The sequence below is a fragment of the Stegodyphus dumicola genome, chromosome 12 (genome assembly GCF_044657685.1).
Source record: "Stegodyphus dumicola isolate Sdum_Otavi_A_Nest chromosome 12, ASM4465768v1".
Taxonomy (NCBI): Eukaryota; Metazoa; Arthropoda; class Arachnida; order Araneae; family Eresidae; genus Stegodyphus; species Stegodyphus dumicola.
Window position 1 is genome coordinate 114,567,856 of NC_140779.1, and position 265,244 is coordinate 114,833,099.

The following is a 265,244-nucleotide window of genomic DNA, read 5'->3' on the forward strand; positions in this document are numbered from 1 at the left end:
TGTGTTGTACAAGGACGGAGTTTGCATCAAAATTCATGCCTTGGCATTTCTGCTCTCCCACTTATATATTGTAATTCAAAATTTCACTAACAGTTTACACCATTGATAGCATAAATTTGCAAATGAGGCTGCCTTTAAAAGAAATTGTCTACCCACGAAATTTCGATCTTTTGCATTGGTTACTGTTCACGGACTTTAATCCTTTGGGTACACATTTATTTGAAATTTTTTTTGCACTGGAGCATATTTAATTTTGTGGGCAAGTAAGAACAGTAGATTTTATGCAAGAATTAATTTATTTCATACTATTCATTATATATACTTCTACATAATACTGAAATAACTTTAGGCAGTTAATATTACAAAATACTTTTAAACAAATAAACTCTGGTTATAATAAATAGCAAATTATCAATAATTTTGAAGCGTGTGATACTTTTCAAAATAGTTTGGTAAATGCAGTGGTACTTTGCATTCTTTCCACTGCCAGGTAGTATCCTTCCTTATATAGTGTTGATGTATCAGAATGTCATATGCATCTTTGCCCAAACAAATGTACTGATACGTCAAAAGGTTAACGATGATTTACTACTTGATTCACAAAACATTGCTATTCAAATTGTTTCTTTATGACTATGAATTGGCTGTTTCAGTTTCTTAGGAACACATACTATCAAGGTTAGTGACTATGACAAAGGTATGCAATTAACTCTCGTGAAATGCTTCAAGAAAACTGAAAAATTTGTTTTCAATTTTCCTAAAGTTGAAGTTGTAGTCTATAACTGTTGATGGTTTTTCTGGGTGTGTACACAGAAAAACCATTACACTCGTCATGACTCAGTGTGCTGTGTGATTTCATAGCATGCATCATCATCAGATGATTCTTTTTTTGAACAGCTAATGGGTAATAAGTGGTTGGAAAGTGTGCTCCATTATAGGATAACATTATATGTAATTGTAATGCGAGAACAAAACTTCATACTGTAGAATGTAATGCTTATGCAGTATTGTTCTTCTTTTCACCTATGAAACCCTTTGAAGCAGTACCTCATAAAAGCATTTAATGCTGAGCAACTGATTAGTTGCTTTTGCTCTGCTTGTCTTCATCCAGACTTTATTCTTATGTGCTTTTTGGCAAGGTAGCTACTTGAAGATGTCAGTGTCAACTAGTATAGCATCATCTGTAATAAAATTAAAGCTTTAACCACCATAAAGTTACTTTTCTTAACCCATTCTCAATGTATTGATGAATGATGTGATCAGATACTTGTAAAATGCGATTACCTATGCTGGAGAACATATTAAAATTTGATTGTATGAAAAACTGAGCAACAAAACAACTGTATAGCATTTAACACGTTGATTGCGGTGCCGGTCCCCAGGGACCGGCAGTGAACTTTCTGTGTGGCCTGCGTCGGTCCCTGGGAACCGGCACTGCAATTTTCGTTTGGCTGGTGTCGGTCCACAGGACCGACAGTATTAAAGTTAAAAAATAAATATAGTCTCAATGAAATGTGATCAAATTTAGTTTTAATGAAATGTATTGAAACATTCTAAACAAAAATACGGCTTAGCTCGCTGCCGGCTGAACGGAACAGAAAGGACAGCAAATTCGGCAGCATGCTCAATGTGTTAAGGAAACTTATTTTTTTTTTTTTTTTTTTTTTTAATATCATCTGAAAGGTAGGATGAGAGTGCAGAGTTATTGAATTAGCAATTTTGAACTAAAATCTTTTTGTTGCCAAATAAAAAAATCCAAATTTATGGCATGAATTTTGGGATAAAGCACATCCTTATATTCTAAATTATTTCTTATTTTGCGAATTTTAAAAAAGTCATGCAACTTTAGATAGATAATTCAAAATTAATGTAATCTAATCCGAGATAAATGTGAATTGAAACAAATCTGGTGGTAATTATTCACTTAATATCTTCAAATACAAGGACCAACACAGAAATTCTAAAATCTATAAATTTTAATAAGTATTAGGTACATGAAGTTTGTGCACATAAAAATACTGGTAAGTATTTCTACTCACATAACAAGTATCACAACTATTCTACAATGGACTTGTTATTACATAAATAAAGCAAAAAAAAAAAAAAAATTATAAAAACAAAGTGTGGAAGACAGTATAATTATTATGTAGATACAATACAATACTGAAATATACATATGACTTCAGATATTTTGTTTTAAAATACTGGATGTTAAACGAAAGAATTATTAAAATGTAATTGCACAATAATAAATAAATAAATACGTCTACATTTGTAATGCAGAATTATCAAAATGTAAGCATTTGATGCATTTAAATTTATCATTACAAAATAGAAAATTTTATTAATTTTTATAAGAAATGCTTTTTTGCAAAAGTAACTTACAATAATAGTTTTATGGTATAATGTGAAAAACATCATCAGATGAAGATGTAGTCAATTATCAAATACAATGCAAAATGTCAAAAATACTTCTTAATACTTAGAACATTAATCCTACATTTAATAGCTAATATCACCTTCAAACATTGTGCGAATATTTTGCAGTCACAGGACGCGTGTCGATTATGGACTTAACATCTACTACAGAAAAGGATATATTTTGTTTCTAATGAATAGATGAGAAAAAAGTCTTAAGTATTTTTGTAAAATTTTTTTATTTCTGACTTTTTTTAGAAAATTTGCTAATTTTTGCAGCAGCCAGGAATAGCATAATAAACTATACATGTATATAAAAAACATATTAGACTCTGATCTATTTCAATATGCTGGAAGTTGAGTATTTTGTTAAACTCCACAAAATTATAACTATTCTTCAATGCAAAATCATATTCTAGACTAATAATCCTTTTGGGCTAATTATAAAGAAATACATAAAATAAAACTTTGGAACAGCTGGTGTGAAAAAAGTATAATTTCAATCTCCTTCCCCTCAAAATTCAAAATATGTCTTTATTGAATACTAGCAGACTTCTTTATGGTATGTACTCAATAAAAGCTGGTCTCACTGCCACATACTCTCTCTACATAACTCTGGTGATTAAAAAAAAAGCATTATCACTAAGAACTATACAGAGTTTTAGTTCTAATACTTTTTTCTAGCACCAGATATCATAATAGTCTCCAAAAATTATATGGCAACATTTAATACTTTTTTTCAAGAATTCTAAAGATATCCAATATAATATTTTAGATTTCCACCACTCACACCAGTTTGTTGCCATTTGGGAAAGCGCAATATGTTTAATATTTCTTTTACATTTAATCCACCTGTTTCTGATTAATAAATTAAAAGCATTTTAAAAGCTAGAGAGGCAGTTCTTTATCTCGCTTATTAATTACCAGCTGGACCTGTGAAATGACACTAGGTGGATTTACTAAAAAAGCATTATAAATATTTTCATTTTTATAGTAGCTATTTCAGGCAGCTGGGTGCTGAAATTTGAAAAAATTAACCAACAACTGATTCAATGTTAAAGTGAGGCTCAAGAATAACAACCTTTCGGGGCTAAAAAAAAAAGTGTATTGCAGCACTTACCACTGAAAATAAATTCTAAAGGCATGCTTTTTTTAACTTTTTTTTCCCTTTGGGTTCTGGTACTGAACTAAATGTAGTGTAATTGTGAAGAAAGTATTGTTTAATAACAGAGAAATATTTTAATTTTTGAAATACAAACTGTCTATGCTCAATAACTTAGGTGCCTAACTATTAAACAAAAATATAACATATTTATTCAAGAATATATTGTATATATGTGAATAAGTACTGTAAGTAAAACTTTTGTATTATTTAAAAAGTGCTTATTATTTCAGAAACCATGCAAATGAAAAATTCAGAGAGAGCCTCATAACACAAATCTAAAATTCAGTTTTACCTTAATATGTAATTTATTAATGTACCTCACATATGCAATGTTATTATTATTAAATGAAAATTTTCCCTTTAAAAAAAATTAAACAGGATTTATTAGTTTACATTACAAGAAAGTTATCAAACCAGAATATAAGTATGCTATAAATTAAACATTTATTCTATTAATAATTTGAGAAAGTTGGTTCTGACTTGAATAGTTTCCAAAAATTTTTGTTTGAAAATTTAAATGTACTTGAACAACAGTTTACTCCACATCTTAAACCAATTTTAAATTGCTCCGACTGCTGACTAATCAGTTCATTATAACTAGTCCTGGCAACTTGGGGATTAATAAAATAAATCCATTAGAGTATAAGAACATTCAGCATCTTTTCACTTTAAAATCTACAGTATTTACAAACACTTAGAACTGAAGGACGTATGTTCATATTTTTCATTATATTACATGACTAACATTTAATCAGTTCCACAAGATTAGAATCACAGGACTCCAAATTCATATTTTCCACATCTAACAACTTCTCATCTATTATTTGCTTTCTTCTTCCAAAAATGATACATAGGAGAAATGTAAACTTGAGATTTGAGATAAAACAACATGCTGTATTTTGATCAGGTAGTTTCATATAAAATTAACTAAAAATAAATACGTTTAAAAGAGTAAAAAGGATAATATCTATTCTATTTTATCTAAAGACTTTTGATAAAATATGATTTGTTTATCAAGAAAATGATACAGCATGTCATTTATACAGTACATATTTTATTTAGAATATTAATTTTAACCTTTTCTAAAATTATTTCACTTTTCCACAATTAAATTTATGATTATGTAACATCAAAAAGATGAAAATAGATACATTTGTAAGTAATTTGTTTTGAAAAAATGGAAATTCAAAAACACTAAACTTGGGATATATTTTAAATATATTTATGAAATAATTGCCCTTTAATTTCCCCTACTTAAGCACTAGTATAACAGAACTTTCCATACATTAAAAAAAAGTCACATACTTTTAATTTTGAAATATAAGTAATAAACTGAAATAGTAAATCAGTTAGTTACATACACTAAAAAAAAAAAAAAAAAACATGCTTAAATAATACACACTATCAAAACAAATATTAAGAAATACAAATTCGAAAAATCAGGCTTACAAAATCATTCAGCTCTGATGAAACAATTTTTTGACATAAAAAAATCAGTCTTTCATAACATTAAAAAAATGTAACATGTGTAGCTGAATTTTTTTTTACAGGAATCATTCAATAAATTAAATGTGTCTCACTCTATATATTATAAATACTGGTTATCACGGATATAAATTAATACTCATTTAAAATGTTCTGCAAACTAAAAGACATTAGTAGTATTAAAATTAGTGTCTTCATCGTTCAGAAGTTGCAGACTTTACAACAAACACTTCCTAATCTACCTTGCAATATCACGATGGCCTGAGTATGGTAGGTAGATATGTTGAGTTTCAGAGATATCACTACGACAAAGAGGACAGTTCTGGCACATTGGAGCACATGTGTTACAACAAGCTACATGCCTGCATGGAAAAAATACAGTACTTGCATCACAGTCCATGCACACTCTGCATAACATTGAGTCTTGTATAGCAGCAAGTTCTTCTTGAATTATCTGTAGAAAAGGGGGAATCAAAATATTAAAACAAAATCTCCCTGTGAATATTTTTTCATTTTCAAGCAGATAAAAATTATAATGTTCCAAATATGACTGTTTGGGAGTATTCCAAACATGAAAATCTCCCCCCTTTTTCCCCAAAAATTATTATCTACAAATATACAGCTACTGATACATGCCTTGGATTGCTGCACTGGTTGAATTAATATATATTTTATTTCACATAAAAATTATACATTTTCTTTCTTTATCAAAATATATATATATATTTTTAATTTTAAAAAATATAAGATGTCCTACAGACATAATGATTTGCATTCCATAAATATGAAATACTCTAACTATTGCTGCAAACTATTTCACAACATCTGATGCAACTAGGTAATGCAATAAGTTTCATTTTACCAGGCACTTCTTTTCTTACGAAATTACCATACAGAAAACACAGCAGTTTATAAATTCTGATAAAACTAAATAAAGTCACTGAAAAGGATGTAAACGATAATGAACTGCAAGCCTTATTTTAGGGGGGAAAAACAGTATGAAATAAAAAAGGATCAGAGGCTGAATCAAGGAAAATGATGATTCTTCCAACAATTATGGTAGTTGAATTCATTTATAGTATTTTTTTATTCACATTCATTAATGCTTGTTTTGCCTGGGATCGAATTTCTAGAATTCAGTGGTGTTGAGTTACACTACAATTTGTTCCTGCTACAATATGACTTTTAGGTGCTTCAATATCCAAATAAAAGAATTTCACAGGAGAAAAAGCATTTTCATTCTCACATGATTTCCTGGTTTGCTAACAGGCTGGAAGGGTGCAACTGCTTTTCAGAAGATACCTATGCCTTCGTCATTCTAAAAAATTATAGGAGCGGCTCAAAAAGTTTTCACATCTGATGGCTGGAGCTCATTATTTTGGCATCAGTCATAACTTTTTGTTGTAAAAATTATATTTGACATCCCATCGTCAATTTGCACATACTTTGCAATTTCTCAAAGGAGTCTCAAACTTTAATGTTGGTATAGTAATCAAGGAAGACTTGAGCCAATCAAGTCTAAAATCCAGCAAAGCCTACTACTTGCAGTTGAAGAAGAGTTGCAGACAGATCCATCCTTTATCTGTCAGTACAGAATGTCTTGACTCAAAACTTGAGAAAAAGAAAGCCAGTGCTGTGAGAGTTGCAATACCTTAGAAAGAGCGTTCACTCCTAATAAAGATTTTCTATACTCAAAATTGTTATTCTTGGCTACCAGGTTGTTTTGAAAATGGCAAAATACCTAGCTAAGTTTTTAATCTCATCCTCCTCCGAAAGTAGCAGCCAGTGCTGCAATAAAATTTGTTTGTACATTATATCTGCTCCTACAGCTTTGTTACAAAGCAGATAATAATAGTTCAAAAGGAATTATTATCACACTAGTGAATCATCATACCAGTACTAATATGAAATCTCATTACTGCATAGTTTCTCCCCACAAGAATAAACACCTATCATGACTTAGTTTCTCCATATTATGGTTTGGTTTGGTTTGATGATGGCAAAGCATGCTAGGACTATCTGCCTAAAGGAAGGGATAACTTCGTAGAGGATATTTACGGAAAAGCTGGCTTGCATTTTAAATAAAACATGGGCAAAACTATGAAAATGCCCATACAGCCAGCCTGTTTGCCTGGAACTGAGCCTAGATCAAACTACCAAAATTCAGTGATTTGAACAAGTGGAGTGCCTAGTTATCTATGAAAGAATTTTTTTTTAGTAAAAGCTCAAGCAAGCAGAATATTTCAGAAACTATGCCTAGAAAGAATTTTTTTAATTCTAATAAATATACATCTGCCAAATGAATATTAAAAGCTCAGGCAAACAGGGTATTTCAGAAACTCCCTCCTGCTCTCCACTCCCCCCCCCAAATTAAGTAAATAAGATATTTGTATCAAAGTATATATGCTTGTGATCTGCCATTGCCACCAAACTGTGATTTAGCCCCAAGAAAGGATGAGTGTAACATCACAACACAATTGTTTCAGCTGGGTTTTATGTTAACCCAATCAATTCACAATAAGTCAATTAATTTTCATAAAGTTGAATATAAATTAATTGTTATTTATCTCTTTTTTCCCATATTTTGAACAAACGAGTAAACTCTGATCTGCGTTTTATGGAAGGGCATGCAGTGGGGTATTTTTAAAGTTGCAAGATCCCCATATTAAGAAAAATATATGCCAAATGGACAACATATGGTAATTTTATTTAAAAAAGGATAAATAACGGCAAAGCAATGCAAAATATTATGGAAAACGATTTTAAGTTTTTTATATGCTGTATCCATAATTTGTATCTAATAAAAAACGATTTGTTCTTTTAAATTTCTACTGGAAAGATTGGTGACATCTCAACTATCATGATTGATAAAGATGTTTCACTTAACGCCTACAAAATATGTCGGCTTTTATGTCTGAAATGCGTCTACCCCAAAAAAGTCTTGCATAATTTTAAATGTAGGCATCTCGTACTCATGTTTATAACAAATAAGATGCTTGTTTTCATAATTTTTTATCAGAAATTGCGGTTAGAGTTGACTTAAGGGTACCTTTGTATTATCGTGAAGTTATTTCATTTATCGTTAAGTTGTTTCATTTATGGTAATCTGAGTAGTTGAATGTTATGGAAACCCTATTATGACATAATCGGTTGCATTATTCCGGTAAATTTTGAATCATGGGATGTTTTGTAAGGGCTTTTGTGGTGTGTGTTGGTTAGGAAGTACATTGATTGTTTTATTGTTTAAACCAGGGGTTATCTTCTTGCTTGTCACATTGCTTGTTCTATTGTTTAAACCAGTGCTCCGCAACCGGTGTGCCGCAATCAAATACATGTATTTGACATTTTGTAATTTTTTATCATGTATTTAATACACAATGACAATTTTTTTCCTTAATAATGTTTATTTTAAATGTTTTTATATATTTCACTGTTGTGTGGTTGTGTGTGTGATTGTAAGTGTGTCAGCATTTGAATTTTTTCGGCACTTCCTTGATAACTCAGAACTCTTTGGTGTGCCACGAAATTCCAGAAAGATTTTTTGTGCGTCACAGGTGAGAAAAGGTTGCGGAGCACTGGTTTAAACCAAGGGTTTTGTATGGGCTTTTGTGGTGTGTGTTGGTTAGAAAGTACATTGCTTATTTTATTGTTTAAACCAGGGGTTCTAACCGGTGGTACACGTACCACTGGTGGTAAGCAAAGTATTTTTAACTATTTAAATTCAAAAATTAAAACCCCAACATTCTGATTGAGTTTTTTCTCTAACACTCGTAAATTTATGCAATCTGAGCTTTGTTCAAGAGTAGTGGTGGTACTAAAGGTTTTTCAGTTTTTGTTTACATGGCACGCATTAGTCAAAAGGTTGAGAACCGCTGGTTTAGACGGTAGAATGGCTGATTGTAGTAAGATTAATTTGAAGTTTCTGTACGATTTGGAATGAAAGGGGAAAAGAACATTGACTGTGTAAACGAAGGTTTACTTAGTAGCCATTGCGGATAGTCCAAAACTACGAAGGATATTTTTGACTCTTATTTTTGAGAATTTATATGGCAACACCGATATACGGATTCGAGTTCTGATAATTTTAGGAAGTTTTTGGATGCTGTTAAGGAATTTTCTGTGCCACGAACTGAAGACGAAGAAATTTCTAAATAAGGTAAGTGGATATTTGCTTTGTGTAGTGCTTGAATGCATAAGAGGTTTTTTTTATGTTATTTTATTATTTGGTTTAAAATATAGTTCATCAAAATTATGTATTTTTGTTTGCCTCTAGAATTCTGTGTTCCTTTCACTTTTTAAGTGAAAACATATTGATGTGTACATGGACAAAGTGAAGGGAGTGCGCAATGCTTAGTTTGTACAATTCTCTGATTTTTTTTTAAGTGAATATAGGTCGACGTGTACATGTATAAAGTCAAAGGAGTGTGCAACGCAAGTTTGTGCAATTCTGAGTTTTTTTTAAAGTGAAAATAGATCGATGTGTACATGGATACCGAGTTTGTGCAATTCTTTGTCTTGTTATTTTGGCTTTGTGTAGGTTACACAAGCCAAATTAACAAGTCAAAGAATTGTATAAACTCGGTATCCATGTATTGCCAAAAATCGCCAATTTTCGCCAAGGGATACCCATAAATATACTTTTACCAAAATTGCTTCTATTCATTTGAATTTGCAATTTTTTATACATTCAACTACAGTCGAATCCGGTCAATTGGACCACCGAATAATCGGACCAGCCTCTTTTTAGGACCAAATCCTAAAGAACCGAAACAAATCCTATGTACATAAGCCTAATATTATTCGCTTATTTGGACCAAAATTTTGTTTAACCAGACCAAAACAACGTGAGAGCGAATGAGAAACAGAAACCACAAGTCGGCCGCATACAGCGGATGTCTGTGACATATGGGAGGATCTGTACTTGCAGCTCCCCAGGCAAATGCAGGTCAAAGGTCAGGAATTACTTAAAGTGCATGACAAAAGCAAAGTTCAGAGGTTAGAGGAAATGAACAATAGAGTGTCCGGCTCCACCTGAAAGGAATTCCCGCCTGTCAATCATGATTAAAGTTCACATGAGAAAGCTATCATTTCATCACCTTTTTGGGTTGATTTTAGTGCCAAAGCTCTGAATGGCGAGCATTTTATCTCCTTCTTGACCTCAACATCTTGTGCCCGAAACACCAAGGTTTCCTCAGACCACTTTAGTCAGTGAACTGCGCGTGTCTTCCCTGCCAAAATGCCACGATGGGACTTGACGTTAGGTGAAAAAAACTGGTTTCTTGAATAAGATCAAGCAACAACCACGAAACACTAGTCAGCGTCGGTTGGTGGAAATTACTGAATTGGCAAAGACTACAATTTCGCGCTTGATAAAACAAGAGAATGAGCTGCGAGAAGAATGGCACAATGTGAAGAACGAAGAGGAACTTCAAAACAACGGAAGCGTGAAGGCGAGGATCCAGACGTTGGATGAGGCCCTTAATGAATGGTTTCCCATTGTTACTGGATGGGCTGTGCGAGTAAGCAGCCCAAAGTTAAAATGCAAAGCTGAAGAACTCGCTAAAAAGCTGGGCCACGATGACTTTAAATTTCCTTAATAATGTCTTTAATAATGTTGGACGGTTGGTTGTCTCGATGCCAATCTAGACATGACATAAAATTCAATAAAGCACATGGCGTGAAAGAACGTGCTGATAGTGCAAATGCTGAAGAATGGAAATCAACAAAACTGCCGGAGCTTCTTGAAAATTTTTCAGCAGATGACATCTACAATGCTGATGAGACTAGGCTGTGTTATCGTGCTACACCAGACGGTTCGTTAAGTTACAAACATGTTGCATTCTCTGGCTCCAAAAAGGCGATGGACCGCGTAACTGTTTTGTGCTGCTCAAATATGTCAGGAACGGACAAGAGGAAGCTGTTGGTTATATGAAAAAGCACTAAGCCTCGCTGCTTTAAAGAACTTAGGATGGAGTTTACCAGTTGTGTATCGTGCGAACAGAAATGTGTGGATGACCTTTTTAAAGAATGGCTGAAGGATTGAGACAGAGAGCTACAACGCCAGTCGAGAAAAGTACTGCTTTTTCTTGACAATCGTGCAGCACATCTGCATTTAGATTGCTTGATGAATGTCCAACTGGAATTTCTACCTCCCAGGACCACAGCTTTGGTCCAACCAATGGACATGGGCATCATAAAAAATTTGAAGACACTTTACCCTGCAAGGTTGGTTAATTACATCCTTGAAGCAATTGAAGAAAGTTTGCTGACCTCATCGCCAGTGAAGTCAGTGCAAAGGTCAACATCTTACAAGCAGTTACATTTGTGGCCGACAGACAACGGAAGTGTGAAGGCCCAGACGTCGATGAGGCCCTTAATGAATGGTTTCCCATTGTTACTGGATGAGCTGTGCAAGTAAGTGGCCCAAAGTTAAAATGCAAAGCTGAAGAACTCGCTAAAAAGCTGGACCACGATGACTTTAAAGCTACGGATGGTTGGCTGTCTCGATGCCAATCTAGACATGACATAAATTTCAATAAAGCACATGGCGAGAAAGAACGTGCTGATAGTGCAAATGCTGAAGAATGCAAATCAACAAAACTTTCCTGAGCTTCTTGAAAATTTTTCAGCAGATGACATCTACGATGCTGATGAGACTAGGCTGTGTTATCGTGAAACACCGGACGGTTCGTTAAGTTACAAACATGTTGCATTCTCTGGCTCCAAAAAAGCGATGGATCGCGTAACTGTTTTGTGCTGCTCAAATATGTCAGGAACGGACAAGAGGAAGCTGTTGGTTATATGAAAAAGCACTAAGCCTCGCTGCTTTAAAGAACTTAGGATGGAGTTTACCAATTGTGTATCGTGCGAACAGAAATGCGTGGATGACCTTTTTAAAGAATGGCTGAAGGATTGAGACAGAGAGCTACAACGCCAGTTGAAAAAAGTACTGCTTTTTCTTGACAATTGTGCAGCACATCCTCATTTAGATTGCTTGATGAACGTCCAACTGGAATTTCTACCTCCCAGGACCATAGCTTTGGTCCAGCCAATGGACAAGGGCATCATAAAAAATTTGAAGACCCTTTACCCTGCAAGGTTGGTTAATTACATCCTTGAAGCAATTGAAGAAAGTTTGCTGACCTCATCACCAGCAAAGTCAGTGCAAAGGTCAACATCTTACAAGCAGTTACATTTGTGGCCGACAGACAACGGAAGCGTGAAGGCAAGGATCCAGACATCGATGAGACCCTTAATGAATGGTTTGCCATTGTTACTGGAAGAGCTGTGAGAGTAAGCAGCCCAAAGTTAAAATGCAAAGCTGAAGAACTCCCTAAAAAGCTGGGCCACGTGACTTTAAAGCTACGGGAAAATGAGCAGTGAGACAATTCAGAACTGTTTTTATCACTGTGGCTTTAAGCACTTACTTTTGGAGATGGATGTGGACATGCTCATCGAAAGTGAAAATGATGATTTACATGTGGAACTTCAACAGGAACAAAATTGTGAAGAATTTTTATCCATTGACAACGAGCTTCAATGCTATCATGAAAATGAAGATTACGACGCTGTAATCGTTGCTCGAGTTGCAGCAAAAACACGCGACAGCATCGGAAGACCAAGAAAGTGATGATGATGCCGCTAATAAGTTGGTGCAAGTGACAACACAGGATGCGAGGAAATGCATTGAAACTTTGTGTTGGTATTTCATGCAGGAAGGGAATGAAGGCAGTCCCATTGCTGCGTTAGATGTTTGTGGCGATTTCGTTCATGTGCAATCCATCAAGAGAACGCGTCAGATCACATTGGATAAGTTCTTCAAATGTTGACTGGAACTTAATAAGAAATTGTTTTTATTGTGCTTTGCATGTTGAGTATCGTGGAGATTGTTTCTTAGAATTAGTTTCTAAGTTAATTTTTTCAATCTAAAAAAGTTCTACTGTATTTCCTTTTTGTACACGTATGTTCGCCATACATGTGTACCGCACCATAAAGTTCATAATTACCTTTTAGTACATGATTTACATTTACTGTTTGCTACATATAGCATGTCCTGTCTTACAACATAAGACATGTTCATGTAATCGGACCAGCCGGTTATTAGGACTAAAACGATCGTTTCCCGATTAACCGGAATCGACTGCATTTGGAATTTTCACGCATCTGGCATTTCTTGAGCCTTTTGAATAGTTGAATCTTTACTGCATTATAAATATTACAAAAGGTATAAAATAATAAGTCTTTAAGGAAATAAAAATTACAATCAATTATGCTATCAGTTCTTTATATATAATATAATGCCACAATAACTGATGTACACAAAGGTATGCCGAAGATGAGACAAATAAATATTAGTCTTGTGGCAATAAATGAGAAAAGGAAAATTAAGGCAGATAAATTAAATGTAGAAACTACAACAACAAAAAATCTTTATAGCATGCGACATTTGAAATTTACTTAAAGCATTTAAATTTCTCAACATATCCCTGCATACGCAGGTTTGTATACCTTTCTTGAGAACTTACTTTGCATGTGGCAGAATGACATTCTTGACCAAGCACACTGAAATCCTGCATTGAAGGACTTTTTGCAGAATCAGAGTTCTTAGAATTTTGTTTAAGCATATCTTCTTCCATCTGATACAAGAGTCTTCGCGTGTGATCATACACTTCTCTGCAAGTCCTCTGAATATCAAACACATAGTTTTTACCAAGTGCAGTATTCTCATTGAAGATTGACGCAATAGTTCCTTTTAAGTCTCTAATAAACTGAGATGTAACAGCATTACGCACTGTTTCACAGCTGTAAAAAGCATGTTTTTCAGTAACAGCTCGGTACAGAGCACTCGCAGTATGGCAATTCTCTAACTTAAAACCCAATACTTCAGACTTTCCAGTATGATTGAGGAACGTTAAAATGAAACATCGACCAGCATGAGTTGTGACATGAATAGAGGCATAGGTGATACTGAAAATAAAAAAAAGAAATGCAAATTGTATTTTGGAAAAACAAACCAAATATATAACTAAGAAGAAAAAATTTATTTTTCATTATTAAGTCAGCCCCCATTATTTAAACAGCGCTAAGATTATCACCATGTTTTAATTAAAAGCTTACACAGCAAACACGTTTATTTCTCGTATAGCCCTTTGCGGCAGACTATACGTTAACGTCGGAATGTCAACAACAAAAGTTGTATGTATTTAGTCCTAAAGTAGTATACAGGTAAAATTTTGTAAAAATTGCACTTACCGTTTTAATTCTGTGGGTGTTCCATGAGGTGGAACACTGCGCCGCCAGAGCTTTTAAAAGTGCGACTAAGCGAGCATTGCAGTGAAGCACGAAAATGAGTAGAAGAGTTTGTATAAGAATGAAAAAACTCTGTATTATGGCTGTATACATGGCTTCCTGGATATACACAATATTCTTGAATATATACGGATAAGTGAGATAAATATTTATATACACAAGTCTTATATACAAAAATATTTACAAATTTTCCTATTTCTTAGCTTCTTGAAATTGTTCAAAACAAGTCACACCTTTTTGATTGAAGCACAAACCAACTACAATTAAAATAATTAATTATGATTAATATTAACAATAAAGAAAAATAAGCCTATAACATATACATACATGAAAAATATCTACACAATTATTGAAAATAAACGGGAATGAGACTAAAAAGCGACAGCAAAAAAATTCGCCCAGGTCTAAGTAAAGATGAGTCAAGCTACTAATAAAATTCCCGCCTAAAAAAAAAACTACTCCCAAAAAATTCGAGATGCCAATATTAAGGCTTTCATAACACAAAACACACCGTAACAGTATGAGATCTCTAAAGGCGCAGCCAGCAAGGCATACAGGATGATTGCGGCTTCCCCGCTCTCTCCAGATGAGTATGCGATTAGAATCGCTACTCAGACTGAATCTGCTCTCATCTGTAAAGAGAACTCGTCCCCATTCATTGTCTCTCCAATTCCGGTGTTCCCGGCACCACAGAGAACGCCTTCTCCGATGGGCAGGCGTTAGAGGTACACACAATACAGGGCGTCGTGCAAACGCAGGGCGTCGTGCATTTCTTTGCCAGAAATACTGATCTTACACCGACAACATGCTTTATACTACTCAGACACTCCCCCATTATGTCTACCTGCATATCTGCGCATGTGCTACCATACATCACCTTACTTAATCTCCTGATTGGTCTTTCTGTCCGCTCTGCCTCTTCATTCAGCTGATATAATAATTTTTCAACTTCGTCCTTAATTTTTGCACACCAGTGTATGGCTTAATAGTAGAAAATCTCGTAGTGCTTTCGTTTTCTGAGTTTGAGTAATCGCTGCCATTTCGCTTTCGCGATTTTTATCACGCATTAAGTTAATATTAGGATTGATGTTCACGGCATATTATGTGGACTAAGATAATTCAAGTGTATATTTTTTAATTGAGCTGAGAGTGACTGAAAGTGTTACAATGAATATAGTATTTTCTTATTTCCGCACTTGCATTCTTTTGGATTTTAAAGATTCAGAATACATATGATCTGATCATATCAATTGTTAACATTAAAAATGATATGTGAATAAATTGAATATACTTGTGGTGAATATGATAAATTCACTATGTTGAGTATTTCTTGTGTAGACAGTACATTTAAGAGTGAGCAGTTATTAAATGAGAAATTTAACACAATGTATACGAGTGCAAATTAGTAAAATTCACTTTGAATAAAATTTTGCATTGGTTATTATTATTATTATTATTATTATAGAACATCTTTTTCATATAGACTGCAATAAAAAGTGTTGACTTCTAGTTACATATAAAATTGGTGTAAATATTTTTCTCATACACATAGTTTTATGTATTTCTTTCTTCATCTTATTTACCACATATCAAGTAATATTTCACATCGATATTTTTTCGAAGTATCCAACATGTGTGTGTATTTATTTCAACCAGCTAGTGAAATCTTCATAATTTCCTATAATTGATTTAACTTCGCAATGAAAAGTTTCAGAAGCAATCGATGATGCTTTAATTATTTTGTACAGAAAATTGCGTGACATAACATTTTCAACCATCTTGCTTAAATCTTAAAGCACGCGAAAGGTCTTGTGACATGACACAAATATTACTGGATGCTCATTGGTCCATATTAGAAGGCACTCCCTCTGTGGCTACACTATGTGCACTTATGAAATATGCATACCGGTTCATGTTACTTCTGCAAAGTCACTTAGTCGAATGATGACTGGCTGCACACGTGACTTGAATTGAAGTGAGAATGAGTACAGTCTGTCTATACGAAAAGCTCTCGCCAGTTAGTCTGCAGCTGTCTGTTGCTATAGAAACGAGTCTTGACCCATTTTCCGTAGGGCTGTCTTGAAGACAATTGATAAATTCTTTTGCCCTTAACCAACAGTAGCCAAAAAGAACAATAAAACAACAATAAAGCAACCCTTGGTTCGCCCCTATTTGAAATATACTAGCCTAGTCCTGTTGCTATAACAACTGTCATCCACCAGACACTGTGGCGGGAACTATTCTTCTCATAGACAGACAGTATTTAGTCCTAAGACTTTTACTCAGCAATTATTTATCCTATGAAGCGTGCCTTAGTGAAGAATAAAGTCCACTTTAAAAATGGAAAGTTCTTGAGTTTTAGTTGTGTGCTGTGGCGCCATCTCCTAAACATGGCGAGAACTATTGAAGAGGATTTCTGCTCTTGAGTCGTCATCTGTTGGAAAGCTGGATAAGCATAGCTTTGTAGAAGATGAGCAATTATTAAAATATGGCATAATCTGGAAGAAAGTACAAAAATGGCTGCACACGTCAAACAGCTGTGCTTATGTATGGAAGTTGTATACACACAGCGCCCTCTACACCACCATGCGTTCGTCTGCACCCATACTTTCCTATGTGAAATCTCCTTCTTTTCCTATTTCCTACCTTCCCACCAAATATTGATGATGAATTCTGAATCACCCTGTGTAACAGCAAAAATCCTAGGAATTTCAACTATGCAATTCCTAGACTTAAAATTCACTATCCCTCTTGTTAATGGACTTACCATAATCACAACACTACTCACAGATCTTCTCCTGGCCAACCGTTTAAATAATGTGGGTTGTAATAAAAAAAGTATCAAATTGAGATTTCAGAGGAAGCGAATTATTACAGCTTTTAATTTCTTTAAAAATAATACCGGGCCATAATATTTGGTGGCAACAATTTGAAAAGTCGCTGCTTATCGATGCACAGAATCTCATTTTGAGACTAATAGGTCCTTTTGGGCTAAAAAATCGAGAAAGTCGCATAATTTATATTGTTCCAAAACAGGGCCAAGAGTTATATAACCTTTGAAAATTTCAAATCTTAATAACGGATGGATTCTCGGAGGTTGGAATTTTAAAGTTCCATAAGTGAGTATAAAATTATGAAAATAAACTTTAAACTGTAATGTTGAGAAATACAACATTTTGAAATGGAAAAAATTAAAAACGACGAGTTAGATTTCATTTCAGATAATTTCAAACGCTAATGAAAATCCTTAAACTATTTTTAGATAGTAAATGCAGAGATATTTGCATAGAAGTGATAAGAAAGATGTGATGCAATGCCAATAATAACCTTGACTAAACCATCGTACTAATGATATCATAACGGTAAAACAATGCGATAGTCAACAGAAACGATCCCCCCCTTTCTACTTGACATAGCAACATATTTTTTAAATACATACAAAAAATCTACTAACTAGTTATTTTTTAATCGTTCTTGTTTAAAATAGGGTGAAGTGTTTGCTTTATAATCTGTGAAAATTTCAAAAATTCGAAGTATTTTTAGTTGATAAAATTTTAGATGTGAAATTAGATGTGAAAAACTGGAAAAAATCCAGCGACTTTCGAATATTCGCCAAAAATTCAGAAATTAAGTTCCAGTTTTCATACAAAATTTCATTTAAAAGATTTCTTTCAGCTGTATTCGAAGGTGAAAACAGAATTCTTTATATTTTTTGTTTATCCATTAAACGGAGATATGTACGAATATTGTTTAAACATAAAACTTCACCACATTGCATTGTCATAGACAAAGAGTGTGTTCAAAATTTGAACACAATAGCTTATTAGGAACTAGGTTAAAAATTGATGACAAAATTCCGACCATAATGACCCACCAGCGGCCTGGTAAAGTCGCTGAACATTGGTAGTTCAGTGCGAGGTTCGAATCCCGCAAACAGACTGGCTGCATAGGCGTTTTCGTGGTTTTCCCCATACGTAACGTTTATACGACCCAGTTTCCCTTAGAAAGTTCTCCACGAAGACATCTCTCCCCTTAGGCTATGTTCAGACGGCGGCGTAAAGGGCATAGAGGCGTAGTCATAAGGGCATAAAATACGGCAATTCCGTTCACACTTGCGAGAACGGCGTGTAAGCCGTGGCCAAAGAGAAGCTAAATTTGCGCATGCGTGGATGTGTCTACAACTTTCCCGCGCTGTTCTGCTCGATTCATTTCCCGCGTTCGCTCTGCTTGTTTTGTGACAGCGAAATCTTCTGCAGAACGCCGCTTCGTTTTAGCTTCGCTCTGATTGGTCGACGCTTATCCCAAACTTGGCGTAAAGTTGAAATCTTTGAACCCTATGCCACGAGCCCTAAACCAGATTTTGTGACGTTGCACAGACTGGTTGCCTTGGCAATGGAGCTCGGCTTTAACCACTTATGCCCTTTACGCCCCCGTCTGAACGAAGGTTTAGGTAGATAGCCCTCAAAGCTTTGCCATAATCACATAAACCACAACCGACCATAATGAAACATTATGATTGAGCTAAATAAATTCGTAGAAATCAGGCAAAGTATGTGGCAAAACGTATCACGTAGTAGATATGAAACAGGTTACATGACATGGTTCTGACGTGAGGTCACCAATCCTGGGTACGAGTTACGTAATGAGAACGCAAGTCGAGTAAGTCTGTAAATATAGAAACTGCAGCAATGATCTTGAAATTCCGCTAAGCCTTGAAAATCAAGGAAAATTTGGAGCAGGGTTTAAAATAGTCTTTGGGTACATACACTCTTTTGCAAAGAAAAAAAGCATCACGAAGAAAGTGACTACTTTTATTGAATTTAAATATGCGTAAAGTTCATACACAGGTAATGAAACGAGAAAAGATTCAAGGCCACAGGACTCATTAATGGCTAGCAATTGCACATTGAATGTTCAAATCAATAACTGGCGAGCCCGCCTGTACACGATGCAAGCTTGTAAACGTTGAAGCAAGGAGTGATGGAAGTTTTAATCTCATCTTGCCATACATTCTGCCAAGCATTCTTCAATAGTTGCTCCAGATCTGCGACCTTTTTGAATGCCTGAATTTGACGCGTATCATATCCCATACAAGTTCGATTGATAAAGGGTCTGGTGGCCTTGCTGGCCAAGGAAGGGTACCGCGGCTCGCAGACAGTCCAGATATATGCGACGCGTATGGGGCTAGCACCAGGATGGTGCGTCATGAACGGTAACGATAACAGCCGCAGGATGTCATTCTGTTGTTGAGCTAATAAAGCTGTATACAGGATGACTAGGGTCGACCTGCAGTCGTAAAAATAGCCCCTCACATCATTATACCAGGGGTAATGGCTATGTGCCAGACTCCTTTCTGCACTCTATTGCACCAGACTCCTTTCTGGATCACACATACCTGATTCGCTACTACAGATTACATAACAACACTTATTGAAAAAACTGAATCCTTCGACTGAATTAAGCTATACTATATTCTTTTCTACAGCTTTCTTAGTCGACTGGACCGGGGGTCCATCAGCGGCCGAGCGGTAACGTCGCTGAACACTGATGTTTCGAACAAGGATCGAATTCCAGCGAACGGAATGGCTGTATGGTTGGGTTTTAGTGGTTTTCCGCGTGTGTAACGTGGATATGAGCTAGTTTACCTTAGAATGTCCTCCACGAAGGCATCCTTCACCATAGGCAGATAAATAACCCTCGAGTTGCTTTGCTTTAATCATATAACCTCGACTGGACTGGGGCTAGGCCTAAGCATGCAAGGATTCGCTTGAATCAATTAATTACTGCTTTCACAGAGAAAAATGAGATAACATTTTTAAGTTTCGAACTACGGCATGGCACGTTTTTTCATTTTGAAATTTTAATGATATTTTACGTTCCACAAATTAGATTTTGATTATCAGGGAAATTGATTTCAGTCCGCCTTTCGAATTTCCAAATTTGTACGTATTTTCATACTCTTAGTCATTTCAGGATTACCTTCACACAAATTTGAAACCACAATCTTGAAATAAGAACTGTTTGTTAGTCCAGGAGATATTACTAAAAATATGTTAAACATGGCATATTTTGAGGCACGTGACGCCAAGATATACTTAAATTAGCCCTCTAGCGTACAGAAGTTGGCCACCACTGTGTTATATCATAAAGGTATTTGGAATCATATCAATTACACATATTACTAAAAAAATTTTTTAATGAAATATAATAAAAAAATCAAATTATTTAAAACAGAGTTTGTTGTTTTTAAATAGCTTAAACTTTTGAACAATTACGAACCAATTAAATTTGAAAGATTACAAATCATAAGCTTTACCACTCTCGAAACTCTGTATTTACGAAGCCACGTGAAAGATGCATAAATCTTTCCTAAAAATTTTCCGAATATCAAAAACCCTCTAAATTAGCAATACTAGTCTGCAGCTTTCGTGCTATGGTATACATTTCCAATTTATATCCTATTAGCTTATAGAAGGGTAGACTACAATCACTACAAGATGTGTTCTTGAATGCCTATACATTTTTGCGGAGCCCCTTTCCCCCAGTATTATCGACTTAAACTGCAAAAGATTGATTGTAAGAAAACCAAAAAGACTTTAAAGTTTGATCCTGGGAGAATGAATGTCCTTAAAAAGTATCAATAAGCACAGTGGCCCCAGGTCTATGGGCAATGAGGGGTGCATTTAATTCCCTTCCAAAGGGAACTTCCTTGTCCAAAGGGAATAAAAGAAATGATGACAAATATTACCATATGCCATATAGATAAAGAATAAAATATGTTTTTTCCTATGTTTTCCTTATTATAGTATTTCCATTCAAATATTTCTCTCTTTTACCACTAAGACAGTCTCCATTAAACCTCTCACACAGTAGCGTAACTGTCGATGGAACACTACTCTGAATATCCACTGCCCAAAAAAAAATAAAATAAATAAATAAATAAAAATAGGCGTTTCTTGAAAATCTTCAAGGGTAAATGAACTCGAGAATGACAAGCCGAGTATTTTCTGTCGTCTTTTATGACATCAAGAGGCTGCATTCCTACAGCACAAATTCTACCAGCGTTTGCTGGTGCTACCAACCTCGGTCATAAATTACGTTAAGGTTAATGCAGCAGAAGCAAGGCATTTCCGAATCTTTTGACAAAGGAAGGGCGGAACTTGCAATGATTTCACACAGAAATTAAGCTTCATGACAACATTGAAATCTACGCAGATTTTTTTTTTTTTTTTTTTTTTTTTTTTTTTTTTTTTTTTTAGTGACGAACTTTTATTTTTTTATCATTACTTAAAATAACTTAAATAACACAGAGTAGAACAATTTATGTGTTTTTAAGAAGCTATCAAATAAATGTAGATGCTGAATGTGTACAACACTCATATTGGCTTAGCGTATTCGGCAAAAATGTAATCTATAAGTTCTAATGAGAAAACAATTAAGTTACGTATATAAGCTTATTCTTTGCTCACTACATGAGTCATTTGCATTAAAAATGTGTTTAGTTTTAAAGCTTATTCATATAAAAATGAATTTTGTTGCTTTATTTAATTTCAAATAAACATTGGTACTGTTTCACGCAAATAGTACTAATCTGATTGCTTAATCAAGTCGAAAAGACTCGTATTCGACTCACGGTACCTGTATTTAATGGAAATATTTTATTACACGCAGGCTTACACTAGCTTGAGAAATGTCTCTAGCAGATTCTTTCCAGATTTTGTGACTTATTTCAAAGTACTATCCTATCCTTTAACACAAACGAAACCTGGCAACCGCTACGATTGCAAAAGACATAAGATTTTAATTTATCTTTCACGTAACCAGGCAGATAGCTGGTTCCCAGTATTGCCATTCAGTCACCATAAAAAGTTTAATCTAGCTATAAAATTATACCTCTCCTTTTCAACAAATTGAACGATTTAAGCAATAAAGGCATTCCTTAATAATTAATCTATCTAAATGACGTAATTTAAAATGCATTTTAATTCATTTACAATATAACCAGTAAATAATTGATAACATATACGGCATTACCGTAGTTAACAAAATATGTTTCTAATAATCATGTACAAAATAATTTAATAATTTAATGCAGAGTAATTTATTTTTCTTTCTTAAACTCACTGTTGTTAAGTTGTAACAAAATACGAAAAAATAAAATTATTTCACATGTAGTACAGTAAATATGCATTTTTGAGTTACAGAAAAATGACAACGCAATTCTATCTTTAAATATCCGACATAGTTATTATTATTTACGTGTTCCGCCCTAAGGGAGGGGTGCCTTCGTGGAGGACTTTTTAAGGAAAATGGTTCGTATTAACACGTTACACAGAGAATGGAGAAAACCACAAAAACGCCCATGCAGGATGCCCCTTTCGCGGGATTCGAGCCTCGGACCGACCTACCAGTGTTCAGGGCCTTTAACCGCTCTACCGCTGGTGGGCCATCCGGCATAGTTTTAGGCATCCGACATCCCAGTTAGTCTGGATTCTGAGCTCTACTAAATGCAACGCAACGAAATATTCTAAATATTCTAATTTTTCACAGAACTGTTAACTGTAGAATTAATGATATCTTTTGAAGTATTCATATTCTAAATAAACACTTAATAACAAAAAATACAGCATAGTAAGAAAAATGAGCAAAGCGGAATGTCGTTTCATTCTGTACATGCAACGCAAGTAGTTTTACAGCACTCAGGTGCATATAAACGCATTAAGTAAAATACTAAAAGGGGAAAAACGGCATTACAATTTTACCTTTCCAGCAAAATAACAAAAGAGCCCAGACTGCTTGTCAGAATACATACAAATTTCGATTATTTCACTTTAAGTTTACATAAGAAACCTTCTAAAACATGTTTGAATTGTGAATCATAAAGATGGAATAACAAAAGGATGAAATGAAATTCAGAGATGATAAACATCGGCATTTCAACCAAAATTTCAACCACAGCAGTTGATACTTATAAAACTTTTCTTATTCTACAGCAGACAATTGTTTATTTTATTCTATAACAGATAACTAACTGCCCGCTAAAAACAAATAAAAATTTCAAACACAAAAAAGAATGATGGGAAACGCTTTAAGACATTTTTCTTTAGAAAGAGTCCAAATTGCCATTCTAGGTAGCGGTAAGAAGGTGAAACAATGCGAAATATATTATTATGTTTGTGGTTTTCGCGAAGGTTAAACTGGCTACCTTGGATGCAGATGAAATCACGTAGCCAGTGGAAATGTGGGAATTAAAATATACCCGTAAGCATCCTTCTACCATCTGAGAACAGCTAGAACAAGTCAACAGTCAAGGACGTGCTTGATGCAAAGAACATTTTATGTATGAATTACACCTTTATGTCAACTCGAAATCTAGTACGTTTCACGATATTTACAAAACAAGATTCAGTTTTCCTACATAAAGATAATATGACAGAGTTACATGATATATCAGATATTTACTTAAGCAGAGTATTTTTAAAATCCCTTTTTTACTTCCTTGTACGAAGTAAAAGAAGTATTGTAATCACGAGAAATTTCGGGTATCATATTTCAACGGAAGTATGCATTTTGACCGTTTTCGAAACCACGATTTTATTTTGATTATTTTTTGCGTGATGTCTGTCTGTTACATATATATGTAACGAGAGACTAACCCCAATTACCTGGTCCTTATTTTCATTATCGTTATGTAGTCATATATATGCGTTTTAAATGACGAAATACGTTTTAAATGACGAAATTAATAATAATAATTTTGAACAAAGAAGGAAATCTAGCTTTTTAAATTCGGTCTTCCTGTTCCTACACTTAATTTGGGAAAATTTTACACTCCTTACGAAAACAAAATTATAAGAAGTTTGACGCCCCTACGACGCCCTATTATAAATTACAAAACTCACATTTTAACAACAACAAAATTTAGGCAAACTAATTTATGAAAAACAAAACTGAATAATGTAAGGCGCCCTTGAATCAATAAATATATGCCACATGATTAAAACACGTTGGCAATAATTTCTCAATTTTACTTCTTGTCTTCGCAATGGAAAAAACTGTCGTGAAGATTTTAAGCTAAGATAGCGAGATAAAAATATATGTTTGTATGTATATCGTTTATTTACCATTTATTAGGTTGCTATTTCTTGATTTCAGCACTAAAAAAAAAAAAAAAAAAAAAAAAAAAAATGATAATGATTGAAGAAAAATTTATTAGGTTAGGTTAGGTTATTTAATTATGGTAAAGCCTCGAGGGCTATCTGCCTAAGGGGAGGGATGCCTTCGTGGAGGAATTTCTAAGGGTAACTGGCTCGTATACACGTTACACATGGGAAAAACCACGAAAACGCCCATGCAGCCAGCCCGTTCGCGGGATTCGAAACTCAGACCGAACTACCAGTGTTAAAAAAAAAAAAAAAAAAAAAAATAGAGGACTGTATTCTGAAGAAATTCTCCTTCCAGACAGATAATGATTTAACATCAAACAGTCCACTTTATAACTGCCAAAATATTTATCAAGAATGAAGCATAAATTCAACAACAAAATCTAGTTAAACATAAGAGAATATTAGAAGTTCCATCTATTTAAAAGTGCATAATTCTTTTCGTATTGAAGAATTAAAATGCATTTTAACAATATTTAGTGACCTTCTATGTTCCACCTGCAGATGATACAGTTTTCTAACAGGTGAAAGGAATGGATATGGATATTGTCCTTTTTGCAACGCACGGCCGGAAACGCATGAAAAATAGGTCAGGGAAACAGGATTCCAACAGCATGCAGAAGGCAAAAAACTTGACGCAAAGACTAACTGATAAAAATCACAGTAATTGTGTTATAGACAGTTAAGTTTTAAACAGAAATACAAAACCATCATGACATCAATTATTCCAAAGTCAGATTATAAACAATCACTTTCATTTTTCCCAAAAAGGAAAACCGTACGCTTTCGTAAAAATAATACTTTCAAATACGCAAACGGAAAAATAAATATTGCAGTCTGAAGTCTGAACTTCAAATTACAGTTAAACATTTCAATGAGCTGGACACTAAAATTTCAAAAAGTAAGAAAAATATCTTTAAAAAATTTTTTATATAAAAGTTGCGAACTGCAATCTGATACTAGAATGCAGATTTCAATTTAACTCCTTAAATAACTTTTAATTAAAAGCTACTAGGCCTACTATCAGTTTTAGATAATAGTTAATCTTTCAAAAATAAAAGAATATAGAGTGCCTCACAAAAGTGTTCGTACACTTAACGTGAAATACTGCTTTATTCATTAATAAAAATTAACATTTGAGAATGAGAATATTTTAATAAAATCTACAAATTTCTCTTAGCAAAAAAACATTAGTAATTTTATGAACATAGTAAAACTTTTTTTCTTTTTTTGGAAAAATCAATAATCAAAAATTAGCAGAAAAGTTACTCCGCAAAAGTCTTCCTACATTTTAAAGAAATCTGCACACATTAGTAAAATTGTAGTATTTCTGTTATTATATTGTAGGATATCTTGCAGCATTTATGACAGCTTTCAAGCGTTTGAGCATATAGAGTTTGAGCGCAATCATTTTTTTGGGGGGAGGGTAATATTTGCATCAATGTTCCCAGATTCTTGCATCATTCCTATTTATAGTTCAGTTTACATTTTTATATTGTGTCTTCGTACTACCTGTAATTCTCTCCAAATGCGTTCTATCGGGTTTTAATCTAGTGATTGAGGTGGTGCTTTTAGAACTTGTGGAATAGTTACACACACACTAAAGGCGAACGTTGAGGACCATGTGCTTATGACGTTATTCTGATTTTTTTTTTTTTAAGTTGCTTCCGATACTCTATCTTTTAAAATACTTAAATAAACAGCATGTTTCATTATGCCATCAATAAACACTAAATTACCTAATCCTGATATGCTGACATGCACCCCTACACAAGAGCACCTTCACTGCCATGCTTTACTGTAATAACCAAGGTCTTGGGATTAAGTTCCTCATTTTTCCTTCCCCATAAAATTATATCGAACCCATCGAAACCAAAAATGTTAAATTTGCTTTCATCTGAAAATAAGACATTGTTCCAATATGCTTCGGGCTTATTAACTATTGATTTTGCGAAGGAAAGAACAAGCTTTTTATTTTGTGCACTTACAAAAAATTTTCTTTCAGCAGAGTGCCTATGTAATCCAGCTGATCGATACTCGTCGAACAGTTTGAGGTGAAATTTTTCAGTAAATTCTGTAGAAATCTTTACAGCACTCAAACGTGGATTTTTCACAAATTTTCTAACTATAAATATCTGATTACGTTGAACCGACTGTGCCGGACTTATTTCATTTCCAGTCAGATTTTCTTCTTTAAAGCGTTTTATCACATACTACACCACTGAATGGGCCAAATTTATTAATTTAGCGATATTCCGGATATATTATCCACTCTTCTGGTGAAAAATGGTCAATTTTCGAATGATATTTGTTGTTTACTTACGATTAAGTCAAATTTTTAAATATTAATTAAATTATAACGAAGTAAGCACGCAAAGCATAAAGCCAACCGAATTTTTAAACGTCATCAAAATACTAAAAAAAAAGTGTCAGACTGTATAATTTTATTTATTAAATTTTATGAAAATGTTTCGGTGTGCGATCACTTTTGTGTCGTGTTTTATCTATGAGTCCTTATATTTTCAGTTTTAGAAAAAAAGAAAATAGGTCAGTATTAAAAAACGAAAAGTTTGGTTTTATCCAAAATCGCATGGAGACGATATGAAAAAATATTGGGCTTTATATTCGAATTCGTTTCTAGGCTACAACACATTTTCTACAAATTCTTAAAGTGTCTGAACACTTTTGGGAGCCACTGCAGAATATCATATTTTATATTTAAAAAGAACTGCTCAAAATGGCAAAGCCAAATGGTAGGGAAAGGGAATTGCTACGACATGATTTCATCGTAAATTAATGTGAAACCTGTTCACGTTTTTAACAGGGAGCAGCTATCATTCTAATTGGAAATGTAAAATAATATAAAATTAGGTGAAAAGGTTCCTTCTCAAGTTCCCCCCTAACTTTATAAGCCCTTGTTATTCAAGATAAAGCTGTGCATTTATTTATTTCACTGGGTTGCTTGTATATGAAGCTTGAAACAAATATTTTCTTCAAATGGCAATTTTCTGAACACCTTCGAGGTTTATAGGCATATAAGATCCTAATTACACAAAAAAGGCAATTTCACATATAAGATCCAATCTACCTTTTGTAAGCCTTTATGTATAAGAATAATGTGTATTATATATATACACTCTTTTGAAAAAAAAAAAAAAATCGAAGCACCAAGGACTTTTGCGATCGTGACGAAATTTGTTATGCAAAAACATCTTGATCGAACATGCAAATGATCAAAGTTTCAAGCCAAATGAACAGGAATTGCGATCATAGCGCGCATTTCTAGTGCGCAATTCGCAAAGTATAAAACCAGTTACAAAGGCGAATTTTTTTTTTTTTTTTTTTTTTTTTTTTTTTTTTTTTTTTCCTGCGATTGTAATTCCGTAAAGAAGCAACCAAAGATGCCATTACGACGATATCGAAGACCTTGCAGACAACTAAACGACTTCGAACGTGGTCGCATTGTAGGGTTGCGTTAAGCTTGGATGGTCATACCGAGCAGTAGGCCGCTACCTGCAGTACACGCTGCTGTGCAAGGATGCTGGCAGCAATAGTTGCTACAAGGAAATTGCCAACGAAATTAAGGCTCTGGAAGGTCAAGGCGCACAAATGCGAAGCAGGATAGGATGATTGTTCGCCAGGCCCGAACCGCTCCAACTGTATCATTGTCAACTATTCAACGCACTACAGCCACGTCAATACCTCCCGTGGTACGGTCCACCATATCATAACACTTGTTTGAGGCAGGGTTACGCTCATAGAGGCCTTTAAAACGTTTGCTTTTGACCCCATAACATCGGCGGAGTCGTCTGGAGTGGTGTCGCAGCTGATCATTATGGCTGCCGCTGACATCAGACTGGCATCGTATAGTGTTCAGCAATGAATCCCGTTTCACTCTAGAAACAGATGACCACCATGTTCGTGTCTGGAGAGGACGGGGTCAGCGGTCCCAATCAACCTTTGTTTTACAAAGGCATACAGCCATAATCTCTGGTGTGATAGTGTGGGGCACTATTTCTTATGACAGCAGGTCATCTTTAGTCATCCTCCGTACATCTTTAACAGCTCAACGATATGTTGAGACCATCCTACGGCCGGTTGCATTACCCTTCAAGGCACGTTATCCTGGGGCCATTTACCAACAAGATAATGCCAGGCCACATAGCGCTCGCATATCTCTGGGCTGTCTCCGTGCGGTTGATACTCTTCCTTGGCCAGCAAGGTTGCCAGACCTTTCACCAATCGAGCATCTCTGGGGCATGGTAGACCGCCAGATTCGGGCACCACAAAATATCGCAGATCTGGAGCGACAACTGATGAATGCCTGGCAGAATATGTGGCAGGATGACATTAAGAACCTCTACCACTCCTTGCTTCGACGAATTCAAGCAATCAATGGGTCATTGCGAGCCGTGAACAGGTACTATGACCTTGATTTTTTAATTATTTTATTATCTGTGTATGAGGTATACACATACTGAATTTCATCAAAAACAATCACTTCCTTCATGATGTTTTTTTTTTTTTTTTTTCTTTTTTTTTTTTTTTTTTTTTTTTCTTCAAAAGAGTGTATATCAATCAAAAAAAAAAATTAGACAAAGACCCAAAAGAAATAAAATTCAATATCAATAAATTCAAAATAACCTATAAATATGAAAAATAAGGGTCTTTGTTAACACCGGCTCTAAATTTCTTATCTTTTTGTCCATACTGATAAATTTTCAGCAGCATATTGCGATGAAATATTTGTAATACTTACGTTTTTAAATTAAAAAAAAAAAATTTGTCACAAAATTTAGGCTTAGTTAGAAACATTAAATTGGGAAAAATGAACTTTTTTAAGCTATCACAACATTCTTGGTCAAATATGATTAAAAACATATTTGTGGGACGCCCACAAAAAAGTGGGTTGGGACAATGAAAAAACTTTTAAGAAACAACAAAAATAATACCATACAAATGACACGCATGCATACTTAAGAAAGATTACATTCAATTAAATTTCTGTTTGAAATTTTTTATTTAAATCCATGATCGTTAGCAGTTTCAAGATTTTTGTTTTTAATTGCAAATGACAAGAATGCTGCAGTAAATAATTACTTTTTAACACGCATTATTTTTTTAAAAAATACATATGGTTTATTTTAGTCCAAACAAGGCGGATAAGAAGGAAAAAAATCACTACCACTGAATTCAAGTACGGTAAAGCCACCTTTCTTCCGCACTATCCGATTATGTAAAATTACATCCAACTATGTTTGTGTACGCTTGAGTGCATTTCCTTTATCGCAAATGCTATTATATCGCTTTTTCTTATAGAACATAGAATGCAACATATTTAGACATGTTATTATAGAATGGACATGACATTTAAACAGTTATTTAGAACATTCGATTGCAGTTTTATAGAATTTTCTTGACATTTCACTATCAGAAGGCAAGCAGACACCTTCGTTTTTCATTTAACTATTAGAAATGGAATTTCACTTTCATTGTAGATGATAAATGGAAATTCACTTTCACATTCTTTGTTGAAAAATCTCATTAATAAAGGCAATTTTTGATTTCCTGGACCGATTTAACTATTAGATGTCATAATACCATTAAAAATACACAAACCCTTTCGGCATTTACTATTTGCATAAGCTTAATGCAGATTTGTCCATTAGTGGTTAAATACCAAACGTCTACGAAAACTGGTTGATCGATTTCTAATGACGTAATTGCACGAAACACCGCTCTATCTATTGACAACAAATTGCTCTAATCCATACTGCGTTCTATGTTATGTTACGCCTACCCAGTCTGGGCATTTACAAGTAGAACCAACAAGAGAAAGATTGCAAACTGCCCCAAACAATGTTTTGCTGCTAATTTTTCGAGTCCCATGGTACATTCGCAATTATTGGGTTGAAACATAAGTAATGGCCGTTAATGTTGTTTAAAATGTATTGGCATAATGTTTTGTGTTATTCGAAAGAGAATCTTTTCCTCTAAAAGATGGCATATTTGATTTTTTTGTGAGCTAATTTTTGTTATTTTTCAGATCATTAAAATGGAGCGCTAAATCGACAAAAATAAGCATTTTCGACACCCACCTTCATTTTGCGTTTAATCGAGGCGCCAATGCTGCAGAAGCTGCCCGAGAGATTTGTGAAGTGTATGGAGAAGGTGCAATGCCTGAATGAACTGCAAGAAATTGATTTGCCTAATTCAAAAATGGAAATTTCGACCTCGAAGACACTGGCTTCCGGATGACCAAATGGGTTTGAATTAACTTCTGCACGAAGACGCGCGTGAAACCACTCGAAAATTAGGCAAACGAATGGGTTGTAGCCAAATGACTATAGTTCGACATCTTGGATCAATGGGGAAAGTCAAAAACTCGGATATTATTAGATAATTTATTGTTTTGTTAAAATAAAAGTTGTTAAATTAAAAAAGGCCATTACTTATGTTTCAACCCAATATAAAATTTATGAAGAACTTAAAATTGGCTTATTAAGAACGCACTATTATCAAGTAGCTCGTAATTTTCATGAAACACAGCATAAATTAATAACCCTGAAATTAAAACTTGTAATTACGATTTTACCCATGATACTAATAAAGAAAGACAACTTTCAAAGATCCATTGTCTGTATTTTATTTTGTTATGCATTTCTGCTCTTGTATATATATCTACTACCGGCACCAGTATTTCGGACTTGTTTTTTTATTCAGCCTAGCTCAACAGCTTTTCGCTCCTTTTTTAATAAATTTATTTTAACAAAAAAAAAAAAAAAAAAAAAAAAAAAAACCTTCGCGAGTTTTGTGAGGGTGTTCCATTTATATTCATATTCTTATTCGAGTTTACTTATTTTTCATAAAGTATTCAAAAACCCTATAAGTTATGTTTCGGCAATCACTTCGAAATTTTTTGTAGATGGAGGTAGGGCATTATACCCAAGCACTGCGGTGTCAAACACCGTTTCATCATGGAATTTCTAATGATGGAAAGGGATGCCTATAGGGTGCTTTCGAAAGTCCTCCTCCTTGCGCGTAATTAAATGCAAGCCTGTTTATCCCTGAAAGTCCTCCATTACGATTTTCTTTCCATTGGCATAGATACTATCTAACATGCTTTATTATATAAAGCAATCATAGAGAGGCGAATGCAGTCGATCGATTAAGTACACTGCATGCCTGAAAGGATTGTGATCGATGAAATACCAACGTCAAAAATATGTGAGAGTTTTCTTTAAGACATTAATTTTTTTAAGCATTCACACTTTTGCACTAAATTTCGCTAAAAAATATCACCGCACTATTAAAATCACCTTTAAATATTAGAACAGATAGCTGCAGAATTTGAAAAGCAACCACCGAAGTCATCTTGAAAAATGTCAAGTGACTGGGCAAGGGCTTGTGCAAGATATTATTCAATAAAGAGCAGAATAACGGGGCGGGGGAATTCATAAAAACGTTTATAAACTAAAAAAGAAAAAAAGGTCTCATTTAGCTAATTAATTAAATGTTCAGTTTACTCTAATAACACCGAAATTCATGGAGTACCGCAAGGGTCCATTATCGGCTCGATCATATTGGTATCTTTTATATTATGGACTGTCACATGTTAGAAGATGATGTAAACTGGCTCACTCCTTGTTACGCGGATGATACAGCCATTCTCTCAAAAGAGCTGGAGCCCATCCATGTTACCGCTAGGTTCCGGAACAGAATACGGGAGACATAATATTGGTGCTTAAACTAGAGGACCAACATCAATGCGTGGAAATCAAAAACATTACTTATCTGCAAACATAAAACGCAGTAACAAAGCTTTCGCTCTCTTTAAGGAAAAAAGTCCTCGAATGACCCTAACAAACTATCTATAGCCTGCTTCAGCGGCACTCTTACTCGAAGTGCTCACATCATCAACTCAATCGGTAAAGCCACTGAGATGGCTTCCAAGATTAAGCGTCTCCTTGATATAGTTCCTCAGTTCTAGAATTCGCAGGCTAAAAAGCGTATTTACAGTCAATCACCTATCCAATTTTCATCTATGCTTCAGCCTCCCTGAAGTGCCACCACAAACACACACTTCTTAAGTTTCAGACTTTTCAAAACATATATCTCAGAAAAGTCACCGGAGCCCCTTGGTTCGTTTAGAACGAAATTATTCATACAGACCTAAAAATTGATTCCATAACTGACCACATGACTGAATAAAAATTTCTCCAACAAATTCCTAGATAACGATAGCGTACATTACGCTGACAATTTCAAACGCGAACTTCAAAACTATATTTTTTTTATAAACTACAATCTAAGGTTTTTACTACCCACCTCCTCAGACATGTCTCTCCCCCTTAGTAAACATTTCTCACTAAGACTTGACTGTAAAACTCATAAAAAGTTCTACTTTATTTAAATTAATTTAATCTAGTTTCACGATTTTCGCCGATGGAACGAATTTCTTCAATTCTCTCTTGATTTTACAGTCAAGAGTCATCACCTCACAACCGCTGTTTGGTTCTCCGACTAATCGGACTCCTGACTGATCGGAGAACTTTCTCATCTATCTCACAGGTCCGAAATATGATGTACATGTTACCAGCAAAACATGAAACGTCGGAATTCATAGAATACCTATGCATTTTACAGAATGAATGCCTCGTGTTTTTAGGCAAAGTATGAAATATGAGAATTATTATACACTTTACATAGACATTGTGTATAATACCTAGGCATTCCATTAGAATGATACATGCTCTTTAGGCGAAGCATAAAAAAAAAAAAATCATGATAACGCTATTTATTTAGAAGACGTTCGTTCATACCGCAAAAATACAAATGTTACTTTGAAAAAATAATGAAAAACTGCCAATCAAAATTTTTTATTCAAAAATACATAAAGAAAAAAATAAAATTGTACGAAACAAAATTTATGACTTTCTTTTAGAAAACAAAATTTTCATACAAAAAAAAAAAAAAAAAATTAGAAATTAAAACTAACGTATTTGTTGCAACATGGTTGGCTTGAATAATCGCATTCTTGATTCACTTCATTATTTTTTAACACAAAGACGTTTTATATTTCGGCACTTTGTTTTACAAATATACTTGACGAATCCTTGGACACTTCCACTGGACTGAGTAAATTGATTAACTGCAACCGACCAGAGAGCAATTTTGTGGTAAGGAATATCTTCAATTCTAAGCAAATTCTTAGAACATAAAATGAACTGTGATCTCGTATATATTTATTTTAAAATTTTTTCAGAGGTTCCAGTAGAAGCTATCCTCAATTACACTCTTTACAATTGTTAATTTATCGCACGAAATATTACATACTTTCCCTAGGCAATGTATATAATATGGAAACATATTTCATACTTCGCCGGATAATCAATCAGTTGGCATTCTGTAGAATGCCTAGGCAATGTGTGCAATGTTTAATCGTTTTATACATTGGGAGGGCGACCAGTTTTCATCATTCTTTAAAATGCCTAAATTTTCTACAGAATGTTGGGCTTTATACTTCGCCGGTAACATATAAACACTTCTTCGCCGCTTTCAATCCTAGTTGTTTCAGTTCTCGGAGGAAAAATTCTGCTACTCGTTGACAAGACTCCATTTTATTCCAACTGGCTCATTATATTTATTTTTTTCCTTGCATTTCTCCAACTTTGAATCTTCGTTTAAGATTTCGTATGCATGGTGTCCCTGCTGGGATTTTGTTAAGATGCTAGTAATACAGCATACAATTTGCGCTGACATTATCATAACAACAAAATATCAAAGTACCAATATTCCGCAGGCTGACCATTAAACCGAAAAATGCCCGCTTTATAGAAAAGCATGCGACAGCTCAAAGTTAAAAAAAAAAAAAAAAAAAAAAAAAAAAAAAAAATTATAGCAGAACACTTGTTACTATGTAACCTGTTTACCATCACCTCCAAAATATTTCAAAGTTTCTGGATTTCTATTCTAACCGTACAGAATCGTATTTATAATTATCAATAAATTTTTCCATTCAAGTGGATCAGATGTTCAAGAGTTTTGCGAACTTCAAGTTCTTTTTCAATAGGGCATTAGAAGTGACAGTTATATGTTTTGTCTGATTTTTGACTAACTAATTTACAATTTCCATGATCCAAAATCGAAATGCAACGAAGAATGACTGTGTCTTATATTGTAATCACAGCTTCATTTTCCACACTTTTTTGTCTTGCGTGTTATACAATAAACTACTAAACGAAATAATATACGGCAAACAACAAGTATAAAATGTTTACAACTAAATTCAATTAGACGGTAGCACTACAAAAACGAACTTTCGAAACTAACAAATGCTTATCAGTCGCCATCAAGGTATAAAATATTAGAACTATCTCGCATATGAGTTATACGGCATAAAAAAAATTAATAAATCACTTAATTAGAGAGTTCATTTTGAAATGCATCAAATATAAAAGAAAAAATTTTTTTTTAATTATTATTTTTTCCGTAAGCAATTAATCAACAAAATGAATAACAAGTACTGGTTTACAATAACAATTTTGGACGAAACCCTCTACGTTGATCTCGATTATAAAAATTCCGCAATTTGCAATTCTCGGTATTCGCGCTTCAATGCTTTTGAAAAGGTCGAATAAATAAAAAGTGCTGGTGCATTTTTCCTAACAAATGGTGCGCGCTACATACATATCCAAGAAGACCTTCAAAACGGATCGCTCAAGTACAGTTAAGTTTTCAATTTAAGTTTACGAAAAGAATTTTCTCCGCAAAGTGCAGCTGCAAAGCAGTTACAACGCATCTGCTCCAGGTGCTTTCGTTAGGGGTGGATGACCCGCATTGCCAAATTTTCGTAAATCTTTCGATGAATGCATGAGGTTGAAGTTATTAAAATACTTAACATATAAAGCCAAGCAGACTTCTTGATATAGCAAGCCTTTAGCGAGAAACCGCTTAGCTTGCTTTAGTTGCCGGCATAAATACTATTAGAAACAGATTTTAAATTATCTAATTCATGCAAGAACACACACCTTGTTAAGCATAAAAAAACATTTATTACGCAAAGAAATAAGCATTATAGCTATCCATGATAAGAAGAGAAAGAAAAAATATAGACTGCCAATCAAATCTATAAGTATTCTTTACAAATACAGTTATCCGAACTCCGACTATCCGAATCGCTTTCAGAATTTAAGAAACAAAATTAAGACAGAAATGTAGTGTTGTATAATCAACGAATTCAGACATCTACACTTTTAAACTTCATGTCACTGCTTGAAAACAAAGATAGAAATTCTTCCTCCTCCCCCCCCCAAGAAAAAGAGGCTTTCTAGTTTCCCCCACCCCAGCAACCCAATTTCGGGTCCGATTCTTTATGAAAAAGCTAAGATCCTAGCTTAGAAGCTTGGTTGTTCATCATTTACAGCAAGTAACGGCTGGCTAAGAAATGTTAAGTGCAGGCACGATGTTCGTCAGACAGCTTACTTTGACCGAGGTGTTCAGCAAGCAATGACTTTCAGCACTTGCAAGTATTGCACAGTACGCAATATAACGTTAATATATATAAAGTGTTGCTTTCTTATTTTAATTAATTAAAAAACCTCTTTTTCTTTAATTTTTTTTCTTCCATTTTCAACATACTGTACATATAGTAATTAATTAATTAAAGTGTACGTAAACCCTTCCTTCGGAAGAAAATCCAATTACCGAATTTTTTATTATCCGAATGGGGTTCAGTCCCAATTGATTCGGATACTTGGAGTTCTACTGTAGCTTAATGCAGTGGTTTCCAATCTTTTTAACCTTCCCACCCACATGCACATATTTAAAATTTATCGCGATTCGCGTACACATAATTGTTTTGAAAACAAGAGAAGAAAAATATTGTGTGGACACCGCATGACTTGTATGGCTTATTAAATTATACACATTCTTTGCTGCACTTCATTTACACTTATTTCCTCGAATTATTCTAACTTCATTAACCGATTTCTCATGGCAAGTTGAAAATGACATCAAAAATTGCAAATTTTGATATTAAATATTCCAGTAAATTTTTGTACGTGAGTCGAACTTCTTATAATTTTATTTTTTCAGCTGAACACTGGTAATTCGTTCCAAATTTCGAATCCCGTCGAATGGGCTGGCTGCGAGCGTGTTTTCGGGATTTTTCGCATGTGTATTAAGCGGGCGCAGCCCGCTCAGCTGGCGGGTTAGCCCGCTAGCAATCAAGTGAGCTAGCGAATATCTTGTGGATGCATACGTGAATCGAGTGACCTAGCAATATCTTGTGAATGCATATGTGAATAAAGCGGACGCTCCACGAAGGCATCCCTCTCCCCTTTAGGTAGAGGGCTTCAGCCAGCTTAAATGGCGGGATTGCCCGCTAGTATAATTTTACTTTTTTCAAAACGAGTTATAAAACTTGGGCAAATTTAAATCAGCCGGAAGACGGCACTAAAAGTTAGATTTCGTTATTTGGTCAACTTTTTTTTTTTTTTTTTGAATCGTCATGTCTAACAAAAATGTCTCAGATGTTTGTCGGCAGAATAAGCTTTGTAAATTGTTTTAGATTAAGTATACGTACTCTTTAGAAGAATGCATCATTGATTTCTTAACGGATTAATGCACAGGCTGATCAGAATTCCAACACACGGAAAGAAAAAGTAGAATTAATCGAAGTACAAGACATTAAAACATTAAATGAAACTCTCTATTTAATACACCCACTGAAAACAAGTCCTCACAGAAATTCTATACTTTTTTTAAAATGATAAAGAGCATTCATGTTTATTTTTCAGACGAAATTCACTTTAAGCAAGAAATTTTGATTTCTCAGTATCCATAAATAACGAAATCTCTCTGATTGAAGAAAAAGAAAAATGGGTTCTACGCTACTGACAAAAAAGCACCAAACTTGACGAGTTTTAGGCACTCAGTATCTTTTTAAAGATCATCGCTAAATGCGTACTTCTATTAGCTCACTGTGTGAACAGGAATTTGATATTTTTCATCTGAGACTACAGAATGACGATAAATATTTTTAATAAATTTAATAACCATACATGCATGCATGCGTATACTAAAGCAAACAAACGAATAAAAAAATACTGCTGCAAGAACACGCAAGTGTTTCAAACAGGTGTTTTCCTTTTTTTTTTTTTTTTTTTTTTTTGTCAATCTTGTTGGATTTGTTTTCAGATTATGACTTACCAATATTTAAGTACATTTTACAGAACTTTAAACGAGACGAAAATAAACTTGGTATCTATATATATATTTTACAATGCGTGGCTGAAGGGAAAGGTAAATTCTTATTTAAAAACAGGACATATGACTCGCCTAATAAGTTAGCAAGTTAAATTTCCATGCCAAATAAATAAATAAAATTCTTTACATTAAACAAATCATTTACAGTCCTTAACATTAAAATGACTGAAAATAGCGCTGCATCGCAGTTCATAAATGAATTCTTAAAACTTCTTAATTTATGAGACTCTTAACTGAATTAAGAATACGTTCTATAAAGGTATAAATGGGATTATAAAAAGAATAAACTTTATATAACTAAGAATAATACCCACATTTTGATAGTCATAAGTATAAACATACGTTTCGAATTATTTCCAATCAACGATGAAAGATAAAAAGTAAGAAATATTAACAGTAAACTGAACGAACTCACTTTATTTAACTCATACAAGAAAGAGGTACGCCCAGAAAATTAATTCCTGAAGTGTTTCAATTTCGTTAATTTTGATATAACGTATATTCTGGCGTATAATGCGCACTTTTAATACAGAAATTAAGATCGAAACTTACGGCTGCGCGTTATAAAAAATGATAGATTAAAAAATAAGAAAAAAATAAGCATGCAAAAATCAGATCTCTACGTGTACCTAAATGCTCTTCTGGCGATTTAACAGGACCCAGTTCGCAACACATTTTTCTAGGATAGGCCATTTCGTTACGCCGCCTCGCAAAGCACGTTCATCCTTTGGCATATTAATTATCATGATTTCATTTTTCTTCCACTCACGTATAGAGCTTCCACCAGCAACAAACATCCTTGCTGCAGCACGATTTTCACATTTTTTTCGCAACGTGAATGAATTTTTATTATGTTTGTTTCGTTTGGCAGAAGCAATATTTACTACTAAAAGGAACACTAAATCAATTGTATTTTTAACTAAAGCAAATGCGATTTACTACAGACTTCGATGTTCACTTCAAAATCACGGCCTCAAATGACTACAGAAAGAGAAAACATCCTAATTCCACGAATTCATTCGGCTCGGAAGTACATTCGTATCCCATATTATGTACCCCTTTTCTCGAAACCCTAGAATAACATTCTTGTATACACTTGCACTGAATACAACCCACTCTCCTAGCACAATTATTTTCTCAAGCATTTAACCCCCACACATATTGTTCCCCTTATCATTTCAGTATACCGTTATTCGAAAGCCTGGTAGATCTTCGAATGAATGACTTTAAAATGTAAGAACATTGCACATGTTATCTTTGGGGTTTTTTCATAAAGAAAAGGGTGCGCGTTATATGGCGAATATACCAAAAATTTTAAAAATGTAGTTTGAAATTATAGGTGCGGACTGGAATACATAGGTCAAATTCGAATGAGCTGTTCGAAGATTAATGTATCATATCACCATTATTTGAGCTCAACAACAGCCTTGTGATCTCTGCCTCTCATTTCAAACAGCAGAAACAGACAGCTCAGACCTGAAGGTAAATTTAATGTTGCCCAATACTTTCTAGAACTTCTAGAACACAAGCAGTAATCAGATGTTTGTTTCTAAATCGGTTCAGATATGATAATACCTTGCACAATAGCAGATGATATGCGTGATAAGGTAATATTGCAAAACGCTTAAAAGTACGGCTGATGTTAATATATTTTATTTAATCCCACTAAAAATTGAAACAGAAGGTAATACGAACAAACGACCAAATAAAATGTATAAAAAGTTAGTTTTTCGCTAGTATTATCCAAGATTCAAAATCTTTCGAGAAGTATGTTAAGAAGATGTGTGGTAAGACCCGCCTAACGTTAGAGGGCGCTGAGAGCGACACTGAGTGTTCAGAGACTCGATGGATGATGTGCGATTTCTGAGATTGAGATATTATTATATTTAATTAAATCAATTTATATTTTATTGATTGGTGATTATTGATTTTGATTTATTGATAGGAGATGTGATATTATGTTTTGCTGAACCACCACACTTTCAACAAACTTGGATTACCACTGAATCTCAAAACCACCGATGCGCAATGTGTTTTAGTCATTAAAAACAAAGCAGTCACAACTTTATATAATTGTGTATCTTCAAACGCATCTCTTCGAGAGCTTCGCGTACTTAATCATCAAACATATACAAATTTTATTAATTACAATATAATCACTATATATTAAGGGAGAAGATATATATAGTTACTTAGTATTAATAAATTTATTCAAAACTGCATAACGAAGTTGATATTTCAACTGTGGAAAAGTATTAGAATATCTTACAAAAACATTCCTACGAATTTTACACACTTGTAAATAATTTCAGTGAAATTATATGTAAATTGTAGTATCTCTTGACATGAAAGTCCTCAAGAATGCGAGGCTTCCCCGGAAAAATAAGGCTACGAGGCTAAATCGATTTAACATTGAGGTAAACGGCTACGACAAGCTGGCGATGGTTTTGGAAAATAATTTTTGTCGCCTAGAACTTTTGGTTTGGTTTTATGAGATTACGACAAAGCCTCGAGTCTATCTGCCTAAGGCAAAGGATGCCTTCATGGAGGACTTTCTAAGGAAACTGGCTCGTATACACGTTATACACGGGGAAAACCACGAAAGCGCCTATGCAGCCAGGCTCTTCACAGGATTCGAACCTCGAACCGAACTACCAGTGTTTAGCGAGTTTTACCGCTCGGCCGTTGCTGGGCCGACGACATTTTGGTCCGATCCCTATGCAACTGCGAATACCTTCCAGTAATTTCGAGATATCGAAGGTACTGGAAATTTCTCGGCGGACGTGGAAAACTATATAAGACAGGAGAGCTCATCATTTTTAGAGTTTAATTAGAGTGTAGTTCAACGTTTAGCTCAGGAATATTCACAGATCATTGAGCGAACTTTATAAACAAAAGTTCCCCGCCACCGCAAATTTCGTCTGCGAAAACAGTTCGCGTTGGAGTGTTTAATCATGTTTTGTCAAGCGAATTTTGGCATTTGAAAGAAAGAGACTCGCTTTAGAACAATGTGTTCTGAAATTTGTAAAAAAAAAAAAAAAAAAAAAAAGAAAAAGAAAAAAATAAAAAGAAAGAAAAAGGGGGGGAAAGAAAAAAAAAAGAAAAAGAAACCATTAAATACAAGGCGTTTGAAATTGAACTATCAATACTAAAAAATTAGAAACATTTACTTCCAGTTCTGTTGCAAAAAGTCAGCTACAGAATGTCACCAAATCATGTGTATAGCATTAGGTACTAATGTTGTATCATATGATACTGTGAAGGTTTACCGAAAGTTCAAAAACAAGGACTATAATATTCAAGAAGCAGAGTTCTCTGGCCGGTTTAGTGATGCTGATAAGGCCCACTGTGAGAAATTGTAGAAGGTCAGTATGCAGTCACTCGAGAGCTTGCTAAGGAGTTAGACGTGAGTGCCATGTACAATAGTCGGGCTATGCATCTCATAAACTTGAGGTACAAGTTCAATCGCTGGGTGCAACATGAGCTGACTCAAGCAGATGAGGACAGACGTGTTGGGGCCTGCACTAATCTGCTGGAATATCAACGCAAGGACAAAATTCTGGAACGAATCGTCAATTGTGATGAAAAATGGATTTACTTCAACAACACAGGCCGCAAAGGGGGTTGGTCTGCGCCTGGTATACCGTCGGTAGCGTGGCAAAGCGCAATTTGACTAACAAAAAATGCTTTGCATCTGATGGGATTGCCGTGATAAGCCAAATAAACTAAACTCAGTAACACAACAGCTCTAGTGGGCCACGGCCTGCAGTGACCTTTTTTCCTGCTTTCTTGACGTTTGGGCCCCGAAGTGCATCAGTATATGACCTGGAGAGTGGTCAGCTTGTCGCAAGATCCCCCCCCCCGGTGTTTAGTCCCTAAGCGAACTTGGCACTCATTTTGTAGACCCACTTAAGAGATGAAAGGCTGAGTCCCCTTGCCCAGCCCAAGGATCGAACCCGGACCTGAGGTGCAGCTGCGCGACGTGCTAGCCACTTTAAAAGAAGCCAAATAAAATACTTCTCCATTATTGCCGACTCCATCCCAAATATAAGACATCAAGACCAGCTCACGTTTATTCTTAGGTATGTGAATGGTAATACAGTAATTGAGAAACTCTTGGGATTTATTCACTCGGAGAGGCACACTGCGGAATATTTAACAGAAATAGTGATAAAGAAATTGAATTAGTTATGATTAGATATTGAAAATTGCCGAGGATAAACGTATGATAATGCCACAAATATGTCGGGGTGTTACACAGGAATACAGGCAAGAATACAAGAATTGTTACCTAACGCTATTTATGTACCATGTTCAAATCATTCATTAAATCTTGTAGTTAACTTTGCATGCGAGTCCAGCTTCGAAGTAACTGACTATTTTACAACTGTTCAAAGTATTTCCATGTTCTTTTCGCCTTTCCCTTAAAGCTGGAACTTACTGCAAAGCTGTAAATATTCTGTAAAACGATTGGTTGAAACTAGATGATTTGATCGATTTGAAGCAGTAAATGCTTTGCATAAAAATTAAAAGGCCAAGAAAAAAATTTTTCCCCCAATTAAGCAATAATACAGAAGAGAAACTTGCAGTTAACGAAGCGAAGACTGATTGATGCATTGGCACTTATATATAGAACATAATGCACTGGAGAACTTAATAGGGATACTATCATACGTCAGTTTGCGAATATTAAGTCAATGTACAATAAAATGGACACCTTCGAAACAGCTCTATTAACAAAGATTTGGACAAGGATTTTGGAACGAGTGAATGCAAGCAGCAAAATTTACAAACCGTCGACCTTGAACGTATTATTTGAAGTAGAGCTGATGACGTCTCTATTGACCTTTGTTGCAGAAATAAGAGAACACTTAAAGGCAATCGAGTTAGAAACAAAAGGAGTTTTTTTGGAGGCGACGATACCACGAACATACACTATAAAAGATGAACTTAAAAAGAGCAAAGAGGAGAAAAGTACTTTTGATGAAACAACTGAAAACGAAATCACTTTAGAAGCGAAAGAAAGATTTAGAATTGGAGTATTTAATGTAATATGCGACAATATTACTCAAGACCTTAAAAAAATAAGTAAATGTTACGAAGAAGTAACATCAGCGTTTAAATGTTTTTTTACCCTAAACAAGGAGGAAATCAAGATTGAGATTTTGTGTGAGAAATATAGGAACGATACTGACAAACCAATGAATATTTACAAAAAGAAATTATTCATTTTCAAGAATTGTGCAAAAGTTTAAACAAAAACACGATTTATGAAAAAAAAAATTGATGCTGTTCAGACGGCGAAAGTAACTTTCCCGAATATTCTAACTCTACTGCAAATTTATTTAACGATGCCCATTTCTAACGCGTCAGGTGAACGATCCTTTTCGGCCCTAAAAAGAATAAAAATATACTTAAGGTCTAATTTGAGTCAAGAAAAACCTTGACGCATTGTCACTATTATATATAGAACGTAATGCACTGGAGAACTTAATAGTGATACTATCATACGTCAGTTTGCCAATATTAAGTCACGAAAAAGAATGTTATATTTTAGAATGCTGTTTTTATTTTAAATATTTTTATAATAATACCGTTTTGTTTTTTATTTTTATACGAGGGCTATCCAGAAAGTAGATTACGTTTTGGAATAAAAAAATAAACAAAGTATAGGAAACAAATTTTATTATATACAGATGAAAGCCACACTCAAGTACTACTTTTCTACATGTTCACCATACAAATTAAGGCATTTATCGTAGCGATGTACGAGCTTGGAAATTCCTTCGTCGAAAAATTCCGCCGCCTGCGCCTTCAACCACTTCGTTACCTCTTCTTGCCTTCCATCTTGCACAAAACTTGTGGTAACCAAGCTTTTCGCTGATGATTTCGTGCAACAAACTTCGCGAAATTTGTGGAAAACTCAAAGAAAGTTCCGTTATTGTGAAATTTCGATTTTCACGGACTTTAGCATCGACTTTTTCGAGAAGTTCGGCGGTCACTATGCTGGGTCTCCCACTTCGATCTTCGTCGTGAACATTGGTTCGGCCATTTTGAAATCTTATGACCCACTGACGCACTCCACCTTCAGTGATAATGTTGTCCCCATACACTTCACGAAGCTGCCGATAGATTTCTATCGGTTTACAGTTTTTTGCAGTCAGAAACCTTATTACTGAGCGCACCTCGCAGCTCGCGGGATTTTCAATTAACGCAGACATTTCAAACCGTCACAGTATCTGAACGGAGCACAGCACGAACCTCTCACTAGCACGGCTAGATGCAGACTGAGCTGCGCAACGCTCTGACCCCAAGATGGCCGCGCTAGCCCCGCCCCTAGCGGACACAGACGGAAACGTAATCTACTTCCTGGATGGCCCTCGTATATATATTTACAATAAAATTTTAAAATTAAAATTTTGTTTCATTTGTTAAAGGACCCAAGAGCACCTCCTTGGATCCGCCAGTGCCAAGAGGGCCGTAGGTCTTCTGCGCCCAGGGCCCGAAATTAGCTTATACCGCGGCATTGATAATTAGGTTTCGCATGAACACCCCTCCAAGCTGCATTTCATTATATCCATAAAATTTGCATACAGGAGCCTCTTTTCTTTTTTTAGAACAGTAGCTTTTCGAAATGTTTATACTACCTCTTAAAATTCCACCATTTTCCTTCATTCTTATCATCCTAAGATTCTGGACACTTGACAGATAGTATACGTTTCGCAAGAGGTCACTGACTGGAAACAAAAGCCAAGAAGGAGATTAGCACTGTCTAAAATACCACCCGCATTTAGCACTGGTTAGGAATCCCACAGAAGAAAACATTGTGGAAAAACGAGGAAACGCCTAAGTTGTGAAAAAGAAATACTTTACAGAAGACTCATGTTTTTATCAGGAATAAAAGCAATATTTCACCATAAATAATGGTAAAAACTAGTCACTAAAAGCTACCTTTCTAATATCGAGTTTCAGTAGCGAAGTATATTAAATGCAAATGCTTATTATTATGGCATTAAATGACAACTACGAAAATCAAATCAAACTTTTTCTACGGAAATAAAACAGAAATTGCGCATAAATGCTTACAGAAACATTACTTTTTCACAAGTTGAATGATGCTAAAATATCGCTTCTAGAGACCTACTATGCAAAAAATTAAAAAAAAAAAAAAAAAAATCGAAAGTTCGAAAACAAGTTATTCTGCGCAATACCTGCACATATATATTTTTCATAACTTGCTTGCGTTCACTTTATTTGGATATTCCGCTGCAACTATTTCCACAGCAGCAGGTTCAACATATACTTACCATAAATAATTATACTCAAGCAATTTTAGTCAAACCTCGCTTAACGAGCATTTCATATATCGAGTAATTCGCGTAACGAGCAAAAGAAAATATTTGTCACATGCAGGATCCTGCCTGCATCTCGGCTATCAGTCTGTGTTTAACGCTCGTCCAATTAACATCTTGATCGCTTTTAAAGCCATATTTAGACACATTATTGTGTATTTTTTAAGTGTCCCCATAGAAAATGCCGAAGACAGGAGTAAGAGAAGAAAGAATCGTAAAAGTCAGACGCTATATCATTCAGAAGCGAGAATGAGGTGTGGGAGTGACAGACTTAGCAGGCACACATAATCGGTCTACATCAACAATTGGCATTAAAATAAAAATTTAAAAAAAATTTTTAATGGATAGGATTAAAGAGATTTATATTCCAAAGGATGCCACAAGAAGCAAATGCAAGGCGACACTATTGTTTCTGTTGTAGGGTTTTATTGTTTCTATTAATAATTATTTTGTTAGTCTTTCTGTTTTTTTTTTTTTTTTTTTTTTTTTTTCCTTTACTCTCCTTGCGTTTCCTCGCCAGCGTATATAAATCAGTTACGGTGAACGAAAGACTATTTAAACTGAAGTACTGAAAAGTTCAGTTAGATCTCGTTCATGTGATTTTGGTTACCCCCCTTCCTCACCTACAAGCTGTCCTTCTGGACTTAACGCTCAATCTACATCAAGCGCTCATCGAAGCACAATACATTAAGACAGCCGGAAAACAGCTTGCATGATGCAAGCTCATCGCGGCATATAGCGATAGTTGCAGTTGGAGTTTAATTAGAGTGGAATTTCGCTATTGTGAGAGCACGCTGTTAACTTTGAATCACGGCTTCGCATACTTGTCGCTGAAATTATTATCCTAACGGTGTAGATTTTCTGAGTCAATCTGTTAGGTTAATCGATTTGTCTTGCACTATTAATTACCTTTGAATTTAATTGTTACATTACCTGTCCAGTTCCTCACCGCAAGTGGTGGGTGACTGTGTAAGCACGTAAGTCTGTGCCGTTTGTAAATTAGTGTGTTCAATAAAAGGGTCTTTTACACCCTTCTTCTGTAGTATTCATCTTCGAGTCTTTGCGAGAAGTCGCAACTTATATTTTTTAAGTAGACCTAGTTACACTATATATTAGCTAACAATCCTACATTGTGAGAAACGGAAACTTCCGATCTCATTAAAAAGACACCAAAATTATCAAGCAGCGAAGAAGAAGCATTCAAGGCAAGCCATGGGTGGTTGGTTCGAAAAATTTAAGAGAAGAACTAGTATTTTACTGCGTTGTGAGGTAAGGAGAAGTAGCAATGTTAGACAAAGGCAGCCGAGAGCTTCAGCGGCGTATTGAAGAAAGTTGTGTACTCTGGAAATTATACAGCAGCAGATTTTTAATTCTCATGAGACGGGTCTCTTCTGCAAAAAGATGCTGAAGCGAACTAATATTACAGCAGAAGAGAAAGCACTGCCGGGCCACAAGCCGGTGAGAGAGCGTCTCGTTTTGCGCAAATGCAAAGTGACGATTTGAAAGTTAAAATCGTTGCTCATTTACAATTCGAACAATCCGCGAACCTTAAGAAGTCCAGAAGAGCAGGCTAAATGTCACGTGGAGATTCAACAACGTCTGGGTGATTCAATGCCTATTTACAGTTATGATCAATACTAGAAAGCCCGGCGGTCATACGAAATGACCGCTGTTCTAGATATTATAAATTGTAATTAAAATGATTTGTGCAAAGGTGCCTGTTAATTCAAACTCAATTACCCAGGGCAGGCGGCGAGGGCCCTCCTTTGCTTACTGCCCCACGGGGTTTCCCTCTTCTACTTGCTTAATTGCTTAAAGTAGAGTGCAATAAAGGAAACCACTGGCGGTACGTTTCTTAAAAGCTACCGCTAGCTCACCCTTCTTCTGGTGATTTAAATAATAAAATGTTAATTCACATGTCAAAGATCTCTTTGTACACAACATTTCTTGTGTAGACCTTTCCATTATTTTGAATTTTACGTTCGTTCTTTCAAGAACTCTTGAACAAGCAACATAAAGTTGACCGTGTCCAAATGCAGGCTCTGGTAAAAAAAAAAAAAAAAAAAAAAATGCCAACACGCTTAAGCGTTTGGCCCTGATACTTATTGATGATCATTGCAAAGACAAGTTTCACAGGAAATTGTCTACGTCTCAATTAAAACGACAACCCTGTGAGGTGGCAACTTCACCCCATTGGGTAGTACAGTTACGCAAGCAACCCATAAACTATCGTCGACACACAGACACTTAAGCCGCATATAATAAAAATATTTATTTATTTCATTTTATTTGTTTTTTCATCGTTGCCGGTTTTTGACGATTGCATACTTCTGAATTCTATTATATATAGATGTTAAAATTATTTATTAAATGTTAAATGCACGTGCTCTAGTATTTTTAATTTTTCCGGCTTAGCTTTCTCATAATATTCGTCACGCGCTGCACTGCACGGAGAATAAAACAATTTACAGTTACGCAAGCAACCAATAAACTATCGGCGACAAACACTTACGCCGCATATATATATATATAAGATAAAGTGTACAGTCCGTCTGTAAAAGGAAATATCTGTTTGAGATGAATTTGCCCTTCGAGCCTTGCTTGTTATTGACAGCGTTCCCGCACATCCTCTAGGCCTACAAGATGACATCCTTGAAGAATTTCAATCAAGATCGAGTTCCTGCCTACCAGCACTCCTTTACTGCAAAGCACAGACAAGATAGTCATTTCAAATTTTAAAAAGCTCTACACTAAAGCGCTCTTCGAGCACCATTTTGAGGTAACTTAGGAAACAATAATAATAAATCTAAAGAAAAAAAGCTAAAGATAAAGAAAAAAAGTAATAATAAATAAGTTAATAATAAAGCTAAAGAAAAAAAGAGGTTAATAAGGAGCGAGTGTAACAGTAGAATGCGAGCTCGGCTAGAGGAAAAACCTTAACAAACTCTTTTGGCAATCATTAAAAATCTAAAACTGTTTTCTTCTTTTGTAAAACAGATTAAACAGATTTAGATTAAAATTTTTTTATGATTAACGCTCATCCTCTCTGTTAATATTTTTTTAAAGCTGAAAACTCCTGATTACAGAGTAAAATTCGTAGATGCATTTTACAGTAGTTAATTTTTAATTATTTCAGAGATGCGCTTTAAGACTTACAAATACATTGTTTTTAAAGAACAAGATGAAATCGATTAGTTCAGAATCAGGCACTGATCTAATAAGATTAAAGTCTTAAGCACGATCTATGCATTTTTCGAATTCATAATGCTATTACGCAAGATGAATGAAAATTTGATTTTTACGTCGCTGGACCAAGTAACGGAAGCACTGCAAACACGAAAAATTTCGAGTATCATATTTCAACGGATATATCCATTTTGACAGTTCTCGAAACCCTCTGGACACTTTTTGTGCGTGATATCTGCATGCACGGACAGAATAAAGGACTCGTTTTTACAAAACGGCTTTTAAAATGGATACAAAACAAAAGGAATTTTTTTTAGTGACCTCTGTATGTACGTATATATCTATGAAGGGTTGATCCTAGCGGGGGGAAGTGGAGTACAGCACGGTGGCGGCCAAATTCGAGGACGGCGAAATGATTACCAAACATATTATATTTCTGTAAAAAAGAACGGACAATTTGCAGTTTTGCACATGGGCGGCCGACGGTCATGGATCGGCACTGTATGTAAGTATGTATACATCTCGAATAACTCAAATGATTAGCCGTAGAACATTTAAATTTTGTATATGGAACTGCTATTACATCTAGTTGTGCACCTCTCTTTTTTATTGCAATCGATATTACCAAAAGTATATATACTAAGTACGTAAGTATTTTAAATGACGGAAATATCCATCTATTGGCAACGTCAAATTTAAAAAGACAAATTTATTTCCGGCAAATAATTATTTAATTATACTATACAATTTCTAACTTTTAATGCCATCTCCCGATTCCTAGATTTATATTTGGAAGAGTTTTATATTCTTTATGAAAATATATAAGATGTTTAACTCCCATACGACACAACTGATCGAAAGATTTAATTTCGAAATTTGAAATTTTGGAATTCATTTTCAACTTGCCTCACGAGATTGGTTAAGTTAGAATAATTCGAGGAAATACGTTTAAATAAAGTGCGTAAAAATGTGCATAATTCAATAAACCGTACAAGGAAGTCATGTGGTGCCAACATCAGATTTTTTAAAAAAAAAGTATACTGGATATAAATTTATTACTATTTATTTTACCATGAAAAGTAATCAAGAATTAGAAAAAGAAAGAATACTTCTCCCCCCCCTCCAGAAAAAAAAATTACGACTTTGAAATTAGTAAACAAATTAACAAAACCCGTTAAATAATTATACTAATTTAATAGTAGCTTTAACAAAAATGTATCTGTAAATGTGAAACAGTTTAAAGATTTGAGTTGTAAGCAACTGATAAAGATATAAAGATATGAGTTGTAAGCAACAGAATACGGTGTACACTACACCTTCGATTACTCGGACTCCGATAGTTAAAAATTTTCGATAAGTCAAAATAGCAAACAAATATTAATATTAATTTTCTAAATTAGTGGATTTCCTTTACATCGAAACATTCAATAAATTAAGCCTGACGGATGGCGCTGAAAATCATATTTTTTACATATCCTTCTAAATAAGACGAAGCCAGATCTCTGGTAATGCCACAAAATTCCACTGCAGAAGACTTAAATGAGAAGTAATTTATATTCCCGGGATCATTTAAAGAATTTTTATGATTTTTTTCTTATGAATTTTTTTAAATATACTTTCACCCTTGCTCTACAGAAGAAAGCTATACCTAAAGTTACTATAATCTAAAGAAATAATAATTCAGAAAGTTTATATCTAGAAACTATAACTTATTTTAAGAATGCAATGTATGTGTTTATTTACGGTAAATCAATATTGAGCTTTTTAACATTTTATATTTGCAGTCTACGATTTCCAGTTTCGATATTTGCTGTTTTGATTGTATTTGGAAAGAAATAAAGTTTTGCATCAAGGAAAACAGCAGAAGAACCTGTATATTATGGTAAATTTAAATTTTACAAAAGGCAGAATGAAAACGCAAGCTAATCCACACGTGATGTTGAAACACCATTCGCGATGAACATCAATGAAGGAAACGAGATATACTAATAATTAGTTTTATTCTATTTAGTCTGACAGCAGTAAAGCTTAATGCAAACATAATTTCCACGTAATATTTCCTCGATCTACATAAGGAAATTCAGTTAACAATCACAAAATAGTTCGAATGACAAATTTAGAAGGAAATAGTTTTTAAGCTACTGCCAATACGAGTCGATTACTTTTAATAACCGGTCGTTGAAAGAACGCACAAATCGTGTTCAAAAAGCCATTATCCTTATCGTATATCAATCACCTCTATCCTCACAATTTATCAAAATGACAATATAATTTTAATCCATTCATTTGATTTTATTAATTTCCACAAATAATAAAATAATTAGTTTCCTTTTAATGAAAAAAAAAAAAAAAAAAAAAGCATTCTAACAAATAAATAATGAATAAAACTGTATTCTCTCTACAAATATTCTCTTCTACAAAATATAATATACTCTATTTATATACTTACTTCCTAAGTAGTAAAGTAATGTGATTCTAACAAACCTACAGAATTTTAAAAAAAGAAAATTAAACTGAGAAACATCAGAACTCGAATTTATTTTTATTTCAATCACATACAAAAAACAAAAAAAAAAAGAAAAAAAAAAAAAAATTAAACTTCCGTTTAGATCGATTCAGAATTATGCCCTAATTTTTTAAGTACAAAATAAAGGGAAAAAAATATTTAAATCTAGAAAACTTAAAAATAATTTTCCTCAGTCATCCCAGATGACAGTTATTACTACTTAATCATAAAAATATAATTAATAATGACAAAAATGAATTTTTAAAAAATTTCGTAAATATAGGTATAGGAAGCGGGAGATTGTATTAAACGTCAGATGCCATCATTTGTTTAAAATTAAATTTTTTTTTAAACTTTCATTGCCAAAAACACGAATATTTTCGTCATTTAAAATACTTCTGTAAGTGGAAGTATATGACTAACGATTACGATAATAAAGGCTGGGTAACGACTTTAAGCATGGTAAAGGGAGTGGGTATGCATATATATATATATGATAATTTAGAGAAGCATAGAAGAGAAATCAGCTTGCAGTTGTCGTGGCGGAGAGAGAAGGCTTACAGATGAAGACAACATAATATGAACTTGATGAAGTTCTAGTCTTTATTTCCACACATATAAAATCATCTCCATAGATGTTTATCCAATCATAATAAAATCCAAGACATTTCTATGATTCAATGATAACGAAAATACAATAAATTTCTGTGTACATTGATTCTTAAAATTAAAACGCAGGCAGTTTAGAAGGGGAAACAAAGCGAGGAGATGTTAGCAAAGTGGAAGCTAGGAAAAGAGTGACGCAGTTTATTTCCGAGCGTATTTATACAAACTACATGCAGAAAGTACTCTAAGGTATGATTGGTTAATTTGAGATTGTTATATAACCATCGAAGATTCTCAAATTTGGGAGAACAGATGAATTTAGGGAGGAGAACACCAAAATTTCGAATGTTAATTTCGAGGTCGCCAATTGTTTTTTTAAAGCAGTTCGCTGGTCTTGCTTCCTATTGCGAAAATACCAAAAATGTTAATTTTCTTGAATAGGCACGATTCAGAGTGCCAAATGAACTGTGGCCACAAAACGTGAATTTAAATAAATGTGGAATTTGATTCGGCTCGACTGTTTCTTCAATGGATGGACGCTCTAAGCTTCAAGTATCTACGGCATTAGTTCTCCTACGCAACTACATCTCAACGTTCTTACATTCAGTGCTTCCAAAATTAATCTTAGGAGATAATATAATCAGTATTTTAGTATATATATATTTTTAGTACTATCGATTTCAATAATAAAGGAGATACAAAACTAGATGCTATTACAGATCTCGTATACAAAATTGATCGTTCTACGGCTAATAGTTCCCTTGCAGACGCTTTAAGATTACCTTCTGGATTCGTTTGTTGCTCTTGTTTGTTCCTTGTTTGTTTGTTACTGTTGTCTATGAATTGATTCACTTTTTTAAGTGCGGTTTCAAGTTCTTAATTTAGGCCCACCAGCGACCGAACAGTTTGCCGAACACTCGGAGTTCGGTCCGAGAACGGTCGAAGCCCAGCGAATAGGCTGGCTGCATCGTTATTTTCGCCCCTTGCCCTCCCGAGTGTAATGCAGATACGAGCAAATTTCCCTCATAAAGTCCTCCACAGGGCATTCTTTCCTTGGGCAGATAATATTGCGTGCGACGCTATAATTCAAGTTTTAGAAAAAGTTCTTGATATGACACTTTGGGGGTATTCAGATATTGGGCGATCTCCATTTGTGTTTGTTTGCCTCTAGTCTATCAATTAACCGCCACCTCTGCGCTTTACTTAAAGGATGCCTTTGAGTCTAATGATTGAGCCTTTGCTTAATGAATACAAATCACTTTCAAAAATCAGATTAAACATCGTTTACTTCGGATTCCATCATGCGTGCATTACGCAACACGTTTGTCAGTCGCCTAATTTGTATACTTCATGCGCAATTCTATGCACAGAAATTCAGCTTTTGCGTTCAGTGGCAGATAGTTAACATATATAATTGCACAACTGAGCATAGACTGAAACTAATCAATGAGGATTTATTTTCTATTTTTGTGGATTATCCTTTCATTTCGATGAGGAATGTAGTTATGGAAAACTTTCTGAGTATAGAATATTAACATGGTTTAATGAAATTAAAAGAATAGAACTTTAGACGTATGGAATGCAGCTTTCCCCTTCACATTACATAATGGATTCGTTTTACACCAGTTTGATTTACGATGCCATTGTAGGAATGCAACGATGGCATAAAAAAGAAGTTCAGTCCTGTTTTTACAATGATGACTGAAGTATCTACACATAGAGGTACACGACATATAGCACGGGTCTTTCAATTAAATGGATACATATTTTGAAAGCAATAAACACATTTTAAAATAAAAATTTGGATTCTTTCAAATTAATGCAACGTTATAAAATTTTAATTTTTTTCTTACCTCAAAAAAGTTTTTTAATGGGAGAAAAATGCTTTACAGAAATTTAAATCTGGAATTAGGTTTAAAAAATCATTTAAACATGCGTTACAAATTTTCTACCAGTTGCAAATAATTTTAGTGAAACTATATGTGAAATTGCAGGTTTTTTTTTTTTTTAATTGTTGTAGTGAAAAATGTAACATAAAAATCTAGAGAAGCGAAGATAGCCGGAACAGTAAGAATACAGAAGCAAGTCTATTTAATATGAGTAAATTGGCGAGATATCGCCAAGGTGGCGATGGTTTTCGCAACTAATTCTTGTCGCAAATTTAGCAAGAAATCGCCAAAAGTTGACAAACTTTGCAACCATTCGGCGACATTTTGGTCGGGTTCCAGTATAACTGTAATGGGTATTGCAACTGCATAACTGGAATTGATTCCATATGTAGCTGTAACCGTAACTGGCTTTCATATACCTTCCAGTAATTGCGAAAAGTACGATAGATTGCTCGGCGACCTGGAGAAACTGTATAAGACTGGTGCGAGTATAATTTTCTGAGTAATAGTAGTTTAATTCCGAGCGATTTTAGGGTCATCTGTAAGCGCTTCGCCCTTTCACTCTGCACCGCGTTGTGTTTAACGTTCTTAATACTTTGAAGCGTAATTACTGATAGTATTCTGTGATCCTGTGAAGAGCAGCATGAATATTTTTGTGGAAAGTTCCAGAACTGTTTCTTTTAGTAAAATTAATTTTATCAAGCTATCATCGGCTCTACGTGCATTCAATCTATTACGAACCCGTACGCATGCAGCACATGTAACGTTGATCAATGGGATGATTCAAATACTATTAAAATAAACAGTACTTTTTCGGTTGCCATTCATTATTACGCGCCAAAGTGACAAATGTGGCACCATAATTACAGCACACACTACTTGAGGTGATCAGTTTCAATCTGAATCACAATATCTGAACATATCAGTAAGTATGAATCACAATATCTGAATATATCAGTAGTAATAGTCAGATATTGTTTTCGATTTGTTAAAGTCTCGCCTATTTGTACACGAAAATATGGAAAATACGTCGCTTAACGTAATCAGCAATTCGGTAAAAGTACTTAACGTATTATCGCAACCACCTTAGTAGAAGTTTTCAAATTAACAGAAAGCGCCAAATTCTGACAACCCTATAAACATTCTTCAGGTAAACATACTCACAGCAACGTTTCATTGAACAATGGCTTCATTTCTGAACGCTTTTTTTTTTTTTTTTTTTTTTTTTTTGGTGTGTGTGTGTTATATTCCATGTTCTCATACACAAATAGTGATATTTCTTGCCTTAAATTCAATTTTGAAATATTTGCTTGTGGAATCTGCCTGCAGTGGAAGACGTAGATAAAATTTCTGCAGGAATTTTGCAGCCAAACTGCTAAGGAGATGCATTTGATAGGTAGCCTATTAGCAATGCCGAAGTTCCGCGCGATGCAAAATTTGTACAATTTTATTCAGTGAAACAGACCGCTGTGCTTAGGAGAACACAGGTTTAAAAAATAATAATAATAATTAAAAACTGAAACCTTTCAGATTTTAAATTACATCCAAAGGGGCGTTTTTTAACGTCTGGTGTGTTACCTTTATTTATTAAATATCATGTTCTTTGCGCTTAAACCGTAAAATTCACTTCAATAGCAATGTCGCAAAATAATTTTAAAATGAGAATATCTTTAGAATTTCCGATACACAATTCCGCGCGTTGGAGATAAAAAGGTCGCTCCCCGTAGAGTATTGCCATTACTCGCTTTTAAATCGTCGAGTTTGTTAAAAAAAAATTCGTTAAAGTTTTACAAAATACACTTATCATAAATTAAGGAAAAATCACAAAAATAGCGATAACTCCCTCAAAAATAAGCCAAACCGTGTAAAATTTGAATATGTTGCCAAGTAAGAGTAGCTGAGTAAAACTGCGATATGCAAATTAGTGGCGCTGCTTTCGGAATGCGTCATCTGCGAGGAGCATAAAAGTCCATGTTTGAGAGCAAGCCCAGATATTTCACTGTGACAGTGACATCAGAAATCTGAGATAGCCAGTTCGTAACAATGACCTCCAGGCATCATTTGACTGCAGAACTGCGATGGAGAGTCATTGGGAGACTAGAGGCAGGACAAAGTCAAACAGAAGTAGACAGATGGCTAAATGTGAGTCCGTCTGTGGTTCACACACTTTGGAGGCAATTTCAAGCCACAGATTCGGCATCTAGGAGGTTCAGCCAAGGACGGCCAACTGCTACGACGAGCGCCAATGACCGTTATTTGATATTATTTGCACACAGGAATAGAATCGCTACTCCGACTCTTCTTAGATCCTCCCTTGCTGCAGCCACCGAAAGATTCGTGTCAACGTCAACTGTGCGTAGAAGGCTTCACAAAGGTGGTCTGTATGCGAGGCGGCTAGCCATTTGTGTGCCGCTCACGTCACGCCATAGGAGGGACCGTTTTCAGTGGGCACGACAACATGTCCACTGGAGCCTGATCAATGGAGGGCTGTTCTCTTTACGGATGAATCCAGGTTTAGTCTAGAAAGCGATAGTAGGCGTTATTTGATAAGTAGAGAACCTAGAACCCGTTATCATCCGTCAAACATCCGTGAAAGAGATGCATACGGAAGGGGCAGTGTCTGTGTTTGGGGTGGCATCTCTTTGGGTGGACGCACAGACCTCCATGTCTTTCCAAGGGTAACCGTGAATGCTCAGATTTATAGAGATGATATCCTTGATGTTTATGTGCGCCCATATGCCGGGGCAATAGGTGATGCTTTCCTGTAACAGGATGACAACGCAAGACCACACAGGGCTCGCATAGTAGATGATTATCTTCAATAGGAAACAATTATGCGCATGGAGTGGCCAACTCGATCCCCGGACTTGAATCCTATCGAGCACGTTTGGGATGCTTTAGGGAGACGTCTAGCTGCTCTCAATCCGCCCCCTCATACCTTTGTCGCGCTTGCAACTGCTTTGCAAGAGCAATGGCTCTCGCTTCCTATGGAACTGATAGACCGCATAATTGAAAGCATCACACATTGCTGTATGTGCTGTATTCCTTCTAGAGGCGATCATATTTCATATTGAAGGTACTTTTCCTATAGCAAACTGACACCTTCGATTTGTTCATTTTATACATGTGCTAATTTCTATACTACCATAATTGCCTGGTAATTTATTTTTATGTTATTTGATACCTTACTATGTGTTGTATATTGTGGGTAAGTTTCATTAAATTCTACATGCAACTTTTTCTGTAATCGTGATTTTTGTGATTTTTTCTTACTTTATGATAAGCAGTGTATGAAATCGATAATAAAACAAATTCCAAATTTGGACTTTCAGATGCCCATATTCGCAGCAGGTTTAAGTCATTCAAATTTTGATGGCTCTAGGTACCGTTCTTTTATCACAATGCGAGAAACATACATACATTTATGCAGATTCTTTATTATTTAATTTCTTCAAATATAATATAGGACGATAGTATCTGGTGGCAATCATCTGAAAAGTGATACGCCGTTTATAGGGTTCTGACGCAAAATCTCAAAACGAAAACAATAGTCCTTCAGGGACAAAGCCTCTTTAGACTAAAAAATTTACAGAACGATTTCGCGAAAAATAAATGTTCAATTTATTTATTTTTGTATTACATATTCCTAATATAATAATTAAAATTTGTGTGATTCCTTTTGATATGTTGATATTGTTTGTCGACTTATGATGGACAGAGATCAGGGGCGTAGCTAGAGGGGGGCAAGGGGGGCATGTGTCCCCGGGCGCCAAATCCAAGGGGCGCCAAACTGATGTTACGACATTTTAGAATTAAATGTTTTCCATCCTTGGCAAGCAGTAGGGGGCGCGAAATCTTCAGTTGTCCCTGGGCGCTGAAAACCCTTGGCTATGACAGAGATAGTTAGGACATTTTTTTAGCCGTGAAAATCAGCAACTTGTACCCGATAAGTAACTTTTATCTTTTCATCCGTAAAAATCGCCAAATTGCTTGAAGGTTTTTGTGTTTATACTAAAGTGATCACACGTCCGGATTTTGGCGGGGCAGTCCCGCTTTTTGGAGGACTGTCCCGCGTCCCACCGCTTTTTAAAAATGTCCCCCTTTTCAGAAAACCCCTGCATTTCTTATTTTAAATGTACTGTAAAAATATATTACCTATTATTTATTAATTATTATAGTAAATATAAAGAAATAAAAAATACATAACTAAAGAAACACATAAAATGCATGCAGAGTAAACTAAATCAGGCGATGTAATGAGTTAGATTTACTCGGTGATGTTCAATCATTGTCGTTACGTCTCGCCAAGGAATATGTATTGTTAACGGAGGAACAGCTAGCATTAGCTGAAGGGGTATTTGCTTTCCACACCATAAACCACAATCAAAGTTTCAGATCAATTGGATCAAAATATTGCATGACAAAAAATTTGCATTTACAAGGACAAAAACCGAAGCAATTATTTATAATGTTTTTTCACCATATTCGTTTTCACAATTGCAGAAAGAATTAGATAAATGTAGATTTATATTCATATATTATGATGATTCCAACCACAAAGATTTAAAATTATTTCCCACAATTGTTAGACTTTTTAATCCAGAAACGGAAAATAAAATTAGAATGTTAGATTTTGTTTCATTGCCTGGTGAAACTTCACAAATAATTTTTGATTCAATAAGTACTATTTTAAAAAAAGAATAATTTGAACAATAAAATTATCGCCTATCGTGAGGATAACACTAACGCAGATTTTGGTGGGAAAGCTAGAAGAAGCATCAATATCGTTTTTACGAAACTTAACGAACATTTGAATTAAAATGTTATTGGAGTAGGTTGTGCAGCGCATATTCTACACAGTACTATTCAAACAGCAACTGACTTACTTCCAGTGGATCTTGAAAATAATATTGCAAAAGAAAATTATTCGTATTCTTATATATATATATACTGTGCGTGTTGAAAGTTTGAAGGATTTTGTGAAAGCGCAGAAATCGAAGAATTATTGGGTACAACAAAACACAATGGCTAGCTCTTTTACCATCTGCAGAAAATATTTTAAAAATATGCGTACCATTAAAATCATACTTTTTATCACAAGATAAATGTCCAAGAATATTGCAGCTCTTTTTTGAAAATGACACATCACAAATTTGGCTTGCGTTCATCTACAAACAAGCTACATTATTTCACAATGCTGTGAAAATTATTGAAGGGGACAAAATTTCAATTACGGAAGTGTCAAATGAAATCAATAATTTAAAAACAAAATTTGAGAATTGATAACGATTACGTTCCTTTAGTTATTCGAAAGGACATCACTAGGTTGGAAGAACAAGGTGCCATTAAACGACCTGATTTTCTAAAAGAAGTCAGAAATTTTTATAATAACTGCTTCGAATATCTTGAAGAACTCGAGGATATTAAAAATTTTCATTGGGTGACATTAAAAAAGGAGATTTTATGGGCATATGTGGAAAAACCTTTTCAATATATTAGTAACCATTTTTCGAAAAATAATAGTTGCGAAAATGATCTTTTTAATGAGGTGTCATTGGTAAAAAGATACGATACTGAAGAAAAAATTAAATGTTGGTTGTTTGCAAATGTGGGCACAGACAAAAAATGCACGGAGTTATTCCTTCATTTTAAAAACAATAATATTCCTTATGAAAATATTTTGAAAATTGTAGAACAAGCGCTGTCCCTCCCAGGGACAAATGCAACAACAGAACGTGTTTTTTCTAGTGTCAATAAAATACAGACAATTGAAAAAACGCAGTTGAACATTAAAACTTTTAATATCTGTATTAAGCGTAAAATATAATTTGACTAATTCATGTGAGAAATTTCACGACATTTTAACAAATGATCCAAATCTATTGCAAAGTATTCACTCAGATAAAAAAATATGACCGTGAAAGAAAATCATAAAATTTTATAATTACCAATAAATAAATATATTAATAATAAATATATTTGTGCATATTTATAGACAAGCAAATGAATGTATAGAATAAAATATATTATTTTGAATTATTGGTCTGCTTTCATAACTAAATTACAATTCTCATTTCATTCCATTTGTCTTGCTTTGTCTGAATGAAAATGTGGTCATTTTAGTTTATACGTAAGTACCCCGGTAAATATTATCCAAGTATTACACAATACATTTTTAACTAAAGTCGCCAAATAAAAGATCGATTCGCCAAATAAGATCAACATAGATTACTAAAAATACCAAGTACCACAGAAATAACGCCAAGTAAGGGGTTAAGTCACCAAACAGCTTGGTTTCGGTTTCAGTCAACAATTTAATATCAAATAAAAAATCAAGCTTATTTCACGTAGATTCGGAATTACTCTATCCAGTTTGAAGCTATCAGACATAAATCTTTCTTCCTCATTAGCAAAAAAATATTCTGCAGATCCTCCCCACCCCCCAAGAAATTCCGTGAAAACATGTGCGCTAAACTAAGGAAACTTTTTTTTAAATTGTATATATTCTTTTCGAGTGAGGAATGCTTTCCGAATATTAAGATTAAGGACACAGAATATGCTAAATAATGTCCAAAAACGGTATGAATATTTCAAGGGGGGGGGGAATTTGCATTTTCCAAAAAAAAAAAAAAAAAAATTGCTGCGAAAATACCTATTTATACGTCTTATGATATTTTTATATTAAATTAGTTAAATTCCGTTGCTATTTTGTGGGATATTTTGTTCTGGTCGTTTAATGTTAAAATGGACGGGCACAAACCGGAATCACATTTAGCAATGCTTCACTTATTGTATAGCTAAGTAACGAAGTCTCATTGTCAATAAGCAGGAAAAAAGTTCGATCCAGTAATTTTCTGATATTTTGCAGTACCTCCTTTTCTCTTTTCTTTTTCTTTAAAAAGAATTATATACTATTTGGCCGTTGTCAAATGACGAATAGTCGCGATTTAATTCTTCCAAGTCAAAGGTAGCCATAAAGAAAGACTACAGAAAAGCCAAAAAATTAAGCTATATTCTACTACTACAGAAACAATGATGTAGCTTTGCAACGAATTACCTTGCTACGAGTAAAAAAGGTTTGCCAAGAGGGCGTTAATTTTAAATTATGCGCATTATTTTTTTAATAGATATTCTGTTTATTTACTCTTAGTGTCAAGAACTCATTCGGTAGATTTATATCAGCCGCAACTAGGGGGAAAAAATCATGGGAATAATTCGATTATTTAAAATAAAATAGCAAATGAATACCGAACGATCTTAAAATAAATCTTAAATCATTATTCAGTGTCTCTCATGGGATGAATTCTGACCAAAATTTACATACTGAAATAGCATTAATGATCAATAACTGTTTTAAAAAGCCGCTATTTTATAACACAATGCAAACGAATGCAATTTAATCTACCCTACCACACTAAAGTCAGAAGATACTGTCGAAGTCTGGAATGAAATTTCCCAGATTTGCTCATTTCCATATTATATGTGCCAGGATCTTATACTGCAAAATTTTAAAATGACCAACAAGGCCGGCGCCAGAATGTATGCATCTCGAGACTCTGACTGAGATAGAATCTCGACATTCTCGAGAGAATTTTTGAATAGAGAATCTCGATTGAGAAACAAATTATTAAAGATTCACAAATCTCGGGAATGCAAATAACTCGCGAAAGCGAGACACTTCAGGAGCATTCTTAAAGTGTTACTAGTTAGTTTCTAACTGCACATTAACAAACTAAAAACTTTAAAAAAAAAAAATTTTTTTTTTTAAATTGGGGGGGGGGGAAGCATGATCAACATTTTTAAAAATATCGGAATAATAATTATTATTAAGTTTTGCAGCCAAACTGCTAAGGAGATGCATTTGATAGGTAGCCTATTAGCAATGCCGAAGTAATACGTAAAACAGACTGAATACTTATATATATTATATATAAGTATTCAGTCTTATATATATTATATATATTATATATAAGTCTTATATATATTATATATATTATATATACTTATATATATTATATATAAGTATTCAATATATTATTTCTTGTCAGTTAATATTAACTGACAAGAAAAAAAAAAAAAAAGATATGGGTCTTATTGTATACATCTAATTACTGAAATATTTATTAAAAACATAACATGTTATAGCGATATTTATTTAAAAACGCACGAAATTACTGCTGCCTCGAAAAGTTCAGGAAAGGTTTAGAAAAATTTACAGATGGATTAAAAGCTGAATCTTTATTTCGTTTGGTTGAGCAAATTTAGTCTTGCACACGATCAACTAAATTATCTGTTCGGAAGGAAATAATCAGTACCGATCCTAAACGTCGGCTCCCCACGTGCAAATTAAAATTTTGCCGCCCTTTTTTACAGAAATATAATATGTTTGATAATCAATTCGTCGCCCTTAAATTTGGCTGCCCTACCACCTTGCCCGCCGCTAGGATCGGCCCTAGAAATAATTGTATGATTAAAAATCAAATTGAAAATATTCATATATGAAAGATATGATGCAAATGCACGACAGCACCCTGCTTGTCTCAACTGCATGAACAGAACACTGGAATATATCGAATGACGTGTTTCAGCTGACAAAGTCAACACTTTCAGCGCCGATAAGAAAATTCCTCCCCCTTTGTACATTTTTTTTTTTTTTTTTTTTTTTTTTTAAACAGAAAATTGGGGAATTGAGAAACCGCATAAATATGCCACCCCTATTCCCACGCACGGTGGCAACGCAAATGAATCGCTTATGTTCTGCTTCCCACAGGAACAGCACGTCGAACAGGAAGCACGGGCCCGTCTGGAAGAATCAACAAGAGGAAGTGAATTTCAAAAGGATGCTCCCTCCCTGTCACGTGAATGTTGAAATACTGTATTCAGACTCACTATTCAATATTAGTTTGAGGGATTTCAGAGCAACACAAATTGATGTCGCATGGCCGAATGCACTCAAAAAAAAAAAAAAAAAAAAAAAAAAAAAAAAGAACAAAACTATGTGGTAGAAAATACCGGGAAGTGTTTATATAAAGAGATTAAATTACATAAGTCAAAAAACATACTCCGATGAGATAGAACGAATTTAATAAATATCTGATAATGTGCCTTATTATTTCAATTTTTTTTATCAATTTCTTAAAATGTAATTTCCTTTAGTTGAATAACTACAAATTAACTGATCGATATAACCACATAGCTACCAATCTACGGAACAAAAACAAGCTTCAGAAATTTTTGTTCACTGTGCTTCAAGCCATATTTCATTTGCTTATTACTTTAATTCAAAACATGAAATCAATCTCATTGTTTTCTTAAATTTCAACATTATTTTTGCCTGGAACAATCAGTAGTTACAAATTATGAGTTGCACTTAATTAGTAAACATGGCAGGATAATAGTATTACGAATTATGGAAGTAGGGGCAGAATTAGGTAGCAAAAGGATGACCACCTGATTGTCAACTATATAACTATATTTCACACACCGAAGGTAAACAGCTCACTAATTTCAATCTACTCATCAAAACAATACATAGTGTGGATTACTTAATAATAAAATCCACCATTTTGATTTAGCCAAAAATATAGGCACACACACATACACACACACACACACACACACACAAAAAAAAAAAAAAAAAAAAAGCATTTTGAAACAGAGACCTTTAGAGTTTATGTTACATTAAATGAGAAAACATTTTAATAGCAGTTTTTAAGAAGGTAGGGGAATGCTCTTTCTTACTGCAGTAAGAACTGATGAGCCAATGAAAATTTAATTCAGGCACTGAAAATTGAAATCACCAAAATAATTTTTATATCCATTGGTTTTATCTTTTATAGGTCAGTAATAAAAATTATGGATCTTTCAATGATATGGATATAAGATAATTTTTCCCTCTTACACAGGAGCAGCACCTCAAACAGGTAAATGTAAACATATGAAATTTATATCTTCTTGAAGATGACATTTATTTGCCAAATAAGGATAATAAAATAAATATTTCATAATATTTAAATTGCTCTTTTCATGATATACAAATTAATTACAATTTTTTGAAGATATGTGAATTAACTATAAATTTTAATTCTCCTTTTGCTTCATACCAAATAAATTTGTTATTGCATATTTGATGTCAAATAAATTTCAAATTATCAGAATATTCATAGCAAATAAATTTGTTCAGGGACTTTCTGGACACCTTATAAATTTTTAAGGTCATATCAACTATTTGTGATAGCAAATATATTTCAGAGTATTTATTTCCCTACCCTTTACAAAAGCATTGATCTAGTTAATTTGGCAACAAAAATGAAGTTTTAAATCAAATAATATTAAAAGGTATTTAATAAAAAGTTCATCAAATTTTAGAACATGTTTTTATGCCTGGTTCCATTTAAAATACAAGGTCTGGCTATTAATTTCCTGGACTCAAGGAATAACTCAGAAAAAAAAAAGGGTTAAACACATACCGTATTTGACGGCATATAAGACGCACTTTTTTTCCTAAATTTGGTCTCAAAAAAGTTACCTGCGTCTTATACGTGAAGGACACAGGTTAACTTTCAATACTGAATGCTATTTTTAGCCCGGATAAAGGTCTAGGCACACATCACTTTTTCTACATCTGCCATAATTATTTTGCGCATGCGTGAAATATCTGTCACAAAAAAGCGCCAAAGCTCGAAGCTGATGTCGAAGTTCGAACAGGTTCAACGGTCACATTGCCTCTATGGAGCCTTTCCTTCTTTACATAGACTTTCTTTGACTCGGCCGACACACGTGTCGGTATCAGTGCTACTCTGTATAAACGTGTTCAGTATCGGTGCTTAAAACTATTTGTTTTAAAAAAATACCCTGGAAAATATGACTACAGGAAACAGGACATTAAGCTATACAATTCAGTATAAACTAGGAGTGTTAAACTACGCCAAAGTTAATGGAAACAGAGCAGCAGCAAAGCATTCGGTCTACCACCTACCGAAAAAATGATACGTACTTGGCGTACTTGTAAAAGGATCTTGGGAGGACATAAAGGCTGAAGTAATTGTTAAGTCCTTTAAGAAGTGCGTAATCAGTAATGCTCTTGACGGAACAGAAGACAACACATTATTCGAAGAAGAAGATACTAGCGATGACGGAAACAGTAGTGATGACGATTATGATGATAGTGAAAAGGATTTTTATGGTTTTGAAAGTGATTAAAGTCTCATTTCATGATAGGCAACGTTCTCCTTGAATCTGTGTTTTTTGTTGTTTCTGCTTTATTTTGATTGCTTGCCGTTCATTCATTTATTCATTATTGAAATTTACATATCATGTTCAAAATAGCTTGCCGTTTGTTAATTTTCCTTAATAAAAATATGTTTGGTAATTGCATTCAATGATTGTTTATTTGGCTTTTACTAAACGTGAAAACTAAAAGAAACCACATTTTAAGTTATTGTTTATTATTGTTTATTATTTTAAGTTATATTTATTTAAGTTATTAAATATTACCATGCTGTTGCGCGGACTATTCAAATTTTTTTTCCTTGTGTGTGGCCTTATAAATAAGGGGGAATCTTATATGCCGTCAAATACCATAGTCATTTAATACGATTCAAAGTAATCTCCATCAGCCATAATGCACGTCTGTGCTCGACTGTACAAATTTCGGAAAGAAGTTTTAAAGTCCTCTTTTGGAATGTTCTTTAATAGTGACGTTACAGTTTTCTTGATGGCTTCAACATCCTGAAATTTTGTTCCCTTGAGCGAATTCTTCAGCTTAGGAAACAGGAAAAAGTCTGCGGGTGGTAGGTCTAGAGAGTATGGTGGATGCTGCATTTCAACGACACCATGCTGGGCTAGGAATCACTTCACAGGCAATGCAATGTGTGGGCGGGCATTGTCATGTAGTAGCAGCCAATTTCCATTTTGTTGAAAATGAGGCTCACTCTATGAATTCATTTTCGAAGTCGGTCAAGAACTTCTGTGTAGAACTTCCATTGATAGTCATGTTAGGAGGAAGAAATTTATGATAAATGAGTCCATCACAATCGAAGAAAGCGATTAATATGACCTTGATTTTGGACTTTTTAAACCGAAATTTTTTCTGCCTTGGTGAACTTGGAGACTGCCATTTGGAGCTTTGACGCTTGGTTTCAGGGTCATATTGATAACACCAAGACTCGTCTCCCATGACTATCCTATCCAGGAACACAGGGTCAGCATCAGCCTTGTCGATAAGTTTGCCACATGCGTCAGTCTCAATTGCTTTCGTTCGGCCCTTAAATGGTGAGGAGTGAATCTGGAACAAATCTTGTGTTTGCCTAGGTCTTGCATCAAAATTCGCCGAACCGTCTCTTTGTCCATGTTGAATTCATTGGCCAGTACTTGAATAGTCAATCAACGATCACATTTCACCATATCGCGAACTTTTTCAATTGCTTCCGGCGTGCATACGAACTACGGCTGAGCTGTGTGTGGATCATTTTTGACGGTTTTGCGTCCATCCCGAAAGCGTTTAAATCGTTCAAAAGTTCTTGAGTGGGATAATGCTTCCTCGCCGTAAACTTGCTTTAGCATTTCGTAGGTTTCCGCAGCTGTCTTGCCCAATTTGAAGCAAAATTTAATATTAATTCTTTGCTCCATTTTCACTTTGAAAATAGGAATTTAAGAGCTACAATTTAATGTACCTTTCCACGAGAACCACTTACTTCAGAATGGCGCCGATTGCAATGCACATGCACAAGAAAACGCTCTTTAATATGCAATCATTAGCGCCATCTTCCCGCTTTTTGTTCTCCTAGAATTATTACATCAGTCCTGGAAATTTATACCTGGACCTTGTACATAATTATATCAATATAATAATTTTTCAGTAACATTTTAAGTTTTCACTTCAGTTAATTATAAGGAGAAACAATAAAAATGTGGTAAGGACAAACGTAATGAATGAAAATATGCTATAATTATACAAAATGTCAACATGTGAAATATTGTGAAAAAATTTTCCTAGCAATGAATATCTTAAAGTTAAAAGTTGCAAAATCATATCCATCTTCTTTAATTATTAATATCACAATAAATTAGAAAGGACAATAGACATGACTAATTTCTACAAATCTTGATTGCTTAGTCAATAACGTAAACTCTTTGTTTTATTTTTCCTTTCATCCCTTGCATTCTTTTATTTCCTTATGTTTAGAATTATTTTGCTAACATATTTTTAACTCTTAATTTGTTCTTCACGATGCTTATTCATTTAAGAAATTTATAGTATATGAATTGATCACTATTTCAATTATTACTGCAAACAGAACCCAAAGGAACCTTTCTGGTACAGTCAAAAGTTGTTAATTCGGACACCCATAATCCGGAATGATCTATAATCCGGACCTCAAAGCTAAAATCTTTCTGCGCATGCGCTGCGTTGATGCATGCGCATAGGCGTTTTATGCGTGCGCGCAGGACATTTACGACTGCGCATATGTGTCTGCGCAAGTGCAGAATACATTTTTGCGTGCGCGTTATAATGTATAACGGACGGTATAAGCTAAAATTATCTAATTATCTATTTCAGTTAATGTTGATGATTGCGCTGTTCCTTAATCTTCGAATTGGATCCGGCCTATTATTTTTTTGCAGACTGTAAGAGCAATTTTATAAAAGTAAGCTTGAACTTTCGATTATATCAAATAGAATTTCCGATGCTGGAGCTCCCAAAGGATCTAGAAAACGAAAGTATGTTTCAATGTCCATCAAACAAAAAACGAATTGCTACAAAAAATGGATATAGGCATATCCTTTGTTTATCTAACCGTTCTGAAATCTATTTATCAATTTCACGCTGCTCTGTGCGGGGGAAGGGGGGACGTCGCGGCGCGCAATGAACTGGAAGTTGATCTGTCAGTACTATCATTATCTTCAGGGCAGATGTTTTTATTTTATTCGGCTTATAATTCCTTACTAAATGTAGCATTTAATCTCGATGTACTCCGTCTTTGATATGATTTAAATCAAATTCCTCGTCATTACAAATATCACGAATACAAATCAAATAGTTTTCTGGTTGCAATTTTCTAATTTCGGCTATGCGTAAGGTATGCTTTATGCATGCGCGCGTTGAAAGAAATGTTTAATAAAGTAAACAAATAAATATTAAGCTTCTTTTTTGGTAAATTTTGATACCCTTTAGATCATAATTGCTCATTATTTTATAAATTACGGTTTCATATTTTTAATTTTATAATTTCTGCATGCCATCTTACCAGATTTAAACTGATGATCTATAATCCAGAATCGCCGAAGTCCCAACGAGTCCGGATTAAAGACTTTTGACTGTATTCTTAAAAACTTCTTGACAGTATATTATCAGCTTTAAATTCAGCAATGAATGAATATATTCTAATATTCCTTCTTAACCTTTTAACTGTCAAGTTATTTTGATGATTTGGTTGCATAAATTGTCAATTTTGTTTTATTTCAAAAATGAAATGTTTGCCTCGCAGTAAAAAAAAATTTTTTTTAATGCCGCGCTCTTTGAACTTTAACCTCTATCCTTTGAAACCTTCAGTAAAATGCTGCCATCTGTTGAACTGAAGCCGAAATAAACTTCTCACGATATATATTCGTGTATAACAATACGATGCACTAAAAAAAATTAGCCCGAGAAACACTCGGGCGTGACATTTTGGAATACCAGTGCAGTGCCCGAGATTATTTTGGGCATGACAGTTAAAAGGTTAAAAATGTGCACTAATACGAAAAGATAACAGAAAAGCTGAATCAATCTCTAAAACCACATTTTTAACTTTTCATATTTTTATGTAAAACTTATTTTTAATTGGTCAACTACTGATTATAAATTACTTTTAACTAATTTAATCTCTTTAAAGAACTATTTTTTTATCTTTCGCTACTTGAAATTATTACCATATAATTAAAAACATATCAAAATGTGTTTGATACTATTTTGCTTCTACTTTTTTCACAATGTTTGAACACTAAGATATATCACTAGCATTTTCCTCGTAAAATCTACTCTATGTCGAAGTACTCATTTTAAAAATTTCAAATACAAGCATACAAAAGAGTTATCCCTGTTAATAACTTCAAATCATTATTATATTAGCACATTCAGCACAATTTACACAGCTGTTCCAGCAACAGTAAATTTAATGCCTAGAATTACTATTACCACCACTATTACAAGTTGGCTAAAAAATACCAGTTCTGATTCTAACAGTATAACAAATGCTTTCAAATTTCATTAAATTCACAGTCCGTATTATTACTTAATATATAATGAATGCTATTATGTAAATATCCATTGCAAGGCTCGTATATATTCAGAAATCGATACAAAATGAAGCTGATGATTTTTTAAAAAAGACAAACTGTAACCTATGTTTTTTAAAAGTGCTGAAAAGAAAAAAATTCATAAATTCCTAAGATTAAATATTACCTGTGCCTTAACTGCAGATTAAGATCATGTATGAGAATGCCAGTTGGCCCCACACCGATCCTAAGTGTTTCACCATTTCGATTCTTGACGAAGTACTGCTCCATTCCAAAGTCTTCAAGCTCAGACGCTTCTTTGAGAAACTGATAAACTGCAACATTAGATTTTGTACCCTTAAGCAGCATATGTTCTTTCAAAACATTCTGACACAATTGAGCAATTGCTGTCTTGTCTGTTTCAATGCAAACCTACAAAACAAATGAAGCAATACATCAACACAAACTCAGTAACAAGTTAAAATTTTAATCAGAGGAACTTTTTTTTTTTTAATCTCATGTTAAGGATAATGCTTCATACAGTAATATACAAGAGAAATTTTCTCTTACTACTTATTTTTTATATTAAAGCATCCTTTAGTTTTATGATAAAGTTTAATTCAACAATTACTATGCATGTGTTTAACTAAATTGATGCTTCTTCATACCATTTTAAGCAAAATGTATTGTTACGTGTACAGGTTCACAATAGATTGAATGCACACATGTCCAATGATAGGTTGTATAAAATTTATTTTATCAAAAGAAACATCTCAGTGTTTTGGAAGTTTCTACAGAAATACTTATACAGATGTTCACAGTATCGCAGAGTACAATCAATAGTTACACTTTAAACTACTAAGAATGTTAAACACAACACAATGCAAAGCTAAAAAGCGAAGCTGAATCTGAGATCACACTCGGAACTAACTCTCTCTCTGTGATAACAGCTAATAACAACTGACAGCAGAATTTTTCACCCAACAGCCAAGATATTTCTAGTACTTTCCGCTTTTTGTAGTTACTGGAATGCAAATGAGGGGTCGACTTACAGTTACAGCTAATACAATGATTGATCACATTTATCCAATTACAATACCTTATGGTAATACAGGGACTAGCTCAAAATGTCATTTTGGCAACTTTCGGAAATTTCTCACCAAATTTGGTGACAAAACTAGTGTCAAATTAGTTGCCAGCTTAGCAATATCTCCCCAAATTACTACTAAGATAGCCATTTACTCATTGTATGCTTTGCCCTGTATTCTTATTCTTACTTTTCCAGCATGGCTTGTCTCTCTACATCTTTCATGTTACATTACACAGAAAAATACAACGGTTTCACAAAATTGCACTAAAATCATCTATGTACAAAATCCATAACAGTATTTATCTTCTTATTTTAATTTAATGCAGGTGAGTAGCAGTATAAGCTTTCTAATAAAACCAAAAGAGAAAAATTCTAGACAATGAACTAACCATGATACATTGATGACTCGGTCATTTTACACATAAATTATACTATCATGATACCCTGATGGCTCAGTCATTTTACATATAAATTATGTAATATATGAATACTCACATGCATATTTTTAACATCTGCATTTGTTATTATACTTGGTTGGTTTAAATTATATCACTTATACAAATTCTGAGCTGATTCAGCTGATGCATAGCATTTTTAGAATGTTTTCAAAATAATCTAAAATTTCAGGCATTTGAAATCAAACTATTAGAATAGAGTTTGAATTCAAATATTAGTTTTATCATAACAAGTTTCTTAACAAGGAATGAAAAGAACTCATTTTCCCAAAATGTAACTTATTCTGAAGATAGAGCAGGGGAAAAGGCTCTAATATAAATGATACATGCCATTAATTTTAATGCATTTGGGTACACTTAAAAATTTGAATAATATAAATAGACAATATTTTTTTAATTCCTTAAAGTGATTATATTTGCCAGCATTTATCATAGCTACTGCACAAAAGTGGACCATTTTTAATATGGCAGTTATGTAAATCCATACATTTCAGAAGCAAGAAACATGAAAACTCATCAACATCTTTGCCAGAATTTTAACCACAGCCTGTCAGCTGGATGTATAAACCATTTACATCATGAGAACATGTAATGGGAACTATGATGATTCAATACAAATTACCCTCAGTGAATCAGTTTCTCCACATTTAGAATTCTTCATTTTGAGAGATTCATAAGTTTAGTGTCACAAAAAATATAATTTATCACTACTACAAGTATCATGGTTCATTATTTGTGTTCATCTTTAATACATATTGTTTTACATATTAAATGCTTATTCAAGTATATTTTATAAATCATAAATTTGAAAAATAATGAATAAATATTACTAATGTTGTACAAAATGCTATAGAATGAATTAAATAATCAACATAAGACAAATAACATTACAGGTTTATTATCAATTAATTTTCATTTTTCAATTAATTCTTTTAATTTTCTTGAATTAGTTTTGATTTCTATCCAGATATATTTTTCTTGATTTAGTTTTGATTCTTACCCAGATACAATTAAAAGGTGTGGCTGAGTTGAGAATTCTTTCAGAAGCTTCTTGACAAAGATCAAAGAATTTTCAACTGTTCTTCATTATTTGATATTGCATGAATTTTGTTATACGGATTTACTTCAGTTTTGATTTTTAAAAATTTGACTTTGTGCTTTCCTGTTAGTAAGTTTACTAACAGGAACATTTAGTCACTATGTAAAAATATTAATTCATATTCAAACAAATATACATACTTGTTGCTGCTCTTCCTCTCTTCCATAATATACAATGTCATCAGTGCTATTGCTATTACAATCACTACTGCCACCGGATCGCCAACGTACACGTATATGTGGTCGATCAATATCATCTGAGTTACTAGACACACAGTAATTAGATGGCAGGAACTTGGGATAGTTGAGTAAAGCAGCTGCAGTTCCACCTTCTGTATTTAAATCTCCTAGTTCAATCTGAGCTACTAGAGCTGCAAGCCTGTATAACTGATGACTGCCAGTTGTGCGCAACCGATTCTCAACAAAGGCTCGTCGAACATCAAGATAAAACAAGTGGCTGAAAAAAGTTTAAGTTTTATTTATTTGAAAGATATGTAACTGCATAGTAACCAAAATTCATTCATTCAAAAACAGCAGAAAAATCACTATTTACATTTAATTGCTTTTTTTCAGTTTAAATGACTATATACGAGTCATTATAATTTTATGAACTTAAGTTATGAATCCATTTGAACAATAACCAAAGAAGCACCAAAATTTTAAATAAATCTGATCAACAGTGTAATCAATATCTGCAAGGAAAGAAATATAAAACATTGACCTAATTTTAACTTTATTGAAGCAAAAGACTATCAGAGCAGCTCTAAAATTTTAGATATCTGACAATAAGTGATCAATGAAGCAGCATCTATCAACATGAATATCATCTAGTATCCCAAACACCAATTTCACTCATTAAAGATAAATTCAGAAATTGTTGCTTACTGATCTGATCCTTAAGCTCTCTGACCAAAAATGCACAATGAACCCAGAGCAAACTAGAGATCTATTTTCTGTATTTGGCATGTTGTTACATATATCCTCTCTAAACAAACATTTAAGATCTCTAACATTTAAAAATCTTCCTCTGTGTAATTTATGTTATCTTAGGACTTTAAATAGAAGACTTTTTACTGGAATAAGCCTGAACAAATCCCAATATTCTCTAAACCAGTGTTTCCCAAACTTTTTAAAATCATGACCCCCATTTTAGGTGCTTGTGCTATACTGCAACCCCAAATCCTCAGGAATATGTATTTTATAGTACTATGTTTAGACCCCTGTTATTCAGTTTTTAAGAATCTTGCAAACAAAGAAAAAAAAATTTTTTGTGACCACCATATTGGGTCACTACACCTAGTTTGAAGAGTACTGCTCTAAACAATTATTTAAGATCTTTTCCAACACTTAAAAACCGTTTTCTGCATAATTTATGTTATCTCAAGGCTAAGTACTGGCTTGCTAGACTAAATACTAGACTTAATTTCACTGGCATAAGCCTGAATAACTTACCAAAGAGACAAAACTATGGAACTATTCTTTACTCTAAAAATGCTTTAAAAACAGAGTTTTTCTGACAGAAAAATGACATTTCAGTACACTTAAAAAAAAAATGAGGATTCCCTATTAATGAGCTATGCCAGATATTATTATCCAGTATAGTAACTACTCCATACGTAAAAATCAGATGAAGTTGTACATAATTATATAAAGAACAGAATAAATCATGCTCTACAATGTTATACAAAGTTTTACATTTTTATCAAAATAAATTACAGTTATTTTCAGAATGTCAGTCGATGATGCTGTTTTCAGAAGAGCTTCACAAGCCTTTATCTTAACACACAATCTGGTTTTAGGAAAGCATTATGCTTTTATATAGTTTGCAGCAAGAGTTCAATATTTTTCAATAGCATCAATCAAAATAGCAGCAGATGATTGAGACATTTATTGAAAATCCAGATGTCATGCGTTACAAAAACCTATAAATACAGTTTACTCTATTAACTCTGAAAGACCCATACACTCCAAAGGATTAAAATTCAAAACTCCTACAAGTTAAACCGGTCTTAGATTTAAAAATCAAGCTGATATACTCATGCACAGACTGATAATCTCTTGAATATATGCTTCTGCAATACAGCACAGTTCACAGGAGCACTGTAAAATGGATTTTTTTTTGCAAACTGCACCTGTATGAGGACATGTATTAGGGCCATCTGTATACTTTTGATGTGGATTTTGATGATTAGGAAATGAGAAATAAATGCCAAACTGATAAAACAATTTCACATATTCAACCTGAAATGTAATGGCTTCTTTGATGAACATTGCAGAGATCATAACTCTATATCTTCTTACGCTGGACTTTTGGGATGTTGAGTAATCCTTAGAAAGCGAGTCCAGACTTAAAGGACTATAAAAAGGATTCAAAATAGATCAAATCTGACCGTAACAAGCTCTTTAAGGCAGCTTAGTGTAATTTAATTTGGTTTTGAAAATCTGCCAATCATGTCCCATTCTTAAAATCTATTTGTTTTGCTTTTTTTTTCATCTTAGAATCAATGAAATAGCTTAAATTTAAACCCAAATAAAAATTACAGAAAAAGTATGACTTACCGTGTTATATCTTGCAGCACAAGATGTGGTGGAACAAAGAATTTCACTCTAAGATGCATACGATATGGTGGTGGACCAGGCAATTGCCTTCTGATTTGGTTTCGCAAATTCAACCACAGTTTCTCATTATGTGGGCCGACATATTGCAAGCCCATGTAATCTGATTCTATAATGCCCAACATCTGACATACCTAAAATAATTAACATTAACAGTCAGTAAGTAAGAAATATAAGAGATGCTCTTTAAAAATAAGTAAAATTCAATTATGGAACAGCATTAGGTTCAAATTCAAGAGACCATTTATTGAAGAAAAATCTCTGGTTCTCTCACAGTAAGTACTTGCTCATTATACAAGAATATTAGAAATATTTAATTATAAATGTAAGCAAAATATACTGAATTTTTAAAATTGAAATTATAATTAAATATAAGCTGAAATTAATTTAATATTAATGTTATTTTAAAAAAAATATTAATATCATTTAAAAGAAACATATGAATTTTAACAAATTAAGGAAAATAACAGTAAGAATTATTTAAAAGAAACAGCAGTGAGTACATTATAATAATACAATCTATACATATTATTAATACGATAATAATATGTATAAATTGTTCTAATTACCAATTACACTTACATAAATCAAGCTATTTCATAGAATGCAGATCTCAAATTTTAAATCATATTTCTCAAAATGTGAGAGAAAAAACAGATAAATAGCAGTTAACTTATATTCTCTTTTACAAGAACTAAACCAGTTTATCGAGATTACTGGGTCTGCATAAAAACATAGCAAAGACTTAATGTTCTGTGATATCTCACTTATCGATTATTAGCACTCAATTTCACAGTCTGGCAGCTGAGGAGTGTCCAGTTATAAGGAAAATTGTTTCTAATTATACAACAGATAACAATGGTGGTAAAGGGGTGGAGTGTTCAGAGTATCTTGTAAAAGAGAGCCATGTAATTGTATTTACATTTTAAATGTTATAAGTGATATTCGAAGCAGTAGTTCTATATATGCATTATAATGCATTGAATAATGCTTGAACATCTATCTCATGTTTGCAACACCTCATCCCTTCAATGGCATCATTGTTTTCTTGAACTGCAAATCTGCCATTGAGGCCATCTAAAATGGCAAGATATAATTCTCCCAAGACATCAGCACACTTTTATAATTAATTGAGAAAGAGAAGAAATCATGCACCTTTCAGTGGATCCCAGCCCATGTGAACATCAAGGGGAATGAGCAAGCTGACTCTATCGCCAAGGAAGCCAGAACAGTCAAACCTGCCATCCAATCCACCACACACTTTCTGATGCTGTCGCAAAGCGGAGGCTTTCTGCCCATCCACAGCCGAAAGTTCCAACATCTGAGTTAAACTGTACCCGACATGGCACAACCACAATCACATGACTAAGAACGGGGCACCTGAGGGGCATGAAAGATCCTGCCTGATGACACCAGGGTATACACGGAGCGTGTGCACTATCCAAACACACAGCTGGACCACAGACATCTCCTGCCCTATCCTGCAGCCCTCTTTCAAACTGACAATGACTGATCATTCTTTTCATGGGCATAATCGAGAATGTGGCCAGGAAAGTGCTTCATGCCTTTGGTCCTATTTGATTTCTTGTTCTTCCTGCGTTTTTTCCTTCCCCCCTCTCTCTTTAGCACTTATCCTGGACACAACAACAACACATTTAAAATTCTCTCATTTGCATAATTTTTCATTTAAAAAACTTTTCTAAAATATTCTGGCTACTTGAGGTTTCTGGATAGTTGAATCCCAGACTGTCAGGCTTTAATCGTATTTCTTCAACTATGTATTACTCACAGATGGCCAAGTAATAAAGCAGTCAACCCCACTACATCCAGGAACATGTATGAGAGCTCCAGAGTGCCAGAGAGTGTGTGAATGAATTCAGGATGATAAGACAATAGGAAGGAAATGAACTTTAATGAAGTGATTTTTATCTTATCTAAGTCAAAAATTTATACTAGTTAACTATCTGTTGTTCAATAAATAAAGCACTGTTAGTGGCTTCATATCAATTCTCAATCAGTATTCAGCAGTAACAAACCATAAGTAGCTGAATGAGTGATGCATTTTTAGTTGATGTCACCAGCTGAAACAAGCAACATTTGTCACTGCTGCAAAACATGTGAGGATTATAGTTTGCTAATCTAACGCTCAAGCTATCAGAACAAAAGTGCACTTTGGTGATCTGTCTTCTATTCCCATATACTACTACAAAATAAATGAATCCATTTATACAATGAAAAGAATGCTTTCTTGATAAAGCAACAACTGCATAAGCTTTTGGTATGTTTAAAATGTGTTCGTTACAGACCGAGTTATCAGGTTTATCATATCTGATGCCTAGCACAGAGATAACATTAACAAAAAGTACCAAGAAAAGGTATATCAAATATATATTCTATGGACGATCAGTCTCAAACACTAATACTAAAAATCAGCCTTCCTTAAAAAAAAAAAAAAAAAAAAAAAAAAAAAAACCTCCATAAAGATAAAAACTTCCCTTCTTGTCAATTAAATTATTAAAAATATAACCTTTTCCATGAAAACAAGAAAACTTTGAATTCTTAAACTGAACAATCAACTTCATATGATTAAATGTGAGAATTCCCTTTCCTGTGGCCAACTGAAAAACTTAGAGATTTAGGGGTAATAGGTAGGAAAATTAAAAATAGTGCTAAACATGAAATGGGATAATACTTAGCTTTAATGTTCTTTACTTAGTTTTAATGTTCTGATATTTGGCAGTTTATCTATAGTACTTCTCAAAAACTCTTTAACCAATATTATATTTTCTAAGCAAAGTAACAAACTATTCAAAATAATTTCAAAATTCTGCTACTGGAAAAAATGACTTTTCAATCAAAACATACTTAGATCTGAAATCAGCCAATTTTCATCAAATTAAACTTTATCTTGAGAAATTAAAAAAAGTATTGCTTCACTTTTTAAATATCACTTACTAATCAAAACTGCAAAGAAATTATTGCATGTGATACCTATTCAAAACATTTATTTAAGTTCTAGATTTTCACAATTTTTTCTTCTCCTGTTTCTTATATTAAATTGTATATCATGAAACTTTTAAAGCTGATAAATCAGTTAGCATTGTTAACCATACAAATAAAGTACTACCAATGAAAGAAAATAATTAGACAATAAAGGCATATGATTTTAGAAATTAAAAAAATCAGCAAAATATTTATAATTTTTTATTTTTTTAAATATTATCCGAATTTTTTTTTTTTTCTCTGCATGAAAGTTACATATTCCATTTTTCTCTCTTTCAGTTAAAATATTTTGTTTTTGTAAAATGTAATGATATTGACTTTAAAACAAAAAAAAAAAAAAAGTCACAACTAGAATTACAAAGTCAGGAAGAGGAGGGTGAAAAAAGCAAATTTTAATAAAAATTTCTTTTAAGTATTTAAAATGATTGTTAATTGTATATGAATGCACTTAATACTAAACTATTAAAACAATTTTCCTAAAAATATGTGGAAATATATAACTATCAAATTTAGAACATTGTTTTAAACTTCTCATTAATTATTCATTAAGTCATTTAAAAATCAACATTTCCAACAATACCTATTTCAAAATGTACTGCTTTTCAAATCTGGAAAACTAAAAAATTTCTGAAAATATTTATATTCTTTTATATTTTTAACATAGCAATATTTTTAGAACACATTACAGTTTAGCTGAAAATATGTTACACTTGATAAATGGTTTGCGTATAGCACAGAGAAACAATCACACATACTAATCGGAATACATGTTTATATTATTGTTATGCGCTGTTAAGCCAATTTCTTTCTTTTCAGTTTAAGTTACACCTGCTATTTATGACAACATGAAACATTAACTGTCTATGCCATAAAATATACTAAAATGGCCTATTTACCCTGACTTTTATTTTCATTACATGAAGCTGTACAATTTCTCAGTGATAACTGAAAGTTTCCACTACAGGAGGTATTACCATAGTAAACAACCTATGTTTTAATGGGAAATGACTAACAGAAGTTATTTTACATTCGCACTTAAAACAAATATACGTCATCAATGTTAAATGAAATTGATAATTTAAAAAAAAAACATTTATTCTTTATTTCGCTGTCGTGATCTCAGATCTGTTTTGTTGACAAGCTGAATAATCGTAAGTGTCGATGCTAAACGTAGAACGCCTACGAAATATTTCAATCAGTTTAATTCAGCACAAAAAGAAGATTAATAATTCGGATACCAATCCGTCAACTTCGTTTGTATAATAATAATACACTGTTGTTTTTAATAACATGATGACTAAAAAATTAACTTTTCCAAACTTCACATAATATATTTTACTTACTTTATCAAGACATAGCTTTCCTTTGGCTTTCGTATCAACTTCAACCTCTATTATCACAGAGTCAGCTTGACTTACAAGGCACAACATTCTTCATAAACAATGCAAAACATCCATAGATTGCCAGTACCTTTGTTTGTTATGCCATGAGCACCTTTCACTGCTCACCAGCTGACATCCTGTGCACTTAAAGCGCTTTAACAACAAAACGGTATGCTTCAGTCTGTAAACAAACTATTCTTTACAGAACGTGTAAGTTACTGTAGTACACGAGTTTTACTAAACGTACTATAGAGGGCGCTTCCATCTGCTCAAGTCGTAAAATAATGGGAAAAAACCAAGGAGGTTAGAATAGAAGGAAGGAAGGAAGGTTCAACTTAAACAGTGAAGCTTGGCAGCCATGTTACTGTTATCGTTGTGACTTGTGCAAGGAAGTCCGTAATTACAATATTTTTTCTTCTTTTCTTTTTGAAGCATGTCAGCTTGTGTTGTATATGAATGCACAAACAGATTTTCGAAAAAGGTTCCTGGGATTACTTTTCCCGCGTAAGTATTGATTTTCTTTTTTTTTTTTTTTTTTATGTAATTTGATAAGTTAGGTAAAAAATATCACAATGTCATGTTGTTTTCTTTCCAGATGTGAAAAAAAGGGGATAATGATAATCAAAATATGTTTTTAATGTTTCTGTTTATAGCTGGCACCTTTGTTTCTTACCATACAATGATGTATGCTAGAATTTAAACTATATAATTTGAACGTTTTAGGTAATTCGTTTGATAATTTTCATGAAAAGTAAGACACCAATTGTTAATATTTTTATGAATTGTAAAGGTTTTAAACAAAGTAATGCTTTTCTTTATGTATTAATTATTATTAATTTTTAAGTTTTGTGAACTGTTAGGAATATAATTTGTGCATTTGATCAAGATAAACTAACTTTTCTGTTGTTAATTTTTTTTTTTTTTTTTGCATAAATATACAAATTTGTGAACAGTATAGCGATAAAAGTAAGTAAAATATTTACACAACTGAACATGTGGAAAGATGTATCCAAAAATATAGGCATATTTCTGTAATTCAGCTTAATTCAAGGCAATTTCTTTGAGATTCATAAATATGAAACGCGCATAAACTGAAATCACTGAATTCACATAAATCTGTTTTATTTTATTAATATTTATTTTCTTGTTGTTATAAGGTTGTTGGTTGTGAAAAGAATCTATTTAAACTTTCATTTTAAAAAAATGCAACTTGTGACTATTTTTTTAGAAAATTATCTGCTATTAATTTTAGGTTAAAATTATTTTAAATGATTCTTTAATAAATTACAATATTGTGAATAAATCAGAAATACCACTTCTTAAAGGAAAAGTTGGAAAGTACACCCAACAGGCTGCTAATAAAACCTAAACAAATTCTTGAAATATGCAGAAACATTATTTTTAAAGGTTTTAATGTTATGGACATGCATTTAGATTTCGAACTATTTCTTAATGATGTTCTGTACGTAGTAAATTACGGATATCATCTTTATAACTTTAAAACAAAAAACTAACAATAGCGAAGCATTTCATTATAAATTTTACATATTTTTAGTGGAAAATACATGCACGGAACAGCTTAAAAACACATATGTTCACTGCCGTAATGCAATATTTTGAAGTTACAAACATGGACGCCACTTGTTCGGTGAAGTTTCATTTTCCGATAGTGGAGGAAATTGCGAACCCTCCCTCCTTCTATTCTAACCTCCTTGGAAAAAACGATAAATCCTGTTCTTTGAATTGCGGGCTTTATTTGTTTAAACAGCTGAAGTTTGTCAGTATAAACCTCTAAGAAAATGAACTACTTGTAGTTGAATTTTGTTCCTCCCCTTTAAGACAACATTTCACTGTTGTAAATAAAAGTAAAAGAATTGAAAAGGCCAGAAGGTACGTTTGTTTGTTTAGCTGACTAAAGGAAAAGGATGCAACGGCTATATGGGCAAACTTCGGAATGTTTTTGTGGAAGACTTTCTAAGGCAAAAGCGCCCATGCAGCCAGGTCATTCTTAGGGACTCGAATTACAACGTTCAATGGACTTATCGTTTCGGCCACTGAGGGAGATCAGAGCAAAACAAACGAAAAAAAATCCTGTAAACTGTTTCAGTGACGGGCTTTGAAGAAATTAGACATAAGAATTGATAGAACTTATTTATTTTTTCAAAAATATTTAGCTACACATAACATACAACTACAAGTGAGAATCATAATAGAGTTTTTAAATTTTTAGAACTGTACACCTCGAGGCAGAGGTAAAGGGCTGAATGATTTATGATTTCAGACAGACAGAATTGTATCAAACGGCTGGGTACATAGTCGTATGGAAATCATAGATATATAGTATTACTATATCTATGATCTATAGTATTACTATATCTATGATGAAGATATGTTTTGGTGATAAAAAGGTTAATGGAAAAAACTATACAATTAACGCAAATAAGTAATAAATACATTAATAGAAGAAACAAATTGAATAAAAGTATTATGCTTTAAATTTTTCCACATTTATCTTTTTTTTCCCCCGTTTTTCTGCGTTTAGAAGTTATGCACTAAAACTTTACTAAGACGGCCACTCCAAATCAGTTTAGTCTTTTACAGGAGTGTTCCCTTTAGAACACGATTGTCTTTGATGCTAAATACAGTTAATTAATTGCGTTCTCAGACACTGATCGCTTTCAGACAGAGCTGTAGCTAGGGCTTTTAGTGCCCGGGGACAGTTGAAGATCTCGCGAAACTCCTGTTTGCCAAGCGTAGGATACATTTCATTCTAAAATTCGAAGCATCAATTTGGCGCCTACTGGATGCTGCGCCCGAGGACAAATGTCCCCCTCTCTAGCTACGCCACAGCTTTCAGAAATAGTCATCTTAGAGAGATGGCCTCTGTGAAAGATTTCTAAAATGTTTTGTGTTTGACAGAGCCAAAATTCAGCTTCAAATGTTTTTGAAGTGGTGGTCTCTTCGTGTGTTTGCGCAGTGATTGTCGTGCGAGAAGGTGCTGGTTTGGGAAATTCAGGATACATATCCGCGACTTTTGAGCAATGTTTCGCTAAATCCTTCATTAGTTTTTGTCTCTTTACACGAAGTTACTGTGCACTTCTTTTGATTTATCGTTTATGCATTCTTCGTACCTAAACAGGAATATAAAAAATTCAACTGCAATGTTTTTTGTCATCAACTTACATTATTCAGTAACACAATAAAATTCGCTAGAGAGTCTCTTTTAGTTACAATTACGATGCATTATTTTCAATTTCACAATTAAATTAGAACGTGACTGGATTGCGTGACTGCACTGTATTTTCATAAATCTACTTAACGACTGTCGACTATAGGCTCTATTCTACACTACAGCCTACAGCTACCATATATCATGTGAGTTTGAGTGCGATATGCGGTTCGGGCATCCATGTCTCCCTCACGCGCTGGGCTACCTCGCCGAGTTGTCTTTGTCGATTCGATCTTTCGAGTTTCTTGACTGGCCCAAAATCGTTCCGGTCCACCGGGCATCCTATCTGCCACTGCCTGGAACATGCTGTTCTTTATACTTCAAAGTCTATGCCCTTTATTCTATACTAAAATTCAAACACTATCGAACTCTAATAATTTATTATTAGCATATAAAACATATATACACAATTAATATTTACAAGTATTACGTTTCAGATACATGAGAGGACGGTCTATCGTTTTCAGCTAATATTAAATGCGTCACTCGTTCAATTGAGCTCTTTTTCCTTCTTCCACCACAGGTCGTTCGCGGTTGCTGCGTTATTTGTAGGCAAACGTGACAGCATCTGTAGCGCATGTCTTGAATTAGTTTTACAGCGTTAAGTCATCAATGACTATTACAGACCTGCCATATAGTTTTATTTAAAAAAATGTGTACACCACATGACATGGTGGAAGCGCGTTTGGAGCGGTAGTGGGTGGCGTGTCCACCATCAAGAGGTAGTCCTTTTGCTTGACGTGCTGATACCTGCTTGATGGCATAAGGTACTCCTTGCTTTTGTATGCACTTTGTTCTGTATAACCTTTCTTTATAGATTCAACCGCCTGAAGCATACCAGAACTTCGGAGCGAAGATTGGAGCGAAGATCGACATTTTGGCTCTTTCTCCTACTGGGGTCATCTATAGCAAGTCCAAAGAAGTTTCAAGAGGATCTTCACCCACAAGAAACAAGTTCTGATACTGCCGTGTACTGGACACGCACTTTTTGTATATTTGTAATGTGTATGTCTATGTATGTCTTTTGTAATGTGGTGTCGCTTGTATCTTTGTTTTATTGTTAGGGTACGCAAACAACACCTCGGCATAATTAAAAGTATAATTAGGGTTTAATTAAGGGTATAATTAAGGTTATAATTAAAAGTATAATTAAAGGTATGATCAAAGATATAATTAAGAGTAAAATATAAGTATAATTAAGAGGTATTATTAAAATATCGCGTTTTCTCTTTCAGGTTAATTAAGAGTAATTAAGATTAGTTACGTATTCTTTGTTTGCAGGTACTCGCGTTTTTATGTGATAGGTTTTTTTCCAGGAGCCAGTCATCAGGAGTAAGTTAAGAGTTTGTATAATTGGTAAGTTTGTTAAAATATTTAAGTTAAAATACTTAAGTAAAATATCTAAGTATAGTTCCTCTGTATGACCTCTGTGAGGTTGGGGGTTAGTTTACGGTTTATTTTGTGTACAGCTCCGTGTGGAGCTTTGGTAATACGGTATTGTTAAACCTCCTCTCGGAGTAGGTAACAAGGTATTGTAATCTGGTAAAAAGGTATTGTAAATCTCCTGATTGGAGTAGGTAAAAAGGTAATGTAAACCTCCTCTGTGGAGTAGGTATTAAGGTATTGTAAAATAGATTTAAGGTTTTGTAAATCTCCTTGAGAGGAGTAGGTAAAAAAGGTATTGTAAAGTCTCTCATGTGAGAGCAGGTAATAGGTATTGTGAATCTCCATGTGGAGTTGGTACACTTTTCCCTTGTAGTTGCTTTGGTTTTGTTAATCACCTCCTTGGCAGAGGGGTGTGGTAGTCCTTTAACTTTTTTAAGAATTTTTAAGTTTGAGAGAATTCGCTTTGGAATTCTCCCTTTCTTTTTTATAATTTTTTCTAAGTTTGAGACAGTTTTCTTGAATTTTTATTATGTCTGAGGTTGATAAATGTATAGCTCCATCTCCACTTTTTGGAGTTGATGAGAGTAGTGTTAATTGTAATGCTCAGAGTTTGAACGTACAGGGTTTGAATTCTCAAAGTGTAAATCCTCAGAGTTTGGATTCAAATTTACAGAGTCTAAATACTCAGAGTTCGTATTTTCGTATTTTAAATACTCAGAGTTCAAACATTCAGAGTTCAAACACTCAGAGCTTAACTACTCAGAGTTTAAATGTTAAATTGAATGATGATCATCGGTCCATGTCAGATGATTCGCTTGGTTCGGGTTCAAATGTGTTTATGTCCAATAATGAAGTTGGTTGTTCCATTATGGCTATTATTAAAGAAACTCTTAATATCATTACAACTATGAGGAGAAAATGGTCTTAATTAATGATTTGGCAAAAAATCAGTGTTTAAAAGTTATCGAATCTGGTCATAATACTGACTTTACGGATGTTTTTCAGCGTATTGATGATCTTAAGACTGAAATGAATAACCAAATTCGACTGGTACACGATGATGTCTTGAGCATTAAAGAGCGAGTTATTTCTAACACTCAATATGTAGATCCTGCGGATCAAATTAATGATGCTGAGCGAGGTAGAAACGAAGTAATTGTTTCTCCCTTGAATCGTGATGTTGATGTCTTTGACACTCTTAATCAGAATCTTCAAGGGAAAGTTTCCGCTTTACCTCGCAAATCTATTCAGCGCCGCAATGGATCTGTCGTCTTTAAGATGCGCTCGAGCGACGATGCTCATGCTCTTGTCGATGCTGTACAACGTGATCCAGTCTTTAAAGGTGTACTTCGAGCACGTAAACAGCGATTCATTCGACCGAAGATTATCATGTTCAATATTCCAAATTCTGTTTCATCCGAACAGGTCGGTATGGCCTTGAAACGTTATTGTGATTGCTCGAAGGGCGAATGTGTTAGACCATTATTTACTATAAAAGACAAATCTAATCCAAATTTGGGACATCGGGTGTTTTCTATTTCGGCCAAGTGTCAAGCGTATATCGTCGAAGATGGTCACATCACTATTGGATGGCGGACATTTCCTTTGAAATTGTTCCTACGTCCTCTATGTTGTTTCAAGTGTCAGATGTATGGCCACTCCGTTAAAAATTGTCCTAATCGTGATTGCTGTGGACTTTGTTCTGAAGAGCATTCTACGAAGGACTGTACATCGGGATTTTTGAAATGTGCCAACTGTGTACACTATAGCAATGAATTCGGTAAACAACTAAATTGTGACCACTCAGCTGATCCGCACTCGTTTTGTTTATAGGAAACAAATTGATTTTATTAAAACACATACAGATTTTGACACCTGATGGTCATCGTTCAATACTTGAAAACTGTCCTTATTGTTTTATTTTTGAGTACACTCTTGATGTTTTTAGATTGTTTTGGGTGACTGGCTCCTTTATGATTATAAATTCTTGTCATTTGTATTTATTTATTTACTTATTCTATTTATTTTTGATTTGGTGTTTAATTCATTATTATTATTATGTTAATTTTAAATTCAAATTTAAACCATTGTATTGCCGCTTCTTGCCAGCTGTCCGCGATTGAGCAGGTTCTATCTAAAAAAATTGATATTATTACTATTCAAGAGCCATATAATGTAAGAGGATCTCCCGCTCATGTCCCTGGACATTGAGTGTTGTCCATCAAATACACGGACGCAGTGCAATTTATATACTAAATAAAAGTCTAGATTATATAACGGTTTTTTGTTTCTGATTGTATTGTGGCTATTCGGGTGTTTTGTGATGATGGACCTCTTGGATTGATATCGGTACACTTTTCTCCGTCCGAGGATTTACAGATGCATCTTTATAATTTAGAACAGGTCTTTTCTAATTTTAATAAATATCTAATTTTTGGTGATTTTAATTCTCGACACTATAATTGGGGGGCAGATTCAGTTGATGCTAGGGGATCTTGCGTAAATGATTTTATAAGTGTCAATGATCTTGCTATTTTGAATGATTCTTTTTCTACTCCTACTTTTGCTTCCCCGGTCGGGGTTGGGTGGACCGATCTCTTCATCGCGTCTTCCTCGATTGGCTGTCGTAAAGTTGAAATTGACATCTTGGATAGAGAAGAGAGTCATTCTGATCACAGATACGTATTAGTTAATTTAAGTTGTCAAATTACTGATGGAGATACTGATGTTTCTTTTACTAATAATGTTTATAGATTACAAAAATTTTGTCGACATATTAAATTGAAAATTGAACATTTTTGTTTATTGTTAATTGATGTACAGGAACGAGATGTTCTTGATGCCTTGATACAGAGTATTGAGGATTTCTTGATTTTAGAGATTAAAAATAAATTTTTATGTAAAAAGGGTTTTTCAAAAACCAGTTGGTGGAATGACTCTTTGGCCGCCTTTCGCAGGAAGGTGTGAGCCTTGAGGTCCTCATCTCAAGTATCTTTCATATCGGACGAGGTCCGTCTTGAAAGAAAAATAGCGTATAAAAAGAGCTTGGCTCAATATAGAAAATTAATTAAGAAAACTAAACGTCAATTTAAGGTAAATTTATTTTTAAATGCTAAGAATTATTATGACTTTCCATTTAAACAAGCTAAAAAACAATTTGATACTAATAATATTCAGACATATAATGGCACTGATTTATATGATTATTATTCTAAAATTAAATCCGAAAAAATATCTATTCAAAGGTCTGTCTTTAGAGGTTTTCCTCAGGGATCCAACAGTGCTCCTCTGTTCTGGAGCCTTATTATGCATGACTTGATAAATAATGAATTTGGGGAGGGGATAGACGTTGTGGCATATGCTGATGATTTACTACTCTTGATTAATGCTGATTCGTTGGAAAAACTGGAAAGAAAATTTGTTTGTTTTGTGCGGGTTTTAAATAGTTAGTGTACTAATGAAAAAATAACCATTAATATCGAGAAAACTAATTTTTTGTTCTTTCCAAGAGGTGGCCAATCCGTCCGACCTCCTAAATTGAGATTATATGACAATATTTTGAAGCCTTCAGATTCCATCAGTTACTTGGGTGTCTTGATTGACACCAAACTAAATTTCATTCATCATTTTAATAATGTTCATAAGAAATGTGATTTTATCCTTAAATTTTATCGTAACAAATTTTCCTGTGATATTTTATATTTTAGAAATGATATTTTAAGATCGCTCTATTTTAATGTTTTCATTCCCATTGTAATATATGGAATCTCTGCATGGGACTCTAGGGCCGGGGAGCTGGTTCGCCTGAGGAACAAAATTGATTCCGTTCAACGCGGATGGCTGGTGACTATTACAAAATGCTTTCGAACCGTCTCAGGGGAGGTGCTTTGCGCCTTGGCGGGGATCCCACCCCTCTATATTACAAATATTTCTTATGAGAAAACATGTTTACGATTAGGAACAAATGATATGCTTGTTTATAATGATATTCCGGTTTTTTCTACGGCTTTTTAAAAGTTTAATTATCATTTCTTACATCCCGCGGAACGCTTTGTTATTCCATATATTTATTTATTTCCAGATATTAGAGAGTGCGAAATTTATCTGATGGTTCTGGCATGGATGGAGGCGTGATTATGGAACTGAGATTCACTTTGAAAAATATGTTCTCGAGAGTTTTAACTCTGTATTCCAGGCTGAGCTCGCTGCATTATTCTATGCCTTAAAATGGATAAAAAAATGCAATCTGGATTTTTGCAATATATTTGTCTTTTCTGATTCAATGTCCTCTTTGGAGGCTTTGAAATCGTTTAACTCCACTAATGATCTGGTTTATTCTATTAAAGATTTATTTTGGTTGTTGAAATTTAAATATAATATTATTTTTGGTTGGGTTAAAGCACATGCGGGGATTTTTGGAAATGAGAGGGCTGATGTCCTTGCCAAGGAAGCTGCATCTGGGGATGGGCTGGGGAACGCCAATCTTCCTAGTTCTGTTAGAATTACTTGTAATTTAATAAAAAAGTTTTATTATAATAAATGGCATACTAAATGGTCAAACTCTGAAAAAAGAAATCATTATCTTAACAATTTGGATTTTGTGAAACATAAATCATTATTTCCAATAAATAACATAGATGCCAATCAATTTTTAACGGGACATGGTCGTTTCCCTGCCTATCTCTCATTTAAATTACAAACAAATAATATGTGTATGACATGTAACACGCTGGGCGACGCTCAGCACTTTCTCTGCGACTGTAAACTTACTCTACACATTGTTAAAAAGTATGAAATTGGCAATGATCCTTTTTCAAATTACAATAATTTTATTAATTGTTGTAAGGAGATTATGAAAATTATAAACAGTGAGCGGCGAGCGGTTGGTATAATGATTCATTGATCGTTTGAAAATATTCCTGGTGGTGTGCTCTCGTTTCTCTTGTGTATTTTATGTAATACTGTTCATTTCCTTATTTATTATTTTGTTCCTAACATGCATTTTATTTTTGTTAGTTATATTTTTGTTCTTCTCCTCTTTCCTTTTGTGCCATCGAAAGGCAGATCTAAAATATGTTGGTGTTCTTGTTCTTTGTATTTTAATGTTCATTCTGTTGTAAAGATCTGCCTGTTTCTCTTAATTTCTTTTCTTTGCTTTATTTTAACTTTTTAGTTACTCGGGGCTCTGGGCTTTGGTTTCCCGGAGCAATGGAGCGTCGTTTGGGGGCACGGGTCGCTGGATGTCCTCGTTTGTGGTTTGAATTGGACGTAGTCCTATGACCATTGAGTCAATCTTAAGATTGACAGGGGGGTCGGACTGCGTCCATATTTAATACCACATGACTTCTTGTACGGAATATTAAATTATACGCATTTTTTCTTGCATTTCATTTAAACTTATCGGATTGAATTAAATCTATTTCGTCGACAGCGCATAAACCACAATAGAGTAAATGCACTCTTTAAAATTCACTGTATTTGTTTAGCATAGCGACACTCTGGCGCTAGGTTCACTTAATATTTCGTTCATATTATAACTATGTCTTATCACTTAGAAAGAGGCAATCGACCATTAACGGCCTTTACCAATATATTATACTTGACTTTCAAATGCTTGAGGAATCGAGTAAGTTGTATCCAATAATATGGAAGTACATGTGCAAATGCTGTGCTAGAACTCGGAGATTACTAGCGACGGAGGCTCCTGTGCCGCCGTTCCTAGAATAAGTAAACTTTGAACAAATGAGGCGTCGTGTGGCGCTATCTATTAGTAGGGATGAAAAGCATTTTGTTGACTGGAACTCTGGTTGCGCCATCTCTTGCAGGATGTATTGTAAGGCATTTTTAAAATTTCATAAAAATTATTCTTCTGATAAGCAATAATTGGAAAGTGAAATGATGAAAAAAGCAATTTTCTATACATTGAAACGTTTCACAAGCGTAAGAACTATTTACATACAAACTCACAACACGATCTCCAAAAGGCGTTCAAATGCGGCCGGCGCATTGCATAACAAAAAACGGTATACACTAGAACTGCCAAATTCCTTGTCTGGTAGTAAAAGCTGTCTTTTCTCGGTCATCAGACTGTGTCTCTACTTACCTTAAATCAACCGTCGGAAACCAGAAACTTCCAGAAAGAGTATCCAGAATATCGCCAATTCCAGGGAGAGGGTAGCTGTCTTTGTTAGTAAACTCGTTCAATCAGCGATAGTCCACTCAAAATCTAGTTGAACCGCCTTTCTTTCTGACTAGGACGATGGTAGAGGCTCAAGAACTTGCTGAATGCTCCATGAAATCACTTTCTTGCATGCCCTTTAGAAGTTTTCCTACCTCTTCCTGTTTAGAAATCGGTAGACGTCTTATATGTTGCTTGTTTGGTGGATGATCCCCGGTATCGATTCTCTGCTGTGTCAAACTGGTTCCACATACGTCAGAAGACGAGCGAGGAAAAACATCTTAAAATTCTTGAATGACACTTTCGGCAGTATTTCTCTATTCCTCGCTTAGTTGTGCATTCTGCAATAACTCTGATGCTAGGCCATCTAAAGACACGGATTCGGAAGGGCTATCGTTTCGTTTAACGCAGGTCATTGGAATACATGCTGCAACTAATTTCATCTTTCACCTAATGATTTTTGTCTTATCAATTACATCGGCAAATCTCACCGCGATCACGGTTCTCAATGGGTCGACGAGTGCTGAAGCTACTAGTACTCCTTTCGGGCTGTTACATTTCTTGAGACTTCCCATAATGCCGTACCAAAAGTTTCTATTTTTAGTTATTGGTCCAGGAAGTAAAAATTATTTTCTGGCTGGTACTGTGATATAATCTTGAGCTATGGTTTGGTGAGCAGATTTAAATTCTTCATTGCTAATTTCGAATAAGTTTACGACTTATTCGCGACTGTTCCGCAGTAACGACGTGCGGAACGCAGTTCGTTATTTTTAAAGTCTAAGGAAAAATTATATTTCTTTAGAGAGTCCAATGCGAGCATACAATGATCTGTAATATCTGCCACATATGCCGTGTGATGGTGGCACTTCCAAACGTGATGATAACGTTTAATTTTTTTTTTTTATGTTTCTTTGATTTTTTGTTGATGTAGATTTTAACCCTGAAAACTATCTGATGTAGATTTTATGCCTGGAAAACTATTGAACCAGATCTTTTCAGAAGGATGGTAACATAGGCTCTGTATCGATGGTCATATTGCAAGGAACTCCTTTGTTATGCCTCATAATGAAGAGTGCATTACAGCCATTACTCACTGAAGAAATCTGAAGCGCTTTAAAATGGCGACTAATTTGTTTTTTAATTATAAAATTTAATTAATAAAATTTTGTAACTGGAGATGGCCACTAATTTGTTTCTTGCGTTCTTGCTGGGGAAAGATCTTATTTTCCGTTCCTTCATACGTGGCCTTCAGCTCTTCAGTAGCTCTGATTGGATGGCGGTCTCTACGAGTTGTTTGCTAGGCTACTTCGAATTTCATGGAGTACACTGTAGCATGCGGTAGTTCTGATTGGATGGCGGTCTCTACGAGTTGTTTGCTAGGCTACTTCGAATTTCATGGAGTACACATTTTAAATCCTATATTACTGTAGCCCATCCAACAATCTTAGGGTTTTTTGCATTTCAGGAACCCAGATGCTATCCATGAACTATTGCAAGGTCAGGGTTTCCGTTGTCTCTGCAGGGTACTCCGAAAAGGCGAGATGAGAGGGCTTTTCAATATCCATGGCAAGTTCCCGGAGTGTTTCTGTGGGCTTCTATTGACGTAAATTTAATTGACGCCTGCTATAATCTTTTAATCACTTGTCCTCAAAACGCAGCTCGAACGAGCAGGATAGAGCTTCGAAGTCTAGCCTCTGGTTTTCCGGAACAGTTTGAAAGATATCCTTTGCATCTGCTCTCAGAGAAGTGGCGAGATGGCAGGACGTAGCTTGGAAGTCCCATCCGTTCGCGTCCACCACTATAGAAGACTGTGTCTTATACGCTTAGCAGGAGGTTTTTGCCATCGTATGAGGATGGCTGTAAAGAGGGATGAGAAGGCATGGGTAAAAATTTAAAACTAACAAAATCGCTTTCTCCTGTTGTTATGCATATCTTTAAGGTGTCAACTTCTTTGGCTAAGGTAGAAACTTTCTCCGATTCGTTCTTTGACAAAAGAAACTTTCTTCGATTCGTTCTTTGACAAAAGAAACTTTTTCTTTAGTTTCTGCAACTTTATTTTTAATAGTGTCTCTTTCTCCTACGACAGACTCGAATTTCTTTTCTAGTACGCAAGTAATTTCTCTTTTCAGTTCCTCTTGACGAACTTCCATCTTTTTCTTGAATAGCTGTTAGCTCTTCTTTAACGGAATCTTGGCCAGCATTTATCTCTGATTTAATGGAGTTGACGGTCTCTTTCCTCTTTTTTTTGGAATGCAGCGAAGGCAGTCACGAGCTGCGTTAGTTTCTTCTCTATCGCTCTTGTCACTCCTGATAACAAAATTTTTGCCTGCGTATGGGTTCGTAATACTTGTAGATTGAATACACACAGGTCCGATGATAGAGGTTGATAAAATTTATTTTATGAAAAGGACACTTACAAGTTCTGGAACTTTCCAAAGAAATACTCGTACAGGTGTTCATAGTAACTCAGAGTACTAAGTTACACTTCAGACTACTAAGAATGTTAAACACAACGCAAGCAAAGCGCACCTAAATGGCGAATCTTTCAAGACTGAATTAACAACTCAGGGCTAATGCTCTCTTCGGCTTCATATAATTTTCACCCGGCCGGGGAGATATTTCTAGTACTTTCTGCTTTAATTTACTTAATATCTTGGTTTTTTTTTTGCTTTGAATTATATTTAATATTATGATTAATCCAGAATTAATTTAATGTATTCCACAATTTGTAATGTCTTTCATCATCTTTACATCTGTACCTGATTATTATAGCACATCCTTACTATAACTGTAAGCCTAACATGTACGATAATAGTGAAAGTGTTCCGTTTAGCCTCAGCAGTCCTCACCATGCACCTTCTTTCCATGTTCTGGTCCTTATTTCAATGTTCCTCGTTTCGTAGCCAATCCCTGGAGGATACAGTACTAAGCTCTTTATTTATATTCATGTATTTATTTTTAATTCCATCGATGGTGAAAAGAAAGAAAGAAAGTACTTTCTGCTTCTTGAAATAATTGAAAGGCATACGAGGGCTGAATACTAGTTACAGAAAATATCAATTACAATACCTATTACGGTGATACATGAAGCGGAATAAAATATCGTCTAGTTTGGCGACTTATCGCCAAATTTTGGGAAAAAATAAGCTGCCAAAACAGTTCCCAGCTTGACGATATCCATCTACTCAATGTTAAATAGACTTACCCCTGCAGTCTTACTTTTCTAGAAAAGTTTGTTGCTTTAGATGTGTGTGAATGATGTTACATTATACTAAAGAAATACGACAATTTCCCATATAAATTCATTAAAATTATGTATGTACAAAATTTGTAACAGTATATGTAAACACAGCATAAAATAGAATTTAAGCTGCACATTTTGTGGCAAATTTTTAAAACATAACATTAGACTGTGGTTTATATTCAGTCATTATTTTCAAATCTTACCAGAGACTACGACTAATCAATTTCATGGGGCTATTAACAAATGTGAAAGGTTAAATCGCAATGATCATCCATTGACACACACTGGTAAAAAAATTAAAAATACTCGTATATATATATATGAGGTATGAAACACACACAAGAAAAAGAGACTGGTCCAATAAATCACTGTACTTACAGAATCAGTTCTCTGTGACATTATCACCTTCAAAGTAGTCCCCTTCATCATTCACACACTTCTGCATTCGGTGCTGTCATTGCTGCAACAGTTCTGAAACAAGTTTTTGGAAAGCCCTTCAGGAGATTCTCCGTTTTTGTCTGAACGTCTTCAACTGAGATAAAGTGGCTTCTCTTTAAGCAAGATTTAACTTTAGGAAATAAAAAAAAAAGTCGCATGGAGTCAAATCAGGTGAGTAAGGAGAATATCCCATCACAGTAATGTTTTTACTGGTCAGAAATTGCTTGGCAGATAGGGCCCATGTGAGCGGATGCAATGTCCTGGTGTAACAGCCATCCATCATTCCACAACTATGGCCTTTTTTACCTACTTTTTTCACGAAGTTTTTTAGCACTTCAGTGTAGAAGATTTGATTTACAGTCTGACCACTGAGAACCCATTCAATCATTACAGTTCTATTAATGTCGGAGAAGACAACATTGCCTTGAAGTTTGATTTTGACATGCGTGCTTTTTCGCATGTCAAAATCCCTGAAAACCGCTTATGTCATTCAAACACACATCCACCAGACAAAAGTTCATCTCCATAAACCTCAGTTAACATTTGAAGATGCTTTCGTTTGCTGATTTCTTAAGTTTCACAAGAAATAACTTGATATTGATTCGCTGTTCGGTTTTTACATTAGACATTTTTTCCGGCAGACTGCAGTTGCACATGTTCACTCAATGACGCAGTACTTCCAACTGTTGTGATCGGTTAAGTCGAAATTGGTGAGATAGAGCAAAGAAAGTCTATGTAAAGAAGGAAAGGCTCCATAGACGTAATGTAAACCAGTTTGTCTTCTACGCCGCGACAAAGAAGAGGGACAATTAGCCAAGGGGTTTGGCGACGGAACCTGTTGGCGAGAATTTCCCCCTTTGTGATGTACCTGGCCGAGATTTTCAACCTCCGCCACGTGTACAGGAAACTGAGGAACACGGGTTAAGATGAATCGTTTTTTGACTTTTCGCGATAATTTAAACTCAAATTTTCGTTCTTTTTTGCTTTACTAGTTGAACTTATATTATCCATATCGCAGTTTGATGTCTGATTTTATATCTGTCAATATGTAGGAGAAAAAAAATGGAGTCACACAGCTCTATTTTTGATAAACGTGACAGTGGAACCTGCTCGAACTTTGACATCAGCTTCGAGCTTTGGCGCTTTTTGGCGACAGATATTTCACGCATGCGCAGTTGTGTCCCTTTTCGTTCGGAGGGAGCCACTCCTGCTGCCGCGAAGCTTTCCTTCTTAACAATACATATTATTTGGATAGAGGAAATGTGTGGGATGACGTCACAAAAACAGTTGTTGCCAACTCCACTCTTTTTTCAAGCTATACACTTAAGTCTCGCCTTTTTTGTGTCACACCTCGTATATCTAAATAAATTTTAAATAATAATAATAAAAGAAAAAATAAAAAACTGCAATAGTTCAGTGGGTTTTGCAGTCTTGCAAAGATATACTTGAAGAAATTATAAAAAATACTTTTTTTAATGTCACATTTTTGATGATTTCAATGGCACTGAAGGTAAATGTGTGCGGCTGTGAAGAACGGCTATTCGATCCACAGTGCAACTGGCTTCTGATCTGCAGACTTGTAATGGCGGGGGGGGGGGGGGTGGAATATTTCGCTTTAATGAATAATTGTTCTCTTTCTTTGACATACATCTACAACTTAGCATATCATAAAGAAATATATATTTTTATGTAAAAAATATTCTTTCTTTGATTCTTCATTTAATAAAAATATTTTATAAATTTTATTATTTTTGTACCTTTTAAAATTTACCTTTTTTCATAGTCTAAATGTAATGATTTTCCTTTATTAACCTAAAATCCCAACATCCTCTCTTCCCTTGTGCATTTGTATATATATATATATATAAATCCAAGTGGCAGTAGAGAATGTTATATATATAATAAAATACCACTGAGATGGCGCGATTTAAATATCTCAAAATCATACATCATACTCAAATGCTAAGTAAATAAAAATAACACTTGCTTAGCTACAGTAGTCAGTCTCGGTCAACACTTCTATAACAGTTTCTGCCAGCAAATGGACTCCTTAGAAAAACCAAACTATGATGAGGAAAAACTGCCAACACAACGTTACACCTCTTTGTTATCAGAGAATTTTTCGGTGGATATGAAGCATTCAAATTGGGAAAAAAAAAAAAAAAAAAAAAATACTTAGTGGGAATTTAATTAAGAATTTGTACATTATTTTGTTTTATATATAATACGGCTCATATGAGCCCTTTATTAAATTTGTCTTCAGTTGCAAGCCTCTCGTTCTTTTTCTTCCAAGAAAAATATTTGACTTATATATTTAAGTCATATTTTTACTTCTTTTCCTGAGAATTAGGATCTTGTCTGGTTTTATTAAAGTTTGGTCAAATGTGTTGCAGATAAACTAAAATTTAAAAAGGTGCAGGAAAACGTTCTCTGCTTTCAAGAAACTTATGGTCGAATATCCTTGTTATTTACTGTTGCATAGTGATTTCGTTAAGAAGGTTTTAACAGGAAAACTGAAATCTATCAGAAAGGAAAGCTATCAAGTTCGATGAATAATATTTCCACCACAACCAAAAGTGCAATTTAAGTGAATTTTAATTTAGTAGAAAAATTTTATTTTAATAATAAATATGCCTATTCTAATCCTGAATGCATGCCTGTCTTTCACTGCCAAACAAACATTTGATGGAGGTTGAGATTTTTAAGGAAAGAGCCCCTATCTTCATGTCAAAATTTTTATTCACCAGAAAGCATGCTTAATTTATAAAAGTCTGTCAGGAAAGATGAATAAAAATACAGAAATAAAGTAACTAATAAAATAATAAATAATTAAAATCCAAGAAAATGTAAAGAGATCAAAACAAATTTAATTTAATGATAAATAATTAAATAACAAAAAATACGGCACTTGTCTTATTTGGAACTCCAGCTGGAATTAGTTTTTCTCAAAAGCTAACTCATGTTATAGGTAAAATATTTAAAACGTCGCTAATGACAATGAAGAGAAATCTCAGAACAGTATGAGAGTATGGAATTAAATTTTAACGGAGATGTGTAGGTATGAAAAGAAAGAAGAATCTAACACTTCCTGACAAGGAGGTTAGAATAGCCTCCTTTTCTAAGCTCCTTACTTGAACACAATTTTCCTACAATACAGTTTCAGTTAAGAAGCGAAATGTGCATGAGATAAATTATTTTAACTGAAATCTGATGTTGATCTGTAACGAAGAACAAACGTAAGATTTTGTACAAGTGACAGTTTTTGTCTCCCATATTTGATTACATCATTTCAAAAGGTTTGCAGGTGCTCTTCCTTGTAGCAAGTCTAGCTTTGGACGTACACGACTAGGATGATCAATTCCAGTACTTCCGAGGACGAACAATTTAACCGCTGTCACAAATTCATTGCACTTGTTGGAGCCTTTGACATGTGGGTGGGTTTTCTCCTTTAAAAGTCTCAAGTTTCATTAAACAGCTTGTTTGCAAGGGAAAGAGAGACATGCATTCAGAAGTTAAAATCGATTTTTAAGACTTACTTATTAAAACAAAATGTTCGAGATTAAAAGAGTTTTTGCTGAAATTGTGGTTCAGTTAAATAACAGAGATGCCAGAGCCCTCTTGAGTAGGTTAGAATTAGGATTATCCCCAAAACTGAGAAGTACCGGAGTCGGGTTCGGACTCAGTTTAAGCGCTGCCGGAAGAAAATTGTTCCACTTGCACAGAACCTTACATTTATAGTCACATTGTTATTGGAGATATTTTCCCTTGTCACATCCTGCTTGGCAACTAGAATTATATCAGCAAAACATAGTGGTCAGAAAGCGCTGGACTCTTCCTTTGCTTTCAAAGCTACTCTTCTTTGTTAGAAATTTCCTTCCATACTCTATTTTTTCTAGCATTCTATCTATGTTTAGTGACATTTTACCTTTTTTCATTGGTGTGCTGGAGAAGTAATGTTTTTTGATTCTGTCATTCTTTGAAATAGTGCATTATAGGACTAATCCAGCTGGTAAAGCTATTTCTTAGCTTTGTGAAATTGTAATTCCAACCGCAGGCCCAAATAATACGAGATTCGGTATTTTACTTGATTATTTATCATTCATTTAATGATTTGTTAAATCTTTATTTATCGCTTTACATTTTACTGAGTTTTAATTTAATTATTAGTTTCCATTTACTACTTTATCCTCCTTCCTGACGGCCTTCCATATGATTTTAGAATTTAAGCCCTATTTAAATTATCATTACAAAATCATAATCCTACACGTTATGAAAAGCATTGCTGAAAAATCATGTCTCAGCTTTGGAACTTCCTAGATTACCTGATGCAAATAAAGAGCCAATAATAGGTGGCAGTTTCTAGCATTAATTGTGGTCCATACTATACTGTAACTCATAAAAATTTACTCATCATTTTTTGTTATTTGTGACTAAATTTGTATATTTTTCATTTTAAAACTTTTCTTACTTGAGCACAATTTCTTGCATTTCCTGTTTGTGGAAAAAGTAAAACACAGAATTTGGTATTTTGTTTCACAACATAAAATGCAAGAATTTTGTTAATATTTTCATAACTCAATCATGATGATATGTGATTGGGTATCGTTATACAACATAATGGATTAGCCGTCCAGACGGTATAGAGGTTAGGGAAGCTGACTGCAGTTTTGAAGAGCATAGGTTTGAATCCCGGAGAAGGAATGGATGCAAATCGTCCGTCCTCTCACAGGAGATAACAGTGGCTGCCTATTAGGAGCCTGCATAATAAAACGACCACATAATAAATAGATGTAGGTAAAACCTAACAAAAGGGCTAGTACCTGCCATTAAAAAAAATGAAATTAAGGGATTATGTCTGTTGACTATACTTCTGGATGCCTGAAGACAAACTAATGTTGCATGTCAGGCAGCTTAGCACTAAACCAACCACTATGATAGTTCTGACGGAAGAAGATGCAATGAATTATTACAATACAGCAGTAAAAGTAGTAAAATTTAATGCATAGAAATTATGTTTGGAATCACACTCTGGTAGCTGTTCAAGTCACCTATTTGTTGATTATGGAGCTATATCAATTTTTCATTTTATATTATAATCCAATGCTATATTCCATTCAATTTATTCCTCAGACAAGACTAACTGGAGAATTTCAGACAGCAAGGTTTCTTGATTAGTGTCAGCTTGTGTCGATTATATATATTGTTTTCACTATTTGGTGTGTCTATTATAGACATAGACACACCAAATAGTAGCCATTTGCTCTATAGTGAGCTTGTCTGCAGTAGCATGAATACTTTGCTGGGAAATGGCTTCAGAAATAATCTCGAGAAGTCCATATAGAATTGATACTGTCTTTGATCACAAGACTCAAATGTTGTATTTCTACTATAAAATTTGGTGTAGAATTGGCATATAGTGCACTCATTAGCTGTACTTATGCCAGATGTGAAGTTAATGTTTTATACTAAAAGTCCTCAGAATATTCCTGTTTCCAGTAATATGTAACAGTATTCCTAATTGTGTTTTCTATATGGTTCATGCTCATGTATCATCTTCAACAACGTTTCACTTACTGATGACCTTTTAATCACAGTATATCTTGAAAACCTGGAGTGATGCTTTTGTCAGAATACAAATTATTTCATTGGGCCAATGCTCCATTCTCAGAGGCTGTGTTCCCACTGTATCTACAATCAGACATGTCAACTCAATAATATGTATCTAATACAATAAAGAAATGTGTAATTAAAACAGGGATGTAACATCTTATCAGAAATTGTTAGAAATAATTAATTGCAAAGCATAATAATGTAGGTTTTGTAAGTTTTCATTCTGATTTTTTTGGCAATAACATTTTAACAATAATAAATTTCAAGACTTTTATAACTGCAATTAAAAAAAAAATTTGACTATGACAATATGAGTAATTATTGTTATAACAATATTAAATTTCCTCTTAAATTCTAATTTTGATAATTTTCTAATGAATTAAAATTTTATATATACAACTATATAATAATAACTTTCATCTCCCATGGATCTTCAGTATGAATATCAGGGAAAAATGTGAAAGGGAATGTTCGGAAATGATTATGCTATAAGATGCATTATTACTGTTCATGCTAATATATTCAGTTATTAAGGTCTTGAAGTACAAATTGATTTATACAGGATATCTTTATACAATTTTAAAGTACTAACATTTATACATTTTAACTTAAAAATACAAATTTGTTTAAAATACAAAATAACTGGTTACATAAAGTTTTCAACAAAATGTTCAATGTGGCCTCCTCTGGTTGCATCGTATACATCAAAGTCGATAGACAAACTCCTTCGATACCTTATGTAATATGCCACAGAATGCATTGCTGATGAATGCATGTATTCAGTTCATCCAAAGTATTCAATAGAAGAGACACATGCATTAAATCTTTGATGGAATTCCCACAAAAAGAAATCACATTGTGAGGTCAGGGGGAAATGATGGGTGAATGTGAAGTTATGAATCTTTAGGCCCACAATTACCACAGTGCCAAGTGCCATCATTTAGCTGGAAAATAAAACTTTCATTACCTTGCTCCAAGACTAAACCAATTCCTCAAAAATCCCCTTGCTTAACAATGAAGCAAATCAAGGCATGAATTTCCTGAGACAGTTTTCTTTGTGAAAAAAAATGGGCCATGAAATGTTACACACAAAATATACTAATTTTAGGGAAATTTCTTTCCTGAAATCCAATAATGTAAGGCTGTTGTGTTTTGAAATTTCGACATTATATATGTTGCTTATTCAGATAAATCAAACATTGCTCTGTCACTGAAAATCAGGCACAACAGGAAAATTTCAGGCTGTGGTTACATGTACGATGTTGGATAGTAAACAGTCAAATTACAGTGAAAATCTGCTTTGGATGTCTGAACTTACAATGGAGCGGACATATTATTTTAATGAAATATTGCTGTAATTGTTTGGCATATATCTAAAAATCAAATAAAGAATTATAGATTTCATGCAAAAAATCACTCGTTTTAATTTTGACTTAATTAAAAAATATTTGGTAATTCAATAATTTGAGAACAATATTTATCTTATCTATGCATTTAATAGTAACCATTAATTCTCATTATGTATTGCTAATAAAGCTTTTCATAGATTTATAATAAATGTGTTTTAGTTCTATATGCAATCAGTCAGTTACCAATCCTCACATGCAATCACCTCATCAGCGCACCACTGCCATCACCCCAATTTTGTATGTAAATGAATTTGTAGCCATGTTTTATATATAAATATTTATTTATTATATAGAATTGCAGATTTTTAAATCCTGAGTCCAAAAATGCATAAATTGTAAAATTAATTCAAGTAGAAAACAAGGTATAGGTAAATACATTAGCAGCTGCAGGACTTCCAGCTACAACAGAAAACCTATAAATTTATTTACTTTGCTAATCATGCAGTATGCAATCTAAAACTTTTAGTTAATTATTTATTTTTTAGATGATGCCACTAATATGCTATTTTTTAATTCTATCCTGCAACAACAACAAAAATTAACACAACCAATTTTTAGTGGCAACTACACTGGTTATCATAAATTAAGGAAAAATCACAAAAATAGCGATAACTCCCTCAAAAATAAGGCAAACCGTGTTAAATTTGAATATGTTGCCAAGTAAAAGTAGCTGAGTAAAACTGCAATATGCAAATTAGTGGTGCTGCACTCGGAATACGTCATCTGCGAGGAGAATAAAAGTCCATGTTTGAGAGCAAGCTCACATATTTTACTGTGATAGTGACATCAGAAATGTGAGATCATGGACCTTATAAGAGATAACTAACTCACTAACCCAGAGGGTGGGGCGCGCATCTTCCACATGTCCGCAAGAAAGAGTAGGGACAATCTGGTTTACTTTAACACTGAAACCTATGGTGTTCGAATCACATAATCATTTTTAATTATTAAATGCGATACATTGTATAAGTGATGAGATTATGAAAGTCACAGTTTTTTCAAATAAGATTTAATGTATCTCTATAACGCACTTTGTACTGCATTTTGCGCATTCTTTTTCATGTGCAATTCTTGTATAAACATCTTTATTTTGGTAAAACACTAAAAACTCTAAACACAAAATTTATGAATTTACTTTTGAGTACAAATAAAGTAAAATTAAATAAGAATGATAGCACATGAAGCTTTGAAACAAATAATGCAAAATTAAACAAGATCTGATATATATATTTTAAAATTTTATGAGCATTTTCAGGCAGTGGTTTATAAAATTATCACAACATTACAAGATGGTCATTTATTTCATCATATGATTATTAATTATTAACATCATATGATGATTGATAATATATTTTAAATTTTATGAGCATTTTCGGGCAGTAGTTTTTAAAATTAATATAACATTACAAGACGATCATTTATTTGATCATAGATCATTTGGCCATAGATCATAGATTATTAACATCATAAGATGATTATTTATTTTAATAATTAATAAAATTCGGAGCATAAGCTTTTCTCAGTGTAATGTAAATAAATAAATAAATTCTAGAAGCATTCAGATTTTCTGAATGTTTCCAGAATTTATTTCTCAAAGGGACGTTTTTTAATGCTTTGTATGTTACCTCTATTTATTGAATATCATGTTCTTTGCACGAAAACCACACAAAATTCAATTCAACAGCAGTATCACAAAATATCTGAAAACAGCAGAACCTTTAGAATTTCCGAGCTGGAGATAAAAATGTTATTTTCTGTACAGTGTTGGCATTGCTCACTTTGAACTCACTGAGTTTCTTAATCAAAAATTCGGTAAAGTTTTACAAAATGGAGTAAAACAAATTCCAAACTCGTCTGTTCAGGTGGAAGATTACGTTATTTAATGGCTCTAGATAACGTCATTATTTCACAGTGCGAGAAACATACATGTGTTCATGTAGATTATTCATTATTAAATTTCTTTACATATAATACAAGGCGATATTATTTGGTGGCAACAATTTGCAAAGTGAAACGGACGTTTATAATGAAACAGCTCAAAACGCCATTTCGAAATTAATAGCCTTTCTGGGCTAATAAATTAATTTCAGAGTAAATAAAAAATCTTATGCAGAACGAGAATTAAATTAAAAAAATAATCACTATAAAATGTTAGCACAATCAATTATTACAGTTTACAATTTTGACATTACAATAAATTATAAAAATTATTAAGGTGTTAAAAGTGTTTATCACTATGATGTATTGTGAAATATAATTGAAATAAAACTCCTTTATAAAAAATATGCTACAATATTCATTTACAATCTTAAAAAAGCAGCACAACTTAGAATTTTAAGCAAAAACTTTCAAAAATTCATTTTTAGGTATTTTAGTATTTTTTACTTATTTACACCAATAAAAAGCATAAAAATTACAAGAGAAAATTCTTTGTTTGAAACTTTCTATTAGTTCAGATTTAAAATATTGTTTTTTAAAAGAAGTAGTTACAAATTTCGTTACAGCTTATGAAAAGCTAAAAAAATAGCCAGGCCTGAAAGCATGCAACAGCTTTATAATTATTTGGAATGTTAATTATGCTTGATAAACATGCTAAATTTTTAAAAATCAATCTCAGTTTCAAAAATAAAAATATCTAAAAATTGCAATTTGTGAAATGAAGCGCTACAACCAACTTTTTCTTGACAATTATACACACTGCAATAGCCAACAATTGTAAGTTTCTGCAAGTCGTGGATGTGATCAAGGTGACAGGCGGGAATGTGTCAGAAGAGGGAGAAAAGCCATTTAGGTTGGCTTATTTCTTATAAGGTCCATGTGTGAGATAGCAAATTTGTAACAATGACCTCCAAGCATCATTTGCCTGCAGAACTATGATGGAAAGCCATTGGGAGACTAGAGGCAGGATAAAGTCAAACAGAAGTGGCCAGATGACTAAATGTGAGTCTCCTTCTGTGGTTCATAGACTTTGGAGGCGATTTCAAACCACAGATTCGGCATCCAGGAGGTTAAACCAAGGACGGCCAACTGCTACGACGAGTGCCGATGACCAATATTTGACATTATGTGCACACAGGAATAGAACCGCTACTCCAACTCTTCTTAGATCCTCCCTTGCTGCAGCCAATGGAAGGTTGGTGTCAACGTCAACTGTGCGTAGAAGGCTTCACGAAGGTGGTCTGTAAGCGAGACGACCAGCTATTTGCTTGCTGCTCACGTCACACCATAGGAGGGACCGTTTGCAGTAGGCACGATAACATGTCCACTGGACGCCTGATCAGTGGAGGGCTGTGCTCTTTACGGATGAGTCCAGGTTTAGTCTAGAAAGCGATAGTAGGCGTAATTTGATATGAAGAGAACCTAGAACCCATTATCATCTGTCAAACATTCATTAAAGAGATGCATACGGAAGAGGCACTGTCTGTGTTTGGGGTGGCATCTCTTTGGGTGAACGCACAGACCTCCATGTCTTTCAAATAGAAACCACAAATCCTCCGGTTTATAGAGATGACATCCTTGATGCTTATGTGCCAGGGCAATAGGTGATGATTTTCTGTTACAGGATGATAACGCAAGACCACACAGGGCTCGTATTCGTAGATGATTATCTTCAACAGGAAACAATTATGTGCATGGAGTGGCCAGCTCGATCCCCGGACTTGAATCCTATCAAGCACGTTTGGGATGCTTTAGAGAGACATCTAGCTGTTCTCAATCCGCCCCCCTTAGACCCTTGCAACTGCTTTGCATGAGCAATGGCTCCTATGGAACTGATAGACTGCATAATTGAAAGCATCACACATCGCTGAATGTGCTGTATTGCTTCTAGAGGCGATTTTATTCCATATTGAAGGTACTTTTACTATAGCAAACTGACACCTTCGATTTGTTCATTTTATACATGTGCTAATTTCTATACTACCATAATTGTCTGGTAATTTATTTTTATGTTATTTGATACCTTACTATATGTTGTACATTGTGGGTAAGTTTCATAAAATTCTCCATGTAACTTTTTCAGTAATTGTGATTTTTGTGATTTTTCCTTAATTTATGATAACCAGTGTAATTTAATATTATCTTCAAACTATGGAGGTCAGAGCTTAAACTTCTACTGTAGAAGCCTTAAAATATGAAATAATTTTTACTCTTGTATATTTATGGGCCATTAAGTTACCTATCAAGCAATGCTGATATAAGTATTTTGAGACGTTTATAGAAAACTGTAATTCATTTTAGAAACGCAATATATACTTTTAAGTGAAATAATAAAAATGACAGCTATTTGATGTTTTTCTTTTTTTGTCTAAGTTTTAAAAAAGTGTTATAAAATTCTTTAGGAAATTTGATAAGATAATGATTTTGAAATATTATTGCACTATAAATATAAATGTTTTTCGGACATACATTAAAATTTTCGGACATATTTTTTTTAGTACTACATAGTACTAATTTTCTACTGTATGGGAGAATATAATAGTAAAAAGTGAATTGCATTTTTAATTATCACTGAGCTATAAAATTTGTAAACATATTAAATTTTATTCACAAATGATCAACCAGTTCCCTATTTTAAATAGCATTGAGCTTTAAGTAAAGTATCACTTGATACCTTTACTTAAAGCTTGTTGTTATTTAGAACATGTTAAAGTTTATTGTTATTTAGAACATGAAATCACAGGAGTTTATGTGCCAGCCACATTCGATTTTTTTTCCTGTTGACCTTGATTTTTATAGATTGCAAAATTTCTTTAACGACAAAATAAGAAAATTGAAAGAGTCCTTGCCTTCAAACAAGGGTTGCTATTCATATTTCTGCCCTTGGCAATAGTAAGTGTTGCTAAGCGACCGCAGATGATTCCAATTGAAAGTTTGATATTTTTTTAATCATAACTTCTTCAGAACACTCTGCTATTTTAGCATGATTTGTGTTGTTTACATTAAAGTGAAAAATTCATCTCAGGCAAAAAATGGAATTGACTTGTGAACATATTCGTGCAATTATTTTTCATAACTTTCAACATGGATTATCAAGATAAGAATGCTTCGATGAATTTAATTCTTTATACAGTGATAAAGCACTGTAAAAAAAACTGGTGTAATGAAGTCAATCGTGATTGATATTTGCTTCAGGAAGAATTCTGTGAAGATTGTCCAAAATTGGTTGTTGTGCCAGAAAATGCAGATACTGTGTGTGAATTGATAACACAAGATCGTCATGTGATATACCATGATATTGAGGCATCTTTGGGCATTAGTATGACAAGCATCAATAAGATATTTCATGACTATTTAGCCATAAAAAAGATTTGTTTGCATTGGATCCTGCATAATCTGACAAACACTCAAAAGGAAGCTCATGTTGATTGGTCCAATTAAATGTTGGAAAAATATGCTCATGGTGCATCAAAGGCTATGTATAACATCTACAATCATGGATCAATCATGGATCTCTGCATATGAAACCAAAACAAAACAGCAGTCGACTGTAAGAGTCTTCCAAGATGAGCCAAATCCAACAAAAGTGCGCAGAAGAAGCACATCAAAACAAATGGTTGCCTGTTTCTTCAGGATTACCAGTCACGTGGCAACAGTGGCATTAGAGCAATACACGATGGTCACTTCTGAATGGTACATGACCATTTGTTGTCCAGATGTGATCGGAGAAATCTGAAAAAAGCAAAAGAGGCGAATCATTCGTCATCATGAAAATGTGAGCCCTCACATATCGGCTCAAACAGAGGAATTTTTGATAAGCCAAAACATCGAATTGATGGGTTATCCACCGTACAGCCCTGATTTGGAACCCAATGATTTTTTTTTTAAATTCTTGCACATGGAAAATAAACATTGTGGTCAGCGATTTGCGACACCTGAAGAAGCGGTTGATGCATTCAAAATGCACGTTTTGGAGTTACCTCAATCAGAGTAGAAAAACTGCTTTCAAAAATTGATTCAAACACATGCAAAAGTGTACTGATCTTCACGGAGAATATTTTAAAAACAATAAAACCAATTTCAATCATAAACATTTGTCATTATTAGGCCAGAAATATAAATAGCAACCCATGTACTAGGTGCATTACTCCAAAATACTTTAATCACATGTAGTTTGAGTCAGTATATTAGTTGTGGATCACTAAGGCACCACGATATTTAAAAACATGATGCACCAAGCATTATTATGAAAAAAAAAATATATTATAGAACTAAGCAAAATATTTTGCATAGGAACACAACTGTATAATCAAATCACAAAAAATATATTTTCTTCTAATGCAAGATTTAGCATTTTATGTTATGAAAAAATAATCATGATAGTTTCAGAGCAGTTACAATTAATACTGAACCTTCAACTTCATCTGGACAGTACTCATTATTTTCAGATGATGTACTTGCTAATACTTTTATATTATTGATTTTATTTCTTTTATGAATGCTTTGCTTTGAAATCATCTTCTTTTGAACCAGATCTCTATTTACAAGCGTACCTTTGGATAAACATTCACATTTCATTTCCAAATCCTTCTTGGCACATTCAACCTATAAGAATATAAAATACTTATAATCAAAATAGACTGTTTATATATCATACATATGCTAGCATGTATTCTTTTTAGAACACATGAATTCTTTTTTAGAAGGTTTTAATTAAAGAATTATATATTAGATATGCAAGTTTAATTAAACAAATAAATTTCATTTTTGCAAACTTTTATTTGTTTGATAAAAGTACAAAGAATTTCCATTTCAATTACCCGCAAAAGATGAAAGAAATACACAAGAAGCCCATTAGTACAAATTGCTTCAATATTACTGAATTTCTATTCAATAGTTTGAGATGAAAGTGATCAATGTATGCAATCCCTAAATATTACCCAACCTTCTCGAAATTTGGCATATATATATGTAAGAAAAAGAATATGTAAAAGATTAAATTAGCAGCCTAAATTAATTTCCCTTCTCTATTCTAAAAATTGTAACCCCTCTCTCTGCAATGCGTCATTTCGAGAAAAATCAATGTCGTATGACTCTTACGTAATTCTGGTGATGTAAATGAACTAAAACTCAACCAGCCAATAGTAATTTCATAGCAATATTAACTGTCCAATCAAACTGCTTTGAAAACTAAAACTAACTCAGTCTGACTTAAAATTTCATCCTGAACATTACACACTTCTGTTCTATGCTTTGGCCTAGCTACACTGCTGTCTGTTTGCTCTGCTTTCTTGCTACAAAATTATCAAAAATGTAAGCCTTTTGAAACAGGCACATTTAATGTGACGACTTGTGTGTAGCCGCAACACATTGCCGAAAATAAAACTGAAGATTTAATCTGCATTCGCCTCCAAATTTCTGGTCATTGCTTCTGAGCCTGAACATATTACAACTGAGTCATCATGGATCATCTACGCAACCAAAATTCCTGCTCCTGAATATATTACATATATATCTTTTACATTACAAAAACTCTGAGCACCTTGATTTACAAACACAATCAAGTGGAAACCATACTTCAAGTATAAAAATTGAAAGTAGAGCAGAGTAAATCTTTCTAAATAGAAATCAAAACATTTCTTGCAATGTAAATTTCAGCATATGTACAAACTGACTGAAAAAAAAAAAAAAAAAAAAAAAAAAAATTACATATATTCAGTAATATTAAAAAAAGTCACTCAAAAACTAGTAATGATAGCAAAATTTGCATATCAGAATTCAATATACGTCTTCAAGTCTAAGGATTCATTTATATACGTCTAAGAATTCAGAGGATTAAATGGGCAGGACACCTGTGCAGAATGGATGAAAATCGAGTAACTAAAAAGATCTCGGCCAGACCATTTGGCACCCGTAAAAGAGGGAGACCTAAACTTAGGTGGCTCGACTGTTTGGAAACAGACTTAAGAATTTTAAAAATAACCAAGAAAATGTCCATGGCCTCGGACAAAAGAGCTTGGAATTCGATTCGGAGGAAGGCAAGGGCCCATCCTGGGCTGTCTGGCCATTGAAGAAGAAGAATTCAATATACACAGTTATAAATAATGCAAGCTTATATTAGGATAAAATATTTGTCAACCAATGATATGAGCAGTTTAACATTTAGAAAAAATGTTAAGGTAATTTATTATTTATTATCAAATGGTTATAAAAATAGACTCAGTTAGGTTTTATTTTAGTATTAAGACTATTTAGTTACCTTTAGCAAAGTTTATTTAGGTTCTATCTTATAGGTAAGCCCATCCCTTTCTTACAAAATATTTCCTGAAATGCCAGTTTACCTCCCATTGCTTATTCCATTGAGGTCAATATGGTATTGATTTCCTTTGCATGTTTTGACTATTTGTTTGACTTATTTTAACTTACTTAATTTGCTGACAGCAGGAAAATATTACCATACCAATTCAGAATATGGATTTCAATCTAATAACTAGTCAACCAATTAGACAAATAAAATAATTCTCTGATGATTTGATCAACATATGTCATGATTGCTGTCTAGTAAAGCAGTAACCCAATGCAATTTCATATATTTTAAAACACGACTTAATTTATGCTACAGCATCTTAGATAGATCTAGATACTGTACCATAAATTAATAATAATCATTAATAGTAATCATCTTAGATAGATATTTACGTTCCTAGATCAATTTCCACAGCCATTGTAGGACTCTAGTTCTTTGACATAGCTCTCCAGCTGGCATAGGGTTTTGCTATGAAAGCCCAAATTTCCCAAAACTGCTCTGAGGAAAAGGTATTTCCTTGATTTTAAATGCCAAAATGCCCCTGGTATTTTATATCTGGATTAGTATTTTTAATATATTGACTAAATTTCTTGGGCATATATCAAGATGCATGAGCATATACTTTCTTAAGGATGCCACAAAAAATACTCAGGGCTGAATATATATGGCTTGGCAGGCGCGGAGCCAGGGAGGGTGCACTGGGCGCTCAGACACCCTCCCGCTTCCCTATTTCCTATGCTTAAAAAGTGCTAAATAGTTTCCAATAGATAAGAATTAAGTTTTTAAAATTCCTTTCCAGCTTCCCAAAATATTCAAGTAAAGTAAGATCACAAAAAGTCTTCATTCCTTAGCAAATAAGTGGCAGGAAAATACTTCAAAGGTTATGTGACACTTTCAAGTTGCAAAGCTTTTGTTCTTTTACAGCTTTGAATAGCCCTCCATATCCTGTCCCACTTTCCCTCTAGCTATCAAGCTTAATGTCACTAAAGAAGGAAAAGCCCTTTCATTCTGAACCAAACATCTAAATGCATAATGGTTAAAAGGAAATAAGTATTAAACAAGTAATATATATATATATATATAAATAAATAAATTCAATTCCTACTTAGGTCAATAAAAAAAAATTTAAAAAAAAAAAAAAAAAAAAAAAATTTTATACACTGCTCGACATTGAAAATGCAACACCAAGAAGGAGTGGTCAGAAAGTGATGAAATTTGGAAAAAAGAGACAGCAAGCAGCAATAAGTGATCTTTATTTCAAAATGATAGTCAGAATACAGAGCGAAAACGGCGTCGTCTCAATAGGATGTAGGACCACCACGGACAGCGATGCACGAAGAAACACATTTAGACATAGAGTCAATAACAGTGCGGATGGTGTCCTGAGAGATGGCTCTCCATTCCCTTTCAACCATTTGCCACAGTTCGTCTTCTGAACGAGGCAGGGGCAGAGTCTGCAAACGGCGTCCAATCACATCCCACACATGTTCGATTGGTGACAGGTCAGGAGAGTACGGTGGCCAGGGAAGCATCTGTATAGCTTGCAGAGCATGTTGGCAGATGCGAGCACTGTGTGGTTGGGTGTTATCCTGCTGAAAAATTGCATTGGGCAGTCCCTGAAGGTAGGGGATTGCCACCGGCCTCAGTACATTATCCAAGTATCGTTGGGCCGTCATAGTGCCCTGAATACGAACTAGAGGTCACCTGGAATCATAGGCAATAGCGCCCCAAACCATTATGCCACATGATCACACAGTGGGGTGTTCAACAGTTACTGCCAGATTAGATCTGTCTCTACATCAACGCCACACACGTATGCGGCAACTGTTACTGGATAAACAGAAGCGTGACTCATCTGAGACAGAGCCGTAGCTAGGGTTTTCAGGGCCCAGGGACAACTGAAAATTTTGTGCCCCCTACTGCTTGCCAAGGATGGAAAACATTTAATTCTAATATGTCGTAACATCAGTTTGGCGCCCCTTGGATTCTGTTGGCTGATGTGTTGATCCACGTGTGCTGACGTCACTCTGGCTGCACCTGCACCCCTCCTTCTTCCCACATTTCCTTGTTCCAACAATGTTCGCCATAGCCGATGCACCATGCTCGGCATTCATGTGGGTATCAGCTGCGATTTGATGTAAGGACCAACCCGACCTTCTTCAGTCCGATCACGCTACCCCTCGTAAAATCGTCTATCTGGCTGGAAGTGCCTTCATTGGCCTGGCATTCTCTCCTGTTACACGTATCCTCCGGGACAAAAACCAACTTTCTTCGATAATTCGTCTGGCAGAAATAACGACACGAATATTGCCCATTCTGCACGTTTCTTCCTTTATATCTTACTTCACGTGTGTTGGAGAGCTGCACATTTCACATCATTCGAATAACTTAGTGACATGCGTCTACTCTAAATTTGCATAAATTTCTGACCACTCCTTCTTGGTGTTGCATTTTCAATGTCGAGCAGTGTATGTGAAAAAACTGTATTAACAACAAGTGTCATCCACTACAAGTTTAAAAAACTGTATTTGAATGAGTGGAAAAATAAAAGTATTTTCTTACTAAAAACTAAACTCAGTGGCGCAAACAGCCGTAATGGGCCAAGGCCTGCAGTGCCCCGAAATCTGCTTTCTTGATCCTGGGGTGCATGAGCATATGCCCTGAAAAAGTGGTCAGCTTGTCGCAAGACCCCCAATGTTTAGTCCCCAAGCAAACTTGGTACTTATTTTATCGACCCAAGGGATTGAAATCAAGGGATGAAACCCTTGCCCAGCCCAGGGTTTGAACCCTGGACCTGTGTGCTGCTGTGCGATGCGCTAGCCACTGCACCAACGGGCCTACAAAGTATTTTATTAACGATTGAAAATTTGAGCAATATATAGGGAGAGTGTGAGATAATTTTAGGAATTTAAAAAAGAAGAAGAAAGAAAGAAAAGAGAAGAAAAAATTAATTTGGGGTATTTAGTTTTAAGATTTGCTACTTATTAACTAAATATTGCACAAAAGAGAAACACAGTAAAATAATTTTGACTAATTGTTTTTTACATTAATTTCTGACTTCAGTTAAGCCAATAAATATAGCAAAAATATTAAACTTTTTTGGAATAATATAGAGAGCATGTCAACTTCAATGTTTCAGTGCAATGAACTTTATTTTCCTAGTCATCTAGCAATTTAAATTCTTGTTATTTAAAATGATTTAATAGGGTAGTTGTTAAATACGCAGATAGTTCAGTCACTGCCAAGTATTTTATTTTACTTTAGCCCAAAGGGGAAAATTCCCCAGAAGCGGTATTTATTTCATTTTGTCATTTTGCATTGGACCGAATATTAGAGCTCAACATTATATTTAAACAAATTAAATAAAGAAGAATTTGCATGAACATATGTATGTTTCTTGAACTGTGAAAAAACAATGGTACCTAGAGACATCAAATTTTGAATAGCGTACTCCTCCACTCGAATATGGACATTTGAAACTTTAATGAATTTCTGATTAACAGACTAAACGATTTCAAAGTGAGCAATGGTAACACTGTACAGGAAAAAAATTATCTCCAGCACGAGACTGTGTACCGGAAATTATAAAGATATGCCCTTTTTAATTTATTTTGTGATATTGCTGTTGAATTGAATCTTACGTTTTAAGTGCGGATAACATGATATTTAATAAATAAAGGTAACAAACAAAACATAAAAAAAAAAAAAAAAAAAAAAAAAAAAACACTTATTTATTTTGTGTGTGTCTGTGTCTGGAATAAATAATCAGATAATTACTGATTAAAAGGAAATATAAAACAAGAGAATTTAATAGAATGAAAAAAGTACATAGCCGATTAGTGGGCAAAATATATAAGACTGATGAACAGTGCTAGTTCAACACATGTTAGAATAACAGAAAATGAACGACCTTTTATAGTTTTCCTAATGTTTAAGGATGAAGAGAAATCAGGTATTTTTGACAGAAAATACCTGAAATGAATAGTCCTATTGAAACATGATTAGGGAAGGGATGGCATCCCTTCCCTAGTTATGTTTATGGGGACAGGTAACCTTGTATGCTTTTTCGTGCTGATTTAAACAAACAGTAGCAAGCATATATGAAATACTAATTATGATAAAAATTTGATGTAATTGTAAGATCACGTACATCGTCAAAATCAAGCAGAAACCATGAATCAACAACATCCCTTTCCGAGGGAAATAATTTTATTGGCATGCACTTTATTTTGCAAAAATTGATGTTCTACACCAGCGGTGCCCAACCTTGTGCTTGCCAGCCCGATTAGGTACTATAAACAAAAAATATTTTAAAAATAACCATTCTTTTATACAGTCAAAAGTCGTTAATTCGGACAACCATAATCCGGACCTCAAAGCTAAAAATTTTCTGCGCATGCGCCGCGTTGACACATGCGCATAGGCGTTTACGCTTGCGCGTAAGACTTTTTACCACTGCGCATATGTGTTTGCGCAAGCGCAGAATACATTTTCGCATGCACGTTTTATGTATAACGGACGGTATAATCTAAAATTATCTAATTAGCTATTTCAGTTAATGTTGATGATTGCGTTGTTCCTTAATCTTCGAATTGGATCCGGTTTATTATTTTTTGCAGACTGTAAGAGCAATTTTATAAAAGTAAACTTGAACTTTCGATTATGTCAAATAGAATTTCCGTTTCTGGAGCTCCCAAAGGATCATACAAAACGAAAGTATGTTTCGATGTCCATCAAACAAAAAGTGGAATTGCTGCAAAAAATGGATAAAGACATGAAGAATGTGACAGAGAGGTTAGTGAAAATGAAAAAATTTCGATTGACAAGTTAGTCGGTATTCTCGGCACAACAATTAACAGGACTTGAACAGCGGAACTTTGAAACTGAACAAGAAATTGTGTCTGTTTATAGAATTAAAGAGAAAGTATTATCACATAAAACGAAGCAACTTAAAACAACTTACATTGAAAGAAATGTTTAATAAAGTAAACAAATAAATATTAAGCTTTTTTTGGAAAATTTTGATACCCTTTAGATTCTAATTGTTCTTTATTTCATAAATTAAGGTTTCATGTTTTTAATTTTAGAATTTCTGCATGCCATCTTGCGAGATTTAAACTGATGATCTATAATCCGGAATCGCCGAAGTTCCGACGCGTCCGGATTAACAACTTTTGACTGTATTTCTTAACTGTTAAAATATAGTAAGCATTTATAGTCATAAGATATATCTTGCAAGACGTTATAAAATAATTGATTGCTGACTGATGAACTTGATAGTGAACATGGAATCTTACTGCTTCATTCCAATGTTAGATGGCTCAGCTCAAGTACTTTGATGATTTGTAGAACTTCTTTTACCAGTAAAGCAGTTTTTGGAATCCGGAAACGAAAGCTATAAAGAATTGGACGATAATAATTGGTTATCCAATCTGTATTTTCTCATGGATATAACAGCTAAACTGAATGAAGATCTCCAAGGGAAAGAAAAAACCCTTTTTAAATTGACTGGGACTGTAACTGCTTTTCAGATAAAGTAAAATTTGTATATAAATCAGGTGAATGAAAGAAAAATTCACCCATTTTCAGAATTTATTAAGCCATATTAATAACCACAAGGCAATTGAAACAGAGAAATACTTGGAAAACCTAAATGCATTGAAAAATAATTTTGAACTCTGCTTCTCTGATTTCCATAAAGTTAAACCAATAGCATTATTCATCTCAAAACCACTTGCCAAAATTAATATTTAAGATGTATCACATAAGATTGGAAATATGTTTAACAAAAATGTTGATGTTTTGGAAATGTGCTCGTAATAGGCCAAAATGTGCTCGCGAGAGGCCAAAGGTTGGGCACCACTGTTCTACACTAAAGTTCTAATGCGTTTATCAAAAACAAATGCATTTTACTTTTTGATCATAATGCAAAACAGAAAAAAATTCAATATTAATATTAAAGGGTATCAACGTTGTCCTCGGACGGGAATGCGAAAATATTGTTCATTTTTTTCCGATTCATTTACATCATATAGAGTAGATTCATGGGCTAAAAATTAAAAATGATTCTTATTAAATTTCAAATTCTATAGTGTAGAAATCGATTTTTTTCAAAATTCTTAAAACTGCTTTTTTTTTTTGTTTTCAGTTTTAAAGCTTCTATTCCCTTTTAACTGAAAAAGTAAACATCTGAAACTAACATAAAACATAGTAGGCACATACTCTGCTCTCTTCCTCTATTTAAAAAAAAAAAAAAAAGGCGTGTCAACAAATAGAACCGAGGCCTTTTACCAAATTGCATGAATCACTATAGGAGGTTTAATTAGTCTTTATGGATAAACTATGAGGGATCCAGCCAATTTGATTATGAGAAAGTGAACAGTAACCGATAAGATCTAGCGTCTTTGAAAGGTACTACGTTTTCCTACAAATTTTGCTGTGTATTGTGTTACTAGCAATAATGCTTTAACCTTTTAACTGTCATGCCCAAGATGACTAGTGTTCGAAAATGTCACGCCCGAGTATTACTCGGGGTAATTTTTTTTTGAGTGCATCGTATTGTTATACCCGAATATATATCGGGAGACGTTTATTTCGGCTTCATCTCTTTGTCAAACCCGACTGTATCTCGGGAAAAGTTAATGTGCGCTCAGTTCAATAGATGACAGCACTTTACTGAAGATTTCAAAGGTTAGAGGTTATTTGGTTCAAGGTGCATGGGATCTTTTCGTTGTAAAATAGCATCCAGTTCTTTGAAACATTATATAGATGATTTAGATTCTTCAACCGAAGATGAAGGATGTGTGTTTGATGAGCAGTATTCATGATACGTCCATGGTCAGCCTCAAAAATAAAAAATGGAAATATACTCAATCTGAAGATTGTTTCTAATTACGGTCTAACTATGGGTGGTGTAGATCGCTGTGATCAGGAAATATCCTTTCATCCAACAATCCGAAAACGTCAGATAAAATATTATAAAAAGATATTTTTACATTTACTAGACAAGGTACTCTGGAACTCATATTTGCTCTATAAAAATGTAGTTGGGAAACGTATTACACTTTTAGAATTTCGAATCCAAGTTGTAGAAGAGCTTTTACATAAATATGATGATGCAGCTTCTGGACAAAAGAATGTTGGCAGACCACCTACAATAGATAACCCTGCCCGTCTTACTGAACGACATTTTATATCCCATTTTCCTCCTATTCCTGCGAAACGTGAGCCTACAAGACAGTGCAAAGTGTGTTGTTCGAAAAAGGATAAAAATGGGGAAAAGATAAGGAAAGAATCACGATTCTGGTGTAGTGATTGTGGAGTTGGTTTGTGCTTGGAAAAGTGTTTCCAGTTGTACCACATGAGACTGAATTACTGAACTACTAATAGGTATTCACTTATATTTATTTATGTTTTAGAAAATAGTTAATTTTTTTTATTTTTAGAAAATAATGCTTCACTAGAAGCGAACTTTGCAACTGCCATGTTGAGTGACAGCTGCCTCAAAGAAAATATGCAGTGGCTACAAAACTTTAAAAATTTTACCCATGTACGTCAAAATATCAATTTTTAACTACTTAAGTATATTTTATTTTGTACTAAACATTTGGTTTTTGCAATAAAAAAATTTGACAATTTGTGTACCCAAATCATCAAAATAACTTGACAGTTAAAGGGTTAATTGTGTTTAGTTAATATAAATTACTGAATATGGGACCCCCTGAAAAAAAGAAAACATAAATTAGAAAAAAGTGTAAAAAATGGAGATTTTTGAATTTCTTTTTTGCAAAAACTTGTACATTTTCTAATGAAGTGAACTCTACTGGAAGCATTGCTGTTGTGGAAAAAGGTAAGCAGTCTTTCCCTCTCATTTGAAAATTCTAACTATTGTATAATTATAGCTATAATAATAATAGATGCAGAGTTCCTCACTTTTGTTCTTCTAAATTAAATGTCGAGGAACCTGGTGAACTGTCAAGTGAATTATCGCTTAGTTCAAAGAACAAAAATCATAAACTCAAGAACAGTTAATTACCCTTCATTCACTCAAAATAAGATGAACAGTCGGCTCTTTTCCTTGGGCTTACAACAAAGCCTCCACTTAGGCTTAAACTCAAAAATAAGAATACACTATGGTTGACTAAGAGATTTAGCGAAAGCTAACACAAATCTAACGTAGTTGGCCCATAATCTAGACTAGTCGGCCAATTATCAAAAGGCACGTAATGTATGGTTGAGCGTAACAGCAGCTCAGAGAGACTTAGCCTAAAGGCAAACGCGCTACTCAGAATTCCTAGCTTTCTCTTGAAGTAAGTTGAGCTTTCCTTAAATACTCCTTCTAACAGATTGCATTCAATGCGATTCTAAAAACTCATTCTGGTAGGGAGCTATAAGTTGAATTGAGGCAAGACAGGAAAGGTTAACTAAATTAAAATAACTATTATAAAATTAAAATATACTTTACATAAATATAATTATAATAAATAAAATAACTTATGCCAAAATTCATGCAGTATGCACTATTGTGTGTTTAAATGTAATTTTCTGAACTGAAAATTTTGGTAAATTGTTCAATTGTTAATTACCTGCGGTTATGAATTGTACTCGAAACAGAAGTTTCATTTGCAATTATCTTAATTTTAATTTTATTTAACTATACTACTCAGAGATATTATCATACAAATAGTAAATGCTTCCAAGTTGCACAATGAGAGGAAATAATTTTCATAACAAAATTATTTATTTAATGTATGATATTAATGAGGGGACATTTATTTTAATTCTTATTTGAAGTTTTTATTCGAAGAGTAACACTAATCACCAAGGAATGACTAGATTAAAATTTGCTAATAATGTTTCAAGTTCGTCCACTTTATAGAGTGGTAAAAGGGAAATGTCTTATACTACTTATCCTTATGATGTGACGTATTCCTTGCTCCTATAGCCAAGAACTGAATTGTTTATTCTCTTATCCTCCGTTAAAAATTCTAAGAAATGTGAGAATCATTGATTTAGTGTTAGGAGAAAAGCACAAAGCTCTCTTTCTAACTTTTTTACATTGAAGAATCAACTGTAATTGAGTTAATTTGTGCTGCTTCTGTCAGTTTAAAAGATCGAGTCGATATGTAATTTGACTTAGTACTTATGAAAACGTTTAAATGTAATCGAGTGTATCTAAAGTGTTATTGAAGCTTTCATAAAATCTTAATCCGTAAACTAATAAACTCAGAATAAAAATAAAAATAAAAATAAAAAATTATACTTAAATGATAATCCCAATGACATAAAAGTAAATTAATAAAACATGAAAGAAAGCAATCCCCCCCTTTTTTTTTTTGCAAGATATCATTTCTGTTTCCAGTTATATATCCACATATTTGAATACTGTTTATCAAGGGGGAATTTTCTGTTTTAAAAACAAACTAAATACAAGGAATTCTCTTATGATGACCATCTTCCTTAGAAGACCATCTATAAAAGTGATCAGTATTTCCGAGAACAGTGACTATTTACTTAGATCAAAATTACCTGAAATAAAAGATTGTTGTTTTAAAAAAAGATTCACACTATTTAATGCATTCAAATTTCACAAGGATAAAATAGTTGAATAATACAGATAAAATAACTAAATTTTATATTCAAATAATAAATTCCAATAAATCATTTAAATAAAGATTGCTAAGAAAAAAATTGCAAACCCCTCAGGATATTGGCTAGATCATAAAAAGCGCACAATAGCATTCTTGCAGATAAAGCATTGCCTCAAATACATTTTTATTTAAATTCAAATTATTGTTATAAATTATACTGAGATAAAAATTGTGAAATGAATCTATCATACGATCAGTTTTAAACAGTGTTTTCAGTATTCTTCTTTTGCTGTTACGAATATATTTGCTCTTCTGTGTAATATTTTTAAATGGCTAAGTTTAAATATAAGTCTATTTATACCTTCTAGTGTCTGACGTTTCATGGCTTATAATTTGCATTTTTGGTTACATTAAACTCATATGATCATGACTATCCATATGATTTAGATCAACAAAAATTATATTAGACCTTTGTCGGACAAGATCGGCCATACGGCATAAAGTGTGCCATCAGTTGAATCGAGGCTTTTTTGACATAACTGAAGCCCTAAAGCACCACATTGTGTGCTGAACCAAACCAGATGCTTATGTGCATAATCAATGGAGTGCGCAGTGTAAGCGAGACGCTATAGTTCTGCCGAATTCAATAATTTCATCTGCCTTCATTGTAACATTCATAACAGCATATCATTATCTATCTCATTTAGAAGGAATCACAGTTAAACTTCAGGGATGACCTGTTGATAGTGTGGAAGCCTAAAACATGGTCCAGAAACTAATTGAGATTTATACTTCTAAGCATGAAAATGTAGAAAAGAGTTTTGAGAGTGCATTTGATCATGCTGGGCAAATGTGTAAAAAATTATATGTAAACCTTAAAATGCCACGCATTATTCAAAAGCAAGTCTATTGAAATAATGGCTCATGGTGATTCTGTGTTTAATTGTTACAAAACTACTTTAGCAATCCCTTTACCTGACCATCTCATTTTCCATTTAAAATCTCAATTTTTAAATTTAAAAAAGACTGCATCATTCCGGTTTTGCATACTACCACCAGTTTGCGCTGATCGTGTAAATGAAATTGCTGTAAATGGGTTGAAGGGGACATATAAAGATGATTTACTCTCTCTGGAACTTTTAAACGAAGAAATGAAACGTTGGCAATGGTATTTTATGTCTGTTCCCAAAGGAAAGCTCCCAGACACAACAGTTTTGGCAGTGAAAGCTCTGAATAAAATCTTTTCCCCAAATATTGATGTGCTTTTGCACATAGCAGCTGCACTGCCTATAACATCTTCGGAATGTGAATGTTACACAAGTGCTTTGAAAAGGTTAAAGAATTATAACTATTATTTAACTACTAACATTAAAGTGGTTAAGGTGAAAAACGAAAATTTTGCATTTTATTATTAATAAAAATAATAAATTTTATTATTAATAAAAATATAAAATTTAGAGTATAATTATTATTTTTATTAAAATAACTTCCATTAACATAGTATATTTGTCACGTAATAATTAGCTATATACTTGAAGATGCTGTAATGTGTAGAGCAGTATTGCCATAGGAGTCGTAACGGGCACCCTTCAGTAGTTTGAGCTAACTACGCCCATGCTTGGATGGTCTGAAGGTAAACAGCAATGTATGAGAACTTATTGAATGAGGAAATTTAACAAATGCAGAATACACTTAAGTTACCACACTTAAGTTCTTCAACAAGTATTTTTAACTCACGTAACTTTTGTAAGACACTAAAATTTATATTTGGAGAAAGGAATTTACTTAACTGAAATATGAAAAGAAGAAAGAGTAATAACTCAAACAATTTAAATCACACACTGATAATGGAAAACCTATTATTATTAACTTAAATGTGACTCACTACGCATGCTTCCATGAATTGTCACAACATGAAGGAAATAACTTCTAAAATTAAAAGTTCCGGAGTACTATAGTAGGCTGTTAAGAAGCATGAAAAATTAAAATAAATAATAGGTAATTGAGAAAAAAATCAAACAATAAAGAATGACTAATTAAATAAAATATAACACAATACATGAATGACAATAATAATAATAATTTAATTCATCATAAATAATTATACGAAATACTATGGAATAGTGAATATAATAAATTATTTAAATGGAATAATATAAGAAATGGAAGTGAATAAATTATTGATAGTGAGTTGTACATTTTCTGAACAGCATTTTTCAGTTTATTTGAAATTGCTGAGTATACTTTTTATGAAGAATATGTCTGTAAATAATAATAATAATAATAATAATAATAACAATAATAATATCCTGATGAATATTATTAGAGAAATAAAAAATCACACAAACAGTTATTAAATATATATGCATAAATATTGAATAGATGTCAAACTTCACATCAGTTATATTCTAATTGTTGAAATTTCCCTGAATTTTGTAACAACTTGAAGGTTGAAAATTATATTTCTCTCCATACTTCCAGCATTCAGTACCAGCAATACACCTATAATACATTTTCAGATCTGATTAATTAAATTTATATTCATATGCTTAATATTTATGCACAAATCCATCTCTTTGATTTCAATTAATTTTTTTTCTATTTGAAAGACACATGTAAATTCAGTAGTCAGTGTAAATAACAGTCATATTGAATCATATTGAATTAAAGTCAGACCGGTTTATCAACAATAATCTGGTAATAACAATCTAGTTCATTCAGAAATCTGGTATTAATTTCAACAATTTAAAATTTTCTGCATTACTGCAGGGCACTAGTGCAAGCTTGTGCCTACTTCTTTAAAATGTCAGGTGCACTAATTGCTTTTATTCTGTGTATATCTAATTTGAAAATTTTATTTTGATATAAACACATCATTATACATTAAGTAAGAAAATTTGTAGTACAGCATAACATTCAGTTTAGAATGAGATTCAAATTTTAAGCATTTAAGATAAGATTAATTAATAAATTTTAAGCATTTTAAGATAATAAGTAGAAAATGATTATTTTTTTAGATATGTTATAATAAATATGCACATTAAGATCACATTTTTAAAGTTTAAACTTTTTATTTTATTACATAAAAAAGAAAAATTACTTTTCAGAAAGATTAAAAAATATGGTGCAAAAATATGAGAAATTTATCAATTAAGAATATTACCTTCATTAGTTTAGAGTAAAGAATATCATTTTCTGGCTTTAACTTTTTTATTTCTCTCTGTAAATTTCTCACAACTGAGCCCTACAACACAGATTATGAGAATTATAACATTTTGTTTGCAATGTTTTACAAAATATCAGTTACAATAATATGAAGCAAAATATTTCAGTAAAGCCTACCACATGAATATTCTTGTTAATATTTTCTTCATGTTTTTGCACAGACTGTTGCATTTTACATAATTCCTCATTTAAACCTTCATTTTGAGTTTTTAAGTTTTTCACTTTTTCCTTTAAGTGGGATTCTTTTTCCAGGACCGATGTTATCTGAGCCTTAAAAGATAGAAAGTACAATTATTCCATATTAAATACATATCAGCAATTAAAAAAACAGGTGACACTGGAATATACAATATGATACAGTACTGTTATGAATTTTGTACATGGATAGATAATTTTAGTGAAATGTGAAATTGTTGTACGTTTTTGTATAATGGAATATGATTTGTATAATGGTCTAGAGAGAGGAGGCTCTGCCAGAAAAATAAGAATACAGGGGTAAGTCTATTTAACATTGAGTAAATGGCTATCTCACTAATTTGGTGAGATATCAAAGTTGGCAAAGATATTGGAGACTATTTTTTATCACCAAAAGTCACCAGTTAAGTGCAAAGAACATGATAGAAGTGAAAGATGGGAATTAATTATCATGAGGTTAAGTTTCATTCTCATTCTTAAGCTTTCTTTAATTCTTATTCTGGACATAGCTTTGAACCATTATTTGAATAAATTACGATGCAAAGATTGTTGACTTTTAATCATAAATATTCATTCAAGTTCCACATTTCTGGGGAATTTTGTTGTTAGCGATCTCACTAGTCTGATAAGGGTCAGCACAAGTTCACAACATTCATCGTGCCAAGGAGTCAATTCTGGACATAGCTTTGAACCATTATTTGAATAAATTATGATGCAAAGCTTGTTGACTTTTAATCATAAATATTCATTCAAGTTCCACATTTCTGGGAAATTTTGTTTGTTGTTGTTAGTGATCTCACTTGTCTGATAAGGGTCAGCACAAGTTCACAACATTCATCGTGCCAAGGAGTCAAGTACATCTGTTGTTGGCAAGAGCCTTGAGTGCCATACAAGTGACAGCCAACTTTAGCTCAGTTCCACTGTGAATTTTGAGAGAGAGCAACCCCCAGGGGATAGGTCTCAGGGTTTGCGATGGGCCCTTTGGTATGGTAGTCAGAGTTACTAACCACTATACCAGTTGGGTGGCAGGCTTTGCATAATCAATTTAATAGTACCATTTAATGAGAGTATTGAATTATCATTTAGAAAATATTATTTTAGGTAATGGAACTGAATTTTAAGCAATGGTGCACTATTCTGATGAACATAATTTAAAAAATCACTTTAATGATAATTTCTAATATTAAATAAGCTGATAATTTTAATTGAATTGAAAGTTTTCTAAATGTTCTTATGTTTCCATCTATGCATATGTTGAACTGATATTGCCTCTACTTTCATATAAAACAGACGAGCATTAGCATCATTACGGATTAGCACCTAAAATGAGGAAACTGGGACCAACTGCTACAGCATAAAGTCTCACAATGGTGTAATGGACTTCATTCTAATATTATACAATTATCACAGGACTGTCTTTAAAGATGTGCAGCTGCATGCAATACAGGCACTGTATGACACTGAAATTTCATCCCACACCATTATGCTGCTACCTCAGAATGCTGGTGTCCAATAATATTCTGGGTTTGATTCTGTATGCTCATTCTCTCCGAACCCTTACACGCTTATCATTCGATTCCAGGCAAATCTGGACTTCTCCATGAACAAGACACTGCACCAGTTTGAGAGAAAGCCCAGCTGAAATGCTGACAACACCACTTTAATTTTCCCCCTCTGGATTGGGCAGTCAAAGAACCACAACATTTGTTATTCTGTACAGTCCCTTCATGTAAAGACTTGGCACAATACATGTTCACAATACTGGCATACATTACCTTATCATATTATTAGACATATATCACAAGGTGATCCTGCAAGCCAAAATATATCGGCCGTGAAGATCGATTCGGCTCGACTACTACAGTAATATACCATTCTTCATAAAGGATGGTAAGCCTAGTCGAATGATCACAAGGCTCCAGATAACTGATTGATTTACTATATATTCCAGCATATAACATGCACCTGTAATTTCAAACTACATTTTTTAATTTTTAGGTATATTCACCATATAACACACACAAACTCTTTTCTTTACAAAGAAACCTGAAAAATACATGTATGATGCTCTTTTGAAGTTATTCATTCAAAGATTTTCCTCAGGCTTTCGAACAATGGTGTACTGAACTGACAAGCAATAGGGAACAATATGTGAGCTAGGAAAATGCTTGAATGAATAATATTCTGCGATGAGGACAGACTATATTCAATGCAGTCTACCCTTGTCCCAGAATATTATTCAATCTTTTACTTTGGGACATGCTCATATTTTATCTAATGGATAATATGAAGAAATTTTTGAAAGAAACTAATAGAGACATGGCAGTTATTCCAGGTGAATTGATGCCATTAATCCAGCCTTTAGATGTGTATATCAATAAAACATTCAAAGAAAATTTAAAACGACAATGGAAGAGCCATAAAATACCAGTCCAGAAATAGTGTACGAGTGAATAATAAAAGCATGGAATGAAATTAAGCCCAATATAAATCAAAAGCCATTAAAAATGTAGTATATCACACAACCACCATGGAAGGATAAATGATTATTTATTTATGGATCAGAGTAACAGTGATGGAGATGAAACATAATTTGATGATGTGACTGAAGACATAATGGAAAATGAATACGATAAACTTTTCATGTTAACCGATAATGAAAATTTTTAAGTTCAAAAGGTAAGTCATTTCCTTTAAATAAATAGCATTTATGTACATGTAGAAATCTAATTTTTGTTTGCTTACCTTTTCCTTATTTTTAAATCTATCTCTTTCATATCCAGCATATAACGTGCATCTGTTAATATTTCAATCTTATTTATATTAAAAGTGCACATTATACATCGGAATATATGATATTTGAAATTTTTTTCACATTTGAGAAATTACCAAATGATTAATGCTAAAGAAAATAGTGACATTTTTGATCAAATATTATAGCAATATACTGATCTATAGAAGAGGTAGTAACACTAGTCAAATGAGCACAAGTCTCCAGCCAACTTTATGACATGTTTGAAATTCTTTTCATGTTCGAGAAATTACCAAGTGATGAGTGCTAAAGAAAAGAGCAACATCTTTGACTGTTTCAATGTGTCCAGCAGCATGTGAGTACTAATTATCTGTCATTTGTCTTCTTTAGCCATAAAAACATGAATATCATAAAAAATTATTAACACTTTCACAGTGTTTTGGTTTGAGAAGGTCATTTAAATGTTGATAAATATCAGCATTAAAATGATTCTCAAACCCTTCAGAATACTGGCATCTTTAACAATCATCTAATTAGCATATGTTCATGATCAACTGCAACATACGATATTTGCATACTGCCATCTATATCCATAGCGATTTTTAGTCACTGAAGTTCAACTATGCTTTTGAAAACTGCTAATTTGCATTACATGCTTAATTTTTGGAACCTAGTGTACTTAAGTGGAAGATAGGAATTTTGGAAGCTAGTGTATTCAGTGACTGCATGAATGTCAGCTCTTCAGCAAACCATAAGAAAGAAACACTCTACATTTAAATGCATTTTCCTAAAATCATAACTTTCAGAATGAAATACAATATTCTCATAAGTTAAAGACAAATAAATAGCTTACTCAACAATATTATTTATTTCGATAAAATTCTAAATTTCTTTAATTTTGAAACTATATTTATACTGAATTGACATACATGTTACTGAACAGGGCATAATTTAAGACACCAAGAATGTATCATTACCTGATATGCTAATTCTTGACAAAACTTTTATTTTACTTTTCAGATAAAATAAAAAATGAAAGAATAAAAAAGAAGATCAAATTATAATAGAACATTTTGCAACAAACACATAAATTTATGTTCATCAAATATAATATTTGCAACATAACATTTGAATTATGTAGTTAATGCAGAAGGAAAGTTAAAAGTGCACATGCTTACCCAAAGTGCAAAATCAGGTTTTAAAATCCAAAATCTACAAAAACAAGAAAAAGTGCAATATAAATTAAAAAAAAACAAAAAACAAAAAAACTAGGCATTAAATGAAATTGTTTCTGATTTTTTAAAAACCAATAGGTCATAAACTTGAACTTACTTTTAAAGATTTAATTAATAAAATATCATTCTTAATAATATCATTGTAGTAATTTTTCATTTTCTCAGTCAGATTTTCATGTGCTTGAATAAGTTGCTTCATATGACAGTCCTTTTGTTTTTCAATTTCTTCTATTGCTTGTCTTCTTTGCAAGTCTAACTCAAGACCAATTTTCTTAATTTCAATCACTTTTTCATTTTTTATTAAATTAATTTCTTTCTGATAATATTGATGTAATGCCTGTTTTTCTTTTTCCTGTTCCTAAAAATATAAATGGCAGTTAATAATAAATAGATCAGCATAGCATCACACAGAATATATATATATATATAAAAACACTGCACAACTATAATATATAGTTTACGAAAAGCTCATGATTTTAGTTTAGAAAATGAAGGAAAAAATGTAGGTTTTTAAACTCTGGTAATTTTGGCATTTCAGCAAGGATATATGAAATTAAAATTTTTACATAGGTCTTCTATAAATGAAATTGAAACAGAAAGTTTTTTTAAAACACTAATAAAATTTTTTAAGGTAAAAATCAGCAAAATTATTGATTTTAGAAGTGCTATAAAATTTGAATTTTATAACAAATAGTTTGAGTTTAAAATTTCTACAAACAGGAATTTGAAACTTATGCTTCTAAATTATACTTTTCTAACACAAAATGCATATTTTAGAAATATGGCAGCTATAAAATATTAGCTGCATAATTTAAAACACAGCAACAGAGAAACTTCAGTTTTGAATAAAAGTCTAACAATTTTGAAAATTATTAAAAAAATGATTTAAATGCCTGCACAGGAAGACCATCTCACAAGATATCAAAATGAGGTTAAACTATTAGTGTTAAACAATTTTATGAAATCAGCTGTAAATAAAGCCTTCAGTCAAAGAATGAGTAAAAATAATAATAATAATAATAAAATGATGGGGGACAAAATGGATAAAAGGAAAATAACTTAAAACTGTGAATACAATGCTAACCTGTTTTTGAGGAATAGCTTCAGAAAGTGACCAGTATTTCTGAGAACATAATTACATAATGCTCTTATGTATAAGACAGTGCTTATGTGATCATATTTGTCCACAACTACACTTATGTCCATAAATTAAGGACAATTCGGAGTCACGCGGAAATCGAACTCTAAAATAAATATATCACCTGTAAAATCACTACACACATCTTCAAGAATTATATGCAAATTCCAGTAAGTAACCAGATGACACCGATGGTACGTCACAATGATGAGAGTGTAAGAGAGTGATATATAAGGAATACAGGCAAAGAAGTAAAATTGTTCCTAGGTGCTTTATAAGCATTTCAGTGCAATAACCGAATAGTTATGACACAAAGAACGCATTTGGATGATTTTTTACGTGGTAGAATTATTGGCCGTCTGGAATGTGGGTGTACCCAACTGGAAGTATCAGACGAACTTGGAATTGCCCAGAGTGTCATCTCCTGGCTTTGGCAACGATTCCAAGATGATGGTAATGTAAGTAGATGTTACAGCACAGGTCTCCCCAGAGTTACAATGTCGAATGAGGACCGCTATTTGGCAGTTACTGCCAAAAGAAACAGGCTAAGCACAGCCTCAGACCTATCTCGTCATCTCTCTTCACCCACTTGTACAACAATTTCAACGCAGACCGTGTACAGATGCTTAGGGCAAATTGGTCTATATGCTTGAAGACCTGTCAGATGCGTTCCACTTACTGCAACTCACTGTCGCCTGCGGTTAGCCTGGAGTAGAAAGCATGCATTGTGGACACTGCAACAGAGGGTTTGTGTGATGTTTTCCGATGAGTCCAGGTTTAGCTTGCAGTCTGATTCTCGCCGGACTTTCATATGTAGAGCTCCAGGTACCCGTTACCACCAAGAAAACATCATTGAACAACACTGTTACGGTGGTGCAGGAGTGCTCGTTTGGGGTGGAATTATTCCGGGTTCCAGAACTGACCTGCATGTTCAAATTGGAACCATGACAAGCCAAATCTATTGGGACGTCATTCTGGAACAACATGTACGTTTGTTTTGGGGCGCCATAGGCGCACAATTTGTGTTTATGGATGACAACGCCCGTCCCCACCGTGCAAACATCGTAAGCGAATGCCTTCAATCGGAGTATATCACCCGTATGGGCTGGCCAGCATTCTCACCGGACTTGAATCCAGTAGAGCACGTGTGGGACACGCTTGGCCTACGAGTTGCAGCCGTCAACCTCCTCCTACATGTCTACCGGAACTTCGGAGAGCATTGCTTTTTGAGTGGTGTAATATCCCCCAAGATCAGATTGATAATTTGATACTCAGCATGCTTAGGCATTGTACGAACTGTATTGCATCGTCTGGGAGACATACAATGTATTAACAATCATACCAACCATGTAATATTGGTTTTTTGTAAATAGGTTTTTTTTTTTTGTAATTTGCTCCAGGGAGAAAAAAATCGCTAATTTTTTTTTTAATAACATCAAACATATAGCATCTTTTTTTGCTCTTTACCTTTTGTTTAATAAATAAGCTTTACAAATAAGTCAAATTTGTTTTGCTTCTAACTCTTCCTTTGCCTGATTTTGCATTATCCTTAATTTATGGACATGAGTGTATTTTGATAACATTTACCAAATGGTAATATTAAACGATAAGAAAGAAATGTCTTTCATGTTATCTATGAAGTTAAACTAATTTGATATGAATGTAACTAGAAACATATAGACATTTTCATGGCATTTTAATTAGGAAGAAAATTATTAAAAATGGATTGTTTAGAGCTGTTATGCAAAAGTTCATGTTGAGTATTTGTAATAATTTTGGCAATTATTTTATTGATGCTGTACCCCTAATATTAATTAATACCACTTATCTTTTACAGCTAATTTTTCATTCTACTGCATCAATGCAGCATTAACTTCCACATCGTTTTCACAAACATTTGTAAACCAAAGCTTTAGTGCTTTCTCAAAATTGTGATCTTTTCCACTATGCATCTGTTTCATATTTACATTTTGATTTTGCTTTGATTTGCATATATCTTTACGGTTGCCTAGAATCTTGAATAAAAAGAGTTGAGAAACATTACATTTAAGAACATCATTCTCTTGATTCATTTTTGTGAACTAGTCAAAGGGGCCTAAAAAGTCGACCTGATCTCATAGATCATTACTCTTTTTACTAATCTGTATGATAAAAGGGATTAAACACATTAAAAAACTGAGAACTTGCTAGATTCACAAAAATTTAAAGCTCAAAACACAGCAAAGAAGTTTTCGGCCCAAAAAGCAAGTTCATCTAGAATTCAATTTTATTAAACTTTTTAATCCAGTTGGAAAGTAGTTTATACATAGTAGTATACACATTTTTAAGTTTATATATGGTTGACTTAAATCAAGTTATTCATTGAATTATTCCTTTACAAGGAGACATTTCTCTTTGCCATTTGGCAATTTCCATGCTGTATTTTGACTTTACTTGCTGATTTTATCTTTAATTTGTTGAATTCTACAATTTAAAAAGTTCAAACTTTCATATTTTGGTCATGTTAATTAACTTGTTGATCACAATGCACCATATATAAACAAGTTGAACTTTGGCAATTTGATAAGAATATCCGAGTGATAATATTAACCACAGTCATATTAAGTAGTGTCTCCTGCAGTCCTATTTTCTAAGGTAACTATTTTTATGATCATCTGGAACTGTAAGTGTTCATCTTTGGAAGTGAGGAACTATAAATGAGAATTGTATGTTACATAAAGCAAAGTAAATTCACAAAGAATTAAATAGTTTTTGAAATAACCGAACATTATTTTGATTACACAGAGATGCAACAGAATTTCTCCAATAGACAGTTTAAATCAAACATGAAAATAATTAAACATTTACTCTCTTACATAAAAAGCATAAAACTCATGGTATGAAATTTCAACACAAAAATCATATTAAATAAAAACTGTTTTCAATTACATTAATTAAAACTTCAAGGAAATAAATGTAGACAAATAAATAAGTAGAAATATTTAAAAAAAAAAAAAATACCAATTTTTGATTAAAGATAGCATCATTATGTTCAGTTTTGAGCTGCAAAATCTCTCCTTTTAGCCTCTTTATATCATTTTCCAAGCAATCAACTTCAGTTTTATATGCTTCTTCTAAAGCTAATTTTTCCACCATTTTTTCTGCTATTTTTTCATTCACAAGTTGCTCACACTCAAACATAATATGCTTCATTTTTTGTTTGTACAGCTAAATGATTAAAAAAAGAAAAAAAAAAAAAATCTGTTATATATTAAATTGCTTTCCAAATTTTAATTTGGACCCAAATTTAAATATAGTATATTCCAGATAATTCAACACAAATGGCAGACAATAACAGTATATCAAATAACACATTTACTGAAAATTAGTTATTTAAATAGACCACCTGAAAAATGAATAGCATTGTATTACAAACTTAGGGGGGGGAAGGCATAATTACATGTGATGTTTGACATTTTACACTTACTTATTACAGTGCAGTTCTTTCGTAAAAAAATAAAGACTGATCTATAATAAGAACTGCTACCAATGGAAGCAATATGGATAATATATTTAAAAGAGCATAGAATAAGGAAATGATAAGAAAAATAGTTTCTATTATGAATTATGTTTTGATAACCCATTGAGTAGACAAAGACAGAATATACAGAATGCGACTGTACTATAAAATTTCATTAAAATGAACAATTATATTGCTATTGCACATTAATATTTAATTACAATACTAAATATAAACTGATATTTTAGTACACTATAAAATCTAAAATGACTTTTAAAATGTCATTGACTTAAAAAAAATAGACAGGAAAAAAAGGAGGAAAAGAAAAACAGCTTGAAAATTTATGCAAATTGTTGTCTTTAATTTCTCAGAAGATAGTAACATGTGCTAATATAACTTACTCACTCATGATGTTTGAAACTTGGCGATTTTTTTTGTGTCATTCCTGTTTACGTGCAATGCCCTTGCATGTAAAATGGCCTCCAAAACATAAAAAATTATAATCTCGATAAACTGCATTTTAAACCAAAATAAAACAAGAAAACAACATAAAAAGAAAACACATGTATGTAATCTAATCTGGACAAAATATCGACTTACTTTGCTTAGAAATTTCTGTGTCTTCAGTGTATAGCACACAGAATTAATTCACAAAAATAAGAACAAAAATATCCTCCATAGTGATGAACCATCGGTGGCATTTCTTTTGAAAATCACTTTTTATTACACCCCATATACTTTCGATAGTGTTGATGGTGTAGAGCAGTGATTCCAAACCGGCGGTTTGTGAAAATAATATTGCAATGGCGGATTTTTTAAAATGCTATTAAAATCAAAAGGGAAAAAAAATTAAAGAACACACCGTAAACCGTCTGTTGTAAAACAGAATTTTCGCTGCCTGTTTGTTAAGAAATCTATAATAAATTTCAATATTTTCATTTCTTTTTTTCTTATTTGTTTCTCAAAATTACTTCATCAATATCAAATTATATCAACAATTTTATACATTATAATTTATTCCTCTTATTCAAGTAATCAAATACTATTCTCCTTTTATTACAAACATTTATTTATATTTAAAACATTTTATCAATGTGATTAGTATCATGTTCTGCTTTATATTTAAAATCATTGCAGCAGTTTTCCTTTCTATGTAAAATTTTTTTTTACAATACAATTGGAAATAAATATCAAATTAAGGCAGTTTACTACAGATTTTAGAATTACATACTTGTTCACAACCGGGAACTGGGAGAGTAGTGTTGTATTAACTGTCTATTTTGTTTGTCTGTCTGTCGACGTTCATACATAGGCTTACCACTTGTAAAGCTTGAGTGATAGTGATACTGCGACTGTCAAGTTCTCGTGTAAATGATTTAATAATTATTAATTTAATTATTATTATAGCTTATTTTTATTACGGATCGATGGTTAAAAACGGGCCGTTTAGAAACGAGACATGATAGTACTGAAAGCTGTAGTGAGGTACCGTTTCACCAGACGAAAAACAAAGGAAATGATGATAGAAAAGGGAAAAAGTGAAAATATGAAAGCGACTATCTACAATTGGGTTTTCATTTTACTGGGGATGAGTCGGAACCTAAACCGCTTTGTGTTATATGTAACAAAGTTGTTGCCAACAGCAGTTTAAAACCATAACTTCTTCGTAGATATATTGAAACAAAACATCCAACACACAAAGATAAACCTCTTGAATATTTCAGTCTTCAAGCCTACCATTACTGGTGCATTATGCCCTCTGGATAAGTGCTAAGCAATTATCCAGAGGGACTGCATTTTCTTTTAAAGTTTTAATAATTAGCTATGCTATATTAAAGTCTGTCGAATGTCCTTCTAAAGTGGGGACAGAAAGTAAACTGCACTCAATTTCTGAAGACTCTGGATTAAAAAAAGAAACAACAATTGGATATAGTTTTGAATCGATATTATTGCTTCCATCCGTAGAGAGGCAGAACGGAGCTTTTTTAACGCAATCAATAATTGAAGATTTATTTTTCAAACCCATTTTTTTAACAATTGCACCTGTTTTGGTCCTTGCACTTGAGTATTTCTCTGCAATTTCACTACCGGGAAACATTTTTCTAAATAAAGCTGCAGCGTGATCTGATGCAGTCAGTGGCAGGTTGTGCTCCAGTAAAAAGGCAGAGAACAGACATTTTACATTAATAACTTTTTGGTCCTTTGTTTCCGACGATGCAAATTTTAATTTTTTGTTTTTTTTTTTTTCAAAACAACTCATGTTGTCCTTGTGTCTTTGTGTACGCACATGCTTGAGAACATCTGCCCTTCCACCAAGTGAAATCGAAAAATCGCAAAGACAGACGGTAAACCTCGCAAATTTATTACATTTCCTTGAGGAAATATTGGAAGGAAAATCAACTGTGTACGATTTTTGACCTGTACACGAGTATTTCACCTTTCTCGCAAACATAACAAAAGATGATAATTTCTAAAACTATTTCCCGCAGGCACGTGTACTCACACAACTCAGGACAAGAAGAACGAAGTAACTAAAGAACATCCAAATAACAGCCTTGAGCTTGCTTTGTGCTCATTGGCTAATTTATACCAGATGCAGTGGAGCTCGATACCCATTGAAGAACTGGAGAACGACGTTTCTGGATACGTGTGCTCTCACTCACAAAGCAGAAATTCTCATCTGATTTGCAAGGTTTTGTTTCAAATATAATTTAGAGAAAATTCAGTTGCTTTCAGATGTCTAAAATTACTTTTTTTTTTCATATACAGTCAAAAGTCATTAACCTAGACTCGTCGGGACTTTGGCGATTCCGGATTATAGATCATCTGTTTAAATCTCATAAGATGGCATGCAGAAATTCTAAAATTAAAAATATGAAACCGTAATTTATGAAATAAAGAACAATTATGATCTAAAGGGTTATCAGGTTCAATGTTTCTTCTAACCTTCTTCGGAAACATACAATGACCTGACTAGAACAGAGAGCTTACTAAAGCTATGTTCACTAATTGTAGTAAGTAGACAGGATACAGACGAAGGGTATACAAAACCCTTTATTTTTTTTCTTTATATACAATGACTTCCGTACTTTGGAATACAATGACCCTCCACTCGGGGTCTAACTTAAAAGATATCAAAATAAAACTAAACTCTAATTTAACTTTAGAATAAGATTGGCCTTATAATAACAGGAAGCGTATGTAGCACAGAGACTGTGAACACTACAATACGTTTAATTTATCAAGAGGATTAAAACCTCTGGCCTGGAAGGCAAAGTAGCAACTGCGTAACTTCTAAGGTAAGCGGCCTGCTTCGAACTCACGGCTTCCTCTCTTCTGCTTGGCAAAAAGGCCACACTTAAATACTTGGCGTTCGCCAGACAACTTTGCATAAACTCCTTCACGCTTATAATTCTGGCCGGAAGTAGAAAATAAGAAGTGATAGTAAAGATTTAAAATAAAATAAACGTTAGTAAAACTTAAGATCCTTACATACTTCCCGCCAGAGTTAATTAGTTTGAAACTGAGGTCTAAAACGACCTTGTTGAAAACTTTTAGCTCTAGAAACTAACGCGAGGCCAACCTTTTACAATCATAACTTAGCTAGAAACTAGAAAATTTTAAAAGAAAGAAATTTGTTACAATAGCAGCTCCCGGAATATACAACAATCTTTTTTCTTTTTCATCTGTACTGCATCAAAACAGGAGCTTTATTCAATTCTGGTTCCTTCCAGAGATCTGGAAGGAAAACTAGTTTAATGAAATGTTACAGAATGACATTGCAAATAACATATAGAATATACTTTTCTTAACATTCTTATTTCATTCATGACTATTTTAATTATCTCTCCCCGTGCTCTCTGACATGTGTTGTAAAAACACCAAACACGAATGTGTTTCTGTCTATGTGTTCAACACTTCCTCCTACAATCAAAACACTAACGTGTTAAAATTCAACATACGAGACCTCTTAACACACCCTAATTTCAACTCTAGACCCTGAGGTACTATTCTGAAAGTGGCTAACTCTAAAGTGTAGCGTCAGAGAGCCTAACTACATCATTCAACCTTTAACACATATTCACCATGATTTAATCTTTACAGTCACACGAATAACAAATTTTTTAACATTACTTTCACTTTTACCATATCACAGTATTTCTAAACATTCAAAATAACAGTTCACATGTATAGAAGAACATATCAAGATGCCGTTAATTTTACACATTTGAAAACATACATTAGTAGTACATTGTTAACTTCTATTCTTTTCAAAGCAAGTGCCAATTCTTTCTACATTGAAATAATACTACATTTCAAAAAGTCTTTCAGACTAAAACTTCTTTCTTGTTAGAATGTTTTAAATAAAATTTATACAATAACTTTTTACAATATTTAAGTCTTTATACAACGCTATTATACATCAACTTTAGTTTTACGCGCGAGTAATTGAAAAACATAATAAGAAAATCGGTCACAACTCATTTCTCGCCCTTTTGGCGATAAAGGTAGAACTCGCATGAGGTAAAACTTCTTGAAATCTGCCACTTGCAGTAAGAATGAAAGATTAACTTAAGTTTGTAAAGTAACATAAAATTTTACTTATCTTTGTAATATTCAGACATCCTTTTCTGGGCCCAGTCTCTAAAGGTGCTGCAGACCGTAGCTTGGTTGATCCTCCTTCTTGTACGGGCTCGCCCTTCAGTGCTTTCCTCTGGAAGCTTCCGTTTTTCACCACTACGGCCACCCTTGAACATCTTCCTTCTGTCCTCTGCTTGTGGTCTTGGCCGTTTGAAGGCAGCTGGTCTTGGTGGAACCGGGAAACTTCTGTCGTGATCCTGCTTGGACCTCGTTGTTGGCCGTTCAAATTTTTCTTGTACTTTTTCCTCCGCCGCTGATGGCCCTTCCGCAGTTCGGCGACTTTTGCTGCGGAGAGTTCTGTCGGATGAGTCAATCTTCCGTTTCACAGCTGGGTTATAGTTGCCGTCCTTTCTCCCGGTCTTTTCCACATACGTCGTCCTTCTCCCTTCTTCATTCTGGGGGTGTTCGTGAACTCTGTTTTTTGGACGGTGGAACGGCTTCTTTTTCTTTGTACCTTCAATTTTTCCGCGGGGCAATTTTCTTTTCACTTGCTTCTGTCTCTCATTGGCTTGCCCTTGTACTTGTCGTTTTCCCACCTCTGGAACTTGTACCTGCGGTGTCTGCCGTACCGGATCCTGCAAAAGATCTGAAAAGATTTGCATTTTATTACGATCGAAGTAGGGCTTGATTTGATCCATATTTGCGGAACAGGTTTCACCATTTCTTGCCTTTAACACTACAACAGCGTGAGTTATTTTTTCTATAACATATGGTCCTTCAAAGCGTGAAAAAAATTTGGCAGTTTTATCTTCTGGTGCTGAAGAAAGTGAATGCTTAATTTTTAGTACTTCATCCCCTACTTTATAAGTTACTCCCCGTCGTTTCAAGTCATAATACAATTTTTGTTTTCTTTGTGCTACTTCCGTATTCTTTTTTGCTTCTTTTATTAGTTTTTCTATATCACCCATTTTAAATTCTGGGCTCTTTGTTGCACATAAAATAGTTTATCTAACGGTGTTATAACCTTTCTGCCTAGAAATAACTCAGCAGGAGTTTTGCCCGTTGTATCATGTTTTGCGGTCCTAAGGGCGAAAGCAAATTCATTGACATAGTTATCCCAGCTTTTATGAAAATTTTTAACATAACTACGGATAATTTTCACTATATTTCTGTTGACCCGTTCCGCTATATTTGATTGCGGCCGATACGGGACCATTTTTAAATGACGTATGCCCAGTTTTTGGCACATGTCTTCAAATATATTACTTACAAATTGAGGACCATTATCCGATATAACTTTTAGGGGCGCCCCGTATTTTAAAATATATTTATTTAAAATAGAATCGGTAACTAATTTCATGGAGGCTCGTTTTAAGGGAACAATTTCGGTCCATTTACTAAAATGATCAACTATAACAAGGAGATAGCGACTTTTGTTTAACTGACTTTTTGGGAAAGGGCCCAATAAATCGATGCCGATTATTTCATTTGGAAATTCGGATTTAATACTATTTAGAAACCCGGCCGGGCGGAAATTAATATAATTAACGGCTTGACATGTTGGGCAGGACTGGACATACGCCCTTGTTAACTTTTGCAGTTCAGGAAAGTAGACTGCCTCGCGTACGCGTTGAGTAGTTTTTCGAATACCAGCATGAGAAGCTAAAGGGCTGTCATGGAGCTCTTGCAGGATATTTAATCTAAGACTAGCTGGGATAACAGGTTGAAATTCGTTGTTGGAATTCGTAGTTTTTGTATAAAATAAAGACCATCTATTAGTTCGTAATGGGCCGCCCTATTTCTTATCGCCACAATATCTTGGTGGCTAAAATTTTCAGGATCCTTCAAATACTCATAAATACTTCCAAACTCAGGATCCTTACCCAGTTCGGTTATTACAGTTTCTCGGGAATTTATTGTACACGCTGTCAGCATTGCAACTTTTACGGTATTACCCTGTTCGTCTAATTTAATTCGTGACAGGGCATCTGCTACGATATTTTCCTTTCCGGGGGTATGCTTGATTACCAGATTATATTCTTGCAGCTTGAGTGCCCATCTTATTAACCTTGGGGATAAATTTTTCCCAGAGTACAATCTAGTTACCGCCGCATGATCAGAATATACTGTTATTGGCGCCTTTCCAAAATAGACTCGGAACTTTTGCACTGCTAACAGAACTGCAAGTGCCTCTCTCTCGGTCGCGGAATAGTTTCTTTGTGTTTGATTTAAAGTTCGGCTAAAAAATGCCACTGGCTGCTGATTTTGCGAAAGTACCGCTCCTACCGCATAATCCGAAGCATCCGCTGAAATTTCTAAATTTTCATCCTTTTCAGGAAATTTCAACAGAGGGGCTTGCGTTAATGCTTGTTTTAATTTTTCGAAAGCACTATTGGCTTCGGCCGTCCACGAGAATCTTGCCTTTTTCCTTTTTAATTTTAACAATGGCTCAGCGATAGCCGCAAAATCTTTTATAAAGGACCTATAATATGAACAAAGTCCTAGAAAAGAAGAGAGCTTCTTTGCCGTGTTTGGAGTCGGATACTTTTGTACAGCGATTATTTTTGATTCATCTGTCTCGATCCCTTTTTGCGATATTTTGTAACCTAAATATTTTAATTCAGGGGCTGCAAATTTGCATTTTTCGACATTAACTTTTAGACCGGCCTCATTTAATAAAGAAAACACCTGTCTTAAATCCTGTACATGTTGGTCTAGATTATCACTAGTAATAATGATATCGTCTAAATAGATAAATGTGGACTTTCCGAGAACAGGTCTTAACACAATGTCCATGCATCGCTGAAATGTTGCTGGGGCGCCTGAAAGGCCAAACGGCATTCGCAAAAATGCATAAGTGCCAGACTTGGTTATAAAAGCAGTCTTAGGCACGTCCTCAGGCCTGATCCCTATTTGAAAATAACCATTCGTTAAGTCTAAAGTTGTCATAAATTTGGTTGATTTTATGTTCCTTAAAATTTCTTCTATAATCGGTAACGGATATACCGGATATTTCGTTATGGAATTTAATTTACGGTAATCAATAGCGAATCTCCACCTTTTTGGATGCTCCAAAGGATAATCATTATTTTTCTTACATAAAACCACCGGACTAGCATAACTACTTGAGATAGGCGTTATGATCTTTTTACGTAGCATATCGGTAATATGCCATTCTATAATTTTTTCCTTATTCTTATCATACCGGTATGGTTTTTGACGAACCGGCAATGCATCTCCGGTGTCAATACTATGGTTAGTAACCTGGGTAAATCCTGGAATATCACTAAATAAGGAAGCAAATTCACTTACCACTTGTCGGATTCTATCTTGCTCGTCATTAGGCAGGTGGTCGAGATTTAACCTTGGCGGTTCAACCTTTTCTACACGCACTGGTTTCATCGTCAGCTTAAGAGACGCTTCATTAAAATCCAGTGTAGCTTGTGCGTCTGAAAGAAAGTCTATTCCTAGTATTAAGTGTGCTTGCAAATTCTTTACTATAAAAAACATCACCTTTACTTGTTCGTCCTTGATACGGATGTACAAAGGTACTTTACCTACGCACTTACATTGTTCTCCTTGCGCCGCTAATACTGTTGTATTATCCGCATTATATATGCGGTATTTGCGAAAATACTTTCTAAAAAAGACTTCTGCCACACAGGAACACTGCGCGCCGGTATCCAGGAGTGCGGTGGCCGGGATATTATTTACCAAGACTTCAATCTTCGGAAGAGTTAAATTTTTCACCATTACTGTATTTAACTTGTAGGAAGAGGGGTTTTCGTGGCCTTCGGATTTCCGCACCCTCTCGTCAGCAGAAATCCGTTTTAGTTTAAATTATTTTTCCTTTCGGTGCTTTCCTTCTTTCTCCACTGGCCTTGAGACTTTTTTCCTGGGTTGCTATTGAACTGTCGACCTTCGCCGGCTGTTTTTGAATGCTCGGGTTTCCTTGCCCACTGATTCGCTTTTTCTCCGTAGCCATGTGCTTGAGTTTGCTGTAGTCTTGGCGTACCAAATTGGTTTCGCTGTTGATATTGGCGTCTCCTTTCGACGTCCGCCGTTCTTCTACTTTCAAACTGGATTGCTAGCTCAAATAACTTTTCCAGTGTAGTCGGATTTCGTAATTCAATAAAGTCTTGCACTTGGGGTAGTAACCTCGGCAAAATCACTTGAATTATTTCAGGATCCGGACGGTTTCCATACAAGAGCTTGAAAACGTGAATTTTTCTTAAAATAAAACTCGAGAGGTTTTCCATTCTTTGTTGATATATACTGAAAAGTTCTGTTTCTAATTTCGCACGATCCCTTACAACAGGGAAGGCTTTTAGTAGGGCAGTCTTGAAATTTTCGTAGGTATAGGTGGGACTTCCTGCTTGACCCAAGAGACTTCTGCCGATACATTTGAACCAGTTAAGCGCTTGGCCCCTCAAAGCGCTGGTAGCTAAGGTAACTTTTTGAAACTCGTGCACGGGGTAGAGCATGAAGTGGTCATCCAATTTTTCCAAAAAACTGGTTACCTGTGAGTTTCCATTAAACGTTGCTTCTGGTTTCATCGAAGCGCGCATGGTCTGGACAATGTACCCAAATCCTTCCAGGGCGGCAGCTGGCATTTCTGGATTCTGAGCTGTTTCTGCAGGCAGCACAGGTTCTTCTTGAAACTCGGCCATGGTTATTCTTCGTCGGGCGCCACTATCAGGTTCAATGTTTCTTCTAACCTTCTTCGGAAACATACAATGACCTGACTAGAACAGAGAGCTTACTAAAGCTATGTTCACTAATTGTAGTAAGTAGACAGGATACAGACGAAGGGTATACAAAACCCTTTATTTTTTCTTTATATACAATGACTTCCGTACTTCGGAATACAATGACCCTCCACTCGGGGTCTAACTTAAAAGATATCAAAATAAAACTAAACTCTAATTTAACTTTAGAATAAGATTGGCCTTATAATAACAGGAAGCGTATGTAGTACAGAGACTGTGAACACTACAATACGTTTAATTTATCAAGAGGATTAAAACCTCTGGCCTGGAAGGCAAAGTAGCAACTGCGTAACTTCTAAGGTAAGCGGCCTGCTTCGAACTCACTGCTTCCTCTCTTCTGCTTGGCAAAAAGGCCACACTTAAATACTTGGCGTTCGCCAGACAACTTTGCATAAACTCCTTCCCGCTTATAATTCTGGCCGGAAGTAGAAAATAAGAAGTGATAGTAAAGATTTAAAATAAAATAAACATTAGTAAAACTTAAGATCCTTACAGGGTATCAAAATTTGCAAAAAGAAAAAGCTTAATATTTATTTGTTTACTTTATTAAACATTTCTTTCAATGTAAGTTGTTTAAGTTTTGCTTTGTTTCATGTGATAATACTTTCTCTTTAATTCTATTAAACAGATATAATTTCTTGTTCAGTTACAAAGTTCCGCTGTTTAAGTCCTATAATTGCTGTGTCGAGAATACTGACAAATTTGTCAATCGAAATTTTTTCGTTTTCAATAACCTCTGTCACTTTCTTTGCTCTCGGAAGCTAATTATAATGACGAGGAACTTGTTTTAAATCATATCAAAGACGGAGCACATCGAGATGAAATACTACATTTGATAAGGAATTATAAGCCAAATAAAATAAAAACATCTGCTCTGAAGATAAGGATAGTGCTGACAGATCAACTTCCAATTCATTACGCGCCCGCCGCGGCGTTCCCCCCGCCGAGCAGTGTGAAATTGATAAACAGATTTCGGATTTCAAAACATACTTTCGCTTTAGATCCTTTACATATTAACAAATATATATCGGAAATTCTATTTGATATAATCGAAAGTTTAAGCTTACTTTTATAATATTGCTCTTACAGTCTGCAAAAAATAATAAACCGAATCCAATTCGAAAATTAAGGAACAACGCAATCATCAACATTAACTGAAATAGATAATTAGATAATTTTAGCTTATACGTTTATTATACATAAAACGCGCACGCGAAAACGTATTCTGCACTTGCGCACACTCATATGCGCAGTCGTAAAAGGTCTTACGCGCACGCGTAAACGCCTGTGCACATGTGTCAATGCGGCGCATGCGCAGAAAGTTTTTAGTTTTGAGGTCCGTATTATAGATCATTCCGAATTATGGGTGTCCGAATTAACGACTTTTGACTGTAACGAAGTATTAAGCCAAGTTCCATAAAAATCGTGAGAAATTTTAAGAATAAGAAACAGTCGGGAGAAATATATTATAAATCGGGTTGGCGGGAGAGTGGTCGAAAATCGGGAGTCTCCCACCTAAATCGGGAGAGTTGGCAACTTTGGTATAAGCTAAAATTATCTAATTATCTATTTCAGTTAATGTTGCAGATTGCGTTGTTCCTTAATCTTCGAATTGGAACCAGCTGATTATTTTTTGCAGACTGTTAAAGCAATTTTATAAAAGTAAGCTTGAACTTTCGATTATGTCAAATAGAATTTCTGATGCTGGAGCTCCCAAAGGATCTATAAAGCGAAAGTACTTTTCGATGTCCATCAAACAAAAAGTTGAATTGTTGCAAAAAATGGATAAAGGCATATCCTTTGTTTCTCTAACCATTCCGAAATCTGTTTATCAATTTCACGCTGCTCACGGGGGGGGGGGGGGGGGGATGCCGCGGCGCGCGATGAATTGGAGGTTCATCTGTCAGCACTATCCTTATCTTCAGGGCAGATGTTTTTATTTTATTTGGCTTATAATTCCTTACTAAATGTAGTATTTCATCTCGATGTACCCCATCTTTGATATGATTTAAATTAAATTCCTCGTCATTATAATTCGCTTTTCGCTTCTGATAGTGAAGACAGTGACACAGCGGTTATTGAAAACGAAAAAATTTCGATTGACAAATTAGTCGGTATTCTCGACACAGCAATTATAGGACTTGAACAGCGGAACTTTGTAACTGAACAAGAAATTATGTCTGTTTATAGAATTAAAGTATTATCACATAAAACGAAGCAACTTACATTGAAAGAAATGTTTAATAAAGTAAACAAATAAATATTAAGCTTTTTTTTTGTTAATTTTGATACCCTTTAGATCATAATTGTTCTTTATTTCATAAATTATAGTTTCATATTTTTAATTTTATAATTTATGCATGCCATCTTACCAGATTTAAACTGATGATCTATAATCCGGAATCACCAAAGTCCCGACGAGTCCGGATTAATGACTTTTGACTGTATACTTATCTGAAAGATAAATATTGAAACAGGATAAATGCAGAACCTGATCTAAGACTGAAATTGTCAGATATTGAGCCTAACTTTGAATTACTTTGTTCTATCAAACAGCCACAAATATCCAATTAAGAGTTTTTCCAAATGTAAAACATAAGAACCAGTTTGTTAAATTTATCTTGTTTTCAACTTTTATAGCCATCATTTTAGTCTTATTTATGTTTTATTTAAATGTTTCATGATTAATATAATCAATTATTCTGCAATATGAAAAATATATATTATATCAAATTTTATTGCCTTTTTTTTTTACCTGTCATTAACGACTACATAGGGGGTTCATCAAATTTTTTCGGACCTTTCTTTTGGTTCGCAAGGAAAAAAAGGTTGGGAAACACTGGTGTAGAGGACAAAATAAGTAATGTACTTTCTAATCAACATCTAATGCAGAAATAAGCTTTGAGAAATATTTAACAATCAAAGTCAATGTGATCATGCATTACAACCAATCACGTGATGATAGATAGGGATTCCAAAATATGCACCGTAAAAACTCAGGTTGCCATAAATGAAACAACAACTTGGTGATTAACTGAGGGTACCCTAAAATACAGACTACCCAAATTAATTGTTACTTTTCTGCTTTTCTCTTGCATTTTAAGAGCTTCATTAAAATTTAGCACTCAAAAGACTTCGTAATTCAGCAAAATGGTATATTAAAAAAATTCTGTAAAACGGCACAACACAGATTCACATTTAAGCAAATTTATGTGGGATCGAGTTTACAATGATGATGATTATTTTGTTATTTTAAATGCCATTAAGAATTTTTGGTTGCTAGAATGAGTGATGCAAGTTTTAATGAAGTTGGTTGCTAGGTTATCTAAAGCTTGAAATCGTATTTATTTTTTGTTTCATATGCTGTATTAGTAATTTTTATCTATTTGCAGTATATCCGTCAAATTTCACGGTTGATTGAAAAATATGTATGTACTATTCATTTAAATATGAAATCACAAATCTTAATGGAATGAATGTAAGATAAATATTTAAAAAATGAAGGAAGGGTAAAAAATATTTCCATTTGAAATTGGTTTGACTAGATTTCACCTTATCATGTCAATTAATCTTAAAATTTATTGACATCTTTAAGTAAAAATCAGAAGTTTTTAGTATAGTAAAAATATTTTACTACAAATTTAACTTTTATCACATAAGATTGATCCTAGATACACAAACTGCAACATTCATTAGTTAACAAACTTTAACATACAGAATTCAATCAGAAAATAAACATTTCTTTTACTTTAATTTCAGCTAAGTGTGATAAGGCAGCTTCATCAATTTCATTATCCTTAAGATGAAGCATTGCATCTTTTTCTTCTAATTGTTGTTTCGTAATCTCCCACAATGACTGTATTCGATCTCTTTCAATTTGGAAGCAATTTCTTTCTTCCTTTTCCTTTTCAATTTCTTGTTGCAAATGATAGACATGTGCTTCAAGCTTAACAAGAAAAATTATCAATTGTAAGAAATAATTATTATCAATAAAAGCAAAATAACAAAAAATTTGGTGAAAGATCGGCAGAATTTATAATGGAATCATGAATTCTGATACAATAAAACACAATATACAAATTAGAAGTACTTTCTGATTATCTGCCCAACTGTGAAAAGAATTTACATGGCCTCTATCTTGGCCTCTATGGGAATTTATAATGGAATCATGAATTCTGATACAATAAAACACAATATACAAATTAGAAGTACTTTCTGATTATCTGCCCAACTGTGAAAAGAATTTACATGGCCTCTATGTCTCCAAGATAGTTAACCATCACAGAAGAATACAATTTAAGGTATCATGAAAGTGCAGATTTCAGCTTTTCAAATTTGATGGTAATTTTTTTGGTTAGTGATTCTTCTAATTAGTGTTTGATGAGCTTGTGAATTTTTTTCTCTCATAAGGAATCATAGTGAGACTGTAGAGTTTGCTGGCTGATGACATTCCTTCAAAAATGTGGTGTTGGGAATGTGATTAACAGCACAGGATATACAAATTCGCATCCCATTAATTTGTACTTTGTAAATAACAGAATCTATGTGACAATGCTACAATTTCTGCAATCTTTTTTTAAGTGAAAACTGACTGCTGTATACATGGAAAACCAACAGCACATGCAGGGACAAATTTGTGCAATTATCTTGATTTTTTTTAAAATGATTGCTGAGTACACTAGGAGAAGAGCTGGCGGGGAAAGAAAGGTTAAGTGTTTTGCTATGGAATTTTCTTATATTTTTAATCTTGCTAATTACTTACTATTTCATATACTTCTTAGTGTGTCATCATTCTTTAAAATGGCTGTTGTCTTTTGCGTCTTAAGCTGGTGAAAAATTAGTCACAAATGAAAAGCGAATGAGGAGAAAGTACCAAATAAACTTTTATTTATAAGACTTGTATGTATATCTAAAGAATGCAATTAATACATCATTCACAAGTTCCATCCAGTTCAAAAAATATACAAACAATAAATTACTGAATGGCAACATTTATCACTGTCAACATAGAATGACACCAGGCTTGAAAATAAATACTGTATTTGACAGCATGTAAGACGCACCCTTATTTAGAAGGCCACACACAAGGGAAAAAAGTTTCAATAGTCCGCACGACAGCGCGGTACCACAATAACTTGAAATGTGGTTTCTTTTAGTTTGCACATTTCGTAAAAGCCAAATAAACAATCGTTGAATGCAATTACAAACATATTTTTATTAAGAAAAATTAACAAACGGCAAGCTATTTTGAACATGATATGTAAATTTCAATAATGAATAAATGAATGAATGGCAAGCAATCAAACATAATACAAAATAAAGCAGAAATAACAAAAAACACAGATTCAAAGAAAACGTTGCCTATCATGAAATTAGACTTTAATCACTTTCAAAACCATAAAAATCCTTTTCACTATCATCATCGAAAATGAGAATATCGTCATCACTACTGTTTCCGTCATCGCTAGTATCACCTTCTTTGAATAATGCGTCGTCTTCTGTTCCATGAAGAGCATTACTGATTCCGTACTTCTTAAAGGACTTAACAATTACTTCAGCTTTTACGTTCTCCCAAGATCTTTTTACCCACTTGTACACTTGTGAAATAGAGGGCTGCTTCGTTCTACCTGAGGGTGTGAGGGCGTGATTTGGCTCTCCTATCCACTTGTTCCACCGTTCTTGCACTTTTTCCTCAAATGGCTCATTCACCGATACATCTAAATGCTGCAATTGGCTAGTCAGTCCACCAGGAATGACAGCTATCTGGGTTTTTAATTCTCTCGCTTTATTCTTTATGGTTGTAGTTCTATGGGCGCTAAACTGATCCAAAACTAAAAGAGATGGTTTTCTTAAGAGTCCACCAGGTCGCCTCGCCCATACGTTCTGTAACCACAGTTTCAATCCAGCCTACCGTCCATCCAGCCTACTGTTTATCAGTTTTTTTTTTCATGACTGGTGGTTTTTATGGTTATTGATTTAGACCCTTTAATACTCACAGTCTTGTTGGATGGTACATCAAATGTGAGTGGAATTTCATCCATACTTCCTGCTTGACTGAACTCAAAAGAAGTTTTCTTGCGTGCATTTATAACAAACCTATGGAATGCTAGTATTTTTTCTTCATAATCTGCTGGCATTTTCTGTGCAATAGTTGTTTTTGTGCACATTGATAAGCATTGCCTTTTCATGAACCTGTAGCACCAGCCTTCAGACCCAGAAAAGTTCTGATTCCCATGTTTTTCTGAAAATCCTTTGGCCTTATTGATTATCAGTTTGGTTGAAACACTTATCCCAGATTTCCTCTTATCTATCACCCACATTTTTACAGCATTTTCAAGTTCAGGCAAAGATGGAGCTGGGCATTGAAGGTTATGTTTTTGTTTTTAAGCAGTCTTCAGTTGATCTTCCTGCAGTTCCAAGTACATATAATTTTTTCAGTAGGTGGTGGACCGAAATGCCTTGCTGCTGCTCTGTTTCCATGCACTTTGGCGTAGTTTAACACTCCTAGTTTATACTGAATTGTATAGCTTAATCTCTTGTTTCCTGTAGTCATATTTTCCAGGGTATTTTTTTTTTAAACAAATAGTTTTAAGCACCGATACTGACACGTTTATACAGAGTAGCACTGATACCGACACGTTTGTCGGATGAGTCAAAGAAAGTCTATGTAAAGAAGGAAAGGCTCCATAGACATAATGTGATCGTTGAACCTGTTCGAACTTCGACATCAGCTTCGAGCTTTGGCGCTTTTTGGCGACAGATATTTCACACATGCGCAAAATAATTATGGCAGATGTAGAAAAAGTTATGTGTGTCTAGACCTTTATCTGGGCTAAAAATAGCATTCAGTATTGAAAGTTAACCTGTGTCCTTCACGTATAAGATGCAGGAAACTTTTTTGAGATCAAATTTAGGAAAAAAAGTGTGTCTTATATGCCGTCATGTACGGTATACAAAATTTTGAAAAATGTAAACTCTGGAAAAATTTAACAGTTTGTCAAATTAAGAAAATTCATCAATTCAAGATTTCTTAGTTAAATCTTATTGGCAAAACAGACACCAACATTATTAAGTCTAATCATTGGTGAAAATAAATTTATTATATTGGGATTTGACAGTATATATGAAAGATACTCAGCCTTCAAAGAGATTTTCTTTTTTCCCTTTGTGAGTGATACATTATTTTACATATGTAAGGAAAAAATATAAAATAATAATATAATAATATACTAGTAACAATGTTCTTAAACGTTTTGAACCACAGAACACTTTTTCTTATCATGCATGGCAATATAGTCCCTTTACAATTATTACTCGTGGTTTAACAAAAATCTATTAGAATATTATTTATTATTGGACTAAAACAAACATAAATATATGCAACAAAACAGTATAAAATGCTTGATAGGTAATATTTATAAAAGGTGAAAAAAACCCGAATGCCCTTATTAAAGGCAATAATGCATACAATTTTAACAATATTTAAAACTTGCATGCTATAAATCTGATAATTAACTTTATCAACTTTAATAACTGACTGCAGTGGCTGTTTTAACCCTCTGGCCATAGGTACAAAATTCACACACACACACACAAAAAAAAAAAAAAAAAAAAAAAAAAAAAAAAACTAGCGAAACTGATTGCAACTGAAATTGCAGTTTCTGTCAACACAATAAGAACATTAACTTCACATATATTTAGTATAAAAGGTGACTGTGAAAGTATAAAAAAATTGATTGAAATGAGCTAGTATTTTAACGGTGAAAAACTATTAATGGAACAAATAGCTTTGTTTTTATTTTCACAAGGGTCTTTAAAGTTTTATTTGATTAATCTTTGGATTATGGTAACTTGCCGATTTTTTGGCGAAAATTTGGCGAGCAACCCTGTTACAGCAACATGCTAGTTTTTTTTTGGATGCCATTTTGTTTTCACAAAGTAAAGGCATGTTTTTTTTTTTTTTTTTTTTTTTTTTTTTTTTTTTTTTTTAACTCAAAATTTTTTTCCAACAATCTGCTAGCTGAATTACACTTATGCAAGAACTTTTATGCAACAAATGTGCTTAATCGCAACGAAGATTAGGTGCGAAATTGGGAGAAAGTGCAGAATCGCCCACTGCTTGCCGCGTTTTTAAGAATTGCACATACACGCTATCCATGTACACGTCGATATATTTTCACTTAAAAAAATCATCTCAGAATTGCACAAAAATGGCATTGCGCAAACTCTTGACTTTATCCATGTACACTGCTAAAGTCCTAGCTAGTCCTTTATCACCTTACCAAAATGTCACCAAACTCCCTGTTACCATATTCCAAAGATTAGCCAAGAGTTTTACTACGTACGTGTCCAAAAATAGTGCTTTTTACGAACAAAAGATGTCTTTTATACGGTGAAAATGTGCTTCAACCCGAACCTTTGACACGATATTTTGCGCTAAGGCGTGTTTACAATTTTATATATTTAATCAAAAACTTATCATTTTTTTAGGTTCTTAATTATTTAAGATTGATCAGAGAATTTAATCAAATCATAGGTAAATTATTCCTTATATGAAATAACTGTGCATGTCATAAGATCAGGAATAAATTATATCTTTTATGTATCTTCACATAATTTTTAAAGTACAGCAAAATTGAAAATTTGAAATTGTTATGAAATTTTACTCTGATACAATTTTCCATATTTTAAGGAATTTATAGTATGGCTGAAAAGAAAGGTACAATGCTTAAGTGGTAGAAGTAAACTTGTAATGAACTTTTTTACATTTGTGAATTGATTTTCAAGAAATATTTAATGTATTTCCCATTACTCACAAAATATAACAGATATGTATTTCTTGGCTGTATTCTATCATAAAAAACAGTAATGCGTTCAAAAAACAGAGGTGATTAAAATAAAATAGGAATTTCAGAGCTTTAATTTTTATTTCTCTTTATTTTCTTATCTTTTACCTTTTTTTTTCTTTTCTGTTTTTTGAAAGGAAAAATGTTATGTGTCAGCACATCAGTTTCTATAGTAAAATAACATAATATCTATTTTTCTTTTTAAAATTTAACAGCAGTTGGCAGTTTTCTTTTTTTCTTCAAAATTTTTATAGAGAATAATAATATTTGATAAATTTAATCTTTTACTGTAGGTGATGTGGACAGAGTACTTATATTCATTACTTTTAAAGACTTCATACCTATATATTAATATATATCCACTTAATATTTTAATGAGAATATCTCAGTATTTTAATTTCTGTATTAAAATTATAAGCAAGAAAACTAACTTTGATGTAGTTGAAGTCTGTTTGCTTATTTAGATCCATCAGCCAGTAGTTTTTAAAATTTAGCAAAGTATCAAAGGTAAGAATTTAGTAAAGTATCAAAAGTGAAAATTTGATAGCCCATTAAAAATCGGTAGCAACAATTTAAAAAGTGACTTGCTGTTTATTGTGAAATGCCACAAAATGCTGTTTTGACACTAATAGTCCTTCTGGCCTACTTCCTCTTTGGGATAAAAAAATAAAAACTAAAAAAAATTATTGCTAAGATAATAATTCAGCCTTTACTTAGATTTAGGTTAATCTTTGGATTATCAGGGGTGTTTGTGGGACCCCAAAAAATCCCCTGAAACTTTTACGGACTTACTTACTGACAGTTTGGAGTTTCGAGAAGGGGGGGGGGAGAGAAATGAAAAATTACAATTATGAAGTATTGAATGACCTAATTATAAAAGTTCAACGAATTACTTTTTTTGCAAAATTAATAACCATAACATATAAACTACTACATTTTATGTAAATATTTTAAATTACCTGAATTAATTCTTTAAAAAAAATTATCTAATTTCTGCTGCTTTTTTTTTTTATTTTCTGATGTTTGTGGGCTTGTCTTTCTTTTGTGGTGAACTTCATAATTGCAGGAAGGTTGACTTATATTTTCCTCATTTACAGTTGAAGAAATTTCCTCGAAAACTGCACATGCAGAGGTAGAAGCAGTTTGCTTTTCTGCTAATGTAGAAGGTTTTTCAGAGACTTTTATAGGTGACTTATTTGAAATACATGTTTTTAAGTCCTCTTGATATGTTTTCCAACTTCTGTTCATATTCAGTAAGAGATCTTTGTGAATTGGATCAGTCATTGGATTTTTTTAGCCATATTTTTCACATGAGGTTTCTTTAGAAGCCATTAAATCATATTTAACAGTCTGCACTGCATCTAGGGAATCAATCTTAAGAGAGGTTCTATAGTCAGTGACAAGTGTATCCATTAAGTTGAATGCACTTTCCACTAATGGGCCATGGCAGCAGCTAAGGCAGGCTTTGACCAATTTAGCCAATGTAGGATACTCATAATCATTTGTGAAATCATCTTTTAAATTAAAAACTTTAGACCAATATTTATCAATTGTACACTTGACTTGATTTCCACTTTCATCAGATGTGTAGAGCATTTCTTTGGTGATATCAATATCACTCTGGTATAACCTTATTTCAGCTTCTAATTTTGACTTTTCATTATCACTAAAAATATGGGACATAAAAGATGATAATTTTTCAAAAGCTAATATTGTACTGGTTTTACCTCTTAGCTCTGGATCTAATGCTGTAAAACTAATTAGATATGAATTTTTAAGGGGTAATTTCTGTTTCATATGCTGTGATAAGCTTTCATCAGAGAAATTTGGAATTCTTTTGCTATTGGATGATTTTTTGATAATTTCTTCAGGAGAGTGGAAGCTTCTGCACCAGTAAATATTACTTTGCTAGGTAGATGGAACTCTGGATTTGTGACATCAACCTTTAATAAATCATTATAAGATGTGCACTCTATATTTTCTGGCTTCATAAAAAAAAAGAGAAAAATTTTGCCATCAATTTATCAATAGTACCGGAATGTATTAAATGAAGCATTGGTTTTTTTGTTTCAAATAATTTAATATATGTGTTGAACTCTGGTAATACTGCTGAATATAATGCCATATACAATAAAGTTTTGTTTTGCATAACAAATAACCCATTTAGTATTCTTTTTTTCCGAGCTAAAGCATCCTTTGTGAGTTGTTGGGAATGCAAGCAAGAATACACCCCTTCAACAATTTTTTTCTGAGCTGCAGAAATATTTCTTTTATTGTATACAGTTTCAACATAAGAAAAATAATCCCCTTTATCAGTTTTATCCAAGTAGTGAAAATAAAATGCAATAAGAGCATCTCACAGATCTTTGATTCTTTCTAAAACACATAAAATGTACACCCACCTATGGTCTGGTCTCTTCAAGGGCTTAAGTTTTTTAATGGCAAGGGATTCACAGATTTTGAAAAAATTTTCTCTTTTACTGCAGCTTTTCATATCAAAATAGATGTCATCAAACAAATCTTCTAAGTATCTATCAAAACATGAAGCAAATTTTTTGCACAGTTATTAGCTGTGTGACATGTGTCACCATCAATATCTAATAAGTGGGGTGCTTTGTTTGATCGTAGTCTGGTTTCAACACCCTTTTTTTTTTCCATGCATGGTGTTACACGAGTCCATTAATACACTAATTAAGTTTGCCCATGGAATATTATTATCTTCAATAGTATTAACAACTGCTTTAAAAACAGCTTCTGAATTGCAAGATTCCATCTTTAGAGATGCAAAATGATGAACTACAACTTCATTTTGATTGTTGTCATAAAACTGCACCAATATTGCCAGTATACTTTCTTGAGCATTGCTAGTACTTTCATCCAAATTTAGAGAAAATGGAGTCTCCTTTAAAGTTTTAATGATATTTTCCTTAATAGTTTTTGCGAGCCCATATTTCATCTTATAACATGCAGTAGTCCTGGACATTTCCAACGAGTTTAGTGCCATCTGATCGCGGCTCAAGTGTTTGCAGAGTTCAATTAAATTGGGAGCTACATTGAAAGAAAGAGAATTCTCGGCGATAAACGAAGTTATTAACACCTCTTGGCGTGCTTCTCTTGTCACTATATCCAATGGCCGAGCATCAGTCTCCAGTAAGTCATCAGTATTTTTTGAATTAGCATAATTACTTAAAGTCATTGAATGTATAATGCACTTTGAATGTTTTATGTGCATCACAGTTTTAGAATGATTTGTGAAAGCCTTGAATCCTTCCCCACCATACTTCAGCAGTGAGTTACAAAAAACACAATATGCTTGTCCAGCAACATTTATTTTCTTGCACCATGTGCCAATGGTATCCCCATTACCATCTCTCCGTTCAATCCAATTCCACCTAAATTCATTCCGGACACCTTCTTCTAATTGTATAATATCACTATTTATATCGAGAAATTTCATAGTGAAATTCTCTTGCGTACATAAATAAAAAAATATTTCAATAAACGAAACGAAAAATTTACACGTGCATCAATAAATGAAACGAAAATTTTACACAGCAGAGAAAAAAAGTTGAGAAGCGATTAATGACAAATAGCTAATATGGCGAAAAATCCCCCTCCTCTACTTATTGGCGCCACGCCAGGAGAGATAAGACCTTTGAACCCAGAGTCACGTGATCGCACATCTGGTCGAACAAAGTCTATCCCTTTTTTTTTCTGCCGCGCCTACTTGCCGAAAAGAATGTCCGAGAACCGGGGGAATGAGTCATAACTCGCAATAAGGAAAGAACAAAAAAGTTTTTTCCTTTTGAACGACGATCCCCAGATTTTCCAGGGATCAAAGTTCAAAAATTCCCGGAATTCCAGGGTTTCCCCGGAGCACAAACACCCCTGGATTATGGTAACTTGGTGATTTTTTGGCAAAAATTTGGCGACTAACCCTGCGACAGCAACCTGCTAGTTTTTGTTTGGACACCATTTTGTTTTCACGAAGTAAAGGCATGTTTTTTTTTTCCCCTCCAAAACTTTCATCCAAATTTAACATTTTTTCCCAACAATCTGCTAGTTGAATTATGCTTATGCTAGAACTTTTATGGAACAAAAGTGCTTAATCATGACGAAGATTAGGTGCGAAATTGGGAGAAAGTGCAGAATCGCAAACTGCTTGCCAAGTTTTTAAGAATTGCACATACACTGTATCCATGTACACGTTGACCTATTTTCACTTAAAAAAACATCCCAGAATTGCACAAAAATGGCATTGTGCACACTCTTGACTTTATCCATGTACACTGCTAGAGTCCTAGCTAGTAACCTTTATCGCCTTACCAAAATGTCGACAAACTACCTGTTACCATACTCCAAAGATTAGCCTTTTATTTTACCAAAGGAAGTTTTATTCTTCTGTCATTCCTAAGGTTATTAAATAATTTATCATCAGTTAAGGTAGCTGTAAGCACATAACTCTTGTGCATTGTTAATAAACAAATGCTAGAAATTTTTCAAATACAAAAAAATGCAATGCTAAAAATTAATCTGATAATTGATATATACAGTACAAAGTCCGTAATCCGAACGTCCATTATACGGAAAGATCTATAATCCGGACCTCAAAGCCACAAATATTTTTTTTGGTATTCTTTACGTATGCGCGTTTAATGTATAACGGATGGTATAAGCTAGGCTAAAATTATTTTTACTGATTCTAAGGCATTTCAGTTAATGTTGCAGATTGCGCTGTTCCTTAATCTAATTGGATCCGGCTTATTACTTTTTGCAGACTGTTAGAGCAATTTTATAAAAATTAAGCTTGAACTTTTGATTATGTCAAAAAGAGTTTCCAATTCTGGAGCTGCCAAAGGATCTACAAAGTGAAAGCATGTTTCGATGTCCATCAAACAAAAAGTGGAATTGCTGCAAAAAATGGATAAAGGCATATCCGTCTCAAAATTATGCGAGGAGTATGACATAAGCAAAAAGGAAAAGGAGCTTTTTGTAGATTCCGACACCCTATTTGCAATGAATAACAGAAAAAAGGTTCGTTGTGCTAAAAGTGACGATCATGACAATGTGATGATTGAATGGGTCAGACGGCATCACAGTGAGGGCGTGCCATTATGAAGAAATGAACTTGAACACTGAGTGCACATATTCGACAGGTTGGTTAACCAAAGTTAAAAATCACCATGGCATAAAAGAATTAAAAATTTCAGGTGAAAAACCTTCAGCTGATACTGAAGCTGCTGAACAATTTGCAGATGAATTTATTGAACTCATTACAAGTGAACAATTATCTCCAGAACAAATTTACAATGCTGATGAAACTGGTCTTTTCTGGCAATATGTACCGTGAAATACCTTGGCAACCTCTACAGAAAAGGCTCCAACTGGTGTCAAAGATTCCAAAGTGAGACTAACAATTTTCGTTTGTGTGAATGCTGCAGGAACACACAAGTGCAAACTTTTCGTAATTGGAAAACATGCACGACTTTGAGCATTTAAAGGAGTAACGATTTTCCCCATTATATATATCGTGCAAATAAAAGAACACGAATGACACAAGCGTTGATGAATGATTGGTTTGAAAATCATTTTATACCTGAGACTCGACGACATTTGAATTCGGTTGGTTTACCTGATGACTCAAAAATAGTCTTGATTGTTGACAACTGTTCGGCGCATACTTCACTTAAAGTTCTAGTGAAAGACAATGCATCCATATTATTCTTCTCTCCAAATTGTACGTCTGTCATTTAGCTATCGATATGGGAATAGGGCATGCACTGAAATGAAAATATAATGTAGCATTTTAAAAATCGATGCTAAATTTCTTAAGACTTTTGAATTTCTTTAGCATAAAATCTGCTGTGTGGAGCATCACAAGATTGTGGGAGGATGTGTCTCCAGATACGTTAAAAAATGCTTGGCATAATTTATGGCCAGCTACCATATTTCATGGTGAGGACAATGAAGACGATAGCCGCGAATTTGAAGTTTTCGGACATCGCAAACTAAAGGAGATATTTTCCAGTTATTGGATTTTGTAAGGAAATGTGGAGAAGCAGTAATAAATGCAGATGATATAACATAAGTTTTTCATTGTGATGACAATCCCCAATCAATTAAAGGATGGCAAAATCTGTAGTACGGTTCTAGATCCAGAAAATACTGTTTCCGATAGTGAAGAAAGTGACAGAGAGGTTACTGAAAACAAAAAAATTTTGACTGACAAGTCAGTCTGTATTCTCAACACAGCAATTACAGGACTTGAACAGTGGAACTTTGCAACTGAACAAGAAATTTTGTCTGTTTATAGAATTAAAAAGAAAGTATTAGCACAAAAAACGAAGCAACTTAAACAACTTACATTGAAAGAAATGTTTAATAAAGTAAACAAATAAATATTAAGGTTTTTTTTTTTTGAAATTTTGATACACTTTAGCCCTCTGGCTGATCATCCTGCGATTTCCAAGGACAAGTCAAATGTAGCAAAATTTACTCATCCCGTGGGTATATGTTTTTCTTCCTTTATTAAGGAGCGGATCCCGTTTTTTCCCCATTTAACCCTTGAAATAAATTATATACAGTATTAGGCATTTAGTTTACGTTTTGGTCAAAAGATATCGTTAGTTGTCCACTAAATTGCGGCATTTGAAAGCACGTGGTATTAGCGCTCAAACTTCATTTTTTGCCGCTTTTTCTTACAGAAATGGCTGCTAGAAAACGTTCAGCGATTATCTTGATTATTTAATTAAATTAATAAATTATTAACTAGATTGATTATTAATTAGATTTATTGAATCTGCAAAGATTGTGAAGTTGGACTTTGGCTTGAACCCTGTTTTAAACTCTATCATGCTAAACTGCATTTCTAAGGTATTTTCCCATCAGTGCTTTATATTTTCTTAAATTTTATACATTTTACTTTTTTATATTATGCAATAAATAGAAATTAAGTGTAATTCGACTGAAATTTATTTTAAAAAAGGTTGTTTTTTTTTGGTGATAACATCTGACATTGTTTTTTCTGGCAACTTAGTTTCTCATGATAAAAATCTATATAAAAAATTTTTTCTAGAAAGAAAAAGTGCATTTTTCAATTCTCCAATATATATAGATTCAATATATATATTAAAAAGCTAGGTAGTAATTACTATATAAAAAAGACCTATTTGGTTTAAAAATTTTTTGCGCAATATGCTGCAAAATTAAGGAAACGAGAAGAAGATAAATTGTAGTTAGCTCGCGAAAAGGTTACCAGGAGCTGTGGCTCCAATAAAAAGTTCAACACATTATTTTTAAAAAAACAATGACATTGAAGGGTGAAAAATTAGGCTACACGCGAAATAAAATGTATAATATAAAACACAGCGAAATATTCATCGATGTGATAGGTGAAAAGTTAAAACATATAAAAAACCAATCGATGGAACAAGTTAAAACTAATAAAACAAATAAAAACATATGAAAAAACATAAAAAATATAAAAATTATAAAGCGGAAGATGATAAATTAGCTCAATTTGATGTCCAACCTGGCTTTTCAAGGGAAATTTCTAGTTAAACGTCGAACCAAGCTAACTCTTACGCGTTTCGCCGAAACAGACAATTGAAATTTAATTTTTTATAATTAGATGAATTGTCCTAAAATTTTTTTTTAGTCTCAATTCTCTGTTCCAATTTCCCGACGCATCCACACAAAATGACACATTAAGGTGTAAAAAATGTAAATGCAACTCCAATGTACAGCAATAATTAAAATACAATAAAATAAAAATAAATAGCGGTCTGCTATTAGTCAAACTATACAATAACGTACGAGCTGGACTGCAAGCTTAAAGCATTAAATCTTTATAAATTTTAGAAATCTGAAATTAAATTAAAATGAAAACAAACACAGTGGGTCTAAGACCAAGAAAAAATTTTTTGTAAAAGAAACATAAAAAACAGACCTGTGGCTATGCAGTTTTGGTGGTCGTGTGCTTAATGCAGGATATAATTAAAGTAAATAAGAGTAGACAATCTCCTATAACAAAAGAATATATTAAGTACTAAATTACAATTTAAATTACATTGCAGAGATCAACGCAGAGCTCGGAACACAGTTCATGCTACCGTCGCATACAATTGTCTCACGAGAAGTCTGAGTAATGACGTCGCTTTGCTGCTCCGATTAAGAACTGGATTTTACACGTGGCGCCATCTCATGAATAGAAGTTGAAGTATCTGTCGGAACGCCACAGTACTCCCCCCCCCAAGTACCATCGGTACGTTATAAGTACTTTGGGTTAAATTTAACCTTTCTTCCAGATCTGGTAGTTTTAGGTTGCTCTTTAACGGGATGTAAGCTTTCTTCCGGGAGTGATGTTGATGAGGAAGTTCTTGGATCGTGCATTAGAAATGCTGGTTTGAGATGATCGATTCCAATCACTGATTGTTTGCCATTGCAGATGATGGTGAAATGTTTCAGTGCTCGTTTGACAACTTTGAATGGACTATCATATGAAGGTGTTAAAGTTGGCTTAATTGCATCGTTGCGCACGAATACGTGCGAAGATGTTTCAAGCACAGGATGTACAAAATAGCTTGGCTGGTTATGCGAAGATGCTGGGGTTGGCGAGATATTGCTCATGGTCTCACGTAAACGTTGAAGGAATGTTGGAGGGTCGATAACTGGAGTAGATTCTGGGTGAAAGAATTCACCTGGCAGACGGAGGGTTGCACCATATAACATTTCAGCACAAGTGCTACCAATGTCTTCTTTGAATGCTGTGCGAAGACCAAGCAAGACTAGGGGTAAGGCTTCTGTCTAGTGTGTGCTACTGTGGCACTTCAGACCTTGTTTGAGAGATCGGTGAAAGCGTTCCACCATCCCATTTCCAGATGGATGGTATGGTGTTGTGCGAATATGGCGAATGCCAAGAAGAGAGGTGAGGGATGCGAACAAGTGACATTGAAATTGTCGGCCTTGGTCAGTAGTGATGGTGGTGATGGCATGCCAAATCTTGAAAGCCACTGGGAGATGAATGCTCGAGCTACAGTTTCAGCGGATATATTTTCAATAGGAATGGCTTCAGGCCATCTTGTGTACCGATCAATACAAGTGAAGAGGTAAGTGTCAATGGGCCAACCAAATCTAAGTGCACATGATCAAAGCGTCTTGCTGGAAGGTTAAATTGTTGAATGGGGCTGTGAGTGTGACGGGATACTTTACACCGTTGACATCTAATACATGAACGAGTCCATTCTGTGATGTCTTGATTCATTGCTGGCCAGACAAATCTGTCTGCGATCAGCTTTTTGGTGGCACGGATTCCAGGATGTGCCAAATTGTGCAAGGCATTGAACACTTCACGTCTAAAATTGACAGGAATATAGGGACGTATTCTATTGTTCTCTATGTCACAGTAAATTTTAAGCGTTGGATCAATGTGCAGCGGTTGTAACTGAAGGGAGGTTTGTGGATTTGAGATTAGGTTCTTGAGTTCCTCATCATGCAATCGAGCTTTTGCAATTTCAGAGAAATCTGAGGTAGTGAGGTTGATATTGTTTACCCGAAACAAGGCATCAGCGACACAATTATCAGTACCAGAGACATATCTGATATCTGTACTAAACTGGGTGATGAAATCCAGATGTCGAAGCTGACGAGGAGAACATGAGTCAGAGTTTTTTCTAAAAGCGAAGGTTAATGGTCGATGATCAGTGAAAATGATGAAATCGTGTCCTTCCAAGTTGTGCCAGAAGTATTTAGCAGCACAGTACACAGCAAGTAGCTCCCTGTCATATGTGCTGTATTTCCTTTCTGCAGTAGTAAGTTTTCTGGAGAAGAATGCCATTGGGGAAAGTCCTTTAGTGGTATGGGCTTGAAGCACTGCTCCTATGGCCGTGTCAGATGCATCTACCATTATAGAGAGCTGATCACTAGGTGAGTGATAAGAAAGTGTGGCTGCATTTGCCAGATCGTGTTTGCATTGCACGAATGCTTCAGATGCAGATTCAGTCCAAGGGACAGCTCGTTGATCGTTTTTTTTGCTATTCTTCAGAAACTCATGTAGGCAGGCTTGTGTTTTTGCGGCATTTGGCAGAAAGCATTGGTAGAAATTTAACATTGCTAGAAAACGCTTCAGTTCAGAGATGGTTTTGGGCTGAGGTAGGTCGTTAATTGCTTTGACTCTTTCCGGTAAAGGTTTGACTCCATTCTGGGGGATAAGACATCCAAGAAAGGAAACTGAGGGTTGACCAAGTACACATTTGGATGGATTTAGTTTTAATCCATGATCTTTAAGGCAAGTGAAAATCTGACGCAGATGTTGAAAATGTTCTTCCGCATCTGTAGATGCAACCAGGATATCATCAAAATATGGGATGCAGAAATCGAGGCCAGACAGTACTTGGTGTATGAAATGCTGAAATGTTTGGCCAGCATTGCGAAGGCCAAACGGCATATATAAATACTCAAAGAGACCAAATGGTGTAGTCACTGCGGTCTTGGGCACATCTTCAGCATGCACTGGGATCTGATGATATGCTCTGGCAAGATCGAGGGTAGAAAATATGTTTGTTCCATGAAAAAGATGGGTACAGTCTTGGATATGTGGGACTGGATATCTGTCAGGGACTGTGACGGCATTAAGTCAACGATAATCTCCACAAGGCCGCCAGTCACCATTAGACTTTTTAACCATGTGAAGTGGACTGGCCCATGGACTTTTAGATGGGCGAATGGTTCCCTGTGCTAGCATGAATTTAAATTCTTTGCGAGCAGCTTTTAGCATCTCTGGAGAAAGACGACGAGGCTTGGAAAATACAGGTGGGCCATGTGTTTCAATGTGATGATACACTTCTGGCTGATGAGTATGCTGCCCTGATTTGGATGGATTTAAAATGTCAGGGAATTCTGCTAATAATCGATGAAACCGTGTGCTGCCCGATACAACACTTATGTTGGTAGGTACGTTTGATATGTGAGAAGCTTGGCCCTGTGATGTCAGCTGAGTGGTAGCATCAATTAAGCAATTATTCTTGACATCCACTAGAAGGTGGAAATGTGTCAAGAAGTTGACACCAATAATTGCTTGAGTTACATCCGCAATAATAAAAAGCCAGTTGAAAGTCCGGCGCAAGTTTAAATCAAGTGTCAATAGTTTGGTGCCGTAGGTTGCAATTTGGGTACCATTGGCTGCATACAGTACAAGTTTATTAAGTTGGTGAGCATTTGTTTTAGTTCTCGGGAGCACTGATATGTCAGCTCCAGTATCTACTAGAAAACATAACTGAGTTGAACGATCAGCCAGTACTATTCTGTCGATGTGGCAGACATTCTGTTGGCCAGCAGAAGACCGCCCATTTAGTTTCCCGCTTGTTCAAAAGTGCATGGAGGGGCACACTTGCGAGCTTGAGCGCCAAAATTCATATGATAAAAACATATGCCACTTGTGGGTTCTTTGTACTGTGTTCGAGTATTGTGACGAGATCGACTCCTGCTTCGCTCACGAAATTTATTATGTGGGCCCTGATTTGATCGATTGTATCTCCTTGAAGCATGAAGACTTGTAGAGAGTTCAGATACTTTTTTGGTCAATTCAGCCACTTGTTGTTCGAGGGATGAACTGGAAGGTGCAGCATTAGCAGCACTGACATAAGCTGGAGTAACAAGTTCATTAATTTTGTCAGCCATTGCTGCTAAACGGGTTAGATCTTCATTGGAAGCAGCAAGAATTATTTGTATGTTATTAGGGAGATGCGAAAGCCATAGTGACTTCAACAAGTTGTCACTAAAATAGCTTCCTGCCAGATCACACATTCGTGACAGCAAGTATGAAGGTCGCTGATCTCCAAGTTCAAGTCCTTGTAGTAAAGTACGTATTTTTGAAGATTCACTTTCTGAATAGATTTCAATGAGCCGCTGTTCCAGTTTGGAGTATTTATGACAATCAGGTGGTTTGAGAATTAAGTCATGCACTGAATTCAGAATATCAGACTCAATTGCTGCAACTACATGGTTGAATTTTGTAGAATCCTCACTAATGCGAGCGATAGAAAATTGTGCTTCGATCTGAGCGAACCACAATGAAGGATTATTTTTCCAGAAAGGCGGTGGCTTCACCGCAACGCGTGTGATTTGTGGCTCTGGTGGAATATCATCAGGCATACTGATAGATAATTTTCACTTTAATTAATAAACACTTAACAGCACAAATATCGTAGCATGAGGATACGCTATTGATATTTTACCATGATAACAATAAATATTTTAACCATGCAGAAAAAATTTATGTAACGATACACACACAAATAAGACAGGGTCAGCAATTACACACACAAATAATATTTTACCGAAATGCATTTGAAAAGAAACCCCTATTTGAGAAAAAATGATGTGTTCATTTTGTATTGCACACACACAAAATCGCCACTTCCCACTGCTAAGGCACTTTCGAAGGAAAAAGGAAATCACTCCCGTAGCACATGGGAAAAAAATTCACTACTTTCGAACACTGAGGGAAGAATTTTGCCGTAGCACGTTGCAGAAAAATTACTGATGTAGCACATTTAGCGAAAATCACTATTGTATCACATTTGTCACAAAAGTTGAATAATCGGAGAATTATTGCACGACTGGCGAAGTCAGCGGAACGGAACAGATCACATTGATGATTTGCTGAAGCTCCTTGCGATGATATGCACGACTTTAGCATTTTAGCATTTAGAAAAAAACACAAGCAATATATATCAATACTTCTAGAAATAATTGAAGGTGTACGTTGTAGCATACGTTTAATGTCCATATTCGTTGTTATTTTTAGTCAGTTCTTCAGAATGCCTCGGATGCAGGTGGCTTAGGGTTGTTGAAAATCCATTGTCAGTAGCGTGCTCAGTCAAAAGGTCACCACTTTTGGTGGTCGTGCGCTTAATGCATGATATAAAAAAAGTAAATAAGAGTAGACTATCTCCTATAACAAAAGAATATATTAAGTACTAAATTACAATTTAAATTACATTGCAGAGACCAACGCAGAGCTCGGAACACAGTTCATGCTACCGTCCTGTACAGTTGTCTCACGAGAAGTCTGAGTGAGTAATGACGTCGCTTTGCTGCTCCGATTAAGAACTGGATTTTACACGTGGCGCCATCTCATGAATAGAAGTTGAAGTATCTGTCGGAACGCCACACAGTTCTCTTATCGTGAAGCAAAGCTGAAAAGGGGTTGTAATTCCCCTCTAAACAATGTCACTGGGCAACAGCCAATGTGATAAGACTGTCCATTGGCAGGAACTCGTCCCCTAGAGCTAATAAAGGGGTTGAAAGACTCGAAAAGACGTCGAAAGATTTCAAAATGGCGTCAGTCAAGTTGTTTGAAGAATAAAACTGTTTTTAAAAGTGTAAATGGCTAATTCAGCTAAAATTACTTAATATGGCCACAAAAGTAAGAGTAAAATGGAAGGAACTCGTCCCCTAGAGCTAATAAAGGGGTTGAAAGACTCGAAAAGACATCGAAAGATTTCAAAATGGCGTCAGTCAAGTTGTTTGAAGAATAAAACTGTTTTTAAAAGTGAAAATGGCTAATTCAGCTAAAATTACTTAATATGGCCACAAAAGTAAGAGTAAAATGGAGAAAACAGTCATTTGTTAATAAAAGTCGTAATTCTTCAAGCTAGAGGGCGATCAAGCTACAATGAAAAACGAAAAGACCCAATTTGTTAATAAAAGTAGTAGAATTGGCCATCAAAGCCACCAGAATCAGCCATCCACTTTATACCGTCCCATTGGGCTTTAAGCATAAAATATCACTATCTAACTCAAAAAATCTAAAAATTGGTAAGGCTAATGCCAGCTTTTTTAAAGGTATTTTAAATTATTTTTTGAGGAAATATTATTTTTCAAAATTGTCATGAAGTATAGTATTTCTTCTTGAAGGTGTTTTGTTGTATTGCAGATTCCTTTTATTCTAAGTAGCTGTGAATAAATTGTGTTTAGGATGACTCTTGGAAATATTTGAATTCCAGTTGGTTAATTTTAGTGTTGAGAAATTTAATTCTCTTCTTTTGTCGTAAACTTTTATAAAATTGTAATCAATAATATGTAAGTCAAGGTAGACTACATTATGTTGCACTGTATTTGTATTATTTAGTTTTAAGCAAGTGGGGTAGATATCAGCAACTTCTATTTTGTCGTAGTTGTTAAAGGCAATGACATCATCAATATATCGATATATGTGTTGATAAAATTTATGTTCTTCTTTATTGAGTGAACGGTCAAAGGTCAATTCTTTTGAAAAAAGGAATAATTCACAGACAGAACTTGAAAAATTACCTTCCATTGGAATTCCTTGTATTTGTTTAAAAATGCTATTGTTAAATTGAATAAAATTGAAAAGCATGCATGAGAAAAAGTTGCCATTTTTCGGTACTTATTATTGTAGAAATTTTCGGAAATAAATCCAGTAGAGCAAGTAAGCTTGTATATATTTCTTCAAGTGGTAAAGTAGTATAGAGGTTTTCAAAGTCGTAGCATTGGATACGGTCTATTCAAAGTGAATTTATAGTTTTTAGAACTAGTTCGTTACTAGAAATCATCCAGTTGCAATGTAGATCCTTAAAATCATAGTTATTAATTAGGTCACGTATTAGGCGAAGTTTTTGTGCAAAAAGATAATCTATTTCTTTAAGATAACTTTTGGTGCTATTGGCTATGAACTTGCATTTAATCGGAGACTTATGGAATTTTGGTAGTGCATAGAGATTGGCAAATCTGTTATTATATTTCCGGGGATGTATTTTAAGTCTTTTATGTAGTACGTTAAATTTATTGAGAAGAATTTTATAAAAATTACACAATTTTGAAAGCAATTTCGGTCTACAAATTGAGCAGTCAGCAGTCAGAGGGTTAGATCATAAATTACGGTTTCATATTTTTAATTGTATAATTTCTGCATGCCATCCTACCAGATTTAAATTGATGATCTATAATCCGGAATCGCCAAAGTCCCGATGAGCTCAGATTACGGACTTTGTACTGCATATATATATATATATAAAAAATATATATATTTTTGCATTAGTTTGGTTTCTAAAAGCACAATTTTTATTCAAATGCTTGACATATTATTACTATCTAATAGAATATGAAGAAATCCATACCTGCTCTTTTGTCATATCTGTCACTGAAACACCATCAAGAACAGCATAATTCTTAAAATGCTTCCTTCCAGTCTTTTTAATGGGCATTTTTTTCTACAAAGATAATAAATATTATCTGTCAGTTATGTACAATATGTTTAGGGCTTTATAAGCTTTACCACATGCAGAGTTATACAAAATGCTTTAGGTAAAAACAACAAAAACAACTTATTTTAAAAGTTCTGAAAATTAACTCATATTAGTATCTCAATACTTAGAACAAACGTATTTCCATTTATTTTCAGAAAAGTTATACAAAATGCTTTGGGTAAAAATAACAAAAAAAAAAAAAAAAAAAAAAAAAAAAAAAAAATTATTTAAAAAATTCTGAAAATCAACTTGGTAAAAATATATTTATAGGTTCCCCTTGGCGATAATTGGCGGTACATGGACACCGAGTTCGTACAATTTTTTTATTTGTTATTTTGGCTTTGTGTAGCGATTTTTGTGCAAAAAATCGTCACTACAAAAATCCAAAATAACAATTCAAAGAATTGTACAAACTCGGTATCCATGCACACATCGTACTATTTTCACTTAAAAAAAAATCAGAGAATCGCACAAACTAGGCACTGCGCACTCCCTTGACTTTGTCCATGTACACATCGATCTACATTCACTTAAAAAGTCAAAGGAGCAGCCAACAAAAAAATATATAATCTCAATAAACTACATTTTAAATCAAACAATGAAATACCGTATATACCCGCGTATAAGTCGATACACGTATAAGTCGACCACCCACTTTGACATAAAAAATTCGTAGAAAATAAGAAACCCGCGTATAAGTCGACCCCCCACTTCCGAAATCGATCGAGAAACTTCGAAATTTTTTTTTTTTTTTAAGTACTACATTTATTCAAAATCATCTGAGAAAAAAAGTAAATATATGATGAAAAATACTTTGGTAAATAAACAAAATCAAAATCCTTCAATGTCCGATTCGCCAAACATTTCATAGAACTCTTCTGTCGTCATTGGCCAACATATCCAAAACGCATGATAATTGGGGAAAAATGATCGTATATAGTAACCTTTTAGAATTTGTTCCGGAAAAGATTCGCATACGTAAAATCTAACTGCATTTTCCCTTTTTAAAAGAAATATTCAAAACTGTTCGGTTATTGCGTGGGCTATTTTTTAAAATTTTGACGTGTACGCCTGTTAACAAAAGTATTTCATGAATGAACAATAACTATTATAAAGACTTATACGTACATAAAAACTATCTGCATTTCTCTTTTCTTGGCATGTTGGCGAAACTTTTTTATTGCTCAATATTGATCGGTTGTTCGGGGGCCGAAAATTCTTTGGTTTAATCGAAACTTATTCTAGTTAAAGTATAAAACTCTGTGATTAGTTCGTCACATAATTTAAGTCATGAAATTACTTCAAGTAAGTGACTTATTTGATAAGTCGTCCAATTTGAGTGCAGGAAGAAAACAACTGCATTATATAAAGACATTTTTGAACTTCCGATTCTTTTAATTTTTTATGGCCCCGCGTATAAGTTGACCCCCCCCCCCCCACTTTGAAGTCTCTTTTTTTTGTCCAAAATATCTCAACTTATACGCGGGTATATACGGTAACATAAAAAAGGAAATACATCTTAGCACTACACAAAGGAAATATCGACTTATCTTATTTACAAATTTCCATGTCTTCAGTCAAGCAAAATTCCTTAACAGCAACCAAAAACTTAATTCTAAAATTATATGATCTAGAATCTGTATACTATACTAGCATTGCCACATAAATTCACGAAAATAAGAGTAAAAAATATCCTCCATAAATGCCGGTATCCTCTGGCGTTCGACCATAGGCATTTCCTTCCTACAAAGAGGACACTTATAATGGTTACTAAGTAAACCTTCATTTACACACCAGTGAATTAATTATTATTATTATTATTTTTTTCTATTTCAAATTATACAGAAACTTTAAATTAATCTTACCACATTCAACCATTTTATCATGTAAACCACAAAATAAGAAACATACTTTCTAACCAACGTGCAACACACAAACAAGCCCTTACAAATCTTCTCCCATCAGCCAAATTCACCGCAATCATGCAACGAATTACATCATAAGAGGGTTTCCATAACATTCAACTACTCAGGTTACCATAAATGAAACAACAACTTGGCAATAATCCAAGGGGTACCCTTAAATATAGGCTAACCAAAACAATAATAGATTGGAATAATTATCTGCAAGAAATTCGCACTCACAGCATTCTAAACACAGCTTCCGGTAAAATCAGAGGACCTAACAAAACAGTAAAAATTGACAAAACCCTTTCTACGAAGGGCAAAATTAAGTGGATTTAATACTGATTGTTTATTAAAGAGGCTTCAGTTTCTTCAGAATTCTACAGGAAAGATTGACACTGACTTTGGTTTTTATCTGCATCAACTTTCATGGTTGGTAGGATAATACATAAGTACATAAAGGATAACTAACAAAGAGTAGATATCCCATTATTTTCATGTTTTTATTAAGTTTTTGGGTTAGCCTATATTTTATGGTGCCTCTAAGATTATTGCGAAGTTGCTGTTTCATTTATGGTAACATGAGTAGTTGAATGTTATGGAAACCCTATGATGATGTGATTGTGTTGATTGTAAGGGCTTATTCGTATACTGGATGTCAGTTAGGAAGTATGTTACATATTTTGTGCTTGACTTCTTAAAATCGGTGACAGTGGTATAGAACAAGACTGTGGAAGGTGTTTTTTTTTAAGTGGTTGACAGAAGAAAAGAAACTTTGTTGGATGTAATTCAACAAAATATTTTACCTGGAACAATGAAGATATCAAACTGCTGGAAGTCGTATGATTGTCTTTTTGATAATGGCTTTGTTCACTTCTCAGTAAATCATGCAGTGACATTTAAGGATTCGGAAACTGGAGTTAAGGAATTTTGTGTACCACATACTGAAGACACAGAAATTTCTAAATGTGGTAAGTTGATATTTCCTTTTTGTAGTGCATATATGAGATAACATGCAACATGCATTTCCTTTTTTATGTTATTTCATTATATGATTTAAAATGCAGTTTACTGAGTTTCGATTGGCTACGAATTTTGTTCAGTTTTGTTGATGAGTAACTTAAATATTATGTGATGTCCCATGCTCCTGATTTTTTTTTTTTTTTTAAATGAAAAGAGCCTTATGCATAACTTTGTTTTAACATTATATGATGTCACATTCTCCTGATTTTTTTTGTTTTTTGTTAAGTGAAAACAGATCGATGTGTACATGGACACCGACTTTGTGTAATTCATTGATTTGTTATTTTGGTTTTGTGTAGCGACGATCTTGAAATTGTGCCTTGCTGGCCAATCGCCAAAGGGCTAAAATATATTTTTACCACAAAATTTTACGAACTTTTGATAATATCAAGTAACCTACTTTGGCATCCATAAAATTTCTATTAATAACAACTCCAAGTTCCAATTTATTGCCGCGATTAGCTTGCGCTATGCATGCTTTGTTCCAGCTATCTTTCTTTATAGTGTTTCTATGAGCGCTTCAGGTATTCAATGCTTCACAGTCAGTCCGCCTGACAAAAAACAAGTAATAAAGATCGACTGAAATCAACTATACGTGCAAGTCACGTTACTTCACAAACGTCTGAGTAAACACGGTACTCCGTGGTTTTCAAAATACAGAGACTCAAAACAAACTCCATGATAGCCATTCTGAGAAGAAAAATTCCTATCTAATATTTTTATCAGAATCTGAAGTTTAACACAAAATAAATATACAAAATATTATTAAAATTAATGTTAAAATTTCAATTATAATAGAAAAATAATATTAACCATGACGTAGTATATTCGTAGTTAAAAATTAAAATAAAATATCCCTTTAGGAAATAAATCCCAGGTGTGAGATTCTAAAGCAATTTGAACTTTATAAATTTAATAATAAATATATTAAGCTAAATGAAATAACTTGATAAAATTAAATTAAAATAATTAAAATTTTAGTTCTTGTTTATTAATTTTTATAATGCAGATTTATGCAAGATGATATTTTGCTGCTAGGAATTTCTTAATTTATTATTGGCCTCATGCCAACAGCCCAAATCAGGCAAGAAGTTTAATAGGGAAGGAATTTATGGGGGATGTAAACTGTAATAAAAAATTGTGGAAGTGTTTTTTTATGAACTAATAATAAAGTAATACATTGAGTGTATTTACGGTATGGCTGGTTACGACGAATTGTTACCTTTTTGGGATTGTATCTCGTATTTCAATTTCTAATTATTGTGATTGTTCCTGTATAGCTAGTTGTGATGTCAAAACTCGATCCACTTAATACGTTAAGAAATAAATCTTGTCGTAAAAGGAAGATAAATATTTATTTTGCGTATTTAAATATGGTGCGTATTATATTACTTCTTTTAAGTATATTTTATGTATTGAAGTTTTAAACGTATGGACTTAGAAGTGAATGAACAGATCTCGTTTTAAATTTCCAGAGAATTTTAATTCGATGAAATAAAAATTTTGATTATATATATATATTCTTCTGTTATATCGCAGTGTTTATCATGTTTCATGACATAAAATACTCCATGAAAGTAAATTGAAATGATTAGACATTTGTAATTTTTTTTTTTTCTTAATAGATCCTCTTTTTTTGTAATAATTTTCACCGATTTTAGGTGCTTAATTAGTTGCTGCTGAAACTGAAGTACGTAGTTTACTTACGTTGTTACCTCTAAACCTTAAATATTAATGCTGAAACTAAAAGATACACGTCTAATTTAAGTTAAAATATATAAAAAGCAGGGATTTAGATATCTCTCTCTCCTCTCTAATTTTTATTCTTCTTTCAGTATTTTCACAATGAAATTCAGTATTTTTTGTAACATCAGTAAAATACATACCTATAAATTAAATAAACGATTAAATTAACGAAATTAGATTTCATAAGTTCATAGGCAGTATTTAATCTATTATCTGTATAACTTATATTATTAATTTGTGCAATTTAATTAAAAGACTGTGTGTGTAAATTTAAGTTAGTTTTAAGGTATCTAAGTTGGCCTTTCAAAAGTATATCCTGTTTCATACGAGTTGAATTTCCTTTAATTCAATATGAGAAAATCTAATAATTGATACAGTAATTGAGTTACTCAGAAAGCAGTAGATAGTTTAATGCAGTAGCTAATTCTTCAGAAAAAAATGCTCAAAACTTAGGTATTGATTTATATAAATTAAGAGAGATTCAAAAGACTTGACAGGTTGCTGATCAGATTTATTGTATATTCAAATTACATTTTCAGGTTTTAGTGATCAGACAGACAAATAATAAGGAATGCTGTATTTACTAATTAAAAACTCTTCAATATGTATATACTGTGAATTTAAACATTATAATGGACAATTAAACTGTAATTGAATTTTTTTCGGGGAAAGTGCAGAATCGCCCACTGCTTGGCGCATTTTTAAGAATTGCACAAATATGTATTCATGTACACATCGACATATTTTGACTTGAAAAAATCCCAGAATTGCACAAAAATGCCATTGTGCACATCAACATATTTTCACTTAAAAAGTAAAAAAAAAAAATTGACAAAAATCCAATTCTTCGTACTCTTGTAAAAAGCGCCAAACAAATAAGTGGATAATTCTGCACTACTTATATATATATATATATGTACGTGCATACGTACCTACATTCATTTCTAAATCCAGTCTTGATAACAGAAGAGTTCCGTATTCTTAATTAGCAAGAACATAAACAGTTAACAGTGGTTAAGAAATTAAAATGTATACAGTCAAAAGTCGTGAATCCGGACTCGTCGGGACTTCGGCGATTCCGGATTATCGATTTTTCCGGATTATAGATAATCAGTTTAAATCTGGTAAGATGGCATGCAGAAATTACAAAATTAAAAATATGAAACCGTAATTTATGAAATAAAGAACAATTATGATCTAAAGGGTATTAAAATTTACAAAAAGAAAAAGCTTAATATTTATTTGTTTACTTTATTAAACATTTCTTTCAATGTAAGTTGTTTAAGTTACTTCATTTCATGTGATAATACTTTCTCTTTAATTCTATTAAACAGACATAATTTCTTGTTTAGTTATAAAGTTCCGCTGTTCAAGTCCTATAATTGCTGTGTCGAGAATACCGACTAATTTGTCAATCGAAATTTTTTCGTTTTCTATAACCTCTGTCACTTTCTTCACTATCGGAAGCGAATTATAATGACAAGAAACTTGTTTTAAATCATATCAAAGACAGAGTACATCGAGATGAAATACTACATTTGGTAAGGAATTATAAGCCAAATAAAATAAAAACATCTGCCCTGAAAATAAGGATAGTGCTGACAGATCAACTTCCAATTCATTGCGTGCCGCGGCGTTCCCCCCGCCGAGCAGCGTGAAATTAATAAACAGATTTCTGATTTCGAAACATACTTTCGCTTTAGATCCTTTACATATTAACAAATATATATCGGAAATTCTATTTGATATAATCGAAAGTTTAAGCTTACTTTTATAAAATTGCTCTAACAGTCTGCGAAAAATAATAAGCCGGATCCAATTCGAAAATTAAGGAACAACGCAATCTGCAACATTAGCTGAATTAGATAATTTTAGCTTAGCTTACACCATCCGTTATACATTAAACGCGCATGCGTAAGCATTTTATGAGCATGAGCACAAGCATATTCGCAGCCGTAAAGGTCTTACGGGCGCACGTAAACGCCTACGCGCGTGCGTCAACGCTACGCATGCGCAGAAAGTTTGTAGCTTTGAGGTCCGGATTATAGATCATTCCGGATTATGGGTGTCCGAATTAATGTACAAGGTTGGTGTTAGGCTTTTAGCTATCTGATACAGTTTCTGTGGGTCTTGAATTCTACATTGAAGTTCCTTTATAAATAATATAATTTATAAAAAAACATTTTGCCATTTCCAAAATTTTTGGTGCTACGTCGAATGTATGAGATATTTACGTTTTATTTCTATTACATGAGGATGTGAATTCGTAATTTTATAATAAATGTGATTTTTTGTTTGTTAAATGTATTATGAACTTTTATAATTATTAAAAATGTAATATTAAAGTGTAATGAATATATATTTAGATCATGAATAAAGCATTTAAATCAAATGCAATTATGTGAAATTTATTTAGCAAGATTTGGTTATTAAATTTTTAAAAATAAAAAAACACATGTTTATATTTTTAAAATATATTAACAAGTGTTCTTCCATTTTCTAGTGAATTTTTGACCAGTTATTTTTCATATTCAATTTGCATTTAGTCAATAGTGACAATCTAGTTTTCTTCTGTATATTAGCTTATAAACTTATGAAATCTAATTCCTCCTTGGGGTGGGGGAAGAAGTGCATAGTAATCATTAGTTTTGTAATTTCTGTTGTAATTGATGTAAGGTTAATTGATGGCCAAGTGATTTAAGCTACAAAGCATCATAGTTCACCCCACATTGTATTCTAAGTTGGATCAGGTTTTTGTGATTTTTCTTGTACATAAGGTAAATGGTCATCATTCTTCCTTTGGAAAAATACCTTTTCCGTAAAGCAAATAATCCGAGAGTACTTTATTATGATCAAAGAATGCGATTCTTATGTAAAGTATATTATCAGATGTACGTTTTATAAATTCATTATCCCAAATTCTTCATGACTAGTGATTTTACTTAACGCTTGTAACTGTACAATTCCTATTTTTTAACATTTTTATCCGTAATGTTGTTATGGTAGTATGCATTTTAATCTCTTATGTGTTGTTTTTACAACAGTTTAAAAAGGTATTACATAATTCCTTTTATAGTTCTTTTATTTTTAGATTGCTTTTTTAAGAATGTTTAAAAGTATTTTAATATAGTATTAGCTTGCGTTACAAATGGCGGCAGTTTTTAAAAATGATGATTTTTAATGGGAATTGAGGACATGACCTAATATATTTTAGTGGAATCTCATAAATGAACATATGTTACATCTGAGTAAAACTCTAAAACCGTAACATTTTTCTTAAACATCTATTTATGGTTTGTATTTGGCATAAAACTTAATATGAAAGATATTTTAATTGATATTAAATTTTATGCATTTTCAAAACTCTACATCATGTTATCAGCTGAATAATATATATGACATATATTTCAAAGTAAAAATAAGATGTATAAAATTTATTATTTCATGTTAATGTATTTTATTTATTTCCATCTTTAATTTAAGATATTGGTAAATATTAGGAATTAAAAATGTAAAGGTTGCTAATACGCTTTTGAAAATAATCAAAGAATTTGTATGCTGTCTTCTAATTAATTATTTCTTGGAAACCATAAATGTGCTAGAACAGTTCTGAAATACTTCCAAAAATAGTTGAGAAAAATTCCGATTGATTTTTTTTTTATTATATGTAGCAACTGATTCAGAATTTTGATGTTTTCAAGTTTAATTTTTTGCCTTGTTTGCGTAAGTTTCTGCTGAGTTTTTGTTTCTCCCTGAAATTAAAAAAAAATTTTAGAGTTGGAGAACCTATGCCACATTAGTATTTAATCAAGCTTTTTGATACTGATTTTCTATTAAGGCAAGTACATTGTGCAAAAAGAGGAAAAAAAAAAAAGGGCAGTTCTATATCTCCCATTCTACTGGACAGATTGATGAAATTCAAATTGCATTTTCCAGTGTCAAAAGCACGATATAGGATATATATTAGATTTTTAACACAAAATTAGACTTTTTCTGAAATGACATGCCAGTTTTTACCATATTTCGATTCTTCGAGTCAAATTAAGCCTGAATTTTAAATTTTGTAAAATTTGGTCCAAACTTTTTGGAGAAATTAAAAAATTTATCTTGGCCAATTTTTTTTTTCAATTTGTGGCAAGAATAATTGGTTGATCTTTACATTATGGTAACTTGGCGTTTTTTTGGCGAAAATTTGGCGACCAACTCTCCTACAGCAACCCTCTATTTTTTTTTTCCCGCCGCCATTTTGTCTTCGCGAAGTAAAGACATGTTTCTTTTCTTTTTATCTACTGAACACTTCTTCCAACAATCTACTAGCCGAATTACACTTATGCTAGAAATTTTATCTAACAAAACTGCTTAATCATGACAAATATTCACTGCAAAATTGGGAAAAAGTGCACAATACCATACTCCTTACGCGTTTTTCAAAATAACACATACACATAAACCATGTACACGCCGACTTATTTTTACTTAAAAAAACATCCCAGAATTGCACAAAAATGGCATTGCGCACACTCTTCACTATATCCATGTACACCGCTTTTTTCTCATAAATTAGAAAAATTTCATGAAAATACATGACAATTTTCTCAATCTTTAAACCCGATAAAAAGAACATATATGAAATTACCTGACCACGAAAAAGTATTTACCCTTTCCAAATATCAACATTTCCACATATAAAATAAATAAAATATCCAAAAACTTTTACCTCTAAATCATCTATTACATTATACACGTCACCAACGAATTCATACCGCAAGCATTTCAAATACTTAGTATCAAATATTTAAATTATTTCCATGCACGTTTACTTCAACTTAAACGTGTACCAAATTCCTACAAACATAAAATTCACAAAATAACTATCATTTAATTAAAATATCACTAAACCATGTACACGTCGACTTATTTTTACTTAAAAAAACATCCCAGAATTGCACAAAAATGGCATTGCGCACACTCTTCACTATATCCATGTACACCGCTTTTTTCTCATAAATTAGAAAAATTTCATGAAAATACATGACAATTTTCTCAATCTTTAAACCCGATAAAAAGAACATATATGAAATTACCTGACCACGAAAAAGTATTTACCCTTTCCAAATATCAACATTTCCACATATAAAATAAATAAAATATCCAAAAACTTTTACCTCTAAATCATCTATTACATTATACACGTCACCAACGAATTCATACCCCAAGCATTACAAATACTTAGTATCAAATATTTAAATTATTTCCATGCACGTTTACTTCAACTTAAACGTATACCAAATTCCTACAAACATAAAATTCACAAAATAACTATCATTTAATTAAAATATCACTAAACCATATACACGCCGACTTATTTTTACTTAAAAAAAATCCCAGAATTTCACAAAAATGGCATTGCGCACACTCTTCACTATATCCATGTACATTGCTTTTTTCTCATAAATTAGAAAAATTTCACGAAAATACATGACAATTTTCTCAATCTTTAAACCCGATAAAAAGAACATATATGAAATTACCTGATCGCGAAAAAGTATTTACCCTTTCCAAATATGAACATTTCCACATATAAAATAAATAAAATATCCAAAAACGTTTACCTCTAAATCATCTATTACATTATACACGTCACCAACAAATTCATACCGCAACCATTACAAATACTTAGTGTCAGATATTTAAATTATTTCCATGCACGTTTACTTCAACTAAAACGTATACCAAATTCCTACAAACATAAAATTCACAAAATAACTATCATTTAATTAAAATATAATTAAATTCAAAAACACTACTTAAAATATAAATGAGCACATACATTAAATTAATACATACATAAATACCCATTTCGAATTCACTTTAGTTATGGCCATGGGATCCAAAAATTCACGAACACTGTTTCACACAACACAGAATAAAGCCAAATACAAAATTTCCAGATTTTTTCCCGATTTCCTCCCTTTTCCGATTAAAGAACCGTAATTCGTCCATTAATAATATCACATGACATGTCCCATGATCTCTCATTTCCCTCACACAAAATAATGCGTAATCGGAACTGAGTACTGCTCACATTATTACCAAAGTCCCAGGTCTCCTTTCCAGGTCAAACCTTTATCGCCTCCAAAATGTCGCCAAACTACCAGTTACCATATTGTAAAGATCAACCGAATAATTCGTTGTGCGAATTTCTTAATTTATAGCAACCTATTTTCTTTTTGTTTTTATTTTCACTGTAGACAAGTGGAAAAAAGTCATTATTCATACTTTCAAATAATTTTAACAAAGTGCATAAACTACATGTGGCATTGTTATGGCTTATAACAAATATACCAAATTTCAAAACGTGCTATGTAAATTCATGTATAACCTAGGAAATTTTGAATAAAAAAGTATAATTTTTTGCACGTATGCTTAGAAATACATCTAATTTAAGATGACGGTAGAACTTTTATAGGTTATAATTCAAAATTTTTTGCGAAAAATTTTAAAAAATTATTAAAAAATACAAATAAAAAAAATAAATCATAAACAGTGGGCGAATTTTATTTGGAATGAACCTAAATTTTGAAATGTAAAAGGAAGAATCAGATAAATTTAATAAAGAGATATTAATAAATATATACAAGATTCAATTAACATGGAGAAGCTAAAATTTTGAGAGATAGTTTTTTTAAAAACTACCCGTGTGATCTTTACAAAACTTGGCAGTTTGGCATAATTTCAGTCGTAGAATTGAAATATGGGAAAAAAAAATTGGCATGTCATTTCAGAAAAAATACAATTTTGTGTCAAAATACCTATACAGTACAAAGTCTTTAATCCGGAGTCGTCGGGACTTCAGCGATTCCAGATTAGGAGGTTTTCTGGATTATGGATCATCAATTTAAATCTGGTAAGATGGCATGCAGAAATTATAAAATTAAAAATATGAAACCGTAATTTATGAAATAAAGAGCAATTATGATCCAAAGGATATAAAAATTTACCAAAAAAAGCTTAATATTTATTAGTTTATTAAATATTTCTTTCAATGCAAGTTGTTTAAGTTGCTTCGTTTTATGTACTAATACTTTCTCTTTAATTCTATAAACAGACATAATTTCTTGTTCTGTTACAAAGTTCCGCTGTTCAAATCCTGTAATTGCTGTGTCGAGAATACCGACTGACTTGTCAATCGAAATTTTTTCGTTTTTCACTAACCTCTCTGTTACTTTCTTCATGCCTTCATTTATTTTTTTGCAGCAATTCCACTTTTTGTTTGATGGACATCGAAACATGCTTTCGCTTTGTAGATCCTTTAGCAGCACCAGAATCGGAAACTCTTTTTGACATAATCGGAAGTTTCAAGCTTACTTTGTATAAAATTGCTCTAACAGTCTGCAAAAAATAATAAGCCAGATCCAATTAGAAGATTAAGGAACAACACAATCTGCAACATTAACTGAAATAGATAATTTTAGCCTAGCTTATATCGTCCATTTTACATTAAACGTGCATGCATAAACATATTATGCGCATGTGTAAAGGTATTATGTGCATGCATAAACTCATTATGCATTATGCACATCAAGGCCAAGCTCCTTAATAGTCCGAGACATTTTTCAAAGTTTGAAATTTTTCGCGAGCCGCAGTTAAATACGTATTTGAAAAGTATGCAAAAAAGGTATTAAAAAATTTTTTTACTGAAATTATATTCATTAAAAACATATAAATAGAAGTACAAAATATGTGTATTGAATTTAAATATTAACACATATTTTTATAAATGCATTAAATTGAAATTAAATGTGTTTAATAATTAAAATTAAATGCGTTTATTTAAAAATTAAACACATGTATTTTACTTCTCTTGATAATTCTTTAAAATTTGGTGAGTAATTGGTGACAGCACTTCTCAGTAATTCTTTGAGATGCTGGTTAGTTAATACTGATCGGTGTTTGCATATCATGAATTTTAAAGTGGAATAAAATGATTCACGTAAGTACGTTGTTCCGAATATTGAAATAATTCGACAAGCAGCCTTTTTTAATTCAGGATACTTCGATTTTGGTACAAATTTCCAAAATTCAGTAATCTGCGTTGATTTATATTTTAATTGTAGAGCTTGATCTTCATGCATCTCTATTAATTCTAATTCTCCAGATGCTTTTTGGGTCATAATTATATTGGAAATGGAAAACTCGCCTTGAATTACGTTAATTTCAAATGGATTCAGAAAAAAGTCAAGAGACAATGGACAGAAATGAAATTTGATACTACATTGCACTTAGTCTTTCATTATTGTTGTCTGTAACTTAAAAGACATTTTGAAACACATACGTAAGGATAATAATTTTTAAAAATATAATAACAGAAAAATGAAAAGGGAACTGGGGTACATTTATCGAGAGTGACAAATAATCCTTCAAAGAGCTCGCCACAGGTTGGCCACCCCTGCTATATATAAATCTAATACATATCGTAATACGTGCTTTCGATACATCTAATACATACATATGTGCTTTCGAGACATGAGAAACCCAAGTTGAATTTCGTCAATTGGTGCAGTACAACAGGAGATATAGAACTCTCCCAATGATTTTTCGCAGTGTACATGTGTATTTAAAGCTTGCTCATGTTTGCAAATGTATAAAAAGCCTCTGCAAATGTATAAAAAGCCTCTGATTTCATTCTTATGAAAAAAGAGTATAAAGTTATTTGTATATCAGATATATTATTCATTTTCATTTTTTAAATTACGTAAGCTATTACAGTCAAAAGTCGTTAATCCGGACTCATCGGGAGTTCGATTCCGGATTATTGATTTTTCCAGGTTATAGATCATCAGTTTAAATCTGGTAAGATGGCATGCAGAAATTATAAAATTAAAAATATGAAACCGTAATTTATGAAATAAAAAACAATTATGATCTAAAGGATATCAAAATTAACAAACAAACAAACAAAAAAAAAAAAAAAAAAAAAAAGCTTAATATTTATTTGTTTACTTTATTAAACATTTCTTTTAATGTAAGTTGCTTCGTTTTATGTGATAATACTTTCTCTTTAATTCTATAAACAGACAAAATTTCTTGTTCAGTTACAAAGTTCCGCTGTTCAAGTCCTATAATTGCTGTGTCGAGAATACCGACTAATTTGTCAATCGAAATTTTTTCGTTTTCAATAACCTCTGTGTCACTTTCTTCACTATTGGAAGTAAATTATAATGACGAGGAATTTGATTTAAATCATATCAAAGACGGAGTACATCGAGATGAAATACTACATTTAGTAATAAATTATAAGCCAAATAAAATAAAAACATCTGCCCTGAAGATAAGGATAGTGCTGACAGATCAACTTCCAATTCATTGAGCGCCGCGGCGTTCCCCCCGCCGAGCAGCATGAAATTGATAAACAGATTTCTGATTTCGAAACATACTTTCGCTTTAGATCCTTTACATATTAACAAAAATATTTCGGAAATTCTATTTGATATAATCCAAAGTTTAAGCTTACTTTTATAAAATTGCTCTAACAGTCTGCAAAAAATAATAAGCCAGATCCAATTCGAAAATTAAGGAACAACGCAATCTGCAACATTAACTGAATTAGATAATTTTATCTTAGCTTGTACCGTCCGTTATACACTAAACGCGCATGCGTAAACGTATTATGTGCATGCGCACATGCATATTCGCAGCCGTAAAGGTCTTACGCACATGCGTCACACGACGCATGCGCAGAAAGTTTGTAGCTTTGAGGTCCGGATTATAGATCATTCTGGATTATGGGTGTCCGAATTAACGACTTTTGACTGTATTATATGATAATACACGGACGTTTTTGAAGAAAGTGATCAACTGCGGTCTAAATAAAGTTGTATTGAAAAATAATTTAGTCTCTAAAATAATGAAAGTTGTCAAATTTAAAATAAATTTCCAGATTTTAGAAACATTACTGTTGCTCAAGTTTATTATAATATTTTTTGTTTAAATAAGAGCATATTTTCAAACTAGCAGTTGCAGAAATTATTATGTTCTTATTTTCTAATTTTGAAGAAAATTTGGTACTTTTTTGATTATAGAAACCTCCTGAAAAATATTCAAGAAGCAATGCACCCTGTTACCAAAATAAGCAACCCATGATGTCACCAAAATGTAATTATGTGGCAAAGTGAAAATCTACCTTCAAATTTGATGGTCATTGGTGTTTCTTGCACTATTTTCTTTTTCTTTTAATGAATCATATTGCAACTGTGGAATTATTGGCTGATGAAAAAGAGTGTGTTTAATTTCTTCAGAAATATTTCATTTTCCCCAAAAATCGAGAATGTAAAATTTTGCATTCCTTGATGTATTTCGTAAGCAATAGAATTTTAGGGATCAAATTTTTTTTCTTTTAAAGCAAAAACAGAAATTGTACATGGGGAGAGCAACATTATATAAGGATTTCATCAGGAAAGATATTTTTTTATGGATGTTTATTAATTTTACTGATTCATTGCTCTTTTATGGAATTCTTAATGCACCACTGTTTTAAAAGTCACTCTTCCTTTTAGCCATCTAGTTTAAAAATCACTCTTTCCTTTCATCTAGTAAAAAATCACTCTTGCTTTTTTCATCATCAAAAATTAGTTGCCAATGAGTTGATGTCTTTTTGGAGAGATCTGCAGTACTGAAAATTCATTCAAATTATGTATTAGTAATTCATAAAATACATGAAGAAACTTAAAATTTTAAAATGTAAATTTTAGTATAGCTAATACAGTATCTGCTACTTTTTAAAATCATTTTTGTTCCAATTGTTTATTAAGCAGCTGAGTTTAATAGACAGTGATTTGTATATGTCAAACTGTATTATCACTTTTAAATTTTTTAAATAATAAAGAACAAATAATTTATTAATTGATCTTAAAATTATAATGAAAAATTAATACTAAAATTAAACTACACTATTTTGAAATTCATTTTAAAATTTTTATAAAAATATTTTCATAATTACACCCTTGATTAAATTTTATCTCTTAGAAACAGTTCTTGTTTTGCGTTGTTCAACAGTAGTTTTTCAGTTGTATTCTCAGTTTCATTAATCTGCTGATAGCTTTTTTAAACAGCACATTTAAGTTAAAGAATTTTTCTTAGAATTTGCTTTGCTTTTCTGATTGGATTAATTATGGCTCATCATCACATTTTTGTGTATCACTTTCACCGTCAGTTTTTGCAGTTGTTTTAACACTTTTGTAGTCAGTTTTTGTAGACATTTTCTTGATATTGTTCTTAATTGATGTGTATTCTACAAATGAATCTTTGTATCTTCCCTCATTGATGTCTGAAACATTAGCCATAATTTGAAATTCTCTGAGGCTTCTACTGCATAAAAGCCACATGTTCAAAACAATTTTTAACTATTTTAAGATATTAAACCCATGTATCGGCTATAATACACATGACTTTTAGCAGAGGTATCAACTTGCATATCTTCTTTGAAATGCTTTCATTTTCACAGATTTTATTTCTGTTCATCATTTACTCAACATTATTTCTATAATGATGTTTGGAAGCTTTTGTAATATCTCAATAGTAAAGGTTTAATGTTAGAAGTAGTATTTTCAGGAAGAGACACTAATGTTTTTCAGAAAGAGATCAGAAGTGTGTGTGCTGCACAGTTTTCTAATTAGTAAAGCTGTTCTTTCATTTTTCATTTCACTATCCTATTTCAAAAGAAAATGTTTAAAATACTATTTGTCATACATGAGTTCTTGTTGCTATAGTAATTTAAAAGTGAATTCCTGATCTTTTTCAAATAACAAGGTCTTCTGATTTTATCAACCACAAGTGTTGTCTTCTCAATTGTTACATCTGTACTGCACATTAATAAATCAATAACTAACTTATTTAGTTTTTTAAACCAAAGCTGTTTAATTTTTAAATATTAAACTTTTGACGGTCATTGACGAGCTCAGCTCACATTCCATTTATGCACCACAGTGGCCACAAATGAACAGAGCTTGCATTACAAATTTATAACTTGCAGATTTAACACATATTTGGAAAGAAAGAATCTTGTAGCCTCTGAAGGGTTAATGTGTGTTCTGGTAATGTTCTGTAATGCAGACAAGTTACATCTGTATTATAAATTTCATATTGTTTATATTCATTTAGCAGTATGAGTAAAACATCTTTTACTAAGTTATTAGCTGGAGGGTGATCCACTTCTTCCTTTTCATGAGGAAATTTATGATGAAAAGTGTTGGATTTCTCTTTCTTCCAGCTTGTGAGCCATATGTCAATTAATATAAAATTCTTTCCTAGCATTTAGTGAATTAGTGAAAAAAAGTTCTAGAAGCAGAAAAAATTTTTAGCGTTATATCTTGAAACCATTCTAAGGAAGCAATTTCAGTATGTCTAGATTTTTTACTGATTGCATTTACCCGAGACATTAGCCTTGAGATTTTATTTTCTTTAGTCTATGGTCACTGCTTCCTTTCCATTCAAAATTAGTGTTCAGTAATACGTAGAAACATTTATGAGAGCTTTTTTTTATAAGTCTGTGTGAACATAGTGTGTAGACCAAAGGAAAGCTTTTGAATGTGGAAACCTTAAAATATGGGATACAGAAGTTGGACATCCACAGCCTGTCAGTTCATTCAGTATAGACAAAGAACTCTGGATAAGCTACTAAAAGCTTAAGTAGGATATTCTGGCACTGAAGAATCAGTCTCTTGCCAGTCAGAGTTTAATATGTGGCGGAGATGAGTTTAATAAATGATGGTTTTTTTCTTGATTAGTATGTATTTGTTTTGGTTCCTGGAAATTTGAATGTAATAAGTGGCTTAGTTTATTAGCAAAGGAGTTTAATAAGTGGCAGGTACCATACTGAACTCTTTTGTAGCGTATATTTCATTTTAATGTCAAACGGTATATTCTTTTTATTAAAAGTTGTTTGTTATATTTATTTAAATACTAATAATTTTCAAAATTTGCTTGAATTTTGATTTGAAGATATAATTACTGTAATTATAAGACAAACATTTCCTCCTCCAGATATGACTATGACATTTCAAGCCCATGATGGGCATGGTGCCCGAAGTGAAGAATTGCATCGGCACATTCTACGGAGCCACCTGGCTTATCTTAACCAGGAAGAAACTCCAGCCAAGTTGGAACAACGGCGTAATTTAGAGAGCCTTATTTCTGAGTTCCTGTGTGTTGTCGCCCATTCTGCAAAGTTTACTTTTGTAGAAGTTGCTAATATTTTGAATCAAAGTATAGAGAAGAACCCAAATTTTAGTGCTTACAAAGCTGCGTCTGCATTTGAAGCTTTAGAGAAGTATGCCACAAATTTAATAAGCCATCCATGGAGAAAAGAATATAAAACAGTAAAGGTTAGTTTTTCAGTGTCAGAGATTACATCTTTGGTATTCAAATGTTTCATTTAGCATATGCAGTGATATAATATTTGTTAAACATTTTTGTAAACTAAATTTAAATCAAATAGCTAGTTGTCAGACTTCTCAAATCATGCTGAGATTAAATTGTTGGCTGATTTATTTTGAGTTATCTAACTCAAAATTTTTTCTGTTTTTTTGCAGTCTTGTAGTTAATATTTGGTAACCATGGTGTTCTTTTTCTTTCTTACATTAATATGGAAAATTAATTTCTAAGCTACCACTGTTAAATAGAAAAAAAATATGTTGGGCTTTTAATACCTTATTCCTTTATAACTTAAACTTAACTGACTGACTGTTGTGCCGGACCAAAACTAACTAAAATTCAAATAATTCAAAACATTCATAATATTCATATCGACAATCTTATAAACATTCGTATAACATATCGAACAATCAATCGTATAAACATTCGTATGAACATTCGTATAGTGGTAGTACAATTTAACTTTTAGGTTTGCGTTGTGAGTAACCTATGCAAAAGGAAATATCAATAACCCCAAATTCAATTAAACTCCATGTTTCTTAAGAGCCTTCCAGCTCAAACAAATGGAGGGACATGACAGACCACAGTAAAATATACACAACATAAATACACAAATGCAATTAAATTTTAAACACACATTTATTAAATTCTTGATTCTTGACTATTTTAATTAAATGGATAACTGATCAGTATCCCCTACCACATATTTTTACTATGGAAATATCGCATCTGTTACACAAAAATACAGCTTTCAACAATTAAAAGTTAACATTTTTTTTTCCAAATTAAGTAGGTGTAACAAAATTTAATCCTCCAAATAACAGGCTCTCATTAATTAGAAAGTAATGTTTTTCTAGCTCACAAAATTCAGTAGGTGAAACAAATTTTAATCCTCCTAAAACTGGCATTCACTTGAAATTATAAATAACTTCTCAATTTTACTAACTGTAATATTTAATTTATATAAGTAATAACAATATACAGGTAGATAAATCATTATTAACTGTTCTGCATTTGGGAAAACTAAGAAAGAGAGAGAGAGAAAATATACTTAAAAATTTCACTCACAGATGGAAAACAGTTTTTCCTGATTAGCAGGATCCTTAGTGTCCAATCCACATGGAAATGAGCCAAGCCCATTTTTCTTTCTGTGACAACCCTTTCTGAAGCGTCTAAAAATCATTAGGAATCGCAAGTGGAAATTACAGTCTAATAATTCTTCAAACAGCCAGGAATCGCTTTATCTGTCCATTAGGTGGGAACCAATAGTCCAATTTAGAAGGATCTTTTATCTGTCCATTAGGTGGGAACCAATAGTCCAATTCAGAAGGCTCTTTATTTCAATTCAATAACAGGTAGCTGAATATACACCAGTTTTTAGCACAATCACGTGCATCATCGAAGTGGCGAGGCAACATTTATGCTGAAAGTTTCGAAAAAAGGGCTGTTGGAGATTAACCGGCGATTCAGGTGAAGAGAGAAAATCTGTGCTAAATTTTCTTGGTAGATTTTTCTCTATACATCTCAATCAGCTCTCAGTAAAAATGCTCTTTGCAGCTCGCGCACATTTCTCCATACATCACGCAGGAAAATGTTCCTTGCATCTTGCACAAAACTTTTAAACATCCCGCAGAAAAAGAATGCATTCTCTAGAGCAAATAAAAACGGTACCCAGTCCCTCTTGCTCAGGAAGCCCGCAGCAGAGCAAAGTGCCCCACAACCTTTCTTTCTCTTTCACATCGTGGCTGCTAAAAATTCACTCAAATCAGACTCTGCTACAGCCATCACCGCAGCCCGCTGGTACAAATCGCTCGCCCCGCAAAACTTTCTGCTTTTCCTTTTCCTTTTCGCTCAAAAATCTGAATCAGAATAATCTCTAGCCTGGTGCAAGCACCCAGGAAATCTCGGTTTCTCCACCTCTGTGCGTTCATAGGCTTTCAAAAAATCATAAAATTAAATCTTACCAATGCCGGAATTTTACGTTATCTAAATTGAGAAAATGACACACCCATGACGAATCAAACACCAGAAAATCTGACAATGCAATCCGAAAAACATCTGTACACATAACGTGAGAAAAAGAAATAGACCCCCCAACTAACAAGCGAAACTAGCTTTACGAGAATCCAATTACCTAAGCTTAGTTTAACCCCCACTGTCTTGAAGTAACAAAATTGAAACTCCAACAAAGCGAAAGCAAGACAATTTCTGTTTTAAATGCCATTAGTTAAAGGGCGACAAACACCACCCTACTACCTCCATTGTTAGTAAAAGGCCATAAACCAGATGGCTCTTGCAACCGTTTCCCGCCTTTGTTACAATTCCTACTCAAGAATAATGAGTTAAATAAAACCTTAAGAGCTTAAGAATACTTTTTTTCCAGATTAAAATACACATGAATACAAATGAAAATATTAGAATAATAATAACTTAAAACACATATTAATAATTGAAATTTGCGACATAACACCACATTTATTAAAAAATAAAAGAATAAAAAGTTATACTTTTATATCTTTTATATAAGTCTTATCTCAATTTTGCTGTTGCAAATTCTGTTTATACCAGTGTAATAAATGAGTATAATCAATAAGGCAGTATAATAAATAAGTAATACAGTATAATAAATAAGAATCTGAACAGGCCTTTGAGGTCCTATTCAAATTCTTATTTATTATACTGTTTATATTCCCATATTAGTTTTAATATATTGTAATAATCTTTTGGGCCCCAACAAATCTGATACAAAGAACTACTATCTTTTACTGAAAATTTTTTCTTGTATACTATATAATTTTTTTCCACAATTTTTGAAAATTTTAATAACCCTTAAAATCATTCATATTTAGCCTGTTATCATAATGAACAGCACCTTTACATTGTTGTTCTTTTATTCCCCCCATCCCTTTTTTGTTCTCTAAAAGACTTTTCAAGGTAGCAATAAAAACCATTTCTTGGGAGACTGCCAGACCTAATAAGCAATTATTAGGAGATGTTATGAAATTGTAATACCTATCTGGGACTTAACTAAACTAGCTCAATTATGGATTTACCTGGATGTTATTTGATTCTTTAGGTGTGTTATTCCAGTAGAATAATTAAATTCAAGTGAACAGACACATATGTACTTTCTTTTACCTCACCACTGTGAGGATTAAATTAAAATTATTGCAATGCAAAATTACCAGTTGCCTGTACCTGGCTATAAACGCAAGTTCTTTTTTAAACTGTCTCTAATATCTTCCAACAGAGGCTGCAAGTGTCACTGAGGGCTGCTAACAGTGACTCAAAATTTGTAACTTATCAACCAAATCTGTTTGGCACAAGGCAGTTGTTATTCACCATTTGAACTATTTAAAAGGCAGGCCGTGGTCTTTAATGTCAAAACTCTTATATATGGTTACAAGCTATTCTTCTAACTTTATATTAAAACTGCTTGCTGCTCAAATCTGCATAAATCATAAGTTTTGGAATGAGCAAGCCTTATGGGGAAATGAAGAAGCAGGAAAGATGTAACCTTTCTTAGTTAAACTGAAATATAATTATTCATAAGTATAAATACATAATTTAAAGATGGATAATTGATTTTTCTACTTTTGATTTCCTCTTAGAATCAGTTATGTTCGTAGTCACTGTAGTCACAAAGAAATTTCTTTTACATCTGGATTCGAAGAAATATTTACTTGAGTATATCATTAAAAATTATTAAAAGTATACTTGTTATTAAAAACTATGCTTTTTATGGAACTTAAATGTTGAAAGCTTCAAGGATTAATATGGAAAGTAGTATTGGTTGAAGTAGATTTGATAAATCTATTTTTTAAAGATGAAACAATGATAAAAAAAAAATCCCCATAGGAAGCAAAAGTCCACAAATGACAAAACGAAAAAAAACATTAAGCTACAGAGTAATCATATCAGCATGATTATGGTACAGCAATAAAAATTGATAAAGTAGTGTGGGATTTTTTGTTTTTCTCAAAATGTAGATTTTTTTAACACTTATTATTTTTTTTATAAAATTCAAATCATCAAACAAACCTGACATTTTTAGTTTTCTAACATTATTCACCTAAATTTTTTGAGTGAATTTATTTAAATATATCTTCAAGAAGAGTCAAATTATTGAGTCAATAATTTTGGTAAAAATATATTTAAGAGTGTCCCTTGGTGAGAATAGGCAATTTTTGGCAACTGGTCAGCAAGGTACAATTTCAAGATGACCACTACACAGAACCAAAATAACAAGTCAAAGAATTGTACAAACTCAGTTTCCATGACATCAATCTATTTTCACTTGAAAAATTATCAGAGAATTGCACAAACTCAGCATTGTGCACTCCTTTGACTTTGTCCATGTACACATCGATCTATTTTCACTATAAAAAAATCAGGAGAATGATGACATCACATAATGTTTAAGTTACTCATCACCAAAATTGAACAAAATTTATAGCCAATCAAAGCTTAATAAACTGCATTTTAAATCACACAACGAAATAACATAAAAAAGGAAATACATCTCATTGCATAAAAAGGAAATACAGTCAAAAGCCTTTAATCCGGACTCGTTAGGACTTCGGTGATTACGGATTATCGGTTTTTCCGGATTATAGATCATCAGTTTAAATCTGGTAAGATAGCATGCAGAAATTATAAAATTAAAAATATTAAACCGTAATTTATGAAATAAAGAGCAATTATGATCTAAAGGGTATCAAAATTTACAAAAAAAAAAGCTTAATATTTTTTTGTTTACTTTATTAAACGTTTCTTTCAACGCGCGCATGCATAAAGCATACATTGCGCATAGTCGAAATTAGAAAATCGCAACCAGAAAACTATTTGATGTGTATTCGTGATACTTATAATGACGAGGAATTTGATTTAAATCATATCAAAGATGGAGTACATCGAGATGAAATACTACATTTAGTAAGGAATAATTATAATCCGAATGAAATAAAAACATCTGCCCTGAAGAAAAGGATAGTGCATGCAGATCAACTTCCAGTTCATTGCGCCCCCCCCCCCCCCCGCGGAGCAGCGTGAAATTGATAAACATATTTCGGAATGGTTAGAGAAACAAAGGCTATGCCTTTATCCATTTTTTGCAGCAATTCCACTTTTTGTTTGATGAACATCGAAACATGCTTTCGCTTTGTAGATCCTTTGGCAGCTCCAGACTCGGAAATTCTTTTTGACATAATCGAAAGTTCAAGCTTACTTTTATAAAATTGCTCCAACAGTCCGCAAAAAATAATAAGCCGGATCCAATTCGAAGATTAAGAAACAACGCAATCTGCAACATTAACTGGAATAGATAATTAGATAATTTTAGCTTAGCATATACCGTTCATTATACATTAAACGTACATGCGTAAACGTAATATGCGCATGCGTCAATGCATGCGCAGAAAGTTTGTAGCTTTGGGGCCCGGATTATGGACGTCCAGATTAAAGACTTTTGACTGTATCAACGTACCACATTTAGAAATTTCTGTGTCTTCAGTCTAGTCTGTGGCACACAAAATTCCTTAACAGCATCCAAAAATTAAAAAAAAAATTATCTGAACTAGAATATTCATACTACCGTCACCATATACGTAAATTAAAAAAAATAAGAGTAAAAAATATCCTCCGTAGTGTTGGACTGTCGGTGGCATTTTTGCATGAACCTTTTTTTAGACAAACTCATTCAAAAGCCATCTGAACAGTTTCTGTTTCACCATTTTGCATTTCCTGCGTACAAACAGGATTTTTATAATGACTACTAAGTAAACCTTCATTTACATACCAGTCAACTAATGCTTTTTTTCCCCTTTTATTCCAAATCGTACAAAAGCTTCACACTAATCTCATCACATACAGCAATTGTATGGTGTACGGCAAAAAATAAGCAACACACTTTCTAACCAACATCCAACACACAATAATGCATAAAGGTGCATAATACCTTTACACATGTGCATGTGTAACGGATGGTATAAGCTAGGCTGAAATTATCTAATTATCCATTTCAGTTAATGTTGCAGATTGCATTGTTCCTTAATCTTCTAATTGGATCCGGCTTATTATTTTTTGCAAGCTGTTAGAGCAATTTTTTAAAAAGTAAGCTTGAACTTTCGATTACGTCAAAAAGAGTTTCCAATTCTGGAGCTGCCAAAGGATCTACAAAGCGAAAGCATGTTTAGACGTCCATCAAACAAAAAGTGGAATTGCTGCAAAAAATGGATGAAGGCATGAAGAAAGTGACAGAGAGGTTAGTGAAAAACGAAAAAAATTCGATTGCATGTCATTTGGTATTCTTGGCACAGCAATTACAGGACTTGAACAGTGGAACTTTGTAACAGAACAAGAAATTATGCCTGTTTATAGAATTAAAGAGAAATTATTAGTACATAAAACGAAGCAACTTAAACAACTTGTATTGAAAGAAATATTTAATAAAGTAAACTAATAAATATTAAGCTTTTTTTTTGTAAATTTTTATACCCTTTAGATCATAATTGCTCTTTATTTCATAAATTACGGTTTCATACTTTTAATTTTATAATTTCTGCATGCCATCTTACCAGATTTAAATTGATGATCCATAATCCAGAAAACCTCCTAATCTGGAATCGCTGAAGTCCCGACGAGTCCGGATTAAAGACTTTGTACTGTATTTGATTTTGCCAAGTATAGAGAGATCTAGCTGAATGCTGAATTTTGATCAGTGATTTTTTCCTAAGACAGCAACTACCCAAGGACGGATTCATTCTCTTTTGAAAAATTCTAAGAAAAATGATAAACATCCTGTTCTCTGTACAGCGGAAACAACTATGGTCTTTGAAAAATGTAAAACTGATCTAGCAATGCAGCAGCATTTGGTTACCATGCCTCTATTCACACATAAACACATAAAACACACAATAAACATATAAACATCTTCAACCACTACCTTTTTTTTTTTTTTTTTTTTACGAAAACTAACTCTAGTTAAAACTTAATTACAGCATATATGATAGAGAATTACTTGCTATCTATTGCACTGTAAAGCATTTTTAACATAATCTCGAGGGACAATATTTTTCAGTATATACAGATCACCGCCCTCTAATATTTTTATTTTGAAAGAATTTAGATTCTGCATCGCTCAGGCACATAAGATATATGAATTATATTTTTTAATTCAATACAACACATTACTGGACCAGAAAATATCATGCCAGATGCATTATCATGAATTGCTGCTATCAGTAAGCTGCATATGACAAGCTTTGTGCAGACTGCAGTCTCAAAAGTGATTCCAAACTGAGTCAAATGCTATCTACAGAACATAGTTCATTAAAAGATGAATGCTTTCCCCCTGGTTTAAATATATATTGTGAAGTGGTGACAAGATCTGTCCTTTTGTTCCTAACAAGTTGCAAAAGGCAGTGTTTAATTCTCTCCATGGACTTTTTCATCCCGGTATATGATCAACAAAGACTCATTCTGTCTCATTTTGTGTGGTCTTCGGTGTCAAAAGACTGTACTGTGTTGCTTGGACTCATGTTTGCATCACCTGCCAGAGGTCCAAAGTCATGCGGAATGCTCATAGTTTGTTACAATCCTTCGCTGTACCCAGTGAACATATTGAACATGTGCATTTGGATATTGTTGGGCCCTTGCCATTTTCGGAATGATACTCATGCTTTTTAACTTTCATCGTCTGGTTCTTCCAATGGCTGGAAGCAATACCAATGAAGGATGTTTTGGTAGAAACTGTTGCTGAAGCATTTTTTATCTATTGGATTTCTAGGTTTGGAGTTCCCACTATCATAAGTACTGACCAAGGACGACACTTTTTGAGTCATGACATGTTTAGTACTCGTAATTAAATTCTTGGTATTTACCAAATTTGTACTTTTCCATACTGTCTTGCAGGTAGTGGATTACTTGAGAAATTCCATCATTCAGTAAAAGGAGCATTAATGTTCCATAATTATTTAGGTCGTACAGAAATGAATGACACAAATGCTGCCACAGAGAAGAATACAATTTATTGATAAAAAACTGATAGTACATCAGTTAGAAATAATCTGTGCCTATGGCATACACTTCTGCCATCTGGCTGGGAGGTTCCGAAGGGTTTGGTAAACCAGTGCTGGTGCATCACCTATGGACAATTGCATGCAATTCCGCAGAAGATTCAATTTGTTGGCCCCTGACTCACTTCTGCCATCTGGCTGGGAGGTTCCGAAGGGTTTGGTAAACCAGTGCTGGTGCATCACCTATGGACAATTGCATGCAATTCCGCAGAAGATTCAATTTGTTGGCCCTTGACTGTGTCCTTCATGTTATCAAGCAAGATCTAGCCTGAGGTCTTGATCCGAGGTCCACCCACTTTGCACACACATTTGTCATCTTCAAATCGCCATGTGCAATCACCTGCAATGTTCCTTATTCAAACCCTGTCTCTTGCTGCAACTTGTTGAGTGTTATATGTCTGTTTGCCGTGATCAAATCCGACACTGCTGTCACATTTGCTGTGTATGCGATGTTGCCGCTCGTCCCGCACTGACACCTTTGGTTGTGGTCTCCACTCCACTGCAGAACTTGGCCAACCAACGAGATATGGTATGCCCTGAGGGTACTTTTTTACCACACATCAACACCATGTGACGATGGACCTCGCTACCCTGTATCTCTTCCTTCTATAATCTATTCCTATCTATTGCCTGACCATGATAATCACCTTCCATCATTGCTGTCCATGCTCTCAATGACCATGGCAAAAGGGACAGATGCTGAGGATTACCATTCCCTTGCGGCCAGCTCCATCTATGCATTCTGTGTAACTGATGTCCCCTTGTGTCTATTTCACTTGTTTTCCCTTCGTATAGTATAATAGTTTCATTGAGAGAGCCGTTGTGTCAATCATTTCTGTACAACCCATATATATTCATTGGACAATGAGTCTTCCATTTGTACTCCTTGGTCTTCAGGCAACACATAAAGAACCTGGGAGGAGCTTGCTTGGAAATGGTTTGTGGAATGACTATTCATCTCCCTGCAGAATATGCAACCCACCCAAGTTTCTAATTCTTGTGATCCAATTTCATTTTTTCAGAAGTTGTATGAGGCAATGAGAAGAGATGGCACTGGTACATATATCAGCACATGTTAACAATAAGTACGTATTTCCTACACCCAACTTCATGTATTTGTGAGACACAATGCAGTGAAACCACCACTGACTCATCCTTACGATGGACCCTTTAAAATATTAAAAAGAACTAAAAAGAATTTTACCCGTCTTATTAAATGAAAAGAATCAGTGATCAGTATTGATTGCCTGAAACCAGCATTTTTAGTTTCAGATACTGTAGCATCGGTTCCTGAGCAGACTCCTACGGTAAAACAAAGGGCACTATACCTCCAGTGTAAATTACTTATTTAAGCAGAAGGGTCCAGTTTAATCCTAGGTATCTCTGATCTCTCCATGCCTTTGGCACATGTGTGAGGGAGGTTGTACTGTGTTGGAGTATTTGCATTCCAATAAGAGTATGTGTATTTTAACATTTGCATGCAGTATTCACGTTTGCTGTGCTGCACCCGTGCACACTCGTTATAACGCAAGTATAAAGACTTGAACTTTTTGCCAAGCCACTCACTTCCATTTGTACTTCACCGTTCCTGCTTGTTCCTAGTTGACATTTGATGTAGGCTTATCGTCATGTATTCAATTTTGAATTTTACCTTTTAATTTTAAATAAAGTTGATTTTATAGTCTATTTTGTGAGTCTCTTATTTTAAAGTCTTTGTGCTTCCTTTTAGTGAGCCTTCTGACATGTTTGGAGTATTGTGGCATTAAATCATTGCTACAAAGTTTAGACATATATCCCTTCAATCTACTTTCTTAAACAGTGTTCATTTTTAATTAATTTTAGTTTTAATTAATTACTTCTGGGAGCATTTGCCACTATATCTTGAGTTGAATGCCATGATATATAAGGATTAAAAATTGCATAAGCTGTTTGTCGGAGTTTATACCATGCTTTAGATCTTCACAGTGCCACTTTATCATCAGTGAAAAAATTTTTTCTTATATTTGAGAAATTGAAACTATCTTACTGATATAACATAAAATATATATATATATATATATATATATATATATGTAAGATAAAAAATATGAAAGCAAACTTCTAAACTTAATTCACTATAACTTCCATTATTTTCTATTTCATTTGAGAACTTCCTCTATCTGTCCTAAAAATAGCGCTTAAGTCTAAACTGCGTCATTCAAATTAATCATGCGATCTTACTAACCCATAATGCAGATCCCTCTCGACCAATCACCGAATTGTAAACCAAAACTTTTCTCTTTGCGTGCTTCCATCTTTTATAACTACGCACTTCAGCTTTTGCCCTCTACTCTGCTAAGATGTAATTTCGCTGGCTAGCTTTCTATCCCAACAATATCAAAAATGTAAATCTTCTGTGGAAAGGCACGACTAGAGTGCCAAGTGATTGTGGCCACAAATGTCAATTGGAAATAAAAATGGAATTAAAATCTATTGCCAAGTTTTATTTACGAAGTCAACACATTAGCTTACGACGCAATCAGATTACTTCCTCTTCAATATGGATCTAATTACGCATCGACACTGCTCCGGCTTTTCCTTGTGCTTTTATTATGACATATATATATATATATATATAATTTTAAAAACAAGTTGTTTTAAATAAAATTTTAAAAAATTCAAAAATGTTATTTTATATTATCTTTAATAGAATGCAAACAACACTTCAAAATAATAGTATTTTTAGGGTTATTGCAAATATTATTTTAATATATTTCTATTTTTCATATTAATATATTTTAAAGCCAAAGCACTTTATATGAAATTTGCATAATTTAACAAACTTAAGTTTAAAAATGTTGTTTTGCATAAACTGGTTATATATATATATATATATATATATATATATATATTTGGTGGGGGACTGAATCTGTATTTTGAAAAAGCATAGTCTTTGACGATATGCTAACAGTCATTGAAATGATACTTTTAAGTGATATTATTGGAATATGATTAAAATTTTCATATTGATTTTATGCAAGTGTTTTGAGACCAAAAGAATTTATGAGATAATTTGCATAATTTTGTCAGTTTTTTTTTTTTTTTTTTTTGTCTTTGCAGTGTAAAACTTTTTTTCTACGTTAATTGAATATATATTTTGAAAAAGTATGAATGTGTGTCCTTTGTTATAATTGTGTACTTTTTTAAGCAGTCTTAATTTTAGCTATATAGTGGATTTTACAAGCATTCAGTGGAAAGTCAGTTAATTGGAGGTAGTTCTGTATTTCATCTTTTGGGCTATCAATTTACTGAGGAGGGTGTACTCTATCTGGATGAACCTGTAGATCCTGATAAAGTAGCTAGAGTTGCTTTAGATTGCCTCATTGCAACAGTTGAATGTCAGGTTAGATTTTCTATTATTCTTAAATTCTGCAGTTTTATAAAACCTTTTAATATTGTGTAAACAAATGAAAAGTGAAATTTTATGTAAATACTTTTTATTATTTATTTGGTATTTTGAACTGAATAAAATTTGTGGTTTTCATTTATATATAAATTGAAGTATCAAAAGTTATTAGTAGATACAGTAATAGTACATCCTCTATCTATGAATAACTCATTCCAGAACGTACCATGGATAACAACGAATGCTATGTAGAACAGGATATCTATGCAAGATATATAAATTTAGTGAAATTTAATTATAAATCTGGCACATTAGGGGAATATCAATAATAATAAAATATACTGTACACTATATCACTTTATTCTGTATATGGCATGAATGTATATGTATATGAATAATAAAATGTACTCAGAGTTGCCAACTCTCTGGATTTCCAACTGTTTTCGCGCCAACACGATTTACAACATACTGTCAGGACTTGTAAGTCTTTTGATTTGTTTCGGAAATATGACGTGTTCTGAATAGTAACAGGGAGCTTACTCAAGCTATGTTCAAATATGTGTGGAATTGACAACACAAGCAGGAAGGGTTAACTTTAGCGTTTATTGTCCACAATATTACAGGTGCTCCCGGCACTTCGGGATACAGAGACCAACCACTTCTGGTTTGAATGTAAAAATATAAAAACTACTAACTAACTAAAAATAAGAGTTAACTTCGAGTGCTTTACACAGTTGACTAACACTAAGACTGGCCTTTTAAATTATTACGTATGTAGTATGCAAACTGCCGAAACTACAATATGTTCTAAATATTAAGAGGACTAAACCTCTGGCCTTAAAGGCGGACAGCAGCTGATTAAAAACTCGTGCGGAATGCAGTGGCAAGGCGGCTCTCTTTCCCTCTATCTAACTCTTGGCAAAAAGCCACAACTTAAATACTTGGGCATTAGCAAATACAATTTGCATAAACAAGTTAACACATTTAATTCTGGCCGGAAGTGGAAAATAAGAGAGGATAGTAAAGGTTTAAAATAAAATAAACGTTAGTAAAACTTAAGATCCTTACAATACTTCTCATGATTTTCACTTATTCTTAAAATTTCTCACGATTTTTATGTAGCTTGGCTTAATACTTTGTTATTTGCACCCCCCAAAAAGTGATTTGGGGCATCTTAAAGCATCCGTTTTACTCTAGACTGCATAGAAAACCGAAGTAGTTTAATCAGTGAGAAGTTTGTTTCATCAGCACACTTCTGCTTTGTGAATGAGAGAGCATGTGTTCGGAAATGTCGTGTTCCAGTTCTCAAATGAGCATTGAGTGCTACTGCGTGTCATCTGGCGTATATTAGCCAATGAGCATAAAGCAAGATCGAGATTGTTATTTCTCTCATCTTGTCGCTAAGCTGTGTGAATGCGCATGCTTTCGAGAAATAGTTTAAGAAATAACGATATTTTATTTTGGTTATGTCTGCAAAAAAGTAAAATACTCGTGTTCTTTTCAAAAACCATACACAGATGACTTTCCTTCTATTATTTCCTCAAGGAAATATAATACTTTTGCGATGTGTACTGTTTGCCATTTTGATCTTTCAATTTTGCATGATGGAAGGTCTGATGCTCTCAAACATGTGCGTACACAAAAACACTAGGACAGTGATTGCCGTTCTATTGAAAAAAATTTAAATTTTTCCCTGTGGAAACAAAGGACCAAACTGTTAATACTGCAGAATGTATTATTTGCATTAAAGGGTTAGTAACTGAACTTTCAGATATTAATTAATAACTAATTATTGTTAATTCATCATTAAAAAATATATTTTTATCATTGAAAATCTTCTTGTTAAGAAAAATCTCCCGATTTTCGAGTGCCGTATTAGCAAGTATGTATACAGTACACTATAACACTTCATATTCTGTACTGGTAATATGATAATGTGAAATTTCTGTCCAAAATTTTTGTTTTCTAATGGTAAGACATCATGACCTCTCGTAAATTTGAAAAACACTGGTAGCAGCGTCTTATGCTTGGAAGTCATTGTAATGTAAATGAAAAATTCCTGAATACGAGATGTTATTGATTCTTGCTAATGAGAGATTGTCAAAAGCAGAGCTGTGAGAAATACAACAGGAGAGTCTGTGTATGTGGGCTGAGATGTTTTGACCACTGATAACCATAGTACTCTGCTGACATTTTTATATCTGTTATGAGGAGAAAGTTCAATCAATTAAAAAAAGCACAGTTTGAGAAGTAACCTGTAACATACAAATACATACAAGGCTTTGAAGATGACCATTTTCACACTACTTCCTATTTAGTTATATATATTAAGAGTGTTTATACACATGTATATCACATGATTACCTAGCTTGTTTCAATGGCTGTGTTTCACAGTTGACCATAAGCTGTTCATCATTTGCCTATGGCACTTTTCCTCTGTTGTGGACCATGAATAACTTAAAACATAGGTACTAAATTTACAGATATGGGACACAACTTTACAGTATTTTGTTGCGAGTTCAAATATACTGTGATACTTAGTGGAGCACCGAGTCAACAGGATGCTATAGTCATTTTGAGGCTGTATCAAACCAGACATATTCTGGGGTTGTCCATGATGCTGCTGTGCTTGTTGCTATAAGGCATTCATATTAAAATATAAATATATAAACTTTTTGACATGTAACAAATCTTTTATGTGTCGAATCTGAGGAAATACTGAGAAGTTAATTGAGTATTCAGCTAGTTAATTCTTTATCACTCAAAAATGATGGGAAGTTGCACTGATATGATAGTATTTCCTTCGCATAAAAATGTAAACTTGATTCTTTTCATCTAAACCCATATATTAATCATCCATAGCCCAATGATTATGTTCACTAGCTCAGGTGAGACACATTGCCTTGATATCCCATAACAGTGCTTTTTAGGTGTACACTGCGCAAAAAAAAAAAAAAAAAAAAAAAAAAAAAAAAAAAAGTTAGTTCTATATCTCCTGTTCTACTGGGCCAATTGACGAAATTCAAGTTACGTTCTTCATGTCTCGAAAGTGCGACATAGGATATATATTAGTTTTATATATAGCACTATTCTAACATAGGTATTTTGACACAAAATCGGACATTTTCTGAAAAAGCATACCAATATTGTTACATATTTCGATTCTACGACTCAAATTATGCCAGACTGCCAAGTTTTGCAAAAATCATACGAGTAGTTTTTAAAAAATTAGCTCTTAAAATTTTAGCTCCTCAATGTTAATTGAATTTGGCATATATTTATTAATATCTCTTTTTTTATTAAACTTTTTTGATTCTTCCTTTCACATGTCAAAATTTAGGTTCATTTCGGCGCAATGAATTGGAAGTTGATCTGTCAGCACTATCCGTATCTTCAGGGCAGATGTTTTTATTTTATTTGGCTTATAATTCCTTACTAAATGTAGTATTTCATCTCGATGTACTCCGTCTTTGATATGATTTAAATCAAATTCCTCGTCATTATAATTCGCTTCTGATAGTGAAGAAAGTGACACAGAAGTTATTGAAAAACGAAAAAATTTCGATTGACAAATTAGTCGGTATTCTCGACACAGCAATTATAGGACTTGGACAGCAGAACTTTGTAACTGAACAAGAAATTATGTCTGTTTAATAGAATTAAAGAGAAAGTATTATCACATAAAACGAAGCAACTTAAACAACTTACATTGAAAGAAATGTTTAATAAAGTAAACAAATAAATATTAAGCTTTTTTTTTTTTTTGTAAAGCTTTAGATCATAATTGTTCTTTATTTCATAAATTGCGGTTTCATATTTTTAATTTTATAATTTCTACATGCCATCTTACCAGATTTAAACTGATAATCTATAATCTGGAAAAATCGATAATCCAGAATCGCCAAAGTCCCGACGAGTCCGGTTTAACAACTTTTGACTGTATATGTAAATCATCATAAGTTAAAATGTTGGTTATGCATCTTTCTCATTTATATATCTTTTCTGAACGGATCATTGAAAGGCGTGTTAACTGTGCTTTACTCTTTCTCTTTTAATATATTCAGTTTCCAGATGCACCGTAGTCTGGGACACAAAGTATTCTTCCGAAAGAACCGCAATTCAAATAAATAAAATCAAATCTTGGAAAATTTATATTAATAAATATATTTAAATGCTCGGTTTGAATGATTAAATAGAAAATTTTAAAACAATTATCTGAGGAGACAATGCGACACAAACAATTAAAATATAAGTCTAAAAATTGCCTAAAATAATAACTATGACAAAAAAAATTATAAAAAAAAACTATTTGAAAAAAAAAAATAAATACATAAATAAACGATGAACCTTTTATTTGAACTATGCAGTTTGAATGGGTAAAAAGAAATTTTTAAAACAGTTATTCAAAAGAAACCATGCAACTGAAACAATTAAAATAAAATTCGAAAAAGAAAAAATTACTTAAAATAATAACAATTATAATTAAAAATATAATATGAAGAACATTATTTGAAAAAAGGAACGATTATGACTGCCATATATTAAGAAGTTCGCCAAGTGAACTATTCTTGGTACAAACTGAAGAAAAGTGCCAACATAAATTTGTGAATTTCTCTGTAAATTTCGCTCCAAATTTTACAGAATTTCATGTTTAGGCATAATTTGAATCGTAGAATCAAAATATGGAAAAAAAAATTGGTATGTTATTTCAGAAAAAGTCCGATTTTGTGTCAAAATAACTGTGTTAGAATACAGCTATATATAAATCTAATATATATCCTAAGTCGCACTTTCGAGACATGAAGAACATAATTTGAATTTCGTCAATCGGCCCAGTAGAACAGGAGATATAGAACTGTCCCCCCTTTTTTTTGCGCAGTGTACTTTCAGAGCCCATGGAATGCAGCATACATATAGTGCTTTTGAATGGCATTCATTGGGTTAGATGTATCATCAGCTTTGAATTAAATGTGATTTGATGCAGTGTTTTCTATTTCCTATAACTTTTATGATCATTCTTGGGTGCTTACTGTCTCATTCCTACATTATTTGTTGATGTGTATTTCTTTCAGAGAGTGCTGATGCTTGTTCTTAGCATATCCTTAATATTGTTTACTGAAACCTTAAAACATTTTCCTGTTCAGAAACAGAGAACATTCTACAGGGTGTCCGTAAAAGAATGTCCGAGTTTCAAATTGTAATAGTATCAGCTGTAATCGTTCGACAGTTGTGGTTGAAGGTGACGATTATAAAGAATAACTCCAACAGTTTCAGATAAGCGCATGCGCTTGTACTGCTACATCGTTTTCACAGTTGCAGCGTCATCTATTCAAAATGGCGACTTCTGAGCGTAAAGCGTTTTGTGTTCGACAATTTGCTAAGAGTGATTCGGTAATTGCCGTTCAACATGTGTTCCGATTAAAGTTTAAATGTGATCCCCCATGTGTCAGAAATGTCCGCCGATGGTATCGACAATTCGAAACGACCGGATGTCTTTGTAAAGGTAAAAGCCCGGGAAAACCCAAAGTTTCTGTAGAGAATGAGGAACATGTCGAAGAATCTTTCCGTCATAGTCCGCAGAAATGTGTTCGGAAAGTAAGTCATGAATTACAGTTGCCAAAGACAACAGTCTGGACGATTTAAAAAAAAAAAAAAAAAATTACACTTTTGCCCATACTGATTACAGTTGGTACAGCAATTAAAGCCAAATGATTGTGCAGTACGATTTCGTTTTGCATGTGAAGTTCTTCAACAGCACAATGACTTTCTGCATCAGGTGGTGTTCAGTGATGAGTCGACGTTTTATACAAGTGGGAAGGTAAATACCCATAATGTTCGTATATGGGGTTCGGAAAATCCTCATCAACTTGTACAACACAAAAGAGATTCTCAAAAAATAAACGTTTTCTGTGCTGTTTCACAACGACAAGTGTATGGACCATTTTTTTCCGCTGAAGCTATAGTAACAGGGGTTTCTTATCTGGATATGCTACAACAATGGCTCTTTCCCCAATGAGTAGAAAGTGAACTTGCAAATTTTATTTGGCAACAAGATGGAGCCCCTCTTCATTGGAGTCTCTTTGTGCGAGATTGGTTAAACGTCGAAGTCCCTGACCGTTGGATTGGGCGTCACGGTCCAGACGACAGAGTTCTGTTACCCTGGCCGCCTCGTTTACCTGACATCATGCCTTGTGATTTCTTCCTTTGGGACTTCGTAAAAGATTGGGTCTACGTTCTATCCCTACCCCACGATTTACCAACCTTGAAAGGTAGAATCGCACAGGCTGTTGCTTCCATTACTCCGGACTTGCTGCAGACAGTATGGGAAGAATTGCATTTTCATTTGGATGTGTGTTTATAAAGGCGCACACATTCAGCACTTATAGGAAAAAGTTTTTCCTTCACTTTCATGTATGATTTGTTTAGTATAAAATAAACTCCTGTAATATATCATTAAAACTCGGACATTCTTTTATGGACACCCAGTATTTTCCTCCCTTTTAAGCCACTGTGCCTGTAGTTAGATTTTGGGAAATCATGCAACAGACACATGTCTGTAAAATTGAGAATTTAAGCATTGTGGCTATTGTATCATGAGTCATTTACTTGCCTGGAGACATTTGCGTGGTGAGGTGAGGAACCAGAATCATAAAATTATTCCATTAATGATTTTGTTCTTCAAGTTATATAATCTCCATAGAGTATAGAGCATGTTTTGGGGCTTTTCTGTTATTGGGAGCAGATTCAGAAATACAGGGTTTTTAATATTGAATGGGACAAAAAGAATAGCATAGTACAAATTCTGCAACAGATTTATTAAGCCGAAACAAATTAATTCTGAAATTACAATTCTACAAGTTTTATCTGGCAACAGCAAAAAGTCTTCCAGGTGAGGAATTGGCACTAAAGGTACTGTTACACTCACTATCCATGCAGGAGAAAGCATACTGTGTTTTGGATTACACCAAGAGATCATTATTTATCATCATTCAAAGACATTTTTATATGAAATTTGGTAAAGAACCACCACATCATCTTAACATCAAATGGCGAGTGAAGCAGCTTGAGGATGTGGGTGTGCTTGTGTAAGGAAACCAGTCTAATATGAACAGCAATCAAAACTGAAGTGGTTGGAAGAATTATTGAAATGTTTTTATGAAATCCCATAAAAACAATGCATCATACAAAGTTCTAAACTTGATGTAGTTCGTGCAACGGCGTGGCATGTGTAATGGAATGTCTGCAATTCTGGCCATTCACCTCTTAGATGGTGCTGGCATTAAAACCTTCAGACAAACTTATGTGTAAAGCTTTACCTGAACAATAGTGTACCCCATCTTTGGACTGACCATGCTGAGTCAAACAATATGCCATTGCTTTGCTGGCAAAATAATCCTCAGATTTAACCGTTTTTGATTTTTTCTCTTTGGGGGTTTTGTTAGGGCAAAATGTTCATGCCTCCATTTCCTCAGGACTTGCAGCAACTGAAGCAGTGGATAACTGACATGCTCAAGTCATTAACAAAAGATATTCTGTCATAAATGCGGCAGACCTGGAATACCACATAGATATTTGCCATGTCATCAGAGAGGCACACATACAACATCTATAGAAACTTGAATAACTATAGTTTAAATTTGAATTTTCGAAATAAAGTAACTGCAGTATTCACAGGTATGCTTTCTTTTGTCTCATTCAATATAATATGTACACTAGCAAGCCAAAACATTATGATCATCCCCATATTTTTTTAACGAACTAATCTGGATGACGTGGAGGGCATGTGATTAAGTGGAAAGGGTATCTAACTACTTGCTGGAGAAGGCAAAGAATCATTCTTGCATTTACTTTTGCCAGTGAGGGGGAAAGGCTGCTGATCTAAGCGAATTTGATAGAGGGCAGATTGTAATGACCTGAAGACTCAGAGCGAATATCTCTGAAAGTGTGTGACTGGTATATTGTTTACAATCTTCCATTGTTAGTAATGCAAAGTGGATAAATGACAGACCAGAAATAGATGCCAAAGTGTTGGACATCCACAGGCCATCAAAGAAAAAGGACATTGAAGACTGTCCCACTTGGTACAGCATCATCAAATGGTGTCTCAGCTGACAGTCCAATATAATATAGATCCAAGTGTAAGTATCTCAGAACATACAGTTCAGCAAACTTCCTACTCGTGTGCCTCTGTTGATCAAACATCATTGTCTACTACGCTTACAGTGGACTCGGGAGCATTGAAACTGGGCCATGGATAAGTTGAAGACAGTTGCCTGGTCGGATGAATGATGACTTCTCATTCATCATGTCATTTGTCGTATCAGGGTACGCCTTGGTCCAGGCAAACAGTTGCTTTCCCCTTATATGGCAGGTCATACACAAGCTGGTGGTGGTAGTATTATGCTTTAGGGGGCATTCTCATGGATGGCTCTGGGACTCTTAGTTGTGATAGAACAGACCTTGAAATCTTCTGACTATCTGAACACAGTTGTGGATCAGTTGCATTCTTACATTATGTCTGTCTTCTCTACTGGAGGTGGAATCTTCCAGCAGGAAAACGGCGTATGTCACAAGGCTTAGACATTTGGTACAACCTGTCTCCCGTCATCCATCAAGAACTTATGGCATCCATACCAAGGTGAGTTGCAGCTGTTTTGCAGGCCAGAGGTCGCGCTGAGTAGGTCGTATACTGTTTTGGCTCTTTGGTGTATGTATGCATACATGTACACATACATGCATCACATGCATGTATACGTACATTTCTAAATCTGGTCCTGATAAGACAAAGATACCCATGTTTTTTATTCCTAAAAATCATAATAGTCCTACCACAAAGTATTTAAAACTTTCTGGGTATAAAACTTTTTTCATTGTTTTTATTAATATAATATGCTTTATATTTACATTTTTCAGTTCTATCAAAATATAATTTCACCAATTTAGAAAGTGAAATATATTTGCATGTGAAACATGCTAGTTTTAGGAGTTAGCTAGATATGTGAAGTTATTATAATTAAAAGTAGTTAAAATAAAAAAAAAAAAAATATTAAGAATTAAATTTCATATCAGGTACCTGTTAAATATTTATTTGATAATCTTCTTTAGCATAGCTTTTTTAATGATCTTAGTCATTCTGTGAATTGTGCAAAATGTGTTTTTTTAGTGTCTCTGTAATCCTCACTACATCTTGATACGAAGACTGCAATTCTATCCTAATCTATCCCGGATGCCACTTCTACATTGCTGTCGGTTCCATTGTCAGTGATATTCTAGGATTTTAACTTATTTTATTATTAAGGTGTGATCAACAGAAACAAATTTGTCACTTTTTGACTAATCTTAATTTGTTATTGTTTTCACTGCTGATTCATCTCATCACTTATGCTTTCATTGATTTCTGTAACTTGCTTTAATAATACATTCATGGGAAACTGAATTTATATATATTTTTTTGCTAGCTTTATTCTTCATTTCCCATTTATTATCTAACCCTGTTGTACAGTGCTTTCACAATCAAAATGGACTAATGTTCCTTGCATTTTCTCAGAATGTAAATTTTTTCTTGGCATGTAAATTCTTTTATTCTGCATAAGTTTATTGAAGTTATAGTAGTATTCCTGAAAATAGACCACACTAAATAAAGTATGTAAAATTGATAACATTGCCTGTAGCAGATTAAAATTTTATTATCTCCTTAGCTTAAAAACCAAACCACTAATAAATTATTTTTAAATTATACCCAGGCACGCAATTAAATATCACAAATTAAAAAATAACTGTTTACTTTACCAATACTGCTTATAATTCTGTCAGTCATAATTATTTATGATGCTACTGGGGAAAAAAAGCCCCTGATGTTATGTACGTATTTGGATTAAACTATTAATTTGAAAATTTTCAAGTGTTATTCATATTCGAATGACATTGTTTAGATTAAAGTTAAGAGTGGGAAGCGATTGGTAAACTCAAAACAGATCAAAGACAATTGGATATCTTCAGAGAATTGAATATTTCATGAAAAACATGATTTCAAGAATATGGAACATATTTTTGAGCATGAGAACAGTAATTATCTTGTTTGTCAGTATTATCTGAGGTTAACAGTAGCTTCTGAAGTTTTTTGTTTCATTGCAACAAAACAGTTATATAACCTCTAGGTGCAATGTTTGTTATTTTTCATTGCAACAAAACAGTTATACAACTTCTGGATCAGGGTTTCTTAAACTTATGTTCAGGTTTTATGATCAGGGTTTCTTAAACTAAACTTTTTTTTTAGTCACGACCCCTTTTTATCAGAGATATTTTTGCGACCCCCAGGACCCCATAAGTATTGCATAAATCTGACTCATGCATGAGTGAAAATGTCAGTTTTTTCACTTGCACTGTATTATTGTAGTTTTAGGCCATTAACTTTAATTTCTAATTTTAAGACATAGAACAATGTGAAAATTTTAATTAAGTAACAGACAAAATGACAGCATCATGTGCAAAGCAAGGAAAATGAATGTTTATATTATAAAAAGAATGCTTTGAAAAGTTTTCATTTTTTTCTTTGTGTATATTGTCTTATCTTTATTTAGTTTTAGATACGTTATATAAAAATATTTGATAATTGTAAAATTATTATAATAAGTTAAAGGGGCCCACCAATGTCAGAATAAAATCACTGAATACTGGTAGTTCTAACCTAGATTCAGTTTATGGTGAACAGGCTGGCTGCATAGCCTTTTTTTTTTTTTTTTGTTTGTTTGTTTTTGTGGTTTTCCTTTTGTGTAATGTGTGTAAAAGCAATTTGCCTTAGAAAGTGCTCAGTGAAGGCATCCTTTTCTTTAGGCAGATAGCCGTAGCATGTAATTTTAATAAACCAAACTGTATTCCCCCATACATTTTAATTAACATTAAAAGTCCCAAATACAAGTTGAGCATTTTAGAAGGGCAGTGAGCACTTACTTTTTATTTGTGATTAACAATGATCAACCTTTTCATCTACTATGGTGGATTATTTGAATGAATTAGCCATTATACGTACCTGACCTCATTTAAGTATGCTTTTGATGTCCTGTGTTGGCAAGTTGTAGTATTCCAGCTTTCTTATCTGTTCCTCCAGGAGTTTGTATTTACTCACTTAGATATATGACATCTGATCCCATCGACATTTTTATTAATAGCATGGAAAGAGTTTATGAAGTATGCATTTCTACTATACAAGATCTCATTTTAAGAACAGTGGTGATGCAAGTAACTATTTTTTAAATTTTGTGTATAGCTGAATATTAAAAGTAATATTTTAGAATTAATGAATTTGTAAACAAGATAATTTGTTTTTATTAATGCCTATGTACAAGTTCTAATCTTCTCCTAGTAATATAACTGCAGTTTGATTTTAGTAATATTCATTAACTACAAGTATCTGTATGTTTATATGCATTGTATTTTTAAATGTTAAGTATTGCTATATGTCAGGTTGGCCTATATAAAGGCTAATAATAATGAACTTTGATTATTAGTAACTAGCTATAAACTTTTTTACCGAAAATTTTCATAATATGTGTAGTTTACATTTTTTTATTTAAGTTTATCTTAGAGTATTAAAGCTCATTTCAGATTTAAGACTACAATTTTTCAGATATGCTATTATTTAAAAAATACACTTAATTTCTGTTAACCATTTGGAGTAATTGTTTCATAGTGTTTCACTATTAATATAATATTTTCTTTTTGAATATTTTTCACTGATCTGATAAATTTTGAATCAATTAACATGTTCATGCTTTTTTTAATATGATGTTTTGGAAAAGTTTTCCACATGTATGCTAAATTTTGCATTAGTACTAAAATTATTACCATACCATTTCTCATACTAAGTCAACATTTTGATGTGTTCTATCCAGTTGTATATATCATTTATTATACTGTGAATGTCATCTTACATGTTATGTAAAAATGCCATTTAGAAGAACACCAGGCAATTCTTTCTTGCATAGCTAAAAAGTTGAATAATGAATGACATTTTGACGGACTTCTATGGACAGTTCCAATTCCCTGATGTATAAGAATGAGTCTTTAAAATTTGAAACATCTCTTACATGTAATGGAATGCAGCAGTTCTTACACTGTGTTTCAAAAAGCTTAATGATATAGTTGAGGGTTTAGGGGTGAAGAGTGTATGGCATATTTGTTGTCATATTCCTCCATTCAGTCGATCATTATGTGATTCTGTTTTCAAAATAATTTTTTTGTTGTTGAAAAATAGAGTTGTGATTGAATTGTTTCTGCAGATGTGGATATAAATGATAAGTTAACAGGTTTGTAATATATGAGCTATGATAAAATATCTCCTTTTATTCCTGTCTCTCGGTATTAACCAGAGTAGGAATAATGCAGTGTGCAGCTTTAAATCCTATTATAAAAGTTATATTTTTCTCCCTCCTCCACATCATACAGTTTTTGAGCCACTTTTTCACAACTGTATTGCTTGTGCAGGTATTATTTATTCTTTGTTTGTTGCAAACTAATATCAGTAAAGAATGTACATTGCATTTTATCAGAAACTTATTGACAGGCATTCAGAGACAACTAAGAAGATAACTTTGGGGAACGAAGCTATAGATGTTAATCATGTTAAAGAATGATTAATTCAGATATCAGTTGCAGTGGCAGAAATCGCTAAGTTATTAAGAAAAGGGGGCTATTTGATCTTCTTTTACCATGTGAAGGCAAAATTTTTTAAAAACTGCTCACTAACAAACAAAGTAACAGCATCTGTAGTTTATTTAATCTGGTGAAAAGCATCTATTCTGGTTGATTTAATGAAGAAAATCATATCTGTATGTGAGTTCTGGGTTTATGGTTGTAAATTTGAAATTGAAAGAAGAGACATCATGAAAAATGCTAATGCCAGCATAGCCAAAGTAGACATGATGATTGCAGAATTACATGAGACTCTTGTTTGTTATGTTTTATGCAGCCACCAGAGCATTAAATTTTGACATCATGAACTCAATTTTCTCTAGCAGATTGTCACTAAAATTATAAAAAACATATCAAGAGTTTTCAGTGCTCTTATTTCCTGGCGATGGCTCTGACTTTATATCTTAGTTAAAATGGCAGTCAAAGAGATACAGTTTCAGTAAAAAAATCAAAAAGAATTGTAACGAAATATTTTAGAAATAAAAAAAAGGGGGGAGGGGGGACTTTGCAGAATGCTTTCAGATATAAAAGGATTGCTAGGAAAGTCACATCATGTATAATCAGAATTGTGTCGGTAACAATTTCAAAAATTAGGTTTTGAACTAAATAGCTTAACTGTTGCACATTGGTATTGAAATCTTTCCAATATTTTTTGCCAATATCTTATGATATCAGAATGTTTATCATTCATATAACCTGCCAAATTTTAACATTGTCTAAGACATAATATCTCTAATTTCGATGTGGATGCCAGGTAGCCTCTTTTCAGAGTGTATGCATTTAATGTGGCATAAGATTTTAACTTTCAAATTATGCTTAAAAAACTGAGTAATTTAAAAATTAATAAATGCATTCCATAATAATTTATATCTTTACTTTACAATTTAAACAAAATATTTAATTAATTTGTAATAGATCCACAGGGTTTATAGCGGTCCTTATAAGTCCTTATATTTGAAAATAAAATATAAAGGCCCTTATAGGTGCTTACTTTTTCTTTAAAGCCCTTATTTTTTTGTTTTTAGTGCTTTTTTTTTTTTTTTTAATGAACATTCTATTTTTCGCCGTACCAAAGCCGAAACTAAATAAACAACTTTTCTTCCTAATATGGAATGTCAGATGGTGAATCATACTTCCGGAAATAGCTTTTCCCCCTTTCTCTGCATTAACATGATCTTTGGTGTGCACGAAGAGTACAGACAGGTGTCCGTCGTTCTATTGGTCAAAGAATTGCGAAAGCAGTACGAAATTTCGGTACATTCGGCATTCTTTTTCTCCCACCCAAATACCACACACGTTTGAATTTCTATCAAGATCTTAATAAAAATTTTCATTCTCGTTCTGCTTGGTCAGTTCATATTCGTGTTTATTATGATCGTTTATTGTTGTATATGAGTATATGTATGAATGTTTATAACATAGTTGCAGTAACTGCTGAAGTATAGTAAACTTTCAAAAATGGTTGTGTTTTAACACACATTAGCTTTCTAAGGAATAATATTCGGAATAGCTTAAATAAAGGGAAAGTTATCGAATAGTCAAAATAATTTCATTTTTTTGGCCATTACATTATACAGTACGAAGGTTGGGAGGTCTACCCTTTCTCCGCAAAATCTTGAATATTGAAACTGTTACAGTTCACTTCAAAACAAGCAACGGACTTATTTTTTTGGGGGGGGGTCACTTTCCAATCTGGATTGAATAGGTCTAAAAGTTCTGCGGTCTACCAACCCAAGCAAAGAATAATTCTGTTCCGGAAATTTAACGCCATCTGTTGAAAATTAGAATGAAAAACACCCCAGTTATTTAGTTCTTTATTCTCCTAATACCAACAGTTGTTGATTTCGATTGCGTAATATCATGTAGGGAAGAATTATGGCGCACGTATTGCGCAATAACGTTTGCGATATTTTGCAGAGATAATTAATTCTGACGTTCAGTCCGAGATTTGTTTATGAACACTTAAAAAAGAGTTTTACTGTGCTTGCTAAGCAGAATATTTTTTAGTTCCGTTGGTTTATTTTTATATGATGCACATATTGAAATGTCAAAAGCATTTATTTAGCGGAAAAGACTAAAGAGCGGCTACATTCTACCCCCCCCCCCCCGCTCCTTCAAGTTACGCTCAACTGTCCGAATATTCGCCAATATCCAAGTATGCGGGTTAGTTAAGCTTTTACTGTTAAAGATGACTGCACGAAGCAAATTTCTGTCTTCTGATTTCAGAAATGTTCCTCTTTTTTACTTAAATTACTTTGCTTGCAATATCTGTTAAGAGAAAACTGATATACAATGAAATTTAGAAAATGTTCAGAATTTAGATTTAAATTATTTAAATATCAATATGAGTGGAAAAATAAATTGTATTTATTATTAGGTTTCAAGCATGTACAATAAATATGCCTTATTATTATTTATTTTCTCTATTTTGAACTGAAATTTCATCATTAAATCTTGCAATATAGTTTAGTTCTTCATAGTTTTTTTTCCTCTCATTGCAAACTAGTTCTGTAAATTGAACTATTATTTAAAATTAAAAACAAAAACAAAAAAAGTAATTATTTTCCATGGTTAAGGTAATGCTTATTCTCTCTTAATAAGTACTTCATTTCTCATATTTTAAATTACAAGTCTAATTTTTAAGGTTATGCAGTTGTGTATGATGTAATTAGACAGGTGCTTATTTTTTTTATTAAAATGTGCTTGAAAAGTGCTTATAGGTGCTTATTTTTTTAACTAAAATGTGGCTACGAACCCTGATCCAGTTAATAATTTTTATGAAAATTCACTGCATTACTGTAAAAGATGTTTCAATGCAATATATTACACACCATGGCACAGAATCCTTTTTTAATTAAAGTTTTTGTCTCAGAAAAGCTATTTAAATATAAAAGATGCATTAAAAATGCTACATGGTTTAGATATTTATTTAATGGCAGCAAAGATATGTCTTAAGTCCCTAGAGCTCTTAGAGTTGTATTTTGATTTCATGCATAAACTGTATTATAGGCTTGTAGTATTAAAAGTTTATTGGTGTTTTTTTTTTTTTTTTTTTTTGCGTAAGGTTATGGTTATTTTTTTAATTGGATTTCTTATATAATTTTGCGTTATTGGGCTGATAACTAACAGACTTGGATAATTTTGTGTTATTGGGATGATAACTAACAGACTTAAGAGTGTTGCAGGGAAAGCTTCCTTGACTAGAATGCATCTCTGCCAATTTGTAGAAATTAGCTATGTCAACAAGGAGATAGTAAGTCTGGCCATCTGATGAAACGGGGAATAAATTTATCACTTTAGACAATTTTTTTTGGGGGGGGGATGTTGATGTAGTACATGTGTCTGCAGAGAATACATTGCTATTGGGTCATGTTATGTAGTATCTGGGTGTGCTTATACATGATCCTAGTTGGCTTGCGGCTATAGCAAGTAACATAAGGTGCTATAAGCAAACATTTGCTGTGTCCTAAATTAAGGATGCAAAATTAAAATTATGCATATAGATAAAAAATTTTGAATTATATACAGAAACATAACATGAATCAACATATTGATTTAAGTGTTTGTGTATCAAGATTTATATACTGGTCTAGTTGGATTAAACACGAATAATAGCAACAACATGCTGTACTCATTATCAATATCTAAAAAATTTCTAGAATGAAATTTAAAGAAAGGATGTATTGCTGGCTAAAATAAATGTATTTGAGAGTGTGAGTCATTCTATAAAAATTTTTTTTAAAATATCATAGCAAACTTTTAGTGAAAGATTTCAAGTTCTTACTATGAATTATTGAAATATTCCCTTTTTAATCCCTGATAGATTTCTTTACTTACCGACAGTAGTAGGAAAGAAGGGGGAATAAGTTATATTGACATTATTTGGCATTAGCCCATTATCAAGCATTGGATAGGAAAGTAGCGAATCTGTATTTTAGGAATTTACATCTAATATCTTAAGTTCCTTGATATCTGGAGATATGTAGTAATGCAGATTTTCGTAATTTCTTAAAAGTGAATTGTTTATAATATGTAAAGAGATTTAAAGTAATAGATTATTTTCTTTCAATTCAGTTAATGAATTTAAAAATGCTTAAGGAACGGGTAATAAGGTATATGATTACTTTTATTTTGGTGTAATGATTTTATATGTTAGATATCTATGATACATATGGACGTTTGTGGTAGTTACATGTTAATACTAATATGTAAGAGGAAGGGAAGAAGTTTTTCTGAAATTGTTTTGGTGATTTTTGAAACCACTATGAATTTGATGTTCATACTTTTTAAAATATTATGTTTGCAAAGTGTAATGTTTTAAAAGTTGATAATAATCACTCCTGCAGAATATTTTGAATGTGACTTTTTTAAAATTTTCATTGATTGTAAAAATCAGGTTACTTAAAAACGAAAATTGTTGGTTCCTGAGAAGTTATGCCTCTTACTTAAGTCAATTTATGTCTTTTCTGTTTCCTGATTTGTATTTACATGTATCGAGTTTGTGAAATGAAGAAGATAAAATTGATTTATTACCACTGTGCTTATTCTGCATTGAAAGTTTATATAATATTAACTCATTTTTCATTTGTGAGCATTTATATAGTAATGCCATTATATTTGCTTTACCATCAGTTTTAGTAAAATGTTTGTTATTCCTGAGTTATTTTATTTGAGTAGTTTACATTAAAAAAATTTAGTATTAAAACTTGGGAAAACCAATTATTTTTTTTTTTAAATTAAGACATTAAAAAAAGGAATCAGAGTCAGTGCATGTTTACTGTTTTCAAATCCAACAATAAAATTCCACTTATCGTATTTCCTGGTGTTGGTTAGAAATCTGAGGTGCCTGATTAAGTGTGCATTCTGAATTGTTGTCATAAAGTAACAAGTGAGGTACAGTACATATTATAATGATGGAATTCAAAGCTTACTTGTTCCACCTGAATAGGGATTAACTACGAGATTTAAGGTACATTTAACGTAATTGAATTGTACCATACATTAATTATAAAATCTTTGTTTTCATTATTTTATGATAATAATTATAAAAGTCTCAAGTTTTTTAAAATTAAAAAGGGTTGTCAAATTGTATTTGTTTTGTATTTTACTGATTTGGCAAATTTTTTTTGCTTTTGTTATTTATTAAAAGAGGAATCTCATATTTGTCTCCTTTAAAATAATTAGTGTCAATCAGGCTGAAGTTTGCATAATATTATATTTGGCATTGATGTGTATATTTGCATAATATTATATTTGGCTTTTAAATTGGAAAACAGTATTACTACTGTAAGTTAAGTTTTTTTTAATCTGGTATCTAGTGAATATAGGAAGTAAAATTCTGTTTAATTCATAAATATTATTTCAATGCTAAATGATTTTTTTTATATTGAGTAATAATTTATAATGCCAAAAATTTATCCTTTTGAAATTTTATTTTTTGTGAAGCTCTTTTTAGAACAAGAAATTTGAAGTTAAGTGTTTTCCTCTCTTTTTTAGATCATGGTCCAGATATGTGAAAAAATAAAATCCTTCAAATGTTCTTGGTTTGAAATTCACAATATCCGTCATGATTATGTATGTGGCATAGAAGAGGCTGTACGTATTTTACATCAACTGAAGAGAAATGCTGCTGAACAAGAAAAACAAGAAAGGTGGCTGAGAGATCAAGAAAATGGATCTCTGAGAGAAGATAAAATTCTAAGTAAACCTGAATCAAATTATCAAAAAACAGGAATATTGGTTGATGTATCCAATACTTGGCCAAGTAATAATTCATATACAGGTTATAATGACAATCCAATGATTTTGCAGCCAAATGTGGTTGGATCTTTTGCAAGTAAGCCAAATAAAAGTTCATTACTTACTCATTCTAAGTTACCATCATGGAGTGAAGGTGTTTCTTCTCAAATTTCTGATTACCAAGGACGAAATTTAATATCAAGATCTGATGAAACAGATGGTTACAACAGTCACAGTTTTGATGATCATGTACAGCCGAATTATAGTTTTTTAAACAAATCTAGCAATCCTGTGTCCAGGTATATAAGTTCTGATATAACCCCAGATAACTGGAAAGATTCTTGGGATATTTTGCAATCATCCTTGCAATTGTCCAGTTACCACGGTAGACATGATTCATTTATGAACTGTGATCACAATAGTCATAGAACTGGTTATAATAACACTGTGCCAAATGTAAGTGATGCATATAGTTCCCATATTGGACACTTATATCCATCACATCCTATGTTGCCAGTTGGAGTACCTGTTTACCCATACCCATTACCTCATGATTTCTCAATGTCCTCAAGGCAATGTGAATGCCGCATGTGCTGTGAACACCAGTTATCTATGATGTCAAGTAAGTATCAGCAGTTCAAGGATGCTAGTAGTAATAATTTTGAGTCTAGTTCTAGATCTGGTCCTAAATTAGATTTGAATCATGTTGATGATCCCAATGACATTTGTTCTGCATTTTTAAAAATGGATGTAGAAAATCCTAATCCAAGTGTGAAATCCAGACATTTCCCTGTAGCTACTCCTGCTTATGCTTCATACCAAATAGGTGCTGAATCATCTAGTGATGTAATTCTTAGGTCTAACATAGGAAATAAGTCACAACATAATACATGCAAAAGAGGAAGTTATTATGATAATGTGCCGTCAACTTTGGATAATGATGCCAATGGTTCATTCTCTCTTGTTGGGCAGAGCTTAAATCCAAAGTGTGATTTCCAGTCAAATGGAGTACTGGTATGTAATGTAGCAACACTGAATACAAAGTCTAGAATTCAGAAAGGAGCAGTTGGGAATGATTCTGGTGGAAATAGTGTGTCTATAAAATCACAAACAAAGAAAAATTATACAAACAGTTCTACAAATGTTTCACCAGAACAAATGCCAGAAGTAACTTCTCCAGTTCATTCTGATTCTAAAAATGTAAAATCCCACCCACCTTTAGCACATAAAGATTCTAAAAGTAACAAAAAGTGGTCATGTGCTTCATGCACTTTCTATAATGCAGCAGAAAAAAGCATATGTGACATGTGTGGTCGCAGTAAACACCCAGGACCAGAAGTTACACCGTTGGTCAGTGGAGGGAGGGAGTGTCCTCAGTGTACTTTAGTTAATAAAAAAGACTCAGAAGATTGCACAGCTTGTGGTGCCAGTTTGAAAGATTCCCCAACTTACATATGAGCTTAATCTAAAAATAAAAATATACTTAATCATCATATTGCAGCTGTGATATCTTGTGGCAGGTTTTTAAATATCTACACTAATATTACTGTTATTGATTGACATATTGTACTGTACATATTGACATCACCACTGGTTGGTGAGCAGTTCACTAAAGCTGACCTCTTTTTGGTGAGTAGCATAAAAATTATGTAAATGTTTTGTGATTATTTCTTTGACAGTAAATTTATCACTATTGTAACAGACATAATGCTAATACAAAATGCATATTAAAAATTCATGCTTTATTTTTGGTGACTTACTTTCTTTTAGAATAGCAGCCAGTGAATTTTTGATTCAATTCATTTTGCTGCAATTTACTTAGAAATACATACAAGTTTAAAATTTACCTCTTTCACTATTTGTTGTTAATCTCAAAATCATTTATTTTATGTTACTAGATTTAAATGGAAAAAACAAATTGTTTGTGGAAATGTTTTCTGTAGTTTTAATTTCTGCAGTAGTTTTCAAAACCCTTTAAACTAAGTAAGTTTAATTAACCCTTTAAAATAGGTTTGTATTTTTAAAGTTTGATTTAAAATGTTAGAAAACTTAAAACGGGGATTCTCAGCTGGTGGGGGAGGAGAATCTCATGGTTTCAGGAGGGGAATGTATTCAGCCTTTTATTTAACTGTTAAATAGTTATTTTGAGTTTATGAATATAAAAAATTACTTTAAATTTTAGTATTTACCAACATTTTCTATACTTTTTGTTTAATTTATAAAATATGTTAAAAAAATGTAAATAAATGTATATATGTATTTTCCAAGTTTTGGAAAGGAGGGGGGGGGGAATGATTAAGCAATGAAGAAAGGGGTGCATGAAGCAAAAAAGGTTGAGAACCACTGAATTAAAACAAATAATGGTATACAATGGACAAAAAACTTATTTCAAACATCTGTTTATCATTGCAATTCCCTGTCCCTTTTTATTTTCTGTGATTAACTTCTATTCATTTTAAATAATTTACTTTTATGTAGCATTTGCTATTATATATATATATATATATATATACTCCGTTTGTGCAAAGCTAAACTTTATAGTTTTAATATCAAAGTACTGCATTTTTTAGCACTATTCTTAAACATTTGTTTTGCATACTATTTGAAATGTTCAGAAACTCAAGTATTTCAACTTTTTTGGACATTATTTATGTGTAGAATTAATTACTTTTGTAGTCAGTACAAGATGTTTATTAAAATATATTTTTAATTCTATGCCGTACTGTATAAAACTATATATGCAGAAAGTTTTTTTATTCTTACATCATTTTCTCTAACTTACAAATTGATTATAACAAAATTATTAAAATATATATAGGTTGGGGCCAAAGTCATGGCACCTATTTTTTTTAATTGAAGATACCAGTCCGGTTGGAAAATGTGACATATACAGACGAAAGGACAAGGTCTTAACTACATGTGTGGACAATGAATAGCACTGAAATATCTTAACTCATGAATTTATTACGGTAGTCACCACACGCTGTCAACGACCTGGGAGGCGCTGATTACCATCAGCCTCAGCATTTGCCGCACCATGTGTGAATCGGGTCACCGGTTGGCGCACAGCATTAGCAATGCCCTCTCATATTGCAAACTGCCTACCACATATTGGTTCTTTAATCTTTGGGAATGAGATCAAAGTCACAGGGTGAAAGGTCAGGAGAGTACGGTGGGTGCTCCAATTCTTTCCATCCCCAACGTCGGAGTAGCTGCCATACACACACTGCTTTATGTGGTCTTGCATTGTCGTGCAGAATTATTACATTGTCCACAAGATCCAAACATTTATCCCGAATGCCACGTCGTACCTGTCGCACCAGGAAGTCCTTGTAGTACTGTGTGGTCACTGTTCTGCCATGAGAAACAAAGTGGCAAACAATGACCTCCCTGACGTCATACGCGTCGATCACCATCAATTTGACTGGGAAAGGATTCTGACGGACCTTCTGCTACCACTCCATGGACTGATGTTTCAGTTCTGGTTCATCTGCCTTGGCCCAAAATTCATCGATGGCGATTATTCGTGACAGGAATTGATTGCCATCCTGTTGCCAGCGTGCAAAGTGGTCGGAGCATATTGCATAGCACACCCGCCTTTGAACTTCTGTCAGTGCATGCGATACCCAATACGAAGCAATTTTGCATAGCTGTAGCTCATTACGTAATATCCTGTGGACGGTGCGTTTCTCAATGCTACTTGCCCTCTCTAACTCCAGTAACGTCTATCGTCTTTCTTCATCCATGAGGTGCTCGATGACGGCACGTGCCAAGTCGGTTTGCACACTCACCACTCGTCCCGAACATTGCTCATCACTTGTTGACACACATCCTTGCTGAAACTTTCCTACCCACCGTGCTACTGTACGATGTGGTAGGGCATTACTCCCAAGGGCTTCTACTAATTCACTGTGACATTCTATCACATTTCTCCTTCGGAGAACGGCTATTGTGATGTAAGTGCTCTGCTCAACACGGGTTACTTTCATCTCGCGCGACACTCACCAACTGACTGATTTAAGAGCCCTCGTTACCACAAAGCCAGCTATCACAGAGCCATCTGTTGTTCTGCATACACACTATACCTGCAGAACTTCCATAAGACACATATACGTTTTATGATAGGTTCACATATCTACAAGAAAAAAATAGTTGCCATGACTTTTGCCCCGACCCTCGTATATATTTTTGATTTGTTTGTCTTTTTTCCTCCTTCTTTCTTTGATGAATTTACTTCTATTGTTGTCATAAAATTTTTTGTTGCCCTCAACAGTTTCAAGGTATTTCTATGGAACAACTGTATTCAGTAGTATTTTGTAGCAAAAGTCATACTATTTGGTCACTGTATTACACCTTCTTACAGAAAAATTCTTTAACATTATTGCTCACAGTTTAACTGAACACTATCAGGCTACTCAGAAGAATGTATTTAAATTCAGGAATTTTGTGATGAGAATATGTATGTATATATGTAATTTATATTCAAAATCAAATATTTAAAGTTTTCTGTAGCCTGTTATCATTTCTCAAAACTGTAAATGTGATAAGGATATATTAACATTTACAGTGATGCAGGGCCACATATATTATGTGGTAGTATGTTTCAGATATGTACTAATGTACATTTTGAAACTAAATATCAGTTTATTTTTTAAAGGCACAAGATCTTTTTGTACTTTCTGATTATCTGCACCTTTCAATTTCAACATATGGTAAAACTCTTTTGTGTTTTCGGCATATTTTTGAATATATGTGCAACTTGTATACATGCATATCACACGTTTGGGTGCTCATTAATTTATATGCTGCATATTTAACTGTCATTTTGCTGAATATTGTCTACAAAAGTGTAAATATTAGTTATTTTTTTCCTAAAATTTCGTGCTCTTATCATTATTTATAAAAAAAAAAAAATGATACCTAGAAGCTGTAAAATTAGCCAAACAAACAATTTTTGGCATTTAGCAAAATCTTCTATTTTTTGTGAGGGATATATAATCAGAAAGTACACTTAAAAAAAAAAAAAAAATACTGTGCTGCAATATAAAATTTAATCCAATGAACAAATTAGTTTATTTGCCTATTTGGAATACAATTTCTTATTTCAGCATGGATATTTCAAAAATATTTTTAATACAAGGTTTTTAAAAAAATTTTTATTTTTTAATTGCAATTATTTATTTATGCTGCACACAAATAAGTTAAAATTTAGCATTCAAATAAACTTCTGCTTGATTTAAATGTGCTCTGGATGCTGAGTAATTTTTTATAAGGGATATGCAGAAAGGTTTGTGTACTAGTTCCGAAATAATAGTAGCCAAGGTTGAAAAATATTATCTGTTAACTATCATTTTTCAAGTTCTGTACTACAGAAAATGATGAAATATGGTCATGATTTTGATGAAATATGGAAATATGGTATCATCAGACTGAAAAATCCAAAAGTTTGGTTATAGAGTAATTGATAAGAAGCGTCTGCTAAATTTATTGTGTTTCTTACAGCAGACGCTTGTTATGTATGCACATTAGTTGTTTATGCTGCTGAAGTATTGAATGGGTTAACTCAAAATTATAGCTTTCAAAAATGACACTTTTAGCAAGTTAAATATAGTACAGCTTTTAAAGCTAGTTGTATTATTCATGTGATTTTAAGTTTTAAAATTATGGGAATTTTAAAAATATTATACTTAAATGTTTGCATTTATTATTTAAATGAGTGACATATTAGGTTAATATTTGGAATTTTTGTAAGGCTTTGCCAAAAGCATTTACTGTGATATTTAAATATATATATTGTTTACATAATTTGATTTTATGCTGCCACAAGATGTTCACAGCTGTGACTATCCTGCAGATGGGATTGTTTTATTCTAGAGTTTGCATGACTTGCACTGCATTTTGTTGCTTATTTTAGTTTGTTACTCTAGTGTGTAAGATGTTTGCAAAGACATACATAAAAATTTTAGAAAATATTTATTGTAGAAATTTATGAATATATTTGCTGTTGTCATTTGTCCTGAAGGTAATGAATTTTTATAGATTTGAAGGAATGTCTGATTATGTTTTTCTTTTAGACATGTGTTATATTGAATGTTTGATTATTAAAAAAAAGTGGAAACTTATGTATTATTTATTCACCACTTTATAAAAATAATTTGGGTTTCAGTTTTTTTTCTGCCACTTTCAGTCAAGTTTTAGATTAAATTGGGGGGGGACACCAAGTAAATAAATAAAAGATTTTATCACACATGATGTTAGAAACATTTTTGAATTGTTGAAAATGTGCTGCAAATATTTATTAAAATTTTCAGTTTTATAGATTATAATTTTTATCAATTATATATTAAAAATCAAAGATGTATTATTAAAAAGTATAAATTGTTGTTGAATAAGTCAAAGCAGTTATAATTTGAAATACAATGATCTTACAAAATGTTGAATGGCAGCCATATGAGAATGGTTACTTGCGAGATTGCATGGAAATAAAGGTCTTGCATCTAGCGAAGGAGGTTGCATGAATGATAAATACCATTTTTTCGCCTAAAATTTGTAAATTCTCTGCAGTAGACATTTTGAATATTAAAATGACTGACTGATTATAATATTCAATATTATTAAGTTTATTAAAAGTGTACAAAATAACAGTTCAAAACTATGAAACACGTATACCATTATATAAATATTAATACTGCATCTGTATAGTAGGCCTTCTGATAACATTTATATTTAGTTTGACGGTATGGTAATTTAATTTGTGTATTAGTCCACTTTAATTATGTTGCATTATGAAAAACTATTCATTGATTTTATATGCATAGGAAAATTATTAGTTTCAGACTGTATGTCATCTGAACAAAGAATGCATATTAATTTTGGTTATGTTCTCATTTTAAAGAAAATAGTGTAAAGAAATTCTTTTTGTAAAAAATCAATGTATATTAATAATTATGTATGCATACACTATTTTTGTATAAAGAATTAGCTTATTCACATACTTTTAATCTCTAAAAGAAATTTATGACTTTTGTTTGCATAATTTCAAATGCAGTTCTGTATTTTTACTAATGTTTTAAAGTGTTTAATGAATATATTAAACTTTTATGTAATACATGGCTTAACTAAAACATTTTGTGACATAGAAAATAAGCTACCAAATTTTAATCTAATAATTTTTATATAACTTATAAGAAGAAAAAAAATAGTTGAAGCGCATAAAACTTAAAACATTTAAGCTAAATATAACCATATTCAAGAAAATTTAATACTGGTTAATGTAACTTAGACCATTTCGTTTCTCCCTTGTACTCTTTTGTTGAATAAGACATCTATTTATATTTAATTTTTATAATTGTTGCTATAGTGATAGAAACAAAAAAGTGTGAAAAGTTTTTATCAACTATATTATTAAACATTCTAGTGAATAATCATCAATATGAAGCTTATATTTTTGTATTGGTATTTTTAGACTAATTTAATGATCATTTACATATGCAGAATTTCATAAAATACTGAGATTTTTGTGCTACAGAAGAGATTATGCTATGTATACTGAAAATTTCCTTTCTATTAATCAATTTATATATGCTTTGTAACATTAACAACTATTTTCATAACCTGATTTTTTAAATATAGTTATTTGTGTTAAAAATAATTTTATTTTCTCTTAAAGCTCTCATAATTATTACATAAAAAAGTATTCTAAATGTGCTTTAATTTTTTTAAATTTTTGTATTAATAGCAAATTTAATTCATTTCAGATGGTTTTTATAGAAAAGCAAATTAAATATTTTTAAAAGTGTTAATTATGATTCCTGTATTGTTTTGCAGATCTTCAGATTAAAATGAAATTGTTTTGAAATTATGCAGATTAAAGATAATTAATTCTAAAAAGTTTTATCTAAATCAGTTATTTTTAGTTGCACGATTATATTTCTTATGTCTTCTTAATCTGTCTGTAGTACACACTTGTATCCACGTGGACACTCTTGCTCTATACAGGATTAAAAATTTTGAAAGATACTGAGATTTATCACTTACATGCATATAGTTTTTTCTTAGATGTTAGTAGTGGATTCGCAATAAATATGCCAGGTAAATAAATTTATATATAAATAGCCATTTAAGTGATATAAAGATATAAAAGGCGGTTAATACAGAATTTTGCAAATTTTTCAAGACCAATAACATGTTGGGAAGGTTAAATTTTGATGTTATTTGCAATATGTGTAACATAAAAAGCAAAATAAAGATATTTAATACTAAAATCAGTTATTCTTGTTTTCAAATTCAATTTTAATTTTTGTAAATTTTTATAACCAATTTTAACATTTCTGAATTGATTCTTATCTTCGTTATATTTTTTAATATTATTGTTATTATTCTTTCTTATATTCATTATAGGAGAAAACAAGAAAATTCTCATACAGCCAGCTTGTTTCATCAATAATTGAATTTTTGATGAAACTATTTATATTCAATGTTCTTATATAATTTACTACTGGGCAAAAATAAAAGTTGGTGGACCATGTAAAATATGCATTGCGTGTGCACTTATTAATTTGTTATGGTGAGTAGTTTGTTGGTGGACTAGAACCAATTTGGAAACTAGAGAAGATACATTAACAAAATTGGGTATTGTAGCTGGATATATGACAAAAGTATTCAGTTTATTATAGTTTAGCATTGGAAAGAAAATATAACATGAAACTTTTAAAATTTTTAATTAATAAAAATAAGATCTTTTTATCATAATTTCAGCTTAACATCCAAATAATTACAGAAAATTTTTGAATTATTGGCTAGGTGGGTTATTTGAAAATGGCAAAGCACAAGTGGTCTGTCTGCAAAGGAGAGGTATGCCTTTGTGAAGAACTTTATTGGAAAAATGCATTGTATACACATTACACATGGGAAAGCATGCAGCTAACCCGTTTGTGTGGGATCTAATTATCAGTATTCAACAGTCTTAACCACTTGGCCACCGATGGGGCTTTGGTTATTGACAACTATGATAATATTGCAAATAAATTTTGGTATCTAAAATTTTATGTATAATATGAACATATATTGCATCTGAACTGAAATGGAAAATTGAAATTTCTCTTCGTTAAAAATCCTTGCTTGTCTGTATCCAGAATTAGCTGATGAACCATTTCAATGTATTTTAATTATAATAGTTCACCCGAAAATTATGGCCTCTACCCAAAGCAAGGAAAAGTAAATTCAAATCAAAATCTTGAATAAAGAGAATTCTGTTCAAAGAATTGAAAATTTAAGTGAAAAATTCAAATCAAAATTTTACTTTTAAACTAAGAGCATTAAATCCAAAGAATTTAAAATGTAAGTGAAATTATGAAACCTTAGTAAAAAGACTTATTTCAATTACTATATATATCTCGCATATTCAGAAGAATTAAGATTATCTAGAATATTGCTGAAGTTCTGAGCAAGAGTGTATACATAAGCATTTATAAACAATGCTTGATTCACCCAGAGCTTTAAAGAAAAACTTGTAATTATTCAAATATTCATTAAACTAGTTTGAGACTAATTAAACTTCAGTAATACTGCTGATACTTGTCTGTTTTTAGTTAAGTTTTTCTTATCCCTTTTTCTGCTGAAAATTGAGTATGCATAATAAGAGAAAGAACGTTATTATTATTAATAGCAATTTGTTGCAGCATTCAATAAATTTCACATCTTGTGAAATATAGTCTTCCATGGTACATCAGATTTGAATTTCATTTTTTTGTTGTGTGAATACTAATTTCACATGTATTCATATTAATGTGTCTTGATTAATCTGTTTTGATAAGTTTAATTCCCTCTTCCAGAATCATACCTTCAAAAATTTTGAAGATGTACTTTTTTTATAAAAATCTATAGAATTTTTGTGGCTACGTGTTTGCTGTGATTGTTTTCTATATTTAATATATGTGGGTAACTTGAATTCTCACATGTACACATCCTAACACTAGGTGTATACTGTATTATGAAAATAGTATAATTACTGCAGTTCATAAATTTGTCACATTTTGGTTGGTAAAACATGAAACAAAACCCAAGCTGGAAGAAATAAAACATTATATGTCACTGAGTTGTTGTTTGATTCCTTAAACTGTCCATGGCATAACATCTTTTGAAATTATTAATTTCTTTGTGTATATTTAGTAATCATACAAGTAATGTGTTTTAGTGATTGCTTTTGTTTCAAAATATACATATACCCACAAACCCTGCTATAACAAACTTCTAGGGGCCAAAAGTTTGATTTGCTGTATCCACTCTGATGAGAAAAATAGATTATTCCACAAAAACTGAAAAACTGATTGATGAAGCCTCCTCCCAAAAAGCATTGTTTTGTTTACCAAAAAATGTGAATAATAACTTCAATTTTTTTAAATTATATTTAGGATTAACTGCAATTACTGTTATATGCTGCCATTAAACTTGTTTTCTGTTCTTTTCAGGTTTGACATACTTTATTTTCTAAAATATAAATAAGCATTTTCGTGACAAATATAATTTCCTAAGATATGCTTATTATGCTTTCTTGTTTTCCAAAAATTAAATGTTGCACTTGCCTTAAGTAAACTTTGCTTAAAATAAATACAGAAAACAAACAGGAAAACACTTAGAAAGAGGAAGGCAAAGAATGAATAGAAAGTTGAGTGAAGATGAAAGAACAATAATATGAAGGTGGTTGTTCACTCTTCTTGTAGCCTAAACATAGATAGTAGGAATTTGTAAATTTTAAACTTTACAGATTCTGAAAAATAAAAAAAAGTTTGAAAATATGCACGAAGTTCATTATATTGGATTTTTATACATTTAGATTTTCAGTTACATAATATAACATTAAGTGTATAAGAATTCAAAAATATTATATCCAGGTGTTTAATATAAACTGTACTTACATTTATATAGGGATTGTTCTGCCTTTAATTAAAAGCCTAAGCTAAACCTATGTTTTGTTTTGTTTCCAGTTTTTCTGCAATAGAAATGTCATAAAAATTAATTAAGCTATCCTGAAAAAGGTATTTAATTAAATCATATATCAAATTTGAATGAGGTATCATAAGTTTCTTAAAATTTTTATGCTCAGCAGTAGCATTGTATTTAATTAAAATTTCATATGCATAACTCCTTAACACATATGCAATATTTTGAAGCAATATTTATATATTGATCTTGACCTCTGAGCATTTATGCATTGATTACTAAAATAAATTTTTACTTTCTATACAAAATTTTGACTAAATTGTTTTTTACTTTTAGTTAAAATGATCTTTTTAATTGTTTTTAATGAGTTAAACATTTTTAATGATGGTGCGCTACTGATGTACACTGTGGGGGGAAAAAAAGAGACAGTTCTATATCTCCCGTTCTACTGGACTGATTGACAAAATTCAAATTGCGTTTTTTATGTCTCGAAAGCGCGACTTAGGATATATATTAGATTTATATATAGCGTTATTCTAACATAGGTATTTCAACACAAAATCGGACTTCTTCTGAAATAATATACCAATGTTTTTCCATATTTCGATTCTACTACTCAAATTATGCCAGACTGCCCAGTTTTGTAAAAATCGCATGAGTAGTTTTTAAAAAATCAGCTCCTCAATGTTAATTGAATTTGGCATATATTTATTAATATCTTTTTTTATTCTTCTTTTCACATTTCAAAATTTAGCTTCATTCCAAATAAATTTGTCCATTTTTTAATGTTTTATTTTAAAATAATTTTCATAAATTTTTCGAACAAAATTTTGTATTCTAACCTATAAAATTTTTACCATCATCTTAAAGAAGGTGTAATTCTAAGCATATCTGCAAAAAATTAGACTTTTTTATTCAAAATTTTCTAAGATATTTGCATGTTGTGAAATTTGGCATCTTTTCCTTGAGCGATAATGCCAAATGTGGTTTATGGGCTTTGTTGCAGTGAATTGCCACAGCTATTTTTTAACCTTAAATTTTTACGGAGAATTAATTATATGGAATTTTCCTTCTCAATGATGAGTAATAAATATTTATTAATACTATATGAAAAGCTATTTTTTAAAATTATAGATGATATTATTCAAATTTTAAACAAGATTTTTAAATTTTTCTTTTTTAAATATTTGTAATTTTGTATTAGTAAATTTTTTAACCTTTGCCATGTTATCATCTGCTAATTTACTTTAACTTCATTTAAGTTTAATTGTCTAAAACTGAGAAAGTTTGTTTGTTTGAATTTCACAATGTTTTTAAGCAAACAGGACGTTGACAGTTTGGATCATGTCCCAGCTTTAAAAAACATATGTATAAATATAAATTTTTACATTAATTCTCTTAGAAAGAATGTTTTAAGTAGTAATTTTCTCTCTTGTAGATTATGTAAAAAAAAAAACTTCTTTATATGGAAATTATTAGGCTTAAAAACTAAATAATATGATCAAAATTTTTTGCACCCAATATAAGATTCGGGTCTCTCGGTGGTACAGGATAAGCACTGCTGGAGTGGTTTATTTCTTTCTCATTTAACAAAAATCTTTTAATTCAAATATTTATCCTTTGGACTTTTCTTTATTTATAGTTAAAATGTCTAGAAAATGAAGTCTTCAGCTGAAATGCATTTGATGCAACTTATATTTTAAAAAATTTTACAAGAATGCAAAATTTATGGAAGTGTAACATTAAAAAATCCTATTTTTTTTGTTTCGGCACTGAAAACAAATGTAGAAGGAAATTGGGGGGGGCGGAAGAAAGCAAACATTTAAAGGGGAATCTACTTCACGGAAGTTGGGTGTTCAAAGAGAAAACACTTGGACGTGTACACCAGTAAATAGCAGTAATTGAGTTTGTGTAAAAGAGGGAGACATGTTTAAGGTTGCTATGAAGTAATATGCATGAATCAAAGTAATATAACTTCATTGGGAGGTTCTTCTCTGACATGATAATAAGTGTTAAATATTAAAAATATATACTTCACAATTTTATAAGGATAATATAAATGTCAGTGAAATGATAGATTTTTGAAAGGTTTTGTAATTAAGTTTTCAGATACAATCAATGAATTTGAAACTAAAAGTTGTTACTTATTCAATTGAGCATGAGCTGTAACATAAATATGCTCTCCATAGATTGTGCACGTTTGAAAGCATTAAACTGAAAAAAATGTCAGCCATTTATAAATGTAGTGATGTGATCTGAGTTAGACTATTTTTTGCCTAACAATAAAATTAATTAAAAAGCAGATAATCACTGAATTTTTTTTTGAGGGGGATTGGCCCAAACGTTTTTAAAATACAAACTGTAAACTTCACATTGATAATATAATTAGAATAAATAACCAAAAATATTTTAATGATTGTCTGATATCTGTATTTAATTTTAAATGGATGTCACAACATCCTGAAATCTTGAGAGAATTTTTTTTTTTAAATAATATAATTAAATTATATTTATACCTTTCAGTGGTAAAGAAATGTAAAAATAATTAAATTTAAGATTTCTGTAGAGTGTTCTCTTTTTCAAAATGCAATTTTGTTTATTATTTAATAATACACTTTTTAAAAATTTTAATTTTCATCATTATTTTTGAAAGAATGAAACTTGAGTTAAAGAAACAGAAGAAAATTTGAATATATGGATCCTATATGGCAATCCCAAACATAAATTATTATTTTTGATTGAAAATTGAAATTCAAACTAAATATAATAAAATATAAAAATATGTTATAGAAAATTTTCATTATAACATATAAACTAGTGTAGGTAGGTGGGAGTCTTTAAGAACATCCAGTCACAGTTTTCTGCATTTATCATAATGTAGAAATAATCATATGTTATTATAGTGTGTAAAACAGACTAGATGGATATCATTATGGAGCTTGAAGAATTTCCATCTGAATAATTTGTAGAGGTCCATGTAGTCAAGTAAAAAAAAAAAAAAAAAAAAGAATTTATCATTTTGGACATGGCTAAATTTTTCAAATTAGAAATACCAGAGTCCTGTAGAACGTCAGGAAGATTAAAGTAAATAAATAATTAAAATCAATAAAATGTAAAGTGAACAATTTAATGAATTTATATTAATTATAAATAGTTAAATAATAAAAATGAAATATTTGGGGCTGTGGCTGAATTTAAGCCATGGATACTATTTTAAAGAATGCCAGAAACAAAGATCTTTCTTTTTCCATTGCATGAATGAGAAAAGTTAAACAGTTAAAGCATTACTAATAAGATTTGAAAGAGTGGTAGAAACAGTGTGGGAATATGGAAAGAAATTTTAATGGAGAAGTGTAGGTATGAAGAAGAATCCAACACTTTCTGCTGCCTATCGGATGCAGCTATCAAACAAAGTGTGACAGAAAAAAAAAAAAAAAAGAAGTGTCCCTGAATCCGAGATTTGATCTGTAAGCTGGAGTAAAGCAAGGTTCTGTATAAGTAATAATCTTATCCCCTACATTTGGTTACATCATTTGGAAAAAATTACAATTGCTATTTTCCATGTGAAGTCATTAGCTTTGGATAAGTTTGAAATGTTTATCTTAATGTTTCAGTATATTCAGTGCAATGTACTCGTAATTTGCAGTGCATAACAGGGCTGTGGAGTCAGTAGGGAAAATGACAGACTCTTGACTCCTGGAATTTTAATAACTCCAACTCCCTCATATATATATGTAAACACATACACATGGGTTACAGCTTATTTTTTAATATAAAAAAAGTGATAGATGCTACAGAAAAAAAAATTGATGGCATAGCAAATTATATTAATTAGCATTTAATATTTCTCAAAATCCAATTCGTCAATGAAAAGAATGATAGAGACTATTGCAATGTCTGCAGTTTGACTGTCCTGATTCAAATTCTCAAATTGTTCTGAGAATAATTTCATTCTTAATGAAAGTTCATAGATGGCTTTCTTTGCCTTTTTAATTTGTTCGTCATCCAAAAAAATTTGGTGTTTCGTATCTACATATATTGAACTCAGCAAGATCTCATTGTCTAGCAAACTAGTTTCTCTTTTCTTCATTGAAGAAATGATTCCCTCTGCAATAAACCCTCCATTTCAGAAAGAACAAATTTCACATTCTTCTATTCTCACCTCCTGTCAATTCTTCAGATTGCAGCTTTTTTGTTGCTATATACGGTGTAGAAAGAAGAGTTTCCAATTTTGCAAAATCATTCCTAGATAATTCACTAATAGAAAGACTTCCATTTGCAAGTCTTTCTATTAGTAAAACATTAGGGTTATCTACATCTCCTGAAAAAAGTTCTTAAACCTCTTTATCATCAAATATGTACTTCCTTATCGCATTGTTTGATCAGTAATTTCTCCTTTTCCTGCTCGCTTCCTAAGAATAGCATCAATTTTGGGAGTTCTTGCTGCTAACCTAAATTTACCAGTGAGATTTGTAACTAAATGAATAAGTTTAATCGCTAATGGCAAATATCACATCCATTCTCCTCCCTTATATTTATTTATTAATAGGTCAATAAATTAGAAAATAACTAGTTATTAATATTTAAAGTTCATAAATAAAAATAATAACTCAGCTTGTCATTAATTTTTTTCCAATTCATTTTAATTTCATTTCAAATTCAAACTGGAGTCGGAGTCGACCTGTATTTAGCGACTCCACAGCCCTGGTGTATAAGAACATGAGCAACAGTTTCCTTTTCTTGTTCTATTGTAAATCGCGAATAATCGATACCAAATCAGTGGATATTGCAGCACAAACAGGGATTCCAGTACGTTTGAAAATAAACCTCATAAATTTACTGTAGTTTAAGAGTTCACTCCTGGAGAATAAAGTTTTGGCAAGTGGATTGGGGATCTTCTTCACCTTTCAATCTCGTGCCTAAGCGTTCCCCCCCCCCAAGGAAAGATAGGCATTCATTCAGAATTTGGAATTAATTTTCAAGACTTATTAAAATAAAATTTTATGAGATTAAAGTAATTTTCTGTTGAAATTGTGGTTGAATTTCATAAAGTATGTACCACAGCTTGGATTTATTTTACAGAAGTACTGTAGACTGGATCCAGTGGGTTGTGGCACAATTTAAGCACTGATTCTAGGAAAATAATATATCTTATATACAATATCTTAATTTATTATGTGATAAAAATTTTTAAAAAAATTGAGTGATTCCCTGATTATGAACTTACCAAACAAAATATACAGTAAGTTCTTTAAACATCAAATAACTTTTGAACACATAAAGCTATAGTTATGAAACTTACATTTACCTGCAATAAGATGACTATGTTGTATCATATGACATCAAATGCAGTGCCATATACACATGCATTTGTTTCATATGAACAACCGTTTCAGACAATTTTTCAACCTGGTTTACTACTGAAAGAACGAGGCACGATTTTTTTCCTTCTTTTTGAAAAAAATTGCAAGTTGTTCGTTTTCAACCAATCAGTTTGTTTGTAATGGAGAACCAGTTTTCCCTTTACATGCCAACCCCAAAGTGATCTGTGGTGATCGGTTGTTGTGACAAAGCAGAAAATTGTTCCTTCTGAATGTTCTTCCAAAACAAACAGACTTACAGGTAAATTTTTTAAGGTGGTGATCAAATCACGAAAACTATGAGAGATAGCAGAGAAAAGTCAGTAGCAAACATGTAGAAATGGGCACTAACTTACTCTTACATACAAAAATTTTCTAATGGTAATACTAAATACAATAATTGTTCACATAAGTACTATGAAGAAGCAGACTTTTGAACATCCCCAGTTGTATCCAAAAGGGAGGATCATTGTTTATTTTATTGCTATAATTGTAGGATCAACTTTTTAAAAAAAGTTTCCTTCTTTAGAAGTTGTATTTATGTTTTTAATTTTACTTTGTGTCTTTGCTGCTATAGTTATTTTGCCATTGTATTGTGAGATATTATTTGCTAATTGTCACTTAGAATCTTAACTTTAATGGATTATCCTTTTTGTCTTGCTCCAGAACATGCTGCTTGTCCGATGTTTGAAGGCAAAGAATCATAATTTCCTTTCCACAAAATCAAATCTTGAGGGTCAGGTTTCAGAGTGCCACTAAATTGAATATTTTGCTAGGGATGAAAATTCTAGAAGTTGTTTCTAAGTCACATTGGGTCTAGGGCATAAATTTCAGATAGCTTCGATTGTGATAGCGCGACGATAGCAACTTCAATTACTTCCATTTTATTATGGCTATCTGTGTTAAGAGAGACGTTATTGCTGTTCATCTCAAGAACTGTTTCAACAAGGTCAGGCTTAGCAAATTTCTTGGGTGAAATAGAGCAGAGGGAGTGATTTGATCATTGTGTTAAGGATGCAGTCAGGGGCCAAGCCTTCAGGAACTTTTGCTTGGTTGAACATGTAGTATCAGTAGTACTGTCTTTGACATTAAGCTTGGGCAGTTGATCCTTAAGCAAAACTAGGGTTTCTACTCACACTTCTCAAAATCTAGGATGAACTGATATTACTTCAATTTATACTTTGGCAGCATATCAGGCAATCCTGAATTCATAGCAATATTGGGTGATGCTATACTGCTCATTTCTTTAACTGTGATAAAATTTATTTCATTAGCTGAATGTGGACTGGATGAAAATCTAAGTGTATATTGCCTAAAAGCAAAGCTCATTGCTACTTAAAATATGGAATTAGTTGATCATTTGTAAATAAAATGTAATATGTTTACAAATTTTATGGCTCAATGTTGATTTTTTATTATTCTATTCTCCCATGCAGTGGAAAATAACTGTATGTGCTCATGTACACATCCAATCTCATGCTTTGATTTGAAAGCTCATTATTATTCTCTTTACATTTAGCATAATCTCAAGAATTTATTTAAAGCTTATAAATGTAATATTGTTGCATTCTGCGAGTTCATGGATTTGAAGTGATTGACAACACTTGATTAATGGAAACACAATTTATTAGCCAGTATTATAAGCTGCGTTCAGACGGGGGCGTAAAGGGCATAAGTGGTTAAATCCGAGCTCCGTTGCCAAGGCAACCAGTCTGTGCTATGTCACAAAATCTGGTTTAGGGCTCGTGGCATAGGGTTCAGTTTTCAACTTTATGCCTAGTTTGGGATAAGCGTCAACCAATCAGAGCGAAGCTAAAACGACGTGACGTTCTGCAGAAAATTTCACTACCACAAATCAAGTAGAGCGAAAGCGGGAAATCAATCGAGCAAGAGAACAGCACAGGAAAGTTGTAGACACATCCACGCATGCACAAATTTAGCTTCTCTCATTGGCCACGGCTTACACCCCGTTCTCGCAGGTGTGAACGGAACTCCCGTATTTTATGCTGTTATGACTATGCCTCTATGCCCTTTAAGCCGGCGTCTGAACGCAACCATACAGGACAGTTCCGAAGACGCGTTACAGTCATCGAAAAACTAAGCCGCCATCTGAACGCAACCATACAGAACAGTTCTGAAGACACATTACAGTCATCGAAAAACTATGATTAACATGCTGAAACAATCAGCCTTCAGGCTACAACAGCTTCATGGCAAAACACAAAATACAGTTCCCGACTAGGTCGATCGCTCTTGGAGCTCAACACACTCAAGATACTCTTCATGATACACGCGACAATAAACTGTTACTTCGCGTACAGGCAGGGTTTATATGACTTTTGACCTGTCTTCGAGAACATTCTGTGATAAACATGTAAGAATTCGTTCTAGAAGGTTCTCCTTCCGTCTATGGCATACTGCCAATTTTGTCACCAAATCTGGCAACCCAACATTTCATTGGCATTCTCTGGCAACCCACCCTGCCAGGAAGCTTTCTTCCATGGCTGGGCATTTCACAATATGCTGTTTTCAGCTCCATATGAGATATAAATACCAAATTTGAGAAGTTTTAGTTTCATGTTTTCACAAAAGTCTGTTCAGAGCATCAAGTATTGCATCACTTCCAGTTTATCAATTTTAGCCAAAATCTAATATGTTTTTTCCATTAGTATAAAAGTTTTTAATACTAAATTGAAAAATTGTGAATTATATTTTAATATGATTAATACTCATTGAAAACTCACAATTTAATTTTCAGACCAAAAACATCACCTCTGTTATCTATGTATGTAGATTGGCAAGAGGTAAAAGTGGGTTTGAACAACTTTCCTTTATCTTTTATTACTTTCCCATGCATTTAGGCATTCTGGTCAGTAATATGTGTTCAATCACCAAGAACATGCGATAAAATATATGAATACGTATAATCGCTATTCAGAAAGCAATGAATTTTTTTTAAACTGAGATTGTTCTGTTGAAAAATTGTCTAAATGTGTTAATAGTATTCTAAAATGTGGAAAAGTAATGTTGTTTAACCATATTATGTTGCCACATTACATTTTGTTGAAACCTCTTAGCATTTGCTACTTAAAACCAGTGGTTCCTCAAAACTGGACTTCAATTAAAGAAAACAATAAAAAACAAAAGGCTGAATAACTAGAAATTACACCCTGAATGAAAATTTGCTTAACTGAATTTCTAGCCTCCATTATTATTTGTTACTTTAGAATAGTGGGAGGAAAAAGCAATTATGGGATTCAACCATCTGCCGCAATGGTCGTTACCACGGTTATGAGACAGAATGCTTTTGGGAAAAATGATTCTGAAATTAAAGTGAAACATTTTTTTTCAATCTCGTAAAATGTCCCGAGTATATAAGCGCAACAAATTGCTGTACAAAGTAGTCTCAGCTAACAACCAAACTAGTTTGAAGTACTGTTGACATAAATGAATTTCTACAGAATGTAACTTATAGTGCCACTATATGTGATAATAATCTCATAATAGACTTATTTAAAACATGAACGTAAATAGCAATCCTCTCTGGGCAAGCACAGGTCAATTTAATGAATGAGCCCAGTATAAGGCCTGGCTAAAATGTTAATTCGTTCGCTAACCAGTGGAGCAATCCTTACACTAAACGCCCTTTGTTTGAGAGTTTAGGAAGTTCTCTAAACTTTGTCAATCAGATGATTCCATTTTCTGTAATGGTTATATTTTTAACTGAAACACTCTGGAATTTATACAAGATAACAATGTGAAACATATTTTAATGCTTAGTTACATAACTGTAAAGGTTCATGACTTATTAAAATTAATTGGCAGCCAATAATTATAATGATGGCTGCACACATAATTCCTTCTTGAAGAGAACTTTCTAGTTCTTATGAATTATACGAAACTCATTAATACCCTGCTTATTTGATAAGTCATACATTGAAATGTAATATTTCTTATGAAACACTGATAACATCATTATGTATTAACTTAATTCTGAATTCTGTTGAAGTTACTGCTAATGGCTGTGATAATTTGGACAATTGCCAAAGTTATCTCTTGTATTATAACGTATTATTAAAGAGTATTATCTCTTGAAAAATCTATTTTTCTTCTTTATTTACATATCTTCTATGTACAATATTATTTACAAATAATGAATGATCCAATATGATTTTAAAGGTATATTCATTAAACACATTCCACTCAGGTGTTCTCATTAATATCCTACAATGCTACACTAGTTAATCCAAACTCCAAATGTCCTGCTTTGCTGGCTTTTCACATTCTCTTTTTCTGGCAGAAAAAGGAAGACTGACATTGGAGATACATGAGAGTAAGCATGCTAACTTATGAGCTCTGACAGAACTTAACTAATGCAGCTTTTTAGTATAAGAATTTAGATTTAATTAAATATATTTTTCACATGCAGAAAAATTATATTGCAAAAATAATTATAGGCTATAGAAAACAAATACATTAACAGACCCATTTAATTATGTTTATTTGAGAATGCTTACGTGAAAATGATTTACACTTTTATACAAGAAATAGGCCAACCTATAACTAAACACAACAAAATTTTTTCATTAGAAATACAAAGTTGACCATTTTCTACACATGTTGATACAAGCTCAGGAATCTGCAGTAAAACCTGTCAAGAAAAGGATCATTAAGCATCAATTATGGAGGCGGAGGCCTTGTTGTGAAATTTTTTTTCAGTTTATATTTCATGTAAAACAAATTTCAAAACGTACACATTTCGTTTCAAACAGATTTTACTACACATTTAAAACTTGAGCTATTACACATGAAAAATAAAACAGAAGTAATCAATAAAATTCTGTGCAAAAAATTTCTCGTACAATTCAATCAGATTTAATAAATTTAAGGTAAAAGTTTACAATTGGGTGCCCCTTGTTTTTTTCGAGATTCTTTTTTTTTTTTCAGGAAGGCACAATTTCAAGATAGCCACAATACAAAACCAAAATAAAAAGTTGAGCAATTGCACAAATTGTGTCCATGTATACATCAATCCATTTTCACTTAAAAAATCACAGAATTGCACAAACTCAGCACTGCATACTGCCTTAACTTTGTCCATGTACACATCAATCTATTTTCACTTACAATAAATCAGGAAGCTAAAACCAAGTTAAAACTATTATGGTACCCAGAAATGGGATTTCATCACCAAAATTGAACATATTTTGTCGCCAATCAAAGGAGGCACCCAATTCTACACTAAAAAGGCTCAAATAGTATAAAAAAACAGAATTATTCTTCATGCTTTCAGCATTACAAAATATTAAATGTTTATTATTATCTCAATGCTAAAATTTTATGCAAGTTCATAGAAATCACACAATTTATAAATCTACCAGTCTTTTTGCATCATATTAAAAAACCTATATCACGACAAATCACCCATTCTACATATTAAAAATTATTAAATAATTTAAAAACCCCATATAATATATAATTATATGGGAGAATAACAAATTAAATATTAATTCATGTATATTACATCCAATTTAAAATTTAACAAAAATGTCTATATATTATGTAAAATATTTTATTTGATTTGAAAGTTATTTTATTTGAAAATATCAAAATGAAACTATGCATTAAATTCAAAAAAGTTCTGTATTTATTTCTAAAGATTTGTGCAATGACATAAATTTATCATTTAGAATTTTTAGAAATTTAAGGGAATTTATTTTAATTTTTACATGTTCATAAACTAAAAATCTGTATGATTTTGAGTTACACACAAGGAATTAAAAATCTTTAAAATTCAGAAACATATAGCTGTAAATGCAAAGAATTTTTAATAAACTGAGTTAGGCAAAAAATGTCCTTTTTTTTTTGGTAAATTTTGAAATGCATTATTACACTGCAAAATTACTGTTACATCATAAAATATAACTTGAAAAACCTGAGAAAGATGGGTAAATTTTTGTTTGTATCTACTTTATATGCAGATATATAATAATTCTACTGATATTTCTAAATTACCCATCAGTTTTTTATAACAATATTTTTGTAAATATGTTCTTTTCTATTCACGTCGGGAAATTAGCTTCATGTTTGAAAATTATTAATTTAAATCCAAATTTTATGTGTTAGTTTCTCACAATTAAAAGAATTCACTCAAACATATGGAGGAGATGAATGCGTTCATACCCAAATTATTTCAGACTTTTTTAGGGAGGTTTAATTAATTTCCCTTGAACTGCAATAATTTACTTACTTTTTTATGTCTACCATTACAAATTTAATGTCCCACTAAAAGTTGAAAAATTACTGTTGCCTTAAAAAGTACTTAGAATCTTCTGAACGTTAGAGGTCATCTTCCAATAGTTGGAAAATCAAAACGCCGCTGTGCTTGTTGCCTAATATGTAATGTTGGGTTATGCAAAGAATACCTGTACCTGTTTACCCTGTACCATATGATGTAAAATCTATTTCATATAATAAAGTTTTCCAGAATAATAGGTGTGCTTATAGTAAGTCGATTGCTACGTGTGGGATATATGTATCCCTCCACTAACTATGGCTGGAACATATATGTCCCAGCGTTTGGCTTGAAAACGGTTCGTCCAAAAAAAAAAAAAAAAAATTCCCAAATGCTAGTTGCAACATGTACACATGACAGCAACCTGTCTAATATGGAATTCTGGTGCAGAATGATTTAGTTCTGATTTGTCTCATTCGTAAACTATAATTATGGTTCCTGAATTTGAAATCATTATTGGCTGAAATGTTACAAAAGCATCTGTATCGTGAGCACTATGCTGGAATCATATGCCATGAATTAATTTCGAAATGATGCAATTAACAGAGATTTATTACAAGTAATTATTTATTTTTAGGACGAGTGTAACAGGACTATTGCAAATTAAAGTCGTAATGTTGGTTTAGCTACTTATCTTACACACATATATATACAATTATTTAGAAGTTAACACAAGACATAACATGATTTATGAAGTGACAGAGTTCGACATGTAAAAGACGTAAACAGTTATAGTGGCCAATTTTAAACGGAGAAGCGCATTCCTGATCACATTTGTGCCTTTTTTACATCTTTTATAATAATTTCGATAGAGGAAATATTAGGCAACAAGCTAGCTAGTTGACAGTAGAGATGAATGCAATGTTTCTAAGATGAAAACCCAGTTCGAAAAGATGTAGCTCCAATTTGGTTAATTTTAAATTTCAGTTCCCTTATTTGAAATTATTATTAGCTAAAGTATTATGAAAGAATCAGGTGAAGAAGATTAATATAGAAATGCTACAGTCTAGAGATTTATTATAGGCAATTATGTATAGAACAGAAAGAGGAAATAACCAAATTAAAATTGGAAGTTAAGGAACAATTGCATATCAAAATTAAAATCTTGATTTATGCATTTTTTTAAATCTTATACACATAGATGCACATATATCTATATTAATTAAACTACAAAATGCTCATAAAAGAAATGATTAAACACTACAGATGTGGCACAATGATTACAAGCATGACTGCTAATAAAAAAATATCACAGAAAGAAGGTAATATTATTGAGAATATATATCATATGCAAGTGGATGAGTAAAAAATTTATCTTCATTTACAAAAAAAATTATTGCTTTTAAATTATACTGTTAGCATAACACGTGCGTAAATTCTGAAAAGCGGGCGTGACTTGAAGGTTTTCCATGGTAAATAACCTTAAAAATTAAAAGTGCAAGATTTTTTTAATATATAATGTTTTATTAAATTTAAATCTAATTTGTATTTATGCAAATTCAAACAGTTCAATCCTGTTTATATTCTGAACAAGATTACTGATCGTTTTGATTTAGTTTCATTCTCTTTAGCTACACATATAAAATAAGAACTGGCAACTAGGACAGAAAATCTATTTTCAACTAGTAAAATAATATGAATGATCTTTTTACTTCATACATCTTTTCATAATGCATTAAATACTTCTAACAGTAATAAACACTTTCTAATGGTAAATATTGTGATATTGGCAAAATTAACAATCCTATTTACAATGATATATTCATACACAATTATAAATAAAACAATAGTTTAGGTTACATACTCTCAGGTATACTTTTCCAAAATTTCTAAAACCATTGTTATTTAAGAAACCTTTAATATATAATATTTTTCATTTAGTTGCTATAAAACATTGCATAAAACATCTCCATTTTACAATGAAATGATTTCCATAAGTGCTATGCAGGGAGAAAAATCAACCTTTTAAATATTTTTTGTTACATTCAATAAAAATAAACTAGATAAAAGCACAGGAAATTTTTTAAATTACGTTAAATATGGTTTCTATCTCTTTCAAAAACATTAGTATACCTCTTTTAAGTGATATGATCTTTACTTTTTATTGCTATTTTTAAATAGTGAAAATAGAAGTTATTTTTTTCTTTATATATTCATGATGTTGGAACTTTCATAGTTCTTCAATGAGCATGATCATGGATGGTACATAATGCCAAGGTGATTCAGATGCAATTATTTTTCTTTTTTATGTGCACAGAGGAAGAACAACACAAAAAAATTACAATTTCCTAAAAAAAAAAAACTTTTTTTTTTATGTATCATACAATCTTTCTTTAATAATTAAAATTTAAACTTTTAAATTTTTGAAGTTTTTTAATACATTTATGATGTTTTCTGACAATAAATATTTATAGTTTGGTGATTTAAAAAAAAACTGTCACTGACTAGCACTCGATAAATTTTACCCTAAGAAGCATTTACTGAGGGAGGAAAAATTATAAAAGCAGTATGTACACTTTTACAGCAAGTAGAATAACAGCTGAACATAAAAGGGTAAATTAATAGGTACTCAAACATGCAAACATCATAGCCAATCCATGGATGTGCAAATTGCATGCACATCCATGGATTGGCTATTATCACATTTATATTAGAAAATACCTGCAAAACATGCTAAACGTACCGAGTGCTGAAATTAGGCATACGGATAATTAGAAAGTGCCAAAATAAGGTTTAAGAAAGCTTGTAGTTGTGCCTTGCAACACTATTCATTTTACATGATGGAGAGACTTCTTTCACTTCAAAAGCTGAGATATAATAAATTTTGAAGACTCATGATAAATGTGAGAATTCTGAAATAAGGCATGCAGCTTGAACTGCAACTACACATCAAAAAACACCTTAACCATATAGCTGATATTGATACATAAATTAGGAAATGAGGTAAGTGGTGAATTTATTTCAGATTAGCTTTCAAAATTCGATTGAACCTTAATTCAGTTTCTTTTTTACCACCAGTGTTTATAAAATTCAGGTTTGAAATCTGTATTTGAAAGAAACATGCTTGAATGACTTTTAGCATATAAGCCTATTTATTACATTCCCACATTTAGTCCATCAAAATACAAATATTTCAAAGAATAGTTCTTTTACACTTATACAGATGACACACAATGCTACTACAATTCAAAATTCATAGTCAGAGTGAAATTTTACATTATAATAAGGCTAAGAACAACACTGAAACTATTCTTTTTTACACATTGGTAACCACTTTGACAAAAATCAATTATCAGATTTCAGCTTGAAATTTTTCTTATACAAATATTATGAATATCCATAAGTTTTGACACAGAAGTTCTTTTGCAACTTAACATTAAATAATATGCTTAAAATAATAAGCATGGCAATTTATGAAAATGTTGCAGACAAATAATTTTCTGTGAGGACAAATATAAAATTATATTTACACAGTCTGGACAGCTCATATCATTTATGGATAACACGTTAAAAGACTTTTCATTCCGTAATTAAGTGTCGAGGTAAATTATATACATTTTTCCCATAGCAAAACAGATATCTGCTTGATCACCTTACAGGTTTTACACAATAAAATTTTAACAACTGTATGATAAATGCCACAGTACCAACAATTCATAACAAAGTTTTTAATATGTGAAAAAATCACTATGAAATCTCATACACAGCCACAAACACAAATATCTGATGCAATTCTATATAGTTTTGAAAAATGAAGTTATTTTTCCAACATCAACAGTAGCATGTGCATCTGATTAGCACACGTGCATAAAAAGAAATATCAATACATATTTTATATTCTTCAAACTTTACAGAGGAATTAATCGGTGGAAAATACAGCTGGAGAATAGTCTGATTCCTGACAAGCATTTCTACTAGTATAAAAAAAGAGAAAGTTATTCACACGTGTAAAATCGCATGAAAAATTTCACTCTTGAGACATATAATGTCCCAGCTGCGCATCAAGAGTCCCTTTAGTTTCAGCCATATACTCATCCAACTGATTGTCAAGTTCTTGCTTAGTTGGAAGACTGGCCTGAATCTTGCTATTCCAACGTCCTCGACCCCTTCCACGTCCTCTGTTACTCTTAGGAGGAAGATTTCTCTGGACCTGAAGACGACCACGAGACTGACGATTGCCTCCTCTGAAATTTCCTCTTCTATTCCGGAAACCTGATCGCTGGTTTGAAATGTAGTTATATCCCGATTTCGGTAAGCCCAATCTAGCTTTAATGAGAGGTGAAGTACCACGCTTGAAATTACCACGTCGCATTCCCTTTCCTCTGACCATCCCAAGACGACCCTTTATGGAACTATTATTTATCCGATTTCCACTTAAGTTTAACCTAGCTTTTATATTGCTTTTGGCGGCTTGTTGCTTTCGTCCAAGCCTCTGTTGCAAGCTTCGTTTCTTTAATCTTAAAGCAGCTATTACCGTTGGTCTATTGGCCATTTGCTGCGCTAACCTAAGATTTGCTGAGGTAGCCTGCCGTTGCATCTGAAATTTATGACGATAATTATCAATAGTTTGCGCTTGAGCACGATACGTAGTAAAACGTTCGTTCAAACTTATCTTCGTCGTGTTTTTCAAAACAATCTTCGTATTCAGTGCTGTAGCCATTGTTGAACTAAAATGTACCACAGAGATGAGAAATAATTATTCGCAACTTATTATAAACAAAAACTTAATATAACATTTTACTTACAAATATCACGGAAGATGCTAATTTAACACAGTAGAAAAGCTTACTATGGCTTCCAACCACCTTACTAGTATTGCCATTTATGGCGAAAGAAATATTTAAGCGAGAATATATACATAAAAAACTATCACCCCCTAGAAAATGTGAACAGTAATTTAGACAGTAATTTGTATTATTATGGAAATTAAAAGTAGAATATGTGAATAATTAAACTGTAATCGTAAATTAAAATGTGAAACTAAAGAATGAAGGAAGAGAATTATTATTCATTTGTTGGAAACGGTAATAGTTAAACGCGTTAGGCTCATATCACGCAGCGTTTATTTCACACGAGCAACTGTTTCGGACAATTTTTCTGACTTGTTTACTATTGAAAGAAAGACATGCTACTTTTTCCTTTCTTTCCAAAAAAAAAAAAAAAAAAAAAATCTGAAATGAATCAGATTTTAAATTACGTCCAAAGGGGCGTTTTTTAACATTTTGTGTGTTACCTTTCTTTATTAAATATCATGTTCCTCGCACTTAAACCATAAGATCCAGTGCAACAGCAATATCGCAAAATAGTTTTAAAACGAGCATATCTTTAGAATTTCCGATACAGAGACTCACGCGCTGGAGATTAAGGCTCCTATATTACTTTAACTTTTTCCATAATTTTTGTATTTCAGGAACATGAAACTGTTATTTTGATATACTTAAATAATAAAAGTGTGTATCTGAATCAATTAATGGATACAAATATTTTACAGTTATTTTTAGAAGATATTTGCCATATCGCTTCTAATAATTCATAAAGTATGTTAAAATATAGGTAAATAATTTGGTGCAGAATTCAAATTTAGGGTTTAAAATATAGTGAATCATAAGACTAAATGATTTTTATTGTCATGATTTGCCTGGGCTTAAGAATGTACTTTTCGCCCGGTGGAAATTGTCATCAAACTGTCCTGAACAGGCTTTTTGTTGATAATAACTTCCAGGCTTATCAGTACCTCCTTTTGAGTGGAGGGTATGCAAATATAGTACCCAATTTAAATTACATTGTGATTGTAATAATATTGTGGTATGAAATAAGTGATTACAATTACAATTTAGGTAATTGCATTGTAATTATATTACATTGTATCTGTGAACCCTTAATTTCATTACTTTATGCAATTATGTTGTAAGTGCATAATCTAATTGCAATAATATAATCTATTCGCAATTACAAAATAATTATAAATGCAGTTACATCTTAAATAGAGGCCATTTTAATACTTTTAAATTTTCGCAAGATAACTTCCCATTAAGGTTCATTTGGAGGAAACTATGCAAATATTAAAAAAGAAGTTATGCTAAATTTACATATTTTGTACAGTACTTTCTTGTTATAATGCTGTTCAATATATCTTCAATACTTTTGTAAATTTAACGACATTCTTTGCAATCACTGTGGTGCTTTAAAAAGAAGTTTCTTAGTTATGCTTTCTAATAAGAATGGGTTTAAAATTAAGTATTATGTATAATAACTAGCAGTTAAAAAAACTTGACTGCATGAAAATGCTGTTGCTGTGTAAAAAAAAAAAAGCTTTCTTTTATGCTTTGAAATGAATTACATGTGGTTAAGTCGTCCTTTTACAATTTAAGAATGTGGTTAACACACATTCTTAAATTGGACAGGTTTTATCTAAATTATTAGTATAAAATATATAAACTATGAATTATTTTGTAACATAACTCAAATTACAAAATTCATTCTATATACGTTCAAAGTTATTATCTTTTATGGAATAACTGTTTTTTTTAATTTAGGTAAAAACTGGATTTTTAGAAGTATTACAAATACAATGCAACACAAAGGTGATCTGATTGAAGAGGAAGGACTTTTTATTACGGTTTCTAGTTCGTATTTATATTACATTTGATGAAAAGCATCCAAAACACAGAATGCTGTACTTTCTTCTTCCATATTATGTTATGAAATATTTCACACATTTAAAAGAAAGTGTTTCTTCAGAATCTTGCACAATTATTTCCATGTACCTCAGACTTAAATGACAACATATTCTTAAGTTATTTTTTTAGTATGAATTTACAGTGTTTTTATGGAAATTTTTGTTAAAATGTCATTAAGATAAATTTATTTGCACACTCTACGCTTTAACTATTTCCCCATTTGACACTATTGAAAGTTTTTATTCATATCTTATTTATTATAGTCTGCTAACGAAACTGAAACATCTAAAGAATAAGTTATTTTGAATATGTTTACAAAATATACGCGAAATTTTTATTTAAGTGAAAACGTCTGTATACTATTCGAGAATTAATAAATTATCCGAAAAGTTTATATGCGCTGAATACCGCGCGTCTATAAAATAAATCTTTAAAAAAACAGCAGACATTCAGCCAGCGTGTGCGATAAACGCGCCAAAATTGGCAGCGCGTTCACTCCCTCGCCAAGAGAGAAACGTTGGTGATTCAGCCTGGTTTAGAGGAGCCTTACTGGAGATAAAAATGTTTTTTCTGCACAACGTTGCCATTGCTCGCTTTGAAATCCTTAAGTTTGTTAATCAAAAATTCGTCAAAGTTTTAAAAAATAGGAAATCGATCATAAAACAAATTTCAAATTTCAAATTGGGTCTTCCACATGCTCATATTCGTTGGAGGATTACGTTATTCAAAATTCGATGACTCTATGTACCGTTATTTTATGACAATGTGAGAAATATACATACATTTACGCAGATTTTCATTATTTAATTTCTTCAAATATAATGCAGGACTCTAACATTTTATGGCAACAGTTTGAAAAGTGAACCGACATTTATCCGTCCGACGCAAAATGGCAAAACGAAACTAATAGTCCTTCGGGACTCAAATCCCTTTGGACTAAAAAAAAAATGCTTCCTTGTTCGCTTTCAACCAATCAGCTTCGAATGCTCTCAGCTTGTTTGTAATGGGGAACCAGTTTCCCCTGCTTTAAACAAGCGCGTGGCCCAAAGCCAACTAGATATCTACTAGTTATCTATCTTTGTTGAGTTAGTTATCTATCTTTGTTGAGTTAGTTATCCTACATGTTATATCTAGTTATCTATCTTTGATATCTAGTATCTCCTCTGGGTGCTAAATATCGTATTGAAACATTGGTTTCCCGACCATCTGGAAGTTTAACGCAAGCGTAAATCTGGGTTAGCCTCAATGAGCTGTACTTCCTGCACAATAAGCTAATATTTATTAGCTCGTGTATGGTTCTTCATTAATACCGTTCCGGGTTGTGTTAACCACGTAAGTAAAGAACGTCAATTATACGATCTTCTAGCATGGATGAGCATACCTTCTTGTGGTGTGGCATTTGTTGCTGTACATAAGAGTGACCGAATCGAATGCAGAACGCCTTCCCAAAGTTCGATAGCCATGTTCTTTGATTTTAATGTCAGCTGGATGGTTTTCCATATGATTCCATAATACCTCTCTACTTGGCTATTTCCTTGAGGATTATATGCAGTTGTGCGACTTGCTGCTATACTAAGTGAAGTTAAGAAGCATTTTAATTCACGAGACATAAATGAAGATCCACTATCAGAATGTATATGGGCTGGCCTCCCAAAAATTGAGAAAATATTTTTCCGGTGAGCCAAAACAGTAGCAAATGACATATCAGAGCAAGCTATTGCAAAAGGGAATCTTGAAAACACGTCCACAATAGTAAGAAGGAAATGGTTTTTGGAAGCCGTAGGCAAAGGACTTTGAAATCTAGATTTAGTCTTTCAAAAGGTGCAGTTGCTTTAATTAAATGTCCTTCAGATCTATAGAAACCAGGTTTTACTTTACTGCAGCATACACAGGAATTAACAGTTCTTCTAATTTCTTGTAGTGAGAAAGGCAAATTTTTAGATCTTACCCAGTGATGCATTCGAGTAATTCCGGGATGACAAAGTTTATCATGTAGAGCCTTTAAATCTATTTGCAGTTTTATAGCTGTATTTATTCTTGATAAAGTGTCTGTAATTTCATTTTTATTTCCAGGGCGATATATAATATCAAATTTGAAACAAGCAAGTTCTAACCGCCAACACATAATTTTATCATTTTTAATTTTACTGGAGTGCTGTTGATCAAACATAAATGCCACGGATCTTTGATCGGTAAAAACTTCGACGTGTCTTCCAATTAAATAGTGTCTCCAGTTTTGTAAAGATTCAACAATAGCGTATGCTTCTTTTTCAATAGAAGAACATTGTCGTTCGGAAGAGTTTAATGTTCTAGAGAAAAAAGCTATAGGGAGACCAGCTTGACTCAGGGTTGCTCCTATTGCAAATTCAGAAGCGTCAGTTTCAACTCTGAATGGTATATTATTTTCATTTGCAGCTAAAGAAGCTTTGGATATATCTCTCTTAAGGGAACTGAAGGCTTTCTCAGCATCTTTACTAAGGGTAAAGATGCTGAGAAAGCCCCTTAGTAAAGATGCTGAGAAAGCTTTCAGTTTTATTATATCATTAGCTATAGAGTAGCCTAACAATTTTACAGATTTCATGGAAAATGTGCATTTTTCCTCTTTCAGGGTTAGCTTATACTTTTTAGCAGCAGCCATAAACCTCTCCAAGTTATTATTATGCTCAGCTTCATTCTTGCCACATATAGTTACATCATCAATTGGTCTTTGGAAAGAAGCAACTCCATTTGATACATCAAATGGAACACGTAGAAATTGATAGAGTTTACCATCAGCTTCAAACGCTGTATAGTGTTTCTCTGATTCTTTGATAGGAACCTAATGATAATCACTTCTGAGATCAATTGTACTAAATATTTTATATTTCGATACTTGAGAAATCAACTCTTCAATTTTGGAAAGAGGGTAAGCATCAAGCATAGTAAATTTGTTTATAGTCTGCGAATAATCTATTACCATTTTGGGTCTATGAAGTTCTCCTTTCACAACAAAAGCTTTTGCACGCCAAGGAGAATTACTTGGTTCAATTAGACCTTCTTTAAGTAATTTACATACTTCTGTAGCTATGAATGTTCTATCTTCTTCAGTTTGGCGTCTTGACTTTGTAACAATAGGTCTACAATCAGACGTTAAATTAGAGAACAATGACACAGGGACTACATGAGCAGTTGCTAATGAACAAATTCTAAGAGGTGGTCTGTCACCTTTAAATTCTATCTCAACGGAAGAATGATCTTTTAATAAATCATGCCCGATAAAAAAGTCTGCACAGAGGTTTTTCATAATTAATACCTCTACATTAGTGTATACACGGGTTTGCAATTTGATATTAACTAAAGAACAGCCTGTAATATCTGAGCATAGAGAAGAGTTATCCATGGTTATTCTACCAAAATATGGTTTTACTTTAATTCGACATCTTTTTACAAAACACTGATTTATAAAACTTAGTGAACTACATGTACTGAACATCATTCTGCCTCATATTTAATATCTTCCTCAGCACCGGTAGCTGCTGTTGAACAGTGTGAGAACAAAAATGACGATAGTGAACAATTAGCAGTAGTTGCTCCTATTCGATGCAGAAAATGTTTCTTTTGTGGGAGAGACCTTCATTTACGAAGTATTTGCCCAGCTAAGGATGCAATATATCGAGGATGTGGTAAAAAGGGCCATTACCAAAAGGTATGCAAATCCAAGCTTGTACGCAGAACTACTAATTCCACAGCGGCAGTTTATAGACAAGCATCAGCTTCAGTGCTTCCTCACTGTCTTGAAAGATCAATAACTAAAGTCCTAGTAAATGGAGTTCAGCTGAATGCCCTAGTTGATTAAATTGTTAAAAATATAATAAATTACTTTCCTTAAGAAGCTCAAATGAAGCTTTAATCAACTAAAATTGCACATAAAACAATTGTTACATTGTAAGAACAATATTTAAACTAACAATGACTGTTGCCATTGAATGTAATATAATTTTAGTGCTGCCAACAATATTAAATATTATACCACACTAGGCCAACTAGATCAAATGGATATCTAGTCGGCCTTTCCTAAGTATAGTATATAAAGGAGAGCTGAATCGTCATCCATTTTGAAGATAACTTGCTGCTATTCGCTATTGGATCAGCACTGTTTTGTTGACATATTTGTTGATCGATTCCGACCTAATTTTCAGAAATATGGTTGGATGTGCTGCACCGAATTGTTCGAATCAGTCTAAAAATAACTTTAGGATGTTTCCTTTCCCGAGAAATGAAGAAAGAGGAAGAAAATGGATAGTTAATTCTCGTTGAGATCAATGGATTACGGGCTCTTGTGAGGCATATCCTTGTGAGGTAAGTTTAGCTTTGTATTATTCCATAGAATGTTAGAAAAATTACTCTTCGTATTTCTTCAAAGTAAAGTTTCATTTAACTGTCACTTATTGACTATCAACTGATTTTGTAAGTACAGAATCAATTGCGGAATGTGTATGTGGTTTTGCAGTAAAATTATCTCTGATATTGCTTGTGATGTTTCTTTTATTATCGTGAATAGTTTGAGTAAAGTGCAGAATCGCCCACTTATTTGTTTGATCCTTTTTACAAGAGTAAGAAGAATTGGATTTTTGTCAATTTCCTTTGATTTTTAAGTGAAAATAGGTCGATCTGCACATGGATAAAGTCAAGGCATTGCACAATGCCATTTTCTGGGATTCTATTCTGGGATTTTTTTCTAAGTGAAAATAGGTCGATGGTGTACATGGATACCGAAGTATGTGCAATTCTTAAAAACGCGCTAAGCAGTGGGTGATTCTGCACTTTTCCCATAGTTTATACCGTTTCTAAAATTTGTATCATACATTTTATTTAAACTTTGCCCTCGGTTAGAAATGTGATGTGCCTTTTTTTTTATTTAATTTTACTGTGCGATTGGTGATTTAAAGTAGAATTCTATGTTTTGATTCTGATGTATTGTCGTCAAATCTGTTAGTTGGCGCCAATGTTAAAAACTGGGTAGTATGATCTAAATAATAAATGATTTTGGTTTTCCTTTGTAGTAAGATGAATATAGTCTGTATTTTTTAAGCATTTTGAAGAAGTATTAATTTAAATATTCTATTATTCATTTTGATCCCATTATTACGCTTTATGTAGTAGTAAATCTTCATGTTGTATTTTTAACTATAGTTACTTTAAATTTATTTTCAGTGTGTGAGCAGTAAATATGTTTTAAGTAGTTTTACAAACATGATTACTTTTTAAAATTTGTTCTATTTTCGTATGAAAATTCAAATTTATCAGAAAATTGCATTCTGAAAAGTGTGATTAAATTAATATAATACATGTAACTGTAATTAAATACTAGTGCTTTTGATTTTAATATTAAATATCATACATGATTTTGTTAAATGTGCAGGTGCATTTTGAAGAAAATCAATTTGAATGCTCTAGGCAAGATGGACATAAAAAACTAAAGCCATGTCTTTTCAGTGTACCTAATCCTCCACAACTGTTGACCCCACAGAGTCTAATAGGCATTGGTTTACCAAAGCACCATTCAGTGACATCCAATTTTTGCAACGTATATGTTTCTTATTTTTATGCTTTTCATAAAAAAAAACTTCTTTTTTTATTACAAATGGACTAAGTTGCTTTATAAAAGAATCAAAATATTGAAATTAAGGCGTTAGGTGGTAAAGCTTTAATTACAGTGTCTAAGATTAGATTAAATAATTAAAATTTTTAATAAGATATAATATTTCATAATGTTGGCTAAAATTTGCTGTTATTATATATATAATTAAAAATGTACTTTGTTATTATAACCATATATTTAAAATTAGGCATAAAACCTCAATTTGATGAAGCTTTTGTAGTTTTTCGAGGACAATCATACATGGGTCTGTATTCTCCAAATTTGCTCTTGAAAAACAGAAACGTGTATCTGATTGCCTTCAATCAAGTTTAATTCAAAATCTGAATTAAACTAAAGTTGCTTTTTTGCGTAATTTTAAATTTTAGATAAATAGATAATATGCATGGAGTAAGTAAAAGAAATAATACTGAAATTAATAACTTTAATTTTGAGTAATGCAATAATATGGAAATGTAGTAATAATATATTGATTTAAATGTATATTTTAATGTCCTATATGTCTCGTCGGAGTGTTGTTATTTTTTGTTTAAAGATTTACAAAACTTAGGGGCAAAGTTTTGCATCTCCTGCTTTTAAAAGGAAGAAAGTCGATTAGAATCTAATCAAGAGTTTAAGAATTTTTTACTGTTCAGTTCTGTCTATAAAAAAGTAGAGTAGCTGTAACTGAAAAATTGTTGCTTGTCACTTTGAATAATAGTTAGGCATACCATCAGCTGAATGGTTAAAGTTACTGAATGCTGGAAATTTCATCTTCTGTTCTATTTCTGAAAAGGCTGGCTGCATGGTTAGTTTTTAATGGTTTCTTCCCATTTATAATCTGAATACAAGCCAGTTTTCATTGGAAAGTCCACAGTCAGCTAAATGCAAAGATGCAAATATCGACGGTTCAAAAACTTAGATTGTAGTAGAGATTAATGAGAAGATAACAAATACGGTGCTGATCATTAAAATTTCTACACCATGAAGGAAAGAAATAGCAGAATCTTATTTATTGTAAGTATTATAATTATTAGAGAGAAAGATATGATTAAATTAACAAGTGGTTTGGGATTCATAACATGCAGAATTCAGTACACAAAACTGACACCTCTGGCAGCAGCAACGTTTGCAATCCAGCTGGGCATCTAACCGAACTAAGCTTGAATGACATATATAGATACTTCATCCCATGCAGCTTCAATTCTATTTTCTGGCGAGTGATGGCATGGCAATCTCCCGACAACCCATGATAAGATGTCCTCAATGAGAGATCTGGAGAATGTGCTGATAAGGCAACACTCGAACACATATTCTGTCTCAAGGAACATCAGGACAGCACAGCCAACATAAGGCGGTGCAGCATCTTCTGAAAGATGGTGTCACACAGGTCTTGAAGACAGGGCACAGCCAAACGAGCATTAACACATTACAACGACGTTTGCCCACATTACCGGTTATGTCCATTATTCAGCGGTCTTAACAGTGCAGTATTTACGCATAAGCCACATAAGTTTTAGCTTAGGGCCCCCGAAAAAAAAAAACCCTCTAAGTATCCGAAAATCATATTTGGTACAGGCATATAATATCTGGACTTATAAAGGGCCCCATATCTCAAATAGCTTAGGGCCTTATCAAGTCTAAATCCGACCCGCGCACCCATTGGGTGGAGACCTGAAATTAAAAGATGAACCTTACATTCGACGACTACTTGGGTCGTTCCTTGCGTATCTGTAGGTTGCGTCCCTCGCAAAGAAGCCTAATCGAGAAGGGCGCCATTTCAGAACGTTAAACAATTGCCAGACAAAAATATTTTCGCATCATAATAGAAGGCTTCTGTAGAGCCTTTTGATATAATATTAACAACTCGGAAACAGATTATTTAAATTAATTATTCGGCATCTATGACGCCCCATTAGGTGTAGCCTCGCTAACGGCGCTATTCTCCTATTCCTGAAGTAAAATTTCGTAAGAAAAATTGCTTTTCATAAAAAGCAGGTAATAAAAAAGTAAACAGTTAATTCTATAGTTAATGAGTCACTTTGCTTTCACACGGCGTTTCAAGAGATGTGAGTCTGATGAAAATTGGACATATTCAATACATCGACACGTAATCTGAGAATGGCATTTCTTCAGATATGATTTTGGCTTTGATTACTTTCATTAACAAAAATAATTTTGTATGCCGTGTGATTCAAAACTATGTAACATTAAACATGAAATTGATTCCGGCATGTTACTTGAAAAACAGTTTATAATACAGCTAATGTGAAAGGCTGAGAGTGATAAGCGAATGATTGATAAAAGGAAATATTATACGAAATTACGAAAAATAGATATTTATAATTTATCGAGCAGTTGTAGTATCACACTTGTGAAGTGACCGTGTATAATGCTTCGTTAAAGATTCGTTAAAGAATTACTATTAGGTAGTATTAAGTAAAATTACTATTTACTATTAGGTAAAAATAAGGCTAACTTTTTTAAATTAAAAGAAACTATGAATAAGTTTGTTTCTATAATTGCAGAATATTTGCAGGAGCGTTAGAAGTGGTTAAAGAAGTACGATATTATTAATTTTAAAAAATAGAAAATTTAACTTTTGACCACTCTTGATTTTATCCAGACGGGCAAAATTTTGTTGTATTATTGCCATTAGATATTTTTACCTCAATAAAGATATAACTATCAGAGAAACTGATGATTTTATGACATCAACTCATGAGAGCTAACTCTCTAAAAGGAGGAATGACGTCATGGAGGACTTGCTTAGGGAAATTGTCTTGGGGAAACTAAGTAAACTCTGCAGAAACTTGCATATTTTTGTAATGCATTTGCGTTTTTGTACGATACAGTGTTTAAACTTGGTCATTCAAGCTAAAAAGTAAAACTTGTGAAATTATCTGCTTTACATGTTGATTTTTTTTATATGTTAAGATAAATATCCACACCCTTTGTGTATTACTAAACGCAGTTTTATCTAATAATACATTTAATTTACTATCACTAGACAACTAGCGCTCAAGTTAAATTCTCTGTTTCATTTTATTTTATTATGCTGGTTATATAATGTTTTTGTTTCAGGAATAAGGTAATTAAATGAGAATGATCGTTTTTGAAATCAAAGTTGCATTACCGGAGGGAAAAGAGGAATTAATATTTATATAATTATTTATAATTTTCGAGTATTATTTCTGATTATACACCGATCTGTGCTCACCAGTGGCTGAGTGGTAACTCAGCAAATACTGGCAATCAGATCTGGGCTCGAGCCCTGGGGAACGAAATGCCTACATGGGAATTTTTACGGTTTTCCCACTTTAACATGAACAGGAGCCACTTTACCTTACAAGGTGCTTTTCCTTTAAATCCCCCCCCTCGAGCTTATTTTGCCATAATGGAATAATTAATCCAGTCTAGTTTCGGGTAAATATGGAAGAAAGAATTTTACTTAATTTGTGTATATGTCTTATATTCATTTAATTTTTGCATTTGATATTCATTTAATTATCATAATAAATCACATTTTTCATTTGTAATTTTCGTGGCCAATGAGGCCGAAATAAATGCAAGTAATTTAATTTTCAAGGGTATGGTATAGTAAGTAGTCCTAATGTGCTCCCTATACTCCCTCCCTTGCCGTAAAAGTTTTATTACGTCAGAGGAAAGCCATATTTTACTTCGGTATTATTTCTTAAAATAATAGGACTTCGTAGATTTATTGAGTATTTAATAAATAATCAATGGGAGTAATGGCTCTCATGTGTTTTCAGAGCAATAAAAGCATCATAGTTTACCTCTGTGTAAATAAAATTAAATGAATATTTGTTAATTTTTCTTTTAAAACCGAAGCATTCGATATGTACTTCAAGGGTTAATAGTTGTATCAATGTAGTAGTTTTTGACATAAAGAAATTGTGATGAAGAATGTTTGAATAGAGAAATATTAATTTCTCAAGTAGTTTCCTGTTTTGAAATATACATTGAGATACATTAATATATACAGTACAAAGTCCGAAATCCGGACGTCCATTATCCGGACTGATCTAAAATCCGGACATTTTCACTTAAAAGTTACGATTCTTAATTTCACTTAGGCACTAAATAAAATACCTCGTTATGGAAAAACAATCATGTAAGCATATATTTGTGAGATTAATAATTTGGCTCCGTAGTTGAGTGTCTACTTGGCATCAGTCACCTATTTTATATCCCTGACGCCGACCTGGCAAGTCATTATTTATGATATTTTGCTTTCATCACGGCATGTTTATGAATACATGACAGCTTCAGTAATAACTCATGCTGTGATGTCTAAACTTTTTTTATACTAGTAATTGAATAACAAGAGTATGGCAACCTTTTATGCTAACATTACGCTTGGCGATGATTATAGATTTTTAATGTTGACGAAGAAAAATTTAACAAAAATTTATTTCTTTTCATACGGTAAAAATAGATTTAGTTAATGAAACTCATAGGCCAAAAGATTACATTTAGTGCTATTTTAATTAAGAATAACTGATATGTTACACACCATAAACTCAGAAGCGGAGGCAGAATATGTCGGCACCGGACGGCAGAATTTAGGGAAGACGAAATTTTTGGAATTTGGGGAAGCACCGAGCGGCAAAATTAAGGGATGAGAAGTTTTTTATGGTTTAGGGAAAGCACTGGGATGCAAAGTTTAAGTGTAATGAAAATTTAGAACTTAGGAAGGCGCTTTGTAGCAGAATTAAGACCCGTAGAGACTGCACCAGGCGGTATTTACCGCTGGCTCTAGATAAAGCGTTAAGTATATGTGAGAGTTTATTTATTCAGGGCTCAGATTAGTTTTAAGCATGTGCAAGAAATAAACGTAAGTATAGTAAATAACTAAACTAATACAATTCAGGCTTAATGTACGCAATAGGAGCGAGACAAAATTTAGCGAAAGAACTCAGCTTTCGTCGCCAATCTCGTGATACACAGCCAATAATGTATAACGGACGCTATTAAGCTAGGCTAAAATTATCTTTACTGATTCTAAGGCATTTAAGTTAATGTAGTGAACTGCGCTGCTCCCTGATCTTGTACTTTGGATTGGATTGGATTGGATTATTCAATTATGGCAAAGCACACGAGGGCTATCTGCCTAAAGGGAGGGATGTCTTCGTGGAGGACTTTCTAAGGAAAAGTGGCTCGTATACATGTTACACATGGGGAAAACCATGAAAACGCCCATGCAACAAGCCCGTTCGCGGCATTCGAACCTCAGACCGAACTACCAGTGTTCAGCGTCTTTACCGCTCGGCCGCTGGTGGGCCCCAATCTTCTAGTTTGATCCAGCTTATTATTTTTTGCAGACTGTTATTACTACGGCAATTTTATAAAAACTAAGCTTGAACTTTAGATTATGTCAAAACGAGTTTCCAATTCCAGGGCTGCCAAATTATCTACAAAGCGAAACCATGTTTCGATGTCCATTAAACAAAAAGTGGAATTGCTGCAAAAAATGGATAAAGGCATATCCGTCTCAAAATTATGCGAGGAGTATGGCATTGGAGAGTCAGCTGTATATGACATAAGAAAAAGGAACTTTTTGAATTTTTTGTGGAAGCATCTTAAACAACTTACGTTGAAAGAAATGTTTAATAAATATTAGCTTTTTTTTTGTAAATTTGATACCCTTTAGATCATAATTGTTCTTTATTTCATAAATTACGATTTCATATTTTTAATTGTATAATTTCTGCATGCCATCTTACCAGATTTAAATTGATGATCTATTATCCGGAAAAATCCCAAATCCGGAATCGCCGAAGTCTCGACCAGTCCGGCTTTCGGACTTTCTACTGTACTTTTAATTTTCGTACAAATGTTTAGGAAAACTTCTAATGCAAGTTATACTTTATTGTTAAATGGCTTGTAAAAGTATATTACATCTAATATATGAAGAGAAGTTTCAAGTAATACACTGTTGATGTGACAGTTTTTAAACCAGAAGAGGGGGTGCTCCTTTATTTAAATTTAGTTTAAATATATGTTAATTTTCATTAGTGATTCAAGAAGTATTTAATCTTAAAGAAAGCAGAAGTGATCAATCATTCTTGGGTATTAAGTAATGTAGTATTAAGTTTGTGTCTATATGTAACTGATATATGGCTGATAATAGGATATTCATAGGAAGATGAATTCCCTTTTCTGGATAAACCTTTTATTGTACAATATTTTTATCTTTTGTTATTGAAGATTACGTGAGAGTTTTCTAGCTACTGCTCTCGAAGAATGACAAATGCCACAAATTTGATTCCTTCTTCAAATTCAGATACGATTTTTTTAGATGGAGGAAAATCATATTTAGAGTCATCATCTGAAACAAATATTTTTGCATGTTGTTTAGTTTCACTGTTTTTTCATGTCTAGTCTATAATACCGAGAAACAGTATCTGCGCATAACCTTCTAATGGTTAAATTTAAAAACAAAGATTCTGAAACATGGCCTTTATTTGTGTTTCTTTCTAATAAAATCTTACATAAACTGTTATATATCTCATAGCTAGAAAAGAGTCTTCATTTTTACAGGCTGGTTGCATAAATATAAATGTTATCAAAAGAATGTTTAGAATTATGCTTAGTGAGTTGATTTTCCTACATTAAATAACTCCTACACTACATACACTTTCCACTTATTATTCATTAAATACCAGAGATGCAAGTGCAAGTTCTCCCATATTAGGTTAGGTTAGGTTATTTAATTACGGCAAAGCCTCGAGGGCTATCTGCCTAAGGGGAGGGATATCTTCGTGGAGGACTTTCTAAGAGAAACTGGCTCGTATACACGTTACACATGGGGAAAACCACGAAAACGCCCTTGCAGCCAGCCCGTTCGCGGGATTCGAACCTCGGACCGAACTACCAGTGTTCAGCGACTTCTGGTAGTTCGACAGTTAGAGCTTGTGGTAGTTCTGATAGATAGAACTTCTGGTAGTTCTGGTAGTTAGAGAACTCACCAGCGACCGCTCGGCCGCTGGTGGGTTCTCCCATATTAGGACAAATCTTTTTTCAGTGTCCTTCAGCTGTTTATGAAAAATGCCTTAGCTATGTGAATTCTATCTTCCTTTTGTAATTAAGATTATTTGCAATATTTTTTTTTAAAAATTTGCTATAACATTTCAGTTTTGCATTGATAGTTTTGCATTGCAATCAAAGGAACCTCTTTTGCAGTTCTTGATAAAGATGCCTATAAATCTGAAAGTAAGGCATTAATTGTTTTAAATTTTGCATACTGTGTAGGTGAGTAATTTTAGGAAAAGTTATATAATTTCATCTTTAAAGCTATGGAAGATTTAAGGATGCTTTCAATTGGACTGCTGCCATGGTTCTGGTGCTAAGAAGCATCTTGTTCTAGACAAATAGCACTTGAAATGTATATAATTATGATTAATAAAACATTAAACCACATGGTCAATAATTCAACCTTTTTCCTTTTAATATATTCAGCAGGAAAGTGTCAGTGTAAGATTTCTCATCCTTATGAAGAATGCTTTTCAATATTGATATGTAAAGTCTTGTGCACTTTCTTCTTCCTGTTGCTTTATTTATACAAGATAATCTCTACAGTACAATGGTTCTATAATGCATTTTATTTTAGAATTTCATTCCTTTCTCTGTATAACATTGTAATTTACTACTCTTGGAATTCTGAATAAGTATTTTCAATAATGCACTATAAAAATTTCTAAAAATTTTAATCTCAATTGTTTTTGAAAGAGATAATTGTTTTTTCTTGAATTTTGCATTTATGGTAAAAATAAGCTATATAAAAATAACTTACAAATTATTCTCTATATGAAGATAGATTGCCAACTTCTTTCATTACATAATTACATAATTTGAATTTGTAAAAAAATTTTAAATGTGAGTTTAATGTACGACATACAAAAGTCTCATGAATTATGATAAAGCAGAATTTATTTTACTCAGTGTATATGACAGCACATTTCTTCTAAGTCACCAGTGGCCAAGCAATAAAAATCCCTCAAAACGGGTAGTTCCTGTTCGATTTTCATGGTTTCATGGTTTTCCCCATCTATAACATGTATACGAGCTAGTTTCCCCTAGAAAGTCCTCTACGAAGGCATCTCTCCCCTTAGAAACAGAGCCCTAGTGTGCTTTGCAATAATCAACTAAGCCAAACCAATTATTCAAATCATTTATCATAATACATCTACTATATTAAAAATATATCAGATTTATGAAATGAATTAAGTTATATAATATGAACTTGCTAATTTCTAATTAACAGTTTCAGATACATATATATAGCTTGAAATTTAAGATATCCTGAGATTTATAATATCCTAAGGTAGATACTATTTCAATAAATATTTCTCTAAGAATCAAGTAAGCTTAATTAATAAACTGATCACTAAAATTTTGAAATACTGTAATAAATACAATTTTTATAGTAATAATTAAGTAAGTAATGAATGAAGGTCACATTTAGGCAAACATGATCTGAACTGAAAATATGCTTGGAAGCATAAGATTGTGTATACAAAATAAAGTGCAACTCATTAGCCAAGGGTCTCACATTTATCTTTTTCTGTGATTGACTGCTTTAGGAGACTTTTGCTTCACTAGAATTTAAATGACTACATGCCATATTTACACATTCATACCTTCTCTGAGATTTGATACATGAAACTGAACTAGGTTGAGATCACAAATTCTGTTTGACTATTATCTGAGTTGTAGAAGGCTGATTGCTGTCTTGGGGTTTAGATGAATTAAAAATGAATGAGTCATTTTTCAGCAGTTACATATTTGGTAGCACTGTTTTAGAAGTTTTCTTCTGGCAATTTTAGAAGTACCTTTAGGAATACCTGCAGATTTTCTTCATTACTATCACTGGTTTCCTATTAAGATGCAAGATTTCGTTATTTTGTGTATTTAATTTATCAGTTGTGAAGAAGAGTAGCTTGCTATAGTAGCACAAACTCATTGCTTATTTAATAAGAGTTCATTTGCTTACCCATTAAGAGTCCCCCTTTTTTTGGTTAAATATTTTTGGCAGTTTTCAAAAGTGAATTTATGCAAAGCTCAATCTATGGTGTAATTTTTTTGAGCCATGCATAATATCCCTTGATTAATGATTCCATACTCTCATCCAATTCTTGTACTACCATGCCGATAGTTTCAATACCTGTAGCATTCAGTCACATTCTTTAGTATATTAAGTATCTCTCTTGTTATGAAGTATTGATGTACAGGCTCATTTCAGTCAAGCTTCGCAAGAGATACAGCATCATTCGCTGCTGGCCTTCTAAGGCTGAAAGCTTGTAGAAACATTAAGTATTTTTTGGAAGCAAGAGAGATTGAAAAATTAGCGAAGCCTTCGCCGGGAATCGAACTACGGACCTCTGAAATACCGGCTCCGTGTGCTGACCACTACACCACGAAGGCGCGCTAGGAAAGCGGGAGAAATTCTTTATATACTCCCCTTTTTAAAGGGCGACTGGGGTTTTTTTAGGGGACCCAGTTGCCAAATCCTGGGTGTGGAGAATTCTTATCCAACATCCTTTTAGTTCGGGCGCCACCGTAGAGACATGAGGTATATTTTTGGAAGCAGGAAAGATGATAAATAGCAACTACCTTCAAGGAATCGAACCACGAACCTCTGGAATAACAGCCCAGCGTGCAGAACCACTACACCACGAAGGCACGCTAGAGCAGCGGGAGAAATACCTTATAAGCTGATTGTATGATATATACAAGGTATGCCTTATGAATGCGTACAATTATGATTTTTATGAAGGGTACACTTTTAAACTGAATACTTTGCATAATAAGCAATGAACAAGTTTTTAATTACACAACAAGTATTATTTGGAGTACATGTATGAAAACAAGTCATTTGCGAAATGATACCACAATAGTCTCAATATCAGAGCTTTAAAATGCAATATCCACTAAAAACAGAAAATAAGCTCATGACTGTTTCAAAGAAAAATGTACAAATAAAATGCAAAAATTTATTCCATCATAACAAAAATGTGCCCACCAGTATCTGAGTGGTATAAAGTTTTTCAAAGCTGGTAGTTTGACCTGAGTGCAGTTCTAGGCAAACAGCCTGACTGCATGTGTAATGAGGATATGAGTCAGTGTCTTTTAGAAAGTCTTACATGAAAGCATGTTTCCATTTATGCAAATAGCTCTCAAACATACTTTGCCATAATCAAATCAAGCAAATTAAAATAAAAATGAAAATCTCAATAAAATAAGTCAAACTATTACTAAAATTACTAAGTAAATAAAAAAGTACATAATTTGAGCTTAGCTGTAATTTTGTAGAATATACTATTCATTATATACATATTTTTTCAAGAAAGGGTCAATGAGCTAATCTAGTCTATTGTTAAGCATATTAGTTGAAAACTGTATTGTTCTTACATGAGTAACAGATTTTACATGCTTCATTATTTACATACCTTACAGATTTTACGTGGCCCATTTTCTGTTTTTATTTGGTAAGAAAAAGGGATAATAAATTTCATTGCAAAACATTTTGATGGGTAGTTATGTATATGACTTTTGATATGAACTCAATATTCAACTATCATATACATACTATCCCTAGTATATATAATATTAAATTTTTGTTTGTCTCTATAGTCAACCTTCTAAGGCATGATAAAACATGAATTAAGTAATAATTTTCACAATACAGTGTATTGTAGAATCTGAAATATGAATGCAGAAACATAGTAAGTGCAAAGAATGTAGAGAACAAAATGCCATTTTAATCATGGATATTTATAAGAAAATAATGCTTTATATTTATCAGAATTGTTCAGATGAACTGTTACTAATTGCAATACACGCATCACAATGACAAAGAAGTGATTGGCATATACATCGAAAACTATTCAGCATGTCTCTGCTGCAGTGATGCTAATTTGCTGACAAGGTCTGCAGTAGAATTAATCTCTGTTTCCGAAACAAGATCCATTGTCATTGGTAATGCATGTATTGGAGTTTGCGTTATCCATTTGTACAATTCATTTATAATAATTCTCAAATATCTTGCTGTAATCATAACCAGTTGCTAAAAGTTTCAGTTTACTTAATTAAATGAAATAAACCCTGAAGGAAATACTGCAAAACTTTTACTATCACATAGTTCCCCATAGTGTAAGTTAGAGACGATTTATATTTATAACAATTAAAATAAAAAAAAAAAACTATTTTTAGTTTATTCTTATAGCATATAAATCGACTTTTAATTAACTGCATACAGCATTAACATTTTACTTATTGTACATCAGGAAATATTAATTTATTAATATTTATTGCAACTTATCATTTCATAATGCATTATACATATAAAATACTATAAACATAAAGATGAGAAAATGTTTAATGGCAAATTACTCTTTCCATTACATAATGCATGTAACTAAATGTGTTTAAATACTGCAAAATATGTATCATTCTAGCAAGTTTAATGCACTGCAGTTATTTACTGCAGTTAAAGTTAAGTTAGCAGTTAAAGTTAAGTCTGCAGTAAAGTTAAGTTATTTACTGCAGTTAAAAAATGAAATACAATGTCACTTCATTTTGGGGAATTTTGAACAATTAAAACTTGAGAACATTACCATGCTGAGTAGCACACAAATTTATTGCATACATATTTCTAAAAATTTATTATTGTTTCTAATTTGTATTATAAACACTAAAGATATTAAATGTGCTAGAAACTAAATATCAGGCTGAGGCTACAAATGTCCCAGAACAAATATGCTATAAATATGTTTAGTCTGAGAACTTATGTCTGTTTAAGCCAGATATGTCTAGCAACTGTGAAATAAAATTGCCACTCTATAGGCAAATTTAAAGTTCCTCTCAATTCAGATTACGGAACATAACTATGATAAGAAAGCCCACATTGCAAAGTTTGATATCTTGTCACTGGAGAACAGGGGAGGAAACTAGAGAATGTCTGACACAAGTATAGTAATCCTGTTCATAACATCTTGTTTTACATTTCTTGGCAAGCCTGTAACTGTGATATCACAAATGAAATATTTTTAGTCTCCAAAGACAGGGAGAAAAAGCTTTTAACCATGTAAGTTGTACCCTCAGTTTAAGTTTATTATGATTGTTCCTCTCACCCATGGGTATATAGCGTACGAAGCCGGTGTTTGAAAAACATTTACACTGCATAAGTATAGTAATTTAGGTATCAATGAGGGCATACAAGAAAATTTTAATAAATGAAAAACTATTTGCATCAAGTGTCAGTCTCCTAAAATTAGCTATTTCAACAACTGTTGCAGCCAATAAAAATACGTGAATTTCTGGTTTAGTGTATTACAATTTAAAGCTGCAGCATTAAGCATACTAAAACAAAATAACTTTCTTTCCTATCTCTTAAACATTTGTATATGAAATGATTCTTTTTTAAATTATGATAATATTGTGAACAAATCAGAAATATCACTTCTTAAAGGAAAAATTGGAAAGTACACCCAACAGGTTGCTAATAAAACCTAAACAAATCCTTCCTAAACGGAAAACTTCCTAAACAGAAAACAAAACCTAAACAGAAACTTCATTCCTGACAAAACCCTAAAGATTTTTACAGCCAAGAAATCAGCTTACTTATTTCCTTCTTCAACATCCTGAGGGACAGCTCACAATTCCCCATTCTTGGAAACACTCCTTTACCACTCCAGTCCATAAACCAGGAAAAGACATGTCCTCCCCTTCTTCCTATCGTCCCATCTGCCTCAGCTCCTGTCTTGGAAAATTCTTTGAAAAATTTGTAAAGAATAGACTGTTCGGCTTTCGAAAATTTCAGCATTTATAATCCCCATCTATATGGTTTTAGATCCAATAGATCTGCAATCGATATTGTTCTATTCCTCACTCTCGACATTTAAGATTCCTTTCATCACAAAAAAGAGATTTCTGCCATTTGATTAAATTTTAAAAGTTCATTTGACGCTGTTAATCTAAGAGCACTCATATATAAATTTTTAAACTTGGTTATGGCACAAAAATCAACGAATATATTAATGTTTTTCTTTATTCCCGTGATTACAGTATCAAACTTGGCTCTAATCTTTCCAGTCCCTTCTCTATGGGTCATGTCATCCCACAAAGAGGCGTGCACTCCCTCTTCTCTTCAATCTCTTGCTCAATGTTCCCCATTCCCTCCTCAACAGTAAAATTCGCATCCCTATATTCGCTGATGATATTGCGATTGGCCCCATTTTGAACAAGGACATTAATTAGCAATATGCAAATGACCAAGTCTGTGACTATTGCACAGAATGGGGTTTCTACCTAGCCCAAGAAAAATGAAAATAGCCCCAGAAAAAACGCCGCGCCCAACTCCTAAACTCTTGATTTATGACCTTCTCATTTTTTTCCCTCTTCTCACAAATTTATCTTGACACAAATCACTCTTGACAGCTTTTTAACCGTCCTACTCCACATCAAACAAATAACCTCAAAGACCATAACCACCTCCAACATTCTTAAATCTGATATTGGTTCTTATATCGGTCCTAAGTCACCGTCGCAGCTTCTTTTCTATATAACTACAGTGACATCTTTCCTGCTTCCAAAATACCTAGGTATTTTGGAAGCAGGAAAGATGAAAAATATGAAATGAAACGCCTTCGCAGGGAATCGAAATATGGATCCCTGGAATGTGCGCCTAACGGGCAGAACCACTACAAGCCGAAGGCACGCTAGGAAGGCGGGAGAAATACCTTTTATACTCCCCCTTTTAAAGGGCGTCTGGGGTTTTTAGGGGACCCAATCGCCAAATCCTGGGTGTGGAGAGTCATCATTCACAGCCCTTTTAGTTCGGGCTCCACTGTAGTGAGTGATGAAAAATGAACAACCGCCTTCGCCGGGAATCAAACCGCGGACCTCCGGAATACGCGCCCAGCATGCAGACCACCACACTATGACGGCATGCTCGGAGGTGGGAGAAATACCTTATAACTGTCCGCTCTATCTCCACTTACAGACTTTACTTGTCGTATAACTTGTCTACTAACAAACTCAAATCTTTGGAAATTGCCCACAAAATGGCCATTAACAGAGCCCTTGGAATTTCCGCTTTATCCTACCTCTGAAGTTTACATTGAATCTTAATTTAAATCTTTATTTCTTAAAGCCTAACACCAGCTCCTTCGTCTTATACATAAAGTGTGCATCTCAGCACACAATCATCCCTTGGATCCTTTGCTGCGTTCACCAGCTCGTTCAGGCAACATCATGGAATTTATCAAAATTAAAACACTAGATTTTCCTTTCTTTATAAATCCCCCGAATTCTCCTATCAATTCGACAGCCCCCTAGAAATTCTCTTCAGAATCCTCTCGGTGCTACATTCCCATCTTTCCTTTAATATCCTCCTTACCCGACTCAGCCATTCAATCCCTTTGCCTGGACACACTAGCAAACCTTCCCTCAGATTCCATTACCATCTTCACCGACGGCTCACTTACTCCAACTCATAATGGTGTGGCATTCGTTGTCCCGAATTTGGGATTTCGATAAAATTTTGCATGCAAGATAAATGCTCCATTATAGAGTTGGAAATCCTGGCCATACGTGAAGCGCTTTTCTGGTTCTCCTCTTCAAACAACTTCCTTTGTGTTATCCTCACTGACAGCAAGTCTGGCCTACTGGACCTTCAACGCTACCCTCCTCTATTTCTCTTTTATTCGTTTCTATCTGAAATTTATACCCTTATTCAGACTTCCATCACACTGTGTAAATCAGTCAACTTTCAGTGGATCCCCTTCCACATCGGCCTCGCAGGCAATGAGGAGGCGAATCAACTCGCTAAACTTCCTACAGGTATTCCTAGTTTTCTTCCTTTCAAAGAAAAAAACCCTTATCCTTTCTCTAAATAATGAATTCGTTTCTTTTCTCCAAGATATTTCCGCCAACACTCGGTGTCCCCTCTCTTCAGTCACTCTTTCCAAAAGGTTTATGCCCTCGAAGTGGTCGGAGTGAGGCAAATGTTACTGCTGTGCTTGATTCGGTCATTGTGAGACCGGGAAAATCATGTTGTCGTTGTGCTCAAGAAATGAACATGTGTCCAGCAACAATGCATAGAATCTTAACGAAGGATTTATATTTACACCCGTACAAAGTTCAGTTAACGCAGGAACTTAAACCAACGGGTCATGGAAAGCGACGACAATTTATGCAATGGATCCCGGAAAAACAACGAGAGACACGTGGTTTCACAAAGCACATCATTTTCTCAGATGAAGCTCACTTTCATTTAAACGGCTTTGTGAATAAAAATAACTGCAAAATATGGGAATCAGAGAATCCAAGAGTAATTCACGAAAAAGACATGCATACTCAGCGAGTTACGGTTTGGTGTGCAATTTGGAGTGGAGGTTTAATCGGTCCTTATTTTTTTGAAGATCACCAAGGAAGGGCTGTCACGGTGAATGGAGTTCGTTATCGTGCGATGCTCACTAATTTCCTTTGGCCCCGGTTGGATCAAATGAAAATCGAAAATTTCTGGTTCCAACAAGATGGTGCAACTTGCCACACTTCAGGAGACACAATAACCCTGCTGCGTGAGAAGTTCCCAGACAGACCAATCTCGTTACGAGGAGACCAAACCTATCCACATTGATCTTGTGACCTTTTTCCTATGGCGGTACACTAAGTCACGAGTTTACAAAAACAAACCCCATAACCTGTTGGAACTCAAAGAAGAAATTCAGCGGGTTCTCAACGAAGTTGATGGAGAAATGTGTGAGCCAGTGATGGCTATTATTTTATGGGCAGAACGATTGCTTTTAGGGCTAGCAGCGGGGATCATATGCCCGATATTGTGTTTTACGTATAATCTCAACATCTCCTGAAGAGAATGGCGTGTTTTGTTTGCTTCTTTCAAATAAATAAATTCGATTTATAGCAGCTTCAAATCCAGCGTTCTTTTTGAGACACCCGTTATAACTTGAATAAAGTAAATTAAATTAATATGCAACTATACTAATTAAGATGTGTGAGAAATAAATTTCAAATTAGGCTGAAAAATAGAAACCCTTAAAATGTTATTAAAAGTTTACCTGAGTAAATGTATGGTACATTATAAAATTATACAAATGAAAGGATAGTTAAAAAATTTTTAAATTTTTATACAGTAGAAAGCAAATGTAAAAAATTAAAATACAATAGATGTGAAATGCCAAAGGAGAATAGACTTAGTAATAAGGGGAAACAATTTTGCTTCAGCAGGTGCACAATAATTTGGGGATTACCACATTTCGTTACTATCGATCACTGAATACAAACGAATAAATTACTTATGCTGTATACTAAAAGAAAAAATAAAGAGAATTTTAAATTTAAAATATGTTTAAAATATTCAGAGATTATTTGATGATTAAAATATTAAATGATTGATTCAGCAACATGATAATGTCACATTTTTCATAATAGTGTAGGGAAAGGGGAAAAAGACCAAGATAAAGATAGTGTAAAATAAAATAAAATAAGAAGCAATAGCAAAAACTTAAGCACAAATGATTTAGACATTTCACTAATGAGAAAAATTAAAAAATAATATACAACTAAATACAAATTTAGTATATTATTATTATAAATGTATTATATTTTAAACACGGAATGTAAAGAAGGAGTTGAAAAACGTATTACCCCTTTTCCCCAAAATGGCCACTTTTTCCTTCACATTATTTATACATGGCGCTGCAGTCCTCAACGCTACTATCGTAGTATATTACATAGGCAGTAATAGATGAAATAGTCAAATAATATCTATTTTCATTATGAATAAGGCATCTAATGGAGCCTGTTTCGTCACTGGATGCAACATTGGTTAAAGAACTTTAAGGTGCCAAGAACAAAAACTTGAGAATAAAGAATCCAAGACTTAACTCCAAAGGTAAGCAACATTTATAATCCGTGTTAGGTGATCGCAGCATGGGTTCCTGGGCCGAAGCCCTATCTCGGATTAATGAATATAAATAGCCTAACGTATAAGTAGTGTATCTGTTGGTGTAAAGAGTAGTTCAGATAGTAAAATAAATCCAAAGTAGTGAGGAGTAAGGCCAATAATGTCCATCGGCAGAAAAAGTGGAATCCATGAATGAAATACCGAGTATAGTGGATCACTTGGGAGCCAGAGTAGGAAAAGCTAGTGATAGGCTGAACGAGAGTTTAGCACCAGAGCAAAGAAAAAACAATCGACTTTGTTCGTAAAATAAGTAAAAAGGAAGCAGATGAAACAGCAGTATAAATAATAAAATGAACAGATATATAGAAATAATAAAAGGAATTATATACAACCAGGCCAGCAATAAACATTAAAAGTTCATAAGTATGGCTCCTGGCCGTCTGAGATTATCCGCACTAAGTGGATTATAATTCAGTACAGTCTAGAAACATTCTGAACAAGCACAATATTGTTGAAAACTTTTTTGGCAATTTTTGCCATGAATTGAACAATTGGTTTAACACTGGATTCCTCGTGAATTGTAGTATTTATGTAGAACCAGCGTACTCAAGGAATCTGACTCAGAGTCATGTTTTGATTAACTTGAAGCTTATTTAAAGTAGTTTTACAAACAAATCCTCAGACGGGATAGGCGTAGGTAACAATGGGCGACAACATAGTCTTATAGATGAGTAACTTGTTGTCTAAGAAAGAACGGAGTTCCGGTGAATTAGGGGGTACAGAGTAGCTTTACACTTCTGTAATTTGGAGATTATGTATTTAATATGGGGCTTCCATGTTAATCGATGGTCTAAAATGATACGAAGATAGGTTATTTGCGTGGCGCAAGGGATAACAGTATTGTACAAGCAACATTTGTATTATGCCTGATCACAATTAAACGGATTTATATAAATAGTCAGAACGTCTGGTTTGTTATTAATAAAAGAGGATATTTTACTGTACGCTTAGAAAAAGTGGTAAATTGGAAATTAATTAAATATTGTACATAACGTATGTAAATTTAATGTACACTGCGGAAAAAAAGAAGGGACAGTTCTATGCTCCCGTTCTACTGGGCCGATTTACGAAATTCAAATTGCATTTTTATGCCTCGAAAGCGAGACGTAGGATATATATTGTATTTATATATAGCATTGTCCTAACGTAGGTATTTTGACACAAACAAAATAGGAATTTTTCTGAAATAATATACCAATTTTTTTCCATATTTCACTTCTACGGCACAAATCACGCCTAGACATTAAATTTTGTAACGTTTGGTGAGAAATTTATAGAGAGATTCAAAAATTTATCTTGGCGTATGTTTTCAATTTGTGCCAAGAATGGCGAACTTCTTAATTTATAGCAACCTATTTTCCGTTCCTTTTTTTCTACGAGCGGAAAAAAGTCATCGTTCAATGACTTTCAGAGAGACGAAACAACTGAAACTTCGAGAAGTACTAGCGCTCCCCTCTGGAAAAAAAAAAAAAAAAAAAAAAAAAAAAATGAAGAGTGATACTAAATACGTTTTCAACGTATAACTTGCGAAGTCCCCTGACGTTTCACCTACGGACTATTGCAACTTTGGTCTTTTGAAAGGTGTTCAGTCTGAGCTCAAACCTACCATGATTGATAAATTCTAGATACGATTGATTCTAGGTTCCACCACGATTGATACATAGTAGATGAAGAGACATCGGAATCAACACACCGGAAAATTTTACGAAAAGTCCTTCTATTGTGAAAATCACGTTGTCATTGTACATATGCACACTGCGAAAGGGAAAAAAAATGGGACAGTTCTATATCTCCCGTTCTACTGGTCCGATTGACGAAATTTAAATTGCGTTTTTCACGTCTCGAAAGCGCCACTTAGAATACGTATTATATTTATGTATAGCATTGTTCTAATATGGGTATTTTGACACAAAATTATACTCTTTATGAACTGACATGCTAATTTATTTTTCCATATTTCGATTCTACGACTCGAATTATTCCCAAGTGCCCCGTTTTGTAAAAATTGCTCCAGTAGGTTTTAAACAATTAGCTCTCAGAATTTTAGCTAATCAATGTTAATTGAATTTGGGTATATATTTGCCAATATCTCTTTTTTTTTATTAAACTTGTTTTATTCTTTTTTTCACATTTCGAAATCTAGGTTCATTCGAAATAAAATTCGCCCTTTTTATGATTTATTTTTAAAATTCGTAGTTTTAAATAATTAAAAAAAATTGTCGAAAAAATTTTGAATTATAACCTATAAAATTCTAAACA

General features: G+C 33.0%; 4 protein-coding genes and 1 long non-coding RNA gene across 8 annotated transcripts; 1 reads left to right on the forward strand and 4 right to left on the reverse strand.

Annotated features, from left to right (window-relative positions):
• Positions 1-1,642: 1,642 nt before the first annotated feature.
• On the reverse strand, positions 1,643-78,432 carry dnr1 (E3 ubiquitin-protein ligase defense repressor 1). Its single transcript, XM_035367049.2, has 6 exons — positions 78,212-78,432; positions 73,809-73,999; positions 71,391-71,706; positions 68,794-69,038; positions 13,594-14,035; positions 1,643-5,522 (listed from the first exon to the last, which is right to left on the reverse strand). The coding sequence occupies exons 1-6, from the start codon at positions 78,296-78,298 to the stop codon at positions 5,307-5,309; spliced, it is 1,497 nt and encodes a 498-aa protein (XP_035222940.1). The 5' UTR covers positions 78,299-78,432; the 3' UTR covers positions 1,643-5,306.
• Positions 78,433-97,696: 19,264 nt separating this feature from the next.
• On the reverse strand, positions 97,697-166,689 carry LOC118195722 (dynein regulatory complex subunit 4-like). Of its 4 annotated transcripts, none has more exons than XM_085806825.1 (9): positions 166,416-166,689; positions 162,960-163,052; positions 142,722-142,919; positions 129,125-129,331; positions 125,084-125,344; positions 120,922-121,074; positions 120,743-120,823; positions 106,095-106,287; positions 97,697-98,413 (listed from the first exon to the last, which is right to left on the reverse strand). In XM_085806825.1, the coding sequence occupies exons 1-9, from the start codon at positions 166,425-166,427 to the stop codon at positions 98,310-98,312; spliced, it is 1,302 nt and encodes a 433-aa protein (XP_085662951.1). In that variant the 5' UTR covers positions 166,428-166,689; the 3' UTR covers positions 97,697-98,309. The 4 variants fall into 4 exon arrangements, 3 of the variants coding, with proteins under 3 accessions (XP_085662951.1, XP_085662952.1, XP_085662953.1); XM_085806826.1 differs by lacking the exon at positions 97,697-98,413 and adding an exon at positions 98,538-99,708; XR_015038263.1 differs by lacking the exon at positions 97,697-98,413 and adding an exon at positions 119,465-119,541 and having other exon boundaries at positions 106,148-106,287.
• A 390-nt stretch (positions 166,690-167,079) lies between these two features.
• On the forward strand, positions 167,080-221,177 carry tamo (PUB and ZnF_RBZ domain-containing protein tamozhennic). The gene is made up of 4 exons (XM_035360410.2): positions 167,080-167,391; positions 180,803-181,143; positions 192,470-192,649; positions 210,839-221,177. Exons 2-4 carry the CDS (start codon positions 180,805-180,807, stop codon positions 212,537-212,539), a joined length of 2,220 nt encoding a protein of 739 aa, XP_035216301.1. The 5' UTR covers positions 167,080-167,391; positions 180,803-180,804; the 3' UTR covers positions 212,540-221,177.
• Positions 221,178-221,506: 329 nt separating this feature from the next.
• Positions 221,507-238,787, reverse strand: LOC118189749 (uncharacterized). Its single transcript, XR_004758309.2, has 3 exons — positions 238,423-238,787; positions 221,998-222,071; positions 221,507-221,849 (listed from the first exon to the last, which is right to left on the reverse strand). It is a non-coding gene; the product is annotated as an uncharacterized LOC118189749 (long non-coding RNA).
• LOC118189748 (chromatin target of PRMT1 protein) lies at positions 231,867-238,474 on the reverse strand. Its single transcript, XM_035360411.2, has one exon. It carries the CDS (start codon positions 238,335-238,337, stop codon positions 237,645-237,647), a length of 693 nt encoding a protein of 230 aa, XP_035216302.1. The 5' UTR covers positions 238,338-238,474; the 3' UTR covers positions 231,867-237,644.
• Positions 238,788-265,244: the final 26,457 nt, after the last annotated feature.

Coding starts and splice junctions, on each gene's coding strand:
- dnr1 (XM_035367049.2), bottom strand. CDS start 78,298: ATGTTGTGCCTTGTAAGTCAAGCTGACTCTGTGATAATAGAGGTTGAA. Junction 71,707..73,808: donor GTGCTGCAAGATATAACACG/GTAAGTCATACT, acceptor AACTTTTTTCAG/CCACTTGTTTTATCTTGATG. Junction 14,036..68,793: donor AATCTGCAGTTAAGGCACAG/GTAATATTTAAT, acceptor TTTTATTTTCAG/TATCACCTATGCCTCTATTC.
- LOC118195722 (XM_085806825.1), bottom strand. Junction 142,920..162,959: donor CAGATATGACAAAAGAGCAG/GTATGGATTTCT, acceptor TTTCTTGTTAAG/CTTGAAGCACATGTCTATCA. Junction 129,332..142,721: donor CACACTTAGCTGAAATTAAA/GTAAAAGAAATG, acceptor TTAATCATTTAG/CTGTACAAACAAAAAATGAA.
- tamo (XM_035360410.2), top strand. CDS start 180,805: ATGACTATGACATTTCAAGCCCATGATGGGCATGGTGCCCGAAGTGAA. Junction 181,144..192,469: donor AAGAATATAAAACAGTAAAG/GTTAGTTTTTCA, acceptor TCTTAATTTTAG/CTATATAGTGGATTTTACAA. Junction 192,650..210,838: donor TTGCAACAGTTGAATGTCAG/GTTAGATTTTCT, acceptor TCTCTTTTTTAG/ATCATGGTCCAGATATGTGA.
- LOC118189748 (XM_035360411.2), bottom strand. CDS start 238,337: ATGGCTACAGCACTGAATACGAAGATTGTTTTGAAAAACACGACGAAG.